This window comes from Bubalus kerabau, chromosome 16, assembly GCF_029407905.1.
Source record: "Bubalus kerabau isolate K-KA32 ecotype Philippines breed swamp buffalo chromosome 16, PCC_UOA_SB_1v2, whole genome shotgun sequence".
In the NCBI taxonomy this organism is placed as follows: Eukaryota; Metazoa; Chordata; class Mammalia; order Artiodactyla; family Bovidae; genus Bubalus; species Bubalus kerabau.
The window spans coordinates 24,591,776-24,880,133 of record NC_073639.1 but is presented as its reverse complement, the minus strand read 5'-3'; the positions used below and the strand labels follow the sequence as shown (position 1 = coordinate 24,880,133).

The window sequence follows — 288,358 nt, the reverse complement described above, 5'->3', positions numbered from 1 at the left end:
GATCCCTAACCACCTTGCCTGCCTCTGAGAAATCTGTATGCAGGACAAGAAGCAACAGTTAGAACCAGACATGGAACAGACTGGTTCCAAATTGGGAAAGGAGTATGTCAAGGCTGTATATTGTCATCCTGTTTATTTAACATATATGCAGAGTACATCATGTGAAATGCCCGGCTGGATGAAGCACAAGGTAGAATCAAGATTGCCAGGAGAAATATCAATAACATCAGATACATAGATGACACCACCATTATGGCAGAAAGCGAAGAACTAAAGAACCTCTTGATGAAAGTGAAAGAGGAGAGTGAAAAGGCTGGCTTAAAATTCAACATTAAAAAACAAAAACATGGCATCTGGTCCCATCCCTTCATGGCAAATAGATGGGGAAACAGTGGAAATGGTGGAAATAAAGTCTGGTGACAGACTTTATTTTTGGGGGCTCCAAAATCACTGTAGATGGTGACTGTAGCCATGAAATTAAAAGATGCTTGCTCCTTGGCTAGATGCTATTACCATCCTAGACATTATATTAAAAAGCAGAGACATTACTTTGCCAACAAGGGTCCATCAAGCCAAAGCTTTGGTTTTTCCAGTAGTCATGTATGGATGTGAAAGTTGGACTATAAAAACTGCTGAAGAATTGATGCTTTGGAACTGTGGTGTTGGAGAAGACTCTTGCGAGTCCCTTGGACTGTAAAGAGATCAATCAATCCTAAAGGAGATCAGTCCTGAATATTCATTGGAAAGGCTGATCCTGAAGCTGAAACTCCAGTACTTTGCCACCTGATGCGAAAAATGACTCCTTGACCCTGATGCTGGGAAAGATTGAAGGCAGGAGGACAAGGGGATGACAGAGGATGAGGTGGTTGGATGGCATCACCGACTTAAAGGACATGAGTTTGAGCAACTCTGGGATTTGGTGATGGACAGGTAAGTCTGGCATGCTGCAGTCCACAGGGTCGCAAACAATCAGACACAACTGAACAACTGAACTGAATTGAACCCAGAAAAACCTTTGTAAAAATCTTCAAAATCTGTCATAACTCTTTAACATCAAAAAGTTTTCAACATCAACATGTATTTTAACAAATTTTTAACATAGTTTATAGAGGTTAATTTCATATCAGTGTGCAAATCCAGTCAATTGGGGAATGAGCCATTTAGAGAACAGATAATTTACTATACTTATTTTTAAAGATTTTTTATAGCAATTTTAGAATTGCAGCAAAACTGAAAGGTATGTACAAGGATTTCCTGTAAACCCTCTTATCCCACCCGTTCACAGCCTCTTCCATTATCCACAACCCCACCATAATGGTACATTTGTTAAAATTGATGAACCTACATTGACACATCACGGCCACCCAAACTGCATTGTTTACAAAGTGGGGTACACTTTTGTTTTTATACATTGTATGGGATTGGACAAGTGCATTAAGTATAAGTACCCACACTGGTAGTATCATGTAAAGTATCTTCACCATCTTAAACACTTACATCGATTTTTAAAATTAATTTGCTGAACTTTATTTTCATTCCCTTAATCTAGCACCCAGGCACATTCTCTGACAAGAAGAAACTATTTCAACAGGGTCTCTTATGATTTACTCACAGGTGTTCTTAGGTTTTACAAAGTACAGATGCTTAAAACATAGTTAACACCTTAATAAGTAAATGAATAATATGACAAAGACAAAGTAGTTAACTGGCTGACTTTTTAACGACTGAAAGTAAATGCAAGTATTACATCAAAGGAAACAAGAAAGGTTTAAATCTAATCTCAGTTTTAAGAGAAAGAAGTAACTATAGAAGGCTAAAGAGTACTGGCAGAAACATTTTAAATCTTTTTTTAATTCCAATTAGAGTTATTATTCAGAGTTGCTTGAGTATCATTTTAAGTATAAAATTCATCTTTGACATGTTATTAAACAGAGCCCTGAGGAAGATGGAGGGGAAAATATCTTACATATGACAGCTGTTCAACATTTGAAGATATCTTTGTCCCTCAGGCTTTCACAAGCTAAGCATTCCAAGTTCCCTCAACTGTCATATGTCACACTTTTACTTGACTCCATAGTCTCACGTTATCTCTATATTTCTAAAAATATGACTCTCAGAGCTGGACATATCATTTCAATTGTGAATTGACCAGCATGTTTGGAACATTGCTTTTCTCTTTAACTATTTATTTTCATGTATGGACTGCAAGGAGATCCAACCAGTCCATTCTGAAGGAGATCAGCCCTGGAATTTCTTTGGAAGGAATGATGCGAAAGCTGAAACTCCAGTACTTTGGCCACCTCATGTGAAGAGTTGACTCATTGGAAAAGACTCTGATGCTGGGAGGGATTGGGGGCAGGAGGAGAAGGGGACGACAGAGGATGAGATGGCTGGATGGCATCACTGACTCGATGGACGTGAGTCTGAGTGAACTCCGGGAGTTGGTGATGAACAGGGAGGCCTGGCGTGCTGCGATTCATGGGGTCGCAAAGAGTCGGACACGACTGAGCAACTGATCTGATCTGATCTGATCTGATTGTTCACTTGTTTTGTGGTACTCCCTCTCTAACCCTTAATAGTCATAGTGATATACTGAATTTATGACCAAGTGAATTCTTCAAGTTTTTTTACAAAGTGAAATTGAAAGTGAAACTCGTACAGTCCTGTCCGACTCTTTGCGACCCCATGGACTGTAGTCCACGGAATTCTCCAGGCTGGAATACTGGAGTGGGTAGCCTTTCCCTTCTCCAGGGGATCTTCTCAACCCAGGGATTGAACCCAGGTCTCCCACATTGCAGGTGGATTCTTTACCAGCTGAGCCACAAGGGAAGTCCAGCTTTTTCACAAAAGCTGATTTCAAAGATGGATTTATTGAAAATATTTCAATAAAAATAAAAATTTCATTTATTCCTAAAAAAGTTCCTTATATACTAAAAAGAGGGCTGGTAAAAAATCTGTTTGCAATGTGTGAGACATGAGCTTGATACTGGCCAGGAAAATCTCCTGCAGAAGGAAATGGCAATCCAATCCAGTGTTCTTGCCTGGAAATTCCATGGACAGGGGAGCCTGGCAGGCTACAGTCCATGGGGTTGCTAAAAGTTGGATACAATTTAGTGACTAAACAACAACAATATTAGACTCATGCAAGCAACACAGAGATGCTCCCACATATAAAGAGCCTTTCAAGATCACAGTAGATAACTGGTTCTCCCAAATTAATAGACTCAGTGAAACAAAAGTAAAATGAAGAAGCAGAGGAACCACTCCTAACTAAAATAACAATAAAGGCACCCTGAAAGAACATCTCCTGTCTACCAGAATCTGAATTCAGAATATATATATGTATATATATATATACATATATATAATAAAAATACTGAAGGTATTAAGAAAGTGTATTGAGAGAAATGAAGATCACTGTAACAAAGAACAAGAAACTATAATGAAGGGCCTCTTAAAATTAGAAAACTAACTTGCTGAAGTGAAAGTCAAGCTAAAGGCAATAAATAACAACTAAATAATGCAGAAGAAGGAAGGAATAAATGACCTGGAAGATAGAATAATGGAAATCATCCAATCAGAAAAGCAGACAGAAAGACAAATACAAATACAAAAAAAAAAATGAAAGCAATATATGAGACCTATGGGATAATATAAAGCATGTCAATTTATGCATAAGACTCCCAGAAGGAGAAGAAAGATAAAATGGGATTGAAAAAGTATTTGAAGAAATTATGGCTGGAAATTTCCCAAACCTAAAGAAAGAAATAGATATATAGGTACAGTTAGCACAGAGGATCCCAAACAAGATGAACCTCAACAGATCTTCACCAAGACATATTATAATTAAAAAGGTCAAAGTTAAAGAGAAGGCAGTATGAAAAAAAAAAAGCAGTATGAAAGGCATTCTAAAGGCAGTATGAAAAAAAAATAAAGAAGGAACTCTCAATCAACAGCAAAAAGATTAATATGAAGATATAACAGAGGATATCAAAATCATAAAATGTGAGGGAAGGATGTAAAAATGTAGAATTTTTTAGAATGTATTTGAGACTATATGGGTACTAGTTTAAAGCAAGTAATATGGTAATGAAAAACATTCTTTAAAAACAGGATGACCACAAATTAAAAATATTCAGTAGATTCATGGAAACCAAAATGAATTCAAGCATGATACAAAAGTAAACCATCAAACCACAAAAAAAAGGAACAAAAATTAAATAAAAAAGCAACTGGAAAATAGAACTTATTTCAAGCATCTTTTCTGACCAATGGCATAAAACTAGAAGTCAAACACACACACATACACACACACACACACACACATGCACACATACACACACAAAAAGAAATGACCGCATAGATACTAAACAACAAGCATAAAGAACATAGAACCAATGGATCAACAATGAAATCAAAGAGGAAATTGAAAAATACCTTGATGCAAATGAAAACACAACCATACAAAAATCTACAGGATGCAACAAAAGCAGCCCTAAGAAGGAAGTTAGGGCTTCTTGAAACACCATATCAAGAAAAGAAAGGATAAAAACTACATAATCATCTCAATAAATTCAGAAAAAGCATTAAATAAAATTTAACATGCATTCATAATAAAAAATAACTCTTACCAAAGTGGGTATAGACAGAACATATCTCAAAATAATGACAGCTGTTTATGAACACACAGCCAACATAATACTCAACAGAGAAAACTTGAAACCTTTCCCAGTAAAATCTGGAACAAGACAAAGATGCCCACTCTTATCACATCTTTTCAATATAGTATTAGAAGTCCTTCCCAGAGCAATCAGACAAAAAAAGAAAAAAAAAAGATATCCAAATTGGAAGGGAATTATATGTCATTATATGCAGATGACATGGTACTATATATAGAAAACCCTAAAGATTCCACACAAAATCCACTACCAATAATAAACAAATTCAGCAAGAGAGCAGGATAAAAGATTAACCTACAGAAATTGAGAGCATTACTTAAGAATATAGACAAAACATTTTCTGACATAAACCATACAAATGTTTTCTTAGGTTAGTCTCCCAAGGCAATAAAAATAAAAGCAAAATAAACAAACTAGACCTAATAAAATTTATAATAAGCTTTTGCACAGCAAAGGAAATAATAAAAAAGTGAAAAGAAAGTCAATGGACTTGGAGAAAATATTTACACATGATGGTAATGACATGGGTTTAATTTCCAAAATATACAGACAACTTGTACAACTCAACAACAACAAAATGAACAACTCAATTCAAGATATTATCAAAAGACCTAAATACACATTTTTCCGAAGAAGATATGAATATAAGCCAATAAGCACATGAAAAGATGTTCAACATTATGAATTATCAAAGAAATGCAAATCAAATCTACAATGAGATGTCACCTCATTCTGTTTAGAATAGCCATTATTAATAAGTCCACAAACAATAAACGGTGGAGATGGTATGGAGAAAAGGGAAATTTCCAGCAATATTGGTGGGAATGTAAATTGGTGCAGCTACTATAAAAAACAATATGAATAGTCCCTAAAAAACTAAAAGTAGAGTTGTCATATGATCCAGAAATCCCACTCCTGGGCATGTCTCTGGAGGAAAGTCTAATCCAAAAAGATAAATGCAGCTCAATTTTCACAGCAGCACTATTTCCAACAGTCAAGACATGAAGGCAACCTAAATGTCCTTAGGGAGATGAATAGATAATATAAATACACATACTGTTTAGGGAATATTATAACACCAAGGATATATTTAACAGCAAAGATTTCCAAAGAATAATAACAAGAAGCTCATCTGATGTGTTGAAATCCTTGAGATGGTGAGGAGAAGATGGGATCAGTAGCAGACATGGAGGTATTAAATGCTGCTTGGCTTCAACCATTGTAAAAAAAAAAAAAAAGGATATGAAATAGATTCAAGAATAGCAAAATTTTATTTATTGATTGACTGCAAATAGGAGAAAGAGAAGTCCATTTTGGTGTTTGATATTTCTTTCAAATAAAAAAAGAGGGAAATCATCTGCTAAGATTGAGGACAAAGGAAAACTCTCAGACATATAGTATGAAACAAAGGTATAATGATCATCATTTAGATTAGAATAAAAGAACTATAGAAAAATATATTCAGTTCAGTTCAGTCGCTCAGTCGTGTCCAACTCTTTGCGACCCCATGAATCGCAGCACGCCAGGCCTCCCTGTCCATCACCAACTCCCAGAGTTCACTCAAACTCAGGTCCATCGAGTTGGTGATGCCATCCAGTCATCTCATCCTCTGTCATCCCCTTTTCCTCCTTCCCCCAATCCCTTCCACCATCAGAGTCTTTTCCAATGAGTCAGCTCTTCACATGAGGTGGCCAAAGTACTGGAGTTTCAGCTTTAGCATCATTCCTTCCAAAGAACACCCAGGGCTGGTCTCCTTTAGAATGGACTGGTTGGATCTCCCTGTAGTCCAAGGGACACTCAGGAGTCTTCTCCAACACCACAGTTCAAAAGTATCAATTCTTTGGTGCTCAGCTTTCTTCACAGTCCAACTCTAACATCCATACATGACCACTGGAAAAACCATAGCCTTGACTAGACAGACCTTTGTTGGCAAAGTAATGTCTCTGCTTTTCAATATAGTATCTAGGTTGCTCATAACTTTTCTTCCAAGGAGTAAGAATCTTTTAATTTCATGGCTGCAATCACCACCTGCAGTATTTTGGAGCCCAAAAATATAAAGTCTGACACAGTTTGCACTGCTTGCCCATCTATTTCCCATGAAGTGATGGGACCAGATGCCATGATCTTCGTTTTCTGAATGTTGAGCTTTAAGCTAACTTTTTCACTCTCCTCTTTCACTTTCATCAAGAGGCTTTTGAGTTCGTCTTCACTTTCAGCCATAAGGGTGGTGTCATCTGCATATCTGAGGTTATTGATATTTCTCCTGGCAATCTTGATTCCAGCTTGTGCTTCTTCCAGCCAGGCATTTCTCATGATGTACTCTGCATATAATTTAAAAAAGCAGGGTGACAATATACAGCCTTGACGTACTCCTTTTCCTATTTGGAACCAGTCTGTTGTTCCATGTCCAGTTCTAACTGTTGCTTCCTGACCTGTATATAGATTTCTCAAAAGGCAGGTCAGGTGGTCTGGTATTCCCATCCCTTTCAGAATTTTCCACAGTTTATAGTGATCCTCACAGTCAAAGGCTTTGGCATAGTCAATAAATATATTAGTATTGAAAATAGAGATATAGTGTCATGTTTTGTTTTCAACATTGTAAATTATGTAAGCTATACCTCCATTTTATATTAGGTGTTTTCCTAAACAATATTTCTATGTCTTCATTATAAAAATATACAGATAAATATTTAAAAGGACACAGGTCAAGGTCAGAAATTTGTGGCAATATTCCATAATTAAACAGCTTTATTCAAGTATAACTGAAATACAGTAATCACAGTCAAGATAGTAAATATATCTGTTGCCCCAGAAAGCTTTCTCCTGCCCTTGATAGTCCCTCTTCCACTCTTCATGACACATTCAACCTGTTAATATTTTTTCATGGAGTGTTTGTTTGTTTGTTTGCTTATCTTTTATCAATTTGGCAATCACTTTCTTTAAGTGATATATTAGGACTGTTTACATTTAATGCAATTACTTACGTGAGGACTTAAGTCCCATTTTCTTTTTTCTGACTGTTGTTTCTGTTTTTCTCCCTTCAGTTTTCTGTTTTCTTTTTCCTGCCTTTCTATGGGTTACTTAAATATTTTTAGAATTCCATTTTTACTTATTCATAGTGATTTTTAGTGTATCTTTTCTATAGCTTTTCAAAGCTCTTGCTCTAGATTTTATATTACATTAATATGTAATAACATTAAAGTCTAGGATGCAGATTTTAGTGGAATTGGAAGGGGGAAGCATTTTATGCGGTCATAAAGGTTATCATAAAGGATCTTTAGGTGATACAACATTTTTATTTCTTGATTTTGGTGACAGTTATATAAATTCATATAAGAGTAGAACTATAAACAGATGGTAATACCTGACCACCTGACCTGCCTCTTGAGAAACCTGTATGAAGGTCAGGAAGCAACAGTTAGAACTGGACATGGAACAACAGACTGGTTCCAAATAGGGAAAGGAGTATGTCAAGGCTATATATTGTCACCCTACTTATTTAACTTTTATGCAGAGTACATCATGAGAAATGCTGGGCTGGATGAAGCACAAGCTGGAATCAAGATTGCCAGGAGAAATATCAATAATCTCAGATATGCAGATGGCACCACCTTTATGGCAGAAAAGGAAGAAGAACTAAAGAGCCTCTTGATGAAAGTGAAAGAGGAGAGTGAGAAAGTTGGCTTAAATCTCAACATTCAGAAAACTAAGATCATGGCATCTGGTCCCATCACTTCATGGGAAATAGATGGAGAAACAGTACAAACAATGGCAGACTTTATTTTGGGGGGCTCCAAAATCACTGCAGATGGTGATTGCAGCCATGAAATTAAAAGACACTTGCTCCTTGGAAGAAAAGCTATGACCAACCTAGACAGTGTATTAAAAAGCAGAGATATTACTGCTAAGCAGAGACTTACTGTCAACAAAAATCCATCTAGTCAAGGCTATGGTTTTTCCAGTAGTCCTGTATGGATGTGAGAGTTGGACTATAAAGAAAGCTGAGAGCCGAAGAATTGATGCTTTTGAACTGTGGTGTTGGAGAAGACTTATGAGAGTCCCTTGGACTGCAAGAAGATCCAACCAGTCCATCCTAAAGGAGATCAGTCCTGGGTGTTCACTGGAAGGACTGAGGCTAAAGCTGAAACTCCAATACTTTGGCAACCTGATGCAAAGAGCTGACTCATTTGAAAAGACCCTGAAGCTGGGAAAGATTGAGGGCAGGAGGAGAAGGGGTCAACAGAGGATGAGATGGTTGGATAGTATCACCAACTCAATGGACATGAGTTTGGGTTAACCCTGGGAGTTGGTTATGGACAGGGAGGCCTTGCGTGTTGTGGTTCATGGGGTGGCAAAGAGTCGGACATGACTGCAACTGAACTGAATGGAACTGAATTTACACGCATGCATAAACACACATATGAGTGCTTGTAAAGTAGATGAAATACCTGTGTATTATTTGCAATTTACTGGATTTAATTTGTAATTAAAGTTAAGCAAGCTATCATCACTGAGGAAACTGTGGGAGGAGTACTCAAGACTACTCTGTTCTATTCTTTTCAATGTCTTGTGAATCTATCACTACTTTTATATACAAAGGTAAAGAAAAAAAAAGACAATATTTGATTTTACATAAAGTCTAAAGAAAATACAATCTTTCAATGAATGTTTCAAACACTATAAAATATACTAACTATAATCACAAATGGTTTCAACCAATTAATGGTTTTAACTGGACTTATTAGCAGAGATAGCTTATTTAAATTCTGTCTTAAAATTACATAAACATCCTACATATAATTAGCATCACATCCTTTCTTTTTACTTTCTAAAGTAACAAGTTGTTCTTGTTCAGACACAATTAATATATTTTCCTTTTTCAGCTGAACGTTATCTTCATGGATAGTCAATCATGCATTCTAGCCCAATGAGCATGAAGTTTATGACAATATAATAAACTTTTAGAAACTAAGTTACTTTCATGTAAGTAATTATGTATATACAGATAGAAAAATGAAAGTGAAGGTCATTCATTCGTGTTGGACTCTTTGCGACCCCATGAACTTTACAGACCATGGAATTCTCCAGGCCACAATACTGGAGTGGGTAGCCTTTCCCTTCTCCAGAGGATTGTCCCAACTCAGGGATCAAACCCAGGTCTCCCTCATTGCAGCTGGATTCTTTACCAGCTGAGCCACAAGGAAAGGCCAAATTCTTTTGGCCAGGCTGTGCTGCACCTGGGATCTTAGTTTCCCAACCAGTGATTGAACTGACACCCCCTGCAGTGGAAGTAAAGAGTCTTAACCACTGGACCACCAATATAGACAGGAAGAGGAAAGAAAAACACTACAATGTTGAAAATAGCCATGTTTCATTGCTTAAGGGTAAGTACGTTCTATACTTGAATAAAATGTTCCTCAGAGAAATGACTGATGAGTATACTTAATTCATATGATAAATGTTTTCAATAAACACATCTAAGAAAGGAAAATAAAACAATAAATGAATGATATATGTATCTGTTTCATTTCTACGAGACTAGTATCATTTCATTTTTTTCTTTTACAAATTAATATTATTTGAAATTCAACATGGGAAATGCATTATAATACTGAATAAATTTTAATGTATTATAATTAAAATATAATATTGTTTAAACTTAAAATGTATTATACTATTGAATAAAATCACCAGAAAATAACTGAGCAGTCATGCCTGCCTTCCTTTATTCCCTTTTCCTTTTCACTCTAAATACATACATAATATGCACACATAATTATACACATATTAATAACTTGCAAAATAGGATTATCTCATTTCTCTCTGATGTTCCAATACTATAGACATTATATCTCAAAATGTGTATAAAACAGTTCTCTGTATGATAAATTTACAGATAAAAATAAGAATAAAGTTAATAAAACAGAAAAAGAAAACCAGTGTCTTTCTCAAGCCCAAGAAAGTTGAAGTTTCTTCAATTCTAAAACGTTACTGAAAAAACCAAGTAAAGAAACCATTGTCCAGGAGAACTAAAAGAAGGAGACTCTTAACAACCAGAATACTGGAGAAGGGGATAACCAGAAAAACAGGGCTAAGGTAGAACCAAAGGGCTGGAGCAGAAAAGCACCTAATGAACCCAAAAAGCACCAGTGAGAGAAATCAACTTTAAACACTGCAAGCCCCTCAAAAAGGAAAGCCATCAGTAATTAAGAAAATGCCTTGTCCTTTCTCTTGCAGTTTCTCCTTTCCTACAAGCTAGCTCCAAGATCACTGAAGCTTCAGTTAGCAACCTGAGGAGTCAGAACCATGAAAAAAAGGAAAAGCCTGTTACACCCTCTCCCCAAACTTTGGCATCAGACACAGATAAGAGAGAAGGCCTAATCTTTCAATGTAGATTGAACTGTTGCTCCATAGCTTTATACTGCGTTTTTGATTGAGACTGTGTTCTGAGAATTTTAGAAAAAGATCACAGCTACAATACCTATTAGAAGATAGTAAAATATGCATTTATTATGTTGATTAATCATAGTTGTTCAACATAACTACTTTATATATATTTACATTCAAATATGTATGTACATTTACTAAGTATGCTTTTATTAAACGCTGTAATAGGCATCATCCATTAACTACAAAAATAAAGCTAATAATAATTTTTAATTATCAGAATTGATCATCTGATTTTGTGTGTATTTGATTTTAAGCAGTGAATTACAGAACTACTTTAATCATCTCTGACTACATTCTAATAATGAAGATTTTGATTAGTTGATTTGGTGTAGGACCCAGAAAATGCCTTTAAAAAAACAGCCTTAATGGTCCTGTATATGGTCCTCAACCGCACTTTCAGGAAACAGCTAGTTGACTAATCTTACCAAACTATTCACAATTTAAAGCATTTTTATTATATTTTAAATAGCCACATACACTTAGCACTGTTTCTAAACCTTTGTTTTGTACTGTTAGTCTCTGGAATCCATATTGTTTTACATGGGACCTATGAAGAGAAACAAACAAAAAATGGTCTGGAAGTTAAACAGGTTTGGGTCAAAAACCTCCTCTTCCTACTGTGTATATGTACATGGGTAAGATCTTTAACTTCTTGTTAACTCAATTCCCTCATTTTTAAATTGGAAAATATAACTCAAATGTTATGAGAAAAAAGGGTTTTCAGGCATTTAAATCATATAATGTTCAAAAATACTTATTTCTTTTAATATTCTTTTCTTCATTCTTTTTTACTGTCCATTGCCTTATTACCTAGTAGAAAAATCTATAGTATTCTTCTTCCATGAAAAGGCATAATCAAATATCTTTGAATTAAAATCACAAATTTCTTCAGTTTCATTATAGGATTCTTTCCTTTTACAGAATCTCTGCACTGAAGATGGAAAAATATATTGGTGCGCTACTGTTTTATGTCCCTGAATTTTAATATCTTTGGTAATCACATGGATTAAATCCAAAATAATTATTTCAACTCTGAAAAATATACCAGTAAAGGAAACACTAAGACGCTGAACTGTGATTATTTCACACTAATGTAAGCATCACAAATGACTGCAAGTTTACGTATTTATTTTTATAATGGAGTAGAAAAAGGACACAGGAGGTCTAAGGAAAAAGAAATTCAATACCATCTCACACTCCATATAATACCAAATGTTCATTACCAATTCTATTCTTGCAAGTTCAGTTCAGTTCAGTCACTCAGTCGTGTCCAACTCTTTGCGACCCCATGAATCGCAGCACGCCAGGCCTCGCTGTCCATCACCAACTGCCGGAGTTCATCCAAACTCATGTGCATCAAGTCGGTGATGCCATCCAGCCATCGCATCCACTATCGTCCCCTTCTCCTCCTGGCCCCATTCCCTCCCAGCATCAGGGTCTTTTCCAATGAGTCAACACTTTGCATGAGATGGCCCAAGTATTGGAGTTTCAGCCTCAGCATTAGTCCTTCCAATAACACCCAGGACTGGTCTCCTTTAGGATGGACTGGTTGGATCTCCTTGCAGTCCAAGGGACTTGCAAGATTCTTCTCCAGCACCACAGTTCAAAGGCATCAATTCTTTGGTGCTCAACTTTCTTCACAGTCCAACTCTCACATCCATACATGACCACTGGAAAAACCATAGCCTTGACTAGACGGACCTCTGTTGGCAAAGTAATATTCCTGCTTTTTAATTAGCTGTCTAGATTGGTCATAACTTTCCTTCCAAGGAGGGAGCATCTTTTAATTTCATGGCTGCAACCACCATCTGCCGTGATTTTGGAGCCCAGAAAAATAGTCTGACACTGTTTGCACTTTTTCCCCATCTATTTCCCATGAAGTGATGGGACCAGATGCCATGAACTTCGTTTTCTGAATGTTGAGCTTTAAGCCAACTTTTTTCACTCTCCTCTTTCACTTTCATCAAGAGGCTCTTTAGTTCCTCCTCACCTTCTGCCATAAGGGTGGTGTCATCTGCATATCTGAGGTTATTGATATTTCTCCCGGCAATCTTGATTCCAGCTTGTGCTTCTTCCCGCTTAGCGTTTCTCATGATGTACTAACAGAAGAAGATATTAAGAAGAGATGACAAGAATACACAGAAGAACTGTAGAAAAAAGATCTTCACGACCTAGATAATTACAATGGTGTTATCACTCACCTAGAGCCAGACATCCTGGAATGTGAAGTCAAGTGGGCCTTAGAAAGCATCACTACGAACAAAGCTAGTGGAGGTGATGGAATTCCAGTTGAGCTATTTCAAATCCTGAAAGATGATGCTGTGAAAGTGCTGCACTCAATATGCCAGAAAATTTGGAAAACTCAGCAGTGGCCACAGGACTAGAAAAGGTCAGTTTTCATTCCAATCCCAAAGAAAGGCAATGCCAAAGAATCCTCAAACTACTGCACAATTGCACTCATCTCACACGCTAGTAAAGTAATGCTCAAAATTCTTCAAGCCAGGCTTCAGCAATACGTGAACCGTGAACTTCCAGATGTTCAAGCTGGTTTTAGTAAAGGCAGAGGAACCAGAGATCAAATTGCCAACATCTGCTGGATCAGCAAAAAAGCAAGAGTTCCAGAAAAACATCTATTCTGCTTTATTGACTATGCCAAAGCCTTTGACTGTGTGGACCACCATAAACTGTGGAAAATTCTTCAAGAAATGGGAATACCAGACCACCTGACCTGCCTCTTGAGAAACCTGTATGCAGGTCAGGAAGCAACAGTTAGAACTGGACATGGAACAACAGACTGGTTCCAAATAGGGAAAGGGGGTATGTCAAGGCAGTATATTGTCACCCTGTTTACTTAACTTATAAGCAAAGTACATCATTCTTTCAAGAAATGCCATGAATGACTTTTGTTTAGTTAATTAAAACAGTTTTAAGTTATTTCAGTTCCTATTGTTGACAATATATGAAGGCATTTCTCTATCTTAGCAGATATAATAAATTTTCATTTTTGTAATTATTTCACATAATCATAATTCTGTGAATTCATATCAGATTATTTATCTGAATTTAATTCATATGGGATTATGCTGACTATGAAGGAAATTGGGAATAGATAAAATACTTTTTCAGAAAATAAAACAAAAATATTTTTCCTTGGGATCATTGTTTTGTTATATTTTATTTCTTTAAAATACAATGCTTAATTTGGGTTCACATTAAATCAATCAACTGCATTACTGAAATTTCTTGAAATGTTGCTCTTTCCTTATCCTGTAAATAGAGTTTCTGTGCCCTGAGATAGTATATCTATTGATAAGAAAGAAACAAACAAAAACTAAGTATACTTTTATTGACTTTTCTTTGGGGGTATAAGTTACATGTGGACATATTCACACAAGAAAAATGTAGTGCAATATAAGTGACTGTGAATAACAAGCATTTTCTTCAGAGATAATTTAGCATTAAGTTCAATTTCTAAAATTGCAATTTCTCTTGTGTTGAGCAGTAGCACATTTCCAACCTTTATGTTTTAAAGACTGACTCTGATTCTATATTTAGATTTTCAGCTGTTTGGTTTTACACAGATGCTTCCACAACTAAGATGAGCTTTAAGAACAGATGAATGTGTTAAAATGTTTGTCTTTTATAGAGGAAATAAAAATAATTTATATTTAAATGAGTATTTGTTTTAGGACCAACATATATTGAACTTTTTGCACTAGGATTGAAAAGCCATATGGACAAAATTAAAATACTTCAAAGGAGGTCATGTCAGAAATAAGTTTTAAGTTTGCAAGTCATAATCGGTCCTTTTCTGTCTTTCTTAAAATAACTAAATACTCAGGTTACAATCACAGACAAAGGGATTTCTTAATTTCCTGATTGCCAATTTCAAACTTATACAAAATCACGTACTTCTTCTCTGTATAAGTGCAAAGCAGGTAAGGTAGAATGAAAGGTCAAGAGCTTATCATATGAACTCTACTCATCCACATTTGATATTATTTTGATTTCTACAATTTGAGTGAAGTACGTAAGAACACAAACTTGGAAATGTGATATACCTGAACTACTCAATACCAGTATTTCTGGCCATACAAACGATGATGGTTCTCTGCCCTTCTATTTCATCGTATCTGTTCAACAAAGGTAATAATGGTATCTTCATCAGAGTTGTTTAAGGATTAAATTACATGTGAATATAAAGTATTACTACAATGTTTAGCATACAGTAACATTAAAATCACTTATTAAATCTACTACTTTTTTATCATGAAATAACTATTATACATGTCAATAACTAAAATGTTAAAAATATACATAAACAAGTGAGCCATCTTCTCAACCTAGGTTCATAATTCTATTCTCAAAACATAACAACCATCAAAAAGATAATATTCATAAGTATATAATATTTACCCATATAATGTTTAATTTTTAAACAGGTGGGAATGTAGTATCCTCATTATCAGTTTCCTGTTTCTTAAAGACCTACTATAAAAGTACAATCACTTAGAGTAAAAATTGATCCTTGATAATTCAGTCTTCTATTAAAGGATATTCAGGCTTCCCTTGTAGTAAAAGAATCCACCTGCAACACAGCAGATCTAAGTTCGATCCCCAGTTTGGGAAGATCCCCTGGAGAAGGGAAAGGCTACCCACTCCAGTATTCTGGTCTAGAGAATTCCATGGACTATACAATTCATGGGGTCGCAAAAAGTCAGACATGACTGAGTGAATTTCACTCTCTCTCTCTAAAGGATATTCAGGTATTTACACATTTTGTGTGCGTAGTTACAAATAGTACTCTACAGAATTTCAATTAATGAACATCGTTAGATGCAACCGCAAACGTGGAAAAAAAAATCCTGCTAGATAAATTGTTACAGGAAGAATGTGTGCATGTTCAATTTTATAAGTAATCGTAGACAGGCAACATGGTAGTGCCTATTTCTCCACACTTGGCTATTACCAAAATTTTAATTATGATACATAGTTTTATTTTTTTTAACTAAATAAATCTAAAGCTTACTATAGCCTTTTCTTTTTTATGTCTGCCATGTCTTTGTCTCTTCATGCCTTCATATGGTGGTTTAGCTGATTTTCTGTTGTTCTGCTTTTCAGTTGTGTCTGATTCTTCAGAGATCTCATGGACTGTAGCCCACTAGGCTCCTCTGTCCATGGGATTTCAAGGTAAGAATACTGGAGTGGGTTGTCATTTCCTTCTCCAGGGGATTTCCCTGACTCAGGATCTAACCTGTGTTTCCTACATTGCAGGCAGATTCTTTACCACTGAGCCACCAGGGAAGCCTGGTTAGCTGATTAAATGGAAGTTTTTCCCTTAGTACTTTTTTTTTTTTTTACAGTAGGTCTTTGTTGCTTATCAACTTTAATTATAACAGTGTGTACATAGCTTTAAGTGTATTAGCTATTTAGATTTTTATATCGATAAAACAGTAAAACATTAAGCAAGTAATTTATTTCAGCTATGCTTATTTTCCTCTAGGAAAAATAGAATAACAATAATAACAACCAGGATAATAATATAATCCACTGTGACACTGTACTGATTAACTGTCACAATTAATGCAAAGGGTCATATATTTTTAATGCTTGCTAAGGATAAATTGGCACTTATTTTCATTATTGAAGGAAACCTATTAAATCTAGTTTTCTGAAGCAAATTTAAGTAGAATATTTCCTCAGAATAAAGAGTACAGTATAAATCATGTTATAATCACTGTTAAGTTCAGTACCTGGAGTGTAAAGGCATACATAAGCTGTTTCATCATATGCATTATCTAGCATACCTGGGACTCTTCCAATACGCAGGATGTTAGTTGAAAAGGATTATACACAATTAAAAATATGTTGGAAGTTTCAACCAACCTATCTTTGTGAAACAAAGATTCATGTTTTTATCCAGAGCAATAAATCCATGTTCATTTTACCCTAGAAATGTTTATTCCTGATATGAAAAATTATCACTAATAAGGTTTATAGTGTGTGGTACATAGTTACTGATACTCTTTGTTTCTCTCTCTCTCTCTCTCTTTCTCTCTCTCCTATATATTATTTTACAGCATTTGCCACTGGACTTTGCATTACTTTCTATTTGTTGACTAAAGTGACTATCTACTTACCAATATGTTTATCTAGAGAAAATCACTGATTTTAAATAGATTAATGCAATTTTTGACACAAATGAGGCCAATGGTGGAAATAAAAATAGTAGGAAAATGTTTTTAAAAAATATATAGAATTATTAATTCATAAGGTCATTCCTAAGGCCTTCCTAAGGTATTCCTAAGGCCTAATTCATAAGGCCTTCCTTCATAGGTCAGCTGGTAAAGAATCTGCCTGCAGTGCATGATACCCTGGTTCAATTCCTGGGTTGGGAATTTCCTCTGGAGAAGGGACAGGCTACCCACTCCAGTGTTCTTGGGCTTTCCTTGTGACTCAGCTGGTAAAGAATCCATCTGCAATGTGGGAGATCTGGAATCAATCCCTGGGTTGGAAAGATTCCCCTGGAGAAGGGAAAGGCTACCAACTACAGTATTCTGGCCTGGAGAATTCCTAGACTGTATAGTCCTTTGGGTCACAAGGAGTCGGACATGACTGAGCGAACTTCACTTTCACTTTCATTAACAAAATATATTTTTCAGACGCTTCATTTTTCATAATTATATCATCAATTTCTGTTTTTCTCACATGTGAAATGTCCATGATAAATCAAGTCTAAAATAGAGAAATGCTTAATTACTGCGCCCTTGAAGTTTTACTTCATAGTAGCTTGAAAATTTGGATGGAATAACTAAATTCAAATATATATCATTGCTATATATATATGTGCTGTGCTTAGTTGTTCAGTCGTGTCCGATTCTTTGTGACCCCATGGACTGTAGCCCCCCAGGAGTCACTGTGCATGGGATTTTCCAGGCAAAATACTGGAGTGGGCTGCCACTCCCTTCTTCAGGAGATCTTCCCAACCCAGGGATCAAACCACGGTCTCCTGTACTGCAGGCAGATTTTTGTTTGAGCCACCAGGGGAGACCATGAATACTAGAGTCAGTAACTTATCCCTCCTCCATGGGATCTTCCTGACCCAGGAATCAAATCAGGGTCTCCTGCATTGCAGGCAGATTCTGTACCAGCTGAGTTACCAGGGAAACCCAAAATATATTTTATAAATCATTAAAACATTAACAAATAAAAGATGGGCTATACATAAATTAATATAAAGATTAATGTAAAGAAGCCCTCAAATATATTGAAATAACTCAATAATTACTAAGAGCATAACAATTTTAACTATCTCACAATTAAAATATCTAGCCTAAAGCAAATTATAATATTTTTAAAGTAAAATTTATATTATTTCTATGTGAAAAAATTCAGAAAGAGACTGTGTTCATTTAGAGGTGTGTGTTAGTCACTCAGTCAGATATGAGTTTTTGTGACCCCATGGGCTATAGCTCACCAGGCTCCTCTATCCATGGAATTCTCTATGCAAGAATACTGGAGTGGGTTGTCATTTCCTTCTCCAGATGATCTTCCTAACCAAAGGCTCGAACCCACATCTCCTATTGCATATTTTTACCATTTGAGCTTTAGGAAATATTCTGTAACATTCACTGACAGAATAAATTCTATTGCTATCATTCCAAACTATAACTTCTCTAATCAGCTTACTATTTTTGCTTCTGTGAAGCGTTTAAATAATTGGAGATCACATGTTTCTTACTCAGATTGGCTATCTGCTGAGTCTGATAAAATGTGAAAATTACATAACTTTATAGTACCTCAACATTTATCTCGTTGATTGTTTCAGCATCTGTGCTATCCTTTGGTTTATTAAAAGCTTAAAATTTAAAACAAAAATACTTTTAAAAAGAAGTAATTCTGGTTATGATCAAAAGGAGTTATTTTAATCAAAAACAGTGCATTTTAGTATTAATACTCTTATTTTCTGTAGGCTATCCTGATCACAAAGACCTATAAAACTACAGCACTTATCGATTTCTACTTTCTCACAATTTCAATGAATATTAATGGACAGTGTCCATGTCACTGACTTATTTGATTGCTTAAGCAACCTCCTGGAGGTAAATGATCTTATATTCAGGTTTCTGTCAACCCCTTAGATCTTAGAAAGAAACATGTTCATTACTTAAACATAGTGGTTCAAAGCATATGGATTTGGTAGCACACTGATTCACAGAATGCTTGACTACTGTGAGCTGTGCCAACTTAAACAAGATGATTAAGTCTACACACTGCTACCATATCAAAGATGTAACACAACAGGAACAAAATAGTTCTCCTCACTGTGGACTTATTCTAATGTTCCCAAAGACCTATTTTGATGATTGAACCAAATATTTAAATATATCTTTATTTAAATTGGAACTGAAGAAACATGCACATTTTAAGATAATAGTTTGTCTTACACAAATAGGATTTTATTCTCTTAATGTGAGCAACCACTAATGTATATTGAAAAATGTTAACCTAAAAAAAAAATTCTACTTCCAATTTAGCAATAGAATATGTGCAAACAATCTAAAGCATATTGAAAAGCAGAGACATTACTTTGCCAGCAAAGGTCTGTCTAGTCAAGGCTATGGTTTTTCCAGTGGTCATGTATGTATGTGAGAGGTGGACTGTGAAGAAGGCTGAGTGCCAAAGAATTGATGCTTTTGAACTGTGGTGTTGGAGAAGACTCTTGAGAGTCCCTTGGACTGCAAGGAGATCCAACCAGTCCATTCTGAAGGAGATCAGCCCTGGGATTTCTTTGGAAGGAAAGATGCTAAAGCTGAAACTCCAGTACTTTGGCCACCTCATGCGAAGAGTTGACTCATTGGAAAAGACTCTGATGCTGGGAGGGATTGGGGTCAGGAAGAGAAGGGGACGACAGAGGATGAGATGGCTGGATGGCATCACTGACTTGATGGACGTTGAGTTTGAGTGAACTCTGGGAGTTGGTGATGGACAGGGAGGCCTGGCCTGCTGAGATTCATGGGGTCGCAAAGAGTTGGACACGACTGAGCAACTGAACTGAACTGAACTGAATCTAAGGCATATGTAATAAAATGAACAATCTTAGTAACCACCATAAGAGTTTAGACTTCTCTTTTTTATCAGAAAGTAGATGGACCTTTTCAATCTACCTATAATTTATAAAATCAATTTATATATATTAATTTAATTATGCAAATAAATAACCTAATTTATTTGAAAGTCACATGTTGACATGTTGACATACAGGGCTTCCCAGATGGCACTAGTGGTAAATAATCCACCTGCCAGTGTAGGAGACACAAAAGACATGGGTTCGATTCCTGGATTGGGAGATCCCCTGGAGAAGGAAATGGTTACCTACTCCATTTCTCCATGCCTGGAGAATTCATGGATAGAGGAGTCTGGCAGGCTACAGTCCATGGAGTCACAAAGAGTCGGACACAACTGAAGTGACTGAACACAACACAACATTTGAAGATAACTCAGTCTTACAAGAAATCTTTGAAATTTTCTGCTGTAACCAAGACTTCAATAAAGTTCCCATAAACATCCCTGAAGAATAGAGTGACATAGAACATACTATCATTTATTTTTATGTATTACATACGTTTTTAAAAGATGTAGTATTTGTTATATAGAGCTAAAATCAGACTCCTGAAAATTCTACTTGTTAAATATAATTCTAATCTCTTGAAAGAGTCAATCTGCTTCAAATTCAACAATGCAACTCTTTACACTCATGAGGATATATTATTTATCTTATAGATTACATATGTTTCAAATCAAACATATCAAGTTCTTAGTAACAGAATTTATAGGAAATAAACCAGCAGTATTAGAATAAATAAACAGACAATATAGGTCGTTTATTTATGATAAATCTGAGAATTTGACAGTCAACCTAACATTAAACAGACAGCACTAGGAGTAAAAAATGCAAACAAATGCCATTAAAAGACACTAAGTGAAAGTGAAAGTGAAGTCGCTCAGTCGTGTCCCACTCTGAGACCCCCTGGACTGTAGCCTACCAAGATTCTCCATCCATGGGATTCTCCAGGCAAGAATACTGGAGTGGGTTACCATTTCCTTCAGCATCATATTTTAGCATAAATAAGTGAAACCTCCATTTGAAACAAATCTACTGAAGATTTTTTTATTAAATGAAGGGTGAAGGGCATAAGGGGACATGCACTGAGCATCTCATTCACTTCATTTCCTCTAACAACCTGGGTTCATCCAAGGACTTTACATTCAGCATTCTACCTATTTCTTGTCTGCACTCATGCAGTTGAACATGGCATCACAAAAGCATACTTCTGACAAGTGTCACTTTATAGTAATGATAACTGATCATATGGAGAACTTTATTTTTGTCCAGCATTCTTGCTACATACTTGCAGTCCATTCACTATTGGACTATTCCAGATGAGTAATTCACATTTTCGTCCCTTTCCTCATCCTCACTTGATGATTTTCCTTGATATTTCCTAAAGAATATTAGTACTCATAAACTCTCACCTCCACATAAATCTTTCTAACTTTATCTATCCTGTGTCTACTTTTCTACTTATGCTTGACAAACTTTCTTTATCCCTATAATATATATAACCCTCTACTTGATCACTAAATTCTATCCCCATTTACCTACCAAAGAACAACATGTAGTACTTGAGTATTAAATCAACAAGGTGATGGGATGCCCACATTTTGCCCCAAATATCTGGAATGTGTCATTCACACAGGACTTCTTAAGATATAACTGTACTCAGTCATTCAATTACATGGCTCACTATTTGATCCCACATTATTTAGTAACTGGATTATCAAGCACTTAGAAAAAAAAATACATATATATATATATATATATATATATATATATATATATATGTTTAAGGAGATCAGCCCTGGGATTTCTTTGGAAGGAATGATGCTGAAGCTGAAATTCCAGTACTTTGGCCACCTCATGCGAAGAGTTGACTCATTGGAAAAGACTCCGATGCTGGGAGGGATTGGGGGCAAGAGGAGAAGGGGAGGACAGAGGATGAGATGGCTGGATGGCATCACTGACTCGATGGACGTGAGTCTCAGTGAACTCTGGGAGTTGGTGACGGACAGGGAGGCCTGGCGTGCTGCGATTCATGGGGTCGCAAAGAGTCGGACACGACTGAGCGACTGATCTGATCTGATCTGATGTTTTAACTAAAATGTGTTTATATTTAGAACTAAGAATTTAAGGTAACATTCCAATAATATACGAATTACATGTAAAATGAGTTTTAAATTAATGTTTTATTAACACAAACATACTGTTCATACTGTTCATGGGGTTCTCAAGGCAAGAATACTGAAGTGAACATTGGAAAAGACTCTGATGCTGGGAGGGATTGGGGGCAGGAGGAGAAGGGGACGACAGAGGATGAGATGGCTGGATGGCATCACTGACTGGATGGATGTGAGTCTGAGTGAACTCTGGGAGTTGGTGATGGACAGGGAGGCCTGGTGTGCTGTAATTCATGGGGTTGCAAAGAGTCGGACACGACTGAGCAACTGAACTGAACTGAACTGAACACAAACATGTCTATAATACTTATTTTTCTCAAACAAGAAACAATATACTATCTCAGACAACTATTACTTCCAAGAAGCTTTTTTTTTTTTCAGTGATTACATACAGTTTTTACCAAGCTGCTTTATCTTACAATGCTATTTTAAGTAGATAGTTTCACAAAGTATATTCTAATTGCATACAAAGATATAACACAGAGGATGCATACCTGTGATCCACAGGAAAATACTGTTACAAGACAGGAATTATTTTATATATTAAAATCTTTTTGAAAAAGACAATTAGAAAATAAGGTAAATCTGTTCACAAAAGTCAGATATGCATGAGATAAAAGCTCTACAGAGGGAAGAGTGAAGTAATAATGATGCTATATAGTCAGTTTAACAATTGTAGACCCAACAAGAGCCTGAGGAAATAAACTGGTCTCCTGACAGATGCTTATGTTGAGTTACACGGAAAGCAGTAAAGAGTTGAGAACTCATTAGGGAATGAAGTTAACAGAATCAGAGAATGGAGCAATCTCAAAATACAAATAACCCTTCTCAAAATTTGTATTAAGTATTGAATCTACATGGGAAACACAGCTAAGGTGCTTTGCTGAAACCACTACAAAGAGCTGAAATGAAATGACCAGTCTTTTAGGCCTAGGAAAGGAAGACTTAATAAGGTTTCAAATAAAATTCATAGATGGCCACATCCTAGTAAGAAGAATGAACCAGAGATAGACACTACCTACTAAATGGCAATGCAATTCAGGCCCAGCTTCATCCCATGCAAGAGTAAATGATCAGTTTCATCTCTCTAATGTAGTAAATAATAATACTCTCTGAGGAAGGCTAACATCATATTCTATAGCTAATTTATATACAATTTTCAAAACACAATAAAAATATTAGACATATTAAGAGCCAATAAAAGGTGGCCAATATTTAAGATAATGTTCAAGATAAAATCATGCCATAGAAGTAGACTCTGAGATTATCTAGGAATTACATTTATTCAGGAAAGGACTTCAACTATGATTTACATGTTTAAGATAACAGAATAGACAAAATAGATAATAAAAAGAATACAGACAAAGATTGGAATGCACAGAAAAGGTAAAATAATCATATAAAACCGACACAATATCTGAAATTAAGTATTTTATTAAATAGGTTATTAACATGTTACATGCAGAAGAAACACCCAAAATTAGAATGAACAAGTCAGTAAAAATACCAAAATTAACACAGAAATAAAAAAGAATGGAAAATAATTAAAGCATGAACCATTTTCTAAAAGAAAAAGAAGTAAGCACAAGTAAAATGTGAGCCTGCTAAATCACTTCAGTTGTATCTGATTCTTTGTGACTCCATGGACTATAGCATGTCAGGCTCTTCTGTCCATGGGATTCTCCAAGCCAGAATATTGGAGTGGGTTGCCACTCCCTCCTCTAAGGGTCTTCCTGACCAGGGGTCAAATCCATGTCTCTTACATCTCCAGCATTTGCAGGTGGGTTCTTTACCACTAGAGCCACCAGAGAAGCCCACAGTACAATGTAGATAATAGTAAAAATAAGAGAATATATCATTGAAAAGAAAATAAGTGTACAACAAATAATATTTTAAAAAACCTGATAATTTAAAAATTTAATAAAACATTATGTGCTTCTAGAAGTTAGAAGGAATAAAGGAGACAGAGAGAGAGCAAAAGGAAGGATAAATCACTATTATCAGGAACAAATATAAGGTCATAAATAAAAAACATCAAAAAAAGTAGCTATTATGAAGAACTTGAATAAATTTCACAAAATTGAAAAAGCACAAATACTTAAAAAAATCTGACAGAGAAGATGTAGAGAAATCAGAATATTCACTAATTATATTGAATATATTATTAGAAATCTTTGTCATAAAGGAAAACATAAGTCCAGATCTTTCCATTAATTAACTTGTCCAATCATCTACAAAGACAAAATAAAACAAAACAAAACAAAGCAAAAAAGCTAATCTTCCAGAGACAAGAAAAAGGAGTAACTTTTCTTTGGTGTCATGGTATTATTGCATAATAACCTTACTACCAAATCCTAAAAATGACTTAGGAGGGAAGAATTACAGATCTATCTTATGAAAAAGTATGAAAAAAATTCATAAAATATAAAAAGACAATTTAACACATTTAAATAATAAAACTGATACATTGTTGGCTCTCAGACCACAATGAAATTAAATTAGATTTCAATTACAAAAAGATAGCTGGGAACTCCCAAATTACTAGGATATTAAACAACATATTTCTGAACAACACAAGGGTCAAATAAGAAATTTCAAGAAAAATTTCACATATTTTTATCTAAAGGAAAATTAAATACAACTTAATAAAATTTGTGAATGCAGCTAGAAGTACTTAGAAGGAAATTTATAGCACTGAATTCATATATTAGAAAAGAATAAAATTCTAAAATAAATAATCTAAGTTTCTATATTGAGAAATTAGAAAGAAAACAGCAAGTTAAATCCAAAGCAAGCAGAAAAATAGAAATAATAAGCATTAAAGCATAAACAAAAGCAATTAAAGCAGAAAATCAATTAGAGAAAGTCAATGAAACCAAAAGTTGGTTCATTAAAAAGATCTGTGAAATCAATAATCCTCTAACCAGGTTACATATGAAAAAGTAATGAAAGAGAGTATATCACTACAGATCCCATGAAAGTCAAAAGGATACAATTAACTATGTCCTTAAATGCAATAATCTCAACGCTGCTGCTGCTGCTGTTAAGTCGCTTCAGTCGTGTCCAACTCCGTGCGACCCCATAGACGGAATCTCACCAGGCTCCCCCATCCCTGGGATTCTCCAGGCAAGAACACTTGAGTGGGTTGCATTTCCTTCTCCAATGCATGAAAGTGAAAAGTGAAAGTGAAGTCACTCAGTCGTGTCCGACTCTTAGCCCATGGACTGAAGCCTACCAGGCTCCTCCAGGCACCAATTCCTTGAAACAGACAATCTGCCAAAACGGACACAAGAAGAAACAGACAATCTGATTCTTGGTATTTATCCAAAGGAATGGAAAATTTATCTCTACACGAAAACACACAGAGATATTAGAGCAATATCATTCATAATCACCAAGGTTTAGAAGCAACCAAGATGTCCCTCAGTATGTGAAAGAAGAAATAAATTGTACGATGTCCTGACTAATGGAATATTATTCAAAACTAAAAAGAACTGACCTATCAAGTCAAGTATAGGGGACTGGAATGCAAAAGCAGGAAGTCAAGAGATATCTGGAGTAAGACGCAAATTTGGCCTTGGAGTACAAAATGAAGCAGGTCAAAGGCTAACAGAGTCTTGCCAAGGGAACACACTGATCACAGCAAACACCCTCTTCCAACAACACAAGAGAAGACTCTACACATGGACATCACCAGATGGTCAATACCGAAATCAGATTGATTATATTCTTTGCATCAAAAGATGGAGAAGCTCTATACAGTCAGCAAAAGCAAGAATGGAAGCTGACAGTGGCTCAGACCATGAACTCCTTATTGCCAAATTCAGACTTAAATTGAAGAAAGTAGGGAAAACCCTAGTCCACTCATGTATGCTGCTGCTAAGTCACTTCAGTCATGTCTGACTCTGTGCGACCCCATAGATGGCAGCCCAACCTAAATCAAATCCATTAGGATTATACAATGACAAACAGACTCAAGGGATTAGATCTGATAGACAGAGTGCCTGAAGAACTATGGACAGAGGTTCGTGACAATGTACAGGAGGCAGGGATCAAGACCATCCCTCCAAAAAAAAAGAAATGCAAAAAGGCAAAATGGTTGTCTGATGAGGCCTTACAAATCGCTGAGAAAAAAATAGAAACTAAAGAAAAAGTAGAGAAGAAAAAATATACCCATTTGAATACAGAGTTCCAAAGAATAGCAAGGAGAGATAAGAAAGCTTTCCTCAGTGATCAACACAAAGAAATAGATGAAAACAATAGAATGGGAAAGCCTAGAGATCTCTTCAAGAAAATTAGAGATACCAAGGTGCATTTCATGCAAAGATGAGCACAGTAAAGGACCTAACAGAAGAAGAAGATATTAAGATATTAAGAAGAGGTGGCAAGAATACACAGAAAAATGGTACAATGAAGATCTTCATGATCCATATAGCCACGATGGTGTGATCACTAACCTAGAGCCAGACATCTGGAGTGCAAAGTCAAGTGGGCCTTAGGAAACATCACTACAAAAAAAGCTAGTGGAGGTGATGGAATTCCAGTTGAGCTCTTTCAAATCCTAAAAGATGATGCTGTGAAAGTGCTGTACTCAATATGCCAGCAAATATGGAAAACTCAGCAGTGGCCACAGGACTGGAAAAGATCAGTTTTCATTTCAATCCCAAAGAAAGGCAATGCCAAAGAATGCTCAAATTACCACACAATTGCACTCATCTCACACGCTAGTAAAGTAATGCTCAAAATTCTCCAAGCCAGCCTTCAACAGTACATGAACCATAAACTTCCATTTGTTCAAGCTGGTTTTAGAAAAGGCAGAGGAACCAGAGATCAAATTGCCAACATCCGCTGGATCACTGGAAAAGAAAGAGATGCAGAAAAACATCTACTTTTGCTTTATTGACTATGACAAATGCTTTAACTCTGTGGATCACAACAAACTGTGGAAAATTTTTAAAGAGATGGGAATATCAGACCACTGACCTGCCTCCTGAGTAATCTGTATGCAGGTCAAGAATCAACAGTTAGAACTAGACATGGAGCAACAGACTGGTCCAAATTGGGAAAGGAGTATGTCAAGGCTGTATATCATCACCCTGCTTATTTAATTTATATGCAGAGTACATCAAGTGAAATGCTGGGCTTGATGAAGTGCAAGGTGGAATCAAGATTGCCAGGAGAAATATCAAAACTTCAGATATGTGGATGACACTACCCTTATGGCAGAAAGTGAAGAAGAACTAAAGAGCCTCTTGATGAAGGTTAAAGAGGAGAGTGAAAAATTTGGCTTAAAATTCAACATTCAGAAAACTAAGATCATGGCATCTACTCCCATCACTTCATGGCCAATAGATGGGGATACAATGGAAACAGTGAGAGGCTTTATATTTGGGGGCTCTAAGATCATTGCAGATGGTGACTGCAGCCATGAAATTAAAAGATGCTTGCTCCTTGGAAGAAAAGCTATGACCAAACTAGACAGCATATTAAAAAGCAGAGACATTACTTTGTCAACAAACATCTGTCTAGTCAAAGCTATGGCTTTTCCAGTAGTCATGTATAGATGGGAGAGTTGGACTATAAAGAAAGCTGAGCGTCCAAGAATTGATGGTTTTGAACTGTGGTGTTAGAGGAGACTCTTGAGATTACCATGGACTAAAAGGAGATCCAATCTAAATTCCATCCTAAAGGAAATCAGTCCTGAATATTCATTGGAAGGACTGATGCTGAAGTTGAAACTCCAATACTTTGGCCACCTAATGCAAAGAACCCACTCACTGGAAAAGACCCTGATGCTGGGAAAGGCTGAAGGAGGGAGGAGAAGGGATGACAGAGGATGATATGGTTGGATGGCATCACCGACGCAATAGACATGAGTTTGAGTAAGCTCCCAGCATTGGTGATGGACAGGGAAGTCTGGCATACTGCAGTCTATGGGGTCACAAAGGGTCGGAAACCACTGAGTGACTGAACTTGAACTGATCAAGTCATGAAAAGACAGGGAAGAACTTTAAATGTATGTTTTCCATGGAAAAATCTAGTCTAAAAAGGCTGCATATTGTGTGTTTCCATCTATCTGACATTATGAAAAAGGCAAACTATGGAGATAATAAAAAACAAAATCAGTGTTATGGGAGGGACTGGCTGTGGGGAAAACTGAGTCTTGCTCTGGTGTGCAGGGCTATGCTCAGTAAATCTTTAATGCAATTTTCTGCTGATGGGTGGGGTTGTGTTCCCTCCCTGTAGTTAGGCCTAAGATAAACTATGGTAGGGGTAATGGATTTATGGAATACGCCAGCATGATGCAGCTCCCAGGACTCTTGTAGTCAGTGCCCCTGAGTTCATAACAGGCCGCTGTCCACCCACACCACCAGCGGAGACTTCTGGTTACTCACAGCAAGTCTGTTTCAGTCTCTGTGGGGACACCACTCCTATCTCCTGAGCCCTGGTGCACAAAGGGTTTTGTTTGTTTCCTTCAAGAGCCTGTTTCCCTAGTTCTGTGGAACTTCTGTAATCAAAGGAGAAAAGGAAAGATATGGCCATGTGAAGGCAGAGTTCCTAAGAATAGCAAGGAGAGATAAAAAAGCCTTTCTACATGATCAATGTAAAGAAATAGAGGAAAACAACAGAATGGGAAAGACTAGAGATCTCTTCAAGAAAATTAGTGATACCAAGGGAACATTTCCTGCAAAGAGCTTTAAAGGAGCTATTTTAAATATAATCAAGAACCTGAAGGAACAAATTTAAGGGTCTAACATCCACGTAATTTTTAACCTCAAAGATGAAAAGACAATAAAACAGAAAAGGTACATGAAAAAATTATAGTAGAAAACACTAACTACATGTGAGATTGAGTGACTATATTCTATCAGACTATGCAGGCTTCAGTACTGTTACCAGAAATAAAGAGGGAAATATAAATGTTAATAGGACCAACGAAACACTAAGATAAAACAATTACAAGTGTGTGTAGATTTAACAGATTTTCAGAATACACAAAGCAGGAAACTAACAAAATCAAAGGAATAATAGGAAAAAAAATTATAGATGGAAATTTTAATACAACTCTATTAGCAATTACTACAATTCTAGATGAAAAATATCAGTAAGGATTCAGAAAATTTGAACAGAACAGTCACCAACTTTACATAAGTGAAATTTACACAGTATTATGCCCAACAGTTACAGAATACATATTTTATCAGGAGAATATGAAACATTCACCAAGATAAGCTAAAAGTCTAAATAAATAGCAAAAGAATAAAATGTTTGAGAATGTATCTTCTGACAACATTGGAATTAAATCAGAATCAATAATACTTTATCTAGAAAATCATCAAATACTCAGAAATTAAACAGTACTACTAAAGCAATACTCACAGGGAAAATTTAACCATTAAATGCTTATATCCAAAAACAAAGTGTTACAACATTGATCTAAAACTTCTTTCTTAGAAATCAACAAAAAATAAAAGGTAAAGTAAAACACAAAGAAAGTTAGTAGAAGTTAGAGAAAAGAGAAGAAATCAATCTTAAGAGAAGAAAAATGCACAAAATTAACTAAACCAAAAGCTAATACTTAAAAATAAAATTAATGAATTTGAAAAACACTCAATATAATGGATAAAGAACAAAAGAGATAAGTTACTGATATCAGAAATGAAAGAAATTATAACAATTGGCACCTATTTGCAACCTCATGGACTATACAGTCCATGGAATCCTCCAGGCCAGAATACTAGAGGTGGGTAGCCGTTCCTTTCTCCAGGGGATCTTCCCAACCCAGAGATCAAACCCAGGTCTCCTGCATTTCAGGTGGATTCTTTACCACCTGAGCCACAAGGGAATTGATAAATATCAGAGTAATAGTAAAAGTTATAAACAACTTTATACTAATAAACTCTAGATATTTAAATGAATTGAAAAAATCTTAAAAAGAAATAAAACCTACCAAAATTGATACAAAAAACTCACTTGCTTATTAAATATTTGCAACAAAGAAGCATCCAGTTTTCTTTCTTATAGATATTACATATAATAATTAAAAAGAAATGTAAAACTTATACATACTATTAATAATAGAGGGGAAGAAATAGAATAATAGACGGGAAGAAATATTTCCCAGGTGATTTTTCTAAGGTAACATATTTTTCATTCTAAAACTTATTAAAGATATCAAAAATAGGAATATTACTGACCATAATTCCTCATAAACCTAAATACAAAAATACTTAAGAAAATATAAAATTGAGCCCACCACTACAAAAAAATAGGAAGAATGTTGAATAAAAAATATATATTTTGTAAGGTTGGTGTTTTAAGATTATTTGATTTTAAAAAATTGGCTACTTTTTAAAGAGGCAGAAATATTTCAAAGCAAAGTGACAATTTAATATTAACATATGCAAAACATTAACTGTTAATGATCATGGATAGTGGATTGGATTCTCTATGTAATTAACATTGAGGATTACTTTAAACGGTGTTAATTCCTCATAAAACCAAACTGAAAATTTTCAGATATATACACAGTGCTTTGAAGAGTGAAAAGGAAATGAACATTAGGAAAAATAAGACTGGAGTCAAACATAAATTGGTAAGTCTATGAAAATGGTGCTTGAATGTCAAGTACCCATCCCTGAAACTCTCCCTCTAATTTTTAAAGTTATTAGTAAAGTTCCCAGACTCCTGAAAACTGAGATTAAAATGCACAGCCTAAGCTAAGGTATAAAGTCTTTTGATGTAGTAAAAGTAAAAGCCAAAGTAACAATTCTAAATTAGCTTTAAGAGGGTAAATTATATGCTTTTATAAAGAAAAAGCAAGAAAGACAAGCTAAATGTTTCCCAAAATTGGTTGACCTTTGTGATCATATATGGACAACCCTTTTGTAATGAATGTTGAACTGAATTGTTTCAAAACCAATAACTCACTCATTTCAATTTACTCCTTTTAAGCCAATGGAATCTATCACAGTTTGTACTGAGATTTTTGAGTATTTTTGGACTTCTCAGATGACTCAGTGGTAAAGAATCCACCTGCCAAGCAGGAGACTTTTCAGTCCCTGGGTCTGGAAGATCCTCTGGAGATGTACAAGCTGAATTTATGAAACTCAGAGATCAAATCTGTTGGATCATAGAAAAACCAAGAGAATTCCAGAAAAAAAAAATCTACTTCTTCTTCATTGCCTACATAGAAGCCTTTGACTCTGTGGATCACACAAACTGTGGAAAATTCTTAAGATGAGAATACCAGACTCCTTTACTTGCCTCCTGAGAAAACTATATGCAGGTCAAGAAGCAACAATTAGAACTGGACTTGGAGCAAAATACTGGCTCCAAATTGGGAAAGGAGTACATCTAGCTCTATATTGTCACCCTACTTATTTAACTTATATGCAGAGTGCAACATGCAAAATGCTGAGCCGGATGAAGCACAAGCTGGAACCAAGGTTCCCAGGAAAATTTCATAACCTCAGATATACAGATGACACCACCCTTATGGCAGAAAATGAAGAGGAACTAAAGAGCCTCTTGATGAAAGTGAAAGAGGAGAGTGAAAAGCTGACTTAAAACTCAACATTCAAAAACATAGATCATGGCATCCGGTCCCATCACTTCAGTTCAGTAGCTCAGTCCTGTCTGACTCTGCGACCCCATGGACAGCAGTACACCAGGCTTTCCTGTCCATTATGAACTCCCGGAGCTTATTCAAACTCGTGTTCACTGAGTCTGTGATGCCATCCAACCATCTCATCCTCTGTTGTCCCCTTCTCCTCCCACCTTCAATCTTTCCCAGCATCAGGGTCTTTTCCAGTGAGTCAGTTCTTTGCATCAGGTGGCCAAAGTATTGGAGTTTCGGTTTCAGCATCAGTCCTTCCAGTGAATATTCAGAACTGAATTCCTTTAGGATGGACTGATTGGATCTCCTTGCTGTCAAAGGGACTCTCAAGAGTCTTCTCCAACACCACAGTTCAAAAGCATCAATTCTTGGGTGCTCAGCTTTCTTTATAGTCCAACTCTCACATCCATACATGATTTCTGGAAAAACCAAAGCTTTGACTAGACGGACCTTTGTTGGCAAAATAATGTTTCTGCTTTTTAATATTCTGTCTAGTTTGGTCATAGCTTTTCTTCCAAGAAGCAAGGGACTTTTAATTTCATGGTTGCAGTCACCATCTGCATTGATTTTGGAGCCCAAAAATTAAAGTCTGTCACTGTTTCCATTGTTTCCCCATCTATTTGGCATGAAGTGATGGGACCAGATGCCATGATCCTAGTTTTCTGAATGTTGAGTTTTAAGCCAACTTTTTCACTTTCCTCTTTCCAGTTCCATCACTTCATGGCAAATGGATGGGAAACTGACAGCTTTTATTTTCTTGCACTCAAAAATCACTGCAGATGGTGACTCTAGCCATGAAACAAAAAGGCACTTACTCCTTGGAAGTAAGGCTATGACCAACCTAGGCAGCACATTAAAAAACAGAGACATTACTTTGCCAACAAAGGTCCATATAGTCAAAGCTATGGTTTTTCCAGGAGTTTTGTATGAATGTGAGAGTTGGACTATAAAGAAAGCTGAGCACTGAAAAATTGATGCTTTTGAACTGTGGTGTTGGAGAAGACTCCTGAGAGTCTCTTAGACTGCAAACAGATCAAAACAGTCAATCCTAGAGGAAATTAATCCAAATATTCATTAGAAGGAATGATGCTGAAGCTGAAGCCTCAATACTCTGGCCGTCTGATGCAAAGAGCTGACTCCTTGGAAAAAACTGACACTGGGAAAGATCGATGGCCAGAGGAGAATGGGACAACAGAGGACGAGATGGTTAGATGGCATCACAGACTCAATGGACATTAGTTTGAGCAAGCTCTGGGAGATGAAGGACAGAGAAGCCTGGCCTACTGCAGTCCAAGGCATCTGGAAGAGTCGGACACAACTGAGCAACAATAAAAAGTCCTAACCAGTTGTTAGATGGGAAGGAGGAATGAGTAGGCAGAGTACAGAGGATTTTTGTGGTAGTTAAACTATTTTGTATGATATTACCATGGTGGACAAATATTTATAATTTGTTCAAAATCACAGAATGTACAACATCAGGGTGAACCCTAATATAAACTATGGATTACAGGTGATACTGCTATGCCCATTAAGTCCTCTGATTTTAATGTGGTAGGGCTGCTGATAGAAGGAGAAGTTGTACAGGTGTGGGAGCAGAAATTTCATTGGAATTCTTGTACTTTCTGCACAACTTTGCTATGAAACCAACTGCTCAAAAAAGTCGTCTCTTAAACACACACACCAAATAACAAACCCTAAGAGAAAATACACAAGTAAAACCAAGGGATACATAGTAAAGGGTAACTTATCACAATGAAACCAAGATTGCAGTCTGAGGGACTCTCAAGAGTCTTCTCCAACATCTAATAACTATAGATGCCAGCAACTAGACTAGTGATCAAAACATTCCAGGTCCATCTACAATTCAGATAGTCATTCACACTAGTTTTCTTAAAGGTTTCCAAACAGCTACGGAGAGCACTATAGTGAGGAATTCACAGTCCATGGAATCAAAAGGGGAAAACAGTAACTGTTTTGTTTATCTATTCCCAGGTGGCTCAGTGGTAAAGAATCTGCCTGCCAATGCCAGAGACGCAAGTTTCATCCTTGGGTCAATAAGATCCCCTGGAGAAGGAAATGGCAACCCACTCCAGTACTCTTGCCTGGAAAATCCCATGGACAGAGGAGTCTGGTAGGCTTTAGTCCATGGGGTTGCAGAGTCATACACTATTGAGCGACCTAGCACACAAGCAGGCACAAAACCAATAGAGTGTCAACCACAAGAATACTAGTCCAGTCCCAGAGCAGTTTTCCCACAAACTTGGAGACAGAAATGGGAGGGACCTAACAGAAGCGGAAGATATTAAGAAGAGGTGGCAGGAATACACAGAAGAACTGTACAAAAAAGATTTTCACGACCCAGATAATCATGATGGTGTGATCACTCACCTAGAGCCAGACATCCTGGAATGTGATGTCAAGTGGGACTTAGGAAGCATCATCACAGAGCTAGTGGAGGTGATGGAATTTCAGTTGAGCTATTTCAAATCTAAAAGATGATGCTGTGAAAGCACTATACTCAATATGCCAGCAAACTTGGAAAACTCAGCAGTGGCCACAGGACTGGAAAAGGTCAGTTTTCATTCCAATCCCAAAGAAAGGCAATGCCAAAGAATGCTCAAACTACCACACAATTGCACTCATGTCACTCCAGTACTCCTGCCTGGAAAATCCCATGGACGGAGGAGCCTGGTAGGCTGCAGTCCGTGGGGTCACTGAGGGTCGGACTCGACTGAGAGACTTCACTTTCACTTTTCACTTTCATGCATTGGAGAAGGAAATGGCAACCCACTCCAGTGTTCTTGCCTAGAGAATCCCAGGGACAGGGGAGCCTGGTGGGCAGCCGTCTATGGGATCACACAGAGTTGGACACGACTGAAGTGACTTGGCAGCAGCAGCAGCATTCACTAGTAAAGTGATTCTTAAAATTCTCCAAGCCAGGCTTCAGCAATACGTGAACCATGAACTTCCAGATGTTCAAGCTGGATTTAGAAAAGGCAGAGGAACCAGAGATCAAATTGCTAATATCCACTGGATCATCAAAAAAGCAAGAGAGTTCCAAAAAAAAATCTATTTCTGCTTTATTGACTATGCCAAAGCCTTTGACCATGTGGATCACAATAAACTGTGGAAAATTCTGAAAGAGATGGAAATACCAGCCCACCTAACCTGCCTCTTGAGAAATCTGTATGCAGGTCAGTAAGTAACAGTTAGAACTGGACATGGAACAACAGCCTGGTTCCAAATAGGAAAATGAGTACGTCAAGGCTGTATATTGTCATTCTGCTTATTTAACTTATATGTAGAGTACATCATGAGAAACACTAGGCTGGATGAAGCACAAGCTGGAATCAAGATTGCCAGGAGACATATCAATAACCTCACATATGCAGATGACACCACCTTATGGCAGAAAGGGAAGAAGAACTAAAGAGCCTCTTGATGAAGGTGAAAGAGGAGAGTGAAAAAGTTGGCTTTAAGCTCAACATTCAGAAAACTAAAATCATGGCATCCGGTCCCATCACTTCATGGCAAATAGATGGGACAACAGTGGCTGACCTTATTTTGGGGGGCTCCAAAATCACTGCAGATGGTGATTTGCACCTTGAAATTAAAAGACACTTACTCCTTGGAAGGAAAGTTATGACCAATCTAGATAGCATATTAAAAAGTAGAGATATTACTTTGTAAACAAAGGTTCATCTTGTCAAGGCTATGGTTTTTTCCAGTGGTCATGTATGGATGTGAGAGTTGGACTATAAAGAAAGCTGAGTGCAGAATTGATGCTTTTGAACTTTGGTGTTGGAGAAGACTCTTAAGAGTCCCTTGGACAGCAAGGAGATCCAACCAGCCCATATTACAGGAGATCAGTCCTGGGTTTTCACTGGAAGTACTGATGTTGAAGCTGAAACTCCAATACTTTGGCCACCTGCTGTGAAGAGGTGACTCATTTGAAAAGACCCTGACGCTGAGAAAGATTGAAGGCAGGAGGAGAAGGGGACAACAGAGAATGAGATAGTTGGATTATCATCACTGACTCAATGGACTTGTGTTTGGGTGGACTCTGGGAGTTGGTGATAGACAGGTAGGCCTTGCATGCTGAGGTTCATGGGGTCGCAGAGAATCAGACATGACTGAGCGACTGATTTGATTTATTGGAGACTTTTAGGGACGAATTTTGAAGGATGAGAACACTGTTCCATGCCCCTTCTTCTTTAAAAAAATAATTAAGAATTCTAAAAAATTATACAAAGCCGAAGTCAATTCATTCTAAGAAGGCAATTTATTTTTTAAAACGTGCATTAAAAGAATTTCCCAAATTTATCAAAGCCATTTACTTATTTAGTAATTCAACAAAAGAGAGTAGTTGGGGTTTTCAGATGAAGATACATGATGGTGAAAAAGTATTACACAGAAGTAAGTGTAGGAAAGAAAAAAAAAAGCTAAATTTATGATACTGAATGACCTAGAAGATAAATTGTCATGGTAATTTTTCCATTATAAGTGAATAGAATAGAACTGTGCACTGCACCCATTACTGAATAGCTCTGTAGCACTGAAAAATATCATATCCTTTCACAGTAGTTATATTACTGTCAATTTGACATGTATTTGTCTCTAATAGCCTCTAGAACACTAAAATTGCAATAAATTCTACTAACTGGACTGGTCATAATAAAAATTTCATATTCGGTGAAATTTATCTTTGTAACTCTGCCACTCTCCATATTTGCCCTTCTCATTTCATTTCCCTAGAAGAAGACTAAATGTTCAGATTAAACAACCTTCATGACTTTCAATCCTCCTATGCCATACTCCCTGTTTTTAGTGCCTCAACTATTTTCAATCTCCCTCCATACACTCCAAAATTCTCACTTGAGTCATCTCATATAATGCCACTAAAAAGCTTTTTCCTGCTTTTAACTCTCTTGAAGGCATTGCTAATCAGTAGACATTGATATTTTGTGATAGCTCAGGTAGCCATCATCCTCTCTGCAGACCTGGCTCCATCACCTATACCCCCTTGTCCTATATCTAATCACTTCTTGCTTGGTGGCATTCATTCCCTTCATTCTATAAAACAGTTACCATTGTATCTCTAAAATTGTTCCATTTTTTAATATTCTTGTCTCTCAAATTACCAATATATCATTTTTCTGTGTGTGTGTGTATATATATATATATATATATATATATATATATTACATATTCTCCTATCATTTACAATTCAAGCAGCTTTTGGCTGAATCACTTCCCATAATTTACCCTCGAGCCAAGAGTCATTGAAATAATTTCAAGATTAATAAATACTTTTCTATCTTTACATCACTTAAGTTGTCTATATCTATCCTTGTCATACATCTTTGAAGAAAAGTCCAATAGTGGATGGAAATAGAGATCGGCTGCCTGGAGTAAAATGGCTGGACTTCAAAATATTCTTTTCTGCCTCATAATAGAATTTATTTGTCAAATTTATCCTTCCAGAATCCTAAAAAATGTTCAGATTCAGAAACTTATTTGATTAGAAACTATAATTTATCAGAATCAGGGATGAATCTGAGAATGACAGTATAGTATACTGTTGAAAGCACAGACTATGGGCCAGCCTGCCTGGGTTGAGTCCCAGGTCTACAGCTTTCTAGTGACAAGACCTTAAACAAGTTACTTAACCATTCTGTCCCTTGGTCTTCCATTCTGTAACATAAGAACATCGGTAGGGATTTTGCAAGGATTACATGAGATAGATACAAGAAGGCACAGAGAATAGTGCCTTCTTATTACAAATGCTTTATAAGTATTAACTATTATTTAATTAACTATTAAGTAGCATTTTGAGCTAAGAGCTAATAAGAGAGTAACGGGTGGCAGTTTGATATAACACTATATCCTGACATAATCTTTTGGTAGCTGAATCGAAACTAGAGATAGCTAAAGAAGCAATTTGGATAAATCATCATTCACTGTCAGTAAGTATAAAGAATATTTGAATTACACATGATGAAAGAATTTTTTTGAAAATGATTTCATGTCTATGTGACAATCTCCAAATGCTTAGGGTTGTCAATATGAGAAAAATCTACAAAATATAAAATATATTGTTTCCTCCATAAAACAAATTCCTTTGTTATCCTTCTATTACTAAATTTAATCCATGTGACTTATTACACAGGAGGAGGTAAGGCAATCTCAAATACAGTGAGAAAGAACTAGAAAAGTTTGACAACAAGTTCCCAGTTGACAAAAAGGGGAAAAAAAAATCCTTATGATTCCAGAAAAAAGGTAGGAAAAGGAGAGGATAGAAAGCTGATAAATTATTTTACTCTTGTTCTTAATGTTGAATCAAAAGGTTAATATTGAGGGGAAATAAGCTTTTATAGGATCGAGGAAAGAATCATAAGTAACAGATGTTGTATATTGCTATGCATTTTGGCTTTTACAGGAGATGGTTCCTAAGTCAAAAACCAATGGTTTACCTGAAGCACACTAAAAATATAGCAACATACCTTTAGTTAACAGCAGATGAGAGTTTCTATTGCCCAGCTATCATGTCTCTTTGAAAGGATGCAAACATCCCTGAATGCTCCCATTGGGAACCAGAAGGCCTGACATGTAGCCCTGCAGATGGTAGCAGGTTGAGCAGATTTATAAGCAACTGAAGGAAGCAACCAAGATTCAAAAAAAAAAAAACAAGATGGTACTGATTCACTTGAAGACAAATCTCAGAATTGTGACAGCAGCTAGGGCACAGGACAGTTATCTAGCAAAAGTCTGTGGGAAGAACTTGTGTCCAGGTACATGAGGGACATCTGCTTAAAAGTTAGTAAAAACCTCAAGGTTCGCAAAAGGATGAACAAATGAACTGAATGCTCCTCTTAAACCACCATGATGATACTTGAGCTATTCTTCAAACACATAAAACATTTTGGGTAATCAATTAATAAAAGAGAAACAGCCCTGAAAATGAATTGAAACTTTAATAAGTATTAGAATAGTAGGAATATAATTTTATTCTAGGTAGCTCTGCTAAACTATTACAAGTCCCTGCTTCCCTTGAAGCAACCAAACAGAAATATACAAACTGGGAAAGCTACTAAAGAGGCATATAAATATAGGTATTTGATGGAGGATGTAGTGTAGAGAGTAGAATGAAAATGATTTTAGCTATGGATGTGAGAGCTGGACTGTGAAGAAGGCTGAGCACCAAAGAATTGATGCTTTTGAACTGTGGTGTTGGAGAAGACTCTTGAAAGTCCTTTGGACTGCAAGGAGATCCAACCAGTCCATTCTGAAGGAGATCAGCCCTGGGATTTCTTTGGAAGGAATGATGCTAAAGCTGAAACTCCAATACTTTGGCCACCTCATGCGAAGAGTTGACTCATTGGAAAAGACTCTGATGCTGGGAGGGATTGAGGGCAGGAGAAGAAGGGGACGACAGAGGATGAGATGGCTGGATGGCATCACTGACTCGATGAACGTGAGTCTGAGTGAACTCCGGGAGTTGGTGAGGGACAGGGAGGCCTAGCATGCTGCGATTCATGGGGTCGCAAAGAGTCGGACACAACTGAGCGACTGATCTGATCTAATCTGATCTGATGACTCAAACACACCATTTAGATGCTATAATACTGGTCAGTTATAATTTAATGTGCATTTCAAATATGATGTCCTGCTGCTGCTGCTGCTGCTAAGTCACTTCAGTAGTGTCGGACTCTGTGTGACCCCATAGATGGCAGCCCACCAGGCTCCTCTGTCCCTGGGATTCTCCAGGCAAGAATACTGGACTGGGTTGCCATTTCCTTCTCCAATGCATGCATGCATGCTAAGTCGCTTCAGTCATGTCCGACTCTATGCAACCCTATAGACAGCAGCCCACCAGGCTCCTCTAGCCACAGGATTCTTCAGGCAAGAATACTGGAGTGGGTTGCCATTTCCTTTTCCTACACGATTTCAAATCACCAATAGCTTACTCTTTGACAATACTCTCCTAAATCGCCTCCTACCTTCATTAATTATTACGTATTCTTTATTTTGAAATATTTCAGGCATGAAAAAGATAACTGCATGAATAATCATATATTATTATATATTATATAACATACATATGGCCATGTATACCATACTATTCTGTAACAACATAAACAATGGATAATCACTACTCAACCTAAGAAATAAACCTTTATAGGCATAGTTGAAGTCCTAGTACACATTCACTTCTCTAACTTCCCCTCTCCCGAGAGCTAACTACAGTGCTGAATTCAATGTTTATTATACATGTCCTACTTATGTACATGTCTCTAAATAATATGTGCATATTTTTCCATATAAACAGAACCCTACAATATATGCCCTTCTGAAAATTTCATTAGTTCAACTCTGTATGTTTTAGGTTTATCCAATTTGATAAATGCAAATATAGTTTAAACATTTTTTACCATTTTTGACCAAACGTTTTGATTTGATTATTATGTTTCTTCAGGGTTTCCTTATTGTTAGTGCTGTTTTGCTACAGCAAAAAATGATGAAACAAATATTTGTGTGCTAGAATTTCTCTATGTTACGCACTTTGAGCCATACACAATGGGGGTCCTCAAGAGTATGCACATATTAGCTCTACTCAGTTCAGTTCAGTCGCTCAGTCGTGTCCGACTCTTTGCGACCCCATGAATCGCAGCACGCCAGGCCTCCCTGTCCTACACCAACTCCCGGAGTTCACTCAGACTCACGTCCATCGAGTCAGTGATGCCATCCAGCCATCTCATCCTCTGTCGTCCCCTTCTCCTCTTGCCCCCAATCCCTCCCAGCATCAGAGTCTTTTCCAATGAGTCAACTCTTCACATGAGGTGGCTAAAGTACTGGAGTTTCAGCTTTAGCATCATTCTCTCCAAAGAACACCCAGGGCTGATCTCCTTCAGAATGGACTGGTTGGATCTCCTTGCAGTCCAAGCGACTCTCAAGAGTCTTCTCCAACACCACAGTTCAAAAGTATCAATTCTTCAGCGCTCAGCTTTCTTCACAGTCCAACTCTCACATCCATACATGACCACTGGAAAAACCATAGCCTTGACTAGACGGACCTTTGTTGGCAAAATAATGTCTCTGCTTTTCAATATGCTATCTAGGTTGGTCATAACTTTCCTTCCAAGGAGTAAGTGTCTTTTAATTTCATGGCTGCAGTCACCATCTGCAGTGATTTTGGAGCCCCAAAAAGGAAAGTCTGACACTGTTTCCACTGTTTCCCCATCTCATGCCCATGAAGTGGTGGGACCGGATGCCATGATCTTCGTTTTCTGAATGTTGAGCGTTAAGCCCACTTGTTCACTCTCCTCTGTCACTTTCATCAAGAGGCTTTTGAGTTCCTCTTCACTTTCTGCCATAAGGGTGGTGTCATCTGCATATCTGAGGTTATTGATATTTCTCCCAGAAATCTTGATTCCAGCTTGTGCTTCCTCCAGCCCAGCGTTTCTCATGATGTACTCTGCATAGAAGTTAAATAAGCAGGGTGACAATATACAGCCTTGATGTACTCCTTTTCCTATTTGGAACCAGTCTATTTTTCCATGTCCTAGGTAATGCCAAATCACCCCACAAAGGGGCTGTAACAATTTACACTTGTAGCAGCAATATATAAGATTTCCTGTTTCTTTACATTGTTACCAATACTGTTATTGGAATACATTTAAATTATTGTTTAATTTAGGGGAATGACAGGTACTAATTGTAGCTATAATTTTGCATTTCTGTAATTTCTAAAGAACTTAAAATCCTTTTCATTTATATATGTACTACACTGACCCCCTAAGAAAGTAAGTTTATATATTTTGTCACTTGTACAATTTAGCATTTCTGCATCTAACCTTTTATAGGAGGGAGTTTAGAATGCTAGATATGAATTATCTGTCATAATGTTCATTTGAAATATATTGTACGTTAAAACTTGGTTTTTACTCTATTGAGTAGTTTATTTCCAGGTATCTTTTCAAGCAATAAATTTAAATACAATCAAGTTATCATACTTTTAATATATGTTTTCTGTTTTCATATATCTTAATACTCTGCATTCAGTCCTAAAGAACATTCATAAAGTGTTCTTACATAGAAATGTATAATACCCAGGATATTTATATACAATGTGAATCTAAGATTCACCTTTAAAATGGAAAATCAGTTTTAGGATCACTTGTTCTCCATTTACCTCTAATTCCACCTGTGTCATATATTTGTTGTTCAGTTGCTCAGTCATGTCTGACTCTTTGCTACCCCCATGAACTGCAGCATGCCAGACTTCCCTGTCCTTCACCATCTCCCAGAGCTTGTTCAAACTCATGTTCATTGAGTTGTTGATGCCATCCAACCATCTTATCCTCTGTCATCCCCTTCTCCTCCTGCCTTCAATGTTTCTGTGAATCAGGGTCTATTCTAATGAGCCAGCTCTTTGCATCAGTGGCCAAAGTATCAGAGCTTCAGCTTCAGCATCAGTCCTTCCAATGAATATTCAGGATTTATTTCCTTTAGGATTGACTGTTTTGATCTCCTTGCAGTCCAAGGGACTCTCAAGAGTCTTCTCCAAACCACAGTTCAAAAGCATCAATTCTTTGGTACTCAGTCTATAAAGTGTTCAAGAAATATTGGTCCATATCTGGGCTCCTTTTTCTGTGGCAATGATCATTTATCTTTACCACAGCAAAACTCTAGTGTCTTGATTACCACTGCTTTATGGAAGTGTCTTAACTTGTATCAGTGCATTTACTCTCTCCTGATTTCTCGATAAAATTATCCCCTCTGTCACTGAGTCTTTGCTGTTTTATATATTTTTATATTCAGCTTATCAATTTCCACCAAAAAATGAGATTTTTATTTTTTTAGAATTGCAATGAATTCATTCATTAATTTGGAGAGAATTGACATCCTTGTTATAATGAATATTTTTAACAAATGAACGAAATATATAAATATCAAGTTATTTATATCATATTTTATGCCATTGTTGTTGTTCAGTTGCTAAATAGCATCCAGCTCTTTGTGACCCCATGGACTGCAGCATGCCAGGCTTCCCTGTCCTTCACTGTCTCCTGACATGCCTGCTTAGTCGCTTTAGTCATGTCCGATTCTTTGCACCTCTATGGACTGTAGTCCACAAGGAGTTTGCTCAAAATCACATCCCTTGAGTCAGTGATGCTATCTAACCATCTCATCCTCTGCTGCCCACTTCTCCTTTTGCCTTCCATCTTTCCCAGCATCAGGATCTTTTCCAATGAGTTGGCTCTTCACATTAGGTTGACAAATATGGGAGCTTCAGCAACAGTCCTTCCGATGTATACTCAGGGTTGATTTCCGTTATGATTGACAAGTTTGGTCTCCTTGCAATTCAAGGGACTCTCAAGAGTCTTCTTCAGCAACACAAGTGAAAGCATCAGTTCTTCAGTGCTCAGCCTTCTTTATGGTCTAACTCTTACATTTATATATGACTATTAGAAAACCTTAGCTTTTAAAATATGCACATTTGACAGAAAAGTAATGTCTCTGCTTTTTAATACACTGTCTAGGCTCATATAGCTTTCCTTCCAAGTAGCAAGCATATTTTAATTTCATCTCTGCAGTCACCATATGCTGTGATTTTGGACCCCAAGAAAAGAAAATATGTCACTCACTTTTTCCCCTTCTATTTGTCATGAAGTAATGGAACCAGATATCATGACCTTAGGTTTTTGAATGTTGAGCTTTAAGCCAGCTTTTTCACTCTCCTCTTTCACCCTCATCAAGAGGCTCCTTAGTTCCTCTTCACTTTCTGCCATTACAGTGGTATCATCCGCATATCTGAGGTTGTTGATATTTCTCCCAGCAGTCTTAATTTCAGCTTGTGATTCATCCAGCCTGGCATTTCACATGATGTACTTGGCATAAATAAGCAGGGTGACAATATATAGTCTTTTCATACTCCTTTACCAATTTGGAACCAATCCACTGTTCCATGTTCAGTTCTAACTATTGTTTCTTGACCTGCATAGAGGTTTCTCAGGCGACAGGTAAAGTGGTCTGTTACTCCCCTTCTCTTTAAGAATTTTCCAGTATGTTGTGATCTACACAGTCAAGGCTTTATGGTAGTCAATGGAGCAGAAGTAAATGTGTTTTTTTTTTTTTTTCTGGTAATTCCTTACTTTCTCTATGATTCAATGAATGTTTGCAATTTGATCTCTGGCTCCTCTGCCTTTTCCAAACCCAGATTGAACATCTGGAAGTTCTCAGTTCATGTATTGCTGAATCCTAGTTTGAAGGATTTTGAGCATAACCTTGCTGGCATGTGTAATGAACACAACTGTATGGAACTTTGAACATTCTTTGGCATTGCCCTTCTTTGGGATTGAAATGAAAAGTGACCTTTTCCAGTCTCATGGCCACTACTATTATCTAAATTTCTGACATATTGAGCATAGCACTTTAATAGCACCATCGTTTAGGCTTTTATGTCATTAATAAATTTTAAAAATTATTCTCCACAAAATAATTGGATATTTCTTGACAAGTGCATTCCTGCATACATCATATTATAAATTTTTTAATTTTTAAATGATATTTTCTTATTCTTTTAAATCAAGAATAGAAATGCAATTAACTGAAAAAAAGGTTTTGTAGCCAAAAAATCTACTTAAAGTCTTCTCCACACTATTAATTTGTCACTATATTATCATTGTTCCTTCTCTCCAGTTTTACACTTGTTCCTATCTTTGTCATTCTGAGTTGACTATGGCCTCATGCTGCTGCTAAGTCGCTTCAGTCGTGTCCAACTCTGTGCAACCCCATAGACGGCAGCCAACCAAGCTCCCCCGTCCCCAGGATTCTCCAGGCAAGAACACTGGAGTGGGTTGCCATTTCCTTCTCCAATGCATGAAAGTGAAAAGTGAAAGTGAAGTCGCTCAGTCGTGTCCGACTCTTAGCGACCCCATGGACTGCAGCCTACCAGGCTCCTCCATCCATGGGATTTTCCAGGCAAGAGTACTGAAGTGGGGTGCCATTGCCTTCTCCGATGGCCTCATATATAATAGTAAATAAAAATAGTTAGATAAGACATTTGTTCACATTCTTTCATTTTACAGAATATGGTTCTAACGTTTCACCATTAAATACTATGTTGTTCCTCATCAGATTTAGGAAGTATCCTGCATCCCTAGGTGGCTAAAATGTGTTTAAAATAAATGGATATTGACTGTCAGTAAATACTTTTTCCACAGGAACAAGATGGCAGAGGAGTAGGTGGATATGAAGTACATCTCTCTCCACAGAAACATCAGGAATACACCTTTAGAAATGCTTCAGAACACCAGCTGAGAGTGGACAAGAGTGCCTGACCACTGGAAAATAGTATATAGAACCACACAAAACTCGGTAGGACAAAGGAACTAGAGGGGAAACAGGAGTGTTAGTAGGACTGGACTTGCCCTTGGTAGTGGGGGAACTGAAGCAGGGTCCGTCCGATCCCCACATCAGGGCAATTATCTAGGTCAGAGGAGAAACATTTAAGGCTAAAGCAGCTGATCTGTGACAGACTAAATAGAATGAGAATCAGACAGTCCTTGCTGCAGCCAAACCCATCCCAGACAGGGATGCAGGTCCCCTAGAAGACACAGCAGCTGGGAGCTGAAGCGTACAGATTGTGGAGTAATCCCAGGGCAAGGGCTACTGTTGACTGTGGAGAGATGGACCGAGGGGACCTGAGGGAGGAGATTGTGGTGGGAAATATCTGTGGAGGAAAGCCAGGCAGCCACGGAAGTAAGGTGATACTGCTGAGTCATGCGTAGGGGGTGGAGGCATCACCATAGCCTCTCTCTCCCCACATGCCAACACCGGCAGCTAAATAATAGACAGGCGGCCCATCTAGCACTTGACGCATAGAACAACAGAGTATGACCAAATCCAGGGTGCCCCTTTAAGTGCTTGGTGCTCCAATATACAGAGAAAAAGCCCAGCAAGGGGCCCCTCTCTATGTGCCTGACATGCCGATCTACAGAGTAGGACCCCAGCTGGGAGGGGGGGGGGGTCCCTCTATGTGTACGATATGCCAAACAACAGAGAAGGACCCCAGGCAAGACAGCTATCTAAGAGCCTGAACGGGCAGAGTTACATAGAAAAGACCAGCCAAAGAGACCTGACTGCCAGCTACCAAAGACTTGAAAAAAATACCCTGATAAAGCCATAACACCTGCGGTTGAAGCAATCCATGTCCCTGCACACTTGGCCCCATCAGAGTCCCCATGATCCAAGCAGCTGTGCTGCCTTCATGCTTAATCCTCACTGGGGTAGAGCTTCCACAGGTGAAAAAAGTCTAGTGTCTATGCATGTGGGGTCACTTTGGTTGTGTCCAATTCTTTGTGCCCCTTTCAATTGTGGCCTGCCAGGCTTCTCTATCAGGGGGGTTCTCCAGGCAAGAATACTGGAGGGTACTGGTCAATTCTGATTGTCATACCCTTCTAGAGCACTATATTTCCTTCTGCCATAGCTGGCAACTCCTGTGAGTACCTGATGCTGCCAGAGCTACTTTGACCCTAGCGGCTGCACCACCTCCACACCTGGCCCTCACTGGGGCAAACCAAGTCCTCCAGGGCAGCCTCAGGAACAAATCCAGGGGATGAACCACTTGCAGTGGTGGAAATAAAACCACAGTTGAAACCCAGGAGCAGAGTGGCTAAGGAAGCAGATCCCAAACCTTCCCATCAGCTGTATAAGCTGCAGATTAAATCCAAATGATGAACTAGGGAGACTCTGTATCTATGGAGTATATAAAAGGACATTGAGAGCTCCCACAAAAGAAAACAATGTTAGCTGTGGACATTGGAAGCAAGAACACAAAGGAGTAGGACAAGATTAGAGTTTGAGCTGCCCCCACAGCAGGCCCGGAAACCAGTGCAGTGTTGGAGGACATACTAGGGAGGAGGTGGACTGTGACTCCCAGCAAGGGAAAGGACTCTAACAGCAGATACTCAAAAAAAAAAAAAACATTATTTTTATATTTGACATGTTCAGAAGTTTCTTTTGGATATTTTTCCTTTTTCTTGGTTCCTTCTGTTGTAGCTGTTAATTTTATTAGCAATATAAAATCTAAATATGTTTGGGTATTTTTTAAAATTTAATCAAACTTTTTATTGCTATTATAAACCTCTGCCTCTATATTGGCATTTTGAAGTTCTGTGGAGTTTTCATTTTCTTTTCTCTTATTTTTGCAATTTTAATTTTTAAATTTTTTAATGTATTATTATTTTTTCTACATCTGTTCCTTCATTTGCTATTCCTACTGTTCTTTTACCCTTACAGTTAATTTTTAATATATATAAATCTTCTTTATCTACCTCTAACTTTGCACTTCTATTCTTTCTTTCTTCTCTTTCTTTCCTTTTTTCTCACCATAGTTAGTTTTCTTTTCATTGTTTTATCAGTTGACACCTTGCTTTAGTTTGTTTTTCAGTTTGTGGTTTGTTTAGTTTTGTTCTTAACTGGTGGATATTATTTTTTGGTTTCCTTTGTTCACCAGGTCAATCTATTGTACCTTATTTTTGTTGGACTATTTTGATTTTGCTTATGGGTGTATATGTATATGTGTATATTTCATTATTTTCATTATTATTTGCCTGATTTGTAACTGCCATTTGCCTGGAGTTCTTCTTTGGTTTCTCATCTTTGGACATTTGTTTTCATCTCATTTGACACCAAAACAGACGATCTGTGGAATCTCCATTCCTGACCCGAGATCAAGCACTGAGCCTTTTAAGTGGGAACACTACTCCAAGACTCTAGAGTACCAGAGAACTCCTAACCCCAGGGAGTATCAAATAGTAAGAACTCACACAAAAGAAACCACATGAATACAAGACCCAGCATCACCCAACTACCAGTAGCTTCTTGAGCAGGATGGCTCATCCAAACAAAAAACAAGACAAAAATACAAACTAAATTATCAGCAGAGACGATTACCAATTTACTCAGCCCTGGCCATTGGGGCGGGGTTAGGGGGACCCTCAGCAAAATCTCACCCTATACGAAGCTTACACAAACCACTGGGCCAAACTTAGGAGGGAAGAAACCAAAAGGAAGAAAGAATTCAACATTGAAGCCTGGGAAAAAGAGACCTCAAACACAAGATTTTTAAAAAATAATGAAAAGGCAGAGAAAACTGTAAAATTGAAGGAACTAGAAACCACAGAAGTCTAAATAAATGAAGAGGAAATAGGCAAACTTCCTGAAAAAGAATTCAGGGTAATGATAGTAAAGATGATCAAAAACCTTGAAAACAGAATGAATAAAATGAAAGAATCAATTTAAAAAGACCTAGAAAAATCAAAGAATAAACACACAGAGACAAACAATGCAATTACTAAAATTTTTTTAAAAAATAAAACAAAACTCCAGAAGGAATCAATAGCGGAAAACCTGAAGCAGAAAAACGGATCAGTGAGCTGGAAGATAAAATGGTGGAAATAATTGCTGAAGAGCAGAACAAAGAAAAAAGAATGAAAAGAACTGAGGATAGTCTCAGAGACCTCTGGGACAATATTACATGCACCAACATTTGAATAATAGGGTTGCCAAAAGAAGAAGAAAAAAATACAGGGTATGATAAAAATTTTGAAGAGATTATTGATTGATGAAAATTTCCCCAACATGGAAAAGAAAGTACTCAATCAAGTCCATGAGGTGCAAAGAGTTCCATACAGGGTAAACCCAAGGAGAAACACACCAAGACATATATTAATCAAACTAAAAAATATTAAACACAAAAAAAGAATGTTAAAAGCAGCAAGGGAGAAGGAACAAGTAACATACAAGGGAAATCCCATATGTTTAACAACTGATCTTTCAGCAGAAACTCTGCAGGCCAGAAGGGAATGGCAGAATATATTTAAAATACTGAAGGTGAAAAATCTACAATCAAAATTAGTATACCTGGCAAGGATCTCATTCAAAACTGATGGAGAAATCAAAAGCTTTTCAGATAAGCAAAAGTTAAGAGAATTCAGTACCACCAAATCAGCTTTGCAACAAATGTTAAAGGGACTTATAGTCAGGAAAAACAAGAGAAGAAAAGAATCTATAAAAACAAACCCCCAAAATTAAGAAAATGGCAATAGGAACATATATATCAATAATTACTTTAAATGTAAATAAATTAAATGCTCCAACCAAAAGACACAGACTGGCTGAATGGATACAAAAAAAGACCTATGTATGTCTACATATATGGGTCTACAAGAAACCCACTTCAGACCTAAAGACACACATAGACTGAAAGTGAGAGGATGGAAAAATATATTCCATGGAAATAGAAATCAAAAGAAAGCTGGAATAGCAATCCTCATATCAGACAAAGTAGATCTTAAAATAAGGAATATTATAAGAGATAAGGAAGAACACTACATAATAATCAAGGGATCAATCCAAGAGGAAGACATAACAATTTTAATTATCTGTGCACCCATCACATTAGAACAACTCAATAACATAAGGAGCACCTCAATACATAAGATATATAGTGTTTACTAACATACATAAAAGGAGGAATTGACAGTAACACAATAATAGTAGGAGACTTCAACACCCCACTTACAAAAATGGAGATCATCAAAAGAGAGAATTAATAAGGAAACATAAGTCTTAAATGATACATTAGATGAGATGGATCTCATTGATATCTTCAGGACATTCCATCCAAATGCAAGAGAATACACCTTCTTCTCAAGTGCACATGGAACATTCTCCAGGATAGACCACATCTTATGTCACAAATGAAACCTCAGTAAATTTAATAAAATTGAAATCATATCAAGCATCTGTTCTGACCTCATCCTATGAGCTGTTGCTACTAAGTCGCTTCAGTAGTGTCCGACTCTGTGCCACCCCATAGGCGGCAGCCCACCAGGCTCCACCGTCCCTGGGATTCTCCAGGTAAGAACACTGGAGTGGGTTGTCATTTCCTTCTCCAATGCATGAAGTGAAAAGTGAAAGGGAAGTCGCTCAGTCGTGTCCGACTCTTAGCGACCCCATGGACTGCAGCCTACCAGGCTCCTCCGTCTGTGGGATTTTCCAGGCAAGAGTACTGGAGTGGGGTGCCACTGCCTTTTCCACATCCTATGAGACTAGATATCAATTACAAAAAAAAAAAAAAAAGTGTAAAAACCACAAACACATGGAGATTAAACAATACATTTCTAAAAAATGAAAGGGTTACTGAAGAAATCAAAAAGGAAATAAAATTTCTAGAAACAAATGACAGTGAAAATAAGACAACTCAAAACCTATGGGATGCAGCAAAAAGAGTTCTAAGAGGGAAGTTTATTGCATCAAGAAACAAGAAAAACATCAAATATACAACCTAAATTTACACCTAAAGCAATTGGAAAAAGAAGAAGGAAAAAAACCCCAAAATTATCAGAAGGAAATAAATCATAAAAGAGCAGAAAGAAATGAAAAAAGCAGTAATAAAGCTTAATAAAACTGAAAGTTGGTTCTTTGAGAAGATGAAGAAAACTGACAAACCCTTAGCCAGACTCATCAAGAAAAAAAGAGAGAAAAATAAAATTTTAAAAATTAGAACAGAAAAAGGAGAGGTTACAACAGACAATGCAGAAAAACAATGGATTCTAAGAGACTATTATGAAAAAATATAGGGCAATAAAATGGATAACTTGGAAGAAATGGTCAGATTCTTAGAAAAAGTCAATCTTCCAAGACTGAACCAGGAAAAAATAGAAATTATGAACAACCCAATTATAAGCACTGAAATCAAAACCGTGATAAAAAATCTCTCAAAAAATAAAAGCCCAGGACTGGATAGCTTCCCAGGTGAATTCTATCAAACATATAGAGAAGAGCTAATGCCTATCCTTCTAAAACTCTTTCAAAAAATTGCAGAGGAAGGATCACTACCAAACTCATTCTAAGAGGCAATGATCACCCAGATACCAAAACCAGACAGACAACACAAAATAATAAACTACAGGCCAATATCACTGATGAACATAGTTTCAAAAATTCTCAACAAAATTCTAGCAAACAGAATTCAACAACACATTAAAAACCTCATACCCCATGATCAAGTTGGGTATAATTCAGGGATGCAAGGATTCTTCAATATAGGCAAATCAGTAAATGTGATACACCATATTAACAAATCAAAATATTAAAAACCATATGATAATCTAAGTAGACACAGGTAAAGCCTTTGACAAAATTCTGCACCCATTTATGATTAAAAATCTTAAAGAAATGGGCATAAAAGGAACCTACCTCAACATAGTAAAAGTCATATATGATAAGCCCACAGTAAACATTCTCAGTGGTGAAAAACTGAAAGCATTACCCCTAAGATCAGGAACAAGACTAGTATGTCCACTCTCACTACTATTATTCAACACAGTTTTAGAAGTCCTAGCTACAGCAATCAGAGAAGAAAAACAAATAAAAGGAATCCATATCAGAAAATAAGTAAAGCTCTCACTGTTTGCAGATAACATGTATCAGAAAATTACTAGACCTAATATCAGATAATATCAGAAAATTACAAGACCTGATCAGTGAATTTAGCAAAGTCACAGGATACAAAATCAATACAAAAAAATCACTTGCTTTCCTTTATACTAACAATCAAGTATCAGAAAGAGAAATTAAGGAGTCAATTCCAATCACAACTGCAACAAAAATAATTAAATATCCAGGAAAAAAATCTACCTAAGGAGACAAAATAACTATATACAGAAATTATAAGACACTGACAAAAGAAATCAAAGATGACATAAATGGAGAGATATTCCATGTTCATGGGTAGGAAGAATCAATATTGTGAAAATAACTATACTACCAAACACAATCTACAGATTCAATGCAATCTCTATCAAATTACCAATGGCATTTTTCACAGAATTATAAAAAAAAAATCACAATTCATATGGAAACACAAAAGACCCCAAATAGCCAAAAAAGTCTTGAGAAACAAGAATGGAGCTTAAGGAACCAATCTTCCTGACTTCAGGTTATACTACAAAGCTACACTCATCAAGACAGTATGGTACTGGCACAAAAACAGAAATATAGATCAATGGAACAAGACAGAAAGCCCAAAAATAAACCCATGCACCTATGGATAACTAGTTTTTGACAAAGGAGGTAAGAATATACAATGGTGCAAAGACAGTCTCTTCAATAAGTGGTTCTGGGAAAACTGGACAGCTACATGTAAAAGAATGAAATTAGAACACTTCCTAACACCATACAAAAAGATAAACTCAAAATGGATTAAAAACCTAAATTTAAGACCAGAACTATAAAACTCTAGGAGGAAAACAGAATACTCGATGACATAAATCAAAGCAAGTTCTTTTAGAACAACCTCCTAGAGTAATGAAAATAAAAACAAAAGACAACAAGTGGACATGATTAAACTTAAAAGCTTTTGCACAGTAAAGGAAACTATAAGCAAGTTGAAAACACAACCCTTAGAATGGGAGAAAATAATAGCAAATGAACAACAGACAAAAGATTAATTTCCAAAATGTACAAGCAGCTCATACAACTCAATACCAGAAAAACAAATAACCCAATCAAAAAGTGGGGAAGAGACTTAAACAGACATTTATCCAAAGAGGACATACAGATGGCTAACAAAATCATGAAAAGATGCTCAATATCACTCATTATTAGAGAAATGCAAATCAAAACTACTATGAGATACCACCTCACACCAGTCAGAATGGCCATCATCAAAAAGTCGACAAACAATAAATGCTGGAGAGGGTGTGGAGAAAGGGAATGCTTTTGCACTGTTGGTAAGAATGTAAATTGATACAGACACTATGGAAGAAGGTATGGAGATTTCTTAAAAACTAGGGTTAGAACCACCATATGACCAATCAATTCTACTCCTATGCATATACCCTGAGGAAACCAAAATTGAAAAAGACACATGTATCCCAATTCTCACTGCAGTACTATTTACAATAGCTAGAACATGGAAGGAAGCTAGATGTTCATTGATAGATGAATGGATAAAGAAGTTGTGGTACATATACACAACGGAATATTGCTCAACAATAAAAATGACATTTGAGTCAGTTCTAATGAGGTGGATGAACCTACAGATATTATGCAGAGTGAAGTAAGTCAGAAAAAGTGAAAGAAAAAAAGAAGGAAGTCAGAAAAAGTGAAGTGCAGTCAGCAAAAACAAGACCAGGAGCTGACTGGTTCAGATCATGAATTTCCTATTGCCAAATTCGAACTTAAATTGAAGAATGTAGGGAAAAATCACTAGACCATCCAGGTATGATCTAAATCAAATCCCTTATGATTATACACTGCATGTGAGAAATAGGTTCAAGGTATTAGATCTGATAGACAGGGTGTCTGAAGAACTATGGACGGAGGTTTGTGACACTGTACAGGAGGCAGTGATCAAGACCATCCCCAAGAAAAAGAAACGCAAAAAGGCAAAATGGTTGTCAGACAAGGTGTTTACAAATAGGTGAGAAAAGAAAAGATGCAAAAGGAAAAGGAGAAAAGGAAAGATATACCCATTTGAATGCAAAGTTCCAAAGAATAGCAAGGAGAGATGAGAAAGCCTTCCTCAGTAATCAATGCAAAGAAATACAGGAAAACAATAGAATGGGAAAGACTAGAGATCTCTTCAAGAAAATTAGAGAAACCAAGGGAACATTTCATGCAAAGACCGGCACAATAAAGGACAGAAATTGGATGGACCTAACAGAAGCAGAAGATATTAAGAAGAGGTGGCAAGACTACATAGAAGAAATAAACAAAAAAGACCTTCATGACCCAGATTACCACAATGGTATGATCACTCACCTGGAGTCAGACATCCTGGAATGTGAAGTCAAGTGGGCTTTAGGAAGTATCACTATTAACAAAGCTGATGGAGGTGATGGAATTCCACTGAGCTATTTCAAATCCTAAAATATGATGCTGTTAGAGTACTGCACACAATATGTCAGAAAATTTGGAAAACTCAGCAGTGGCCACAGGACTGGAAAAGGTCAGTTTTCATTCCAATCCCAAAGAAAGGCAATGCCAAGGAACGCTCAAACTACCACACAATTGCACTCATCTCACACACTAGCAAAGTAATGCTCAAAATTCTGCAAGCCAGGCTTCAGCAATACGTGAACCATGAACTTCCAGATGTTCAAGCTGGATTTAGAAAAGGCAGAGGAACCAGAGATCAAATTCCCAACATCTGTTGGATCATCAAAAATGCAATAAACTTCTAGGAAAACATCTACTTCTGCTTTATTGACCATGCCAAAGCCTTTAACTGTGTGGATCACACAAACTTTGGAAAATTCTTCAAAAGATGGGAAAACAAGATCACCTTACCTGCCTCCTGAGAAATCTGTATGTAGGTTAAGAAACAACAGTTAGAAATGGACATGGAACAATAGACTGGTTCCAAATTGGGAAAGAAATACATCAAAGCTGTATACTGTCACCCTGCTTATTTAACTTATATGCAGGGTACATCATGCAAAATGCCAGGATGGATGAAACACAAGCTGGAATCAAGATTGCTGGGAGAAATAACAATAGCATCATATATGCAGATGTCACCACCCTTATGGCAGAAAGCAAAGAAGAACTGAAGAGCCTCTTGATGAAAGTGAAAGAGGAGAGTGTAAAAGTTGGCTTAAAACTCAACATTCAAAAAACTAAAAGCATGGCATCCAGTCTCATCACTTCATGGCAAATAGATGGGGAAACAATGGAAACTGTGATATCCTTTATTTGGGGGGGGGGGGGTCCAAAATCACTGCAGATGGTGGTTGTGGCCATGAAATTATAAAAGATGCTTGCTCCTTAGAAGAAAATTATGATCAACTTAGACAGCATATTTAAAAGCAGAGACACTACTTTGCCAACAAATGTCCATCTAGTCAATGCTATAGTTTTACCAGTAGTTATGTATGGATGTGGGAGCTGGACTATAAAGAAAGCTGAGCCCTGAAGAACTGATGCTTTTGAACTACGGTGTTGCTGATGACTCTTGAAAGTCCCTTGGACTGAAAGAGATCCAACCAGTCCATGATAAAGGAAATCAGTCCTGAATATTCATTGGAAGGGCTGATGCTGAAGCTGAAACTCCAATACTTTGGTCACCTGATGCGAAGAACTGACTCACTGGAAAATACCTTGATCCTGGGAAAGATTGAAGGCAGTAGAATGAAACAACAGATGGCGGTTGGTTGGATGGCATCACTTACTCTTTGGACATGAATTTGAATAAGCTCCAGGAGTTGGTGATGGGCAGGGAGGCCTGGCATGCTGCAGTCCATGGGGTCACAAAGAGTTAGACATGACTGAGTGACTGAACTGAACTGAAGTCAGAAAGAGAAAGATGAATACCATATACTAATGCATATATACAGAATCTAGAAAGATGGTACTGAAGAATTTATTTTCAGGGTAGCAATGGATAAACAGATATAGACAACAGATTTATGAAAAATGTAGGGAGGGGTAGAGAGGGTGAGATATATGGAGAGAGTAATATGGAAACTTACATTACCATATGTAAAAAACTTATATTACCAATGGGAATTTGCTGTATGTCTCAAGGATCAAACAGGGCTCTGTATCAACCTAGAGGGGTGGGATGGGGAAGGAGATGGGAAGAAGTTTCAAGAGGGAGGGCACATATGTATACCTAAGGCTGATTAATGTTGAGGTTCGACAGAAAACGACAAAATTCTGTAAGGCAATTATCCTTCAATGAAAAAATAAATTTAAAAAAAAAAAGGCTTTTTCCACAAATATGTACTAGTATATGTATTAGTGCATTTTTGTCTCTTTTGCTTTTAAATAAGTAAAATCATGTTAAGCCCATTCTCTAATAAGTCTAATCTATTCTTAAATATCTGGGATGAACAATACTTGGTCTTGGTCTACTATAGTTAATGTATTGCTGGATTTACTTCACTAACATTTGTAGGACATTTACCTTTGTTCTCGTCGTTAATCTATGATGACCATCCCAGATTTTCTTCCAAAATAGTGAAAAAAGAAAAAAATTTATATGTTCTGAAACATATAGTATATAAAATTTACAAGGTGCTTTAAATGGATCACACACTTCACAGTAACTTTACAACTTAGGTAGCCTTTATATACTCATCCTCTTTTCTGCTAATAGGTCATGTTTAATGAGGTAAAATAACTTTCTCAAAGATTAAAGATGTTTATGGGAGAGGCAGTATCCTGAAAATCTCAAATTATGTTATCTGTTAAAATCGTCATTCGCTTCAGGTCTTATTTAAATGGCACATTATCCAAAAAGCCTTCATAGAGACCTAAACATTCTTTTCATTGTTCTCTCTCTTCCCTAGTCTCTCTATCTTCAGCCTTCTGAACATCATGTCTTTGTGACTTTTCTGTTGCCTTCATTTAAATTTGTCTGTAAAGCAATTAAATGTATCCTTCTTATGCATTTTACTTGATTGTAAGCTTTAGAGGTCAACACTTGTCCTTTATCTGATTTTTGAAACTGTATGCAATGCCTGGCATATTGCTTTTTAAAATATGTAATTATTATCAACCTAGATATTTTCATAGTGGATTGAATTATTCTGCCTTAAAGCTAGAGTTTATATTTTGGAGGAGTTCTTGGGTTTTTTGGTATTAAAAGAGAAAATTCCCTTGAGTAGTGAAGGAGAAAATTAGGTTAGAAGAGAAACAAAGTAATTAACACAGGATATAAAACAAGCAATAAAGACAGTCAAAATATAACAAATACAATGAAATTAAAATGATATTAAGGAAAATATCAAAGTCAGAAGAATCAAAAGTGGTAAACTAAAATTGGAATTTATTAAATTTTATGTAATTGACATTCTAAAAATAATATCTTACAGAGTATTTCTGCAGGTAAAGAAGTATTTTATTGGGTAAAGTCAACAGAAACTAAGGTAATTCAAGATACAATGAAAAAGGAATGAGGAAACTGAAGGAAAAAGGCAGCACTTTATTAGCCTAGGGATATGACTACAAAGGCTATAGAGGAGAGAGAGAGAGGAAAGAGAGATAAAAACACCAAAATCTCTTTCCATTTTTGTTGACTAGTTTCATTTTTTGTATGAAATCTATTTTCATCCCTGTTTCTTGGCAAATAACTAGGACTTTGAAATCACAGTATAAAAAAAAAAACAAAATATTTCCCTTGCCACTCTATCTTCTTATATTTAAAAAATCTTAATAAAACAATATTGCACTGTTATAACTGAGATTGTATTAACTGTCTCTTCATATGAAAACAAACATCTATTTAGAGCACACATTTGAGGCCACAATTCGATAAAAAGGCCCATGTGTCCGTAACTTTATTTACCTACTTTAAACATACATTCACATATTCAATTATTTAATAGTGTTTTATATGCATATTCATTTTCCCCTTGAAGGAAAAAAAATACATGTATATATACATAAGATATGACTGTAGATAACAACATGGGCACATACCTCATGAGCTTATTCTCCAATGCTAATTGTAACTATTGTACAAGAGACTTAGAGGAAATAAAGTTTGGTTGCACAAGTTTGGAGGAGGTTCCATAATTTGAATCTCAAACGGCCTATCATACTACAAAATGTGGAAGCCAGCAATATACATTAAGGTGGAAAAACAATATACATTAAGGTAGAGGCTAAAATTAATATTATATTGAATGGTAACAATATAGAATTACTGGAGTCCAGGATAGCTATTTGGTAAAAGTGGAAATTGACAATATTGGTCAAATGATAAAAATCAGAACATTAGTTTGATGATGTATTTGCTGGAATATAGATTCTGGGAGCATAGCTTACTCCCAGTACTTGTATTGCCAACCTTATTTGGAAAAATTTTCTGTAATATAACCAAGTAAGTTAAGATGAGGTCATATTGGATTGGGATAGGCCATACTCCAAGGAATGGTGTCCTTACAAAAAGAGGCAAATTTGAACACGGACACACTGACATAGGGAGAATGCTATGGGACAACAGAGGCAGAAATTAGAGAGTGATTCAGTTGTTAACGAACACCAGGATTACTTCAGTTCAGTGCAGTCGCTCAGTCATGTCCAACTCTTTGCAACCCCATGAATCACAGCACGCCAGGCCTCCCTGTCCATCTACAACTCCTGGAGTTCACTCAGACTCACGTCCATCGAGTCAGTGATGCCATCCAGCCATCTCATCCTCTGTCGTCCCCTTCTCCTCTTGCCCCCAATCCCTCCCAGCATCAGAGTCTTTTCCAATGAGTCAACTCGTCGCATGAGGTGGCCAAAGTACTGGAGTTTCAGTTTTAGCATCAGTCCTTCCAAAGAACACCTAGGGCTGATCTCCTTTAGAATGGACTGGCTGGATCTCCTTGCAGTCCAAGGGACTCTCAAGAGTCTTCTCCAACACCACAGTTCAAAAGCATCAATTCTTAGGCGTTCAGATTTCTTCACTGTCCAACTCTCACATCCATACAGGACCACTGGAAAAACCATAGCCTTGACTAGATGGACCTTTGTTGGCAAAGTAATGTCTCTGCTTTTCAATACACTATCTAGGTTGGTCATAACTTTTCTTCCAAGGAGTAAGCGTCTTTTAATTTCATGGCTGCAGTCACCATCTGCAGTGATTTTGGAGTCCAAAAAAATAAATTCTGACACTGTTTCCCTATCTATTTCCCATGAAGTGATGGGACCAGATGCCATGATCTTCATTTTCTGAATGCTGAGCTTTAAGCCAACTGTTTCACTCTCCTCTTTCACTTTCATCAAGAGGCTTTTTAGTTCTTCTTCCCTTTCTGCCATAAGGGTGGTATCACCTGCATATCTGAGGTTATTGATATTTCTCCCAGCAATCTATATTCCAGCTTGTACTTTTTCCAGCCCAGCATTTCTCATGATGTACTCTGCATATAATTAAATAAGCCGGGTGACAATATACAGCCTTGATGTACTCCTTTTCCTATTTGGAACCAGTCTGTTGTTCCATGTCCAGTTTTAACTGTTGCTTCCTGACCTGCATATAGGTTTCTCAAGAGGCAGGTCAGGTGGTCTGGTATTCCCATCTCTTGAAGAATTTTCCACAGTTTATTGTGATCCACACAGTCAAAGGCTTTGGCATAGTCAATAAAGCAGAAATAGATGTTTTTCTGGGACTCTCATTTTTAGGTCTTATTGCACCCTTTATGCATTCTCTCCTTTTAACATCTTACGTAAGTAGAGTGCAGCATTAAAATTAGGAAATTGATGTTAGTACAATTAACAGGACTTTATTCAGATTTCACTACTTATATTTATCAACTCTCATTTGTGTGTGTGTGTGTGTGTGTGTGTGTGTGTGTGTGCACGCACGCATGTGTGCAGCTATGCAATTTTATTACAGGGGTGGCTTCATGTAAGCAACCCGACAATCAAGAAAGTCATCTATACTACTGCCACAAATCTCCCTCAGGTTATACCTTCATAGTCACATCCAGCCCTTCCTATTTTCCCTAAACTCTGGTAATCACCAATCAGTTCTTCATCTCTCTAATTATGTTATTTCAAAAATTAGTGGAATCATGTAATACTGGTTTTTTTACCTCACATTTTCTTGAGGTTCATTAAAATTGTGTGTATACCAATAAGTTGTTTCCTTATATTGCTGGGTATTATACCATGGGTGTGGATATACCACAGTTCTTTAACCATTAACTTAATTGCAGGACAGTTTGAGGAGTTTCAAGTTTTATACTATTTTTAAAAATAAATACATAAATAAACCTGCTATGTACAAGTGTCTGTGTGAAAATAATTTTTCATTTCTCTGGGATAAATGCCCAGGAGTGAAACTGGTGGATCATATGGTAAGTCATTTTTTTTTTAAAGGGACTGCTACTTTTTCAGAGAAGCTGGGCCATTTTAAATTCTCATGTATGAGTGATCCAATTTTTCCATGTTTTCATCAGCATTTAGTCTTAGCACTATTTTTTATTTAAGCCATTCTGACTGGTATATAGTAATATGTTATTGCAGTTTTAATTTGCATTTTCCTAACAGTAATAAATTTGAACATCTTTTCACGTGATGATTTGCCATCTGTGTTTCTTCTTCGGTGAAATGTCTATGTATATATTTTGCCCTTTTTCTTATTTTACTGTTTATTCATTGTTGATGTTTGATAGTCCTTTATTTGATAATGATAAAAGTTCTTCTATCTACAAGTGACTACAAGATTAACAAATATGTTCTACAACTCTGCAGCTTGACTTTTCATCCTCTTAGCTGGGAGTCAGACATGACTGAGCAACTTCACTTTCACTTTTCACTTTTCATGCATTGAAGAAGGAAATGGCAACCACTCCAGTGTTCTTGCCTGGAGAATCCCAGGGATGGGGGAGCCTGGTGGGCTGCTGTCTATGGGGTCACACAGAGTCGGACACGACTGAAGTGACTTAGCAGCAGCAGCAGTATTTTACAGATCAAAAGTTTTTAATCTCAATGAGGTCAATTATCAATTTTTTATTTTATGGATTATGTTTTTGGTATCATATATAATAAACCTTCACTTGGACTTAGGCCCTAAAACATTTTTCTCTATATTTTTGTCTTGCAGTTTTACAGGTTTACATTGTACTTTAAGGCTGTGATCCATTTTGAGTTAATTTTTATATACGGTGTTTAAGTTTCACGTGGAGATTTACTTGTCTATGAAAATCCAATTTCTCTAGCCCCATTCTTTGAAAGATATCCCCTCCTTTCCATTGAGTTGCTTTCATTCCTTTATCAAAAGTTAGGCATATTTATGTGAATTTATTTTTGAGTTCTGCATTTGATTCCATCAATCTATATGTCTCTCTCAGCAATATCACACAGTCTTGATACTTCAGCATGAATTTGGTATGTTTCTTTAAATAGTACTTCTACTGTCATTTATTTCAATAGTATTTTATAGTTTTGTGACAGTTACACCTAATTATTTCATTTTCATTTTGCAGCTGAGAATTACACTATTTTTCATTTTATTTCTCAATTGTTTATTGTTGGTATACAGAAATGCAATTGATTTTTGTGTTGATCTTGAATCTTGTGACTCAGTTCTAAGAATGTCTATTTTTTCTTTTTTTTTCTTTTTGTAAATTCCTTGAGATTTTCTACATATACAGTCATGCCATATACAGACATTTCTTTATTCTTTCCTTTGAAAACTGTGTACTTTCCTTTTTGCACCCTTTTCTTATTACTGCCTTGGTTAGAAATTCTGGAATTATGTGACTATGAGTCTTGAGAACAGACATTTTGCCCTGTTCTCAATATTAGGAGACATTTCATCATTAAGTATTATATTAGCTGTAGATGTTCTTTATAAGGTTAAAGAAGTTTTCCTTTATTCTTAGTTATTAAGAGGCTTTTCTTTAAATCATAATTAGGCCTGAATTTCATCAAATGATATTTCTTTCTTCCTTTTTCTTTTTTATTGAGGTATAGCTGATCCTAAACACTGTCAACTCCAGGTACACAGCAAGTGACCCACCTAACAACAAGCACACACATATATATAATTTTTTTTTCAGATTATTCTCCATCACTAGTTAACACAAGATACTGAATATTGCATACATAAAATTTTTGTTGCCCATCTATTTCATGTTATACAGTAGTATCAAATGCTTTTTCTATGTCAAGTGATATCATCATGATTTTTCTTTACAAGCTTGTTGACATGGTGGATTATCATGATTGATTGTCAAATACTGAACCACCTTCCCGTACTAAAGTAAGCCTCATTCATTCATGTGTATTATTATGTCCACATTTTTAAAATGTATATAAATATACTTGAGTTACTAAAAGTTTTAAAGTTATATATTTGTATAAATGCATGAAAATTATACTCGATATAAAAATTTTTGATGAGGATTTTGCATTAATATTCATGAGAGATACTGGGGCTAGTATCTTGAAAGGCAAGTGAATGACTAAACTTTTAGCAACTTTCTCTGATTATAGATAGAAGTTGCCACTATTTAGATGGTTGAAACAAAAAAGGAAAGCTCATGAGGAGAGAAATAAGAAATCAATGTAGGTAACATTAGATAATGTCTTATTTTTCTCTCAAGTAGAAAATAATTGGAGACTTACTTTTCATAATACTTTGAATTACTTTTGTCTCTTGGAGTTGTGAATCTTTTGACATTGTTTCAAATATCTTAACAAATTTAAGGCAAGAAAGGAAAGATTTGTATCCCAAAATATTTGGAAACCCTCCCTAAAATACCTCAATAATCAAAAGGCTTGTAAGTTATCATTTCAGGTTTCTTTAGAGCTCTACAGAGAATTATTAGGTATTACTCCAGAGACACTTAAGGTACTACACAATATTTCTTCATGACACGCCTTACAAGTAACAATACATATATTCACTCTGTAATCACAATTTTCAGATCTGTCTCCTTAAGTAATTTACAAGAAAAATATTCTAAATACACTACTGATTACTATGAAGACAATTTATAGAATTTCATTACTTGGACATTAAGTTATAATATGAAACATGCATTTCAAAAAGAATATGGCTAGTTTAGAAAGGTCAGTCTCAAATAACTTCTATTCAAAAGTTATTGACTTAATGATAACCCTGTATGCAAGACAGCAAAGAAGACACAGATGTATAGAACAGTCTTTTGGACTCTGCAGGAGAGGGCAAGGGTGGGATGATTTGGGAGAATGGCATTAAAACATGTATAATATCATATATGAAACGAATTGCTAGACCAGGTTTGATGCATGATACAGGATGCTCGGGGCTGATGTGCTGGGATGACCCAGAGGGATGGTATGTGGAGGGAGGTGGGAGGGGGGTTCAGGATGGGGAACACGTGTACACATGTGGTGGATTCATGCTGATGTATGGCAAAACCAATACAATATTGTAAAGTAATTAGCCTCCAGTTAAAATAAATAAATTTATATTAAAAAATGTTATTGACTAATTAACACTGTTCAAAATTTGAATTGCACTTACCTGAGTATTGATTCTAGTGAAAATTTGAAGAGATAATAGCCCTTGCCTGTTCACATTTTACTTCCTCTTGATAGCTTATGGTGAACAATGTCAGATTCATGATCTCCAAAGAAGATTTAGCTTTGGGACCAGGGACCAGGCCTGATCACTCAGGGTTTTGTGTGACAAAAGTTTTATTATAGTGAGAAAGGGCAGAGAAAGCTTCTGACATAGACATCAGAAGGGGGATGGAGAGAGCCCCATCCGCTAGTTTTATCAAGGCCTTATATATTTTTTCAGTTGGTTACTATCAATAGAAAGGTCTTCGAGGCTATATATTATCACCCTGCTTATTTAGCTTATATGCAGAGTACATCATGAGAAACGCTGGGCTGAAAGAAGCACAAGCTGGAATCAAGATTGCCGGGAGAAATATCAATAACCTCAGATATGCAGATGACACCACCCTTATGGCAGAAAGTGATGAGGAACTCAAAAGCCTCTTGATGAAAGTGAAAGTGGAGAGTGAAAAAGTTGGCTTAAAGCTCAACATTCAGAAAACGAAGATCATGGCATCTGGTCCCATCACTTCATGGGAAATAGATGGGGAAACAGTGGAAACAGTGGCAGACTGTATTTTTTTGGACTCCAAAATCACTGCAGATAGTGACTGCAGCCATGAAATTAAAAGACGCTTACTCCTTGGAAGGAAAGTTATGTCCAACCTAGATAGCATATTCAAAAGCAGAGACATTACTTTGCCAACAAAGGTCCATCTAGTCAAGGCTAGGGTTTTTCTTGTGGTCATGTATGGATGTGAGAGTTGGACTGTGAAGAAGGCTGAGCACCGAAGAATTGATGCTTTTGAACTGTGGTGTTGGAGAAGACTCTTGCAAGTCCCTTGAACTGCAAGGAGATCCAACCAGTCCATTCTGAAGGAGATCAGTCCTGGGTGTTCTTTGGAGAGAATGATGCTAAAGCTGAAATTCCAGTACTTTGGCCATCTCATGTGAAGAGTTGACTCACTGGAAAAGACTCTGATGCTGGGAGGGATTGGGGGCAGGAGGAGAAGGGGACGACAGAGGATGAGATGGCTGGATGGCATCACTGACTTGATGGACGTGAGTCTGAGTGAACTCCGGGAGTTGGTGATGGACAGGGAGGCCTGGCGGGCTGCAATTCATGGGGTTGCAAAGAGTCGGACATGACTGAGCGACCGAACTGAACCAGACCCACTCCCCCACAAGAAAACAGGGTTATTCAGAAGGTGCTTGTTAAGAAGAAGAAACATGTCCTCGAGCAAGATACATTGTTGTTATATAATCATTAGCACAGAATAAGAAAAAACATACCCTTGTCAAGATGAGTTCTTTTGTTGTGTAATCATTAGCTCTGGGCTTAAAAAAAAACTTCTTATGTGACTAAGACAAAAGAATGTAGAAAAAAAAATTGTCCCTTTCTCCTCCTCAAGAGCTCTGGATCCCTTTCTCCTCCTTGAAGGCACTGGACCCCTTCCTCCTTGAGGGTCCTGGACTCCTTATCAACCTACCTAAGAATTAACTCTCTCACATGCCAAATAGTAAACCTTCTAATGTTTAATTACATGTGCTAACAATATTCTTATAAAATCTAATACTGATCTGTAAACATAATTTAGACAGTATTTGTAAAATATGTTATAATGTTAACTTACAATTTTCTGCTATACAAATATTTGCATAAACAATAGATTGAGGTGTTGCTGTTTCCATGATCTTTGTCTAATTAGACACTCTTGGCAATTCAACACAATCGTAGGGAAAAAATGATGGATAATTTCTTCTTTGCATTAAATATGTGAGCTATTTGGAAAATACATTTTCAAAATTCTTCTTCATGTCACTGAAGATTTTCTGTACCATTTAGTGAGAAACCACTGTGCTTAATTCTCTTATTAAACAGAATTAAATGTGAATACACAAATTAATAGTCATTTTAATAGTTCTAGGAAAAAAAGACTAAGAGTACTTTTGAAGAAAAGTATTAATAATACTCTTCTCTGCAGACCTTTTACACACGCATATATGGATACAAAATTATCTCTCTTTTGGAGATCTACAGACATAAGAGGTGCAAACACAGATGTTAAACATAGACTATTCACTATGAATCAAAACAAGGGTAAAATGTGGTCCTGAAATCTAGAATTAATTTAGTTCTATCTTACAAACCCTTGTGTACAAACCCATACACCTACACACATGTACAGATATTCCACTAGGAAAAATAAAGTTTTCTATCCTAACATAAAATATTTCTCACAATGGTAAATATATTATGGGAATACAAATAAAGCAGCTCATGTATACATATTCATTTCATACTAGAGTCATCTTTATCATAACATGGTAACATGTGACACTAGAGAAAAATCTATCAGTTTCCAAGTTCTGCCCAATACCATTCAGCTTCCAGCCAAACTTCTTATTGTTTCATTCTTAAATATCTATCTTTAAGAATAAATAATATTATGATAAGGAGACGTGTTTGTATGATTCATTTTCTTTAGAAAATTTCAAGATGTTTGAGAGATTCAAAAAGTTCTAAATACCTAAGACAGGACGGGAATTAGGAACAGGGAAGAGAGTATAAGAAAGTGTTTTTGGAAAACTAAAATATCTTGCTAATACAAAAATGTCTGCACAGGAGGGAAATTAATTCTGTAAGAGGGCAAGAGGCTTACTAAGCATTGAGTACCAAGGTATATAATATTTTTAAAATTGATTCATAGAGAAATTGTTGTAGAATGTTATACTTTAAAGACAAAAAGAACAGAACAACACCACCAACAAAAACAATAGAACAACAAATGACCTCCAAGAAACAAGCATCAGGCTAGTATCATACTTTTCTTCAATAAGAGATATTACGATATGTGATATGTGATAAGATATTAAGATACTTAGATATGTGAAGAACCAGAATGCTGTTAATAGAGATAATTAAAGTCTCACTGAGTCTATTATATTAGGGCACATAGAAGGCTAGGGTAAGAGAATGCTGAGTTTCTTTTAATGCCATCAATACCAATTGCTTTTATTTTTAAAACTATGTTTATTACCTTGATCTAGTTTTTTTTTGTTGTTGTTAATAGATTTTTTTTTAATTTTTTTATCATTTTTTTTTAATTTTATTTTATTTTTAAACTTTACATAATTGTATTAGTTTTGCCAAATATCAAAATGAATCCGCCACAGGTATACATGTGTTCCCCATCCTGAACCCTCCTCCCTCCTCCCTCCCCATTCCATCCCTCTGGGTCATCCCAGTGCACCAGCCCCAAGCATCCAGTATCGTGCATCGAACCTGGACTGGCAACTCGTTTCATACATGATATTTTACATGTTTCAATGCCATTCTCCCAAATCTTCCCACCCTCTCCCTCTCTCACAGAGTCCATAAGACTGTTCTATACAAAATGGCTTAAGTTTTAATGGTACTTTATTTGTTTTGAGGTGAGTTTTAACAAAAATGGTCCTCTGATAATTTAAAATATGATGTCATTCTTTATATTGCTATTGGAAAAGAATTATTGAGATTTCTAGAAATTACTTCTGTTAATGTAGTAATAGCTCAAACATTACTTTTATATTACAAAATGTCATTTTTCATATTTCTGAAGTTAAAAAATACACAATTATATAACTTAACAATTTCCACCTATAAATACTTCCCTGGGTTTTTCTCCTTTTTTTTTTTTTTTTTTATTTTTCTAAGCATAACAGTTAAGAGTTTAGGTTTCTTAATCTTAAAAACTAAGAAAATAGTACAATCATGAATAATATGACTTAACATTACTAATTTAGTAATGATGAGTGAAGGACTATGGTAACTGCTTTACATGTATCATCTCATTCACCACAGTAGCCTTCTCACTTAGGAGTTCTTAGGACCTGTTTTAAATACAAGGAAGTAGAGGTTGAAGAGGCAAAGAAACTTGCTCAAGATTTAAGTTTTCTTTTAGCTAATATTTATTAAATGGGCAGTATTCTAGATGTTTGATATGCATCTATAGTAAAAATAAACAAAATATATGCCCACATAGGACTTATAGTAAATTGGGTGCATCAAATGATTTAAAAATAAAACATATAAATAAATTGTATTGTTTTTATAAAATGATAAACATTATGACAAAAACACAGTATAAAGTAGACAGGTTAGGGCATTTGCAATTTTAAATATGGTGGTCATGATAGGTCTCATTAAGAAGACATTTAAACAAATTCTCAGAGGAGATGAAGAAGATGGTCATTTGGCTATCTTTATGAAGACCACTGAAGGCAGGGTATAACCAGTGGGAAAGATTTGAGACAAGAGCATGAGTTCAAAGGTGTATCTGGAGGAGACAAGTAAACTATAAAGAACAACATAGGGTCCCAAAGGCCATTATGAAGATTTTGACTTTTACTAACATTTTTCCTGTTACAAAAGTGTAACAGGAAATTATTAATATTCTAGAAATCTTATGAGGAAGAAAACAGTGACTATACCTGAGTGAATGAGGTCAGTCTTCACAAGGAAGTTACATTTCAGCTGGACCTGAAGAGTCCATTCAGCAAATCTTCTGGAGAGAGGAACATGGGCAGAGATGAGAAGAAACACCACATCAAAGATACTAAGGCATGATTGTTCATGGCATGAGAGAGAACAGGGTCTCTGCAGGAGAAAAATCAGAAGACCAGAATGGGACAGATATTGGAAACTTGACGCCACAAAGAGAATTTGAATTTTGTTTTGTATACTACTAGGTACCAATTGCACTCATCTCACATGCTAGTAAAGTAATGCTAAAAATTCTCCAAGCCAGGCTTCAGCAAAATGTGAACCGTGAACTTCCTGATGTTCAAGCTGGTTTTAGAAAAGGCAGAGGAACCAGAGATCAAATTGCCAACATCCGCTGGATCATGGAAAAAGCAAGAGAGTTCCAGAAAAACATCTATTTCTGCTTTATTGACTATGCCAAAGCCTTTGACTGTGTGGATCACAATAAACTGTGGAAAATTCTGAAAGAGATGGGGATACCAGACCACCTGATCTGCCTCTTGAGAAAACTGTATGCAGGTCAGGAAGCAACAGTTAGAACTGGACATGGAACAACAGACTGGTTCCAAATAGGAAAAGGAGTACGTCAAGGCTGTATATTGTCACCCTGCTTATTTAACTCATATGCAGAGTACATCATGAGAAACGCTGGACTGGAAGAAACACAAGCTGGAATCAAGATTGCTGGGAGAAATGTCAATAACCTCAGATATGCAGATGACACCACCCTTATGGCAGAAAGTGACGAGGAACTCAAAAGCCTCTTGATGAAAGTGAAAGTGGAGAGTGAAAAAGTTGGCTTAAAGCTCAACATTCAGAAAACTAAGATCATGGCATCCGGTCCCATCACTTCATGGGAAATAGATGGGGAAACAGTGGAAACACTGTCAGACTTTATTTTTCTGGGCTCCAAAATCACTGCAGATGGTGACTGCAGCCATGAAATTAAAAGATGCTTACTCCTTGGAAGGAAAGTTATGACCAACCTAGATAGCATGTTCAAAAGCAGAGACATTACTTTGCCAACAAAGGTCCATCTAGTCAAGGCTATGGTTTTTCCAGTGGTCATGTATGGATGTGAGAGTTGGACTGTGAAGAAGGCTGAGCGCCGAAGAATTGATGCTTTTGAACTGTGGTGTTGGAGAAGACTCTTGAGAGTCCCTTGGACTGCAAGGAGATCCAACCAGTCCATTCTGAAGGAATCAGCCCTGGGATTTCTTTGGAAGGAATGATGCTAAAGCTGAAACTCCAGTACTTTGGCCACCTCATGTGAAGAGTTGACTCATTGGAAAAGACTCTGATGCTGGGAGGGATTGGGGGCAGGAGGAGAAGGGGATGACAGAGGATGAGATGGCTGGATGGCATCACTGACTCGATGGACATGAGTCTCAGTGAACTCCGGGAGCTGGTGATGGACAGGGAGGCCTGGTGTGCTGCGATTCATGGGGTCGCAGAGTCGGACACGACTGAGTGACTGAACTGAGGTACCAAGATAACATTTTTTTTTTTAACAGTTTCAGTTTAGGTGTCCTTTTAAACTTATTCTATCCAATGAAATTAACAACTTTCAATTCTTTTCTCTAGTTGAACTTGGTTCTTAAACTAGGGATCAAATGTCTTTCAGGAAGATTCCTCTGGTGATATTGTGAAGGATATGCTGCACATTTAAACTATAAAAAGCAGCATTGGGTTTTGAACCCAGTGCTCTGGCAGCTCAAAGTAGGAAGCAATTACTATCCATGTTGATGAAATTGGGGTGATGTGCAGGAATCAGTCACCCACAGAGATACAGACATTGCATAGGTATTGAAGAGAGAAATTTCCATATAGCAGACAATGTGAGAATTAACAACTAGATAACAAATGTTAAAATTAAGAATTACATATAACAGAAGCACACACGTGAGAGCATACTTCTCAAGCTACGAAAACTTTTTACCAAAATGTTTACTTTCATCAAAGTTATTAAAGATGAGGCTTCCATCAGCAAGCACATTTTCTAATACTCAGATAAGCTTTTCTGATTCCTCGTTTGAAAAATTAGAATTTCAAATCTGGTAACCTTTAATGTTCCTCTCAGTTTCATGAGTTTCCTATGAAATGTCAAAAGTAAAATGATATATGTGTATTTTTTATCTTGTTAACCTACAGATGATTTTCATCCTTTATATTACTTATTTTTCCTCTACAGATTGATTTGTAGATATAATTTTGTACTATAAAGCCAACATGAAGGTTTTTCTATTTACTCAAAATAATCAAATGCAATATAATAAGTGCTACATAACACAATTACTTTTAAGTTTTCAAAAGTATCAAATTTCCATGTGACCTTTGTGTTACGCATTATACAAACTCTCTTTCCCGAGACCCAGATAAAATTGTTTGCTCTATGATAACCTCCTTCCTGCCACTGGTATATACATGAGCTAATTTTTCCATGAACAAGGAGACATAAAAACTTACTCAAATATAATGTTACTCAATAAGGGGTAATATAAAATATAATAGTATCCTATGTCTTTATTCTTTCACTGTATGTAATTCCTTGAATTGAAAGACATTAGAGATTCAACAGATGGGAGTGAAATGAAACAGTACATACTGATCCTTTTCCAATTAGTGGAAAACTAGTATAATAACTATACATGAGTAAATTTAAAATAATTCTTTAGTTTACTTCTTTACAAAGGACATCCTCAGCATGTTCACATGTAGATTTAAGACAGTGTTTAAATGCTTTTTCTATATGTGAATCTTTCACTGATGTTTACCACAGTCCATCTACTGAAATATTTTCAGTTATCACAGTGTACTCAGAAAATGATGCTTTTATTAATGTGATATTTTATAGGACACTAATAGCTAAACTGTTATCTTTCTAAAGAAGAAATTGTACAATGTTGTCTAATGAAGAAATAAACATGATTTGAATCCTGCCTGATTTGATGTATCTAAAAAAATCAACCTTGTACCTTTGAAAATGATATACAATGCTCAATTTTCTTAATCTTAAATATATTTTAAATTATAATTTATTTTCAAAACTATAAGAAAGCATTATAAGCTCTGAGAATGTGACATTCATCAAATTGTGATAATTTCCCATACTATGTAAGAAATAACCTGTTAAATATGTCAGTCCTCATGTTATAAGAAAAGTCTAAGATAGAAGAAAATAATTAATGAATTTTGGTTTTGCCCCACTCACAAAAATTATCAGACTTTGTTCAAGATATTACATTTTACATATATATACTTAAGCACATTGACTTAATTAAGTCTACTTGTTTTAGACTTCACAATTAAAAATATCTTTTCAGAACCTAATCCACAGGAATGCAGTACTGACTTAGAAAAATTCTGCCCTCATAGAGCTCACATTCTAGTTGTGGTGGGTAATAGAGCCAGTAGCTAGATTACATGGTTACCAAAGCCTTTGTGATGTGTCAATTAGATACTTAGAAAAAATGAGGAAGCAAGCTGTGCAGCAGATTAACCCTGACCAAAGAAAGATCTGACCATTTGTCCTCAACTCCTAGGAAGGAATCTCTAAGCACTGGGAATGTCCTGATTTATGAGTGCCTGTTTACCTGGGAACCTTGGACCATGCCAGATAGTTTAATCTAACTATGTGATTCATAGTGGAGCTCTTGGGCAACTCAGTATCAGCTCAATTTCCAGAGCGGCTGGAGACTAAGGCCAGCCATGTAGATGTCTGTCCTTGCTTGCTGCTGCTGCTACTAAGTCACTTCAGTCATGTCCGACTCTGTGCGACCCCATAGACGGCAGCCCACCAGGCTTCCCTGTCCCTGGGATTCTCCTGGCAAGAACAGTGGAGTGGGTTGCCATTTCCGTCTCCAATGCATGAAAGTGAAAAGTGAAAGTGAAGTCGCTCAGTCGTGTCCGACTCTTTGCGACCCCATGGACTGCAGCCTACCAGGCTCCTCTGTCCATGGGATTTTCCAGGCAAGAGTACTGGAGTGGGGTGCCATTGTCCTTGTATATGTGACCAATATCTAATAAAACCTCTGAATAACAAGTTTCTTGTGAGAGTCCTTGGCTGACAGTACATATGGAGTACTGTCACACATTGTTCTTCAAAGAAATTAGTATTGTTCACATGATTCCACTCAAAAAGGGCAACTGGAATCTCTGGTCTTCATCTTCTTGGCCTCTACTGTATGCACCTTTTCCATAGCTGATTTTAATCTGTATGCTTCCACTACAATACACTGTATCCATGAGGATAATAGGTATCCTAAGATCTATAAGGTATTCTACTCTAGTAAGTTATTAAACTTCAAGGTAGTCTTAGGGACTATAAGAATGTTGCACAAACCTGGTGAAAATCCACAGTAAATTGAATATTTGAAGAGAAACAGTGAGTACAAAGAACCTAAGAAAGGATAAAAAATGCCAATTATTCCACCAGATACATCCCCAGATCAGACAGATAACTATCCAAAGAATGCCCAATTTTATGCTTACTATGTGTTTCTCATTCTTTTGCTATGGTAGATCAAGCAAAGTGTCCCTTTGATCAACCAGAAGCAATTAAAATGGTCCTTCAGGTTAAAAAACCCTTAATGGTTTCTTTCAATACACTTAGGAAAGCCCATCCCCTGTAATCCTGTATAGCCAAAGAGTATTTTGTCATTAGGAAGGATTTGGAATAATCTTGAATGGCAGTCAGAATTTTTTCCTATTTACTAATAAAACCCACTTTGTTCATTTAAGAAAAAAAAAAGCACAGTGTGCCTGAGGTTTGACACAATCAAGAAAGAGCAAAAATAAAATTATGACTAGAAAATAAAATTAAAATTAAAGCGAAGAGTTGCAAAAAAATTATATGAGTAAAAAAAAAAATAATACAAGATCACTACAAAGTATCTGGATATTCTTATGAATGTGCAAGTTACCTGGGGAGAAAACAGCAAGATTTTATTTATTATTTGAAAAGCAAGTCCCAGATGCAATGTTCAAAGGCAGACAGACTGGAAGGCAAGCAACTGGAGGTTATTGCATTAATGTAGAAGAGTGGGTGGTGCTTTGTACTTGGTGGTGGGGAAAAGGGGTTAAGAGAGTAAGCAATTGTCAAATTCAGGTCGTAGTTTAAGATTATAGATAGCACAACTTACTGATAAAAAGAATGAGGATAGTGATAAAGAGGGAGACCAAACATATACATTTCAAGGATTTTGGCTTGCACAGCTAGGTGCCTTGTGTTGCTAATTGCTGTGATTGCAGGACTGGGGGAACAACAGATGTATAATAGACATAGCAGGTATTTTGCTTTGGATGTTTTAAGTATGGCTACAGATTGAATATCTTAGAAGAGATATCAAATAGAAAGTTGGATACATTACATAGGGTACAAGATGATGTCATAAATAAAGATGTATATTTGGGACTAGTTAGTATTTAGATCAGAGAAGGCAATGGCACCCCACTCCAGTACTCTTGCCTGGAAAATCCCATGGACAGAGGAGCCTGGTGGGCTGCAGTCCATGGGGTCGCGAAGAGTCGGACATGACTGAGAGACTTCACTTTCACTTTTCACTTTTCACTTTCATGCATTGGAGAAGGAAATGGCAACCCACTCCAGTGTTCTTGCCTGGAGAATCCCAGGGACGGGGGAGCCTGGTGGGCTGCTGTCTATGGGGTCGCATGGAGTCGGACATGACTGAAGTGACTTAGCAGCAGCAGCAGCAGTATTTAGATGGTATATATTAGGGTAGACAAACCAAACCCAACTCTGAGCCAACATCTGTGTGTATAACTAAAGTTTTATTAAAACACAATCTATGACTCCTTTCACACTACACTGACAAAGCTGCATAGTTGTAATAGAGACTATACAATGCATGCAGCCTAAATAACTGGCCATCTGATCCTACAGTCTGCTGACCCCTGAGCTAGATAACATTTAAAATCATAGGAATTAATAGGTACTCCTAAGAGCAGTACTGCTTTCCCTCCCAGAAACTTGTTTCACTCTAAGAATTGTGCTTAGTTAAAAGATAAAGTATATGGTCACTCTGAAACTTTAAGCCATAAGTATTAAATACATCAAATATTCAGTACCATGGAAGAAATACTAAAGAGAGTACCACATTTGAATTGAATGGACACTAGACTATATGATGAAATAAAGATCCATTTCCTACTCCAGTCGATCTTCCTGACTCAGGGATTGAACCCACATCTCTTGCTCTCCTTCAGTGGCAGGAGGATTCTTTACCACTGGTGCCACTTAGGAAGCTGAGGTAAAAATATTAACATGGGGAAAACATCTTAATAACCCAAATAACCATGATGGTGTGATCACTCACATAGAGCCAGACACCAATAATGAAAATTCAAGTGGGTCTTAGGAGGTGCTGCACTCAATATGCCAGCAAATTTGGAAAACTCAGCAGAGGCCACAGGACTGGAAAAAGTCAGTTTTAATTCCTATCCAAAGAAAGGTAACATCAAAGAATATTGAAACTACCGCACAACTGCACTCATCTCACATGCTAGCAAAGTAATGATCAAAATTCTTCAAGCCAGGTTTCAACAGTACATGAACCAGGAACTTACAGATGTTCAAGTTGGATTTAGAAAAGGCAGAGGAACCAGAGATCAAGTTGCCAATATCCACTGGATCATCAAAAAAGCAAGAGTTCCAGAAAAACATCTACTTCTGCTTTATTGATTAGGCCAAAGCCTTTGACTGTGAAGATCACAATAAACTGTGGAAAATTCTTAAAGAGATGTGAATACCAGACCACCTAACCTCCCTCCTAAGAAATCTGTATGCAGGTCAAGAAGCAACACTTAGAACCAGACATGAAAAAAACAGACTGGTTTCAAATACCAGTACCAACAAACTGGTACTGGAGTGGGTTGCCATTTCCTTCTCCAGGAGATCTTCCCGACCCAAGGATTGAACCCAGGTCTCCCTCATTGTAGGCAGACGCTTTACCATCTGAGCCACCAGAGAAGTCATATACATCAAAGTTGCATATCATCACCTTGCTTATTTAACTTATATACAGAATACATCATGCAAAATGCCAGGCTGAATGAAACACAAGCTGGAATCAAGATTACCAGGAGAAATATCAATAACCTCAGATATGCAAATGACAGCACCTTTATGGCAGAAAGAAAAGAGGAACTGAAGAGCCTCTTGCTGAAAGTAAAGAGGACAGTGAAAAAGCTGGTTTAAAACTCAACATTCAAAAAACGAAGATCATGGCATCTGGTCCCATCACTTTATAGCAAATAAATGGGGAAACAATGGAAACAGTGAGAGACTTTTTGGGGGGTGCTCCAAAATCACTGCAGATGGTGATTGCAGCCATGATATTAAAAGACACTTGCTCCTTGGAAGAAAAGCTATGACCAACCTAGACATCATATTAAAAAGCAGAGACATTACTTTGCCAAAAAAGGTCCATCTAGTCAAAGCCATGGCTTTTACAGTAGTCATCTATGGATGTGAGAGTTGGACTATAAAGAAAGTTGAGAGCCAAAGAATTGATGCTTTCAAACTGTGGTGTTGGAGAAGACTCCTGAGAGTCCCTTGGACTGCAAGGAGATCCAATCAGTCTATCCTAAAGGAAATGAGTCCTGAATATTCCTTGAAAGGACTGATGCTGAAGCTCAAACTCCAATACTTTGGCCACCTGATGCAAAGAACTGACTAACTGGAAAAGACCCTGATCCTGGGAAAGACTGAAGGCAGGAGGAGAAGGGGATAACCAGAGGATGAGATGGTTGGATGGCATCAACCACTTGAAGGACATGAGGTTGGGCAAGCTCCAGGAGTTGGTGATGGACAGGGAAGCCTGGTGTGCTGCAGTTTATGGGGTCACAACTAGTTGAACATGACTGTGCAATTGAACTGAACTGATGGGAAATTTAAAAGGCCTATATTATTGGAAGGGTGGCAGTTAGGAGATACCCCTCATCCAAGGTAAGGAGCATTGGATGCACTTTGCTGGAGCAGCCATGAAGAGATACCCTACGCCCAAGGTAAGATAAACCCAAGTAAGATGGTAGGTGTTGCAAGAGGGCATCAGAGGGCAGACACACTGAAACCATACTCACAGAAAACTAGTCAATCTAATCACACTAGGACCACAGACTTGTCTAACTCAAAGAAACTAAGCCATGCCTGTGGGGCAACCCAAGATGGGTGGGTCATGGTGGAGAGACCTGACAGAATGTGGTCCACTGGAGAAGAGAATGGCAAACCACTTCAGTATTCTTGCCTCGAGAACCCCATGAACAGTATGAAAAGGCAAAATGATAGGATACTGAAAAAGAAACTCCCCAGGTCAGTAGGTGCCCAATATGCTACTGGAGATCAGTGGAGAAATAACTCCTGAAAGAATGAAGGGATGGAGCCAAAGCAAAAAGAATACCCAGCTGTGGATGTGACTGGTGATAGAAGCAAGGTCCGATGCTGTAAAGAGCAATATTGCATAGGAACCTGGAATGTCAGGTCCATGAATCAAGGCAAATTGGAAGTGGTCAAACAAGAGATGGCAAGAGTGAATGTCGACATTCTAGGAATCAGCGAACTGAAATGGACTGGAATGGGTGAATTTAACTCAGATAACCATTATATCTACTACTGTGGGCAGGAATCCCTCAGAAGAAATGGAGTAGCCATCATGGTCAACAAAAGAGTCCGAAATGCAGTATTTGGATACAATCTCAAAAACGACAGAATGATTTCTGTTCGTTTCCAAGGCAAACCATTCAATATTACAGTAATCCAAGTCCATGCCCCAACCAGTAATGCTGAAGAAGCTGAAGTTGAACGGTTCTATGAAGACCTACAAGACCTTTTAGAACTAACACCCAAAAAAGATGTCCTTTTCATTATAGGGGACTGGAATACAAAAGTAGGAAGTCAAGAAACACCTGAAGTAACAGGCAAATTTGGCCTTGGAATATGGAATGAAGCAGGGCAAAGACTAACAGAGTTTTGCCAAGAAAATGCACTGGTCATAACAAACACCCTCTTCCAACAACACAAGAGAAGACTCTACACATGGACATCACCAGATGGTCAACACCAAAAACAGATTGATTATATTCTTTGCAGCCAAAGATGGAGAAGCTCTATACAGTCAGCAAAAACAAGACCAGGAGCTGACTGTGGCTCAGACCATGAACTCCTTATTGCCAAATTCAGACTGAAATTGAAGAAAGTAGGGAAAACCACTAGACCATTCAGGTATGACCTAAATCAAATCCCTTATGATTATACAGTGGAAGTGAGAAATAGATTTAAGGGCCTAGATCTGATAGATAGAGTGCCTGATGAACTATGGAATGAGGTTCATGACACTGTAGAGGAGACATGGATCAAGACCATCCCCATGGAAAAGAAATGCAAAAAAGCAAAATGGCTGTCTGGGGAGGCCTTACAAATAGCTGTGAAAAGAAGAGAAGCGAAAAGCAAAGGAGAAAAGGAAAGATATAAATATCTGAATGCAGAGTTCCAAAGAATAGCAAAAAGAGATAAGAAAGCCTTCTTCAGCGATCAATGCAAAGAAATAGAGGAAAACAACAGAATGGGAAAGAGTAGAGATCTCTTCAAGAAAATCAGAGATATCAAAGGAATGTTTCATGCAAAGATGGGCTCAGTAAAGGACAGAAATGGTATGGACCTAACAGAAGCAGAAGATATTAAGAAGAGATGGCAAGAATACACAGAAGAACTGTACAAAAAAGATCTTCACAACCCAGATAATCACGATGGTGTGATCACTGACCTAGAGCCAGACATCCTGGAATGTGAAGTCAAGTGGGACTTAGAAAGCATCACTATGAACAAAGCTAGTGGAGGTGATGGAATTCCAGTTGAGCTATTCCAAATCCTGAAAGATGATGCTGTGAAAGTGCTGCACTCAATATGCCAGCAAATTTGGAAAACTCAGCAGTGGCCACAGGACTGGAAAAGGTCAGTTTTCATTCCAATCCCTAAGAAAGGCAATGCCAAAGAATGCTCAAAATACCACACAATTGCACTCATCTCATATGCTAGTAAAGTAATGCTCAAAATTCTCCAAGCCAGGCTTCAGCAATATGTGAACCGTGAACTTCCTGATATTCAAGCTGGTTTTAGAAAAGGCAAAGGAACCAGAGATCAAATTGCCAACATCCGCTGGATCATGGAAAAAGCAAGAGTTCCAGAAAAACATCTATTTCTGCTTTATTGACTATGCCAAAGCCTTTGACTGTGTGGATCACAATAAACTGTGGAAAATTCTGAAAGATATGGGAATACCAGACCACCTGATGTGCCTCTTGAGAAACCTGTATGCAGGGCAGGAAGCAACAGTTAGAACTGGACATGGAACAACAGACTGGTTCCAAGTAGGAAAAGGAGTACGTCTTTTTTTATATTGTCACCCTGTTTATTTAACTTATATGCAGAGTACATCATGAGAAACACTGGACTGGAAGAAACACAAGCTGGAATCAAGATTGCCGGGAGAAATATCAATAACCTCAGATATGCAGATGACACCATCCTTAGGGCAGAAAGTGAAGAGGAACTAAAAAGCCTCTTGATGAAGGTGAAAGCGGAGAGTGAAAAAGTTAGCTTAAAGCTCAACATTCAGAAAACGAAGATCATGGCATCCAGTCCCATCACTTCATGGGAAATAGATGGGGAAACAGTGGAAACAGTGACAGACTGTATTTTTCTGGGCTCCAAAATCACTGCATATGGTGACTGCAGCCATAAAATTAAAAGACGCTTACTCCTTGGAAGGAAAGTTATGACCAACCTAGATAGCATATTCAAAAGCAGAGACATTACTTTGCAAACAAATGTTCATCTAGTCAAGGCTATGGTTTTTCCTGTGGTCATGTATGGATGTGAGAGTTGGACTGTGAAGAATGCTGAGTGCAGAAGAATTGATGCTTTTGAACTGTGGTGTTGGAGAAGACTCTTGAGAGTCTCTTGGACTGCAAGGAGATCCAACCAGTCCATTCTGAAGGAATCAGCCCTGGGATTTCTTTGCAAGGAATGATGCTGAAGCTGAAAGTCCAGTACATTGGCCACCTCATGCGAATAGTTGACTCATTGGAAAAGACCCTGATGCTGGGAGCGATTGGGGGCAGGAGGAGAAGGGGACGACAGAGGATGAGATGGCAGATGGCATCACCTACTCGATGGACATGAGTCTGAGTGAACTCCAGGGTTTGGTGATGGACAGGGAGGCCTGGTGTGCTGCGATTCATGGGGTTGCAAAGAGTCGGACACGACTGAGCGACTGATCTGATTTGATTATTGTAACAATGGTTTTAACTCCACTTTTTATATTTTCTGTGTGATTTAAGTAATATATCTTTTAAAATAATTATTATTTTGTTGTCTAAGAGACAAAAAATTTAAAATTGTATTAGTTTTTTTTGGACACATAAAGTATAAAGATGCAATCTGTGAGGTCAACAACTTGAAGCTGGGATAGATCTATACAGCAACAGAATTTTGTATGTTATTAAAGTTAAACTGGTATGAATTCAAATTATAGTGCTGTAACTTCAGTATGTAAATGTAATTCACATAGTAAACACACCAAAAAACTGTAGCATATACATAAAAGGAAATGAAAAACAAGTATTTCACCACAGAAAATCAACTAAACACAAAAGAGGATAATACTGCAAGAAATGGGGACAAAACCCCCGTAAGGCACATAGAAAAGAAGTAGTAAAATGGCCAAAGCAAATTTTCCCTATTAAATTTCTCCAAGTAGGTTAAGCTCTCCAATAAAAATACAGAAATTGAAAAAAGTGGATTAAAAAAAATTCAATTATTTTCTATCTAAAAGAGATTTACTTTAGATCAAGAGACAAAACAGAGAGAAAGTTAAAAGATAGGAAAACATATTCCATGAAGATAGTTAACCAGAAGAGAGCAAGAGTGACTACACTCAAACAAACTAGACTTTAAATTAAAAAAAAAAAATTACAAGAGGCAAAGAAGGACATTAAATAATAATAAAAGGTTCAACACAGCAAAAATTCATAATAATTATAAACATTAATATACCTAATGATCGTTTACAGTGAACTGTGTCAGATTCATGATCTCTGAAGAAGGTTTAGCTTTGGGACCAGGGATCAGGGTTGATGACTCAAGAGCTCAAGAGCGTTTGTGTAGCAGAGTTTTATTTTAGTAAAAGGGGACTTAGAATGCTTCTGACATAGACATCAGAAGGGAAACAGAGAATGCCCCCCTCACTAGTCTTAGAAAAGGGAGTTATATACTTTTTCAATTGGTTATTACAATAAATCAAAAGAATGTCTCAAGGTTGTGAAGATCTTACTAGAACCATTCCCACAATTTACATTTTAAGATAACAGGATTAGTCAAAATATTCTCAGGAAGTGTCCACAAGCAGCATACAATGCTGTTAATCTAATTCTTAGTACAGAGTTTAAGCTGAGTTGTGTTGTTATGTAATCATCAGCTCTGGGCTTAAAGAAAAATTATGACAAAGGAGGCAAGAATATACAATGGAGAAAAGAGTCATTTCAGCAAGTGGTATTGGGGAAGTTGAACAGCTGCATGTAAATCAATGAAATTGGAACACACTCTCAAACCATACACAAAAATAAACTTAAAATGGCTTATTAAAGACTTACCTGTAAGATATGACATTATAAAATTTCTAAAAGATAACATAGGCAAACATTCTCTGACATAAATTATACCAATGATTTCCTAGGTCAGTCTACCAAAATAATAGAAATAAAAGCAAAAGTAAACAAATGAGACCTAATCAGATTTAGAAGCTTTTGTACAGCAAAGGAAACTGTAAACAAACAGAAAGACACCTATGGACTGAGAGCAAATGTCTGCAAATGATGTAACTGACAATTGCTTAATTTCCTAAATATGCAAACAGTTCATATAACTCAATAACAACAAGAAACAAGCAACTCAATAAAAATATGGGCAGAAAACCTAGATATACATTTCTCCAAATAAGACATGGCCAATGGGCACATGTAAAGATGCTCAACATCATTAACTATTAGAGAGATGCAAACAAATTACAGTGGAGTACCACCTCCCAACAGTGAGAATGACCACCATTAAAAGGTCTACCAATAACAAATGCTGGAGAAGGTATGGAGAAAAGAGAACATCCCACACTGTTGGTGGGAAAGTAAACTGATATAACCACAATGGAAAACAATATGGAGGTTCTTAAAAAACTAAAAATATAGTTACCATATGATCCTGCACTACCACTCCTAGGCATATGTCTGGAGAAAACTCAAGATCAAAAAGATATATGCACCACAATGTTCATAGCAATGATATCTATAATAGCCAAGACATGGAAACATCCTAAATACTCATGGACAGATGACTGGATAAAGAATACGCGGTACATACACACAATGGAATATTACTCAGCCATAAAAAAAAGAATGGAATAACACCATCTGTAACAACATGGATGGATTAGAGCTTATCATACTAAGTGAAATAAGCCAGATAGATAAGTGTAATTGATGGATGAATGGGAAAGCAAAAGTATTATATATATATATAATAGGGTATTCTTCAGCTTTAAAAATGAAGGAAATTCTGACATATACTACAATGTGGATGAATCTTGAAAAAATTTTGTTAAGCCAGTCACAGAAGGACAAATACAGCATGATTCTACTTACATGACATATTAGTAGTCAAAATCATACAGACAAAATGTAGAATGGTAGCTTTCTTGGGCTGGGAAACGAGGGCATGGGCAATTATTGGTTAATGGATACAGAGTTTCAATTTTGTACAAGAAAATGGTTCTGAAGACGGTGGTGATAGTTGCAGGGAAATATGAATGTAATTAACACCACTGAACTATAAACTTTATTTTATTTATTTTTTTTTTACTTTTCACAGGTATTTTTATTTTTTATTTTTTATGCAATTTTTTTAATTTTATTTTTAAACTTTATATAATTGTATTAGTTTTGCCAAATATCAAAATGAACCCGCCACAGGTATACATGTGTTCCCCATCCTGAACCCTCCTCCCTCCTCCCTCCCCATACCATCCCTCCGGGTTGTCCCAGTGCACCAGCCCCAAGCATCCAGTATCGTGCATCGAACCTGGACTGGCAACTTGTTTCATACATGATATTTTACATGTTTCAATGCCATTCTCCCAAATCTTCCCACCCTCTCCCTCTCCCACAGAGTCCATAAGACTGTTCTATACATCAGTGTCTCTTTTGCTGTCTCGTACACAGGGTTATTGTTACCATCTTTCTAAACTTTAAAATAGTAAATATTAGAAACGTAATGTTATATATATTTTATCACAATAATTGAAAATTATATATTGCTTTATATATAAATATGGGAAAGTGAAAGTCACTTAGTCAGGTCAGACTCTTTTGACCCCATGCACTATACAGTCCATGGAATTCTCCAGGCCAGAGTACTGACGTGGGTAACAGTTCCCTTCTACAGGGGATCTTCCCAACCCAGGATTCGAACTCAGATCTCCCACACTGCAGGCAGATTCTTTACCAGCTATGCCCCAAGCAAAGCCCAAGAATACTGGAGTGGGTAGCCTATCCCTTCTCCAGAAGGTCTTCCAAACCCAGGAATCAAACCAGGGTCTCCTGCATAGCAGGCAGATTCTTTACCAGTTGAGCTACCAGGGAAGCCCATAAATATGGAAACCAACTCCTAATTTCAAAAGAATATTTATTGACAGGTAACGAGATTTGGGTACAAAGTTGTTAATAATGAGTCTAAAAAGAGCATTATTACAAGCAATTATTTAAATTTCTACTTCTTGATGGAAAAGAAAATATATTTCAATATAATGATAATTCTACGCATGACTTTATATATGACTTCCACATAAAATTGATTAAAGAACTATTAACTAACTATATTTTAATAAATCACTATAAAAATTCTACAGAACTGATAATAGTTTTGCATCAATTATTTTCATCCTAAATGTTTTCTGTCATTAATGTCATTAGATTAGAGCACATTTACATAATGATCAGAATGAGAAATAAAAACTGAGATGGCATTAACTGGAACTGTGGAATATGTAAAAACAAGTTATTAGTTGATAATGCCATAAATACATGTTATATTCTGTAACATTCCTGAGAATTTCAAACATTTAATTAAAAAAATGAGTCAGACTGCCTGATACTATCAAAGCAAGTACTAAATGCTCCCCATGTCCAGTTCTTTTATGTCATTTCTAAGAATTGTGGCATTTCAGTTTACTCTTATTTTGTATAGATTCCCCTCATATTTTGGCACCAGAGGTAATTTTCTATCTCTGTAGTTAGAGTATAAACTTCCTTTGCCACTTCTTCCAGAATTGCACTATTCTGTCAAAAACAGCTGGGCTGAGTAAGAAAATAATACTAGTCGATTAAAAAAATGCAATCTAGAAATGTGAACTATTTGATTACACTAAAATAGAAAGTTTAAACTAATCATTTGCTAATCTTCTCACATCTTTTTTGAAACAGCTTTTGATGAAAAGGTTAGCAGAAACATCAAATTTGTAGGTTCTGAATGGTTTGTCTGCTGGGTAAACATACACAGTATTTTCTAAATGTGTTGTTAAGTAAAATATGGTTGATTTTAGTAAAATTATTTTGGTTTCAAGAGGAATTTGTATAAATACTCACAAACTGTGCTAAATTTCTTTCAACATCAAACTACGTTTGAGTTAGTTTACTGTTAGTAATTTTAAAAATGTAAACAAAAAATTCTAAAATTGCTAAATTTGGATCCAAAAATGTAAAATGTTGTGTATCTAAATTGCTCATTGCCTTATGTTACTAAGGAAAAACTCATTTTCTATAATGAGTTTCTTAGGATCAAGTGTAAATTAAAATGTATCCGAGATACAGCACTTATGCGTTTTTAGTTATGAAGTTATTTTCCCTGCAAACTGTCTGCCAGGCTTTGAAAAGCTGAGGTGCCTACTTAAAACTTTATGATAACCACTGCCAAATATAAGAGTGACATATGCCTCTCAGATCACTGGAGAATAAGAAGAAATAAAAAACATAAACCACATAGCTAGAGATAGAAGAATAAATAAAAGAATAAAAAGGAACAAGTAAAAGAAACATGGGCTTTCCAGTTGACACTAGTGGTAAAGAAGCTGCCTGCAAATGCAGGAAATAAAAGAGATGAGGGTTTGACCCTGGGTGGGGAAGATCCCCCGGAGGAGGATCTTCTGCTGCAACCCACTGCAGCATTCTTGCCTGGAGAATCCCCATGGACAGAGGAGCCAGGCTACAGTCCACAGGGTCGCAAAGAGCTGGACATGGCTGAAGTGACTTAGCATGCACACACAGAAGAGAAACACAATTATAAATTCAATAATACTAAGCATATAAATTATAGCTATAAAACAAAGGATTTCAACTCTCCTATTAAAAGGGCACAATGAAATTGGCTTATTTATTTATTTTGAAATTGGCTTTTTAAAAAGTCAACCCACTCCAATATTCTTGCCTGGAGAATTCCATGGACAGAGGAGGCTGGCAGGCTACAGTCCCATGGGGTTGGGCAGGACTGAGAGACTAACATTTTCACTTACCTAAAAGAATATAAATGTACATTTAAAAAAAAAAAAAGAAAATCATAATCAAGTAAAATAAAAATAAAGCAGAGGTCCCAAAATAAATCTCAAGCAAAGTACAGTTTAAGTAAAAGAGCCACAGAGAGTAAAGATGGTTATTCAATAATGATACACTTTAAATATTCAACCAATACATGCTATTCATAAAATTACACAGATCTGTTTTGTGCTTGTTTCAGCCTATGGATAGTAATGCCATAGGCTAGAAATGCCTGGGGTCCCTGTTACTGGGATCAAGGACAGGGTCTAGAGTTTCAGAGATTCACTCTTTATTGGTGATTTTAAAATATAAGAACTGGAATTGGAGTTGCAACTTAGGAGTTGCAACCTGCAAGAAGAGAAAAAAATAAAGTGACCCAAATGGCCAGTTATGGAAACCAGCCAAGGTCTCAAAAATAAAGGAGCCTCAGTAAAGAAGGCAGCCTGGCTCTTTACCTAGCCCTGTGGCTGGCAATGTGCTTGTTGAAGACAGCCTTGCTTGAAGCGGCTGCCTCTTTGAAATAGATGCCTTTTTGTAAGATATTCCTTGGCCATCAAAGCTCAAGTCAGGTGCTAGTATTACCAAAAGAAAAGTCAGGGCTTACTCTACATGGTCAAATAATGTAACCTAAAAATACACAAAGCAAAACTGTATGGGTCAAGTAACAGGATTTGTTGGAGGTTTTGTTTAATGGGAGCAGATTTTGGAAGAGTTTAATATTCAAAATATTTATTACAGAAGGCCCTTAGAGGAAGGAAGAAGAAGCAGAATTGGGTAAAAGAAGTCAAGTTAGATTCAGGCCTGAGAATTTCTGGATGTGAGTCTGTGGAGCTGCAATGGCCACTGATAGTCGTTCAAGTTGAGCTAGACTTTATATTCCCAACTTAACCATGCATTGGATGCGGACCACTTCCTCAGATCAGGACTGGGTAAAGTGGCTCTCTACAACTGAGGCAGTTCCTGAAGGGGTTACAGCTGAAGGCTTTATACTGCCAGCCCTCTACACAGATGATGCAACAATCCCTCCATTAAAGGGGGATCATAGTAGCCACCAGTGTGTCCTCCGTGATCCATCCTGATCGGCTCCAGTTTTACACTTAGAATATAAGGGAGCAGCACTTTAAGATTCTGTTGAGCATTTCTTCTTGAAGGAAACTTAGACAAGGAAAGTTAGTGGGGTGAACTTCAATCCACATGATGAGAGCTCATTTCAGGGCCCTAATGATACTCAGTTTCTCTCTACTCTACCGACCTCTCATCTACCACTAGTATCTCTGCTAGCCTAACTGATGATGTGACCCAGATCCCTATTCCTGAGGAGTCTGGAACTCTGACCAACATGCAAATCTTAGGCCAATTGTACATTTACTATCAAAATTAAAGAAGGACTATTGACCAGTACCCAGGTATACTGTCTGGGTACAAATAGTCCTTCATTATTTTTAGCAACTCTTCTTCTGACTACTACAATCAATTATACCTGTGAAAATAGTTATTCCTCTTTTTGCCTGCTGGATTATGGACAAAAATAAGCCCAAATGTCTAGACAGTAACCACAGCTCTACAGCTCAATGAGACTCTTGTTGTGTCCTAAGCAGAAATGTTTCTCCTTTGGAAAACAAGGCCTCTACTGCTGTGAAGACAGGAAGACAAATTCCTCAAAGGAGTTATTATAATTATAATTAGGACTACTACTGTTTTCATTACTGTATATGTAGACCTATGTAATCTTTCTATTAGGCCAAGCACTACATTAAAATCTTTTATGAAAAGATATACGACATTCTAGATAATGATTCTCTATCATTTTAAAGTATCATTTCAGAGGTGGCACCTCAATTGTGACTTCAGTATGCTATTCCAATGCTCTATCAATGTGATAGCTTTTGGCTGATGTGACATATGATAAGGCCAGTGAATTTTATTGTAATGGGCCTATTCACCATATTCTTCACTAAAAGGAGTGCCTCTGGACAGATCCTATGGTATGAGACATCCAATGCCAATGAATCAAACACTCCATTAGCCTTCAAATACTGGTGCTGGGTGAGGAATTGTGTACAGAAAAGGCAAACTTATTCCCGGAATTTGTATCTCTTCCAATCAGAATGTCTGGTTCTAGGGTAAAAGGAACTGCAAAGTCAATTGTCACCAAGTGGTATTTTGGTGTCCTCAAAGGATGATGCCATTTTAGGACCTTAGTATTGTTCTCTGTTGCCAGCAAGATGAATATTTGGCACAGCAGTAGCTACAATAGCCTTGGTAAGTAAGGGTCCATGCTGCTGGGTCTGAGAATCAGCTCCATATCTGACACCCCATGACCATTTTTTAAAATATATTTATTGTAGCAGTCCAGGGATTGATGACACCAGAAGCTGACTGGTTCCAATTTGCTGCATTATTTTGTTTGTTTGCTTGTTTAGTGATTCTCCCATGGTAGCAATCACTCTCTGATGAGGATTAAGATAATACACAGGGATCTTTATACTCCTTACCCATTCCCTCATTTCTATCTGCTGCTGCTTCTGCTGCTAAGTCGCTTCAGTCGTGTCCGACTCTGTGCAACCCCATAGACGGCAGCCCACCAAGGCTCCCCGTCCCTGGGATTCTCCAGGCAAGAACACTGGAGTGGGTTGCCATTTCCGTCTCCAATGCATGAAAGTGAAAAGTGAAAGTGAAGTCGCTCAGTCATGTCCGACTCTAGCGACCCATGGACTGCAGCCTACCAGGCTTCTCCATCCATGGGATTTTCCAGGCAAAAGTACTGGAGTGGGGTGCCACTGCCTTCTCCGCATTTCTATCTATGTGCCTTTAACTTAGACAACATTGTCCCTGATCTTCCAATCATTCTCCTTCCTGGATTCTGCAAGGCTATTTTATCACTAAGAATGAGTCAGTATAGAACCTTGAAGTGCTTCTTTTATTACACTATGTGAATGACACAGAATACAACCTGAAGCTCTGTCTTTTGGGAGATAATTCCTTTGCCCTCTGATCTTCAAGCCCAGCTCTGAAAGAAGCTATAATATAGCTACTGCTTGTTTTCAGCTTGGTTCCACATTTGAGCTGACCCATATATAAAATGAATCATTTTTTTTCCTCAGTCAGAAGGCCATGACATATTCCTTGTTTGGTCACAGGTATGTAAATTGAGGGAATATTTATGGATTATATGTGAAGTCTGGGCTTCCTGCACATGCAATTTTTCTGTGCTTTCTGTTCTTGGCACATCATTCTTGGACGTATGACTCCCATTTTACAATGAATTATCCTTGGTCCTACCAAACTTTGGTTGTGTTGACAGAAAACACCCCATGATGGGTAATCTCAGAATTAGAGTAAATCTATATCCCATGATCAAGTAGAAATACAGGGAATGTTAAGTGGCTTCAGTTGTGCTTAACTGTTTTCAATCCTATGGGCTACAGCTCCACAGGCTCCACTGTCCATGGGATCCTCCAGGCAAGAATACTGGAGTGGGTTGCCATGCTTTCCTCCTGCGGATCTTCCTGACCCAGGGATCAAACCCATGCCTCTTGCTCCTCTGGCATTGGCAGGCTGTATCTTTACCACTAATGCCACCTGATTTGTCTTCAAAAAGTGTTCAGTTCTCTATACTGGAAATTGCCATTCCATTGTTCCAAAATGTGGGGTCTGTATTGTGATTCTCATGCTGCTGCTGCTAAGTCACTTCAGTCGTGTCTGACTCTGTGCGACTCCAGAGACAGCAGCCCACCAGGCTCCCCCGTCCCTGGGATTCTCCAGGCAAGAACACTGGAGTGGGTTGCCATTTCCTTCTCCAATGCATGAAAGTGAAAAGTCAAAGTCAAGTCGCTCAGTCGTGTCTGACTCTTAGCGACCCCATGGACTGCAGCCCACCAGGCTCCTCCATCCATGGGATTTTCCAGGCTAGAGTACTGGAGTGGGGTGCCATTGCCTTCTCCTTCTGGAGTCTGTCATAAATTCCACATGGCAGCTTTGAAAGGAAAAGTGACAGTTGCTCAGTCGTGTCTGACTCTTTCCGACCCCATGGATAGTCCATGGAATTCTCCAGGCCAGAATACTGGAGAGGGTGACCTTTCCCTTCTCCAGGGGATCTTGCCAACCCAGGGATTGAACCCAGGTCTGCCACATTGCAGGTGGATTCTTTACCAGCTGAGCCACCAAGGAAGCCCTTTATTCACCACTAATCTCTCTACTATATGATGTGCCAAGTTGTATGGACCTAGTTGATAGGCTCTTTGCACTGCAACCTGGACCTGATGTAGACACATTTCCTACTCTGGATCCCACTGAAAGCTTGAAGCCTATAGACTATACCATCTTTAAAAATCAGATGAGCATAGTAAGAGTTATACTTCCATATTTGCTAGAATTTTTTTTCCCTGTTTTTCTTGGATAGGAAGTTCCAGCATGATCCTAATAACTACACATCTACAAAGTTATTGATGTGGTATTTTATAGGATCTCCATCTGACTAGAATATATGTGTCTTACCAAGGCCTCCAAATTACTAATTCCTACTCATCTAGCCTGAGTACTTGATGTAATCAATATAGTGGACAAATGTGATAGCTGCAGTCCACGGAGTCGCAAAGAGTCAGACACGACTAAGCAACTGGACTGAACTGAACTGAACAGAATTTCCAGAGATTCCAGACCTCTTTCAACTGTTATGACAAAGGACAGGAAAATTAACAAAGCCCTGGGGCAAAACCTTCAGTGTACACTATCATCTATTTCATATAAAAGCAAATTGTTTCCAATTCTCTTTTCTGAAAGAAATATTTGAAAATGTATTTGCCACTTCAATAGCTGCATATTATTTACCTGTGGTTATATTCATATTCTCTAGCAAATATACTACTGCATCTAACATGGTAACTGTAATGGGAGCTCATGTAATAGAGCTTGCAGTAGTAGTCCTATAATCTTTCATGTTCTCTCTACTCTGGGGGTCAGACTACTAAATTAAATAGAGACATGATAGGAGTTATCACTCCTGAATTCTTCATGTCTTAAAGTGGTCTTAATTTCTACAGTAAGATGTAATGTTGTTTATGAATTATTCTCTTAGCTGCGGGTAGAGAATTTGATTTTCCTTAGGCTTCTATTGGCCTATCTGACTAAGATAGCTCCTTTCCCATAGGCCACAGAAAGAATGTGAGAGTTGAACCAAGATCAAAATATTTCTACCCCAATTATTCATTCAGGGATCAGGGAAACATATTGGTAAACCCAGTGTTGCTGCTTATGAGTCACCTGGGCAGTATTCAATTTATTCCCTGCCTCCCATACATTCTCACTTTAACCAATTGGTCATAAAAATTTTTTGAGTAGCTGTGTATCAATGTGAACTCCAACCTAATAATCCACAATACTTAAAATATTTGGATAGTTCCTTTTATCCAGTGAGCATTTATTCAAGTAAATTACCATAGGTACCTTCCATCATTTGGAGTTTATGTGACCCCCAAACTGCTGGTCAGTTTGCTTCACACACAAGGCACACAGGCACTGATCTATCTCCCTTAGTCTTGGGGATAATATGCCTTCTGAAACAACTGAGTATTATGCTATGACAAACCGAGACAGCATATTAAAAAGCAAAGACATCATTTAGACGACAAAGGTCCATATAGTCAAAGCTATGGTTTTTCCAGCAGTTGAATATGGATGTGAGATTTGGACCATAAAGAAGGCTGAGCCCCCAAAGAATTGATGCTTTTGAACTGTGGTGCCAGAGAAGACTCTCAAGAGTTCCTGGACTGCAAGGAGATCAAACCTGAATATTCATTGGAAGGACTGATGCTGAAGTTGAAGCTCAAAGACTTAGCCACCTGATGCAAAGAGCCAACTCACTGGAAAAGATTCAGATGTTTGGAAAGATTGAAGACAAAGGAAGAAGTGAGTGACAGAGGATGAGATGGTTAGATAGCATCACTGACCCAATAGACACATGTATCTGAGCAAACCCTGGGAGACAGTGAAGGACTGGGAAGCCTGGCGTGCTGCAGTCCATGGGGTCACAAAGAGTCGGACAGGACTTAGCAACTGGATAACAACAATAATACATCATCATCAATAATGTATAGATAAGAGAATATATTGCCATTTCTATAGATCTGTGAGGAATTAAAGCAAGTAGATAGAGACTTTTTCCCCAGTTGTTTGTTCCCTATTTAGTAAATCTCAAGTGATTATATAACATTGTATTGGAAATGAATAAAAGTAGATTGTACCTCTGGCTGTGTCAATAAATTGCCATATGACCTTGTTCAAACTACTTCATGTCTGAGCAATTTTTAAAAATTAGACAAATGAATCCACAGTCATATTCTATCCATTGCATGTTCACCGAATGCAAATACCCCTCTAAAAGAGACTGCTTAGTGAAAGTGCTCTATAAATTTGCTATATTTTTATTTACAAATAGTGTTACATTTTAAAAGCCAAAGTCCGTGATTATTCTATACTATGGTCATACTTGTATTGGTGACTGGAGGTAGCTCCATTTACATATTTCAAGCACTTTTACATGAAGAAAAAAGTGAAAGGGCTTCTCTGGTGGCTCAGATGATAAAGAATCCACCTCCAATGCGGGAGATCTGAATTCAATCCCTGGGTCAAGAAGATCCCCTGGAGAAGGGAATGGCCACCCACTCCAGTATACTGTATTTTTTGACATGTGATATTAACTAAAACCTAACTTCTAACTAAGAGGATACCATCTTTAGTGTCAATATCGGACAAAATACTAGTTATTTTACTTAGGAGAGAAACAAAAAGAGTATTATCAAATTTATTGTCCTCATTTTACCAGTTCAATAATAAATAATATATTTTGCATTCAGTATTTTTGTTTTTATTTGAAACATAAAGGAAATATGTCTCAATCAACATTTCATGAGAAAAATGTTGATTAATAAAAATTATGTTTTTATAAGAAACTAGTACTTGAATGTGAGCTGTAAAAATAATAGAATGTTAAAGCTTGATTTATCTTTTTAATGAAAACAATGATAAGGAATATCTTTATTAAGATAGCTTGAGCATCAGGGAGCAACAAACTTTAACTGAAAGATATTTACTGAATTTCTCACTTCCATATGAGAAATATTTTCCCGTGACTTGACAGAATTTATACTACTAGTAAGCTGAAAACATCACCAATCATCATATAATCATGTGTGTGTATGTTTGTGTTCATATGTTCATTGCTTTGCTTTGTTTCAGTTTATTTAGAACAGTCAAATTATATAAAATTATTATAAAATTTCTCAGGAAGATGGTAAATTTCATGTGAAACCTGGCTTAGGTCATAGTACTTAGCTTTTGACCAAATACCAGACTAGATGTTGCTGTACAAAAAATTTTTAGATGTGTTTAATCAGTAGACTTTAAAGTAGATTACCTTCCATAATATGGATAGACCTCATTCAATCAGCAGGCCTTAAGAGAAAAGACAAATACTTAAAAGAAAAAGGAATTCTACCTCCAGACTACTTTTTGGACTATAGATTACAACATGAACTTTTGCCTGGATAGTCAGTCTATTCAGTCTATTGGCCGGCCCTGTAGATTTTGGATGTATGAACCTCCTTAATCTTCTCTCTCTCTCTCTCTCTCTCTCTCTCACACACACACACACACACACACACAACTATATGCATATACACATTTCCTACTGAGTCTGGGTTTTTGTTTTAATAGAATCTTAATACACAGAATTCTGCTGGAGAAGGAAAGAAAGAGAGGGAGATGGAAGTGTGTTTAATTGATCTGTTTCTTTGTAGCAGGAAGTATTCAACATTCACAATTTATTTTACAGAGGAAAAATAGTTAATATGAAGACACAACTAAATATAAAATATGTTTACAATACTATAAACACTGTAAAGCTTTTTCATTCCAATAAATTCTTATAGGACTAATACAATGGACATTTAAATAAGTTTTTCAGTTTTTCAAAGATATCAAAAGGTGAAGCCCAATACTTCAGAAAAGGAAAATAAAAGTAACACCAGCTTTTTTCTCCAAAACAAATGAAATATAAGGTAAATAGAATATCTATATATCATAGTAGCAGGTAACTGCTTACTATGCTTTTTCTAAAAATAAATTTTCTGCAAACATTGATACTTTATATTTCTGGGGTATGAACATCTGTTGTTTAATCATTGTTTTTGCAGTAGAGCAAATATAAAGCATATTTTACCATAATTAAATCATTAAAGAGAAAATAGCCAAAAGCATAAGGCTTCTGAGAAGAATGATTTTAACCACATCACTAGGAACAGAATAGTACCTTGTTCTCTTTATAGCTGTGTTATAGCTCCCCAAGTAATTCATTTACAGTACAGCATTGAACCATAGCTGCAGAGCTTTAAGTGTAGTTAAGCTTTCTGGTCTCTAGAGGTCTCTGCACATCACTTTTTCACTCTGCCATCCTTGCATCCTGCCAACTTTTCTAAAATATTTCAAAAATGTATAAGCTAAATGCTGCTCTTCAAAGAACACAAATTCTTCACTTATGTGTCTTGTCTTACCCTGATATCTTATAAACAAATTGTGAGAATGTAAGAAGAGTCAAAAAAATTCAAGAAGAAAAATTATTTTCTGTGAAATTACTTTTTTTAATCATGCAAGGAAGATCTTTCTTCCTGTAATTTTCTCAGATATCCCTAGTTTGAAATTGTTTCACTTACATTAGATATTTTTAAAAGTGTACATGGCATTTTTGTCTTCTTACATGTTATATACAAGGGTCAATTCAATTCAACAAATAATATTTTTTATTCAATGAAATGCTTTAGGAAAAGAAAGAAAAAACAAATGCCACATTTCTGCATAAAATACCCAGAATGCAATATGGATGTTGATTCTCACACTTTAAGATAGTCAACTGTTTCATAAATATCCCCTTATCTACTAAACCAAAACTATATGGCATCAAACAATAAGACTTGTGTATAAATTAGTATATGCCACCGTTTGCCAGCTCAAATCCCAAGGACAACAAACAGAGAACCATCTTCAAGACCTAAGTTTCATTTACTTAGTCTTTTTAAAATATACTAATTTAAGATGGATCACTCTGCCTCCCTGGGAATATGGTTTATGAAGGTCACACCACTTTGTGTGACTTGCAGAGCAGAACACACCTATTACTTAGGCACATGAGTCAGTAGGAAGCAAGCAAAACATTTGAAATAGTGGTAAAAATAATTTCAGTCCACAGAAGATCTAGCAGGACTGGGACAAGGGGCTGTCTTCTTGAAAAATGCTATTCAAGACCTTTACTATAGAGTTATTTTCTATTTTTTTTTTTTTTGTCACATTCAATATTTATGACCAAATATTCCTTTGATGATTTAAAGTTTTAGAATGTTCCAGACCCTAGCTGCTACTGCTGCTAAGTCGCTTCAGTCGTGTCCGACTCTGTGCGACCCCACAGACGGCAGCCCACCAGGCTCCCCCGTCCCTGGGATTCTCCAGGCAAGAACACTGGAGTGGGTTGCCATTTCCTCCTCCAATGCATGAAAGTGAAAAGTCAAAGTGAAGTCGCTCAGTCGTGTCGGACTCCTAGCGACCCCATGGACTGCAGCCTACCAGGCTCCTCCGTCCATGGGATTTTCCGGGCAAGGGTACTGGAGTGGGGTGCCATTGCCTTCTCCAACCAGATCCTAAGGCTAATACATATATTAACTCATTTAATCCTCATTACAACCCATGGAGTAAATAGTATTGCTAATAACTCCATTTTAAAAGTGAGAAAACTCAGTCAGAGGAAGACTAAAATATTCTTAGAGCTTTTACTCAAAGCTGTCCAGTTCTCCCAGCACCACTGGACAGCTGCATGTAAAAGAATGAAATTAGAACAGCTTCTCACACTATGTACAAAAATAAGCTCAAAATTAATTAAAAACCTAAATATAAAACCCCAAACCATAAAACTCCTCAAAGAAACTATGTAGGGGGGATCTGTCTCCTAAGGCAAAGGAAACAAAAGCAAAAATAAACTGATGATATCTAATTAAACTTAAAAGCATTTACAAAGCAAAGGAAATCATTGAAAAAATGGAAAGATAACCAACTGAAAAAGACAGAATGTTTGGAAGGCATATGACAAATAAGAAGTTAATATCCAAAATATATAAAGAGCTCTTACAACTTAATAGCAGAACACAAACAATCCAATTTAAAAATGAGCAGAAGACTTGAATAGACTTTTTTTCCCCAAAGAAAACATACAAATGCCCAACAAGTACCCAAAAAGATGCTCAGAACTGCTAATTATCTCAGAGAAATGCAAATTAAAACAATGAGATAGTACCTCACACCTTACTGAATGGCTGTCATCAAAAAGACACAAGAGACCTGGATTTGATCCCCCATCAGGAAGATCCCTGGAAGAGGGCATGGCAACTCACTGCAATATTCTTGCCTGGAGAATCCCACAGACAGAGGAGCCTGGTGGGCTACAGTCCACAGGGTCGCAAAGAATCGGACATGACTGAAAAAACTTGTTATGCATGCATGCTCTATGTACAAAAAATTCAAAAGACAAAAATAAATAATTTTCATCTGCAAATCACTTAAATTAGGATTATCACTGTTTCATCAGGCTCCAAACCTAGAAACTCTTAAAAATCATTTGACTTATAATTCTCCTTAATTACTATTTCCAGTTGTTAATAATACTGTTTTTTTACATTGAGATACCCTATTTTCTCCAAACTAGTGAAACTATTCATATACAATTCATCATTCTCCCACACATACAAGTTGAAACAATGTATCAATTGGTTAAAAACTATTAAAGACCTGACATCTAGTTAATTGACTTTCTAGGTATTTGGTAGCTATAAAGAAAAAGTACAATGTAAAAATTTAGTTCTTGGCTTCAAGGAGCTTAAAATCAAGGTACTGAGACCAAAAAGTATCAATATAACAAAATACAAATGGAATAGAATTTCTTTTAAAAAGTTAATTAAGGTAGAAAAACCTTCATCACTGAGTGGAAGCTCATTCTGAATCTCAAGGGATTAGCAGAAATTTTGATTTTGACCTTTAAATACAGATGAATAGGTTAAATTAAAGATCAAAGTTGTTTTGTTATTAATATTTTAGTCACTAAGTTGTGTCTGACTCTTTTGGGACCTCATGGACTGTGTAGCCTACCAGGCACCCCTGTCCATGGGATTCACCAGGCAAGAATACTGGAGCAGGTTGCCACTTCCTTTTTCAGGGGATCTTCCCACCCAAGGATCAAACTCATGTCTCCTGCATTGAGGGCAGATTCTTTACCACTGAGTCATCTGCAAAGTCTAAAGATCAAAGACTTTCCCAGAAAAGAATGTCATATAAACTAAGACATGGTAGAAAGAGCAGAGTTGTATGCTACTGAGCTTTATCATTCTATTTTAAAGCAGATTTTAAAGCCGATTACCTCCAAGATATTTTTTAAACAAGGTCTCATAAATTTCTTTTGGTATTTTCAGATTACACTAATTAGAAAAATGACACCTAACAATGATCCTTATAAAAGAAAATTCTACTGTGTATTAAAAATGCCTTCAATGAATATAGTCCCTAAAATTATATTTGGGGAGACATTTCTAAATTTTGTAATTTACAAATTACAAAAAGAAGAACATAATCTGTCCAGTGACTAAAAATTGCTGCACCTTGTCACAGCATGAATGGGGATACCACATTTATGTATGAACAATATATGGAAACATTGAGACAGATTTCATCCCAATTTCTGCATAAATTTTCCTGAAAATATGGTAACATTTTAAAAGGAATAAAATGAAATGAAAGGCATATAAGTATATTTTAATAATATTTTCTGTAAAAATGAATTCCACTACTTCCTTTCTGTAGAATCAGGATTTGAGAACCTATGTGTGAAGTTCATATCCTTTTCTGTTCTGATACCCATTATTTGGCACCATCAGGTATCTTAAATTTCTCTGGACTAATCTGGGCAAAATATACTTAATGATAACCACAAATTCTTTCAAAATATAGAACTCTGAATAACCCTTTATATTTTATTACTATCAAAAGCTATTTAAGTAGGTGGCAATCAATCATCAGTAAAATCTCAAGTTTCTTAGTCCTTATTTGTTTGATTTTGTTTTTGTTCCTACTCTTCCATCCTTTGAAATCTAATCTTTAAATAACCCATTTAGACATCTCTGATATTAATATTTCTCCTTGAAAATATGATTTTCTGTGTAGGCAAATTGGATTTCCAATGGTATTATTAATCTTTATATGATTTCCCAGTCTTCTAGCTCTCATTTCTTTCTTTAATTTATAAACACTTGCATTTTTCTATGTCCTTCACATACTAAAATAGAGCTTCTATTATATATCATGAGCATTACAAAGGAAATGCTAGTAGCAGTAAGTTGTAACCTTGCAATCTTTACACATAGACATCTACAGAGAAATTGAAACATAATTTCTTAAGTTTAGAACAGAAAATATCTGTAGGTATTCAGCCCATTTTCTTCTGTGTTTGAGATGACAGAAATTTTTCAAAAATAGCTTTTGTTTTATTTCTAACTGTGGCATGCAGATAATGATGTTAAAATACAATACACACCAGTGTTTCACGGATTTTGATAAGCATCATGTCCTCAACTGTCACAATAAATTAGAGTAGTAGAGCAAATAAATGCACATTCTATATGTTTTGAGATTTTTTAGCAAGTTTAGTAATTAAGTAAATTTATATTTACATAAAGATATAGATTCAGTCATTAAAAAATCTCAATAATTGTTTCAATTATAGTCAAATTATCGTATATGTTTTTCTTTTCAAAGGTGAAACTTGTATATGAAATCAACATATGCTGAAATAATCAGGGTTTTTTAACCTACATCTTAAGCTTCTCAGGAATTGTTTTTTCTCTCTCCTTAATTTCAGGTACAGAAAGGCAGCATTTTCTGAAACCCAAATTCAGCTTCCCAAAGGACAGTAACATATTCAATCCCCAATCTACTTTTATTTCCCTTGGTGAAAAAGAAAAAAGCGCATAATATATCTTCATTATGGCATGCCAATATACGTTAAAGAAGAATGTATGTTTGAAAGGCAATGGTGGCACTGAATTGATTTTGTAAATTAACTTTACTTACATACACTAGTTGTCAGTGACACCAGCATGCAGTTATTCAAAGCTAAGGAATTACAGTTCATATATTCAATAATTTGTTTGGATATTTTATGTCATAAAAGAAACATAAGACAGCCTAACAGGTAGCAATGTCTTGATGGATCACCAAACAGTGATATGTGTGTCCAGAGTTCAAGTTCAGAACTTTTTCACAATGAGGTCCTGAAGATGTATTCAGGCTAAACTTCTAGATGTCGAGAAGATGTATGCTAGTCAATGCTGTAGCCATGAAGCATGCTGAGCACTTTCAATGTGCCCAGTTCAAACTGGGGTGTGCTATAAATGTAAAATAAACAACACAGAGCTTGAAAACAGTACAAAACAAGAAAAAGAACGTAAAATATATTATTGATAATTTTACATTGATTAAACACTGAAATAAGAATACATATTTTGGATATACTGACCGTCTAGTCAAGGCTATGGTTTTTCCTGTGGTCATGTATGGATGTGAGAGTTGGACTGTGAAGAAAGCTGAGTGCCAAAGAATTGATGCTTTTGAACTGTGGCGTTGGAGGAGACTCTTGAAGAGTCCCTTGGACTGTAAGGAGAGCCAACCAGTCCATTCTGAAGGAAATCAGCCCTGGGATTTCTTTGAAAGGAATGATGCTAAAGCTAAAACTCCAGTACTTTGGCCACCTCATGCGAAGAGTTGACTCACTGGAAAAGACTCTGATGCTGGGAGGGATTTGGGGCAAGAGAAGGGGACAACAGAGAATGAGATGGCTGGATGGCATCACTGACTCGATGGACGTGAGTCTGAGTGAACTCTGGAAGTTGGTGATGGATAGGGAGGCCTGGCGTGCTGTGATTCATGGGGTCACAAAGAGTCAGACACGACTGAGTGACTGAACTGAACTGAACAGAGTTAAGTATAATTGTTAAAATTAATTTCATCTGTTTAACTTTTTGATTGTGGCTGCTAGAACATTAAAAATTACATATGTGGCTCACATTTGAGGCTGGAATTATATTTCAGTTGGAAGGTGCTTGTCCAGACCATAAGCCCTTTGAACAGAGGGGCCATTTCTGTCTTGTTTTAAATGGTATCCTTAGTACCTAGTGTGAATGATCAATAAGTATATTGAATGCATTATTAGTTAATGGCAAACAGAGCCTTAAAATCAGGGTACCCTCTTCCCTGAACATGGCTAAAGACACTCTGAAAAATTTTTGATCTTTTATTACTCTACTTTTTTATTCCGAACTGATTTTTAACCCTTCTGTGTTGTTCTAGAATCAATCAGGTTTCAACAAATACTTCACTGTTTTCCACTTTCAGATATGCTAATAAGTGTTTATTCCCTTTAAGTCTTAGTTTCTTGAATAGCTCAAAGTCATCTTAGACAATTAATTGTATTTCCTTCCATAGGGTGATATGCTGGCTAGTCTCTTGTCAACTCAGCATCATCTTCAGCCTTTCAAAGGCAAATAAACTACACTTGCCAGAATCCCCTTCTCTATACAGTTCCAGGTACCAGGTTAGAATAATCTGTCAACGAGAAGCACTTAGATTTATAAGGCAGAAGGACTTAGACCATTGTTTTCCCAAGTCAGTTACAGGAGGATGTATGGGCAGGCAGGTTCAAAGCTGCTCCTAGGTAAACTTCTCTTTAGGAAAAAAATAAATAGAACTATGATTGTAAAATGGCTAGGGCCTGTTGCAACAATATTAGAAAGGATCTATACATGAGAGTAGTCCTGAAGTTCCCTCTTCATTAGCCTCACTCTCAGTCCACTTGTGTACCACTATCTCGGTCAGCAATATAGATGCAGGAGTACCTTAAGAATTTACCTGACATGTTTATTTCAAATGATTTTAACTCTTTTCAGATATTCATTACATAAGCAATATTAATCAGTTGAACAAGTAAGCATTTCTCATGTATAGGATTACACACATGCACACAATTTTTCCATATATTGATAAAACCAAGGCAGATGAAAACAAATGGAAATCCTGTTACACTATCTATTAACCTGCCAGAAGTTGTGTCCACATAATTCTGATCACCATCTGTTGATAAGAATTAACTCTGTGCTCTTAATACTCTCCTCTCCTTTACATTTTATCCTCCTTTGCCTACTTAGGAACGTTACTCCAGTGATTCATGTTTCTTTGCATTGTTTTAATTTTTCACCTACTAGTAATTTTCATGAATATTCAAACATGTCATTATTTCTCTTATAGAGAAAACTTATCTTGATCTCACTTTCTCCTTCCCCTTCATGGAAACTTGCTATGAAGCGTTTCTCATACTCACAGTCTCTAATTGCCCTGTTCTCGTTCCATGTTCCTTTGAGATCATTCTAATAGCTTCAGTCAGCCATGCTTCCACTAAAATTCTTTTGTGTGTATGTATGTAACATTTTTACAAACCATCAGGGACTAAAAATATTGCTAAGTCTAATCGTCTATTTTCTGTTAGCAATCTACTTGATGTGTAAGCATTCTTTAGACACTTCCATATCTGCTGGTTTCCTCGGACCACACCACTGTCTTTGTTTCCTCTGATATCTTCAGTCTTCCTTTATTGTCTCCTTTGCTGGTTCTCTCTCATCTTTCCTATCAGTTAATGGTGGAATATTCCAGAATGCTCTCTTGCTCTCTGTTTTTGTCTTTCTATACACACTGTCTCCTTGAGCAATTTCATCCAGTTCCAGGACTTTAAATAGCATTTCTGTGCAGACAACTTCAAAATTTCTAATTCCAACACAGATTTTCCCCCTGAACTCTAGCCATATACATTTAATCGCTAGTCTTCTATTTCTGCATACCTTTATAGTAAACTAATAAGCAAGTGAAACTTCACAAGTTTAAAACTGAACTTTCCACCTTTACCAGAAAAAAACCTGCTCTCACAGCCTTCCTCATTTTACAAATGACAATTTAATTCTTCTAACTGGTTAATTCAAAATCCTTGAATTAATCTTTGATATTTCTATTTTCTCACAATCTACATCAAATCTATCAGTAAATCTTTCAAAAATAATGAGAATTTAATCACTTCTAGTTGAGTGATCACAGCATCGTGATTATCTGGGTCGTGAAGATCTTTTTTGTACAGTTCTGTATATTCTTGCCACCTCTTCTTAATATCTTCTGCTTCTGTTAGGTCCCTACCATTTCTGTCCTTTATTGAGCCCATCTTTGCATGAAATGATCCCTTGGTATCTCTAATTTTCTTGAAGAGATCTCTAGTCTTTCCCATTCTATTGTTTTCCTCTATTTCTTTGCATTGATCACTGAGGAAGGCTTTCTTATCTCTTTTTGCTATTCTTTGGAACTCTGCATTCAAATGGGTATACCTTTCCTTTGCGCTTTCCTTCTTTTCACAGCTATTTGTAAGGCCTCCTTACAGATGATCACGATGCTGTGATCACTCACCTAGAGCCAGACATCCTGGAATGTGAAGTCAAGTGGGCCTTAGGAAGCATAACTATGAGCAAAGCTAGTGGTGGTGATAGAATTCCAGTTGAACTATTTCAAATCCTGAAAGATGACACTGTGAAAGTGCTGCACTCAATATGCCAGCAAATTTGGAAACTCAGCAGTGGACACAGGACTGGAAAAGGTCAGATTTCATTCCAACCCAAAGAAAGGCAATGCCAAAGAATACTCAAACTACCGCACAATTGCACTCATCTCACACGCTAGTAAAGCAATGTGCAAAATTCTCCAAGCCAGGCTTCAGCAATACGTGAACCGTGAACTTCCAGATGTTCAAGCTGGTTTTAGAAAAGGCAGAGGAACCAGAGATCAAATTGCCAACATCCACTGGATCATCGAAAAAGCAAGAGAGTTCCAAAAAAAATCTTGCTTTATTGACTATGCCAAAGCCTTTGACTGTGTGGATCACATAAACTGTGGAAAATTCTGAAAGAGATGGGAATACCAGCCCACCTGACCTGCCTCTTGAGAAACCTGTATGCAGGTCAGGAAGCAACAGTTAGAACTGTACATGGAATAAGAGACTGGTTCCAAATATGAAAAGGAGTACGTCAAGGCTGTATATTGTCACCTGCTTATTTAACTTATATGCAGAATACATCATAAGAAATGCTGGGCTGGAGGAAGCACAAGCTGGAATCAAGATTGCTGGGAGAATTATCAATAACCTCAGATATGCAGATGACACCACGCTTACGGCAGAAAGTGAAGAAGAACTAAAGAGCCTCTTGATGAAAGTGAAAGAGAAGAGTGAAAAATCTGGCTTTAAGCTCAACATTCAGAAAACTAAGAACATGGCATCTGGTCCCATCACTTCACAGCAAATAGATGGGGAAACAGTGGCTGACTTTATTCTGGGGGCTCCAAAATCACTGCAGATAGTGACTGCAGCCATGAAATTAAAGACGCTTACTCCTTGGAAGAAAAGTTATGACCAACCTAGACAGCATATTCAAAAGCAGAGACATTACTTCACCAACAACGGTCCATCTAGTCAAGGCTATGGTTTTTCCAGTGGTCATGTATGGATGTGAGAGTTAGACTATAAAGAAAGCTGAGTGCCGAAGAATTGATAGTTTTGAACTGTGGTGTTGGAGAAGACTCTTGAGAGTCCCTTGAACTGCAAGGAGATCCAACCAGTCCGTCCTAAAGATCAGTCCTGGGTGTTCATTGGAAGGACTGATGCTAAAGCTGAAACTCCAATACTCTGGCCACCTGATGAGAAGAGCTGACTCACTTGAAAAGACCCTGATACTGGGAAAGATTGAGGGTAGGAGGAGAAGGGGATGACAGAGGATGAGATGGTTGGATGGCACCACTGACCCAATGGACATGGTTTGGGTGGACTCCGGGAGTTGGTGATGGACAGGGAGGCCTTGTGAGCTGCAGTTCATGGGGTCACAAAAGGGTCAGACATGACTGAGCAACTGAACTGAACTGAATCACTTCTAACCACTTCTTCTACTAAAGCCACCAACATCTCTCAACTGGACTATGGTCGTATCTTAAAACAATACACTAATTTGCCAACAATTTACTCTCATTAAAGTGCTCATAATGCACAATGATCCTTTAGAATATAATTTAGTACATGTCATGTATCTGCTCAAACCCTAACTTCTTTCTATGTGACTTATTAAAGCCAAATTATTTTACAATGCTCTAAAGCTTTCAAAAACTGAATCCCAGCTACTTTAATGACCTCTTACTAATTCCTAGCTGTCTCTGTCTCCAGAAACTGACCCTCCCTTCTTGACCTGACTAGGCATGTTCTCCAGGAGATCTGCATGGTTCACTTGATGTATTCTCTTTTTGAATATCTACCATTACAATCTGACCTCCATTTATTGCATATGCTTCTGTTGCTTTACTGAGAATCAGAACTTAAACTTCTTCAAATCCATGGCATAATAAGCTCAATGAAACAATAAAATGGTGTTTTTTTGTGCTTATTTGAATCTTGGGGTTTTATAATATTAGAATTCAAAAAGAAGAGACCAAAATAACAAAACTCTGTAAATGTAATCATTCTCAAATATTGATGAAAATAAAATTTGAATCTTAAGTAGTCAGTGTGCAAAGGGGAGGGAAACATATATAGTAATGATTGATGGGCATAATTTTGTGTTCCAAATACCCTTTCTATTGTCACCATGCTGACAAATGCTGAAAAACTTTTACAACCGTCAGATTAATTGCCAGAATTCTAGAGTTAGAAAACAGAATTTCTTTCTCCTTTTACTTATAAATCAACCTCCTCTTCATAAAAAATGTTAATAAGTGACTAGCACTAAAGAATAAGGCTCTTACCAATTATGGATAGATAAAGTCCACAAACAACTGACAAGTACAAAAACCTCAAGTCCTGTTATGACTATGCTTTCTGAGTTCTTATTCCTGCCAACAGAATAAAGTGCACATGTACAAATAACAAAAAACATTCAGTTAAACAGAGACACACAGTATGAATAATTTTTTAGATGGAAAAAAGTCCACTTGAAAATATTATTGACTACACTAATTAGTTGAGACTTGAGGCTTGTAGGAAAATAATGGTATAATTTTCTTATAAGTATAGCTAATAAAAGAAGGATTAAGAAATACAAATGCCATGGTAAGCTCAGCGAATCTCCATATAAATTAACTGATTCATGGGTTGAATTTCAGAAGAAAACAGAGCATAATTATGTATGATTCACTATCCCCATGTTGCTTGTTGAAGGTGGTAATGGCAGGGGTGCTTGCCTTTTGCAAGCATACATTAATGGGCAGTTTAAGAAAAGCTCTAATATCGTTAAAGATAGAAAGATTCTCATTTTACAAAATCAAAATAAAATCTGGCTTATGAATAAGGTATTATGCGAGAATTCTTAATTATCCTTAATAAAGCAAATGCATTTTGCAAGCATTATAAAAATCTGGAAATGAAGATTTTATAATAATAATTTTATAAACTTTATAAGCTTATAAAGCCCTATATTTTTAAGGTTGAAAAGAGCAGTGAGATGGCATGTACTATATTTTAGTCTCACTCCCAGTATATTGCTTACTCAAGCAGACACATGTTTCAGTCTTCAATAAATAAATGCATTCATATAGTAGACATAAATGCTCTTATCTTAATAAACTATTAAATCTGTTTTCACCTTTCTTTTCGTCATTTCCTTTTATCTTTCACTGCATTTTTATTATTTGAACCATTAACATATACATTTTTTCAGATACTGTTAAGTATGCTGCTGCTAAGTCGCTCAGTTGTGTCTGACTCTGTGCGACCCCAGAGACGGCAGCCCACCAGGCTCCGCCATCCCTGGGATTCTCCAGGCAAGAATACTGGAGTGGGTTGCCATTTCCTTCTCCAATGCAGGAAAGTGAAAAGTGAAAGGGAAGTCGCTCAGTTGTGTCCAACTCTTAGCGACCCCATGGACTGCAGCCCACCAGACTTCTCCATCCATGGGATTTTCCAGGCAAGAGTACTGGAGTGGGGTGCCATTGCCTTCTCCGACTGTTAAGTATAGGACAACTAATTTCAGAAATAAGAATAGAAATAGCTTATTGCTCCCCAGTGCTGATTAGCATAAAAATGTAATAATAATGAATATTTTTCAGCCCATTCTCTGGTTTATTTTTCTTACAGTAAATAAACTATGATGGGAGTGTATTTTATTTGAGCAAATATGTGGTGTCAAATTTATTTTCAAGGAAAAAAACAAAGGTCAGTAAAATCCAATTATTTTTAAAAAGCCAAAATTCAAAGTAAAAATTAAATTATAAGAGGCTGTTTTTTTCAAATCCAGTTGTTAGTTCATTACGAATATAATTTTTGAACTTATACATCATAAACTTACAAAGGCATTGTTTATAAGACTCTGAGTTTCGCCTGATTATAAATAGTGCTTGCTAAGCAAGTAAAGAGCAATAGTCTATTACATTAAAAAGAACATCGAATTGCCTGAAGTAATACATAGTCACAATCAAAGGAAGTATATGTTCTGAGGTTTTTTTTTTTTTTACTATGTTCCAAATTTATAAAAGAGACTAATGAAGTACATAAAGTACAATACTAAGACCTACCTTTGCATTAATATAGAATATTGAACAACATGGAGATGTGGACAGACACGGAAAGTAGGTAAAATATTTCTGAACACTCACACCATTTATTTGAATTGGATATTTAATTGCATAAGAATCATTAAGTAAGTTACATTCAAAGTTTCATAATTTTATTAAATCTAAGCAGCAAATTATTGAGTATTAGAAGCAAAGTCTGTATTAGTCAATGACTTAGAATCAATTTATCCCTTTGATGATTTATCCCCAAAGGATCAGACTTGTGTATAGCCATGAAATTCATATTGAAAACAAGCTATAAGAAAATAGCAAACAGGTGATTATGGAAGGATAAGGGAGAAACTCATTTTAACTGGTGTTGCAGGAAGGTTTTATCTGGAATCCAGCCTATTCAGGTATTCACTGAAAGAGCAAAATGAAGTCCAACCACGTTAGGATGGTAGGGCTTTCTTCTGTGCACAAAGAGGACACAGTTTGGATCTGTGATATGAAAGTTTATTTGTTTTAAATATGTGAATGTAGGGGCATCATCAAAAATAATGCAGAAATACAAAGTAGAAAGGAGACAGCTAATTCACAAGATAAGAAGAGTCAAGGTGACTATGAAAAAAGGGAATCCTACTACACTGTTGGTGAAAATGTAAATCAGTTTAGCCACTATGAAAAACAGTAGGGAGGTTCTTCAAAAATTAAAAACAGAGCTACCATAATATCTACCAATTCCACTCCTGGGTAATACCAGGAAGAACATGAAATATCTGAAGAACATGAAAATACTAACTAGAAAAGATACATGAACCACAATCTTCAGCATTATGCAGAATGGCCAAGAAATGGAAACAACCAAAGTGTCTACTGATAGATGAGTGGAAAACGAAGCTGTGATATGCTATGTGTGTGTGTGTGTGTGTGTGTGTGTGTGCATGCGCATGCATGTGTGTAAAGGAATATTATCCATCCATAAAAATACGAAATCTTGCCATTTGTAAAACCATGAATAGACCTTGAGGGCACTGCACCTCAAGCAAGTGTAGCCCCTGGTCACCTCAACTACAGAAAGCCACCCACGGCGCAGCAACAAAGACCCAGTGCAACCAAAAGTAAATAAATAGTTTTTTAAAAAGCAAAGGAAAAATTCTTAGTATAAACAAGAAGAAAATAACAAATGAAAAGAAATATGCCTCAAATGTCCCATAGATTATCTACTACTTTTGATTCTTGTAGGAACACAACATATATAAATTTGATATATAAAATATGCTAAATAATTGCTTTTAGGAACACAGTTTTATTCGGGTAGGCCTTCTATATAAACCTCTAAGAATGTGTAATGAAAATAATTCTTGCCCCTTAATCTCTGTCTTCATTTAAGCTAACCTCAAAATGTGGTCTGACAGTCAAACTATGTTATAAAAAAATCATATCTTTGTTACTATTATCTACAAACAAACAAATTTAAAAATACATATACCTTACACTAATGCTTTCTGGTGTCATTAATCACTTTAATTGAGCTTTCATATATAAGATAATTGATCTAGTTTAAGTTTTATAAATAATACATTCTAAAATGCATATCAGAGTAAAATATGAACAAGATAGACAAAGTATTTTCAGCATTAAAAACAATAATGCACTTATCTGATTTTAAGACTCATATTTCACCATTTCTGAAATCAGTGTATTATACATCTTTAATTGATTTTTTTACTTTGAATTCAATACTTGCATTCCTTGTGAGATACTTTTTAAATAATAGTGCACTTTACAATTCGTGGTATCTTAAAACCTAGAACATGTATATCATAAATTCCCTAAGTAAAATCTGCTTTTTAACAACATATTTTTCAAATTTTTCTATTAGTTTATACATGTACTTTGTTATTTTTTTCACAATGGAATACCAACTAGTTTAAGCACGATGAATATAATGAATCTTGAGAGTCATTACCTGAAGCATGCTAATAATTTCTAACTGTGCCTCAAAGGAATTAAGTTTATGTGATGTAAGTTTCTTATCACTTTCCCATTTTCCACTCATTTTATAAGTAATAACATAAAATGCAATAAAACACTCAAATAATTGCACAAATGCTGCTGTACAAAGATAGATAGCAGCAGTATCATTTGATGATTCAAAATAACCATTCATCAACTGAAATATAACAATCAGAATCTGGTGTAAAAGTAAAAGATTAAGAATGTTAACATTTAATCTAGGAAAATAATGTATAAAATTTAGCATATTTAAATGGACATTAATACACATTTTATTTCAACATTTTAATCCACTGGTCAAACGTTTCACTATTAAACAGTAAATATATATTTTTAAAAATGAAAAACTTTTGGCGTTTTGATTGGACAACAAGATCCTTTTTCAGGTGCTATGTGCCAATATACTACACTATTTTTGATATGCATGGACATCTGATCTGTGATTATTAGAGGCAAATATACATGGAAAATATTTAACAAATGGTACACAGCACAGAGACCAGTTATGTGCCAGTTGTGTGTCTGTTATAAAAGATGAGAAATAAATACCTGCATTATTATTAATTCTCAAACTAATGGCATTTTAGCACCAAATGCCACAGACTGAATTTTTGCATTACTCTCAAATTCATCTGCTGAACCAATGTTATGAAATCTGGAGTTGGGGCCTTTTAGGGGATACCCTTATGAATGGAATTAGTGCCATTATAAAAGACGCTCCAGAAAGCTCTTCCAGCACGTGAGGTCACAGCAAGATGGCCATCTATGAAGCAAGAAGCAGGGTGTCATCCAGCATAGAACCTGCTGGTGAATTTCCAGCTTCCAGAACTATGAGGTATAATTTTTGTTCTTGCTTATAAACCAATCATTTTATCATTATTTTTGTTATAGAAGCTTCATAGATGGCCATCATCTTGCTGTGACCTCACGTGCTGGAAGAGCTTTCTGGAGCCCCTTTTATAATGGCACTAATTCCATTCATAAGGGTATCCCCTAATAGGCCCCAACTCCAGATTTCATAACATTGGTTCAGCAGATGAATTTGAGAGTAACGCAAAAATTCAGTCTGTGGCATTTGCTGCTATAGAAGCCCACATGGACAAAACAGCATACAAATTTGTTTTTTTAGAAATTAATTCACTATTATTATGTAAGCCTAAGTATAATAGTTTCTAGTGGCATAATAATGACTCTAAATATAGTTTCTATGATAGACATATACGAAAAAAAGATACTGAGAAATTATACAACTTGGTTAACATCACGGTTATCCAAAAACAAAGTAGATATGAAAACTAAACATATTGAGTTCAGGCTCAATTTTCTTAGACTTCTCTAAGAAAAGTGGTAGTTTATGGCAGCCATTTGCTTAGAATTACTAACATTTTAGATTTCTAACAGATACAATTCTCACATATGAGAAAATCCATGTACTTATTATGAAGTGTTCGGTTCAAAAACATGGAGAATACAGTGGTTAATTTTTTAGGCTCTCAAGTTAGATTTTGTGGTCTTCAAGTCTCCTCAGTGACACCGTCTAGTATATGATCTTGATTAAATCTCTACCTTTATGAAAACCTCACTTTTCTCATCTGCAAAACGGAGATAGTTATCTCTATCTCATAGGGTTATTCTGAAAAACAAGTTATAATAAAAACCAGTAAAGTATCTTTCATAAAAATGCCCAGCAATTATTAGCTATTATGGATTATTATCATCTTAAAAACAGAAGAGTACATGGACATTGAAATATGGGAACTAGTTCTGTGAAACTTGTAATTGGAAGACTGAGTTGGAATCTTGGTCTTGCACTTATCTGCAATATAAGCTTGAGCAATTATTTTACTTCTGAGAATGGTTTCCTTTTCTCTAAAATAGGTAAAATAATGTTTGTCCTGCTATGACGAAGCATTGTTTTGAGTGTCAAATAAGTTAAGGATTGTAACACCATGTATAAACTATAAAGATCTGTAAGATATAAAGTGAAAAACAAAAAGTTTAAAAAGTGGAGAACCACTGGAAATTGTGAAAGTGAAGTCCCTCAGTCGTGTCCAACTCTTTGCAACCACATGGACTGTAGCCTACCAGGCTCCTCTGTCCATGGGATTTTCCAGGCAATAGTACTGGAGTGGATTGCCATTTCCTTCTTACCTAAAATAATGATTTATTAGTAAGTTTTAAGGATCAATAAATATTTTGAGAGTGCACTGTAAATTTTCTACCCAATTTATCTAATTTGATATCAATAGATCCCCTTAATCCCAAAACCAAAAGAGGACATTAAAACAATTTCAGAACAGACTATATTATTTCCCTAGTTAGAATCTATCTCTGATCCACAGTCTACTTCAGCCTTTTTGCTTTCGTCTGGCAGAAGTTTTTCATCTTTCCCAATTGCAGCAAGTGAGTCAATGTTTACCAATTAGTCTCACTGGCTAGTCGCTCACTAGGCTGAGGAGAGAAGGGAACATCATCCCCACCACTCTGAGACTCAGAGCATGGCAATCCCTCTGTGCAAAAAATTTCCTCCCTAATCCAAGTACTCCATTTTTTAGTATCTTTCAGCTGGCTAAACGTTCTGAAACCATTTTCTTTTAAATCTACATGAAAATGTCTATTTCGTGTTCATTGTTGATAGCTGCTATTGCATTGAATACTGCAGGACACCAACAGTTAATTAGTTTCCTGTTCCCTGTGGATAACCCTGCTAGCCACACATCTATAGCCACTTGCAGGTGCTCAAGCAACTCCTCAGTATGAAGGTTGTGTCATAATCACAGTTTAGACCATATCCTTATGAAAGAATTTTCCCTAAAAGTAACAAGATATGATATCACTGTAAGTCAGCTGAAGCAAAGAAACTATCACAAGAACTAATTTTTTCATAGATGAAGTAGAGAGTTCAAAAAGTAGCAAGATCACTAAAGGGTTTCCATAGTGGATGGCAGGAAATCTTTTATGCATTTTATTTACAAGTCAAGTCTCTGAGGCAAAAGTTATCCTTGGAGTATCAGTTGGAACCTTGATTTTTTTTTTTTTTTAATCCCAGAAGATAGGAAATGGCATCTTCTTTCTTGGTGCTATCAAGAACATTTTATAGTACTGCAATGAGATATTATGATTTTAAGAAGATCTTAACAAATTTGGCTTGATATTTTAAATTTATTATATCCTTTATTGAATGTTTTACAAAAGAATACATGCAATGCAGTGTCAGAACATAGTAAATAACAATTTAAGGACTTCCTTAGTGGTCCAGTGATTAAGACCACTGTAAGTTCCATTCCTTGATAGGGAACTAAGATCCCACATGCTGAGCTGCCAAAAAAATAATAATAAAATTAAAATAATAATAATACACCTAGGAACAACCTGTGCTTTGTGAATGTGTGAGAATGGGACTAAGTATCTCAGATATTTCTATCTTTGTCATCCATTTAAAAATGGGATTTATGAAAAGGAATAATTAATACATGGGTTCACAAAAAAAGTTTGATTAGTCAGGATCTCCATTTTTCATATAAACCAGCAGAGACCTGAAAAAGTACCTACTCCCATGTCAAATCATGAACACAGGATATGGCAGCAGGGGTTTCATCAAATTATTGAAACCTAACTCTGAAATTCAATGTCTCTTGAAGATTGAAAAATTACCGTAACTATGGTAATAATGAAGTTCCTCTTATAATTATGGCTCACTTACCTTTTGTTGTTCAGCAGAAACTAACACAACATTGTAAAGCAATTTCCCCCCATCAAAAAAAGAAAAGTCTAAAAAATAAAATAAAATAATGAGGTTCCTTAGGATGAGACGAAGATCTTTTTCTAACATATCTGCTCATTTATATATCAAATAATGATGAGTCTACACATTATCTGTGAAAAACATCATATTATAGGAATCAAACAGCAGAGGAAAAGACTAGGACTATAGATCTCCTATGTGAGTTGGAACCTAGGTGTAATAATGCATTGTGGGAAAGTTTTACAAAACTGAATATGAGAACACTGACATAACTCTTCTGAAAAAAGTTTATCTTTCCCTCAATCCTTCCTACAGTTCAGTTCAGTCATTCAGTTGTGTCTGACTCTTTCAGACCCCCTGAACTGCAGCACACCAGGCTTCCCTGTCCATCACAAACTCCCAGAGCTTGCTCAAACTCATGTCCATCAGTCAGTGATGCCATCCAACTATCTCATCCTCTGTCGTCCCCTTCTCCTCCCGCCTTCAATTTTTCCCAGCATCAGAGTCTGTTCAAATGAGTCAGTTTTTCGTGTCAAGGGGCCAAAGTATTGGAGCTTCAGCTTCAGAATCAGTCCTTCCAATGAATATTAGGACGTATTTCCTTTAGGATCGACTGGTTTGATCTCCTTGCTGTCCAAGAGACTCAAGAGACTTCTCCAACATCAGGGTTCAAAAGCATTAATTCTTCAGCACTCAGCTTTCTTTATGGTCCAACTCTCACATCCATACATGACTATTGGAAAAAACAGTTTGACTATATGGACCTTTGTCAGCAAAGCAACATCTCTGCTTTTTAATATGCTGTCTAGGTTGGTCATAACTGTTCTTCCAAGGAGTAAGCGTCTTTTAATTTAATGGCTGCAGTCACCATGTACAATGATTTTGGAGCCCAGAAAAATAAAGTCAGTCACTGTTTCATTGTTTCCCCATCTATTTGCCATGAAGTGATGGGACCAGATGCCATGATCTTAGATTTTGAATGTTGAGTTTTAAGCTAGCTTTTTCACTCTGCTCTTTCACTTTCATCAAGAGGCTCTTTATTTCCTCTTTGCTTTCTGCCATAAGGGTAGTATCATCTGCATAGCTGAGGTTATTGATATTTCTCCCAGCAATCTTGATTCCAGCTTGTGCTTCATCCAGCCTGACATTTTGCATGATGTATTCTGCATATAAGTTAAATAAGCAAGGTGACAATATACAGCCTCAAAGTTCTCCTTTCCCAATTTGGAACCAATCTGTTGTTCCATGTCTGGTACTAACTGTTGCTTCTTGACGTTTTACAGACTTCTCAGGAGGCAGGTAAGGTGGTCTGGTATTCCCATCTCCTGAGGAATTTTCCAGTTTGTCAAACAGTCAAAGTCTTTAGCGTAGTCAATAAAGCAGAAGTAGATATTTTTCTGGAATCCCCTTGATTTTTCTATAATCCAACAGATGTTGGCAATTTGATCTCTGGTTCCTTTGCTTTTTCTAAATCCAGCTTGAACATAGGGAAGTTCTCAGTTCAGATACTGTTGAAGCCCAGCTTGGAGAATATTGAGCATTACTTTACTAGCATGTGAGATGAGTGCAATGTGCGATAGTTTGAGCATTCTTTGGCATTGCCTTTCTTTGGGATTAGAATGAAAACTGACCTTTTCCAGTCCTATGGCCACTGCAGAGTTTTTCAAATTTGCTGGCATATTGAGTGCAGTACTGTAACAGCATCATCTTCTGGATTTGAAATAGCTCAGCTGGAATTTAACCATCTGCACTAGCTTTGTTCATAGTGATGCTTCCTAAGGTCCACTTGATGTCACACCCCAGGATGTCTGGCTCTAGGGGAATAATCACACCACGATGGTTATCTGGGTCACTAAGATCTTTTTTGTTCTTCTGTGTATTCTTGCCAAATCTTCTTAACTTCCTGTGCTTCTGTTAGGTCCATACTGTTTGTTCTTTATGTTGCCCATCTTTGCATGAAATGTTCCCTTGGCATCTCTAATTATCTTGAAGAGATCTCTAGTCTTCCCCATTCTATTGTTTTCCTTCTACTTCTTTGCATTGATTGCTGAGGACGCTTTCTTATTTCTCCTCACTTTTCTTTGCAACTCTGCATTCAGATGGATATATCTTTCCTTCTCTCCTTTGCCTTTCAATTCTCTTCTTTTCTCAGCTATTTGTAAGGCTCCTCAGACAACCATTTTGCCTTTTTGCATTTCTTTTTCTTGGGGATGGTCTTGATCACTGCCCTCTGCACAATGTTATGAACCTCTATCCATAGTTCTTCAGGCACTCTTTCTACCAAATCTAATCCCTTGAATCTATTTGTCACTTCCACTGTATAATTGTAAGGGGTTTGATCTAGGTCATACCTGAATGATCTAGTGGTTTTCCCTACTCTCTTCAATTTAAGTCAGAATTTTGCAATAAGGAGTTCATGATCTGATCCACAGTCAATTCCTGGTCTTGTTTTTGCTGACTGTATAGAGCTTCTCCATCTTCGGCTGCAAAGAATATAATCATTCTGATTTTGGTATTGACCATCTTTTGATGTCCACGTGTAGAGTCTTCTCTTGTGTCGTTGGAAGAGTGTTTGCTATGACCAGTAAGTTTTCTTGACAAAACTCTGTTAGCCTTTCCCCTGCTTAAAATTTTACCTCAAGGCAAACTTGCCTGTTACTCCAAATATCTTTTCAACTCCTACTTTTGTATTCCAGTCCCCTGTGATGAAAGGGGATTTTTTTTTTTTTTTTTTTTTTTTTTTTTTTTTGGTGTTAGTTCTAGAATGTCTTGTAGGTCTTCATAGAACTGTTCAACTTCACATTCTTTGACACTCGTGGTTGGGGCATAGACCTGGATTAGTGTGATATTGAATGGTGTGCCTTGGAAACAAACCGAGATCATTCTGTTGTTTTTAAGATTGTACCCAAGTTCTGCATTTCATATTCTTTTGTTGACTATGAAGTGTGACTCCATTTCTTCTAAGGGATTCTTGCCCACAGTTGTAGATATAATCATCATCTGAATTAAACTGTCCCATTCCAGTCCATTTCTAGAAATGGTTACAATCCTAGAGAGGCCAGAAATCTGTTAAAGGTAAGCTCAATGAAAAATGCAAACCATTGGCCTGACTGCTTATCAATACATAAACCTATATTGGTGACGATAACTCTGCATTCTGCTTGAATGGGACCCAGAGTACACAGAAAAAAAAAAAAAAAAAAAAACACAGCACTAGTTTTGTAGCTTGGCCATACTTTTCTTGAAGACCTCAATTCTTTCCTCTGTGACTAGATTTTATATCCCAAATATCACAGCAGCCTTTTGCCCTTCACTTCTATCTTTCACAACTTAATCTAAAAGCCACTCTGAGATTACATGGAAGACTGAAAATAAATAGCACAGATAAGTGAGGACTGAATATTAGGGATCAATCTTGCAGGAGGACAACTCCAAGAAGCCCTCTTTTCCTTAACAAAATCTCAGAGTTCCTTTAAAATTCCTTTACAACTTGAATTAATATATAAACAATCAGAGTAGTCCTCACAAAGTGAGGAACTTCAACCGTTTTTCAATTTGGTCTCCTCTTGATGCTGCCAAAACACCAAGAAGAGATACAGAAAGTAAGAGTATGGAAAAGCCCAGCAGGAACAAAAAAGCAACAAGCGTGTGTTTGAGTTTTTTTTCCTTGTTTGTTACTTAATCCTTTTGTTTTCTGTGCTCTTGGTTCTGATAAAAAGGATAACATTTTTGTTGTTTCTCATAAGAAACACAAAGTAAAGGCAGAGAGAAATGTCCCTGACAATTAACACAAAGAGGGCAAAAATCATAATTAAGATGAAATCATGGAAGACAAGGCAAAAGAACAAGGTTGAATAAAACAGGGAAAATCAAACAGATAACTTCAGGACTCAAATCTGAAATCTGACTTCCTGGTTGCATGTAACTAGAGAGTCAAATTAATCATTACTAAGAAAACAGAGAACAGAGTAGACAGATGCACTACATTACATAGTTGGCTATCTGAATCAATATCTTGGCCTTCTGACAAAATTGTGTCATTTAACCAAACTGTTATTCATAGTGTTATTCAAGGAACTCTTCTTTCCTTTTCATAACAACCTTGACTAAAACAAATAAATAAAAATCATGATATAGAAATTCCTAAGAATGTTTAGGGACCTTCCAACATCCAAGTGATTAGTTTTCCTGGTTAACATAAGTAGCTCAGCCTTACCAACATATGCCCTCAATTACAATTTAAACTCATTCTTTGCTTTAAAAATATTTCTACTGAATTGTTATTATTCTTCCAGGGGCAAAATAGCAAACAGCTGTGAAAAAATAATTGCAAGGCTTTCAGTTTCAGACTTACTCTTAGCTTTGATCTTAAATGATCAAACTCTTGAAAAGGACGTGTGCAAACATTTTAGACTTAATATATAATACCCAGTTTCTTCTTAAAAGTGTAAATTAATGGATAACATTCTATATAATTATTTTATAGCTTATAAAATTAATGAAATATCCAAGAAATTCTTCTTGGAACTACTGTTACAGGACAAGAGAGTATTAGACCAATAGGTTAATTTTGATCCTTAAATCTTATTTTAAAAATTTAGATCTGCTTTCTGTTCTCAAAAGACAGGATTTTGTCTTTTCTACACTATTTTGATTATTTATTCATATTACCTTGGCTTTTCCAAGGTAAAGGTGAAAGAGCTCAAGTTACTCTAGTTAATACCTACAATGAAATATCCTAGGCTTATACCATCAAATGAGAAAAAGAAATAAGAAAACACCTTTTCAGGTCTCATGAAGAATTATAACAACTTTCAGGGTACAAAAGTAACTTTACTGTTTACTATGACACAACCAATGTATCTTGGTTGTTTCCTTCCTGTCCACTCTCTACTAAAGATTATAGCTATATATACTCTAAACACAAACCTCCTCCATTAGTTCAATTATATACCTTAGTTATTTTCCAATATATGGCACATCTGTTTGAAGCCATTCAGGCCTTGCTAATTTATAGATATCTGCCTTTGGTTCATGCCCTGATTTCTTCTTTGATAATTTATAAAACTGAGGTGTGACATTCATATACTGAAAGGCATAAAGACCTATATACAGGGAATTGTCAACAAGTTATGACCAACCTAGACAGCAGAGACATTACTTTGCCAACAAAGGTCCATCTAGTCAAGGCTATGGTTTTTCCCGTGGTCATGTATGGATGTGAGAGTTGGACTATGAAGAAAGCTGAGCGCCGAAGAATTGACACTTTTGAACTGTGGTGTTGGAGAAGACTCTTGAGAGTCCCTTGGACTGCAAGGAGATCCAACCAGTCCATTCTGAAGGAGATCAGTTCTGGGTGTTCATTGGAAGGACTGATGCTAAAGCTGAAACTCCAATACTTTGGCCACCTCATGTGAAGGGTTGACTCATTGGAAAAGACCCTAATGCTAGGAGGGATCGGGTGCAGGAGGAGAAGGGGACAACAGAGGATGAGATGGCTGGATGGCATCACTGACTCGATGGACATGAGTTTGAGTAAACTCCAGGAGTTGGTGATGGACAGGGAGGCCTGGTGTGCTGCGATTCATGGGGTCGCAAAGAGTCTGACATGACTAAGCAACTGAATTGACTGAATTTGCTGTTACATGTGCTTTATACCTAAGCTATTAATTGTTTTATAATATTATAGTCTCCCAGTTATAAACAGTCACTGAGAGAATACTCTGCTGATCTGTTGATTTGTGATGGATGCGCTGAATACATAAACAAATGGAGTCCTTAAATAACTCTCAAGAATAAAGAAAAGATACATAGGGACAAGACCACAAATACAGTAGGGAGAAGGAAATGCTAATAAAAATATGTACAAGGTAAATGTGTGGCAACTGACTTAGGAAAATTGTATAGATGAGGAGACAGTTCAGGAAAGAGTCATAAGAGAAACGGGGATGAAGGTGTGGGTGCGCATGTGGAAAACAGTTATCTTACAGGTGAGTTAAAGGAAAACCAAGTGGCCTCTTCAGCTGTCAAGTAAGATACAGATGGAAGAAATTGTGGAAGATGAATCTGAAATAAGGTGTTGATAAACCTTGTATGCAACATTAAAGGACAATTGATTTTTATCTACAGAAATCGGGGATTATCTTGATTTTAAACAGAGGTTCCACAAATATACTGTCTTCAATTTAACAATTATCTTACTCATACTTACACACATTCTCTCAATAATTACTACTGTTGTTACTGCTCTTTTCATATAGAGGGGCATTTTATATCTGAGTCTTTATTCCAATGATGTCCTTTTTCTGAAATTACCCATCCCACTCTTCTCTTCCAAGTCCTATATTTATTTTCCAATTTACCTCAATGGCATAACTTGAATGTCATGATCTTAGTTTTCTTTATTTCTTCATATTCCCTTCATATTTGCTTTAAGCTTTTAATGCATACATGAGTAAGGAACAACAGTGTTGATACTTGTGCCTTGTAACACTGGTTGTTTCTTATAACATATATTGTGTATTTTTAATTTGCTTAATTTTCATGTATCTGGAACATGTGTCTAGACTTTATTATCAGAATCCCTGATGGAATAATCATAGCATATTTTATTTTGTTTTATTTAGGGGAGTTGTGCTGTTTTGTTCTTTAATAAGAATCACTATTGACTTTGTTGAAAATATCAGATTGAGGACCCACTGTGTAAATATTTCTCTCTATATAAATTTTCACATCAAGAACAAAAATCTTTTTTTAAAGACCCTATGGCCTAATTTTTGAGTTTTATACATCTCAGGCTCTTCAGAAAATAGATTATAAACTGCAATGCACGAAGTTCAAATTTTGTTTTCTATATTTCTATAACACCTATTGAGTGTTAGATATATCTTAATTTGTCTTAACATACTTCTTCACTTTACTTTTTCATTCTGCATAAATTCTTCCCTCTATTCATGGAGTGCACATCAAGATTTTTGAGGCAGTGAGGTATCATCTTTAAGACTGGAAGATACCTTTGCTTGGATTTAGCCATGTGGAAATTATGACTAAAAAATCATATTAAAATGCTGACTATAAATTTAACAATTTTGTATAAAGGCATATACACGTTACCTTATTAATCAGTATATTTTTTATTTAAAAATATCTTTTAAAAATCACAATAGTGTATCACTTGAATAAATTTAAAGTTTATATTTTATGTTGTTGTTCAGTCATTAAGTCGTGTCTGATTCTTTGTGACCCCATGTACTGCAGTACGCCAGGCTTCCCTGTCCCTCACCATATCCCAGAGTTTGCTCAAAATCATGTCCATTGAGTTGGTGATGCTATCTAACTTCTCATCATCTTCTACTCTTTTCTCCTTTTGCCTTCAATCTTTCCCAACATCAAGGTCTTTTCTAATGAGTCATCTCTTTGCATCAGATGGCCAAAGTATTGGAGCTTCAGCTTTAGCATTAGTCCTTCCAATGGAAATTCAGACTTTATTTCTCTTAGGATTGACTAGTTTGATGTCCTTGAAGTCCAAGTGACCCTCAAGAGTCTTCTCCAGCACCACAATTTGAAAGCATCAAACCTTTATGGTTCAATTCTCACATCCATATAGAACTACTGGAAAAACAATTGCTTTAACTATGCGGACCTTTGTCAGCAAAGTGATGTCTTTGCTTTTTAACATGCTGTCTAGATTTGCCATAACTTTCCTTCCAAGGAGCAAGTATCTTTTAATTTCATGGCTGCAGTCACTGTCCTCAGTGATTCTGGATCCCAGGAAAACAAAATCTGTCCCTGCTTCTACTTTGTCCCCTTCTATTTGCCATGAAGCGATGGGATCAGATGCAATGATCTTAGTTTTTTGAATGTTGAGATTTAAGGGAACTTTTTCTATATCATGTCTTAGCTAAAATTAAAATTTATAAAATGGCAATTAATGGTAATTAAACCATCCTTTCTATTTTTTTTTTTTTTTTTTTTTTGCCTACTCCATTGCAAGCAAGGACAAGAGCTATCTTTAGGAAAGTATGAATAGAAAAAGGGAAATTAGTCCTGTTGTAATATTTGCCAATATTGAATCACAACTTTAAGTTGAGATGGTAGATGAAGCATTAAGAAAGTGAGGTTAGACATATTCAAAGATTTATTAAAATATTTTCATTTGTAGTAGGGAACTTATTAAAATTCAGGAGTATGGGTCTGATCTGAATTTTATCAAACTTCTTGACACAAATGCCATAGTTACACAGTCAGATCCTCCCATTATGAAGTACATTTTGATTAGGCATTTTATGCAATTTCTGTCAACAGATTCATTTACTTGTAAACCTGGTAGCCAAGTTAAGTTAAAGCACAGGAAATAAAATGTTCCTGGTATTATAACTTTTGAGATGATAATTAGTACCTTATTAAAGGGCTTCTCTGGTCACACATATTGTCAAGAATCTGCCTGCAATGCAGGAGACAAGGGTTCAATGCCTGGGTTGGGAAGATCTCCTGGAGAAGGGAATGGCTATGCACTCCAGTGTTCTTGACTGGAGAATTCCACGGACAAAGGAACCTAGTGGGCTACAGTCGATGGGGTCTCAAAGAGTCAGACACAAGTGAGTGACTAACAGTTTCACTTTTATTTTTTTACTTCATCTTATTAAAATAAAGTGGAAATTGAATACTTGAGCATTTTAAAAATCACTAAATCTGACAGTCTGATACATATTTCAATATTTTTAACTTTCTTCTTAAAAATTGTTGCAGTTTATAATGAGGCATTCAGTATTTCTTTCTAAAACATTTTAAAGAATGGGATAAGTATTAAGAGTAACAAGTTGTAACTTTAGTTAAAATTTAAGTGAGATGTTATTTATTACTTTTGAAAATTAAGGATTTTATATGTTTTATCTCTCTAGAGATAATGGAGGCTCACTGCTGATGATTTTTAAATTAACATTGTACACAAGAAATCAAGTATTTTTCAATAGAGTTGTACAATACCTTAAGTCTACACTTTATGTATCAAAGGGACTAAATTAAAATTTAGTTCCGCTAGTTTTCTAAAATCTGTCTGAATGTAATATTAGTATATAGATATGGTAAATAGGGCAAGCTTAAACTTCCTTTTTAACTCAGTTATATCCTTTGCAGCTTCTCTCGTAGCTCAGTCAGTAAAGAATCTGTCTGCAATACAGGAGACCCAGGTTTAATTCCTGGGTCAGGAAGATCCCCTGGAAAAGGAAATGGCAACCCACTCCAGTATTCTTGCCTGGAGAATCTCATGAACAGAGGAGCCTAATGGGCCACAGTCCATGGGATCATAAGAGTTAGATACGACTTAGCAAATAAACAACCAAATCCTTTGAAGTAGTTCAATTAGAGCAAGGAAAGAAGTTTATTAAGGTGTTTTAATTTTCTCCATCAGTTCAGTTCAGTTCAGTCGCTCAGTAGTGTCCGACTCTTTGCGACCCCATGAATCGCAGCACACCAGGCCACTGTGTCCATCACCAACTCCTGGAGTTCACTCAAACTCAGGTCCATCAAGTCAGTGATGCCATCCAGCCATCTCATCCTCTGTCGTCCCCTTCTCCTCCTGCCCCCAATCCCTCCCAGCATCAGAGTCTTTTCCAATGAGTCAACTCTTCGCATGAGGTGGCCAAAGTACTGAAGTTTCAGCTTTAGCATCATTCCCTCCAAAGAAATCCCAGGACTGATCTCCTTCAGAACAGACTGGTTGGATCTCCTTGCAGTCCATGGAGATTCAGTGTTAGTTCTAAAAGGTCTTGTAGGTCTTCATATAACCGTTCAACTTCAGCTTCTTCAGCATTACTGGTTGGGGCATAGACTTGGATTACTGTAATATTGAATGGTTTGCCTTGGAAACCAACAGAGATCATTCTGTCATTTTTGAGACTGCATCCAAGTACTGCATTTTGAACTCTTTTGTTGACCCTGATGGCTACTCCATTTCCTCTGAGGCATTCCTGCCTGCAGTAGTAGATATAATGGTCATCTGAGTTAAATTCACCCATTCCAGTCCATTTTAGTTCGCTGATTCCTAGAATGTTGACGTTCACTCTTCCCATCTCTTGTTTGACCACTTCCAATTTGCCTTGATTCATGGACCTGACATTCCAGGTTCCTATGCAATATTGCTCTTTACAGCATCGGACCTTGCTTCTGTCACCAGTCACATCCACAACTGGGTATTGTTTTTGCTTTGGCTCCATCCCTTCATTCTTTCTGGAGTTATTTCTCCACTGATCTCCAGTAGCATATTGGGAATCTACTGACCTGGGGAGTTCCTCTTTCAGTATCCTATCATTTTGCCTTTTCATTCTGTTCATGGGGTTCTCCAGGCAAGAATACTGAAGTGATTTGCCATTCCCTTCTCCAGTGGACCACATTCTGTCAGACCTCTCCACCATGACCCACCCATCTTGGGTGGCCCCACGGGCATGGCTTAGTTTCATTGAGTTAGACAAGGCTGTGGTCCTAGTGTGATTAGATTGACTAGTTTTCTGTGAGTATCATTTCAGTGTGTCTGTCCTCTGATGCCCTCTTGCAACATCTACCATCTTACTTGGGTTTCTCTTACCTTGGATGTGGGGTATCTGTTCACAGCTGCTCTAGCAAAGCACAGCTGCTGCTCCTTACCTTGGACCTATTTCATTTTAATTATGAAGTATTGTGCTCAATATCAGGACTTGGACCTTAATGAAAGTTAAATTTAAAAATGCCTTGAAAGAAGCTTTTAACATATGAAATATAGGCTATAATAAAAATATAAAACTTTTTCTGAAGTTGTTATTTAGAAAATCATAATTTGCATATGTGAAATATGGCACGACTATGACCCTTTGAACAAACGCCATGAAACAATATATTTAAAAGAGTTCTTCTGTGATACAGTAAAGCTGATACCTTAATACTTAAGGAAATTAGCTTTATATCATATACTGTATGCTACATTTTTCCTTCCAAGAAAATATTAAAGAAGATGAAGGGAATTAATGGGCCACTTCAACATTAATTTCAATCTGTTAAGTATGGAAAAAAATAAATAAACAAAAAAAGGATGAAAATTCATTATTTTGTCTGACTTCTCTAGATTAAAGTTTTCATGATTAGATGTAGTCTGACAGCCAGATGAAGAAGTGAATGCAATCTCCTCTCAAATCAATATAAATATAATATATAATGTGAACATTCAGTTTTAATTTCTGGATTTTAGGCTCAGTGGGTGAACATATGGTGCTTAGTTACCACAAGATACATCCTCAAGCACGAATAACTTGGCAAATATCTTATTATTATTGTTTAAAAAGTAAGAAAATGTGCTCTACTGTCAGTTTTCACTAGGAACAATAAGAAAAAAAAACAGTATATTAAAAGAATATATTGGAAACATACAGAACCTAAAAGATAAAGAATGTTTAAAATTATTTTTATGAATAGCATATGTGTGTGTTGTGCGTTAGTCACTCAGTAGTGTCCAACTCTATGCAGCCCTATGGACCAATAGTTCACCAGGCTCCACTGTCCATGGAATTTTCCAGGCAAGGATACTGGAGTAGGCTGCCATTTCCTTCTCCAGATGAATAGTATATAAGTTTAGGCAATATGAAAATTTACTTTTTATGAATTTTATGCTGGATGTACACTTGTTATAGAAATGGCTCAGAACCTATGGATAGAGGTACCTGTGAAAAGAGTTCATTCATTCACAGCTTACACATTATGAACACTTAATACAATTGTGTTGATAAAGTCTTGACACTGGGCTGCTCACCTTTATTGATAGAAACATAAAACACAGTTTGTGTTAAGATTACCTAGGGGAGGTGCAAAGTCTAGTGATGGACAAAAGAATTCCTACAGTAACTGAAAGAAGATCTGCAGAAACTGATCTGAAGCTGAGACCTGAAGCACTAGTAGAAATGGCCAAGCACAGACAGGAGTGTGAAAAATGTGTGTGGGTGCATGTGTGTGTATGTGTTTGTGAGAGAGAGAGGAGAGAGAGAGAGAATGACAGAGAGAGAAAGACAGAGAGAGAAAGAGGGAGTATGTAAGAGAGAGAGGTGATCTGAGTTGCAAATTTTAAGTTAGCTATTTTTATCATGGCTCAGACACAGAATCATACAGTAGGATGAAAGCTATTGTAATACAAGTCCAAGAATCCATATGTATATGTGCACTGACTACTTACACAACAAATAGTATGGGTTTGGATTGCTTACTTTTTCAAATAAATACAATAAAATGCAAATTTATTTAAATTTTATTGCTGAAATCAGATTATCTTTATATAATTTTTTTTCAAATGGGCACTGAAAGGTCAATGGCCTTTCAATAGCAACAATCTCTAATTTGGTAAATTTAAAAATGCTCTGAAGCATTGGTAGCCATTTTCCTAGGTTGTCTAAAATCCCCAACAATATCTAACACAATGGTTAAACATATTTTCACAAAATCTGTACTATTCTCTATGAGTTAAGTAGTCCAAATATGTGAGACAAATTAATGACTTTGATATCATTATGATTCAAAGTATATTATGAAATTAATTTTTACAATTATGGACAAAAATACATTTATAAAACTAACTGAAGCAAAGATCGGTAAGAAATGAATGTGACTAGAGCATGGCAGTAGATAGGATATCTATAAAAATGTAAGCCAAGATTTATTAAGCAAAACTAGAGTAAACATTTTTGTGGCTATGGAAGGTAAAGGACAAATATGTTTCAGATGATTGCAGGCTTTTAACCTGAGAAATTAGGACCATCGAGCTGGGCCTATTTTTAAGAAAGATCCTTGACTGAATTCTTTTCAAAGAGATAACAAACAAGAAAAGAAAAATTAAAATATGCCAATTCTATGAATCTGAGGAAAGCTACAGAAGGCATTTCCATGAGAAGCCCATCTGTAGCCTAACCACTGAGAGGCGAATTTAAGCATTTCAGACATACAGTTACAAGATATGAAATAAGAATGTCAATGAAAATTAACTACATTGTGCAGGAGATGGTGACCAAACTCATCCCAAAGAAAAAGAAATGCAAGAAGGCAAAGTGTTAAGGAGGAAGATTTATAAATAGCTGTTAAAAGAAGAGAAGAGAAAGGTAAGGGTGAAAGGGAAAGATAAACCCAACTGAATGCAGAGTTCCAGAGAAGAGCAAGGAGAGATAAGAAAGCCTTCTTAAGTGAATAATGCAAATATAGGAAAAACAATAGACTAGGAAAGACTAGAAATGTCTTCAAGAAACCTGGAGATATCAAGGGAAGATTTCATGCAAGGATGGGCATGATAAAGAACAGAAAGAGTAAGGACCTAACAGAACCAGAAGACACTAAGAAGAGGTGGCAAGAATACACAGAACTATACATAAAAGGTCTTAATGACCCAGAAAACCATGATGGTGTGGTCACTCACCTAGAGCCAGACATCCTGGAGTGTGAAGTCAAGTGGGTCTTAGGAAGCATTACTACAAACAAAGCTAGTGGAGGTGATGGAATTGCAACTGAGCTATTTAAAATCTTAAAAGATTATGCTGTTAAAATGCTGCACTCAATATGCCAGCAAATCTGGAAAACTCAGCAGTGGCCACAGGACTGGAAAAGGTTAGTTTTCATTCCAACCAAAAGAAATGCAATGCCAAAGAGTGTTCAAAATATCATACAATTGTATTCATTTCACATGCAGGCAAGGTTATGCTCTAAATCCTTCAAGCTAGGCCTCAGCATTATGTGAACCAAGAACTTTCAGATGTACAAGATGGGTTTTGAAAAGGCAGAGGAAACAGAGATCAAACCGTCAACATTCATTGGATCACAGACAAAGCAAGGGAACTCCAGAAAAAGTAACTTCTGCTTCATTGACTACTCAAAAGTCTTGGACTGTGTGGATCAAAACAAACTTTGGAAAATTCTTCAAGAGATGGGAATACCAGACCACCTTATCTACTTCTTGTGAAACATGTATGGAGGTAACAAAGCAACAGTTAGAACTGGACATGGAACAAATGACTGGTTCAAAACTGGGACAGGAGTATAACAAGGCTGAATATTGTCACTCTGTTTGTTTAACTTTTGTGCAGAGCACATTATGTGAAATGTTGGGCCGGATGAATCACAAGTTGGAATCAAGATTGCCGAGAGAAATATAATATCAACAAATTCATATATGCAGATTATACCACTATCACGGCAGAAATAGAAAAGGAACTAAAGAGCCCCTTGACGAGAGTGAAAGAGGAGAGAGAAAAAAGGTGGCTTAAGACTCAACATTCAGAGGGAGGAGCCAAGATGGCGGAGGAGTAGGACGGGGAGAACACTTTCTCCCCCACAAATTCATCAAAAGAGCATTTAAACGTCGAGTAAATTCCACAAAACAACTTCTGAATGCTGGCAGAGGACATCAGGCACCCAGAAAAGCAACCCAACTCTTCAAAAGGAGGTAGGAAAAAATATAAAAGACAAAAAAAGAGACAAAAGAGGGAGGGACGGAGTTCCGTCCAGGGAAGGAAGTCTTAAAAAGAGAGAAGTTTCCAAACACCAGGAAACCTTCTCACTGCTGAATCTGTGCCGAGCTTTGGAAGCACAGAGGGCAACATAACAGGGAGAAAAAAATAAATAAACAATTAAAAATCGCAGATTGTGAGCCCTACGGTAACTCCCCCAGCGGAGAAGCAGCGCAGACGCCTGCACACGGCATTAGCAAGCAGGGGCTGGGCAGGGAAGCGCGGTGCAGGCTGTGTCGCTTAGAGTAAGAATCTGGCCCGAATGTCCTGAGCGCTATCTGAGCGAAATAATTTGGGCTAGCAAACCAGACTGTGGGATATCTACCACGCGAAAAGCCAGCCCTAACCTAAGACACCTCCAGGCCCGCACACGGAACAAAGGACTGAACAGAGATAGCCGGCTGCAGACCTTCCCCCTCCGGTGACAGGCAGCCAGAGCCGGAAGGGGGCAATCGCAGCCCCAGAGAGACACTATCTATAAAACTGTAAGCCGGCTTCTTTGCTAACTAAAACTTCTTGGGGGTCTGGACGGTCAACAGCTGCCTGAGAAGGTGCGCCGGTTTTACACCCAGATAACCGAGTGGCAGGGAGGCGATAAGTCGCAGCATAGGCGCTCGCCAAACACCTCATCACCTGAGCTGCTCAGACCTGAGAAGAGCACAAAACGCAGGCCCAACCGAGTCTGCGCCTCTGAGGACTACCCGAGTGCCTGAACCTGAGCGGCTTAGACCTGGGAGGTCAGCCCAGGGCTGGCCTCTGATTGTTCCCGGTGGAACAACCTAGAGCCCGAGCAGTGTGGGCAGGGAGGCTACACGCGCCGTGAGTGGGGGCAGACCCAGTGTGGCTGAGGCACTGCGAGCGCATGCCAGTGTTATCTGTTTGCAGCATCCCTCCCTCCCTCCCCACAGCGCAACTGAACAAGTGAGCCTAAAAAAAAAAAAAAAAAAAAAAGTGTCCTCCACCGTCCCCTTTGTGTCAGGGCAGAAACCAGACACTGAAGAGACCAGCAAACAGAAGAAGCTATAACAGAGGGAAACACCTTGGAAGCTACAGGCCATAGATTAAAACCCTGTGGTTACTACGGACTACATAGGAAGGGGCCTATAGATCTTTAGAAATATAAGTTGGACCAAAGAACTAGCCAAAAATGAACTGAACCCACAATACTCACAACAAAACCAGAGAAAGACCTAGATGTATTTTTACTATTTTTACAATCAATCTTTCTTTTTTTTTTTTAATTTTTTGAAAAAAAAATTTAAGTCCTCTATTGTCCTTTAATTTTCACTTTTATAACCTATTACTTTGCAAAAAAAAAAAGACCCTATTTTTTTCTTCTTCAGCAAATTTCATATATATATTTTATAATTTTTTGACCATGTTTTGTTTTTTTTTTCTTTTTCTTCTTTTCTTTAACATTGTATTTTTGAAATTCCAAACTCTACTCTAGATTTTTAATTTTAGCCTTTTGGTATATGTTATCAATTTTGTACCTATAGTTTTTTTTATAATTTCTGTGACTTTTTTTTTTTTCCTCTGTTTCTTTCTCTTCTTCTTTTATATAACATCGTATATCTGCAATTCCAAACTCTACTCAAGATTTTTAATTTATGCTTTTTGGTATTTGATATCAATTTTGTACCTCTATTTTCTTTATAATTTTTGCGACATTGTTTTTGTTGGTTTGTTTGTTTTCTCTCTTTATTTTTCTCCTTCTTTTTTTTAACATTTTATTTTTGAAATTCCAAACTCTACTCTAGATTTTTAATTTTTGCTTTTTGGTATTAGTTATCAATTTTGTACCTGTAGTTTCTTTATAATTTTCATGACCTTGTTTGTTTTTCTTTGTTCGTTTTTTCTCTCTTTCTTTTCCTTCTTCTTTTCATTAACATCGTATATTAGAAATTCCAAACTCTACTCTAGATTTTTAATTTTTGCTTTTATGTATTTGTTACCAATTTTGTACCTTTAAGAACCCAATCTTCAGGACCCATTTTTCACTAGGGAGCGAGATTACTGGCTTGACTGCTCTCTCTCCCTTTGGACTCTCTGTTTTCTCCATCAGGTCGCCTGTATCTCCTCCCTAACCCCTCTCTACTCTACCCAACTCGGTGAATTTCTGTGTGTTCCAGACGGTGGAGAACACTTAGGGAACTGATTACTGGCTGGATCTGTCTCCCTCCTTTTCATTCCCCCCTTTTATCCTTCTGGCCACCTCTGTCTCCTGTCTCCTTCTTCTCTTCTCTGTATAACTCCGTGAACATCTCTGAGCAGTCCAGTTGTGGAGTGCACATAAGGAAGTGACTACTGGCTAGCCCACTCTCTCCACTACTGATTCCACCTCATCTCATTTGGGTCACCTCTAACTCCCTCCTCCCACTTCTCTTCTCCATGTAACGCTGTGAACCTCTCTGAGTGACCCTCACAGTAGAGAAACTTTTCATCTTTAACGTAGATGTTTTATCAATGGTGCTGTATAGAAGGAGGAGTTTTGAGACTACTGTAAAAATAAGACCAATAACTGGAAGTAGGAGGCTTAAGTCCAAACCCTGACTCCAGGGAACTCCTGACTCCAAGGAACATTAATTGACAGGAGCTCATCAAACGCCTCCATACCGACACTGAAACCAAGCACCACACAAGGGCCAACAAGTTCCAGGGCAAGACATACCAAGCAAATTCTCCAGCAACAAAGGAACACAGCCCTGAGCTTCAAGATACAGGCTACCCAAAGTCACCCCAAAACCATAGACATCTCATAACTCATTACTGGACATTTCATTACATTCCAGAGAGAAGAAATACAGCTCCATCCACCAGAACATCGACACAAGCTTCTCTAACCAGGAAACCTTGACAAGCCACCTGTACAAACCCACACACAGCGAGGAAATGCCACAATAAAGAGAACTCCACAAACTGCCAGAATACAGAAAGGACACGCCAAACTCAGCAATTTAAACAAGATGAAGAGACAGAGGAATAGCCAGCAGATAATGGAACAGGATAAATGCCCACCAAACCAAACCAAAGAGGAAGAGATAGGGAATCTACTTGATAAAGAATTCCGAATAATGATAGTGAAATTGATCCAAAATCTTGAAATTAAAATGGAATCACAGATAAATAGCCTGGAGGCAAGGATTGAGAAGATGCAAGAAAGGTTTAACAAGGACTCAGAAGAAATAAAAAAGAGTCAATATATAATGAATAATGCAATAAGTGAAATTAAAAACAGTCTGGAGGCAACAAATAGTAGAATAACAGAGGCAGAAGATAGGATTAGTGAATTAGAAGATAGAATGGTAGAAATAAATGAATCAGAGAGGATAAAAGAAAAACGAATTAAAAGAAATGAGGACAATCTCAGAGACCTCCAGGACAATATTAAAAGCTACAACATTCGAATCATAGGGGTCCCAGAAAAAGAAGACAAAAAGAAAGACCATGAGAAAATACTTAAGGAGATAATAGTTGAAAACTTCCCTAAAATGGGGAAGGAAATAATCACCCAGAGAGTCCCAAACAGGATAAACCCAAGGCGAAACACCCCAAGACACATATTAATCAAATTAACAAAGATCAAACACAAAGAACAAATATTAAAAGCAGCAAGGGAAAAACAACAAATAACACACAAGGGAATACCCATAAGGATAACAGCTGATCTTTCAATAGAAACTCTTCAAGCCAGGAGGGGATGGCAAGACACACTTAAAATGATGAAAGAAAATAACCTACAGCCCAGATTATTGTACCCAGCAAGGATCTCATTCAAGTATGAAGGAGAAATCAAAAGCTTTTCAGACAAGCAAAAGCTGAGAGAATTCTGCACCACCAAACCAGCTCTCCAACAAATACTAAAGGATATTCTCTAGACAGGAAACACAAAAACGGTGTATAAATTCGAACCCAAAACAATAAAGTAAATGGCAATGGGATCATACTTATCAGTAATTACCTTAAAGGTAAACGGGTTGAATGCCCCAACCAAAAGACAAAGACTGGCTGAATGGATACAAAAACAAGACCCCTACATATGTTGTCTACAAGAGACCCACCTCAAAACAGCGGACACATACAAACTGAAAGTGAAGGGCTGGAAAAAGATTTTCCATGCAAATAGGGACCAAAAGAAAGCAGGAGTAGCAGTACTCGTATCAGATAAAATAGACTTTAAAACAAAGACTGTGAAAAGAGACAAAGAAGGTCACTACATAATGATCAAAGGATCAATCCAAGAAGAAGATATAACAATTATAAATATATATGCACCCAACACAGGAGCACTGCAGTATGTAAGATAAATGCTAACAAGTATGAAAGGAGAAATTAACAATGACACAATAATAGTGGGAGACTTTAATACCCCACTCACACCTATGGATAGATCAACTAAACAGAAAATTAACAAGGAAACACAAACTTTAAACGATACAATAGACCAGTTAGACCTAATTGATATCTATAGGACATTTCATCCCAAAACAATGAATTTCACCTTTTTCTCAAGCGCACATGGAAACTTCCCCAGGATAGATCACATCCTGGGCCATAAAGCTAGCCTTAGTAAATTCAAAAAAATAGAAGTCATTCCAAGCATCTTTTCTGACCACAATCCAGTAAGATTAGATCTCAATTACAGGAGAAAAACTATTAAAAATTCCAACATATGGAGGCGGAACAACACACTGCTGAATAACCAACAAATCACAGAAGAAATCAAAAAAGAAATCAAAATTTGCATAGAAACGAATGAAAATGAAAACACAACAACCCAAAACCTGTGGGAGACGGTAAAAGCAGTCCTAAGGGGAAAGTTCATAGCAATACAGGCACACCTCAAGAAACAAGAAAAAAGTCAAATAAATAAGCTAACTCTACACCTAAAGCAACTAGAAAAGGAAGAAATGAAGAACCCCAGGGTTAGTAGAAGGAAAGAAATCTTAAAACTTAGAGCAGAAATAAATGCAAAAGAAACAAAAGAGATCATAGCAAATATCAACAAAACCAAAAGCTGGTTTTTTGAAAGGATAAAATTGACAAACCATTAGCCAGACTCATCAAGAAACAAAGGGAGAAAAATCAAATCAATAAAATTAGAAATGAAAATGGAGAGATCACAACAGACAACACAGAAATACAAAGGATCATAAGAGAGTACTATCAACAATTATATGCCAATAAAATGGACAACGTGGAAGAAATGGACAAATTCTTAGAAAAGTACAACTTTCCAAAACTCGACCAGGAAGAAATAGAAAATCTTAACAGACCCATCACAAGCACGGAAATTGAAACTGTAATCAAAAATCTTCCAGCAAACAAAAGCCCAGGTCCAGACAGCTTCACAGTTGAATTCTACCAAAAATTTAGAGAAGAGCTAACACCTATCCTGCTCAAACTCTTCCAGAAAATTGCAGAGGATGGTAAACTCCCAAACTCATTCTGTGAGGCCACCATCACCCTAATACCAAAACCTGACAAAGATCCCACAAAAAAATAAAACTACAGGCCAATATCACTGATGAACATAGATGCAAAAATCCTTAACAAAATTCTAGCAATCAGAATCCAACAACATATTAAAAAGATCATACACCATGACCAAGTGGGCTTTATCCCAGGGATGCAAGGATTCTTCAATATCCGCAAATCAATCAGTGTAATACACCACATTAACAAATTGAAAAATAAAAACCATACGATTATCTCAATAGATGCAGAGAAAGCCTTTGACAAAATTCAACATCCATTTATGATAAAAACTCTCCAGAAAGCAGGAATAGAAGGAACCTACCTCAACATAATAAAAGCTATATATGACAAACCCACAGCAAACATTATCCTCAATGGTGAAAAATTGAAAGCATTTCCTCTAAAGTCAGGAACAAGACAAGGGTGTCCACTTTCACCATTACTATTCAACATAGTTTTGGAAGTTTTGGCCACAGCAATCAGAGCAGAAAAAGAAATAAAATGAATCCAAATTGGAAAACAAGAAGTAAAGCTCTCACTATTTGCAGATGACATGATCCTCTACATAGAAAACCCTAAAGACTCCACCAGAAAATTACTAGAACTAATCAATGACTATAGTAAAGTTGCAGGATATAAAATCAACACACAGAAATCCCTTGCATTCCTATACACTAATAATGAGAAAACAGAAAGAGAAATTAAGGAAACAACTCCATTCACCATTGCAACGGAAAGAATAAAATACTTAGGAATATATCTACCTAAAGAAACTAAAGACCTATATATAGAAAATTATAAAACACTGATGAAAGAAATCAAAGAGGACACTAAGAGATGGAGAAATATACCATGTTCATGGATTGGAAGAATCAATATAGTGAAAATGAGTATACTACCCAAAGCAATTTATAGATTCAATGCAATCCCTATCAAGCTACCAACAGCATTCTTCACAGAGCTAGAACAAATAACTTCACAATTTGTATGGAAATACAAAAAACCTCGAATAGCCAAAGCGATCTTGAGAAAGAAGAATGGAACTGGAGGAATCAACCTACCTGACTTCAGGCTCTACTACAAAGCCACAGTTATCAAGATAGTATGGTACTGGCACAAAGACAGAAATATAGATCAATGGAACAAAATAGAAAGCCCAAAGATAAATCCACGCACATATGGACACCTTATCTTTGACAAAGGAGGCAAGAATATACAATGGATTAAAGACAATCTCTTTAACAAGTGGTGCTGGGAAATCTGGTCAACCACTTGTAAAAGAATGAAACTAGAACACTTTCTAACACCATACACAAAAACAAACTCAAAATGGATTAAAGATCTAAACTTAAGACCAGAAACTAAAAAACTCCTAGAGGAGAACATAGGCAAAACACTCTCTGACATACATCACAGCAGGATCCTCTATGACCCACCTCCCAGAATATTGGGAATAAAAGCAAAAATAAACAAATGGGACCTAATTAACCTTAAAAGCTTCTGCACATCAAAGGAAACTATTAGCAAGGTGAAAAGACAGCCTTCAGAATGGGAGAAGATAATAGCAAATGAAGCAACTGACAAACAACTAATCTCGAGAATATACAAGCAACTCCTACAGCTCAATTCCAGAAAAATAAATGACCCAATCAAAAAATGGGCCAAAGAACTAAATAGACATTTCTCCAAAGAAGACATACAGATGGCTAACAAACACATGAAAAGATGCTCAACATCACTCATTATCAGAGAAATGCAAATCAAAACCACTATGAGGTACCATTTCATGCCAGGCAGAATGGCTGCGATCCAAAAGTCTACAAGCAATAAATGCTGGAGAGGGTGTGGAGAAAAGGGAACCCTCTTACACTGTTGGTGGGAATGCAAACTATACAGCCACTATGGAGAACAGTGTGGAGATTCCTTAAAAATCTGGAAATAGAACTGCCTTAAGATCCAGCAATCCCACTGCTGGGCATACACACTGAGGAAACCAGAAGGGAAAGAGACACATGCACCCCAATGTTCATCGCAGCACTGTTTATAATAGCCAGGACATGGAAGCAACCTAGATGTCTATCAGCAGATGAATGGATAAGAAAGCAGTGGTACATATACACAATGGAGTATTACTCAGCCATTAAAAAGAATACATTTGAATCAGTTCTAATGAGGTGGATGAAACTGGAGCCTATTATACAGAGTGAAGTAAGCCAGAAAGAAAAACACCAATACATTATACAAACGCCTGTATATGGAATTTAGAAAGATGGTAACAATAACCCTGTGTATGAGACAGCAAAAGAGACACTGATGTACAGAACAGTCTTATGGACTCTGTGGGTGAGGGAGAGGGTGGGAAGATTTGGGAGAATGGCATTGAAACATGTAAAATATCATGTATGAAACGAGTTGCCAGTCCAGGTTCGATGCACAATGCTGGATGCTTGGGGCTGGTGCACTGGGACGACCCAGAGGGATGGTATGGGGAGGGAGGAGGGAGGAGGGTTCAGGATGGGGAACACATGTATACCTGTGGCGGATTCATTTTGACATTTGGCAAAACTAATACAATTATGTAAAGTTTAAAACTAAAATAAAATTAAAAAAAAAAAAGACTCAACATTCAAAAAAACTAAGATCATGGCATTTGGTACCCATCACTTCATGGCAAATAGAAGTGGAAAAAGTGGAAGCAGTGACAGATTTTCTTTTCTTGGGCTCCAAAATCACTGCAGACTCCAGACATGAAACTAAAAAAATGCTTGCTCCTTGGAAGGAAAGCCATAACAAACATAGCTTATTACGAAGCAGAAACATCACTTTGCTGACAAAGGACCACCATATGATCAAATCTCTGGTTTTTCCAGTAGTGATATATGGATGTAAGAATTGGACCATAAAGAAGGCTGATTGCAGAGGAATTGATGCCTTCAAATTGCAGGGCTGGAGAATAACCTTGAGAGTTTCTTGGACTGTAAAGAGAGCAAACCAGTCGATCCTAAAGGAAATCAACCCTGAATATTCACTGGAGGGACAGATTGTGAAGCTGAAGCTCCAATACTTTGGCCACCTGATGGGAAGAGCAGACTCATTAGAAAAGACCCTGATGCTTGGAAAGATCGAAGGCAAAAAGAGAAGGGTACAGCAGAGGATAAGATGGTAAGATAGCATCACCAACTTAATGGACATGAATCTGAGCAAACTCCAGGAGATAGTGAAAGACAGGGAAGCCTGGAGTGCTGCGGTCATTGGGGTTGCGAAAAGTTGGACACAACTTGGCAACTGAACAACAACAACTATCATGAACCTCTGTGACAGCCTCATTCCCTCATATTTTATTCTCATTCTTTTCTTTTTCAGTGGACATCTTGGCCTATGCCTACCATCCTACCACACTTTACCTAGTCCTCTGGGTTACTTGCTGCCTTTTTCAGGATAACTTCATAATGAGTAAGCATCAACAAATGTTTTTTGTGAGAATAGACTTGTCAGGGTTTTGTTGATATACACTACAATCATCTAAGCAATTTTTACCCACACTGGGGAGGAGGCACGGGACATCCTCAAGGGTTCCTTACACTGATTGAAGTAGGGAAGAGCATGGTGCTTTTTTGCCTTGGAAGAGTTTTGTGTAAGCAGTTCTCAAAAATAAAAATTTAACAACTGAGAGTCTTGGAGTATGTTGAAAGACTCATTTTCAGTCAAGAAGCATGAACTACTTTGAAAACTACATGCCCACTTCTCGCATTCACATATTGAACATCCTCAGAGACCTTACTCACTACCTGATGTGCTAAATAAAGTCAGAGCTTATACAACATATAATTGTGATTGACATATGAAAATGTCTGTTGACCTTATTTTTGCAAGGTAATAAATAATGCTATTTAAATCTCATCCTGATTTATCTGTGGTCTAAGATTTGCTCAGCAACCAGCACATCTCTGTGCCTGGTGAAGCCAGTATTAAGCAAAATCATCCCAGATGGAACCAAAGAAGCAGAACTAATTATTTGAGAAGTATATTCCTCCCTTTGGTATGATTTTAATGTCTACCCTTCTATGCAAAATTAGATTTATTTTAGAAAATAAAATGGATGTGGATTACTCTGTGATTTGCAGTTTTCAAGTTCAGAGGACATGGTGGTACCTGCATAGCCAAAGATAAACAATTTAGTCTTTTATATTCAGTATTATCTAAGTCAAAATTTTTAATATTAACCAAGACACCAAGACCCTTTTAATGACCATTTCAGTTACTGTAAATAGAATCAACAGTCATTTCTTCACTGGAAAGGTAATAGTTTTTAAACAGGAATATGAAAGAGATCGATCAAAAAAAAAAAAAAAAAAAGGACAATCGTAATAAGCCTGGCAATTAAAGGAATGATAGTACATGCTTTATTAACTAGATAATGTTGAACACAATTTCAAAACATAAATACTGATAATTTTGGAAAATATTTTGCCATATTTTAATAACTACAAAAATAAATACAAATGAATTTGGTTATATTCATAAATATACTCATAAAATTCATGTTACCACTGTCATCTTACAGAAAATCAGAAAAAAATTTAATATCTAAGAGATTAAATATTTTTCAAATTGTCTTGGGGTTTTGAGGTCATTCTTCTAGAAATTTTCTTTTTCCATTAACTAATAGCAGAGCTACACCTCTCAACTGCATCTTCAGCGGTTATAGCAATGAAGTTGTAACAGTCCCTGCATTTAAAAGGCTAGAGCAACAGTGACATCAATCCCATTTTTCCTTCCAAATATTTTCATTCTTTTAAAGGAAAAAAAAAAAAAAAGATCAAGTTGAAAAGGTGGCCATATAGTCTATGAAGTTCTCAGTGTTAACAGCAGAGTAGAATGACACAGCTTCTGTTAACTGTGTGCCCTACAAGCCTAAGTGTACAGGGGTATTCAGGTCAGTAGGGCTAAGGAGAACCAATATTGCATTCTGTAACACTGTCAAGTCAGCCAAATACTGAGAAGTTAAAAATAAAAAGTTATAGTAAAAGGTATATTCAGTTTTGTTCTCCTGTCACCAATGCAGCCACTATTTGCATTTATATAGGCCTTTCTACAGTATTCAAGACAGGTTCATCACCATCATTAAGCAATACTATTAGACCTTTGTGACTCTAGTCCACCAAACTTTATTTAACTTCTAAAACAGAAAATTTCTGCAGATATTTTCACTGTTTTCATTTTTCTCCTCTGTTTAAGATTTTAGGAGAATGTTTTAAGCAGAAATAATCATAAATTACAAATTAAAATAGTATATACACAGCAAATTATTCTCTTAACTGAACACATAGAACAGAACCACAGCACTTTTTGTGTAATATTATAAAATAAGTCCTTTAACAATCTAGGAATTTGTCCACTCATATTACAGTATAATATAGTATGAATAATCCATTTTCACTCAGCATAATGTGTCAATTTACTAAAATATAAAAATGTGAACTCACTGTGTGAAAATGAATAAAGGAAAACGTCACTCAAACTGAAGTCATAAAACCCTGAAAGGAGAGGTCTCATGCATGTACCAATGGTTGTATCTTACTTAACAAACCCAGAAAAAAAAGGAAAATTTTCTCCTTGCTCAGCAACAATGCAGTCAACAAGAAACTGCTGCAACTCAGGCAGTGAGAAGCCACCACAACTCTGAACTCTTGTTTCTGTCTAATGAACTTTTTTTTAATTGAAGGATAATTGCTTTACAGAATTTTGCTGTTTTCTGTCAAACTTCAATATGAATCAGCCATAGGTATACATATATACCTCCCTTTTGAACCTCCCTTCCATCTCCCTTTCCATCCCACCCCTCCAGGTAGATATAGAGCCCCTGTTTGAGTTTCCTGAGCCATACAGAAAATTCCCGTTGGCTATCTATTTTATGTACGGTAATGTAAGTTTCCATGTTACTCTTTCTATACATCTCACTCTCTCCTTCCTTCTCCCCATGTCTGTAAGTCTATTCTCTATGTCTCTCCACTGCTGTCCTGTAAATAAGTTGTTCAGTACCATTCTTCTAGATTCTGTATATATGTGTTAGAATATGATATTTACCATTCTCTTTCTGACTCACTTCACTCTTTTTAATAGGTTCTAGGTTCATCTGCCTCATTAGAACTGACTCAAATGCATTCCTTTTTATGACTAATATTGCATTGTATAAAATGTACCACAACTTTATCCATTCATCTGTCAATGGACATCTAGTTTGCTTACACGTTCTAACTATTGCAAATAGTGCTGCAATGAACAACGGTATACACGTGTCTTTTTCAATTTTGGTTTCCTCAGGGCATATGCCTAAGAGTGGGATTGCTAGGTCATATCGTGGTTGTATTCCTAGTTTTTAAAGGAATCTCCATACCGTCTTCCATAGTGGCTGTATCAATCTAATTTCCACCAACAGTGCAAGAGTGTTCCCTTTTTTCCACACCCTCTCCAGCATTTATTGTTTGTCGACATTTTGATACTGGCCATTCTGACCGGTGTGAGGTGATATCTCATTGCAGTTTTGATCTGCATTTCGCTAATAATAAGCAATGTTGAGCATTTTTTCATGTGTTTGTTACCCATTTGTATGTCTTCTTTGGAGAAATGTCTATTTAGGTCTTTTTTCCCACTTTTTGATTGGGTTGTTTGTTTTTCTGGCACTGAGTTGTATGAGCTGCTTGTATTTTGGAAATTAATCCTTTGTCAGTTGTTTCATTTGCTATTATTTTCTCCCAGTCTGAAGGTTGTCTTTTCACCTTGCTTATAGCTTCCTTTGTTGTGCAAAAGCTTTTAAGCTTAATCAGATCCCACTTGTTTACTCTTGTTTTTATTTCCCTTACTCTAAGAGGTGGGTCATAGAGGACATAAAGAGATGAAGAGATATTCCATGTTCCTCGTAGGAAGAATCAATATTGTGAAAATAACTATACTGCCAAATGCAATCTACAGATTCAATGCGATCCCTATCAAATTACCAACGGCATTTTTCACAGAACTAGAACAAAAAATTTCACAATTCATATGGAGACACAATAGGCCCTGAATAACCAAAGCAGTCTTGAGAAAGACAAATGGAGCTGGAGGAATCAACCTTCTAATGAACTTTTATTCACAACAGAAAATCCCAACTCCCTCTTCTCTTCTCCTTTGTTCTCCAAACTTTGCCTATAGTTCACCATAGTTTGCATGTCCTGAATTGCAAATCCTTTGCCATGATTTCACTGGCTAAACCGCTTAGCCTTTAGTTTTAAAAGTTGACATTACTTTGTGTCAGAAACAGACAAATCTCTGAGGATCTAATGACCCCAGATACCAGCTGTGGTACTCACGTCAGCCATTTGTGCTCTCCATTTCAATAAATCATATTTTTCTTTTTGATATGGTAAGTATCTTCTTGGATTAGAGCTCCCTCCTTTTCGTCACACTTTCCAACTTTATTCTGGATCTGTTTTAGTTTTTGTGTAGCCATCACCCTTTTGGTAAGTACTCATTTGTTTTCTGATCCTCTGGTTTTTAAGAATGGTATCCTAATCGCCTAAGTTTTCTCAGGTGGGTGCCCCTTCTGGGACCCAGAACATTTTCATATTTAAAAACCGTAGTCCCTCATCATGCACGTTTTAAACTAAATAGACAAACATAATCAAAGAAAATTTAGAACTTCAATAGCCACTATGTGGAAATTTATCCCCCACAAACCTTGTGGGGTTCAAGAACTAAACTTGAAGATTTTTGGCTCAAGAAAAAAATAAAACATGGAATTTAATGCCTATTTCATTTGGTTCCTTGAGGCTTTCAAATATGTTTAGACTTCAAAATTGCCTCTTTACAAAATACTCATTCAAACTGAGGCAAATAAACAACTGAAAAAAAAAAAAATACAAAGGCATCAGAGGCCTCTTCACCTACTTTATACTCCCACACTAACTTACTTTTTTCTGTTACACCTACCTCTTCTCCTTTGTACCCTCTACATTCTCATTCTAATTCTCTCACCAAACTTTCTTTTTCCCAAACACCTTCTACTTCCTCTCTCAACACATGGGCCGTGCTAAAGTTGACAGAACTCTTAATTATTTCATAAGCTGTTATGTTATCCCTTTAAATGGCCAAAGGGAAGCTAAAATTAATTTTATTAATTAAAAAAAAAAAAAAAAAACTTTGGCAAATTCTGGTAAATATCAAAGCTATACTCTCCACTTCAAAGCCTACTCAAAACCTACAAATAGGATCCTAAACAAGATCTAGCAGAAGTCAGAAGATTCTTACCAGAATCAGCTCTTTCCAATCTCTGTAGTATACAGTTAGTTGAAAGGGGGAGATATTGTTGTTTCTTCCTTTCTAGTCCAGACCCATTGGTTATTGATTCTTTCTCTTCCAGGGATAGTTATTGCTTTATTGATTGATTGTCTCATTGTGTCCTAAGAGGTTGGCTTCTCTTTCTACCTGCCTATAACATGCAGGTTCCTTCTTTTGGCTCTCTTTTGGAGTGATTGTGAATCTTGAGAAGGTAATTAATAATCTTTTATACCCTCTTGAGGATTACTCTTGGATCCATGGAGTTATTTAATAACCGGAAATGTTTACAGTTTATCCTGGCTAAAACACAACATGATATTGGAAATGATTTAATAACTCTATAACCAGAAATTTGGCCAAAAGAGTAGCTAATATTCAGAACTGTAAAAGGGGAGGGCAAATCCAACTCCATATTGGAGCTGTTTCTTTCACTTTAGCCTTTGTATTCTCCTGATTTTGCTACAAGTTAAAAATGTTGCCTATATCTTGAAATATAAAGGATAGACAAAATCTGCATGCTCTGATTTTTAAAGATATAACACTTTTTCATAGAACAGAAAATAACACTCATCTTTCTGAAGGGTTATAGGAACATCATAACCTGACCTATGATGACAGCTACAGGAACAAAGGATTTCAACGCCAAGAAGAAGTAAGGCCAACAAAAAAAAAAAAAAAGAAGAAGAAGAAGAAGAAGTATGCAACAACCAACCACATTCCTTTCCTTTTAATATAAAATAAACTTGAATTCTAACTCGAGAAAGATGATACTTTGGGACACTTGTCCATCATCCTCTCCGTCTGCTGGTTTTCCAAATAAAGTCACTATTCCTTGCCTCAACAATCTGACTCTTCATTTATTGACTTGTCATGAGGCAAGTAGCAGGAGTTTGGATTTGGTACCAAAACCCGATGGAAATTTTCTGAGAAAAAAGCACTTTTCTGGAAATTATAAAAAATATTTATAAAATTGTTACACTACATAATGTTAATATAAAAGAAAGCTGACAATTGATTACTTCTCAGCTTTAACTGGAAATTAAAGGCTTCTATGGTCTAAAAATTCTGGCATATGTGAGTAAAGCTACTAGAAATAATAATAAAAAGAAAACCATGTGCACGAAAAGTATATGTTTTCAGAAAAATAAGGTGCAAGGAATCAAAATGCATTCTGGTGAGAAAAGAGAAAATACCTTTTTCTTAAGAAAGGCTCGTTATTTCAGAATGAGAAAGAGAAAAAACACAGGACAAAATCTAAATGTAAAAAAGAAAGTTGTAGAAAGTTTGTAGAAAAGCAATCTTTGGAAAGGTATTTCATGCATGGTCAGGGCTGGCTAAGACGGCAATGAAATTAATTGAGTGAATAAACTTCACTATTAAAGGTAAATTGGTACAAAATCAGAATCTGGTTTGTTTTCACATGGTTAAAATGACTAAGTTTTCTTGCACTATTGGTCTGCTTCTGAATAGAGATTATGAAAGGATTTTCTTTACCTTTTGAAGTAATCTGCCTAGAAATCAAAAGTTGCATTTTATCAAAATAATTTCCCATGCTTCCAATTGTCTTCATCAGGTCTTTTGTTACTTAGAAAAACAATCCTTTGTTCAGAACCACATAATCATCTAGGTTTGTCTTTGAAATCTATCACTTTGGTTAAATAGATAAGTAAGAATTGCTTCATAACAGTCTGTATTTCAATTTACTAAAATATCCAAAACCTTTTGATATTTTTTACAAAATTTTCAAAAATCCAATCCTAAATAAAATAATTTTTGTTCTAAAAATAACTTGGAGAATTTTCAGAATGCCCCTTGACTATCTCAAAATATTTTAATAAAAAAAGATATTAAACTAATTTGGCTTATTTGACATGTTAAATTACATGGGAAGCATTGTCAAATAAGGAGAAATACTAAGCCTTCTTTATGTTGTATTTGTATAGGTATAAGTTAATTGTCTTAGAAGCTTTTCTATATACTTTTCTATATGCTTGTAAACAAGAATGGACCTGAATTATAGTTTGTTCAGGTGCCTGGCTATGACTCTCCAAACCACCATTTCAAATTTCCTCCCACCCTTCAGATTTTGAATCAGTAAGAACAATAACTTCCCTTGAATCTCCTTGGAAGGGAGTATACTAAGTCATCTCACTAAACTTCAGGGACTTGAACTTGGATACATATCTTACAGATGACATTTAGTTCTATACAAATACTGAAAAACTTCTGATTCAAACTAATGAGGAAGAGAAATACCTAACATCAATGTAGACTGCCCGATCAAAACATCATGCTTTAGTTAAAAAAAAAAAAAAATTATATATATATATATTATTTTTCCCTTTCTTTCCTTTATTCTGACATAGGCCTGGGAAGATTAACACCATCGTCTGTATCTCCCAAATCACTTATTAAATGAGGTAGACTTTAAGACTGCTGGATTTATCAGCAAAAACTCTCAACTGTCTATGATTCTAGAGCATATGAAGGCTGACAACTGCAACTGAGTTGTCCTAAGTTTGGAATAAGAATATTAAGACCAATGAAAGTTACTTCAACCAGAGTGATGCTTGGTTATGCTTATTCTGTAGGCCACATTGAAATTATTTCCTTGGATTGGCAATTATGTAAGAAAGTTCAATGCTTCTATTTTTTTTCTGAAATGATTGCTCATTTAATCAATAAGGAAGATTTGAAGAAGAATATCTCACTTTGAATTTGATGGCCCTATGTAAACCAGAGTTCTATCTCAAATTTGGCAGTCAGAATTTCAGTAAAAAAAATACAGAAAGATTACTATAAACCAGGTTTATTCCTCAAATCCTCCACTCTTATCAATTTCCTTCCACATCAAATTCATCCATCTCAATGTTATATAAGGTATGTCTGAGGTATACAAATGAACATAGAATAATTTTTGTATTTTATGACATATTATTAAAATACAAGGAAACTGAAAAAGTTTGGTCATTTCTTAAAATTCAGTCTAACTTTCTTTTCTAAAACCTGACATGAAAAATGTATATGTCATCACATTTTCGAACTTTCTTACTGCAAAAGGTATTTGTATCAGTTGTGGAAGTAAAAATTAAGAATAGGGGAAAAAATCTATTAAGTACTTACATATTTTTAATATTACCTAAAATATTTTAATATTGCCTTAATATCCCCTTCAGTTCAGTTCATTCGCTCAGTCGTGTCCAACTCTTTGCAACCCAATGAACCGCAGCAGGCCAGGCCTCCCTGTCCATCACCAACTCCCAGAGTTTAGCCTAACTCATGTCCATTGAGACGGTGAGGCCATCCAACCATCTCATCCTGTTGTCACCTTCTCCTCCTGCCCTCAGTCTTTCCCAGCATCAGGGTATTTTCAAAGAGTCAGCTCTTCTCATCAGGTGGCCAAAGTATTGGAGTTTCAGCTTCAACATCAGTATTCAATTTAAAATTCCTGAAGGTCTTGTTAGTGTTTGTTTTAGGCTATTTTAGGGTGGCATAGAGTAGTTCTTATTTTGGGGCATGGATTTTACTCCTATGACTCAACCATTCTAACCATCAAATGCAGGAAGGGACTTCCTTGGTGGTACAGTGTTAAAGAATATGACTTCCAAGACAGGGGACACATGTTCAATCCCTCATCAGGAACATGCCAGGAGGCAACTAATCCAATACTCTGCAACTATTGAGCTTACGTGCTCTGGAGTTTGCATGCTCTGGAGCCCATGTGCCACAACTGCAGAAGCCCATGCACCACAACGAATGCCCAGCACAACATATATATATATATGAATGTGATATGAATCATATATGCTGGAGATATATATATATATATATATATAGTTAATGTCCACAGACTAATTGATCCCTAGTATTTCTTCCTATTTTTAAACTCTATAGCATTTATTCTATTGTAGAATTACTATAGTCTCACCCTGCAAAGATATAACATGGCCCTCACCCAATTTTTCATAATGAATCATGCACTGAATCTGAGGTCTCCTCTCTGTACAATCACCTTTTCTCCTGCGCTCAAGTCCAACTGACTAGAACTGCAATTTCTGCTTTCTCAGTTCAATGAAACCATTTTGCTCTTCTTAGTCCTCACTTTACTACTCTGTGATTCAGAAACTGTCCTTATACATAGAGCTAGAGGTATCATGGGGCTCACTGCTTGAATTTACATTTGTCAGGAATAACACTCTTATATTCCGTATATCCTACTTTCTGAAAACAGTTGCTTCATGTTTTCTGTCCAGTTTTATGGTTATCTAAAGTGGAATTAATAGTCTGGCACTCATTACTAGGTCATAATCATAAGTAAAATACTCAAAGCAGTTTGGTACTATTACTCATTTTTATTTAAGCATTTAACTTTGTAGACCATAATTATCCGTCAACATTCGCTAAAATAGTGTGTGTAGGGGGGCAGTCTGAAGGGAATGTAATATAAGCAAGCTGAAAAATCCTCTAAGATGGCATTTAAGATTTTTAAATTATGCACATAAACACTTTAGTATCTCAATGAATTTCCTTTGCTGCAATCATAAAATCCCATAGTTAGCCAATTAATATTTCATATAGCTCAATGACTGAAGTACATAATTTGCTGATGGAGCAGCATAGATCATTATAACAGCTTGTTTTTCAAATCAGATCCTCTGAAATTACCTATTGATTATTCAACAGTACAGTTTAACAAATAAGATTCTCTTGTTCCTTTTTGCATATTTTGCTGTTTCAGTAAACTGTTTAATCATTATGCTTGCCAAGTTTTACTGACTAAGCTCTATACTTTAGCTCTTGGTTTTACATATTTTATTGCTCACATTACATATTTCAGAGAATTATTTCATGTACATTCTAAATTGTTGACAATATCATATACATTACCAATTATGAGGGTCAAGTTATCTATTGGAATTTGCTTATTTGCATAATTTGTTAAGTGAGCTACATATTTAATCAGTCTCACATTTGAAAAATAATGTATCATATAATAATATTTTATTGATAAGCTTATTGACATAGAATAGTAATCTTCCTTTCATGCCTTTTATTTTTGTACTTTAATATTGACTTGCTTGAATTCATTTTGAAAGATAACTTCCTTCATGATTTAACTGTAATAAAGTAAAAGTGGTAGAGAAGCTACTGATCCAGAAATAAGTTCAAACATGAAATTCTAAAAGCCGTGTACAGGCTCTCAATTTATATTTTAATGTTTAGTGAAAATGCTATGCATTCTGTAGAAAATATGTCTTTAGTTCATTTTATATATAGGAAAAAGGAGAAGGCAATGGCACTCCACTCAGTACTCTTGCCTGGAAAATCCCATGGACGGAGGAGCCTGGTAGGCTGCAGTCCATGGGGTCACTGAGAGTTGGACATGACTGAGAGACTTCACTTTCACTTTTCATTTTCATGCATCGGAGAAGGAAATGGAAACCCACTCCAGTGTTCTTGCTTGGAGAATCCCAGGGACGGGGGATCCTGGTGGGCTGCCGTCTATGGGGTCGCACAGAGTCGGACACGACTGAAGTGACTTAGCAGCAGCAGAATATAGGAAAAAATTTGTTTATAAACAGTATTAGTTTGTTGGAGCTACCCTAACAAAGCTCCATAGACAAAGAGTGTTAAAAAACATAAATTTATTTTCTCATAGTTCTAGAATCTAGAGATCTAAGATGAGTGTTGCAATAGAACCTACATGTCTAAGATGGTGTTTGATTTCTTCTGAGATCTGTCTCCTTAGGTTTCTTATTTTTTTATTCAGTTAAAATCAATATATAATATTATATTATTTTCAAGTGTACATATGACTCGATATTTTATATGTTCTGAAATGATGACCAGGATAAGTCTAGTTACCTTCCGCCACCATGGACAGTTATTATAATATTATTGACTGTATTTTTATGTTATACATTACATACACATGGATTTTTCATTTACATTATAACTAAAATACCACATATTCCCCTTCCCCATGCAACATCCCCATGCAAGCACTGGCTTGTTCTCTGTATCAATGAGTCTGCTTCTGTTTCTTTCATTTGTTTTTTAGATTCTACATATAAGAGAATTCATATGGCTTTTGTCTTTGACATATTTGACTTAGAATATCCTCAAGGTTCATTTATGCTATCACAAATGGCATTTCATTCTTTTTATGGCTAATATTCCATTGTATATGTATATATCACTATACATCCATTCATCTACCATCTATCATGTCGGCTGCTTCCCTACTTGGCAATTGTAATAGTTCTGCAATAAACATACATGTGCCTATGTTTATTTTAGAACTATTACAATTCTACACTGTTTCCACTTAGCGTTTTTGTTTCCTTTGGATACATACTCAGAAGTTGAATTGCTGAATTGTAGCAAAGTCCTATTCTTGGATTTTTGAGAAACCTCCATATTGTTTTCTATACTAGCTACACCAATTTACAAACAGTGCATGAGAGTTCTCTTTTCTGCACATTCTTTCCAACACTTGTTTTATATTTACTTTCTGATAAAACAGGCATTCTGACTGGTGTGAGGTGATATATCTTTGTGATTTTGATAGGCATTTCCCTAATGATTAATGAAGTTGAGCATCTTTTTTATGTGGATGCTGGTTCTGTGTCTCCTCTGGGAAAATGTTTACATTTTCTGCCCATCTTTTAAGTGAGTTATTTGCCTTTTTGATATTAAATTGTATGAGTTATTTATACATTTTAGATATCAATCCCGTATTGGAGCTGTCATTGGCAAAACTCTTCTCCCATTCAGTATGCTGCCTTTTTGTTTTGTCACTGGCTTCCTTCACTGTGCAAAAGCTTCTTAGTATGATATCATCCTATTTATTTTTCCTTGAAGAGACATTTTTTAAGAAATACTGTTAAGATATATATTTAAGGTAACACTGCCTATGCATTCTTCTAGGAGTTTTATGGTTTCAGATCTTATCTTTAATCCACTTCGAATTTATTTTTTATATGATATGAGAATGTTTTCTAGTTTGATTCTTTTTTGAGTACCTGTGCAGTTTTCCTACCAATATTTATTGAACAGACTTTTTTCCCACTGTGCATTCTGTTTCTTTGTAGATTAATTGACCATATAAGTGTGGGTTCATTTCTGAGCTCTTTATTCTGTGCCATTAATCTATGAGACTTTTTGTGACCACCATACTGTTTTGATTACTATGCCTTTGTAGTACAGTTTGAAATCAATTTGAAATCCAGGTTGGTTCTTATTTCTTAAGATTGCTTTGGCTATTCAGAGTCTCTCCTGGTTCCATACAAATTTTAGGATGATTTGTTCCAGTTCTGTGAAAAATGTTATCAATATTTTAAGTGATTGCATTGAATCTGCAGGGGTATTTCTTTGGATGGTATAGATATTTTAACGATATTAATTCTTCCAATCCATTAGCATGGTATAATTTTCCATATATTAGAACCATCTTCAATTTCTTTCTTCAAGATCTTATAGTTTGAAAGTATAGGGTTTTCACCTTCTTAGTTAAATTTATATCTAGGTATTTTATTCTTTTTTATGAAATTGTAAATGGGATTGTTTTCATTTCCCTTTCTCATAGTTCCTTATTAATGTATACAGTTTTTTGTATATTAATTTTATATCCTGAAATTTTACTGAATACATTTACTAGTTCAAACATTTTTGGTGGCAACTGGAATTTTCATATGTACAAATAGTGACAGCTTTATTTCTCCTTTTCAAGCTGGATGCCATTTATATCTCTTTTCTTGTATACTTGGTGTGGTACAGACTTCTAATACTATCTCAAATAAAAATGGTGAGGATGGACATCCTGTCTTGTTCCTTATCTTAGAGGAATAGCTTTCAGCTTTCACAATAGAATATTATGTTAGCTGTGGGTTTGTCATATATGGCCTTTATTATATTGAGGTATACTTCCTCTTTCCTCTACACACACTTTATTGAAAGTTCTAATCAAAAATGGATGTTCAATTTTGTTAAAATGTTTTCTAAATCTATTGAGATGATCATATAATTTTTATCTTTTGTTTTGTTAACATGGTGTATCATGTTGATTCATTTGCAGATGATTCATTCTGACTTGCTACTCAAGTAAATCTCACTTGGTTACATTGTATGAACCTTTTTTTTTTATTTTTTTTTTAGCTACTTAAAGTGTTGCTGAATTCAGTTTTTTAATATTTTGTTGAGGATTTTGCATTTATGTTTACAGGGAGATTGGCCTGTGATTTTCTTTTTCATAGTGTCTTTCTGGTTTGGGTATCAGGGTCATTGATGGTGGCTTCCTAATGAGTTTGAAAGCATCATCCCTGCTTTACCATTTTGAAGAGTTTGAGAAGAATAAGTTTAGTAGAATTCACCAGTGAAGCCCTCTGGTCTTATACTTTTGTTTGGGGGAGTTGTTGTATTACAGATTAAATTTCACTAGTGATTGATCTGTTAAGATTTTCTGTTTTATCCAGATTTAGTCTTGGAAGACTGTTACTAGACCATTTCATCAAGGTTTTCCAATTTGCAGGCATACAAGTTTTCCTAGTAATCTCTTATGATCTTTATGTTTCTTGGGTGTTGCTTAAAACTTCATTTCTGATTTTATTTATTTGGGTCCTTTCTTGATCCTTTTTTTGGGTAAATCTTGGCTAAATTTTTTCTCAGATTTTTTGAACTTTTCAAAGAATCATCCCTTTGTTTCAATGATCTTTTCTTTTTTCTCTATCTCATCTATTTTCATTCCGATTTTTATTATTTTCTTCCTTCTACTATTACAGACCTTTGTCTTTCCCTCTCTTTCTAGTTCCATTAAATGTCAAATTAGATTGTTTGAGATTTTTCTTATTTCCTGACGTAGGCCTATATCACTGTGAATTTCCCTCTTAGAACCCGTTTTGCTGTATTCTATATATTTTAACCACCTGATTTGAAGGACTGACTCACTGGAAAATACCTTGATGATGGGAAAGATTGAAGGCAAAAGGAGAAGTGGGTGGCAGAGGATGAGATGGTTAGATAGCATCACTGACTCAGTGGACATGAATTTGAGCAAATTCCAAGAGATAGTGGAGGACAATGGAGACTGACGTGCAATAGACCATGGGGTCACAGAGAATTGGATGTAACTTTGCCACTGAACAACAACAACAAAATATTTGGGAATCTTTTGTTTCCATTTTCAATAGTCTAAAGGCATTTTTAAAATTTCCTCTTTGATTTCTTTTTTTTTTTCTTTTTTTTTATTGGCCCATCGGTTGTTAAGTAGTGTGCTGTTTAGCCTACTCATCTGTGTTTTTTTCTAGTTTTCTTCTCGTAGTCTATTTCTAGTTATGTATCATCGTGGTCAGAAAAGATGCCTGATATGATTTAAGTCTTCTTAAGAGTATATACAGTCTTGTTTTGTGGCCTTACATGTGATATATCTTGACCAATTTTCCATATACACTTGAAAATAACGTGTATTCTTCAGTTTTTGGAGAGAATATTCCAGATATATCTAACAAGTCTAACGTAAGGCCAATATTCCCTTGTTGATTTTCTATCTGAAAGATCTAGCCACTGATGAATATGAAGCATTAAAGTCCCTTACAATTATTGTATTGATGTTTATTTCTCCCTTTATTTTTGTTAATATTTACTTTATACACTTAGATCCTCCTATGTTGGGTGCATAAATGTTTATAAATGTCATATACACTTGTTTCACTGACCCCTTCAGCATAATGTTAACACCTACCTTGGGCATCCTTGGTGGCCCAATGAAGAAGAATCCATCTGCCAATGCAGGAGATGCAGGTTTGATCCTTGGGTCAAGAAGATCCCCTGGAAAGGAAAATGGCAACCCACCCCAGGATTCTTGCCTGGGAAATCCCATAGACAGAGGAGCCTGGCAGGCTACAGTCCATGGGCTGGTAAAGAGTTAGACACAACTTAGTGACTAAATTACAAAAACAACACCTATCTGTCTATTTCACTCTTTATTTTAAACTAATACAATTATGTAAAGTTTAAAAATAAAATAAAATTTAAAGAAAACTCTAAAGCAACTGTACTCCAATAAAAATTAATTTTTTAAAAAAGAAAAAAAATAAAGTCTATTTTTTCTGATATATGTATAGCTATACCTGTGCTTTTGTTTTTTTGTGTTTTTTTTTTGTTTGTTTCCATTTGCATGGAATATATTTTCCCATTGCTTAACTTTTAGTTTGTGAATGTGCTCACTTTTACAGTGAGTCTCTTATGAAAGTGAAAGAGAAGTCAGTGACACCCCATGGACTGTAGCCTACCAGGCTCCTTCATCCATGGGATTTTCCAGGCAAGAGTGCTGGAGTGGGGTGCCATTAGAGAGATATACATAGCAGTATCTTGTTTTCTAATCCATTCAGCCACCCAAGTCTTTGATTGGAGAGATTAGTCAATTTATCTTTAAATAAATATTGATAGGTATAAACTTATTTCCATTTTGTTACGTGTTTGCTACTGGTTTTGTATTTCTTCACTATTTCTTTATTTTTTTTTCTTTTGCTTCTGTGGTTCTATTGACTTCTCTAATTTATGTTTAGGTTCCTACCTCATTTTATGTATTTAATATAAAGTCTTTCCCTGTGGTTACTGTGTGTTCAAGCATAACATCCTATGCATATAACATTCATTTTAATTTGCCAGTAACCTAATTTTGAGCACACTCCAAAGCATTATATTGTTGCTCATTGCCCCTCTCTGATATTTTATGGTTTTGATGACACATTTTACATCTTTTATTTATCTTTTAACTAGTTATTACATTTTTAATTAATTTTACTACTTTGGTTTTTTATTCTTTGTACTTGCTTTATAAGTGACTAATCTACAACGTTCATTATTTATTTACTTTTTCTGGTGAGGTTTTCCTTTTTTTAACTTTTCTATGTTTTCTGTTGTTCTCCTTCTGGTTTTGAGAATTGATTGAAATGCAGTGTTGTATAAGTTTAAGGAGTACAGCATAATATTGTGGCTTACATACATCATGAAATAAGTACCATAAAAAGTTTAATGAATATCCATTATCTTGCATAGGTATAAAATTAAAAAAAGAAAAGGTATTTGCCTTGTGATGAGAACTCTTAGAATTTACTCTGAACAACTTTCACATACAAGATATAGCAGTGCTAATCATGTTAATTATGTTGTACATTACATCCCTAGTACTTACTTATAACTGAAATTTTGTGCCTTCATCTAATTCCCCATCTCCTACTCACTGCTTCTAATAACCACACATCTGATCTTCCCCTGCTACCAGAACCAGGCACTTTGTAACAAGCATCACCTCTGTGGGCTGCATGCATCTGCTGGCTGTGTTATAGCCAGGGTTGCTACATGGGGAAGCCAGAGTTTGGGACAACTGCCTGGCAGAGTTGTGGCTTGGTCTTTGTGCGGGGTGGACAGAGCTCAGGGCACTCACCAGACCCAGTTATGGGTCAACTACTATGTGGGGATGGTGAGGCTCAAGGTACTTGCTGACCCCGTTGTGGCCCTCCATTGTATGGGAAGGTAGGACTTAGGACATTTATCTACCTCAGCTCTGTGCCAGGTGCCACCTGATTAATTCTTGATATGTTCCTGCTATTGAGGATGTGCTGAAGCCTGTCACTATTCCAAGGAGGTAAATCTCATTTAACATCTAGCTTCAGGCTGATTAGATGCCACACCTTCAGGCAGCATCTTTTAAAATATGCAGATATATACAGTTGTGTGCAGCTTATCTGTGTCTGTGCAGTGCCTTAAGTCCAGAAGCAGAATGCTGCAACTACTAGAACAGTGTTGTTCAGCCACTTCTAAGGTTCTTATCAGAGGGAACTGATCCATATGTCAGAATATATTGTTGTATCCATGAGAGGAAGTAAATTCAGACTCTTCCTACACCACAAGCTTGCACCTTCCTTCCTTGGCTTTCAGATGGCTGCATTTTCTTTGTAGCCACGTGGTCTTTCCCAACTGCCCATTTTCTGTGCTTCAGCTGTACCATATGCCTACTTCTAGTACAGTATTTACTACACTATAATTTCCTTGGACAAGACCCATCCTTATTTGTTTCTCTACATCGATTGCCAAGATCCAGCACTTGGTACATTGTTTTTACTCAAATTTTCTAAAGAATAAATGAATTAATTACTTAATTTTTATATTTTATAATTAAAATATGAATTAACCATCTTGCTCCTCACAAAACAACTTTTCTTCACTCTTGTTATATTAAAGACATACTCCTTACCACTTAGAACAGAAAATATGGTAAATTTTCATTTTTCTTGTTTAGCGCTCCACTCCCTCCATTCAAACAAAATGACAATTTTACTTTCTCATGATCCTCTTCCTTTTAAATTTATTTCCACTTCTTTAGAGCTGTATCACTTGGTACCCATCATATCATGTTAAAATAAATTTGACTGTCATGATCTTCAGGCTATTTTATACACTTCTAGACCTATCACAAATAGTTTTGCCTTATAAATCCTCCTCAAGTTCTCTACCTCCTCACTCAACATGTTTTCAAATGCTAATCTCTGCCTCTCAATCTCCATTTTACTAAATGTTAATAAATCAGCTTAATTACTATATTCAGGGAACATTATTTTTTTTCTTTTTTTATATTTTATATATTATATTTTAATAATAATATAAAATATTTTATATTTTATATATATGTTCAATTTAATCTCCTCTCTCTAATCTGAAATATCATAGTTCTCCACTTTATCATCATATATATTTTAGTTTAGTTCAAGGGCTGTTTTTCCTTTTTCCTTATTTTCTTATACTTGTCCTTCCCCTTACAATGTTATAATGTCTTAAGGAAAGAATATCCAGCATTTTTATCTGTCTATCCACTGCAATGTCTAGCATTTTTCCTTACACACAGTAAGGTCTGAACAACATCACTCAAGTATAAAAATGGGAATGTTTGGCTTATATTCGATACACATATCTGCTTGTAAGAAAAAGGAGCAAATCAGCAGCCATTTTTCTGGTAACTTCAATCTACTGAGGTATAAATATTTCCTGACTTTATTTAAATAAAAACTTTTCAGTTCATGACATGCTGACATGTATATTTTTTAACATGCAAAATGTTAAGTCAAATAAATAATTAGTTAACAAATTTAAAATTGGTAGGTTTCACTTAATTTCCATAATCTTTTGAAAACTGAGTGGCAAATCTGGTATTAAGTATTTTTACATAGCCAAAATGCTGGTGGTGACTGGCATTTTACCTATTTAGCTGAGACTTCTGTGTTTGAACTTGTTAGATTTTCAAATGGCAAGTTATATAAATATTTACCTAATTTAACAGGTTATTTATTTGTGCAGGGGTGGGGTCTGGACTGTGTAAACATTTAATTGTGACTTTTCTTCTGTATTCTTGATCTCTTTACTGGTAAGCAGTAAGCTTTTAGGACTTAAATTTGGAAGTCCACCAGCTATGCCAGCCAGCTGAGAAGAGTAGAAAGAAACTGACAACAGTGAAGGAAATGAAGAAACAGAAAAAGAATGAATCAAGCAAGGGCCACATGCCAAAACATTAAGGCAGAAAAGAAAACAACAATGATAGGAATATACAACAGACTCCAGACTCCACTTAGCATATTTTATCACATTAGTTAATCTTTACTGCAATTCTGTAACAAATGTTCTCTAGGTTTTTCCACAGAAAAGGCCTGGAAGAGGTGCCACCCCAATAGCAACAATTACATCTATCACTATATCTCAGTTTCTAAATCCATTTTCCACAAAAAACAACAACAACAAACTGGCATTCCTTGGAGAAACGGCTGATTCCAAGGCTGGTGCTGCAAATCTTTTTCACATGAAGCTGGAATAACTTGCTCAGGAAAGAACAAAGTGTTAAAAAAATAACTGCATGTGATATAAATCAGAGAAGCCAGGTTAAAGGGCTCCATTGCCTAAATTTAAGACAATTTAGCACCCACATCAATAATGAAATTAAAAGATTATAACATACTGAATAAAACAGAAAAGCTTTAGTCCATATGAATATTAATTTTTAAATTAACTATTTAAACTAGTTAAGCATGCATGCACACACAACTATCCGAGAAGATGCAGTAACTGGATAGAATACCACTTCTGCAATTATTCTGTGAAATCCATACTACCATACGACCCAGCAATCCTACTACTAGGCATATGCCCTGAGGAAACAGAGTTGAAAAAAGATGCACGTACCCGGTGTTCATTGCAGCACTACTTTCAATAGCCAGGACATGGAAACAACCCATATGTCCATCAGCAGATGAATGGATAAGGAAGTTGTGGCACATATACACCATGAAATATTACTCAGATATAAAAAAGAATGCACCTGAGTCAGTTCTAACGAGGTGGATGAACCTGGAGTCTGTTATACAATATGAAAAAAGAAAGAGAAAGACAAATACTGTATATTAACACATATATATGGAATTTAGAAAGATGGTACCAATGATCCTATATGCAGGGCACTGAAGGAGACACAGACATCAAGAACATACTTTTGGACTCTGTGAAAGGAGAGGGTGAGATGCTTTGAGAGAACAGCATTGAAACATATACATTACCATATGTAAAACAGATAGCCATTGGGAGTTTGATGTGTGAAGCAGAGCACCCAAAGCCGGTACTCAGTGACAACCTGGAGGCATGGGGTGGGGAGGGAGCTGGGAGCGGTGTTCAAGAGGGAGGGGAGACATTTATACCTATGGCTGATTCATGTCAATGTATGGTAACAAAAAATTACAATATTGTGCAGTAATTATCTGCCCATTAAAATTTAAAAAAAAAAAAAGAAATCCAACTAAGAGAAAACATAGAAATACCTAATTCCACAGACATTTTCTAAAATGTGAAAGTGAAAATAGTTTCTCAATGATGCCCAACTCTTTGTAACCTCATCAGGCTCCTCTGTCCATGGAATTCTTCAAGCAGAAATACTGAAGTGGGTAGCTATTCTCTTCTTCAAGGGTCTTCCAGACACAGAGATTGAACTGGGGTCTCCTGCATTGCAGGTACATTCTTTTACCATCTGAGCCACAAGGAAAAATAACTAGCCTATAAGCCTCAAGTGTCATGAAGGTCAGTGAAAACTAAGGGCCGACTCTACCTTCAATTTGAAGAGATATAGAGTCTAAATTCAACAGGTGATTCTAAATGAATAATTTTGCTATAAAAACACTATTGGGACAGAAAGTGAAATTTGAAAAGAACTTGAGGATAAAATGATAGTAAAATATCAATGATGACTTCCTGATTTGGATAGGTTGCACTGTGGCTTTATACAAGGATGTTGCTGTTTAAGGAGTGTCATATTGGCAACTTACTTTCAAACATCACAAGAAAAAAAATCCTTTGTGCTGTGCTTGAAAACTTCTGTAAGTTTGAAACTACTTCAAATAATTTAGAAACATTTATTTTTTTGCAAATAAAGAATAATTCCTAAATTAAAGCATATGATTTTATATGTATAGAGGGAATGATTTCTCTCTATTGAAACTACACACACACATATATATGTGTGTGTGTATAAATATATATATGTTAAAAAGAGAAGGAAGACATGGGCATATTCTAAGTAATTATTTATATTTAACTAATTGAAAAAGGCTATTTAGGTAGAGTTCAGTGCAGAGATAAAGAAGTCGCCATGTTAATTATTTCAAAACTGTTCTGTTATTTTTTGTTGCACACATTACTTGATATTATATCCTTTAAGTAAAAGATTTTAAGTAAGATATTAAGAAGCGATGGCAAGAATACACAGAAGAACTATACAAAAAAGATCTTCACGACCCAGATAATCATGAGGTTGTGATCACTCACCTAGAGCCAGACATCCTGGAATGTGAAGTCAAGTGGGCATTATGAAACATCACTATGAACTAAGCTAGTAGAGGTGATAGAATTCCAGATGAGCTATTTCAAATCCAAAAAGATGATGCCATGAAAGTGATGCACTCAATATGCCAGCAAATTTGCAGAACTCACCACGGCCACAGGATTGGAAAAGGTCAGTTTTCATTCCAATCCCCAAAAATGGCAATGCCAAGAATGCTCAAACTACGTGACAATTGAACTCATCTCACACACTAGTAAAGTAATGCTCAAAATTCTCCAAGCCAGGCTTCAACAGTATGTGAACTGCGAAATTCCAGACATTCAAGCTGGTTTTAGAAAAGGCAGAGGAACCAGAGATCAAATTGCCAACATCTGCTGGATCATTGAAAATGCAAGAGAGTTCCAGAAAAACATCTATTTCTGCTTTATTGACTATGCCAAAGCCTTTGACTGTGTGGATCACTACAAACTGTGGAAAATTCTGAAAGAGTTGGGAATACAAGACCACCTGACTTGCCTCTTGAGAAACCTGTATGCAGGTCAGGAAGCAACAGTTAGAACTGGACATGGGACAACAGACTGGTTCCAAATAGGAAAAGGAGTACATCATGCTGTATATTATCACCCTGCTTATTTAACTTATATGCAGCATACACCATGTGAAACACTGGGCTGGATGAAGTACAAGCTAGAATCAAGATTGTTGGGAGAAATATCAATAACCTCAGATATGAAGATGACAAAACCCTTATGGCAGAAACTGAAGAAGAACTGAAGAGCCTCTTGAGGAAAGTGAAAGAGGAGAGTGAAAAAGTTGGCTTTAAGTTCAACATTCAGAAAACCAAGATCATGGCATCTGGTCCCATCATTTCATGGCAAATAGATGGAGAGACAGTGGAAACAGTGACAGACTTTATTTTCTTGGTCTCCAGTATCACTGCAGATGGTGACCACAGCCATGAAATTAAAAGATACTTGCTCTTTGGAAGAAAAGTTATGACCAACCTAGACAGTATATTAAAAAGCAGAGACATTATTTTGCCAACAAAGGTCATTTTGAAAAGCTTTGGTTTTTCCAGTAATCATGTACGGATGAAAGAGCTGGATTATAAAGAAAGCTGAGTGCTGAAGAATTGATGCTTTTGAACTGTGGTGTTGGAGAAGACTCTTGAGAGTCCCTTGGACAGCAAGGAGATCCAACCAGTCCATCCTAAAGGAAATCAGTCCTGAATATTCATTGGAAGGACTGATGATGAAGCTGAAACTCCAATACTTGGCCCCCTGATGGAAAAACTGACTTATTTGAAAAGACCCTGATGCTGGGAAAAATTGAAGGTGGGAGGAGAAGGGGACGACAGAGGATGAGATGGTTGGATGGCATCACCGACTCAATGGACATGACCTGGAGCAAACTCTGTGAGTTGGTGATGGACAGGGAGGCCTGGTGTGCTGCGATTCATGCGGTCACAAAGAGTCAGACACAACTGAGCAACTGAACTGAACTGAACTGAAATAAAAGACATATTCCCTTAAAGTATCTTCCAAGAGAAGTTTGTTCAGGAAGCCAAGCTTTTGAGAAGCTTTATCTTATGCTTATTAAACTGGCAGAAATATCAGCAAATATTGAATAATATCAGAAAGAAGCACAACACTTTTCAATTAGCAGCATTTAAAAGAAATTTTTTGTATATTTTTGAGATTAGTTGTTTGTCTGTTGCTTCATTTGCTATTATTTTCTCCCATTCTGAAGGCTGTCTTTTCACCTTGCTTATAGTTTCCTTTGTTGTGCAGAAGCTTTTAAGTTTAATTAGGCCCCATTTGTTTATTTTTGCTTTTATTTCCAATATTCTGGGAGGTGTGTCATAGAGGATCCTGCTGTGATGTATGTCGGAGAGTGTTTTGCCTATGTTTTCCTCTAGGAGTTTTATAGTTTCTGGTCTTACGTTTAGATCTTTAATCCATTTTGAGTTTATTTTTGTGTATGGTGTTAGAAAGTGTTCTAGTTTCATTCTTTTACAAGTGGTTGACCAGTTTTCCCAGCGCCACTTGTTAAAGAGATTGTCTTTAATCCATTGTATATCTTACAGCTCAATTCCAGAAAAATAAATGACCCAATCAAAAAATGGGCCAAAGAACTAAATAGACATTTCTCCAAAGAAGACATACAGATGGCTAACAAACACATGAAAAGATGCTCAACATCACTCATTATCAGAGAAATGCAAATCAAAACCACTATGAGGTACCATTTCACGCCAGTCAGAATGGCTGTGATCCAAAAGTCTACAAGCAATAAATGCTGGAGAGGGTGTGGAGAAAAGGGAACCCTCTTACACTGTTGGTGGGAATGCAAACTAGTACAGCCACTATGGAGAACAGTGTGGAGATTCCTTAAAAAACTGGAAATAGAACTGCATTATGATCCAGCAATCCCACTGCTGGGCATACACACTGAGGAAACCAGAAGGGAAGGAGACACGTGTACCCCAATGTTCATCGCAGCACTGTTTATAATAGCCAGGACATGGAAGCAACCTAGATGTCCATCAGCAGATGAATGGATAAGAAAGCTGTGGTACATATACACAATGGAGTATTATTCAGCCATTAAAAAGAATACATTTGAATCAGTTCTAATGAGGTGGATGAAACTGGAACCTATTATACAGAGTGAAGTAAGCCAGAAAGAAAAACACCAATACAGTATACTAACGCATATATATGGGATTTAGAAAGATGGTAACAATAACCCTGTGTATGAGACAGCAAAAGAGACACTGATGTATAAAACAGTCTTTTGGACTCTGTGGGAGAGGGAGAGGGTGGGATGATTTGGGAGAATGGCATTGAAATATGCATAATATCATATATGAAACGAGCAGCCAGTCCAGGTTCGATGCACGATACTGGATGCTTGGGGCTGGTGCACTGGGACGACCCAGAGGGATGGTATGGGGAGGGAGGAGGGAGGAGGGAGGAGGGTTCAGGATGGGGAACATATGTATACCTGTGGCAGATTCATTTTGATATATGGCAAAACCAATACAATATTGTAAAGTTAAATAAAATAAAATTTAAAAACAAAAGAATTTTTTGTGGATTCAAAGAAATTGATAAAAGTTCATGGCAAAGGGCAGAAATGATACAAAGAAGAATCATGAACTTTGCAATTTGACATATATGAGTTTTGTATTACTACAAATTCTCCATCATATTTAGCTATGAAATTATATTTCATATAGCTATGAAACCTGAAATATTCCTGAAATATTATTCCTGAAATAATCCCTTTACAATTTCAGCTGAGGACAAACAGTGCAAAGCTCTGTCCTCCTGTCTGAGTTCTCATATTGTAAACACGTGTCTTTTTATGGTCAGTTTTGTACCACTTTTTCTCACACCTATCAATAATTACTTTAAATGTAAATGAATTAATTATTTCAATCCAAAGGCGTAGGATAACAGAATACATAAAATTACAAGGCTTGTTTATATTTTTTATACCAGAGACTCAGACCTAAAGACACACACAGACCAAAAGTGAAGGCATGAAAAAAGATATTCCATGTAAGTGAAAATGAAAACAAAGCTGGGGTAGTAATACTTACATCAGCAAGATAGACTTCTTAAAAAAAGCTATAACGAGAGACAAAGAAAGGAATTACATAATGAAAAAAGGATTCATCCAATTAGAGGATATAACACTTGTAAATATTTCTGCATCCAACATAGGAAGGAGTACCTTAAAACAGGAAGCAAAGATTATCAGATATAAAAAGAGAGATTTACGGTAACAAAATAATAATAGATGACTTTAATACCCTGTTTAAAGTAATGGTTAGGTCATCTAGAAAGAAAATCAATAAGGAAATCATGGCATTTAATGACACATTGGACTACAGAATTATTAGATATATAAAGAGCACTAAAAATGACAGGATACACATTCTTTTCATATTCTCCAGTGTAGATCCACATGTTAGGCCACAAAACAAGGCTAAATAAACTTAGGAAAACTGAAATTATACCAAGTATCTTTTTTGATCACAAATGTATACAACTGGAAATTAACAACAAGAAAAAAAATGCAAAAGATACACACACAGAGAAATAAAACAACATGCTATTAAACAAACAGTGGGTCAATGAGGAAATAAAACAATACTTTAGCCAATGAAAATAGAAACACAAAATTCCAAATCATGGAATGCAGCAAAAATAGTTCTAAGAGGGAAGATCATGGTGACACAGGTCTACATCATGGAATAAGAAAAATAGCAACTAAGCAGCATAACCTTACATAAAAAAGAAATAAAGAAGAGAAAGTTAGGAAAAGGAAGGAAGTAAAATTTGAGCAGAAATAGAGACTCAAAAAATATAAAAGATTAATGAAATTAAAAGCTGTTTCTCTGAAAAGATAAACAAAATTGAAAAACTTTTAGCTAGACTCATCAAAAAAAGACCCAAATAAATAAAATCAGAAATCAAAAAGAAGTTAAAAGTGACGCCACAGAAATAAGGATCTTTAAGAGCTTACTATAAAAAATTCAGTTCTTTTCAGTTCACTTCAGTCCATGCCAATATTAGGAACAGCCTAGAGAAATGTGAAATAGTCTAAGTTTGAATCAGGAAGTACTACAATATATTCAGTTCAGTTAAGTCGCTCAGTCGTGTCCAACTCTTTGCAACCCCATGTATTGCACACACCAGGCCTCCCTGTCCGTCACGAACTCCCGGAATTCACTCAAATTCATGTCCATCGAGTCAGTGATGCCATCCAGCCATCTCATCTTCTGTAGTCCCCTTCTCCTCCTGCCCCAAGTTGCTCCCAGCATCAGAATCTTTTCCAATGAGTCAATTATTCACATGAGGTGACCGAAGTATTGGAGTTTCAGCTTTAGTATCAGTCATTCCAGTGAATACCCAGGACTGATTTCCTTTAGAATGGACTGGTTGGATCTCATTGCAGAGACCTCAAGAGTCTCTCAAGTCTTCTCCAACACCACAATTCAAAAGCGTTAATTCTTTGGCGTTCAGCTTTCTTCACAGTCCAACTCTCACAGCCATACATAACCACTGGAAAAACCATTGCCTTGACTACACGGACCTTTGTTGGCAAAGTAATGTCTCTGCTTTTGAATATGCTGTCTAGGTTGGTCATAACTTTTCTTCCAAAGAGCAAGTGTCTTTTAATTTCATGGCCTCAATCACCAACTGCAGTGATTTTGGAACCCCCAAAATAAACTCTTGACACTGTTTCTACTGTTTCCCCATCATTTGCTGTGAAGTGATGAGACCAGATGCCATGATCTTAGTTTTCTGAATGTTGAGCTTTAAGCCAACTTTTTCACTCTCTGCTTTTACTTTCATCAAGAGGCTTTTTAGTTCCTCTTCACTTTCTGCCATAAGGGTGGTGTCATCTGCATATCTGAGGTGATTGATATTTCTCCTGGCAATCTTGATTCCAGCCTGTGCTTCTTCCAGCCCAGCGTTTCTCATGATGTAAACTGCATATAATTTAAATAAGCAGGGTGACAATATACAGCCTTGACGAACTCCTTTTCCTATTTGGAACCAGTCTGTTGTTCCATGTCCAGTTCTAACTGTTGCTTCCTGACCTGCATATAGGTTTCTCAAGAGGCAGGTCAGGTGGTCAGGTATTCCCATCTCTTTCAGAATTTTCCACAGTTTATTGTGATCCATACAGTCAAAGGCTTTGGCATGGTCAATAAAGCAGAAATAGATGGTTTTCTGGAACTCTCTTGCTTTTTCAATGATCCACTGGATGTTGGCAAATTGGTCTCTGGTTCCTCTGCCTTTTCTAAAAACCAGTTTGAACATCTGGAAGTTCACAGTCCATGTATTGCTGAAGCCTGGCTTGGAGAATTTGAGCATTACTTTACTAGCATGTGAGATGAGTGCAATTGTGCGGTAGTTTGAGCATTCTTTGGCATTGCCTTTCTTTGGGATTGGAATGAAAACTGACCTTTTCCAGTCCTGTGGCCACTTTCCAAATTTGCTGGCATATTGAATGCAGCACTTTCACAGCATCATCTTTCAGGATTTGAAATAGCTCAACTGGAATTCTATCACCTCCACTAGCTTTGTTCATAGTGATGCTTTCTAAGGCCCACTTGACTTCACATTCCAGGATGTCTGGCTCTAGGTGAGTGATCACACCATCATGATTATCTTGATCCTGAAGATCTTTTTTGTACAGTTCTTCTGTGTATTCTTGCCACCTCTTCTTAATATCTTCTGCTTCTGTTACGTCCATACCATTTCTGTCCTTTATTGAGCCCATCTTTGCATGAAATGTTCCCTTGGTATCTCTAATTTTCTTGAAGAGATCTCTAGTCTTTTCCATTCTGTTTTCCTCTATTTCTTTGCCTTGATTGCTGAGGAAAGCTTTCTTATCTCTCCTTGCTATTCTTTGGAACTCTGCATTCAGATGCTTATTTCTTTCCTTTTCTCCTCTGCTTTTTGCTTCTCTTCTTTTGTAAGGCCTCCTCAGACAGCCATTTTGCTTTTTTGCATTTCTTTCCATGGGGATGGTCTTGATCCCTGTCTCCTGTACAATGCCATGAACCTCCGTCCACAGTTCATCAGGCACTCTATCTATCAGATCTAGTCCCTTAAATCTATTTCTCACTTCCACTGTATAATCATAAGGGATTTGATTTAGGTCATACCTGAATGGTCTAGTGGTTTTCCCTACTTTCTTCAGTTTAAGTCTGAATTTGGCAATAAGGAGTTCATGATCTGAGCCTCAGTCAGCTCCCAGTTTTGTTTTTGCTGACGGTATAGAGCTTCTACATCTTTGGCTGCAAAGAATATAATCAATCTGATTTCAGTGTTGACCATCTGGTGATGTCCATGTGTAGAGTATTCTCTTGTGTTGTTGGAAGAGGCTGTTTGCTATGATCAGTGAGTTCTCTTGGCAAAACACTATTAGTCTTTGGCCTGCTTCATTCTGTATTCCAAGGCCAAATTTACCTGTTACTCCAGGTGTTTCTTGACTTCCTACTTTTGCATTTCAGTCCTCTATAATGAAAAGACATCTTTTTTGGGTGTTAATTCTAAAAGGTCTTGTAGGTCTTCATAGAACCATTCAACTTCAGCTTCTTCAGCGTTACTGGTTGGGACATAGGCTTGGATTACCGTGATATTGAATGGTGTGCCTTGGAAATGAACAGAGATCATTCTGTAGATTTTAAGATTGCATCCAAGTACTGCATTTCAGACTCTTTTGTTGACCATGATGGCTACTCCATTTCTTCTAGGGGATTCCTGCCCACAGTAGTAGATATAATGGTCATCTGAGTTAAATTCACCCATTCCAGTCCATTTTAGTTCACTGATTCCTAGAATGTCGACATTCACTCTTGTCATCTCCTGTTTGACCACTTCCAATTTGCCTTGATTCATGGACCTGACATTCCAGGTTCCTATGCAATATTGCTGTTTACAGCATCGGACCTTGCTTCTATCACCAGTCACATCCACAACTGGGTATTGTTTTTGCCATACATATCCATCCCTTCATTCTTTCTGGAGTGATTTTCCACTGACCTCCAGTAGCATATTGGGCATCTACTGACTCGGGGTGTTCCTCTTTCAGTATCCTATCATTTTGCCTTTTAATACTGTTCATGGGCTTCTCAAGGCAAGAATACTGAAGTGGTTTGCCATTCCCTTCTTCAGTGGACCACATTCTGTCAGACCCTTCCACCGTGACCCATCCGTCTTGGGTGGCCTCACATGGCATGGCTTAGCTTCATTGAGTTAGACAAGACCGTGGTCCAGCAGACTGATTAGAGTAATTAAAGTGAATCAGTAACTTAAAGTACTCCCAATAATCAGAAATCCATGACCAGACATCTTCATTGGTGAATTTTACCAAACATTTAAAGAAAAATTAATGCCTAACTTTGTCAAACTATTCCAAAAAACTGAAGAGGAAAAAACACTTCTGAACTATTTCTTGGAAGCTTGCATGACTCTGATACCAAAAACAGAGAAGAACATTAAAAAAAAAAGAAGGAAGGAAAGAAAATTAAGAGCCAATATCACTGAAGAACACAGATGCAAAAATTCTCAACAAAATATTAGCAAACTGATTTTAATAATACATAAAAAAGATCATACACCATAAGCAAGTGGGATTTATCCCAACAGTGCAAGGACAGGTTAATATCCACAAATTATTAAATGTGATCTACAACATTAATAAATTGAAGAGTAAAACTCATATAATTATCTCAATAGGTTCAGAACATAGACCTGACAAAATTGAACGTGCACTTGTGATAAAAACTCTCAACAAAGTGAGTATAGAAGGAATATACTTGGACATAATAATGGCCATATATGGCAAACCTATGGCTGATATCACACTCAGTCAGGAAAACCTAAAAGCTACTTCCCTACAATCAAGCAGTAGTGAAGGATGCTCACTGTTGTTGCTTTTATTCAGTACAGTATTGGAAGTCCCTGCCATAGCAATTAAAGAAGAAAAAGAGATATAAGCCATTAAAATTGGAAAGGAGGAAGTAAAAATGTAATTATTTGTAGATGATATGACACTATACATAGAAAATCCCAAGATTATACCAAAAACTTTTAAAACTAAAAAATGAATTCAGAAAAAAATTTAGGATACAAAATCAATATATAAAATACTCTGGCATTTCTATACACTAATAATAAATGATAAGAAAGAGAAATGAAAAAATAATCCCATTTATAATTATTTCAAAAAACAATAAATTTAGGAATGAGTTTAACCAAGAAGCTCTGTACTTTAAAACTATAAGTCACTGATGAAAGAAATTGAAAACAACAGAAATATATGGAAAGATTTACCATATTAATGAGCTGAAAGAATTAATATGGTTAAAATACCCTGGCTAAAAGAAAAAAAAAAAGTCCAGGCTACCCAAAGCAATATAAAGATCAATGCAATCCTTATCAAAATACTGATAGGATTTTTCACAGAACGGGAACAAATAATCACAAAGATTTTGTGGAACCATGAACGATCCTGAATAGTCAGTGCAATCTTGAAAATGAAGAACCAAACTAGAGGCATTATGCTCCCTGATTTCACACTATGTTACAAAGTCAGAGTAATCAAAATCATATAGTCCTGGCACAAAAACAGATACACAGGTCAACTGAACAGAATAGAGATCCCAGAAATAAACCCATGCTTATATGGTTAATTGTGCTCAGTCGTTCAATCACGTCCAACTCTATACAATTCCACTGACTATAGCCCACCAGGCTCCTCTGTCCATGAAATATCCCAGACAAGAATACTGGAGTGGGTTGCCTTCTCCAGAGGATCTTCCCAACCCAGAGATTGAACCCAAACCCCTTGCATCTCCTGCACTGGCAGGTAGATTCTTTACTATTGCACCACCAGGGACTAACTCTACACCAAAAGAGGCAAGAATATACAGTGAGGAAAGGACAGCTTCTTAAATAAATGCTGTGGAGAAAACTGGACAGTCACATGCAAAAGAATAAATCTGTATCAGTAGTTTATGCCATGTACAAAAAACACACCTGGATTAATGACTTAAATGTGAGACGTGAAACACTATAACTCCTAGAAGAAAGCACAGGCAGTCAGTTCTTTGATATCAGTCATAGCAACATTTTGGGGGATATATCTCCCCAAGCAAAGGCAATAAAAGCAAAAGTAAACAAATGAAATAACATCAAAAAAATATTTTCCACAGTGAAGGAACCTATCAACAAAGTGAAAAGGGAACTGATGAATAGAAGAAGATATTTGCAAATTATATATCTGATGAGTTTAATACAAGTTCATATCAAAAAATAAATAATCAGATTAAAAACTGGATAGGGGACCTAAACCTGACATTTTCCCAAAAGAAGACAGACAGATCACTCTAGGCACATTAAAAAAAAAAAAAAAATGCTCAACACCAGAAATCACCAGGAAGATGAAAAGCAAAATCTCAGTGAGATACCACCTCATCTGCCAGAATGGCTATTATCAAAAAGACAAAAAATAAGTGTTGGTGAAGATGTGGAATAAAAGGAACTCTTGTTTCTTCTTCACTGTTGGCGGGAATGTAAATTATTGCAGTTGCTATGGAAAGCAGTGTGCAGGCTCCTAAAAGATTAAAAATAAAACTACTACACAATTTGGCCATTTCACTTCTGGGTATTTACATGAAGATAACAAAAAAAATAATTTAAAAACATATATGTACCTCTATGTTCATTTCAGTACTGTTTACAAGAGCTAAGATCCAGAAACATCTTAAATGTCCATCAAAAAAATGAATAGACAAAATAGAAGTTATATTACTCAGTAATATTTCATGGCTCAATAGAAGCAATATTATTCAGCCATAAAAAGTAGAAATTGTGCCTTTGCATCAACATTAATGGACCTAGAAGGTATTACGGAGAAGGCAATGGCACCCCACTCCAGTACTCTTGCCTGGAAAATCCCATGGATGGAGGAGCCTGGTAGGCTGCAGTCCATGGGGTCGCTAAGAGTCGGACATGACTGAGCAACTTCACTTTCACTTTTCACTTTCATGCGTTGGAGAAGGAAATGGCAACCCACTCCAGTGTTTTGCCTGGAGAATCCCAGGTACGGGGGAGCCTGGTGGGCTGCCGTCTCTGGGGTCGCACAGAGTCGGACACGACTGAAGCGACTTAGCAGCAGCAGCAGAAGGTATTATGTGAAGGAAAAGAAACCAGATATAAAACAGTAAATACTTAGGATTTCATTGGAATCTAAAAAGCAAAACATATGAAGAAACAAAACAGAAACAGACTCAAAGATACAGAAAACAAACTAGTGGTTGCTGCTGGTGAAGAGAGAAGTTGGAGAAATAGGTAAGGGGACTTAAGAGACACAAACTTCTGGTCATATATTAAGGGTCACAGGGATATTATACACTAAATAGGGAATATAATCAATAATACTGTAATTGGTAGCAGATGGTAACTAGATCTATTGTGGTGATCATCTCATAATGTATATAAATGTCAAATCACTATGCTGTACTCAAAAACTAATATTACATTGTATGTCAACTATTCTTCAATAGGAAAACAATTTAAAAAGCAAAATACATAAACCACTAAGCTAATACAACTTAAAGAATAAATATACATATTTCCAGTCTTAGTGGGAGACTTCAACATCCCTCTCAGAAACTGAGAAACAGAAAATCAGCATGTATTTTACAGTCACTTTGGGATCTGGTATGTGTTGTACTGACACAAAATTGAGGTAAGGAAGAATGCCATTTTAGCAACCTGAGAAATATATGTTTGTATAATTATATGTGCATGTAAATGTCTATATTTAGATAGGAATATAAAAAAAATAAGGGAAGAAAGAGAAAGATAAAGAGACATAAAAAAGGAAAAAAGAACAAAAAATAAAATATTTATAAACTACTACAACAGGACTTCCCTGGTGACACAGACAGTAAAAAATTTGCCTGCAATGTGGGAGACCTGGGTTCGATCCCCGTGTTGGGAAGATACCCTGATAAGGGAATGGCTACTCACTCCCAGTACTGTTGCCTGGAAAATTCCATACACAGAGGAGCCTGGCAATATACAGCCTATACTGTCACAAAGACTGAGACATGACTGAGTGACTAAGCACACACAGAATTACTAAAACAAGTATGGGGACAGTGATAAAATATTTAGTTCATTACTGATTAATCTTTGTATTAGTTGAAAATTTTATGGTAATCATACCGTTGTATAGATTCTGATAGAAAAGTAATGCTATTTTCCTTCTGAAAAGTATGACTGTTACCTTCTGATGATATTAAATTTGATAATACTTTGTGAGTGTTAAAAGTGATCTTTTTTCCCATGTTAAATTTCAAATAATAATGATTTTAATAAAGAAAACTCAAAATTATATTAAATGGATATTTTTTAAAAAGACTCATTTTTTAAATTTTATTCTCCTTCCTTGTAAATGTATTTATTGAAAAGACATTTGCCATATAAGTATACTTCTCAACCATTCTCTGTGAAACATTTAATCGAGTATAGAACATAATAATCCTTAAACAGTATAACATGGTTATTTTAAGCAGCAGTGTTCTTTTTTTTCTCCTTTTTTAACTCTCTACAGAAGTGCACTTGTTTACATGAAAGTCAAAAATCATTCAGTTTCTAAAACCTTTGTTTTACTTTTGTAAACCCCATGTTCATTAGACTAGAATGCATGAATGATTATCCATGAAGACAATGTTTAGTTGAATAATTCAAAAAATATTAATCATGTCTTATAAACAAGAATAACTTGTTACATTAGAAGACAGAAAGAGCAGGCATAATACTAATTATATGTAAGATGTTTATGCTATTTTAAAATAGAATTTGAGTTGGAATATACATTTGCTAATAAGTCTAGTTAAGACCACTACTGCAGCCTTCCAGGCTCCTCTATCCATGTGAGTTTCCAGGCACGAGTACTGGAGTGGGTTGCCATTGCCTTCTCCAACTTTACTGATACCATTGTTAAATCAGTACATATTATATTATTTGAATTTTTCATATTATTAGCTCCTGACTTAAAATATAAAAAATCATGACCACATGACTCCTGCAACCAATATCAAAACCAAGATACAGAACTGTTCTGTCACCCCAAAGATCCCTTATGCCACCATTTATAGTCACAAAACCCTCCTCCATCCATAACTCAGGGCAGCATTAAAAGGTCAACAAAGTAGATTCTACTACGTTATGTGTATGTAATCAAATACTTACAGCAACTACTAAAGGAGTGATAGAAAGTGATACAATAAAAAGCATCATAGAAATTAAAATAAAATTCTAAAAAATGTTTAAGTAACCCATACAATGGCGGGGCCAATAACACAGAAATGGGAAACAGAGAACATGAAAACAGAAAACAAACAAAAAATTTATATAGTTCAACTTTAATAACTTTCTAATTAAAGTAAATGCAAATGGCCTAAATAAATCATTTAGAAGATAAGAGATTGGCAGGGTGGATTTATTTTTAATTTTATTTTATTTTTAAACCTGAAACACTGTATTAGTTTTGCCAAACATCAAAACGAATCTGCCACAGGTGGATTTAAAAAGGCTATTAACCAACTATATACTATCTATAAGAAACTCACTTCAAATTTAACAGTATAGGTAAACTGAACGTAAACAGGCATAAAGAGATAAACCATATATACACTAACATATATACTCGAATCATAAGGAAGCATGAATAGCTATATTATTAACAGATAAATAGACTGAAGAGCAAAGAAATTCACCAGGAACAGAAAGGGACATTAAATACTTATAAAAATAAGTCCATTCATTAAGAAGGTATAGCAATCCTAAATATGTAGACACCAATCAGAAAGTTTCAAAATGTTTGAAGCAAAATTGATAGAACTAAAAGGAAAAATGTTTTAAATCTACAATTACGGTTAGGGACACCAAATCATCTCTCTCAGAAATTACTTGACAGAGTATCAGTAAGGATATAGAACGGCTGGACAACACTGCCAGCCAAAAGATTCTGACATTTCTTGAACAGTTAACCCTAAAATAGCAAAATACATACTCTTTAAAAGTACTATTGAAACAGTCAATAAGATAATGTCACATAATGGGTTTCAAAACAAACTTCAAAAACTTTAGAAAACTGAAAATATACAGAGTATGTTATCTGAATACAGTGTAATCAATTGATCACTCAATAAAAGAAAGATAAGGGGAAAATCTCCAAATACCTGGAAATTAAACAACAGACTTCTAAACAATCTATGGGTTGAAAAAGGAGTTTCAAAGGAAAAGAAAAAATAAAATTGAACTGAATAAAAATTAAAAGTGTAATATATTAAAATTTGTGGGATGTAGCCAATACAATTCTGAAAAATTTATAGTACTAAATGTTTACATTAGAAAGCAAGAATGGTATGAAATCAAAATATAAGCTTCTACTGCTAAAAGCTAGGAAAAGAATATCAAGGTAAATCCAAAGCAAATAGAAGAAAGCAAATGAAAAATGAAGACAAATCAATAAAATTGAGAACAAAAAAACAAGATTAAAAGTCAATTCAAAAGGATCATTATGTCTAAATGCAAAACTGGTGAATGGATAAATTGTGGCTTACTCACACAATGAAATATTACTCAGAAATTAAAAACAAATTAGCTATTAATCCGTGAAACAATTTAGATCGATATCAAGGGCATTTCAGTGAACAAAAATGTCAATATCAATATGTTGCATATTTTAAAATCCTTTTATACAGTATTCTCAAAATGACAAAATTACAATATGAAGAACAGATCAGTGATTACTAGGGTGGAAGAGATTATACATGGGAAGTGTGACAATGCCTTTGGTGAGGCAGGACAGTTCTATATAGAGGGTCTAATGTTGATTATTAAAATCTAAACATGATAAAATTTCATAGTATTGCACATTAAAGTTACTGAATAAATAAAAGTTAGTGAATCTGAATAAAATGTTTAGTTGATAGTATTGATTCAATGTCAGTTTCCTAGTTCTGATAATTGTACTAAGGTTATATATAATTTTTATCATTGGGAAAGTTGAATGAAAATTATACAGGCATTCACTGAACTGTTTTTACAACTTTTCAAAAATAAAAAAGGATCCAACAAACACACACACACACTCACAAAGACACCCCAATGATAGAAAATGTTTGGATACTCAGGCTTGCACTCAAGAACAGAGACCAGGGTGATGCTTCAAACATGTCAAAGAATGCCAAAGACTCAGCAAATCACTGAGGGTGGGTGAGAGGCATGGGACAGATTTTCTCTCAGATCGCTCAGAAGGAAACAACTCTTGTTGACACCCTGATCTTGGATTGCTAGTCTCAAGAATGGTGAGACAACAAATTTCTATTGTTTAAGTCACCCAGTTTGTGGTGCTTTGTTAAGACAACCCTAGCAAACTACACACTATGCTAAGAGGCAGTCAGGTTTTCAGACTTTACCATTTCCCAGCGTAAGACTAGACACAAATTTCCTGGTGATGATAAAACAGAAAATCTATGTAATGGCCTGTCTTAGCCCATTTTGTTGGACTACCATAACAAAATACCGCACACTGGGTGCCTTAAACAACAGAAAGTTCTGGAACTAGGAAGTCAGAGATCTGGGTGCCAGCATGGTTCAGTTCTGGTGACAATGATCTTATCTCTCAGATGGCCACCTTCTTGATATGTCTTCACATAGCTGAGAGAGGGAGCTCTTTGATGTCTTTTTTTCACAAGGGCACTAACCTCATTATGAAGGCCCCAATATTATGACCTCATCTCAACCTGATTATCTCCCCAAAGCCCCATCAACTTATACCATCACACTGGGGGTTAGGGCTTCAACATATTTACTTAGGTGGGACCCAAACCTTTATTCCAGAGCAGGCCCTACAGGCACAATTGAGTTAAGTGGGACTACATGGAATGCTTAAAGACCAAATGACCATTTATATACTGAAAGGATTTACTCAGCACCACATTAATCCCCAAGGAGATTTTAACAATGTGTGACAACCATAAACTTGATTTGATCCTTGCTGTCAGGCTAGGATTAATTGGTTTTCATCTCTCAACTACCTGCTCAAATTTATGTCCTATTATTTAGTCTTGAAGCAGTTGCTCTTTCCAGCCCTAAAAAGGCTTCCCTTTCTTGCTCTACCCTCTTTTATTTCAGGCAATTCTTTTCTGAGTTCATTTTTTTCACATAAAACCTTGAAAAAAGAAGCCAAAAGCACCTAATCTACCACTAATATTCATTTGTTACATAGTCTACTTCTCATGTTACTGCTGAATAGTGTTACCAAATGTTTTGCTACTGTTAGGGTAGGGCTGTAACTTGATATACCAATGCCCATTCCAGTCAGAACAGATTAAATTATGTTTATGTTAATGAAACAATCCCCCAATCTCACTGATTTAACTATAAAAACAGCAAACAGTTTACTTCTTGTACATACTGTATGTAAAATGTATTTGAGGTAAGGGTCTCAGCTTGAGACACTCAGGCAAAGGCTGATGGAAGCCTTGCCAGACTTCAGCATTTGGAGCACTTGGAGCACTTGGAGCACTAGAGCATTTGGAGCACTAGACTGACTTAGGCCAATTCTTAGAGTGTTTGTTAAATCCTATTGCAGACAGAAATCATATTCTATATTTCTTTTCTATTTTCCATAGCACAAAGTACATACTGAGTATAATTACTGCTTTACTGAGCAATAACAAAATAAAAGCAAGATGAAAACCAAACAAAAAATATTGAAACCACTAACTACAAATATGAAATCTACATACTTAAGTTGCTTAGATAGTATTAGATTAAAATAGTTGCCTATCTTTTCCCAAATAAAGGTAGAAATATTTTTATTTCCATTTTCTGCTTTGTTTAGATGAAATACAATTTATTTATTAATTTATCATGAGTAGATAAAAAACCATGCACTGTCATCAGTTATATTTGAGATATTATATTAAAGACACTATAAATACATGAAGAAATTAGAATATTAAAACATAACTGCTTAAGAAAAAATATGAAATATGCATCATAGTCTCAGTTCCTAAAGACATTAAATCATTGTAAGTCCTACTTGGTTTGTTAAGAAAATAAAGTATAATAAAAAAACTATACAATTAGTCTTTGATTTTTAGGAGGGCTAATCTTAGGGGAAAAATCACTAAGTAAATAAGTTATTCTTATATCATCTTTCTCATTTTCCCCTACTGAGTACTCTTCTCACCTTTCTATCCCGTCAGTCTGGATTCCCCAGAATTATATGTTATTGTCCCCGGAAATTACTGGGAGCTGTGCTAGTCATTACTTCCCTGCAGTGAATCATTGTTAACTTTCTTTAATTCTATTAAAACATGCCTAGAAAAATTCCAATACCTACCTTATTTCATAAATCCACAAGAATGCAAACAATGGCTGGGAATGTGATTGATCATGAGTTGTTTCTGTATTCATCTAAACAAAGACCATCTCTATTATTAGAAGAAAATATATCACAAAGATTAAATAAATAAATATATATATTGGTTCTTGCAATCCAAAGTAATCAAGAGCTATGTGTAGGGTCGTAGGGGCAGACAATTTTGTTCAAGAAAAGCAGATGATGAAGAAATCAATTTTATTACTCACATGTGCTTCAAGTTGTGTTATGCTACTTTTACAAATTCTATTAATTTTGTGTAGATGTTACTGTCCACAAGTGACAGATGAGGAAATTAAACATTGGAAATTTGTGCAATAATTAATAGAGTTAAGTTGTTTAACTGCTATTGAAAAATGTTTAAATTTTTATTTTTATTCCATTATGCTATCTTTCAGCACTTATGAAACTATGTTATATAGGCACTTAAATAGTGGGCATTTTATAGCAAATAACTCAATATTATAATATGTACCAATATTCCCTTAAAATTTTAGCCACAAGAAAATGCATTTTGATAAAAGAAATTCACATAAGAAAAGCTGAAGAAATGTATTAGTTTTCTATTAGTACTGTACCTAATTACCAAATATTTTGACCCTTAAAACAACACAAATTTATTTCTCACAGTTTGGTAGGTCATAAGTCTAGTATAGTTGGCTGGTTTGTCTGCTCATATCTCACAAGGCCAAACATCAAGATTTCAGCAGAGCCATGTTCCTCACTGGAAGCCCTAGGGAAGAATCTGTTTTCAAGTGCATTCAAGTTGTTGGCAGAACAGTACCTTGCAACTGAGGTCCTGTTTCCTTGCTGGCTGTCATCTGAGTCTTGCCTTAACTCCCAGGGGCCTCCCAGGGCCCACTTACAAGTGTGTCACTATCTCTCATAACTAGCAACAGTGGGTGGAATGCTTCTCACAATACTCTCTCCTCCTCCTATTTTCCTGAATCATCCCTCTCTCAACTTCAGCAGGAAAAGATACTTCATATTCAAGGGCTCCTGTGATTGGACTTGACACCATATCAACATAACTCAAATCCCATACTCTTAATCACATCTTCAAATTACCTTTGGATCTGTTTACTATATTAAAAGATTTCAGTTGTTAAGGTATGGATATCTTCGGGGTATGAGTATTATGTTCTAACACAATTTTCATTGCCAAACTAAAAACCAGAAAATAGAAACAGTGAAATCTTTTCACACTGCAAAGAAAATCACCATTCAGAATTACTCCAATTCTTACTCTAAATAGCATAGGATCCCATTCTTGTATCTTTGGATAATTCTTTTAAATCAGTTGTCATGATTACAGCCAGAACCCATTTAAGTGAATTAAAAAATAGTTCAGTATTGGCTAAATATATTCAAAAAGACTCTATTACATTTTACTGCAATGAACTCTTTAATGTGCTAAATTCTGGGTTACAAATACATATTTTTTCCTTCCAAGTATATATAGAACCCAATTTTCTATGTAGTCAATTTAAATGAAGTGATTTAATTAGAACTGTATTATTATTTATTTGGATGTAAATTTGAAACATAATTTCCATTTAGTCTGAATGAAAGATGCATATGTCATAAAAGTTACCCATCTTCATTCTATAAATAAAAGGGAATAATACAACTATAATGGGAAAAATGCCAGAAGATGTTGCTTTCAAAAACAGTAGATTACTAATTGACCTTTTTCTGAATTTACCATACTATTTACCATTTCAGCAATTAGCTATCTTTCTGACAAGTAAATTTCTTAAAAATGTGAATGACATTTAACTGGATAGAGCTATTTGTCATTGAATAATTTAATGTCATTTCTTATGGCTTCAGTTTAAATGGTTGATCTAATTTTTATTTGCAATGTACAATTTAGATAACTCATTATATTGGTTAATGTCTAAATATGTTAAAAATTTAGATAAATGTGCTTTTCAGTTGTCAGCATAATCAAATGGGGCATATGGTAATGATATTAAACACCTGATTACATCCCATGATAGAATACATTTACTGCATCCTTTCCCTTCCATTTTGTTTATTCACATCTCCTCTAAATCTTTTCTAGATCCCATTTTACATCTCCATAGCTACAATAATTTCATGAAATTATCAACTGAGCTCCTTGGATTGCTTTATTCTAAGTTCTAGGGTTTATATTTATTTTCTCCTTTTATTTTCTAGATTCAGATTATACCTCCTTTCCTAGATTGCACTGAAAATGAATTTCTGTTCTTTATGAGAGCTATAGATAACATGGTCTTATTTATCTGCCTTTTATTCACTATAATTTTCATGTTTTGTTAACATTTATATCTATTAATAGATTAACTGATAACATTTATATCTATCCATATAATGACATTAACTTTGATACTTCTCAATAGTTTATATAATACCCTTCTAAAGATAACACATATACTTATCACCCTTTTCTGATATATTTGCCATTAAATATAATTTTCAAAATTGTAGATAAATTGCCATGTATTAAAAGTGTGTGTGTGTCAGAGAGAGAGAAATTGCTGATTAAATCTGATTAATCAGTTTTGTTCTGCACAGAGAATGATACTGTAAGTTATTTTAATAATACATATGATAACTAATTCATTTATTTCCTATTTTCTACCTTGCTTATATCTAGTAACATTCAGGCCAAATCGTAATATTTCATGGCACCATTGCATTCCTCTTTCAACTTTTTCTTCGTTGGAAAAGTGCCTTACACTGACCACTCTCACTATACCAAATTATCACTGGTTGCTAACATGAAATAGGCCTGCTACACCCAAACGTGATCTGATATTTCTCTTTTCTCAGTCTTCATCACTACCTATTAATTTGCAGAACAAACAGCGATACACTCCATATGGGAAGGAGCTTATCCCTATTTATCCTCAGACTCTCTGTCTACTCAACCTCTCATTGTTCTCATATTAGTGAGTGTATATAGTCACATATATTGAGAAAATATTATTTTATAAGGTGCTATCTTCTTCCTCAATAGAAGAGAAGTGAAAAATGAAAATTGCTCAGTCGTGTCCAACTCTTTGCGACCCCCATGGACTATATAGTCCATGGAATTCTCTAGGCCAGAATACCAGAGTGAGTAGCCTTTCCCTTCCCCAGGGGATCTTCCCAACCCAGGGACCCAGCCCAGGTCTCCCACATTGCAGGCGGATTCTTTACCAGCTGAGAGACAAGGGAAGCCCACAAAAGAAGAGAAATGGCTTGCAAAAAATATTTATCAGCATTTCACAAATCACAAAAACATAAATAGAAATAGTAAGTTGTATCAAAAAAAAGATAAGTTGCTAAGATTAAGTTGCAAATTTATTTGTGGTTTCTTGAAAGTCAATATGGAAAAAACATTCTATTAATTAGTGACTGTGTAGCTTAGGACTTTGTCCTCAGAAATGTCCACTGTTGACCCATGAAGTTTTATTACCTTTTTGATGTCATTTAAAATTAATGGATTTTTGTATATATGATGGATTGAAATCCATTTAATAATTATTCATTTTTATTTTGCTGTAATTATCCTATTTTGGCTTAGCAGAAACATCTTAAAATTGGCATTTTTCTTTCTTTCCTTTGGAACTGATCTTTTCTTTGAACATCTTTGTGTTTGGTTACTTATCTTTTCCTTCTTAATTTGTAGGTTCTCTTCACTTATTAGGAGTATTAAATCTTCAAGTATATTATAAAAATTTACTCTCCAGTTGGTCTAATCTTATTTTTATTTTTTGTACTTTTGTGTTCTCCTCTTAGGGTATTTCTTCCCAAGCAAATATCTTTTTTATATTCTACATTGTCAAATTTATCCATGTTTTCTTCCGTTTCTTCAAGTAGAATAAAAGTTACAGCTAGAAAAATCCTCCTTACTCCTAGTTTGTAAACAATTTCACTTTATTATTATGATTACTTTTAATACTTCTACATTTACTTTTAAATCTCAAATTTATTTGAAATTTACCTAAACATATTTGATGAAGATTATATACATTTTTCTCTTTAATGCATGGCCACCTACTGCTTACAATATCATTAATATTTACTATTGAAAAATTGATAATAGCATCAGTTAAATATTAAGATCGAGTAGGTGCTTGGACTTTTTCTACAGGGTGCAATATAAATTTTCATGAATCTGCAAATAACAAATGATAACATTTCTCCTTTAGTCGGAAGGAACCAAGATATAGAAAATAAAGTACTTTCTCTCATCTGTATTTCCAGTGTCTCTTCACATTTATTTCTCCTTGTTTTTATACTTTCATCTCTATTAATTTAGAGATCTAGTTCTAAGGAAATAAAGTTTCTTCCCAGGGGCACAATGGTGATTCTATTTAGCTTAAAATCAAGATTTCCATTTGAACTTTTTGAGTCTCTGAGTCAGAGTCAGAGAAGAGTTGATTTCCCTGGCATGGATGAACAACCCCAATTATTAACAGGAGCTGGAGTTTCTGTTACATAATAGAGGAAAAGTGAATGGATGTATTCTAGAGGATTCTCTAGGCTACTTTTGGCACTGTACATCCAATGGCAAAAGTTAGTGGAAAACTACATCAGATCATTACAGTAGGAGTTCTAAGGCTCAAAATGTTTTAGGAATAAGGGTTTTGAGTCACTCTATCAAGCACAGACCCCTAAGTCAGTATTTTGCTGAGAGCAAAAGAAAATATAAAGGTTAGTAGGTGAAGGAAGTCATAAATAACCATGAAAGATTATAAGAACTGCTACAATGTCCAAATTCAGGGTACTATTTAGACCACACTCACACTGAATTCTATTAAATAGCACATGCCTGGAGCACAAAACTAATCATAGTGTACAGTGTAAAAAAAGGTAATCCCTGAACTAAGATTTCCTAACAAGAACTATGATATGACACAATTTTCTTCTTTGTTGTATATTGTGTATATGCCCTAGTGATGCTAATAAAAATTAAATTTATAGATTACAAAATAACAATTTGAGATTATACCTGAACCATAGGAAAAATGACTACCATCAAAAGATGAAGGCACTCTTTTGTGAGGAATAAGTGAACCATCTCAGTTTGTAGGACAAATACATACATTATATTACCCTTGACATTTCTGCTGCCTATTATATTTTTTATTGAATTTCCAAATGAGTGAATTTAAGCAAATTCTATGGAATGGTTCATTCAAAAATGATTCCAACTTCTATTAAGTATGCCTTCACAGTGTTGTGGATTCTGGAATGCTAATTTCTATCTTTCCCAGATTCCCATGTAGCCAGGGTCATAGATATAATTCAGAGTCCACACATTAAATACTCTTATGGGGGCATTTGGCTATAAAACAGAGTTAAATGTAGAGAAAAGAAAGACATGAAGCATTGCTTTGCTGGCAAAGACACTGGTAAAAGTTCTGCTCTCAGCACATGCCAGAAGATTTCACACCTTTCTGGACATTAAAAAGAAGACTTTAACCATCCTGCACAGACAGAGTAACACTAGGGTCTGAAAGCTACTTCTGAAATTATAAACTATAGCCTATTATTCTAGTCTTCCAAAATTATGTAAGAGACCTAATGAAAGAAAATGAAAAGTGAAAGTGAAGTCGCTTAGTCGTGTCTGACTCTTTGCGACCTCGTGGACTGTAGCCCACCAGGCTCCTCCATCTATGGGATTCTCCAGGCAAGAATACTGGAGTGGGTTGCAATTTCCTTCTCCAGGGGATCTTCCCGACCCAGGGATTGAACCCAGGTCTCCCCATTGCATGTGGACGCTTTAACCTCTGAGCCATCAGGGAAGCAAGAGACCTAATATTTGACATTAAATATCTTCAAGCTTAAACTAGTCATTATGATTTCTGCTGTGTGAAACCAAACCCTGATTGAAACAGACAGTATTTTCTCTATATCAAATTTGTACAGTCTTTGCCAAAACAAATTCTTTAGAGATAAAATACTAAGATTTGTATTAGGCAAGGAAAGAAAAAAATTATCTATTGAATTCTATTTTTTTAAATAAGCAAGAAAATACACTTCAGAAATTAAAGAGGAAACAAAAAAAAAATACCCAGAAACTAATGAAAACAAAAACATGATGATCCAGAATCTATGGAACACAGCAAAAACAGTTCTATGAGGGAAGTTTATAGCCATAAAAGTTTACCTCAGGAAACAAAACAAAAAAAAACCTCAAACAAACAATCTAACCTTACACCTAAAGCAACTAGAGAAAGAAGAAAAAAGCAAAACACAAAGTTAGTAGAAGTAAAGAAATCATAAACTTCAGAGCAGAAATAGACACTAAAAAAAAAAAACAAATATTGAAAAGACCAGTGAAACTAAAAGCTGATCATTTGGAAAGGTAAACAATATGATAACCTTTAGCCAATACTCATGAAGAAGACAGGCAGAGGCCACAAATCAATTAAATCAGCTAAGAAAAAGAAGTGACAATCAAAACCAGAGAAATACAAAGAATCACAATAGGCCACTATAAACAACTACACAGCAATAAAATGTACAATCTAAAAGAACAATGGCTTGGAAACTGGATGATAAAACAAAAGACCTGAAATAGCCAAGTGAGTCTTGAGATGAAGAACCAAGCTGGAAGAATCAGGCTGCCTGACTTCAACTACACTGCAAAGCTACAATCATTAAAACAGTATGCTATGGGCACAAAAACAGATACATAGATCAAGGGAACACAATAGACAGCCCAGAAATAAACCCACACAGATATGGTCAATTGATCTATGACAAAGGAGACAAAGGCAAGAACATACAATATGGCAAAGACAGTTTCTTCAATAGATGTGTTGGGAAAAAAGGATAGCTACATAAAAAAAGAATGAAATTAGAATTTCCTCCAAAACAATATACATAAGTAAACTTAAAACAATACACATAAATCCACTAAAAACAGATTACAGACTTAAATTAAGATCAGCTATTATAAAACTCCTAGAGGAAAACATAGGCAGAACACTCTTAAACATAAATTGTAGCAACATTTTTTTTTGTCTCCTAAAGAAAAGGAACAAAAGCAAAATTAAACAAACGGGATCTAATTAAACATAAAAGCTTTTGTGCGACAAAGAATACCATTGACAAAACAGACAATCTACTAAATGAGAGAAAATATCTGCAAATTATATGACTAATAAGGGATTAATATCCAACATATATAAATAGCTCATACAACTCAACATCAAAAAAAAAAAAAAAACAGTTAAAAATGGGCAAAACAACTGAATAAATATTTTTCCAAAGAGGAAATACAACAGACACAGCACAGGAAATTCAATGGCCAACATCAATAATCATCAGGCAAATGCAAATCAAAACTGCAATGAGATATCGCCTTACACCTTACACCACAGAATGGCTATCATTAAAAGGAATACACATACGCAAAACAAAAACAAAAACAGGTTACTCAGGATGGGGAGAAAAGGAATACTTATACACTGTTGATGGGAATGTAAATTAGTGCAGCCACTGTGGAAAACTATGGAGGTTTCTCAAAAAACTACAAATATAACTACTATATGGACCAGCAATTCCATTCCTAGGTATGTATCTGAAAAAAATTTTTTTAATTCAAAAATGTACATGTAGTCCAATATTCATAGTGGCATTATTTGTAATTGCCAGGCATGGAAGCAACCTAAGTATCCATAAATAAATAAATATATATAGATGTGGTATATACTTATTTGCTCAGTCACTGAGTCATGTTCTACTCTTTGTGACCCCAAGGGCTGCAGCACTGCCCAAGGACAGGCTTCCCTGTCCTTTGCGATCTCCCAAAGTCTGCTCAAACGCATGACTATTGAGTTTGCATACATATGCAATATATATGTATATGTATATACATGCTGCCATGTATATACATATATGTACATATATACATACACACAATGAACTGTGGAAACTTCTGAAAGAGAAGGGAATACCAGACCATGTGACCTGCCTCTTGAGAAATCTGTATGCAGGTCAGGAAGCAACAGTTAGAACTGGACATGGAACAACAGACTGGTTCCAAATAGGAAAAGGAGTATGTCAAGGCTGTATATTGTCACCCTGCTTATTTAACTTATATGTAGAGTACATCATGAGAAATGCTGCGCTGGATGAGGCACAAGCTGGCATCAAGATTGTCAGGAGAAATAGTAATAACTTCAGATATGCAGATGACACCACCCTTATGGCAGAAAACGAAGAACTAACAAGCCTCTTGATGAAAGTGAAAAAGAAGAGTGAAAGAGTTGCTTTAAGCTCAACATTCAGAAAACTAAGATCATGGCATCTGGTCCCATAACTTCATGGCAAATAGATGGGGAAACAGTGGCAGACTTTATATTTTGGGGCTCCAAAATCACTGCAGATGGTGATTGCAGCCATGAAATTAAAAGATGCTTGCTCCTTGAAAGAAAATTTATGACCAACCTAGACAGCATATTAAAAAGCAGACACATTACTTTGACAACAAAGGTCTGTGTAGTCAAGGCTATGGTTTTTCCAGTAGTCATGTATGGATGTGAGAGTTGAACTATTAAGAAAGCTGAGCACCAAAGAATTGATGCTTTTGAACTGTGGTGTTGGAGAAGACTCTTGAGAGTCCCTTGGACTGCAAGTAGATCCAACCAGTCCATCCTAAAGGAAATCAGTCCTGAATATTCACTGGAAGGACTGATGATGAAGCTGAAACTCCAATATTTTGGCCACTTGATGCAAAGAACTGACCCATTTGAAAAGACCCTAATGCTGGGAAAGATTGAAGGCAGGAGGAGAAGGGGATGACAGAGGATGAGATGGTTGGATGGCATCACCGATTAAATGGATATGAGTTTGGGTAAACTCCTGGAGCAGGTGATGGACAGGGAGGCCTGGCTTGCTGCAGTCCATTGGGTCGCAAAGAGGTGGACACGAGTTAGCGACTGACCTGAACTGAACTGATACATACACACATATGGATATAGATATCATATATACATATATGTACATATATACATACATATGTGGATATATATGTGGTACATTTGTATATATACATATATATGTGTATATACTTACAGACACACAATGTAATACTACCTGCCATAAAAAAGCTACAATATTTTGTCAGTTGCAGCAACAAAGATGGATTGGAGGGCATTATGTCAAGTGAAGTAAGTCAGACAGAGAAAGATAAATGTCATATAGTATCACTTATATGTGGAATCTAAAAAATACAACAAACTAGTGAATAAAAAAAAAGAAGCAGACCTACAGATACAGAATACAAACTAGTGGTTATCAGTGGGGAGGGAGGGAGGGGGTATTACAGGGATAGAGGAATGAGCAGTACAAACTATTAGGTGTGATAGGCTGAAATATGTACAACACAGAGAATACAGACAATACTTTATAATTTATAATAACTGTAAATGGAAAGTAATCATTAAAACATATAAAAATAAAATATTATTTAAAATAAAAATAAGTTTTAAAAAGGAGAAAATACAGTAACTACTGAATACTGATATCTAGTAAAGTTTGCAATGTGCAGTAAATATTTACTAAAACTTTCATATTGATATGATTAAAATAATATTTTTATCAAAAAAGGCTGTATTATTGGTATGGCATATTATAATTTGCTAGAGGCAATATATCAAGTAAGGCTGTTCAGCAAAACAGTTTTGCTGTAACTTATTAGTGTCTTTTTTTATTTTTCAAATTCTTATATTTTTATTTATTTCCCAAGCAATCCCTGATTACTGGCTTCACCTTCCACTGATTCCTATTTGATATTAGTTGGTTATACTGTGACAAAGTGGATGAACCTTGTTCCGTACATTATTAAGTGAAAAATATGAGACAGGGACAGACAAATAGCATTTAATTTCACTTACACATGGAATCTAAAACAATTAACAGCATAAGGGCAAGCTCATAGATAATGAGAACAGACTGAAGGTTGCCAGAGGCAGAGGTTTGGGGTTCGGCAAAATAGATGAAGGTGGTTAAAGGTACAAAATTTCAGTTATTAAAAAAAAAAAAAGTCATAGGGATACAAGGTAACATACTTTGACTATTAGTTAATGTTACTAGATTGCATATTTGAAAGTTGTTAAGATAGTAAATCTTTAAAATTCTTATCACAGGAAATGAAATCCTGTAACTATATGGTGACAGATATTAACTAGACTCACTGTGATGATACCTTTGCAATATATACAGATAGTGAATCATTATGTTGTACACCTGAAGCTAATATAATGCTGAATGTCAATTTTACCTCAATAAAATAAGTTCTAAAAAGAGTTGGCTATAAATTTGTGTGTTTTACCTCTTAACTGTCATTTTATGAATCAAATTTTCCAAATGTAAAAGGCAAAGCATTCTCACTGAATAAAAACAAAATCAAGCAACCAAATGGCTCTTGAAAATCATGGATCTTTTCCAGGTATTTATAATGCATTCATTTTATAAGTGCAATATTATATATAGGCTTTAAAATAGCATTCTATATCAGAAAACACTTATTTGAGGGGTGGAGGGAGTTGTTCATTATTTCCAGGGCTGATAATTCAGCCAGTATATACCAGCACCAGCATTTATCCTAAGTACTCAATGCTACACCAGTTGTTATTTTGAATATGCTCTTGATTCTTTCCAACCAATCTGTTACCCACAATAATGATACGATCTATTATAGTCACTGCTCATAATTTCACTTTTAACAAAAAATTTAAAGTAAAAAAATAATAAAATACTCCAGAGAAACTTAAATTCTGCAGTTACCAAATGCACAGAACATTTTAATAGGCAAGTTTTGCTGATCCCATCTTCTATATTGATTTGGGCTAGTTTCAATCTTCATCCAAAGATTTACCCTATTTTCACTCTGTAAATTCCTATCAATCAGTTCTCAATTCAGTGGCCTTTGAAAACATTCAGGTAAGATATCACTAGTGAAATTATCCACCTGTGTTCTTGACATCATACACTAGTTGATTAAAATACTGATAAATTTTGGCCACCATTATTTCATTTGTGTCAAGGGTGCCATATTCTCCAGTACTCCAGTGGTTACATTTTTAGTGATATGCACTCACAGAGTTTCCACATGGATTAGACTGGTCAACACTCCTAAGCCTTGCCTAAGTCTCTTCAGGAATATTATAGGTGCTGGTAGATCACTGGCCCCTCTCAGGAGTTCAGCAGGCCAGTCTATGACTTGCTGCACAAACAGAAAGGAAAATGGTCACAGCTTTCCTTTTGATATTGACCTAACCTGCTGTGCTATGGCCCTGGTTCTACAGTGGGCATAATATATGCCAAGTATGTGCCAGAAACACAAACAAGAGCAGCAGTCATTGAGTCCAGAACCATGCCATAGATCTTACCCCAGGTCCCACTCAGACCCATACTATGTCAAGTTATTTTTTGCATAATAAAAGTACTACATTATCTAAATGGAAAAGGGGATTTTAAAAATCGGCTACCTACATATGTTCTGAAGTAAGTTTAATATATACTGGCCAAAATTTAGTATCACACATTTCTGCTGACATCAAGCACCTCAATATTAAGGAAAAAAATATAAAACAAGAATCATACTGCAAATTGCCAAAGAAATGTCTAGAAACTACAAGAGTTGTTCATACTTTTAATAAGCATAAACTCATAAGAATCCTCCAAAACTTGAGGAATCTGCTAACATTTTCAGAATATGTATATTAAACTCAGGCAAACGTTTTAAATGATTCTCTCTTCAATCTACAATAAAAGGTAATGCACCAGAATTCTACCAAGTTGGCTACATTTCAGTTTTTCCTTCTTTAACGTCAAGAATTACAGAAGAGAATAGGCTTCCCTGGTAGCTCAGTGGTAATGAAATCAGCCTGCAATGCAGGAGACTCTGATTTGATCCCTGGGTCGGGAAGATCCCCTGGTAAAGGGAATGGCAATCCACTCCAGTATTCTTGACTGGAGAATTCCATGGACAGAGGATCCTGGTGGGCTACAGTCCATGGACTCAAAGAGTCAGACACAACTGAACAACTTACCATAACTGAGTTATAGAAGAGAAAAAACACTGACAGCAATTCACATAAAAGTCTTCCAGAGAGTATAACTAGATTTACACTACAGTTTCATAGACTTTTAGAGTGACAACTCGAATATTCCTCATCTCAGCTCTGTGACTGTACTAAATTAACATGCGCACACGCACACACACACACACACACACACACACACACTCCTAGGCTATTTTGTTTATCTTTAATATGAGTAGAATAATAATATAGAATTCTCCTGAGGTGTTACGAAGAATGATTAACAGAAAGGACTCCCTGAGGATTAATGATGTGGCCTAGGTTCCCAGCTAGAGTTACATAAACACTGAACAGAAGGAATGCACGTAAATCTATCATACATATTTTATACTGGACAACATTGTCATCTGGGAAGATACAGGAGATTTATTGTTCAGTGCTGCTGTTGTATTTAGTTCTATGGGTTTCACATCTCAGTAGTTGTAGCTGAAAAGTTATTTTAACCATAGTTTCTCACCTATTAAAATTAACAAATTTCTAAGTTATGACCTAAGTCATCTGCATTAGCCATTTATTACATCATTCACTCCATTTGTGGACAACATTTTTTACTGCTTTGAAATCTATTGTAATAAAAGCTTATATAATGAATTTAAATCCTAAGTGTTTTAAATATATTCTTTTGATAATCTGCTTAATTTCCCTTTTTGCATATTATTACTCTTAGTGTTTTCCTGGTTTCAGAATTAATATATAAATCTATGAAAATCATACTTAATTTTCTTAATAAAATAGAACCTTCCTTGAGATTTCATTTTCTATAAATTTGAAAAAAAAAATGTTACTATTTAAAACAACTCTTAGCTTGCTCACTAGGTCACTTCAGTTGTGTCTGACTCTTTGCGACCCTATGGATTGTAGCCTGCCAGGTTCCTTTGTCAATGGGATTCTCTAGCCAAGAATACTGGAATGGGTTGCCATTTCCTCCTCTAGGGTATCTTCCTTGCTTGAGGGATCAAACCTGCAACTCCTGCAATTTCTGCATTGCGGGCAGATTTTTTACACAGTGAGCCACCTGGGAAGCCCAAAACAACTCTTAAGTTATATTTTTTTACACTTTATGTATTTTCCTAATTTTTCTAAGCATGTAAGTACTTAAGAATAAAAATGAAGTCTTTAATATGTATCTTTTACTCACCAATTCTTTTTATTATATCACTAGTAGGACTAAATTCTGAAAGAGATCAGTTTAAGGTAACTCTAGGAATCAATAGCTAGAGGTAATGACTACTATTTCTATGTAAAAAGAAATATATTAGGGATTTTACTCTGGTTTATAAGCACACCAATTTTCTTATATTTGTGCCTTTTTACAATTTATACTCAATATGCTCCAAAGGCTATACTAATAACCTTGGAGAAAAAAAGACAACTAATTTCAAAAGACTTTGAAAATGTTTTTAAAAGTTTGTATTAAACCATAAAACCATTCTAGAGTGACAAATCAATCTAGCTGCACACACCATATATTTCATTTCATTATTTATTTCTTCTGATGACTAGAAAGATGAAAATTCCTCTCTCCTATAATCACGAAGAAAAGATCACCTGTGTCTTATAAGAAAAATAACATAGTTTATGTCTTGGGAAAAGGATTATGATGCATGATTTGAGAGGGAAAAATAAGTACATAGAAGTTTTTGAGATCTGAATTGTAGTTGGATAAATTAGAAAACATTACACATCACTGAGGACTGACTGAACCAGAGTTTGATAATTCATTGCATTACTCTTACTCAGATAGGACTAGACTTTGTGGAACAAAGATGGATACAGATAATTTCTAATTTCAAGGAATTTATTATCTGATAATTCATGCACCTAGATCCTACAATATATTAGCTTAGTGTCACAAGAAATATACAAATAGAGAACTCCATATTAGAGTGTGATTTTATTTTTCTATTGATGTGGAAGAAATTAGGGAAGACTTTAGGTAAACTTCAAACAACCTTGAAAAATAAACTTGATTTTGGCAGAGAAAAGACATTCCAGGTGGAAGACTCAGCATGAAAATGAACAAAAGATATTGTCTAGAAAGAATTATGGTCACAGTGTATATTATAGCAGCAACTTGAATAATGAATGTGGATATATTTCTGGGAAAACTGTGCCTTTTATCTCATTTTCTGAATTAAGGTTAAAAATGTAAAAGTTACAAATGGCCTACTGTGAAATGAATAATCAGTCTCTCTCCTTTACATCCCAAGTCAGAGAACCAAATCACAAGGTTCTTAGCTTTCCAATATACTCTTTGTGCACACAAGCATATACATTATTAATTCCTTTTTTAACTTTCATGCAAATGGTAGCATAAGAAATGTTATTCTCATTTGTCATTTTAAACACAATATCTCCCTTGGATTAGGATTATTCCTTATAAGTTCATTCTTCTGAAATCTACGTGAAATGAAAGTTGAGTTGACTAGTTTTAGTGAAGTAATTACAGTCTGACTGCAAGTATCTGTAGAGTGAATTTGTGACCAGAAAATGGAGGCATCTTGTGCAGACTATTGTCAAGTAGTGGTTATGAAATGAAGAGGCAAAAGGAGCTTCTCAAAGAGCTACTAATATTTTAGAAGATAACAAATATAATGCAACTAAACCAGTTTTGGTGGTAAAAGGCTTCTATTCAGCTACAGATTTCAATATTATTAAGTCTACAACTTTGGGAAAATTACTTTTCTTGAGCTTCAGTTACCACATGTGTACAATGGAGAACAGTAATAACTAATTCACAGAATCTTTGTAATGTTTAAGTGAATGTTTACTTTCTGGTCAAAATAGGGATTTTATGGTATTTCATTATTATTTACTAGTAATCAGTTTAAAACAAAAGCCTATGTTATTAATGTTTCTTAATTATATTAATATATGTGATATACTTTGTGACATAATGGACTATAGCCTGCAAGGTTCTTCTCTCCATGGGGATTCTCCAGGTAAGAATACTGGAGTGAGTTGCCATGTACCCCACTCACATACAATATACTTGTGTTTGGCTTTTAATATTGTTTTACATATGTAATAATTTATGTAATGCTTTGAGTTATATAAAGTAGAATACAGTGATTCCTGGTTTCATTAGGGTGATGTTAGCCACTGGAACAAGCAAACTCCAAGATATCAGTAGCTTCATAGAGCAGTTTATTTTTAACTTATGAAATAGCCCAAAGTAGCCCCATGCTCCTCATTAGTGTTTTTCCCCCACATGATGACTCAGAGACTCAGATCTTTAACATCTCCTGACTCCCTAATCTTATATGACTTAGAGTCCTCTACTTCTAGACAGTAGAAACAGAAGCTGTGGAGAAGCCTTATCTGCTCCTTAAATGCCCTCTTTAGAAAAAGATACTCATTATTCCTCTTTATATTTCTCATGGCTATAAATGCATGTGAGAAGCCTAGTTGCCTTTCAATGACAATTTGCACTCCCCTGGAAGAAGGGCCATACATTTTCATCAATAGCTAGCAATTTCATCACAGTAGTCCAATAACATCATTCAAAAAAGAAGAAAGTTAAGACCCAGCAATTGTTGGTTCAGCAGAGATATTTACTGTTTTCTTATGGTGTTTCCTTAATCTATTGTTATTTGGTAATGCAACGGATATAATATCATTAAACTGTGGACAGCATGAAAGGAGAAAATGTTAGATTATTGTGATGGGAAAATAATAATGTTGGTCAATATATTTACACTTAATTATAGGATATGGAGTGTCATTTTTCCTTTTTAAAAATAATTATTTAGTATTAAAATTATTTTAAAATATTACATTATTAAGAAGATCTATGATTTTGGTACTGAGTCTTCATTTAGGAATTTAGAATCTCATTTGCATATATCATGATAATGAAAAAGCATTATTCTTTTTTTATGCTGCCTGCAGAATAAACAATAGAAAAAAGGGAATTGCCAGTGCTGCCTGAGCCACCATGTAACTGGCCAGAATACAATCTAAAAGGAGAAAACAACATTTTCAAAGCTGTATTTTCAAAATTGTCAAAGTTCCCCATTAATCAGCAAAAATATTTTTCTAAATATACATTTGGAAGACTTTACATCTATACTCATTGCTGAAGCAGTAGGAAAATCATGCTCTACATGTACAAAATATTGCTAAGTTATTCAGAGAAGATAGTATGAAGCTATTTATAGGGGATACTATGATATAGAAGGACTTCCCTGGTGGCACAGATGGTAAAGAATTCACCTGCAATGTGGGAGACTTGGGTTCAATCTCTGGGTTGGGAAGATCTCCTTGAGGAGGGCATGGCAACCCACTCCAGTATCTTTGCTTGGAGAATCCTCATGGACAGAGGAGCCTGGTGGGCTACAGTCCATGGGGTTGCAAAGAGTCGGACACGACTGAGCGACTAAGCACAGCACATGATAAAGGAAAAAGATCTCTTATGCTTATGTGTCAATCATCAGCATCATTACTTTATCTATTGAGAAATTTATAAAGAAGATGAAATTGTTTTAAAATCTTGCTAGAAAAAGTGAAAAAAGAATGCTGCATTTTATTGTATAAAAAGAAATATTTACTCATTCAATCACCAACTGAACACCTACCATATGCCAGGCAGTTTTTTGGACACTAGGGATACTGTAGGGAACAAAATACATGAGTTCCTCACTTGCCCATTTTTCTTTTATGTTCTAAAACTAAAAGTAACTAAGTAACAAACTAAGAAAAACTACACATAATCAGACAGCTATCTTTGAGGAATGAATTTTCTTGGGTTACTTACTTTGAACATCAGAACTTTCATCATAAGTGAAAACAGAGATGTATGCATTAGAATAATCAAAAGTGCCAGCAGAGATCACACCAAGTGGTGAGTCAAACCTGCCATACAAAGGCAGAGCCGGCAGAGGGAGATGAAACAGGTTTGTGAGATGCTCTGAGAAAATATCCTTGAACATACTATGCTTCTAAGTATTAGAAGTTCCAGAAATACTCATAGTGGACAAAAAAAAAAAACAAAAACTGTAGAACATTATAAATTTTTGATTAAAGGAATTTACCAGTTCCTAAATACATAATTTTTAAACTATTTTTCTTTGAAGAAACTACCTTTTGATATATTTAACTTAGAAATAATTAATTTAGAAGTTAGTGAATTGGTGCCAGGTTTCTGGTGGAGAATTTAGTCAAAACATGTGTTACCTCTCTATGAAGTAATCTTGTCTTTGAGTAATGAGTTCTGCATATTTCGGTCATAATTCAAAATTCATAATTAAATATGAGGCAATTTAAAAGTGAATAATCTTTTCAGTTCAGTTCAGTTCAGTCGCTCAGTCATGTCCAACTCTTTGCGACCCCATGAATCACAGCACGCCAGGCCTCCCTGTCTATCAACAACTCCCAGAGTTCACTCAAACTCACGTCCATCGAGTTAGTGATGCCATCCAGCCATCTCATCCTCTGTCATCCATTTCTCTTCCTGTTCACAATCCCTCCCAGCATTAGAGCCTTTTCCAATGAGTCACCTCTTCGCATGAGGTGGCCAAAGTATTGGAGTTTCAGCTTCAGCATCAGTCCTTCCAATGAATACCCAGGACTGATCTCCTTTAGAATGGACTGGTTAGATCTCCTTGCAGTCCAAGGGACTCTCATGAGTCTTCTCCAACACCACAGTTCAAAAGCATCAATTCTTCAGCACTCAGTTTTATTCACAGTCCAACTCTCACATCCATAAATGACCACTGGAAAAACCACGGCCTTGACTAGACAGAACTTTGTTGGCAAAGTAATGTCTCGGCTTTTTAAAATGCTGTCTAGGTTGGTCATAACTTTCCTTCCAAGGAGTAAGCGTCTTTTAATTTCATGGCTGCAATCACTATCTGCAGTGATTTGGAGCCCCCAAAAATAAAGTCTGACACTGTTTCCACTGTTTCCCCATCTATTTGCCATGAAGTGATGAGACCAGATGCCATGATTTTACTTCTCTGAATGTTGAGCTTTAAGCCAACTTGTTCACTCTCCTCTTTCACTTTCATCAAGAGGGTCTTTAGTTCTCCTTCATTTTCTGCCATAAGGGTGGTGTCATTTGCATATCTGAGGTTATTGATATTTCTCCCGGCAATCTTGATTCCAGCTTGTGCTTCTTCAAGCCCAGCGTTTCTCATGATGTACTCTGCATATAAGTTAAATAACAGGGTGACAATATACAGCATTGACATACTTCTTTTCCTATTTGGAACCAGTCTGTTGTTCCATGTCCAGTTCTAACTGTTGCTTCCTGACCTGCATACAGGTTTCTCAAGAGGCAGGTCAGGTGGTCTGGTATCCCCATATCTTTCAGAATTTTCCACAGTTTATAGTGATCCACACAGTCAAAGGCTTTGGCATAGTCAATAAAGCAGAAATAGATGTTTTTCTGGAACTCTCTTGTTTTTTCCATGATCCTGTGGATCTTGGCAATTTGATCTCTGATTCGTCTGCCTTTCTAAAACCAGCTTGAACATCTGGAAGTTCATGGTTCGCATATTGCTGAAGCCTGGCTTGGAGAATTTTGAGCATTACTTTACTAGCATGTGAGATGAGTCCAATTGTGCGGTAGTTTGAACATTCTTTGGCATTGCCTTTCTTGGGGATTGGAATGAAAACTGACCTTTTCCAGTCCTGTGGCCACTGCTGAGTTTTCCAAATTTGCTGGCATATTGAGTGCAGCTCTTTCACAGCATCTTCTTTCAGGATTTGAAATAGCTTAACTGGAATTCCATCACCTCCACTAGCTTTGTTCGTAGTGATGCTTTCTAAGGCCCACTTGACTTCACATTCCAGTATGTCTGGCTCTAGGTGAGTGATCACACCATGGTGATTATCCTGGTTGTGAAGATCTTTTTTGTACAGTTCTTCTGTGTATTCTTGCCACCTCTTCTTAATATCTTCTGCTTCTGTTAGGTCCATACCATTTCTGTCCTTTATCGAGCCCATCTTTGCAAGAAATGTTCCCTTGGTATCTCTAATTTTTTTGATGAGATCTCTAGTCTTTCCCATTCTGTTGTTTTCTTCTATTTCTTTGCATTGATCCCTGAGGAAGGCTTTCTTATCTCTCCTTGCTATTCTTTGGAACTCTGCATTCAGATGTTTATATTGTTCCTTTTCTCCTTTGCTTTTCCCTTCTCTTCTTTTCACAGCTATTTGTAAGGCCTCCGCAGACAGCCATTTTGTTTTTTGCATTTATCTTCCATGAGGATGGTCTTGATCCCTGTCTCCTGAAGAATGTCACAAACCTCCATCCGTCGTTCATCTGGCACTCTATCTATCAGATCTAGTCCCTTAAATCTATTTCTCACTTCCACTGTATAATCATAAGGGGTTTGATTTAGGTCATACCTGAATGGTCTAATTTCCCTACTTTTTTCAGTTTAAGTCTGCATTTGACAATAAGGAGTTCATGATCTGAGCCACAGGCACCTCCTGGTCTTGTTTTTGCTGACTATATAGAGCTTCTCCATCTTTGGCTGCAAAGAATATAATCAATCTGACCAATCAATCAATATAATCAATAAAATCAATCAACATCACCATATTGACCATCTGGTGATGTCCATGTGTAGAGTCTTCTCTCTCCATCTACAACGGACCATGCAGAAGTGCACCAGCTGTGACAGACCGCGCAGAAGTGTGGCTGAGAGGAGCTACCCCATGTCCAAGCTCAGGGGCGGCAGCTGAGAGCACCAGGCTGCAGTGGCGCTGGAGCAGCCGAGAGGAGCTACCCCACACCCGAGGTCAGGAGTGATGGCCGAGAGGAACAACCCCACATCCAAGGAGCTGAGCTGCGCAGGCGCAGGAGGGCCAAGAGGAGCTACTCCACGTTCAAGGTCAGGAGGGGTGGCCGTGAAGAGATACCCCTCATCCAAGGTAAGGAGTAGTGGCTGCGCATTGCTGGAGCAGCCGTGAAGAGATACCCCATGTCCAAAGTAAGAGAAACCCAAGTAAGACGGTAGGTGTTGTGAGAGGGCATCAGAGGGCAGACACACTGAAACCATAATCACAGAAAACTAGTCAATCTGATCACACTAGGACCACAGCCTTGTCTAACTCAATGAAACTAAGCCATGCCCTGTGGGGCCACCCAAGACGGGAGGGTCATGGTGGAGAGGTCTCACAGAATGTGGTCCACTGGAGAAGGGAATGGCAAACCACTTCAGTATTCTCCCCTTGAGAACCCCATGAACAGTATGAAAAGGCAAAATGATAGGATACTAAAAGAGAAACTCCCCAGGTCAGTAGGTGCCCAATATGCTACTGGAGATCACTGGAGAAATAACTCCTGAAAGAATGAAGGGATGGAGCCAAAGCAAAAAGAATACTCAGCTGTGGATGTGACTGGTGATAGAAGCAAGGTCCAATGCTGTAAAGAGCAATATTGCATAGGAACCTGGAATGTCAGGTCCATGAATCAAGGCAAATTGCAAGTGGTCAAACAGGAGATGGCAAGAGTGAACGTCGACTTTCTAGGAATCAGCAAATTAAAATGGACTGGAATGGGTGAATTTAACTCAAATGACCATTATATCTACTACTGTGGGCAGGAATCCCTTAGAAGAAATGGAATAGCCATCATGGACAACAAAAGAGTCCAAAATGCAGTACTTGGATGCAATCTCAAAAATGACAGAATGATCTCTGTTCGTTTCCAAGGCAAACCATTCAATATCACGATAATCCAAGCCTATGCCCCAACAAGTAACCCTGAAGAAGCTGAAGTTGAACGGTTCTATGAAGACCTACAAGACCTTTTAGAACTATCACCCCCAAAAAGATGTCCTTTTCATTATAGGGGACTGGAATGCAAAAGTAGGAAGTCAAGAAACACTTGGGGTAACAGGCAAATTTGGCCCTGGAATACAGGATCTTTTAGCACAACCAATTTGAGGGAAGAAGTCAGTATGTAAACTTAGTAACATAAGTGCTCATATTTTCAGCAACTGGAAGATTGGCTAAATGAAGGATACTATAAATTCTATAAAATTCATAATAAGTATAAAAATTTTCCAAATGTGCCTTGGCTTATACTTCATATATACATTTAAAAAATCTTTCATGAGTCAAAAGTTCATAAACATTTTTCACTCATATATTACACTATTGCTTATATATTCTACTCCATCTTTCACTGGCGAACTTTAAGTGCCTGGGTGGATAATGAGGGTATATAAATTGAAAAAGCAATCATTTGTTTGGTTTATGGGCTTTTTGTTAAGAAATTTATATATTATATTGTAGTTTTTATTTTTCCATGTCAACATCAATACTCTATATCATTTAAAATCAGTAATGAAACAGAAAAGGAATATCATAGGATTAATATCTGAGGCAATACGGACCATAGTTTGTGTCCTTTCTAATAGTATTTTAAGTATGTTCCACATATTAGCAGTGTCAACATCATCTGGAAGCACATTAAAATCAAAATCTCCATCATTAAAAAGATCCCCAGGAGACTGTATGACCATTAAAATTGGAGAGATCCCAGTCTGGTCTATACAATAACCTTCTTTCTGCTCCCTGTTTGCTAACAGGACTCATATTTTGTTCACATTTTGGGTGGTCATGTTAATCATGATCCCTTCCCAACCCTTAGTGACAAAGGTTGATTAGACTAAGCCAAGCATGATAATTTAATTCCTTTTCTTTTGTTTGAGTACAGGCATGAAATGCAACCCTGAACAAAGTGATGTAGGAAACATTTTGGGGGCTTACAGAAAAACAAAATGTCATTACCCTGAAAAAGGTATACAAAACAAGGACATGGCTACGCTTGCTTCAGGTATTTTCTTTCTCCAAACAATGTCTGCGGTGACCATCACACTCTTATTACTCAAGAGAAGACAAGGAAATAGCAGAGAAGCTGAGCTACAGTCTTTAAGATCTAGGGGAACCCCTTGGTTGCTGCATGCTTGTTAATGAGATAATGAACACTTTCTTGTTGACTCACTTTCAGTTGGCCTCTGTTATTTATCCAAACATATTAACTTAAAATAATTATTGAGATCAACAGCTTGATTGTTGTTGTTTAGTCACTAAGTCAGGTCCAACTCTTTTGTGACCCCATGGACTGTAGCCCACCAGGTTCTCTGTTCATGGAATTTCTCAAGCAAGAATACTGGAGTGGGTTGTGATTTCCTTCTCCAGGGGACCTTCCTGACCCAGGGATTTAACTTGAGTTTCCAGCAATGACAAGCAGATTCTATACTGCTGAGCCACCACGGAAGCCCAATAGCTTGATTAGCCTCATTATTTTTCATTAAAACTTCACCATCTTAATCCACAGATAGGGTAATTTTTGTGGATTTCTATTAGTGAACTACATACAGACCCTGAGATATCCCAAATGAATGTCAATCTCTAAATCAGAAGATTTGCTTGCTGAGTTAGGACTGAATTAAAAATTAAATTTAAATTTCTCTATGTGGATTTTCTTGCTATAAATATTAAAATTAATTGGTTTTCTATATTCAGTTCCATGAACTTGGAAAAAAAAGAGCAAAAGAGTAGCCCAAATTTAGATCATGTTAGTTTTGATTGAATAGATTATTTAAGTTTTAAGTGACTGCCCTAAGTAGCTCATAATAGTTTAATTATTGCCACATTTACTTTCTTATAAAAATCACCCTAAGAAAGCTCAATTTAAGAGCAAAACTAGGGCTTATCTTCCATTTTTACTGTACACAGATTTTCATTTGATGTATGTTTTCATTAGACATATGTTCATTAGACATGTAGAATTTCAATTCTACTGGACAGTATTTATTTTATAATTATACAAGGCTTTTAGGACATATTTTATTCAGGAAAACTTCATAAATTTTAAGCACACTAGGCCACTACATGATCACTTAGTATTTACATATATATGTGTGTGTGTATATATTTTATTTTATTGAAATAATTATTATTTACAAAATATGGCTGATGATATCTTCCAATATTTGCCACAGGAGTATTTCTGGTCCTAAATGCTATTTCAAACACTGCCACTTCCCTTCAAGAGGTACAGTTCATTTGTTCTTCCTTTTGAACTCAAGAGTACTTGTGACTGCTCCAACCAATATACTATGGAAAAGTGATACTTTGTCACTTGTGAGGCCAGATCAGTGGTAGGACATGCCTCTGTTTGACCATTCCTCTTTCTTCATATGCTTACTCCAGGAACTCAACCACTTACTGTAAGGAAGTCGAGGCTACCTAGAGAGACCACAGGCAGGTCTTGGACAATAGTCAGCATCAACTGCCAGAAAAGTGAGTGACCAAACTTTCAGCTGATTTCAGTCCTCATCTCAGCCTTCTCAAATGACTGAAGCCCCAGACATTTTGGTACCCAACCTGGTAGAGTATGACCTGACTGAATTTCTGACCCACAGAATCTGTGAACATAAGAAATGGATGTAATATGTCACTAAATTTTAAAATTCTATGAATGAATGAGTTAAAAGTACACATTCAAATCTTAAAAAGAAAGTTCATTAAAGGCATATGTTAATCTAAGATGCTGTTAACAGTGGAATCAGTTGGTCAATAGAAAGAAGCGAGGTTTGTTGTCAGATACAGATATGAATTCTAATTTTGTGATCTTACTCAAATTTTCTGAGCTATACCTTCCTTACTTTAAAAATAGATATAAATATTCCTATTTCATGAGATTATGATTAAATATACAACATATAACCTACTAACTAGCACATATTGTTGCTGTTGCTTAGTCGCTAAGTCGTGTCCAACTCTTTTGTGACCCCATGGACTAAAGCCCACCAGGCTTCTCTGTCCATAAGGATTTCCCAGGCAAGAACACTGGAATGGGTTGCGATTTCCTTCTCAAGGGGAACTTCCTGACGCAGGGATCAAACCTACATCTTCTGCATTGGCAAGCGAACAAGCAAATTCTTTACTATTGAAACACCAGGGAAGCCTAGTACATATAGATAATAAATGTTTGCTACTGTAGCATGTTTTAGAAGACTAAGAAGTGTATAATAATAATAGTAATTCTGAGCATTGACTTGAGTGCTTACTATATGTCAGGTACTAGGCATGATGTCCAGCATGTGTTGTCTCAATAGTACTAAATTTATTCAGTATATTAATTCAGTCCATGCACACTTATGTCTCAGAGACTCATACAGTTAACTCATTCAACTGATAAGTATGTTTTAGTTCCAAATGCTGTGTCAGCTTTTATTACTAGGTTGGTGAAAAAGTAATTGCAGTTTTGGACCATAAACTTTATTATTTTTTTTCTTTTCTTTTTTTTTAAATTTTATTTTTTAACTTTACAATATTGTATTGCTTTTGCCATATATCAACATGAATCTGCCACAGGTATACACGTGTTCCCCATCCTGAACCCTCCTATTTCCTCCCTCCCTGTACCATCCCTCTGGGTCATCCCAGTGCACCAGCCCAAAGCTTCCAGTATTGTGCATCAAACCTGGACTGGTGACTCATTTCATATATGATATTATACACGTTTCAATGCCATTCTCCCAAATCATCCCACCCTCTCCCTCTCCCACAGTGTCCAAAAGACTGTTCTATACAAAAGACTGCAAGGAGATCCAACCAGTCCATTCTGAAGGAGATCAGCCCTGGGATTTCTTTGGAAGGAATGATGCTGAAGCTGAAACACCAGTACTTTGGCCACCTCATGCGAAGAGTTGACTCATTGGAAAAGACTCTGATGCTGGGAGGGATTGGGGGAAGAAGGAGAAGGGGACGACAGAGGATGAGATGGCATCACTGACTCAATGGATGTGAGTCTCAGTGAACTCCGGGAGTTGGTGATGGACAGGGAAGCCTGGCGTGCTGCAATTCATGGGGTCGCAAAGAGTCGGACACGACTGAGCGACTGATCTGATCTGATCTGATCTGATACAAAAGACTGTTCTATCAGTACCTCTTTTGTTGTCTCATATACAGGATTATTGTTACCATCTTTCTAAATTCCATATATATGCGTTAGTATACTGTATTGGTGTTTTCTTTTCTGGCTTACTTCACTCTGTATAATAGGCTCCAGTTTCATCCACCTTATTAGAACTGATTCAAATGTTTTCTTTTTAATGACTGAGTAATACTCCATTGTGTATATGTACCACTGCTTTCTTATCCATTCATCTGCTGATGGACATCTAGGTTGCTTCCATGTCCTGGCTATTATAAACAGTGCTGCGATGAACATTGGGGTACACGTGTCTCTTTCCCTTCTGGTTTCCTCAGTGTGTATGCCCAGCAGTGGGATTGCTGGGTCATAAGCCAGTTCTATTTCCAGTTTTTTAAGGAATCTCCACACTGTTCTCCATAGTGGCTGTACTAGTTTGCATTCCCACCAACAGTGTAAGAGGGTTCCCTTTTCTCCATACCCTCTCCAGCATTTATTGCTTGTAGACTTGGATCGCAGCCATTCTGACTGGTGTGAAATGGTACCTCATAGTGGTTTTGATTTGCATTTCTCTGATAATGAGTGATGTTGAGTATCTTTTCATGTGTTTGTTAGCCATCTGTATATCTTCTTTGGAGAAATGTCTATTTAGTTCTTTGGCCCATTTTCTGATTGGGTCATTTATTTTTCTGGAATTGAACTGCAAGAGTTGCTTGTAAATATTGAGATTAGTTGTTTTTCAGTTGCTTCATTTGCAATTATTTTCTCCCATTCTGAAGGCTTTCTTTTCACCTTGCTTATAGTTTCCTTTGTTGTGCAGTGGACCATGAACTTTAAATCAGTATAGAAAGAAAGAAAGAAAGTGAAGTCGCTCAGTCGTGTCCGACTCTTTGTGACCCCATGGACTGTAGCCTACCAGACTCCTCCGTCCATGGGATACTCCATGCAAGAATACTGGAGTGGGTTGCCATTCTCAAATAGGTCATTAATAATTAAAATAGGAACCATTACAATCAACACACTTTTGCCAACCAGAAATAAGCTTCTTTATTCCTGTAGCATAAAAATCCATGCTTCAGGATTTGGAAATCACTTGGAAAGGATTTTTTGCCTCCTGCTGGTTGTGGAAACATTTTGCATGCAAAAAGTTGTCAAGATGCTTGAAGAAGCAGTAATTAGTTGGGCTAGAGGCTAGGTGGATTTGGCGGATGAGGCAAAACTTCATAGACCAATTCATTCAACTTTTGAAGTGTTGGTTGAGCAATGAGCAGATAGGGATTGTCATGGAGAAGAACTGGGCCTATTCTGTTGACCAATGTCAGCTGCAGGTGTTGCAGTTTTGGGTGCATCTCATCGATTTGCTGAGCATACTTCTCGGATGTAATGGTTTTGCTGGGATTCAGAGAGCTATAGTGTATCTGATGGGCATTACATCACCAGTGATCATGACCTTTTTCTGGTGCTAGTTTGGCTTTGGAAAATGCATTGGAACTTCTTTGTGGTCGAGCCACTGAGCTGGTAGTCATCAGCCGTCATATAAATTCCAGTTTTCATTGCATGTTACAATCCAATCTAGAAATGGTTCTTTGCTGTTGATTATAAGTGAAGACACTTCGAAATGATGATTTTTTTGATATGCAGTCAGATCATGAGGCAGCCACTTACCGAGCTATCTTATCTTTCTAATTTGCTTCAAATGCCAAATGACCATAGAATGGCCAATCCTGAGTTCTTTGGCAACTTCTCATGTAGTTACAAGAGGATCATCAAAGTTGATTGGCTTTGATGATCCTCTCAGTTGGATGTTGTCAGCTTCCCATAGCCAGTCACCGTGCTCCCCATCTTCAAGGCGCTCATCACCTTTGCAAAACTTCTTGAACCACCACTGCACTGTACCTTTGTTGGCAGTTCCTGGGCCAAGTGCATGGTTGTTGCGCCTTATCTCCACTGCTTTACAACCCATTTTGAACTCAAATAAGAAAATTGCTTGAATTTGCCTTTTATCTAACATCATTTCCCTAATCTAAAGTAAATATAAAATAAACAGCAAGTAATAAGTCATTACCAAAAAAAAAACATAAAGCAAGAAATGTGCATTAAAATGATGTATAGCATAACCATTTATTTAAGAAAGTATTCCAATATCAAACAGCAAAGTTCAACAATGCAAAACTGTAATTACTTTTGTACCAACCTAATAATAAAAATGTGCAGGATTATCTTTAAAATATAGTTGAAAGAGCAAAATATAGAATACTAACCGAAAATCTCAAATTAGTTTAAATAATCTTTTTATAGAAAAGGAGTTTTAGTGTAAAGAGTAAATCTAAAGTAGTAACACAAGAAGGTAATACTAAATAATTTCAATGTGGTACAACCAGTGGCTGTCTTGTGTAAAAAATATGTATTACAAAATCTGTAAATACTTGAACTTAAAATATGTAACTAAATATGAAAAAAAACAATTGTTTTAATATGCTACCTATACTAGTATAGGCTCTACTGATAAAGACTCAAAATATTGCACTAATGATCCATTATTCCTTGATTTCACATTTGAAAGCACAGACTCAGAAAGCTAATCATATGAGCACATGCAATTTCAGAAACTTGTAACCATCTGGAGTATCTTAAGCAGCAGAAGCCAATATTTGTGCTGTTATTTCCACTACAGGCCTTTCAGTGGCACTCTTTGCAGAGAAGCCCGGACTAAGAAGAGAAATTAGTGACCATTCAAGGACATGGCTCAAAGACAGTTCTATTCCATTAGTGTATGTATAACTTTTCTTAAAGTTGTGATAAATTTCCCCAAAATGTGGTTTGTCCAAGACCAATATCTATTCAGACCATAAAATGGAGGGGGAAAAAACTCTGTAGTTCATTTAAACAGCCTTTTTAAAGTCAGAGAATGGTTAGCTGAAGAGGCATTGCCTTTATTGCTAGCTTATGCTGAATGAATAATTCAGAATGAAAGCAGTTGCAGCATAATGATAAAATTACATAAATCAAAGGGTAGATGCTCAATCCAAATATCTGCAGAAAAAAGTCACATTTCCTACTCTTCTGTTTACTGACAGTTATTTTGTTTGTGCAGATGTTCCAAAACTATCATCACACATTTCTTTGTGATATTTATAACCTACTTGAAATGCTTGCTCTAAAAATTTTACTTCTTTATTCAACACATCCTTAAACCTGAGTTGTTTTCTGTTGTCCAGAAGAAGCTATATATTAATGACAGGCAAAGTTCAAGGGAAATGACCATTTTCTATGAGAATAGAGAGTGAGAAGAAAGGAGGGAATTGATAATTATTGGATGCCTCTTTCATACTAGGTGGCAGGAGACTTTCTATTGCATTTTATTGTCTTCTTTACAACCAACTGCATCTCGAGTTATAATAATTATTATGATTTTGTTAGATAGATTAGTGTAATATTTATGGTCTAGGATCACACAACTACAAAAATGTGATATCACATTAGAAAAGTCTGACCCAAACCTCTTGCTCTTGCCAATACATGAGAAAAACCTGAATATTTTAAGGCATCATTAAAGCACAGTGACTTTAAGCAAAAATATTTTTTAAAGAAATGAAAGTACAAACTTTTTAGGCCCAGAGTTTAAAAATAGAATGTCCTTTACCTGGATGATTTAAACAAAGTTTATTTTAAATGCCATGACTTTTGAGGGTACTTTTCAACAACATGATTTCTCCCCTTGTTAAGGCAGAGTCACATTTTAATACATGGATTTCTGGACTTACTTGCACAAGAAATCTTAGCCTGAAGCTCTAGGCTTAGAAATGGGCCTCTCCTCTGATTAGGTTCATGTTAAAATCCACCACATGTCAAATCGACTTCAGAATAAAAGTCATATCTGCACAATTGCCTGAATAGCTTATTGATTTAGATTTTTTAAAATAGTGAGTTCAGCAAAATCAGAAGGGCAACAAAACCAATCATTTCAGCCCAAATGGTTCATTCCCCAGCTGTGCACAGTCACAAATAGAAGAGCGGGCTATCTCCATCAACATAAGGCTGCACACTGTCACTCTCTGTGTGCATTACCTATTTCCTTACTGAGGAAGAAATCAATGCTGCTACATTTTGCCCAGCATTGCTTGAAATATTCATAGAAATTTATTTTAGAGAAGGTCAGTTTTGATGTGTAAATTTTTATATTATAACTGCTTACATATTATAAATATTGTAGTGTTTATACATAAAATAATCATTAGTAATAAAATATTGTTTTATTCACTGCTGGTTTTTAAAATATACCAAATTCCTATACTGTGGTTTTCTTTTCCTATATCTGTAACAAGGCAAATAATCACAAAGAATCATTAAAATTTCAAGTAAAAGAGTATATTAAGATTCACCAGAGCCAACATTTACATAGGTACATTAAGTAAAATATGGATGCTCCATGTAAGAAGGTATGTTTCTACCTATATAGCAAACAGATTCTTTGATTGATTACTACAATCTTTAAATTCTTTTCCTCAGACCTTAACTCTTTAGACCTATATTCACCATTAAAAAGGTCTACACCCTGGTTTATATGCCAAAATATACTTGACTTGCTAAAAGTAAAAAATAAGAACTTATTGGGGTTCAAAAATTATCATATTTTTGGCCTAATAAACAAAATACCGACATAAGTCACTTTCATTATTTCAGTACATGGAAATACTATTATTTTATACAGATGACCATAAACAGTAGCGGATAGTTATTCAGAAAATTAGGCATCTGAGTGTAAAAAAAAAAAAGCTAGAAAACAAGGGGATATTTAATTTTCATTTAATATATGACATGACTGTAACTAAAATAAAGCTAGATAAAGTCATAATTACTTTATATTCAAAAAACTTCAAGCAATTATTGCCCAGATAGTTAACATTTAGCAGAACATAGAAGAGGTTTGTTCAAACCCTTGTTGCTCAAAATTGGTGTAGTTATAAATAATAAATAGCCTATTAGTCCATTTCTAAATTATTACCATTAAGAATTATTACTTTAATTGATCTATATTTCATATTACAAGAGATGTATTTACATCTGTTACATCAAACTAAAAAAAATAAAGAAGCCATTATATAATCTGTTATACATTCTTGTTATTTGAAAACTCATAGAAAATGAAAACTTGATGTTCCAAATTTGAGATGCAGTTGCCAAGACAACCAAGAGGCACAATACTGCATACCACTATTCAGATGGTATTTCAATATCAGAAAGAATCTATTACATTATGTATTATTCTTTCTCTGTATTTAAATATAATATTTTAGTCCTTTGTTTTCAAATAGATGTATTTGTTATAATTTTAACACAGGAGGTTGGTTTAAGTATGTAGATAGGTAACAAATGAATCATTATTATAAATTCTGTGCTTTTTCTGAAATTTCTGGTTGGTATACATATGTCATACTAAAACATTTTTTCTTTGTATAAATATTCAAATACATATAATATTCAGTGATTAATATGGTTCTGTGATATGACATTCACCCTAATGTAAACTAATGTAAACTGCCCATATACAAGCCTAATCCTTCCTCAAATCTTTAATCACACTTTCAACTATTCTTTGTTTTCTCCACTAGAGTGTCCTCGTAAGCACTTCAGCCTATTTCCAAACTGAATATATCAGCTTTCCCTAAACCTGCCTCCTTATATATTCCTTAAATTTTTCTACCAGCAAACTTGTCTTTCCAATCATTCAGGATCAAATAGGGTCACATCTGACTTTTTATTCTCCTTATCATCACTGTATAATTCACTGACTAATCCTATCGAGTCTGTCAGGAGAATAATAATGTATTGTTATTGTAATTTCAACATTGGTTCAATATTTATTTTGTACAGCCAGATGAAAAAGCAAGTTTATATTAATAAAACTTTACCTATTTTGTGTTTTATATATATATACACTAAAGGAGGACATACAATGACAAGGGAATGGGGAGATGGAGCAGTGGAAGAGGGCAGAGGGGCAGGTGACAGCAAGGCTTCAAAAGCATCTGTATTACATGCTTAGGTTTATTTGGTGGTTATGAACAAACCAAGAGAGATTTTTCAGAAGAGAAATTACTTAAGAAAATTTTGGAGGATGTAATTATTATAGAAATATGGAGAATTAATTAAAGAGAGAGAATAGTGGCAGAAAAGCAGATAGAAGTCTCCTACTATAATTCAGGAACTAAACAATGAGGATACGAAAAATGGTATTATTAGTGGGATTTTAAAAGATGTGATGAATTTGAAAACTTGTCTTGTTGCTTTAATGTGAAAGAAAACACACTAAGTGCTCAAAAAAGGAAGAGGAGAGTATTGTAGAAGGATCTTGAAAGATAGCATTTTGATAAAAGAAATAGAGGAGAGTCTTTCATACAGAAAGGAAAAATACACAAAAGAACTGAATGAGCAGTGAGGTGCTTGTTTATGGACAATAAGATACTTTTATAAATGAGAAACCTAGAAAATAGGCAAACTGGAAAAGTAAAACATTTTTATTTTGTTGTTTGGTCGCTAAGTCATGTCCAACTCTTTGTGACCCCATGGGTTGCAGCATGCCGGGCTCCCCTGTCCTCCACTATCTCCCAGAGATATCTTTCTGGGAGATGCTTAATTTTATTTAAAAGTCAGATCATAAGGAGACTTTTTATAAAATTAATTGTAAAATATCATATGCTTTACTTTAGGGAGAATTATTTTAATATAACACAATTTGATTAAATGAATAACTGCTAATCTAATTTTACTAGGAAATTTTAATACGTTAATTAAATCTGAAATTTTACTAGCTATATTCATGTAAAATGAGAACTGTAAAAAATAAATGTATATTTATGGATAATTTCAGAATAAACATAAATACTGAACACAACTACAATAGATGAGATCTCAACATTTTTCAAGATGAAATAAAGAGGAAAGAGGAAAGAAAATGGAGAAATGCTGAATAACAACTGACGACAAAGAATTGATACTTTTGAACTGTGGTGTTTGAGAAGACTCTTGAGAGTCCCTTGGACGGCAAAGAGAACTAACCAGTCAATCCTAAAGGAAATCAATCCTGAATATTCATCGGAAGGACTGATGCTGAAGCTGAAACTCCAATACTCTGGCCACCTGATGTGAAGAGCCAACTCATTAGAAAAGACCCTGATGTTGGGAAAGACTGAAGGTAGGAGGATAAGGGGACAACAGAGGATGAGATGGTTGGATGGCATCACCGACTCAATGGACATGAGTTTGAGCAAACCCCAGAGACAGTGAAGGACAAGGAAGACTGGCCTGCTTCAGTCCATGGGTTCACCAAGAGTAGGACACAACTGGGCGACTGAACAATAGAGGGTGAAGACAGCGAGAAGCATGGCAATATACACAAACTAGAGAATTAGGTTTAGGAATTGAAGGCACTAACTAAAGGTACAAGTAGAGGAAGAGCTAGATACTAAAATGAGGATGGGCCAAAATTATGTAATAAGGATTATTTAACAGAATCAGTATGTCTTAGTCATGATACTACAGTGTGATAAGTATTAATTTATTAAAACTACTCCTGACACCACTTTGGATATCAAAACACAATATTTATTGTTGTTGAAAAGGCATCCTAAAAGACTGAGTGATTTTCCTTAGGCATTACCTATGCACTCATTACTGAAAAACTACTTTGAATGAAAAACTGTTGTGAAAGGTAAATTAATATTATTCCATTCATAAACAGAATACCATAGTAGTGGTAGTATTAATGATAATAAAAATAGTAATAGCCAATACATAAGAAAAAACCATTATGTTCCAGTAATACCTTACATGTATTATCTTACTTAATCCTCAGGACAATCATAATAAGATTATTATATTCAGTTTACAGAATAAGAAAATTAGGATTAAAATAATTAAGGGAAAGGCCCCACATCACATAGGATTTTAAATTCCTGCCAGTGAATATTTGGAAAATTGTCTAAACTTTCATTAATTGTCAGGATGTCAGCAGATTTATTTATTGTTTCAAGAAAAAACTGTTTTAAGAAATCTAGAGCAACCTTTAGGATAGAATACCAATGCCATTTCTACATGTTAAAAGATACTATTTTTTATTTTTTGGTTTGTGGTTGTTGTTTTTACATTTTTTATAAAGCAATTCAATATAATTAAGATTTATACAATTTCCACACAACAGTAAAGTACAAATTCTATTCAAGTTCCCATAGGCTATAAACCAAGAGACACTGGAACATGTGCAGGACATAAAATAAGGTGCAAAATTTCATATAAAGTATTGAAATCATATAGAGTCTATTCTCTTATTATTGTGGAATTATGTTAGAAATTAATATCAAAATATTCTTAAAAATAGTTCATATTTTAAGCACAATGTGACATATACCAAGAGAGATATTTGACTTACCATTGAAAGCCTCAATAAAGTTTGAAGTCTGAAAAATCACAGAGGGTGATTGCAGAGAAGAGAGCATTTAAATAGCAAGTTAATATCAAAATGAGAAATTAATACCACAGTTACTTTAAAGACTCCATGTATTTGAAAAAATAAAGATAGTTTTTTTTAATGTATTAGAATACCCGAGAGTCAAAATTTAATATGCATTGTTTTGGAAAGAGGAAACACACTTCACCTTGCATTGACAAAGAAATGTAAGTCATTTAGACTGCAATAGGTGGCAATTTACAACTGAAGTGACTTAGCAGCAGCAGCAGCAACACCACATTTCACTGATTCTAAGATACACAAACTTACCATATTTCATTGATTCTAAGACATATTTTAACATTGCTAAAATCCAGGTGCATTTTATAATTGATAGCATATATTATTTTTATGGTGGTGCTTTTCTCTTCATGAGTGAAAAATCAGTGGCGTATCTTACAATCAATAGTAAAGATTTGTGAAATGTATCATTTATCTATAGATATATTCATCTAAGAAAACACATACAAATACAAGTTACTATTGTCATCAATTGTAATGCCAGAATATTGGAAACTATAAAACTCTAAAAAAAAAAAATGTGATATACCTAAACAATGGAGTTATGTAAAGTTGCAAACTTTACAAAGAGTAAGACAGAACTATGTGAACTTTGGCTTCTTGGGTGGTGCTAGTGGTCAAGAAGCCGCCTGCCAATGCAGGAGACCTGAGAGGCAAGTTCCATCCTTGGGTCAGGAAGATCCCCTGCATGGCAACCCATTCCACTATTCTTTCCTGGAGAACTCCATAGACAGAGAAGCCTGGCGGACTACGGTCCATAGAGTTGCAAAGAGTAGGACTGAAATGACTTAGCATGTATGCATGTGAACTTCATGGAAATATTTTTACATTATAATATGTAAAACATGTCATGTCAAAAACGTCAAAAACAATGTTTGTACAAAAATGCTATCAAGGTTGTTTCTGGAATGGGAGAGCTTAGGTGATCAGAGTAGGAGAAAAACTGATTTTTCATTGTATTGAATTTTTCAATGATTTTTCATTGTATTGTATTAAGTACTGAATTTTCCTCCAACTGCAAGTTTACCTATCAGGTAATCAAATCCATATTGTAAAATATTTTTAAGCTATTATATCCATTAAATTTAATCTAATTTAAATAATTCCTTCTAATTTTGAGATTGATTACTGTTACATGCTCCTGAAGAAGTAGAACTTATTCTTTTTAAAATTAGAGTATAAAATAATTACTTTTCTTCTTCTTTGCATGTTTTCTAAAATTGAGTGAAATTAACTGTATATGATGTATAATATTTATCCCATAAATATTGGGGACATTTGTTACGTATAGAATTGGGTTTTATTTGTTTGCTTTGTCAGTTAAGTATGATTACATTGTTTAATAGGATTTGAAAGAGGAAATATTTTTGTTAAATTATTGCTATTATGACTATCCTTTGGAGATAATGTTTAAGCTTTTTATTTCAACACTGCCCAATGTGTTACCACTTTGTCTTTAAATTATCTGAGATATATTTGACATCTATGGCTTTTATTGACTTTTTCCCAGATCTCTGAGGAATACCTACTTCATTATTTTTCCCCTAGTTTTAAAATATACTTATACAATATTGTAAAGTAAAAAAATAATAATAATAAAAAATAAATAAAATAAAATATACTTATGATTTTTCACTTGGAAGTAGTCCACTGGTCCTTAAAGGATTTTTATACATCTTTTTGGAGTCCATTCTGTGGAATCTTGAACTGGCTTATTTTCTTTCAGAAAATGAAATGGGCAGAATTGAAGGATCATCAATTACGTCACGGTGACAATTATGTCACCCCACTCCAGTACTCTTGCCTAGAAAATCCCATGGACAGAGGAGCCTGGTAGGCTGCAGTCCATGGGGTCGCTAAGAGTCGGACACGACTGAACGACTTCCCTTTCACTTTTCACCTTCATGCATTGGAGAAGGAAATGGCAACCCACTCCAGTGTTCTTGCCTAGAGAATCCCAGGGATGGGGGAGCCTGGTGGGCTGCCGTCTATGGGGTCACACAGAGTCGGACACGACTGAAGTGACTTAGCAGCAGCAGCAGTAGCAGCAGTAGCAGCAGCAGCAATTACTTCAGGGTCATTTGGCAAAACTAATACAATTATGTAAAATTTAAAAATAAAATAAAATTAAAAAAAAAAAAGAGTATCTCAAGAGTTAATCCTGTATAAGATGTTAACTCTAAACAGGCATCAGCAAGCTTCTAGAACCAGAAGCCCAAGAGCAAAGTTTATATATATGGAAAAAAACAGATGCTGTCTCAGCCAGTGTTGCATCCACTTCTATTGTTTGTCTAGCAAGAACAAAAAAGCCTTTGTGGGTACATCCTGGAGCTGTTTACTATCCCTTAAGAAGATAGAATCTTAGCTTACAGACTTATCTAAACTTCTTCATTGACATGTTATAGTGTGTGCTCCAGTGGACCATAAAAATCCTCGCAGTTCATGGTAAAACAACACATCTGCTTCTTTAGGAGCTTTGTTTTACCCAGAGTTATATATGACTATTGTGACTTTCCTCATATTGTTCAGTGTTTTTTCCATTTTTATTTTTCCTTTGGAATCCTTTAGAAAAATAGAACTTGGCGTCCTTATGTTTCTTTAAAATTTTACTATGGGCTTCCACCAAAGAGCAGCAATGATAAAAATCATACTGAGGTTACTTACTTGGAAATCTAGAAGTATATATAATATCTAAAAGTTTAAGTTAAATCTGAAAAATCTTACAGAAGTGATTTAGCACAAATACAAAGCTATAATCACATGTTGAAATGAAAAATGCAAAGAAAATGTCATGCACATCTCTGCTGTAGTTAAGTATAAGTGTTCCATAGAAAATGAACTGCAGGCATTAACATCATCAATGTGTTTATTCTTGTGAAGAGTGAATACCTTAATGTCATCCTGAATAAATAATGTGGTTTGTGCAGAACTGATCTCTGAAGAAAGTACAAGGAATGTAGCTAGAGGGGCTTCACTTACACTGGTGAATAAACTTGCATGCTTGTGTGGGTGTCATATTTATATGCAGATAAACTGAACACCTGGAATCTTAAAAATAAACCATAAGCTATTTACAAACTTCTCATTGCCTTTAGTATACTGGTATACAAATACTTGTTGAGGAAAAATCATCCCTTAGAAACTAACATTTTATAAATATTTTTTCAAGTATACAAGAAAATAGATTCTCAAAGGATTCAGAATTGTATCATAAAAGTTTAAATATAACCTTTCTTTCATGTCCTTCTTATTTATTTTTTATTTGAAGTATGGTCAGTCCAAAGTGGTCACAGGACTGGAAGAGGTCAGTTTTCATTCCAATTTGAAAGAAAGGCAATGTCAAAGAACATTCAAACTACCGCACAATTGCACTCATCTCACACGCTAGCAAAGTAATGCTCAAAATTCTCCAAGCTAGGTTTCAACAGTACATGAACCAAGAACTTCCAGATGTTCAAGCTGGATTCACAAAAGGCAGAGGAACCAGGGATCAAATTGCCAACATCTGCTGGATCATAGTAAAAGCAACAGAGTTTCAGAAAAATATCTACTTCTGCTTCATTGACTATGCTAAAGCCTTTGACTGTGGATCACAATAAACTGTGGAAAATTTTTAAAGAGATGGGAATACCAGACCACCTTACCTGCCTTCTGAGAAATCTGTATGCAGGTCAAGAAGCAACAGTTAGAACTGGACATTGAACAATGGACTGGTTCCAGATTGAGTAAGGAGTACGTCATGGCTCTGTACGGTCACCCTGTTTAATTAACTTATATGCAGAGTACATCACACAAAATGCCAGGCTGGATGAAGCAGAAGGTGGAATCAAGATTGCTGGGAAAAATAAAAATAACCTCAGATATGCAGAAAGCAAAGAGGAACTCAAGAGCCTCTTGATGAAAGTGAAAAAGGAGAGTGAAAAAGTTGGCTCAAAACTCAAAATTCAAAAAATGAAGATCATGGCATCCGGTCCCATCGCACCATGGCAAACATGGGGAAACAATGAAAACAGTGAGAAACTTTATTTACTCGGGCTCCAAAATCACTGCAGATGGTGACTGCAGCCATGACATTAAAAGATACCTGCTCCTTGAAGAATAGCTATGGACAGACCATTAAAAAGCAGAAACATTACCTTGCTAACAAAGATCTGTCTAACCAAAGCTACAGTTTTTCCAATAGTCACATATGGATGTGCTAGTTGGACTATAAAGTAAGCTGAGTGCCAAAGAATTGATGATTTTGAACTGTGGTGCTGGAGAAGACTCTTGAGAATCCCTTGGATGGCAAGGAGATCCAACCAGTCAATCCTAAAGGAAATCAATCCTAAATATTCATTGGAAGGACTGATGCTGAAGCTGAAACTCCAATATTCTGGCCACCTGATGCAAAGAACTGATTCCTTGAAAAAGACCCTGATGCTGGAAAAGATTGATGGCAGGAGAAAGGGATGACAGAGGATGAGATGGTTGAATGGCATCACCGACTCAATGGACATGAGTTTCAGCAGGTTTCGGGAGTTGGTGATGGACAGGGAAGCCGGTCCATGGAGTCACATAGTGTCGGACATGCCTGAGCGACTGAAATGAACTGAGAGTTGAGTCACAGTGTCATGTTACTTTCAAGTGTACAGCACAATGATTCATATATATATATATATATATATATATATATATATATATATGGATGTCCAGTCGTTTCAGTCATTTCTAACTCTTTATGACCCTATGGACTATAGCCCCCCAGGCTCGTCTGTCCATGGGATTCTCCAGGCAAGAATACTGAAGTGGGTCACCAAGACTTCCTGACCCAGGGATTGAACCTGCACCTCCTGTGGCTACTGTATCACAGGTGGTTCTTTACCATTGAGCACTGGGGAAGCCTATTTAATATATATATATATATATATATATATATATATATATATATATATATACACACACACACACACACACACATAGACATACATACATCTTTTTGGAGTCTATATTCTGTGAATATATATATAGTCCTTTCCATATATTCCATATTCTTTACACATATATTTTATTATAGAATATTGATTAGAGTTCACTGTACTACAGTACCTCCTTGTTGTTTATCTGCTTTATATATAGTAGTGTGTATATGTTAATCCCGACCTTGTAATTTATCCTTCCCCTATCTTTCCCCTTTGATTTCTCTTCTTTATTTCTGAGTCTCTGTTTTATAAGTAAATTAATTTGTATCTCTCTTTTATTTTAGATTCCACATACATCTTTTGGTTTATATATAAATTCTTCCATTTCCCAGCACTGGTATAGGACAAATTGTATGGTATTGACTAGTCCCCTTTCTAAAATTCCTAATGCAACTTCAGTAGAATGCCTCAGAAGAAGGGACAAAATCAGTCCTCTAGTATCTCTGAATGCAATTCAAAATAGTCACTATCAGTTGGTTATGGAAGTTGAATAGCCAAGGAGTTTTCTCTACTTTTGATACTAAACATAAAGACTTATGGATTTACAGGCACCCAAATTATAAACAATCTGTAAATTACAAGATATGTCAGGTAAGCCCAAGGCCTATTTCTGGTCATATTTGAAATTAGTTACTCAAACTCCACTATCTACATTTGAACTTGATGCTTAAAAGATGTTAGTAATATGGAATTTCTCCTTCCCTTGTTCTTACATACTGATTTATATCTGCTAATTTATATTTTAGCTGAAGAGTCTTTTGGAGATAGAGTGCACTTGGACTCAACCCACACTGGAACTATACCATATAAGCATTTTTGAGGTGAACCTGAGCTGACACAGTTAAACATACTACAAATAAACATACTCTGTTAGGATGACTGAAATTCTTCCAAGATTAGAGGGTTTAAAAAGAACCAATAATATATCCAGTACCAAAACTAACTGTCATCCAGTTACTAGGTCACATATTTTGGTAGTGGTGCTAGAAGAGCGTTGGTGTAAATATCTGTATCTTTCTTTTTGTGTCAGTGATTCTATGAATTCAAAGGAATGCATCATTTACAGCTGTAATTTTTTGGTTCTTAGGCAACTCTGAGGAATGCTTCCTGACTGCGTGTGACACATACCTATACAGCTTTCACCCTCTCTTATTAAAGCTAGCAATGATTACATTAGCTGAAACACCTAGAATGTTCATGGTTTTCTGACTTGGTAAGACAATAATTTGCCTGCCAATGCAGGAGATGCAGGACAAGTGGGTTCAATCCTTGGGTCAGGAAGATCACCTGGAGTAGGAAATGGTACCCCACTTAAATATTATTGCTTAGAAATTTCCATGGGCAGAGGAACCTGGAGGGCCACAGTCCATGGGGCTGCAAAGAGTCAGACACAACTGAGCAACTGAACACACACAAGAAGGTTGCCAGTGGGGAGGACCAATGGCTTCCAGTACCACCACATGACAGCTTGGGGCAGTTAGTACTCAGTGAGATCCACAGTGTCTTGGGCTCATTGTCCTTTCAAGCCCTTGTGAAGGACTTTACTCTTCCACAGTAATCAAAACTGGCAAACAACAGCTTTGTTTCCTTTGGAGCAACTGAGGAGATTTCTAGAAACTTAAAGCCAGAAGTTCCTGGTTAAGGATGGAATCCCTAGAGTCAATCAGGTGGAAGTTCAGTACAGAGAGAGTTGTATTATTTCTGCAGATGTAGCTTCTTCTAAATCCATGGACACGTGAAACTTTGAGATTCAGAAGCTATAGATAAATATAAATAATGATTAAAATATTCAAGGAGGAATTTTTTCACTCTATTTCAAGTGAGACAGTTCTGTTTCTTAATTCTGAAGCACCAGTGAACATGACTTACAATTAGGTTTTCCTTCTTTCTCCTATCTGTGAGTACTTTTGCTGTTTGATCTTAAGAGTTTGAATTTTGAATATTATTTGAATGAAGACCAGTTTTTGTTCCAACTTTAATCTCACACATTCTTTACCCTTTACCTCACCTCCCAAATACTGATTGAAGACACTAATTCCCCTGCTAACACATCCCATACTGATTTCAGAATATGTTTAACTATTAAGGGAAGGTTGGTTATTTGCCTTTAAAACGCCACTGAAATAGGCCCACATTAGACATACATGCTCTCAGTTCAGTTCACTTCAGTCACTCAGTCGTGTCTGACTCTTTGCGACACCATGAATCGCAGCACGCCAGGCCTTCCTGTCCATCACCAACTCCCAGAGTTCACTCAGACTCACATCCATCGAGTCGGTGATGCCATCCAGCCATCTCATCCTCTGTCGTCCCCTTCTCCTCCTGGCCCCAATCCCTCCCAGCATCAGAGTCTTTTCCAATGAGTCAATTCTTCGCATGAGGTGGCCAAAATACTGGAGTTTCAGCTTTAGCATCATTCCTTCCAAAGAACACCCAGGACTGATCTCCTTTAGAATGGACTGGTTGGATCTCCTTGAAGTCCAAGGGACTCTCAAGAGTCTTCTCCAACACCACAGTTCAAAAGCATCAATTCTTTGGCGCTCAGCTTTCTTCACAGTCCAACTCTCGCATCCATACATGACTATTGGAAATACATGCTATAGATATAGCTAAAGATCTAATTTTAAAATGCCAATAAAACACAGGATTAGAAATGGATAGGGCATAGAGAATCAGATATGAAGAGATCTATATGATCAAGAGAAGCTGGAGCAAGACAAAGTATAGGACAAAATGCCCCAAGTGAGACAACTGGGAGAAAGAAGTAGAATCTCATAAAGTACTAACATTCTAGTGTTGAAGATGAAGAAACTGAAGGGAACTAGTAAGCAAATCCATGAAGATAATTAGTTTCAGAGATAATATCAGAAAGGATGATCATATATGGGTATACAGATGAACTGGAGAAGGCAATGGCAACCCACTCCAGTACTCTTGCCTGGAAGATCCCATGAGCGGAGGAGCCTGGTAGGCTGCAGTCCATGGGGTCGCTAAGAGTAGAAAACCACTGACTGACTTCACCTTCACTTTTCACTTTCATGCATTGGAGAAGGAAATGGCAACCCACTCCAGTGTTCTTGCCTGGAGAATCCCAGGGACAGGGGAGCCTGGTGGGCTGCCGTCTATGGGGTCGCACAGAGTCGGACACAACTGAAGCGACTTAGCAGCAGCAGCAGCAGCATACAGATGAACAGAAGGAATAAGATGTGAATAAATAAATTTGAAGGAGGAAATTACTGTGAATTAGAAATTAGAATTAAAATTTAGCACATATTCATATATAAATCTATATACAAACATTTGTAAATAACTAGCATTTTATAATGACCATTATGAATATTAACTCTACTATCTGGATATAAGTAATATTTTAAACAGGAGACAGGAGATATTAGGAATTACTTTTACATATAAAGTATAGGATTCTTCCCTTTATAAAACATTCATTTAATTATAGGCTCAAAATGTATGAATTTAAAGCAAAGATTCCTTTCCTATAGTACCAAAAAACCTGCCAGAAGTAGCAATGTAAAGTTTATATTTGTGAATACTGCCAAAACACGTTTTTTAGCATCCAGTAATGTATTCTAAAGTTTTTCCCATTTCTGAGGTGAATATGATCTTGTGAGTATTTATAATAGCATCTCTTTAATTCCTAGCGAGCTTGAAAAATTTCTCAAATGCATGTTGGTCATATGTATTTCATCTTGTAACTATCTGCTACACATTTTTTCTTTTTAGATTTTCGTATTTAAAGGGTACCAGATAAATAATCATTAACGGTATCTACTGTTTATGAAAATTTCTCATGAACAAAATGTCTTGAAAGGTCATCCAGACAACATGGCTTGGAAGGAAATAAAAAAATGATACTTAAAACTGTTCTACATAAGAAATGAACAGTTAATGGGGGAAGCTAGAACAAGAAAAGACAAAGAGGGAGTGGAAAGAGAGAGGGAAGAAAAACAAGATTAGGAAGCTCCATGTGGAACCAAAGGTGGCAAGCAACAAGTTTCTAGTGTCAGGATGACCTAAGACTCTTAGTAAAGGTTTCTCATATCCGAGGATTCTCATATCCAAGATTTCTAATATCCACAGTTTCTGTTGCCATAATGAATATCACTTCAATGAATCAAAAGCCAATAATAATATAAGCCCCAAGAAATTCACATAATATTAGAGACAGCACTGGCCTTACTATTAGAAGCAGGTTATAATTTTAATCTCTAGCTAATCGTATTTTTATCATAAAGAGTAACCCCAGTTAAATTCTGAGTTAGCATAGTAATTATGGTCCTGGAATCTGACTACTTTGTATATATCCTGGATTCCACAATAACTAGCCTTATGAACTTAATCTTTGTAAAACTTATCTCACCTGTCAAATGCAGATAATGTTGGTATCTACATTATAGAATTCTTATGAGGATTTAATGAAGTAATATTGATAAAATCCCCAATTCAGTGTCTGAAACAAAGTAAGCACTCATTAAATGTCAACCATTATATTTCTGCAAACATTTTTATATTATATAATTGGGAAAAAAGAATTTGTTATAGAAGAGAATTTTGTATCCTCTGTTTTTCATTAAATAGTCCACTACATTATGGAAAGCACACTGACTGACTGCCCACCCGGGCCAGGAACTATGCATAGGAATCATTTGTGTGAGTTATTTTATGACAGGAGGTCCTCGTAAGGAAAACAGAACTAATAAGCCACCACCAACTGGAGGAGCTTGGGAAAGGTCAAAAGGAAACACCACATGTCTGACTACTTCCCAGAATCCTTATTGCTGGCATCCATCTTGGCTGAGCAATGCCAAGTGGGCCACTAGGAAGGACTCTCAGTCAAAATGACTGGCCAAAGACAACCTGGAAACTAATCCAATCACCATAAAACCCTAGACTGCAAGCCACATGGCAAAGCAGTTCTCCTGGGTTCCTCTTCCTGCTGCTCTCTGAACAGGCACCCTTTCCAATAAAGTCTATTGCTTTCTCAGCACGTCTCTCTCCTCAGACGATTCCTTTACCTGTGTTAGACAAGAGTCCACTCCTGGGCCCTAGAAGGGGTTCCTCTTCCTACAACTATATGTCTTTGTTATGTGCTTGAATATTTTTCAAAAGTAAAATATTGATATTATATGGATGAGAAGTGAAGTGAAAGCCGCTCAATCAAGTCCAGTTCTTTGTGACCCCATTGAATATATAGTCCAGGGGATTCTCCAGGTCAGAACACTGAAGTAGGTAGCCTTTCCCTTCTCCAGGGGATCTTCCCAACCGAGGGATTGAACCCAGGTCTCCCACACTGCTGGTGGATTCTTTACCAGCTAAGCCACAAGAGAAGTGCAAGAATACTGGAGTGGGTAGCATATCCCTTCTCCAGCAGATTTTCCTGACCCAGATATCCAACCAGGCTTTCATGCATTACAGGCGGATTCTTAAGCAACTGGGCTATGATGGATATAATATTTATTAATGTTAAAAACAATTTCTTCTCCAGGATTTAGTATATGTGTGTGTGTGGGGGGCAGTGTATAGATATATATACCTATATAGATATAGATACAGACATAAATATTTGCTTACCAGTCAGTTCAGTTCAGGTAATCAATCGTGTCTGACCCTTTGCCACCCCATGGACTGCAGCATGCCAGGCCTCCCTGTCCACCACCAACTCCCGGAGTTTACTCAAACTCATGACTATTGAGTCAGTGATACCATCTAACCATCTCATCTTCTGTCATCTCCTTCTCCTACTGCCTTCAATCTTTTCCAGCATCAGGATCTTTTCAAATGAGTCAGCTCTACACATTAGGTGGCCAAAGTATTGGAGTTTCAGCTTCAGCATCACCTTCCAGTTAATATCTAGGACTGATTTCCTTTTGGATTGACTGATTTGATCTCCTTGCAGTCCAAGAGACTCCAAGCGTTTTCTTCAACACCATAGTTTAAAAGCATCAGTTCTTTGGTGCTCAGCTTTCTTTACGGTACAACTCTCACATCCATATGTGACTACTGGAAAAACCATAGCTTTCACTAGACAGACATTTGTCAGCAAGGTAATGTCTCTGCTTTTTAAAATACTGTCTAGGTTCGTCATAGCTTTTCTTCCAAGGAGCAGGTGTCTTTTGATTTCATGGCTGTAGTCACCATATGCAGTGATATTGGAGATGAAAAAAATTAAAGTCAGCCACTGTTTCCATTGTTTCCCCATCTATTTGCCATGAAGTTATGAGACAGGAAGCCATGATATTCATTTTTTAAATGTTGAGCTTTAAGCCAGCTTTTTCACTCTCCTCTTTCACTTTCATCAAGAGGCTCTTCAGTTCCTCTTCGCTTTCTGCCTTTAAGGGTGGTGTCATCTGCATATCTGAGGTTTTTGATATTTCTCCTGGCAATCTTGATTCCAGGTGGTGCTTCATCCAGCCAAGCACTTCACATGATGTACTCTGCACATAAGTTAAATATGCACGGTGACAATATACAGCCTTGATGTACTCCTTACCCAATTTGGAACCAGTCCCTTGTTCCATGCCTGGTTCTAATTGTTGCTTCTTGACCTGCATAAATATTTTTCAGGAGACAGGTAAAGTGGTCTGGTATTCCCATCTTTTTAAAAATTTTCCACAATTTGTTGTATTCCACACAGTAAAAGTCTTTGGTGTAGTCAATAAAGCAGAAGTAGATATTTTTGTGGAACTCTCTTGCTTTTTCTATGATTCAATAGACGTTGGTAATTTGATCTCTGGTTCCTCTTCTTTTTCTAAATCCAGCTTGAACATCTGGAAGTTGTTGGTTCATGTACTGTTGATGCCTGGCTTGGAGAATTTTGAGCATTACTTTGCTAGTATGTGAGATGAGTACAATTGTGTGGCTGTTTGAACATTCTTTGGCATTGCCTTTCTTTGGGATTGGAATGAATACTTTCCAGTCCTGTGGCCATTGCTGAGTTTTCCAAATTTGCTGACATATTGACTGCAGCACTTTCACAGCATCATCTTTTAGGATTTGAAAGAGCTGAACTGGAATTCCATCACCTCCACTAGCTTTGTTCATAGTGATGCTTCCTAAGATCCACTTGACTTCACATTCCAGGATGTCTGGCTCTAGGTGAGTGATCACACCATCGTGGTTATCTGGGTCATGAGGATCTTTTTTGTATAGTTCTTCTGTGTATTCTTGCCACCTCTTCTCAATATCTTCTGCTTCTGTTAGGTCCATACCATTTCTGTCCTTTATTGAGCCCATCTTTGCATGAAATGTTCCCTTGGTATCTCTAATTTTCTTTAAGAGATCTCTAGTCTTTCCCTTTCCCTTTCTATTCTTTACCTCTGTCTCCTTGTATTGATCACTGAGGAAGGCTTTCTTATCTCTCCTTGCTATTCTTTGGAACTCTGCATTCAGATGGGTATATCTTTCGTGTTCTCCTTTGCTTTTAGCTTCTCTTCTTTCTCAACTATTTGTAAGGCCTCCTCAGACAGCCATTTTGCCATTTTGCATTTCTTTTTCTTGGGGATGGTCTTGATCACTGCCTCCTGCACAATGTCATGAACCTCTGTCCAGAGTTCTTCAGGCACTTTGTCTACCAGATCTAATCCTTTGAATCTATTGTCACTACCACTGTATAATTGTAAGGGATTTGATTTAGGTCATACCTGAATGGTACAGTGGTTTTCCCTACTTTCTTCAATGTAAGTCTGAAGTTTGCAATAAAAAGTTCATGATCTGAGCCACAGTCAGCCCCTGGTCTTATTTTTGCTGACTGTATAGAGCTTCTCCATCTTCGGCTGCAAAGAATATAATCAATCTGATTTTGATATTGACCATCTGGTGATGTCCATGTGTAGAGTTGTCTCTTGTATTGTTGGAAGAGCGTGTTTGCTATGACCAGTACATTCTCTTGGCAAAACTCTGTTAGCCTTTTTCCTGCTTCATTTTGTACTCCAAGGCCAAAGTTGCCTGTTACTCCAGGTATCTCTTGACTTCCTGCTTTTGCATTCCCCTCCCCTATGATGAAAAGGACATCTTTTTTTGGCATTAGTTTTAGAAGATCTTTAGGTCTTCATAGAACCATTCATCTTCAGCTTCTTCAGCATTAGTGGTTGGGGCAAAGACTTGAATTATTGTTATACTGAATTGTTTGCCTTGGAAATGAACAGAGATCATTCTGTCATTGTTGAGATTGCACCCAAGTACTGCATTTCGGACTCTTTTTTTTGATTATGAGGGGTACTCCATTTCTTCTAAGGCATTCTTGCCCACAGTAATGGATATAATAATCATCTGAATTAAATGTGCCCATTACAGTCCTAAAGTTTTAGTCACTGTTTCCTAAAATGTTGATGTTCGCCCTTGCAATCTCTTGTTTGACCACCACTTCCAATTTAGCTTGATTCATGGACCTAACATTCCAGGGTCCTATGCAATATTGTTCTTTACAGCATCAGACTTTACATCTATCACCAGTCACATCCACAACTAGGCATTGTTTTCGCTTTGGCTCTGTCTCTTCGTTCTTTCTGGAGTTACTTCTCCACTCTTCTCCAGTAGTATTTTGGGCACCTGCCAATCTGGGGTGTTCATCTTTCAGTGTCATATCTTTTTGCCTTTTCATATTGTTCATGGCTTATAAATTAAATTATTATTTCAATATGTATATGTTGGACAATGAATAATATTTTTATTAATTTTTACTGGCTATTTTTGAATTGTATATTCATATTCTGTTTTTGTTAACTTTTTAAATTGGGCTTTTGGTATTTAATCAATATTTTTAATGTTACTGAAATCAGAAAATATGTATTATGCTCTAAATAAATAACTAACAATGTACTTATCATATTCAATCTGTTAACAACGTGAAGATTACCTGTTTTGCTCTTTTTTTATCCATTTGTTTATAGTTCAGAGATTATTTTATAGACATAATTAAGGCAGATTTTAAGAATGTTAGCATTAAAGTTACAGATCTAAAATCAAGTTAGGGCTAAATGTAAAATGTATAACATTATAACATAACAGTGGATCTAAGCTCTGACACCCAAGTTGGGGGGAAAATGTTCTGATCAAGTAGAAAACTAGCAAACTGTATAAAGTAAAAATAAAACAATTCCTGTAGATGAAAACAAATAGTAAAAACATAAAATTTTTTAAATATATGCTCTATTTTTTTAAATTATATATATATATATATATTATGCTTATTGTTTGTCTACTGCAATAGAATGCAAGTTCTATGAGAGCAGGGAATCTCAATGTGTTTAGTAACATATCCCAAGATTCTATAAGAATGTTTGACACAACATTGTTGCACAAAATACATTTTGAGTGTAAACTTTAATCCCCCCCAAAATAGAACAATAAATATACATATATGCACCATCTAACCACAACTGAGCTAAAGCATCTAGTATACACAGATGCTATTGAATCTTCCCTCCTTCTCCTACAGAAGAAAGGACTATCTTGAATGTTTTATTCTTGTGCAGTTATTTAAAACTTACTACACATAATTTTATTCCTAAGCAATAAATATTATATATTATTTCCCATATCTAAAACCTTTGTGATACTTGTGTTTTGTGTTTAACATTTGCTTAGTTTATCCTTATTGATAGGTCATTTACTGCTGCTGCTGTACAGTGATCCATTATATGAATATGTAAACATTATGGACTAAATTGTGTCCCTGCAAATTCAACCCCTAACCCCTAATGTGACTGAATTTGGAGACAAGACTTTCAAGAAGTAATTAAAGTTATCTGTGATAACTTTATCTAGTGCTAAAGAATTCTAGAATTCTTTATCTAGTGATAAAGAATCCGCCTGCAATGCAGGAGACTTGGGTTACTTCCATGGGTCTGGAAGATCCCCTGGAGTAGGAAAGGGCAACCCAATTCAGTATTTTTGCCTGGAAAATTCCATGGACAGAGGAGCCTGGTGGGCTACAGGCCATGGGGTCATTATGAGCCAGCTTCAACTGAGCATACATACGCACGCATGAGGTCATAAAAGTGGGATACTAATTCAATTAGGGGCAATATCCTTATAAGAGGAGAGACAGACATCAAAGATACACAAACACAGTGAAAAGGACATATGAGGACACAAGAAAAACATAGCCAACTGTAAGTCATGGAGAGGCCTCAGGAGAAACCAAACTACCTACTGACTCCTTGATCTTGGACTCTCAGACTCTAGAATTGTAAGAAATAAATATTTGCTGTTTAAAACATCCAGTCAGTAGTAATTTTTTTATGGCAGCATTACATGACTAATACAGTCACACTTTTTCTATTCTCATGTTACAGATATTGGTATTGAATTGTTTCTAGGTTTCATCACTAAAAACAACAGTGTAATTATCTTTATTTTACTTGTTATCTTGTATATATATGCAAAAATTTATCTGGGCTGGATACCAACAAGCAAAATTGTACCTTAGAATCTGGTCATCTTTGGTATTATCCTCTTTTATTCTGTTTTCAAATGTAATTGTGCCAGACTACACTTTAATCATGAGCATATGACTCCCCTGTTGCAGCACTTCTGAAACATTTGCTATTGTCAGGATTTAATGTTTCACATTTTAATGAATGGGAAATGGTATCCCATTTTGCTTTTAATTTGTATTTTCCTAATTACTAGTAAGATTGAATAATTTCTCATAGGTTAGTGTCCATTTACGATCCCACTTATGTAAATATCTTAAACTTTTGTCCATTTTCTTACTGTGTTATCTTCCCTTATTGATTGGTCAAGGTGTTCTATAATCTGAGTATTAATCATTGATCAATAATATAATATAAAGGTTTCTTTCTGTGATTTCTCTTTTAAATTTTATGAGGGCCTTCACAAAATAGCTACTTTAAAGTTTGCCACAGTTATTTGTCAACAAATACCTTTGTTGTTGATACTTTTAAAGCTTTAAGAAATCTTTTATTAAACCCAGTAATAAAAATACTCATTGATAACATTCGTTAAATTGTGATTTTAATTTAATACTTTAATTACCCAGAGATTGTTTAGTTATTGATGAAGTGGGGACTCAATTTTATTATTTAACATTCTAATCTAATACATAGCAACATTTATAGTTTATATTTTCCCACAATTGTACACTTAATTTTGTTTGAAAATTATAATTTTTATGTTGCTGATATGTAATTGTAATTTATTTTTGAATATTTATTTTGTAAAAACCACTTTGTTGTTGTTCAGTCATTAACTCAAGTCTATCTAACCATCTCATATTCTGCCTCCCCCTTATCCTTTTATCTTCAATCTTTCCTAGCATCAGGGTCTTTTCCAATGAGTCAGCTCTTCATATCAGTTGGCCAAAGTATGAGAACTTCAGCAACAGTACTTCCAATCAGGGCTGATTTCCTGTAAGACTGACTGGTTTGATCTCCTTGCAGTCTAACAGACTCTCAAGAGTCTTTTTTTTTTTTTTTTTTTTTATTTTATTTTTAAACTTTACATAATTGTATTAGTTTTGCCAAATATCAAAATGAATCCACCACAGGTATACATGTGTTCTAAAGCACCACAATTCAAAAGTCTTCTAAAGCATCAATTCTTCAGCACTCAGCCTTCTTCATGGTCCAACTCTCACATCTGTACATGCCTATCAGAAAAACCATAGTGTTGACTATATGGACCTTTGTTGGTAAAGTGATGTCTCTGCTTTTTAATACGCTGGCTAGGTTTGTCAGAGCTTTCTTTCTAAGGAGCAAGTGTCATTTAATTTCATGGCTGCAGTTACTATCTGCAGTGATTCTGGAGTGTCATTGCTTTGACTTTTTCTCCTACTATTTGCCATGAAGTGATGGGACCAGATGCCATGATCTTAGTTGTTTTAATGGTGAATTTCAAGCGAGTTTTTTCACTTCCTCTTTCACCCTCATCAAGAAGTTCTTTAGTTCCTCTTCACTTTCTGCCCTTAGAGTATTATCTGCATATCTAAGATTCTTGATATTTCTCCCCGAAATCTTGATTCCAGCTTGTGATTCATCCAGCCCAGCATTTTGCATAATATACTTTGCATGTAAGTTAAATAAGCAGGGTAACAATATACAGTCTTCACGTACCCTTTTCCCAATTTTGAGCGAGTCAGTTGTTTCATGTCTGGGTCTAACTGTTGCTTCTTGATCTGCATACAGGTTTCTCAGGAGACATGTAAGGTAGTCTGGTACTCCCACTCTTTAAGAATTTTCATAGTTTGTTATGATCCACAACAAGTCAAAGGTTTTTGCATAGTCAATGAAGCAGAAATAGATGTTTTTCTGAAACTCCCTTGCTTTCTCCATGATCCAACAAGTGTTGACAATTTGATCTCTGTTTCCTCTGCCTCTTCAAAACCCACCTCATAAATCTGCATGTCCTTGGTTCAAGCACTGCTGTAGCCTAGCTTGAAGAATTTTGACCGTATGAAATGATTGTAGGCACTGTATGTTAATTAGAATATTCTTTGGAATTGGAATGAAAAGTGATCTTTTCCAGTCCTGGTGGCCACAACAGAGTTTTCCAAATTTGCTGACATACTAGTGAAGCACATTACAGCATCATCTTTTAGTATTTAAATAACTCAGCTCAAATTCCATCACCTCCACTAGCTTTGTTCCTAGTAATGTTTCCTAAGGTTCACTTGATTTCACACTCCAGGATGTCCAGCTCTAGGTAGGTATCCACACCACACCAACCACTCTGCTTTCATGCATTTCTTTTTCTTTGGGATGATTTTGGTCACTGCCTACTGTACAATGTTACAAACCTTCATCCACAGTTCTTCAGGCACTCTGTCTACCAGATCTAATTCCTTGAATCTATTTGTCACCTCCACTGTAAAATTATAAGTGATTTGATCTGGGTCATACCTGAATGGCCTAGTGGTTGGCCCTACTTTCTTCAGTTTAAGACTGAATTTTGCAATGATGAGCTCATGATCTGAGCCACTGTCAGCTCCAGGTCTTGTTTGTTGTTGTTGTTGTTGTTTTAATTTTATTTTATTTTTAAACTTTACAAAATTGTATTCGTTTTGCCAAATATCAAAATGAATCTGCCACAGGTATACATGTGTTCCCCATCCTGAACCTTCCTCCCTCCTCCCTCCCCATACCATCCCTCTGGGTCATCCCAGTGCACTAGCCCCAAGCATCCAGTATCGTGCATTGAACCTGGACTGGCAACTCGTTTCATACATGATATTATACATGTTTCAATACCATTCTCCCATATCTTCCCACCCTCTCCCTCTCCAACAGAGTCCATAAGACTGTTCTATACATCAGTGTCTCTTTTGCTGTCTCGTACACAGGGTTATTGTTACCATCTTTCTAAATCCCATATATATGCGTTAGTATACTGCATTGGTGTTTTTCTTTCTGGCTTACTTCACTCTGTATAATAGGTTCCAGTTTCATCCACCTCATTAGAACTGATTCAAATGTATTCTTTTTAATGGCTGAGTAATACTCCACTGTGTATATGTACCATGACTTTCTTATCCATTCATCTGCTGATGGACATCTAGGTTGCTTCCATGTCCTGGCTATTATAAACAGTGCTGCGATGAACATTGGGGTACACGTGTCTCCTTCCCTTCTGGTTTCCTCAGTGTGTATGCCCAGCAGTGGGATTGCTGGATCATAAGGCAGTTCTATTTCCAGTTTTTTAAGGAATCTCCACACTGTTCTCCATAGTGGCTGTACTAGTTTGCATTCCCACCAACAGTGTAAGAGGGTCCCCTTTTCTCCACACCCTCTCCAGCATTTATTGCTTGTAGACTTTTGGATCACAGCCATTCTGACTGGCGTGAAATGGTACCTCATAGTGGTTTTGATTTGCATTTCTCTGATAATGAGTGATGTTGAGCATCTTTTCATGTGTTTGTTAGCCATCTGTATGTCTTCTTTGGAGAAATGTCTATTTAGTTCTTTGGCCCATTTTTTGATTGGGTCATTTATTTTTCTGGAGTTGAGCTGTAGGAGTTGCTTGTATATTCTCGAGATTAGTTGTTTGTCAGTTGCTTCATTTGCTATTATTTTCTCCCATTCTGAAGGCTGCCTTTTCACCTTGCTAACAGTTTCCTTTGATGTGCAGAAGCTTTTAAGGTTAATTAGGTTCCATTTGTTTATTTTTCTTTTTATTTCCAATATTCTGGGAGGTGGATCATAGAGGATCCTGCTGTGATGTATGTCAGAGAGTGTTTTGCCTATGTTCTCCTCTAGGAGTTTTATAGTTTCTGGTCTTACATTTAGATCTTTAATCCATTTTGAGTTTATTTTTGTGTATGGTGTTAGAAAGTGTTCTAGTTTTATTCTTTTACAAGTGGTTGACCAGATTTCCCAGCACCACTTGTTAAAGAGATTGTCTTTAATCTATTGTATATTCTTGCCTCCTTTGTCAAAGATAAGGTGTCCATAGGTGCGTGGATTTATCTCTGGGCTTTCTATTTTGTTCCATTGATCTATATTTCTGTCTTTGTGCCAGTACCATACTGTCTTGATAACTGTGGCTTTGTAGTAGAGCCTGAAGTCAGGTAGGTTGATTCCTCCAGTTCCATTCTTCTTTCTCAAGATAGCTTTGGCTATTCTAGGTTTTTTATATTTCCATACAAATTGGGAAATTATTTGTTCTAGCTCTGTGAAGAATACCGTTGGTAGCTTGATAGGGATTGCATTGAATCTATAGATTGCTTTGGGTAGTATACTCATTTTCACTATATTGATTCTTCCAATCCATGAACATGGTATATTTCTCCATCTATTAGTGTCCTCTTTGATTTCTTTCACCAGTGTTTTATAGTTTTCTATATATAGGTCTTTGGTTTTTTTAGGTAGATATATTCCTAAGTATTTTATTCTTTCTGTTGCAATGGTGAATGGAATTGTTTCCTTAATTTCTCTTTCTGTTTTCTCATTATTAGTGTATAGGAATGCAGGTAGGTCTTGTTTTAACTGACTGTATAGAGCTTTTCCATCTCTGGCTGGCTGCAAAGAATATAATCAATCAGATTTCAGCATTGACCACCTGATGATGTCCATGTGTAGAGTCATCTCTTGGGTTGTTGGAAAAGGGTGTTTGCTATGACCAGTGTGTTCTCTTGAAAAAACTTTGATAGCCTTTGCCCTTCATCATTTTGTACTCCTAGGCCAAACTTGCCTGTTAATCCCAGTTTCTCCTGACTTCCCACTCTTGCATTCCACTCCCCTATGATGAAAACGACATCTATTTTATGTGTTCTAGAAGGTCTTGTAGGTCTTCATAAAGCTGTTCAGCTTCTTCAGCATCAGTGGTTAGGGCATAGACTTAGAATACTGTGATAATAAATGGTTTGTCTTGGAAACAAACATAGATCATTCTGTCATTTTTGAGATTGCATCCAAGTACTGCATTTCGGACTCTTTGGTGATGGATTACATAAATTGTTATTTGAATGTTGAACCAGCCTTGTATACCTGGCAAAAAATCTCATTTGGTCATGACGTATAATTATTTGTACACATTGTTGAATTTGATCCACTAATATTTTGTTGAGAACTTTTACATTTATTTCATGACAGATACTGATCTACAGTTTTCTTTCTGTTTTTGTCTGGTTTTGTTTTTAACAGGATTGTTTAATTAGCCTAAGGAGCTACATCTGCATTAGTTAGTGGTTATTTCTAAACCTTTTGAAATTATTTCATAATATCTTTTTTCTCTGAAAAACAAAAGAATGCAATAAAAATTATAATAGATAAAGTAAGAAATCTAGACCCTCTAAAAATATTCAGAAATGTCTTTGAGATATTATAAATATCATCTATGAATTATTTATAAGCCAGATGTAATATTTTGCTTCCTTGGAATACAGGTGACAGTAATTTTTCCTCCAGTCTTTCTTGGACTGCATATTTTGTTGATAGTTCTAAAAATTATTTTACTAATTTTTTCCAATTGTGTTGAGGTATGATTGGTAAGTAGAAATTTTATTTGTGAAAATTATCACTTTTTATGATACAAAAATGTGATCAATAAAACAAACATCCATGAGTTTAAGGTCCAGCTTTATCAAATCTTAATACTTTTGTCTTATTTACCTGATATATTTTTTAGCAAAAAATCAATTAAATTTATTGACTGCCTACTAATTTTTTTAGAAGTTGTATTTGGCTTTAGTTTTCAGTCTGTCTGCCCTCTAATGGAGAAGGTTAAGAGGCTTATGGAAGCTTCCTGATGGGAGAGACTGACTGAGGGGGAAACTGGGTCTTAGTGGAGGTGATGGAATTGTAGTTGAGCTATTTCAAATCCTAAAAGATGATGCTATGAAAGTGTTGTTCTCTATATGCCAGCAAAACTGGAAAACTCAGCAGTGGCCACAGCAATGGAAAAGGTCAGTTTTCATTCCAATCCCCAAAAAAGGCAATGCCAAAGAATGCTTAAACTACCGCACAATTGCACTCATCTCACATGCTAGCAAAGTAATGCTCAAAATTCTCCAAGCCAGGAGGCTTTAGCAATATGTGAACTGTGAACTTCAGATGTTCAAGTTGCTTTTAGAAAAGGCAGAGGAACCAGAGATCAAATTGCCAACATCGGTTAGATCATCAAAAAAGCAAGAGAGTGCCAGAAAAACATCTATTTCTGCTTTACTTACTATGCCAAAGCCTTTCACTGTGTGGAATACAACAAACTGTGGAAAATTATTAAAGACATGAGAATACCAGACAACTTTACCTGTCTCCTGAGAAATCTGTATGCAGGTCAGGAAGCAACAGTTAGAACTGGAAATGGAACAACATATTTTTGTTGTTGTTGTTCCAAATTGGGAAAGAAATACGTCAAGGCTGTTTATTGTCACCCTACTTATTTACCTTATATGCATAGTATATCATGAGAAACACTGGGCTGGATGAAGCACAAGCTGAAATCAAGATTGTCAGGAGAAATATCAAAAACCTCAGATATGCAGATGACAACACCCTTATGGCAGAAATTGAAGAAGAGCTAAAGAGCCTCTTGATGAAAGTGAAAAAGAAGAATGAGAAAGTTGGCTTAAAACTCAACATTCAGAAAACTAAGATCATGGCATCCAGTCCCATCACTTCATGGCAAATAGATGAGGAAACAGTAGAAACACTGAGAGACTTTGTATTTTGGGGCTCCAAAATCACTGCAGATGGTGACTGCAGCTATGAAAACAAGACACTTGCTCCTTGGAAGAAATGTTATGAGTAACCTTAACAGCATATTGAAAAGCAGAGACATTACTTTGCCAACAAAGGTCTGTCTACTCAAAGCTACGGTTTTTCCAGTAGTCATGTATGGATGTGAGAGTTGGACTATAAAGGAAGCTGAATGTCAAAGAATTGATGCTTTGGAACTGTGGTGTTGGAGAAGACTCTTGAGAGTCCCTTGGACTGCAAGGAGATCCAACCATTCCATCCTAAAGGAAATCAGTCCTGAGTGCTCATTGGAAGGACTGATGCTGAAGCTGAATCTCTGATACTTCAGCCACCTGATGAGAAGAACTGACTCATTTGAAAAGACCCTGATGCTAGGAAAGATTGAAGGAGAAGGAGAAGGGGATGACAGAGGATGAGATGGTTGGATGGCATCACTGACTCAATGGATTTGAGTTTGAGTAAACTCTGGGAGTTGGTGATGGTCAGGGAGGCCTGGAGTGCTACAGTCTATGGGGTTGCAAAGAGTCAGACATGACAGAGTGACTGAACTGAACTGAATCGGCTTTAGTTAGGATGAAATATTTCAATATGCCTATAAATGCACATAAGAAAAATATAAAGCTCAAGATTTATCACTAAATTATTATCATGTAACCACCAGCCAGTTTAAGAAATAGTATTTGCCGACACCAAGCTCCTTCATTGTTCTCTTTCATTACTATCTATGTCCTTTGTTCCCTCAAAAGTAACCCCAATTTTGACAATTTCTATTGTGGATTTAGGGAAAACAGCAAACCTAAATAAATGAACTCAAGTCTTTGTGACTAAAACTAACTGATGCTGGGCTTCAGTCTTTCAGAAAGTCATTCTACATCTAGCTAATTCTTGATTTTGTATTTTAACATTTCAGGGTCACAGCCCAAAGATGGTGGATTTATCTGGGCTATTTTCTTCCTCAGGGAAATTCCTGGACTCATGCCTAGTACACAAGACTGTCAGATAGTTCCTAGAATCCTAGACTCTCAGTCACCGCTTACAGAATTAACAAATACCCCCAAGGCTAAGAAAGTCCCAAATGCCAGATTCCCATTGACTGAACTGTAGCTTCTCCAAGTCTTGGTTCATTAATTTTTCAGTCTTGCTAACTTGCCAGTTCCTTCAGACAGATAATTTTTTTATGTTTCACTCAGCTCTCGTAGTTGTCTTCAGCAGAACTGTTGATTAGGTTTACTTAATTCTGGAAGCTTAAATCTCCTCAGTATTTTTAATGGATTTATTATAAATATAACTAATATTTCCTGTTTTCTATTTCTTTGATCTCATCTCCACATTTCTTTTCTCTTTCAAGAAAGAACCACTGTCCTGAACTGTAGATTTTCATTCCTCACATTTCATAATTTTACTCCATACATAACACATATATATTACACAGTATTTTTTGTACATTTTTATATTTTTAATTGTATCACAAAACTTAAAGTTCCATTCCAGTTCTCTTACTTCAAAAAATATTTTTGAAATTTGTCTTTGTTGACACAAGTATTTCATTTCAAATATTTTAACTGCTAACTAGTATTATTTGTAAAAGTATATTGCAAATAAATTAGTTCTTTGGGGGGGGGGGTCACATTTCCCCAACCAGGGGTCAAACCTGTACCCATGCAGTGGAAGGCTGGAGTCCTAACCACTGAACCACCAGGGAAGTCCCAACCCTCTCCTTTTGATAGACATTTAAGTCATTTCAAATACTTTGCTCTTATACTCAATGTTCTAATAAATGGTCTTATACATATAAAAACATTTTTCTGGGAATTAACTATGACTAGAAATGATGAGTTTTGTAATAAGAACATGTTCAACTTTACTGAAGTTTTTCTATTACTTTGCAAAATGCTTTATTCTTTACTCTCATCAGCCTAATATCTAAATTTTCTTTGCTCCATATCCTTGATAACAGTTGGTACTTTCCGAATGTTAGGACTTTATTTCTAGCCTGACAATTAAATGTTTGATATCTACTTTGAATTTGCAATTTTGTACATCATTCATTTTCTTCATAAATGTATTTGCTCCCATAGTTTCTTTTTTCTCTGAATTCCATTTTAATATGTTTGCCAATTCTTCTACTGTTCTTGTTTTTTTTACTTTCTTACTGGTTTCTAAGATATGTATATACTTCAAATTTAAATTATTTTTGCTTTATGTCTGTATAATACATACAGTCTTTAAGCAGTCATTTAAATTTGTATTTGATCGTGTCCTATTTTAATACAGCCATATCTATCTTTATTTTTATTCATGGTATGCATTTCAAAAATTTTTAAATAAGTTTCTCATAGGATACATAAAATAGCTTAGATTACAAAACAGTGGGAAAAAATCCTCAATGATTTAACACTATGGTGAATATTTCATATTCACATAAAGTACACTGTGAGACACAAAGATACTGTAGGTAGTTCTCTATGTAACCTTGTGATGCAGGTTACTGATTTCAATTAAATTACATTATTCTTCTGTAACTCCTTTGTTACATTCACACCTCATGATCTTTTAACCAAAATACTTCATTGTAAAAAAAAAAAACAAAAAAACCCTATAAATTGTCACATAAATCTCTCAAACAATAACAGAAAAGCTCTTTACTATGTAGAACATTATTTCAAGTAAATCATCTATTTTAATCCTTTCAAAATTCTCAGAAATTAATGCTATTTTCCCATTGCATGACTGGAGAAACTGAAGCCAAAATCATTTTAAGCAACTTAGTACAGGTTGTGCTTCCCTGATAGCTCAGTTGGTAAAGAATCCACCTGCAATGCAGGGGATCTGGTTGGATTCCTGGGTCAGGAAGATCCCCTGGAGAAGGGATAGGCTACCCACTCCAGTATTCTTGGGCTTCCCTTGTGGCTCAGCTGGTAAAGAATCTACATGCAATGTGAGAGACCTGGGTTCAATCCCTGGGTTGAGAAGCTCCCCTGGAGAAGGGAAAGTCTACCCACTCCAGTATTCTGGCCTGGAGAATTCCAGAGTGATGATTCAATCCTATCTTCTGACTAGTCTTTCTATATCTTAGAGATGAAATGAAAAGCCGAACACTGGGACTTATCTGGTGGCACAGTAGGTAAGAATCTTCCAGCCAATGCAGAGGATAAGGTTTGATCCCTGGTCTGGGAAGATCCCACATGCCATGGAACAACAAATCCTGTGCACCACAACTATTGATCCTGCACTCTAGAGCCGGAACGACAACTGCTGAGCTCACATGCCGCAGCTACTAAGCCTATGTGCCCTAGAGCCAATGCTCCGAAACAAGAAACACCACTGCAAAGAGAAGACTGCACACCATAACAAAGAGTAGGCCCCGCTTGCTGCAACCAGAGAAAACCCATGAGCAGCAGCAAAGATACAGCACAACCAAAAATAAATAAACAAAACTTTTTTAAAGTACTTAAATTCTTAGTATTTAATTATTAGTAAAAGGTTAGTTTTCATTCCAATCCCAAAGAAAGGCAATGCCAAAGAATGCTCAAACTACCCCACAATGGCACTCATCTCACACGTTAGCAAAGTAATGCTCGAAATTCTCCAAGCCAGGCTTCAGCAATACGTGAACAGTGAACTTCCAGATGTTCAAGCTGGTTTTACAAAAGGCAGAGGAACCAGAGATCAAATGGCCAACATCCGCTGGATCATCAGAAAAGCAAGAGAGTTCCAGAAAACATCTATTGCTGCTTTATTGACTATGCCAAAGCCTTTGACTGTGTGGATCACAATAAACTGTGGAAAATTCTGAAAGAGATGGCAATACCAGACCGCCTGCCTTGCCTCTTGAGAAACCTATATGCAGGTCAGGAAGCAACAGTTAGAACTGGACATGGAACAACAGCCTGGTTTCAAACAGGAAAAGCAGTACATCAAGGCTGTATGTTGTCACCCTGCTTATTTAACTTATATGCAGAGTACATCATGAGAAACGCTGGGCTGGAAGAAGCACAAGCTGGATTGCCAGGAGAAATATCAACAACCTCAGGTATGCAGATGACACCACCGTTATGGCAGAAAGTGAAGAGGAAATAAAAAGCCTCTTGATGAAAGTGAAAGAAGAGAGTGAAAAACTTGGCTCGAAGCTCAACATTCAGAAAACGAAGATCATGGCATCTGGTCCCCTCACTTCATGGGAAATAGATGGGGAAACAGTGGAAACAGTGTCAGACTTTATTTTTGGGGGCTCCAAAATCACTGCAGATGGTGATTGCAGCCATGAAATTAAAAGACGCTTAGACCTTGGAAGAAAAGTTATGACCAACCTAGATAGCATATTAAAAAGCAGAGACATTGCTTTGCCAACAAAGGTCCGTCTAGTCAAGGCCATGGTTTTTCCAGTGGTCATGTATGGATGTGAGAGTTGGACTGTGAAGAAAATTGAGCTGTGAAGACTTGATGCTTTTGAACTGTGGTGTTGGAGAAGACTCTTGAGAGTTCCCTTGGACTTCAAGGGGATCCAACCAGTCCATCCTAAAGGAGATCAGTCCTGGGTGTTCACTGGAAGACCTGATGCTAAAGCTGAAACTCCAATACTTTGGCCACCTCATGCGAAGAGTTGACACATTGGAAAAGACCCTGATGCTAGGAAGGATTGGGGGCAGGAGGAGAAGGCGACAACAGAGGATGAGACGGCTGGATGGCATCACCAACTCGATGGACATGAGTTTGGGTAAACTCTGAGAGTTGGTGATGGACAGGGAGGCCTGTGGACAGCCTCTCAGTGCTGCGGTTCATGGGGTTGCAAAGAGTTGGACACAACTGAGCCACTGAACTGAACTGAACTGAAAGTATAATACTAATATTTATATCCTCATATGAAAGAGTGACTTGGATTTGCGGATGTAATAACTCAAGAAATAAAATTCCTCATTTTTTAAATAAATTAACAAAAAAGAAAAAATGGGATAAGAATTGGAAAAAGAAGACACATGTATATACATAACGGAATCACTTTACTGTACACCTAAACACAACACTGTTAATCAACTACACTCCAAATTATAATAAAATGTTTAAAATGTTTAAAAATGAAAAAAATAAAGTTACTTACCCTGAAATAAAATAAAATCCCTCACTTTTATAATTGAACAGCATATAAGATTATGTCAAATATATTTCCTGACTTTGTTTGATGGCAAGTACAGATTCTACCCAAGATGTTATTCAAAACAAGAAAGCATATTTCAATTGTGCTGATTTCACTGAGAGAGGCAGGAACCACATATTACAAGTGTAACTCTATGATCTTTAGCATACAGAAAAATACTGAATATCCAAAATATCCATTTATACCAACTAGCTTGTCCTTGCTCTGTTGAATCAAAGTCGCAGCAATCACTGAGAATAATTCTGCCTCTTCAAAGTATATTAGCAGAGAGATATAAGAAGACCATGAACTGAAAAATTGTTGGAAAAAAATCAAAGTGGTTAGTCCTACACAGTAATGTAATTTATCTATATTTCCTTGATTTCAAATGTTCCTTCCAACATATTATAGAAACATGAAAAGCACGTGAATGTTATCATATGTCATGTTTCCATTCTAAGAAAAGGCACTGATGATTTTCCTTTGATGAGGCACTATGAGTTGCACTTCAAACACACACAAAGAAAACTAGTATTATTATAGTTCCTTTGATTTATAGCCAGTTCAATATTAAGCATACCACTTATAAAAAAAAAATTCCTGTGTGCTTACAGTGGTTTCATCTCTTATACTCTACACAATGCATAGCCCTATTTATTATTTTAAAACAAATATATATGTATAATTGTTAAATGATAATATGGCAGTGTATGACACCATGCACATTTGAAAGTTTGACCCTGTTATTATTTGTCCAAAGTACTCGTCAGGGAAGCACTGCTCATTTGACTAGAACCTGTTTAAATATCCTCTAAAGCAATGTGTTAGGCTGACAGAACAAAGAAGAGAAAGGATAATTCTTATTTCTAAATGTTTTCTGAAGTCTTACTTTATATAGAAAGCAGGTGGTTATGGAACAGTTGAAAAAATAATGAATTATAATACCTGAATTCAGCCACTGACACTGAAGACTAGCCTGCTTTAACCATTGCTTGACCTTGGTGATTGTTTTCATCACTTTGACACCTAGATTTCTGGTAAGATCATAATACATTTTATGCTTTACATTTCTCCTTTATGCTCTCTAACTGAAGAACTTTCAGTCTGAAAGAGTTTTGTAAAATGGTTTGAAAGTAATAGTCTGAGGTTTGCTAACACATACTGTTTCTTGAGATTTGGAATCAGATATGAAAACAAAGACAAGAGCAAAATAATCAAGCATTCCCTCAAATTCTTCAAAATCTCTAAAGAGCAGGTGAACTTTCCCATAAAGTTAAAAAAAAAAACAACTTAGAAGTATTTATTGCAAGTTATAGATTTGAATATATTTACACAGAAACATTTGTTTTGCATCTGATATTACCTATTCTCCTGAAAATTTTACCCTCTCCTGAAAATTATACCCTCATTTCCCAGATCATAGTGGGCCAGGTGATAAAGGTTTACTAAAACAGTGTAAGACTACTGAACTTCATACTAATGATAATGAGAAGTCACTAAAAGGTTAAAGAGTAAGTGAGTAACATGAATGGACTTAGGTCTTAAGAATATCATTTGGGAATATTTATATGAAGATTGGATTAGAAGGGTACCATGTAGGAGAAGCTCACTTAAGGAGTACACCAGAAAAGAAAAGATGGCTACCTGGAGGAAAGTGGTTTTGCCCCAAAACTAGAAAGACCTGAAGAGAATTGGAGGCAATTCATCTATGCCCACATCTTCACCCTGTGCCCTCTTGACTGTACAGAGATCAGATTGACATATTTCTTTAAATCAGAGACCTTCTTCTTAAGCTGCATCCTTCAGCATCACAGAAGGACTGGCTGTGAAATGATTCTCCCTCTTCTGCCATCAATTTTAGTGTGTTATTGGTAACAATCTAATGATTAAGTCAAAAATCTTTTTCTCTTCTATTAGAACTTCAAAGAATCAGATAGGATCGCGTGATCACAACTCACAGATAGTAGAGACGAGAATCTGACTCAAAAAATTCTTCATATCCTGGGGGTAATATATATTTAATTTTCTTAATTTCTGAGTCTTTTTTATGTCTGTGTGTATATGTGTGCATGCCCATACATGCAGTCTAAAAATAATGAACACATACCTCATAAAATTACTGTATTCAGGTTTTTTTTTTATGTAAAACATTTAATATAGTACCTGGCACAGAGGAGACATTAAATAAATATGTAATCGCTTCTTCCAATTAACCCTTTCTTAGCTCACAGCCAAAAGATGAGAGTTCTTTTAGGGATACTAAATAAAAAATATATACTGGTAATCCCTAAACTAAGAATAGAGACCATAAAGAACTATAACTTTCAGATTTCCTTAGAAGTCTCCAAATCTAATTTATCATAATAAATATATCTAGATTATTTACTTGAACCAAATATAGAGTTGATGTTCTTTCTTCTTTAAGCTCCCATATTTAACTAAGGAGTATAGCTATGCTATAGTGACATTTTTATATATTGAAATCTTGGAGTAAAATATTTTTAACTTCTTTTCCCTGGTAGTTTTAAAACAAAATCCTAATGAAAGGGAATGGAATACAAAGTTAAAACCTGATTAAAAAAAAAAAAAAACCTGATCAACCTCCATATATTGCCAAAAATCTGACTCTTAGGAACATCATTCAAGGTTTCATAAGAGCGGCTCTTGTCATTATTATCCTCCACACTCCGAGAGCTCCTGAGAAGTCCAAGAAGAGACACTTATTTGACCACAGATCATAGAGAAACTTTGTCAAATTTTTGAAAGTCATAAGCAGAATGCAACTAGGCAATATAAGGAAAAGTGAACAATAAGGCTGTCATTTTTTAACAAGAAGGCAAAGACACTGATACTCAGTGAACTGGAGATATTATAACAGCTTGCTTTCTCTGTTAGATTCCATCTACCCTTCTGTTCTAACTCAAATGTAATCAGATCACTGCCTTGGAGGAGTAATGGGACAGAGTTTCCAGCCTATTTATACCAGATAAAATGACCTCTATTTCATTGCCACCATGATTAAACTTGTTATAGCTATGCAACAAGAGACCAGACTTAAGCATCAGAAATTGTTAAGAAATCATTCTTTAATGGTTACTCTAGATATTTTGACACATTTTTCTGTGGATCTCTTACTCCTATTTTCAAACCTTTTATTGTTCCTATCAAAATAATTGAAGGGATTGCTATAAAGGTCATAAGGATTTAACAAAAGAACTACCTGTCCTCCATTTCTCTTGTTACTAGAGAGTACATAGGCTCTGGTTCTGTGCAGTGCTGAAGAGATACTCAGGAGGGAGTTGATACTAACTGCCATGCGCTTAGCATATGAAACATGTCCAGGCAGTTTGCAATTGGACTTCTTATCCTTTATTTAACTTTCTTTCCATCTCTCTCTCTCTCTCTCTCTCTCTCTCTGTAAGTTGATATCTTAAAGGGTTTGGGGGGGGCAGGATTTTTACACCCAATAATTTATTTATTACACTATAACACATCACTCCTATAAATTCCCTCAGAATGCTGAAATTAATTAGAACCCTAATCTAGAACACTTATTCTCACAAAAATTCCCTTCAATATGAATTATGAAGAAGGAAAAGGGCAATTTCTAAGCTAGACCCATTCTCCCAACTGTATCTCTTAACTACTCTGTTCTTTTTGTTGCTGTTGTGTCCCTCAGTCATGTCCAACTCTTTGAGATCCCATGAACTGAAGCATGTCAGGTTTCCCTGTACTTCACAATCTCCCAGAGCTTGCTCAAACTCATGTCCAATGGGTCAGTAATACCATCCAACTGTCTCATCCTCTGTCATCCCCTTCTCCTCCTGCCCTCAACTTTCCCAGCATCAGGGTCTTTTCAAATGAACTGGTTCTTCGCATGAGGTGGCCAAAGTATTGGAGCTTCAGTTTCAGCATCAATCCTTCTAATGGATATTCAGGACTAATTTCCTTTAGGATAGACTGGTTTGATCTCCTTGCAGTCCAAGGGATTTTCAAGAGTCTTCGCCAACACCACAGTTCAAAAGCATCCGTTTTTCGGCAGTCAGCCTTCTTCATGGTTCAACTCTCACATCCATACATGACTACCGGGAAAAAAAAAAACAAAAAAACATAGCTTTGACTATACAGACCTTTGTCGGCAAAGTAATGTTCTTGTTTTTTAATACCCTCTCTAGGTTGGTCATAGTTTTCTTCCAACGAGTGACCATGTTTTAATTTCATGGCTGCAGGTACCATGTGCAGTGATTTTGGAGCCCAAGAAAATGAAGTCTGTCACTGTTTTCATTGTTTCCCCATCTATTTGCCATGAAGTGATGGGACCAGAAGCCATGATCTTCATTTTTTGAATGTTGAGTTTTAATCCAGCTTTTTCACTCTCCTCTTTCACTTTCATCAAGAGGCTCTTTAGTTCTTCTTCACTTTCTGACATAAGGGTGGTATCAACTGCATATCTAAGGTTATTGATATTTCTCCCAGCAATCTTTATTCCAGCTTGTGCTTCACCCAGCCTGGCATTTCACATAATGTACTCTGCATATACGTTAAATAAGCAAGGTGACAATATACAGTTTTGATGTACTCCTTTCCTAAATTCAGTTCAGTTCAGTCGCTCAGTCGTGTCCAACTCTTTGCGACCCCATGAATCGCAGCACGCCAGGCCTCCCTGTCCATCACCAACTCCCGGAGTTCACTCAGACTCACGTCCATCGAGTCAATGATGCCATCCAGCCATTTCATCCTCTGTTATCCCCTTCTCCTCCTGCCCCCAATCCCTCCCAGCATCAGAGTCTTTTCCAATGAGTCAACTCTTCGCATCAGGTGGCCAAAGTACTGGAGTTTCAGCTTTAGCATCATTCCATCTAAAGAAATCCCAGGGCTGATCAAGAACCAGTCTTTTGTTCTTTGTCCAGTTCTAACTGTTGCTTCTTACTAGAAGCATACAAGTTTCACAGGAGGCAGGTAAGGTGGTCTGGTATTCCTATCTCTTTAAGAATTTTCCACAGTTTGTTGTGATCCACACAGTCAAAGGCTTTAGCGTAGTCAATGAAGCAGAAGTAGATATTTTTCTGGAACTCTCTTGCTTTTTCTATAATCCAACAAATGCTAGCTGTTTGATCTCTGGTTCCTCTACCTTTTCTAAATCCAGCTTGAACATCTGGAAGTCCTTGATTCATGTACTGTTGAAGCCTAGCTTGGAGAATTTTGCTAGCATATGAGATGAGTGAAGTTGTGCAGTAGTTTGAACATTATTTGGCATAGCTCTTCTTTGTGACCTGAATGATAGCTGATGTTTTGCAGTCCTCTGGCCACTGATAAGTTTTCCATATTTGCTGGCATATTGAGTGCAGCACTTTCACAGCATCATCCTTTAGGACTTGAAATAGCTCGGCTAGAATTTCATCACCTCTACTAGCTTTGTTCATAGTGATACTTCCTGTTGCCACCTGTCTTCACACTCAAAGATGTCTGGCTCTAGGTGAGTTCTTTCTTTGGGTGTAGGATTATCTGCATTATGCACTTCCCATTCTAATATATGAATAATCTTATTATTTTATGGGAAAAATTCAACAACTACCACTAGGCACATAAAAACTAAGAAACTGAATAAAATAAGCAAGTCACATCTAATAAAAGCAAACAATTACCTTGAATATCTCATTAAAATTCACTGTTAACTGTCTCTGCATCTGAAAATTAGTTTAATTCTGGCCTTCAATACCCCTTCAAAATATTATAATATTGACTCAAATTATGTCATTACATTTCAGTATCTTATATTGACAGTTTCCTGAAATGGTTTTCTTTTCTTTGGTTGAAAATTCATACTAGGCTAGAATTTTATCACATATCCTAGTATTTAATAATGGGCAGTCTCCAGTATGAGAAAAAAGCATAGCATAATAGAACTAGAATTTAATCTTCAAATCAAACAGATATTTAACTCAGTGTGCAGTCCTTTCTCATTGCTCAGTCTGATGTGAAGCCGTCATTTTCCCATCTGATGCCATTTGGGAATTATATGAAGAAGTGAAGAGGAAGACAAAGAAGAAAATTCTATATTTATTAGTTTACAACACTATGCTGCCATATGAAAACTCCCACAGCATCCCTGCCTTCACCAACACTACCATGTCCCAGATGTATGCGATTGAGTTTGAGTGGAATAAAAGAAGCAGCTTGACTCCTTTCTTTCTTATTTAATTCTTATAAAAAAATCAATAGTCCTTTTCTGAGATTTAAGGGAAATAAGAATGCAGATTTGGATAAAAATATTGCCAAATTAGGACTTTTTGAAGGTCACAATCTTATCTTATATTACATAAATATCTATTAAAATGTTATTTTTATATTTCTCACATGAGAATACTTTTACAGTGTTAATATATGCTATATGTATATTCAAACCTGTAGATTCAAAACCAGTTATCCAGTGATAAATTAAGTAATGTCTATGTTTTAACCCTCATGGATACCTATTTTATATTAGCTTTTAAAGTGGTAAGAAAGTACTAAAAATTAATTCCATTGTTAGAAATCAAAAATAAAAAATCTTATATAATTATGTTTGAATAATTAAATGGCATTTTGTTGGAAAGACAGCATGAGGAAGAGCAGCGTGTTCCAGAAACATTTTTAAGAAGGCATAAAATTAAGTGAATTTAATTGTGAGCTTTATAAAAATTTCCTATTAAGTGCTTATATATGATGGTAGTTTAGTCGCTAAGTTGTATCCAACTCTTGTGACCCCAGGGACTGTAGCCTGCCAGGCTCCCCTGTCCATGGGATTTTCCAGGCAAGAATACTGGAGTGGGTTGCCATTTCCTTCTCCAGGGGATCTTCCGACCCAGGAATCGAACCCAGCTTCCCGCATGGCTCAGTGGGTAAAGAATCCACTTGCAATGGAGGAGACACAGGCAGATGCGACTTCGATCACCAGGTCAGGAAGATTCCCTGGAGGAGGACGTGGCAACCCACTCCAGTATTCTTGACTGGAGAATCCCCGTGGCCAGAGGAGCCTTGTGGGTTACAGTCTACAGGGTTGAAAGAGTTGGACAGGACTGAAGTGACTGAGCTTGCACACACATATACATAGTTACAAAAAATGTATTACACCATGTATATTAATTCACTATTAATACTCCTTCAACATAATTTTTTCACATATATGCACATGTGAGGGTAAGAAATACTCATTTAAATTTCTACAAAAAAATTTTTTTTAATTTAGAATATTCTAATGTAATGAGCTTACAATAGTCTGAAAAATGTAAACATTTGTAAATTTCTTAATAGTGCTAAAGATTAAAAATAAGTTTTTTAAATATCAAAGTGACATATCAAAGTTTTGAAATATCAAAGGTTAATAAGATTATATATAGTTTTGCAACCCATCTATAATTTAATTCCTTTTTACTTGTGTAAAACAATAAGTCTACCATTTGATGCTATAAAGTTATTACATGATATTTGCTACATTTTCTCTCCCTTGTTTTTAAAAAGATTTATAGTTATTTCTCTAGCAAGCAGATGTGAAGTGATTTCAGGATGATCTATATGTATCAGAAAGTACCACTTGTTTCTCTTTTTTTAGAATTGCAAGGAATTTTATTTATAAAACTATTTAATTACATTTCATTAAAGTTTCCAAAAATTAAGTTTTTAAATTTTTATTTAAAATTGAGATAATAATTATATTCATATTTGCCTTCTAATTTGAATATTCAGTTCAGTTCAGTTCAGTCGCTCAGTCATGTCCGACTCTTTGTGACCCCATGAATCGCAGCACGCCAGGCCTCCCTGTCCATCACCAACTCCCGAGTTCACTCAGACTCACGTCCATCAAGTCAGTGATGCCATCCAGCCATCTCATCCTCTGTTATCCCCTTCTCCTCCTGCCCCCAATCCCTCCCAGCATCAGAGTCTTTTCCAATGAGTCAACTCTTTGCATGAGGTGGCCAAATTAGTCTAATATTTTAAGACTTTTTAAAATATGAAAATAATTTTAGTATTTAATTTCCTTTTTGATGAAATATTTAAATATTATATGCCTAGAATACATTTTTTATACTTTACTGCCAACAGACATTGTGAGCAAATTCTTTTTTCACTTTATTTATTTAATTTTTTAGAGGCTAATTACTATACAATATTGCATTGGTTTTGTCATACATTGATATGAATCCACCACGGGGGTACATTTGTTTCTTATTTAACTCCACTTCCGTGGAAATCTGAAGATGTCTCATGCATCATCTCTTCAATTTCCTGAAGAAAAGTAACTCATTATTTTGGCACAAGGCACCCTAAGAATGTCCTATGTCAAGAATAATTAGAATTTCATTTTTTAACATCTCTCCTGCAGTATGAAGTGAAAATCACTCAGTCGTGTTCGACTCTTTGCGACCCCATATGGTCTATGGAATTCTGCAGGCCAGAATACTGGAGTGGGTAGCCTTTCCTTTCTCCAGAGGATCTTCCCAACCCAGAGATTGAACCCAGGTTTCCTTCATCACAGGCGGATCCTTTACCAGCTGAGCTACCAGGGAAGCCCAAGAATACTGGAGTGAGTAGCGTATCCCTTCTCTAGTGGATCTTCCCGACCCAGGAATTGAACCGGAGTCTCCTGCATTGCAGGTGGATTCTTTACTAACTGAGCTACCAAGGAAGCCCCTTCTGCAGTATATTGACTTTCTAAAGGAGCCTTGCCGTCTGGAGTCTGATAAATGTGTTCTTGTGTGTATGAACTGAAATGAATCTGAATCACACCAGTTAGAGCTATCCATGTGAAAGTATAAATATGTACAAATGTACATTTTGAAACATTCATTAATTTGCTGCTGCTGCTGCTGCTAAGTCGCTTCAGTCATGTCCGACTCTGTGCAGCCTCATGGACCGCAGCCTACCAGGCTTCTCCGTCCATGGGATTCTCCAGGCAAGAACACTGGAGTGGGTTGCCATTTCCTTCTCCAATGCGTGAAAGTGGAAAGTGAAAGTGAAGTCACTCAGTCGTATCTGACTCTTAGCGACCCCATGGACTGCAGCCCACCAGGCTCCTCCATCCATGGGATTTTCCAGGCAACAGTACTGGAGTGGGGTGCCATTGCCTTCTCCCATTCATTAATTTACTTCATGACTATTCTACTTATTAAAATAGAGGTTACTTTGACAGACTAACTCAAATTCTGTCTCTATAGAAAATAAGAAAAGGTACCTAAATACATGGTTACCATGCTGTTTGCAAATTGAGTTTTAACAGTTACTATCATTTCACGAAAACAAAACATCAGATTATCGCTAATCCTAAAGGCTTCTGTAAACTGTAAGGGTGACAAAGGAAAGTTTATATAAAATACTGGAGAAACAAAGACAGTTAAAGTGAGAGAGCAATTACTTCATATAAAGTCATACCAAACTCCTTACCGTGCCTAACCCCACACTGCTTTTCCACAAGCACCTGCCATGCCATTTTACAAGTAATCCCTACGCCCGGAAGTTTTGTGTTGTTTCTCCCTCCAGATAAATCCTCTTCTCTTTCCCCTTTATAGCATTTCAAAACTTCTGAAGGTTATCCTTTCATAGCATTTCGACCATATCTTAATTGTGATCCTTATCACACTGCATGTTAATATTTTACTTATTTTCTTACCCCATTACACTAAAGCAATTTGAATACAGTGACATCTTGTTTTTATATATGTTCATAAGGGTTGGATATAGAGATCACCCTCTAAAACCTGCTTAATAAATGAGTGAATGATTGAAAAAATGACTGAATGAAAAAAATATGATCAACAGCACCTTTACAACACTGAACAAAATAAAAAGTCTGCATTTGGTGCCAGTGTCAGAAGAGGATAAGATGGGTGGATAGCATCACCGATTCAATGGACATGATCTTGGGCAAATTCCTGGAGATGGTGAGGGACAGGAGGGCTAGCGTGCTGCAGTCCACAGGATAACGAAGAGTCAGACATGACTTGGCGACTGAACATCAATCAGAATGCATAAGGAGATTTCTACTGATTCTTAATTCAGATATGGATGGCAAATTCTAAAGAAATTCTTCCCAGATATAATTTAACATTAGAGCATATGTCTATAGAAAAAATGTTCCCCATTTTATTTTTTATTTGATTTGTAAAATTACTGAACTTACAGATATGACAAACACAACAAAGCTGGGATTGACTGAGCAATATAATCTAAGGATTGTGAAGCATGTGAGATACAACTGATAAATCAAACTAAGGAGCCAGTGGTAAGGAAAATGGAAAGAATTTAATAGTTGAATCTATAAATGAGAACATAGAAAAGTGAAGGGTTTTAAAATTAAAGAGTTTAGAATTTAGCAGTAACATGACAGAATGGAGGAAGGACATATGGAAAGTAAAGTGTGTTTAAGAAATTCTAAGATGTAGCTGTATTACAATAAGTGAGAATAGAAAACAAAATGATTAACTCTTAGTACCTGTGTAAGTAGAAAAGGAAGAAAAAATTTAAGATCCTTATTTGAAAAAGAAAAAGTGGAGGTTGAGGCTGATTCATATTGATGTTTGACAGAAAGCAACAAAATTCTGTAAAGCAATTATCCTTCAGTTAAATATATATATATATATTTTTTTTAAAGTGGAGGTTGATACTGGTATGAAAATATCAGAAGTAAAAGAAGGTAATTTGAAAAAGCTTCAGAGTTGTTTTTAGCCCATTACATTTTGAGTAGAGATTGGCATTATGGTAGGATGATCCCAAATCAAGAATTTTCAAATGATATATTTCTTGGAGAAACTAACAAAATCAGTCTTGGCTTGCTAATTTTGAGGATGAATTTACAGAAAAAAGTGGAAAAACCCTTACACATTTGAAAGCCCCATCATAAAGAAGATAAGAATATTTGAAGAGATCAGCTTCAAGTACAAACTTGAATATATAAATGTTATAAAGTAAAGAATAGGAAGTAAAACAAACATAGACTCAAGAATTAAATATGCGGCTAATCAGTAAGGCAACAAATAGAAAAGAGATTAAAATATAAACACATCTTGCCAAAGAAATACCCAAGCAGAAGAGTTAAACAACTTTCAGATAAGAAGAACTAATCCAAATAAGAACTGGGTAAGCATAGTAGGTATATCTAGGATATCACTGATAACCAGTGATAGAAAAGACAAAACTAAACATAAAGGAAAAACAAGAGAGGAAACTGAAATTTGGTATGTGCTCAAAAGGGGCTTAGCTATTATAATGAAGTGAAGAAGTGAAGTCGCTCAGTTGTGTCCAATTCTTTGCGACCCCGTGGACTGTAGCCTACCAGGCTCCTTGGTCCATGGAATTTTACAGGCAAGAGTACTGGAGTGGGGTGCCATTGCCTTCTCCGATGAAGGATGTTACATCTGGTTGATTGATTATTCAAAAAGCAGATACATATATAAGCAAACAGGAATATTGAAATTAATGTGATTAATAGACATAATATTTTGATTCTTCAACAAGGTTTGTAGAAATCAACTGCACTCCACTCATCAAAATGCATCTACATATAACAACCAAGAATTAGTTGTACCACTAGCAGTTATCTACAATTTACAACGTTATAAAAATAGCTCAAAGATTATAAAAAGACAGATAAGTAGGATTTGTGCACTAAATAAGACATCTGGTACTAATTTCTGCCAATTTCCATTTGTCCACTCACACTCATTTTCCTGACAGTCTTCCCACCTTACGTTCATTATAATATCAAATACATTTTATTATTGGTCACAGAAAAACAGACTACTCTTGTTAGGTTTGACCTAGTTTTATGTAGATCAAGTAAGATTTTTTTCATTAACTCTGTAAGCTTCCTTTAGAATTCTTTTACTAATCAAGTGCCATAGAGTACTGAATAAATTCACAAGTACACAAAATTCATTTCCAATCAAATGTTTCCATTAAAAAAAATTAAGATCATCATTTTAAATATCTCTATGTATTCACTATTCAGAGAATAGGAAAACAAACACAAGAAATTATCTCCAGCAAATCTGTACTACAGTGCTTATACATTTGAATGAATGAATTCTCTTTCAGAGATCCTCAAAATTTTCTAAGGCTCCTGGCTTATCAGAAATTTACCTTTCTTACCACCTTGGAGACTCAGCTCTGTAAGGTCAGTTCTCCTAACAGAACTTTGTATGCCTTGTGTTGTCAATAAAGCAAGCATTCTTATTAAAAACCTTCTTATCACACCCAATTCAATAAGCATCAGAGAATCATATGATACTGCAGGTGTGGCTGTGATTATGTAACGTGTCACGTATGTACTGGTAAAAATGAGAACAGACTTTTACAGTACTAATGCAATCTATTTTTATTTTTCCATAAAAAGTCAAGAGACTCAGATTTTAATAATTCTGGGAGGTCAGTGAGAATCAGATATCATTTTAAATGTATTATTTCAACTAATAAATGCTAAATTGTTAGAGTTACTAAACTGGAGTAACTAATTGTTTTGAGTTGCAAATAGCTTAAGAAAAAAGAAAAAGGACTTCCATGTATATTTGGAAAATGGAACATTCAAAAAACACCAGTAATACTGCAATAAATAAACACAATGTAATTTCTCCCATCAGTGCACTCATTCCTATGTAATTAGTTTGGGGTTGGTTTTGTTTGCATGTTTTTGTTTTTCTGCTGGAGCCTAGGTTACGCATCCACTTGCAGGTGACTTCTGTATTAAATACTGTATTTAATACTGACTTCTGTATTAAAATGAGCCTTGGAAATTCTGATTCAGGTCACTTGTATGATCTGAAAGTTATCTAAGTGACGTTTGCTAAGAGACTCTACCTTCAAGTCTAAGCCTTAGTGTCCATAGTTTGAAATGCCTGATGGCGTACTTTTCCACAAATCTCTGAGACTGTCTTTCTTTCTTTTTTGAAAGCATATTCTCTAGCCTGTAGCTTGTATCAAAGTCTTCAAGAAAGTCAAATAGTAAAATAAAAATATCTGTGGATGATATTGGATTAATTTCTGGTTGTGATTAGTTTATTTCTATAAGTAATAATATCAGGGGAGGAGACTAAAATTCTCTATGGCAGCATAGTTTATAAGCATTAATTAGTGCTTTCCCTGAGGATAAGTACATATCATGGAAAGAAACCCATTGACAAATCTCCATTCTTCCCAAAATGCATACTGCCTCTAAAATATTTATATTATTAATGCTTTACCTGCATAAACTAAGGGAAGACTGGGCATATCTTCTGATCTGACAGTTTTCTATGCAGCTCTTACAATAGCAATACATGAAACCAACCTAATGATTTCCAGCATTTCCCTTTACATAAAGAGGAAAAGGAATATATATGATTTCTCAAAAGCTGATTGGAAAATCTCAAAGAAAATTATAAGTAGACATTTTATAAGTTTTAATGTAGGTTTTGGAAATGATGAAATCAGGAGTTGTCAGAGATTTGGGCACTTGATTAGGACAGATTGTGGTTGCCTGAGAAGCAATAGTTGGTTTTGTATTTAATCACAGTGACAAGAAAAAGTTTTATGGACACATAGAAAATAATGCAATTGTGAAGAACTTAATAGTTTGTTTTTTTTTTTCAAAAATGAAGAAAACTTTGTCTTCTTTCTCATTCCTTTAAGTAGTAAAGAAGACTTTAAATTCAGCATAAGACATAGAAAATTAATCTAATACAACACAGAATCTCTACTATCTAGGTTCATTCAGTTGCTCAGTCATGTCCGACTCTTTGCCTCCCCATGAACCACAGCACGCCAGGCCTCCCTGTCCATCACCAATTCCCAGAGTCCACCCAAACCCATGTCCATTGAGTCAGTGATGCCATCCAACCATCTCATCCTCTGTTGTCCCCTTCTCCCCTTGCCCTCAATCTTTCCCAGCATCAGGGTCTTTTCCAATGAGTCAGCTCTTCACATCAGGTGGCCAAAGTATTGGAGTTTCAGCTTCAACATCAGTCCTTCCAATGAACACCCAGGAATGATCTCCTTTAGAATGGACTGGTTGGATCTCCTTGCAGTCCAAGGGACTCTCAAGAGTCTTCAACACCACAGTTCAAAAGCATCAATTCTTCGGCGCTCAGCTTTCTTTATAGTCCAACTCTCACATCCATACATGACCACTGGAAAAACCATAGTCTTGACTAGACGGACCTTTGTGGATTGCATCAGATTTAAAAATAACTCCTTTTACTGTTGCTAAAGGCACTAATTAGAAAATTTGCAAGTTCACCCCCAAATTGAATGAATCCAAATGTTATACTTCATTATGCCCTTTTATTCTCTGGAACCAACGGGCACTTTGCTGCTGCTGCTGCTGCTAAGACACTTCAATCGTGTTCGACTCTGTGTGACCCCGTAGACATCAGCCCACCAGGCTCCCCCGTCCCTAGGATTCTCCAGGCAATAACACTGGAGTGGGTTGCCATTTCCTTCTCCAATGCATGAAAGTGAAAAATGAAAGTGAAGTCACTCAGTAGTGTCCGACTTTTAGCGACCCCATGTACTGCAGCCTACCAGACTCCTCCGCCCATGGGATTTTCCAGGCAAGAGTACTGGAGTGGGCTGCCATTGCCTTCTCCAAATGGACACTTTAGGGACAGTGATTCTCTCATGGGGTCTGCAAGGTCAAAATAATTTTTGCAATAATACCAAAATGCTACTTATGTTAAAATGCAATGTGTTCATTATCACTATATTCAAAGGAATCAGTAAGTGTTAAAAATGTCAGTTTCTATTTCCAATACAGTAAATGTACAGAGTTAACACACATAAACAAAAGTTCTTTGAAGTACACAAAAGTATTAAAGGTTCAGAGACTAAGACTCCTGAAAACTTCTGCATTAAGAAAACCCTATACTTTTTTCTTGATAAACAAAAAACAGATACACATTTGCATTTCTTTGTTACCACTGCTCCTAGTATAGATAACTTTTAACAAAATTAAACTACAATTTTCACAGAAAAAGCAAGGAGTTGGATAAATGAGAACTGTCTTACTAGCAGCTCCATGAATGTACACAATAAATTCTCTAACATCACATATGTTAGAGACATATGTCTCTTACACATTCATGACCCAAAGCTGCAGCCTCTCTATAGAATATTAAATTAAAAAGACATACAGAATCAAAATGATGTTTAATAACTAGGCTCTGGTAATCTACCTTACTTAAAAATTATTTAGGTATATACAATGAGTATCCATTAAGTAGCTTAAGGTAATATCAGACTGTGGTTTTAGATTATTTAAAGATCTCAGAAAGTGAAGAGGAACTAAAAAACCTCTTGATGAAATGAAAGAGGAGAGTGAAAAAGTTGGCTTAAAGCTCAATATTCAGAAAACGAAGATCATGGCATCTGGTCCCATTACTTCATGGCAAATAGATGGGGAAACAGTGGAAACAGTGTCAGGCTTTATCTTTTTTGGGTTCCAAAATCACTGCAGATGGTGATTGCAGCCATGAAATTAAAAGACGCTTACTCCTTGGAAGGAAAGTTATGATCAACCTAGATAGCATATTGAAAAGCAGAAATATTACTTTGCCCACAAAGGTCCATCTAGTCAAGGCTATGGTTTTTCCTGTGGTCATGTATGGATGTGAGAGTTGGACTGTGAAGAAAGTTGAATGCCAAAGAATTGATGCTTTTGAACTGTGGTTTGGGAGAAGACTCTTGAGACTCCCTTGGACCATAAGGAGGTCCAACCAGTCCATCCTAAAGGAGATCAGTCCTGGGTGTTCATTGGAAGGACTGATGCTAAAGCTGAAACTCCAATACTTTGGTCACCTCATGTGAAGGGCTGACTCATTGGAAAAGACCCTGATGCTGGGAGGGATTGGGGGAAGGAGGAGAAGGGGACGACAGAGGATGAGATGCCTGGATGGCATCACTGACTCAATGGACATGGGTTTGAGTGAACTCCGGGAGTTGGAGGCCTGGGGTGCTGCGATTCAAGGGGTCGCAAAGAGTCGGACACGACTGAGCGACTGAACTGAACTGAAAGATCTCAGAAATTTCCCTTGAACTGGCATAATATAAAACATAATTACTGTAGAAATAAAAAGTATGACAAAATAATTATTCAATTTAATTGAACAAATTTAAATCTGTCTTAATATTAAGAAAGAAAGTGAAGTCGCTCAGTCGTGTCTGACTCTTTGCAACCCCATGGATTGTAGCCCACCAGGCTCCTCCGTCCATGGGATTCTCCAGGCAAGAATACTGGAGTGGGTTGCCATTTCCTTCTCCAGGGGATCTTCCCAATCCAGGGATTAAACACAGGTCTTCTGCTTGGCAGGCACATTGTTTAACCACTAGTGCCAACTGGGAAGCCCTTTGTTTCTATTATACGTAACAATAATAAATCAGAGAAAAGATCATTTATTCTAGTTTTTTGAAAAGATAAACAAAATTGAAAAACCTCTAGCCAAGAAGGCTCACCAAAAATAAGAGAGACCCAAATAAAATAAAAACTGAAAGAGGAGAAATAACCACAAAGCTACAAAAAATCATAAGAGAATGCTATAAACAGTTATATATCAACAGACTTACAGATATAGAAATCAAAGTAGTGATTACCAGTAAAGAAAGAAAAGGGGGAGCAAGGTAGGGCATAGGATTGAGATACAAACTACTATGTATAAAATAGACAAGCAACAAGGACATATTAAATAGCACAGGGAATAATAGCTAATATCTTGTAATAACTTTTAATGGAGTATAATCAGTAAAATTAATGACTCACTATGTTTTGTATTTGAAATTAATATATTATAAATCAACTATATTTCAATTAAAACAATAAAAAATAAATATGGATAAACTATAGAAAAGAATAAAATCATAATCCTCATACAGAAAATGAACGTAAGATTTTTATTTAACTCATTAATTAGGGACAAGATTAGTAATATAAAAGTCTTCAAAGGAGAATTAAGAGATACATATTAAGTAATCAGGAATGATGAAATGAATTTGTTCAATAGATTGAAAACTGACTTCTTTGGGAGAGCGAAGGAAATCAATAGTACTTCTACAGAACAAGATTTATTTTACATGCCTCTGAGAAAATTACATCCATTGCCATCATTTATCTACAACTTAGAGTGGTTATATAGCTCAAAGGCAGTGAAGGATGAGCTAGAAAGAACACCCAATGATCTTTTTTCTGCATTTCAAAGTCATTCACAATTATTCCTGAATTTATCATTAGGAATAATTTGCCAAATTGTTCCTATTAAATGAACTGATCTCTAATTTTAGATACAGAACAAATGAATTTAATCAACAAAGTTCCTAACAGAAACAATTATAACTCAATGAAGAACTTAATGAAATTTATAAAATTACACATACTCGGTTTACTGAAAAATTGGATGCAATAGAATGCAATCAGGGAGAAACTTTATTCCTCCTCATAACTTCCCCTTGCAGTGCATTCTGTAGACTGATTTTATTTCCCAAGGTTAATTGAAACCTCAGGAAAATCTCATAGATTTCTCATTCCTTTCAGTTAATACAAATCCCTGTCAGTCTAATATCAAATCTTTAACTCTCTTCAAATCTATAATTTCTCTCTCTTTGGCTGATAAGCAATCAAAGGAAAATAAATGCATAGTTGCTTTGTCTTGATCTCCTGACCCACACTTTAGGGTACACTCCAAGTTGAAGGAAGAGAAGTGGGGAGAGATAAGAGTAAGAAGTCGCAGCTATCTGGAAAGGTTGTAAATCAGCACTGGTGTCATTTGGGTTGTGAAAAGCTCTTTCTCATGTAAGACATTCTTCATAGTTGCATAGCTTCCTGAAGTTTCTAAAGTGATTGACAGTGTTCCTTCTGTGATGTCGATGTTTCTGTCCCCATCACTCATGTCCCATCTCTTATAGGGCCATGTTAGACTTCCAGCCTTTCCTTTGGAGGTTACCTCATTTCTGATTGGCAGTCATCCTGGAAAGCATCTTTTAGGAATGACTCACTATTTGAACTTTTTTCAGTATTCTTCTTGCTGCTGTTGCTGCTAAGCCACTTTAGTGGTGTCTGACTCTGTGCAACCCCATAGACAGCAGCCCATCAGGCTCCCCCGTCCCTGGGATCCTCCAGGCAAGAACACTGGAGTGGGTTGCCACTTTCTTCTCCAATGCATGAAAGTGAAAACTGAAAGTGAAGTCACTCAGTTGTGTCCCACTCTTAGCCACAGACTGCAGTCTACCAGGCTCCTCCATCCATGGGGTTTTCCAGGCAAGAGTACTGGAATGGGTTGCCATTTCCTTCTGAAGCTCATGAAAAAAAACAATACCTCTGTTTTGGCAGCCAGTGAAAGTGCCATTCTCTCTCAAAGTAGTACATCTGAATTTGTTCCAAGGAAACTAGCTCTGCTCTCGTGCATTTGGACTTTCACACTTGAATACATTCAAGTGTGCATTTAGACTTTAGATCTGCTCTCATGCATTTAGACTTTCACACTTGAATACATTCAAGTGCATTTCACACTTGAATACAGACTTGATTCACTTGAAGTACACTCTCATTTGTTTTGAGATAAGGAGGAGATACTTCCTGATCATAAGAGGTTTGAGGAAACCCACAGTATACCAGCAATTACTTCTCTCTAAAGACCTCCATTACATTGTCTTCAAATTTATAATAAAACTTAGAAAAAACATTCAAGATCACATTTAACATGTTACATGCATTTAGTTTTCACATGTCATGATTTATATTGAATTAATTTTTGTAAAGTTCTTGTGTTATCTTGTTTATAAAAAATTCAGGCAGCTTGAATTATTTAAGCAAATTTCTATGGAATAACACACATTACAAATGTTTATTTGTATGTCCCCTTTTCAGTGTGGCCTACATTCAACTTCTTATTTAAAACTGGAGACACATCCACTTCTAGAATACACCTACTGCCCTTCCTTGCTTAATTTTTCCCCACAACACTTGTCACAACATAACAAATCTAACTATGCTATATTATACTATTGTACTTATTCCTCTTATTTATCTTACAGCTACATAGAAAACAATAACATTGTATACCAGTGGAGATAGTAACCATAGAAACTGAGAACAGTCATCAGAGTTTTTATACTATATACAAATGTAGAAGTGATAGGATATACTGATGTAGTGAACGTAAAAGTGAGGGAAAGAAATCAAATATGTGTTCTGCTTTTTGAGCCAGAACAATTAGATGTTTTTATTGTTTAGTTTTTAAAATTACTGTTGTGCAAAAATTTACTGAAAAATTGAAAGTATTTTTTAAAATGTGAACTTTGGTGAAGTCATTAAGAGTTCCTGAGAAACTAGAACATTAAAAAAAAAACTTTAAAGGATAAGGGAAGGAAACTAAGAAGGAACAGTCAGGCTAGAGGGAAAACAAAGAAAGTTGGGACACTGATGGTTTGGTGAGATATCGAAAATAGTGTAAGAAGCCAAGTTTGTAAATGTCTCTAAAGTAGGACAAGAAAAAGCCGGAAAAATATTCATTGTATTTATAACTATTAAGACCGTGGAATTCTCAGATGGATTTGACAAGAAAGATAAAGGTCAAATCCACAATGAAGAAATGAGTGTGAAATGGAGAATAAAGAAATCAAAGCATAGCAACTCTTTCAAGAAGCCGGGATGGTGCTACTGCAGAGGCAGAAGGTTGACAGTTGGAGGGGGGTACAGGTTAGGAGAATGGATCTGGACCTGAGGACTATTTTATTGTTGTTTTTAAAGAAACCTGGGCATGTTTATACACACATGAAAATGGATCAGTGTAACTACAGAATACACAAAAGACAAATAACACTTTTAAGTGTAAGAATTCTGAGCAGATATACAATCTATGTGCTTTATAGGATAGAGCTACTGTGGATAAACAGAGAAAAGGTGTCCTTTATTATTATATAAATCCTACATGTATGTTGATGATGAAAGTCATAATAATAGAAATATTACAAGGTAATTCAGTGTAGGACAGAATAGTAAAACATTTTACCTCTCTTATCTCAATTACTCATACCATTAAAATTTGTGAATCAATTACTATTGTTATTTCAATTCACAGTTCAAAAGCTGACACAGAAAATTTCTCCAATTCTGTCACTCCGGAAATGCTTGGATTGAGGATTTATAAGTTCTTGACTGTAAAACACCAACTCTTAAATCTTTGAAATACAACGCCGAGAAAAGTTAAGGGAAAAAGATAAAGGGAGGCTTTTCATCTTCATAACCAAGTCTAGCTGATAATGATATTTGACATGTACTAGAATAACTAGAGCTTATGAAGTTTTATTTTCTCTTAATATTATATTAGAAAGCTAAGAATCACTTGGTGGATCATAATTACTCTAATTCAGATAATTTCTGGAAATTTATGAAAATGTGTGCCTTCATTTTGTAAAAATTACACTTCCAAAATGACTCTCTTGCTTCAATGAAGTTATTGAGTTTCCATAAATAGAAGCAACATTTACATTGGCAAATAGATTATATATGCATATATATGGTAATGTATCTCACATTTTATTTTTTGATCAAGTATAGGAATATAATAACAAAGTGACAATTACTGAGCAAATTTCTACAGCCTAGTTCACTAGTTTAATAAAAACAAACCCATGGAAAGTGCACATTGCAACACTTCACCTATTAAATTGCACAGAATTGAAGCAGTGTCTAAAGGCCATTCTACAAGCAACAAAAATTACCATACATACATATTAATATGCATGGGATTGATAAAGTGAGCCAGATTTGCAACCTATACATAAAACTGTCAACTCACATTTCAATGGTAAATCATGAAAAAAAAAAAATAAAGGGGTATTCAGGCATAGGAGGACTGCATATATTTTATGGGCTGGCAAAGACATTATCTTTGTGTGTCTGATTCATTCGTTGTGCTAATTTTCAAAATACCTGACATTTTACCAGAAAGTTAATATGACAGGTATAACTTAAAAAGATCAGTGTGAAAAATATGCCATGTTTTCACAAATCTACAGAAATCTATAAGCCACAAAGTGTTATTTTTTTCCATTTCTTATTTCCTAATATATTACAGTTTGGTAAAATCTTTACCGAAGATTCTGAAATTAAAAATATTTACTCTAGTTCTCAAAGTATTAATTGGACAGAAAGTAAACTTCTCTTATTACCTAAGAATACTATCACATAAAGTAAGAGGAAAACATAGTGACGTTTTTATGTGTTATATAGGTAGCTTCTACATAATAAATAACTAGTTGTAAACAACACTTAGCGAAAGAATGTGTAGCTACTCACACATATATAAAATGTTTAATACACATCACATTGACATTTCTTAAACTAAACTGCTTATATTCTCCTCTAAATCTGTCCATTGCAAACTTCCTTGGAATATGTTCACTTCCTACTTCTACAGATATTCTGTGTTCTGACATAATAATATCATCCCTCTACTGCAATATTCTCTTAGTCTCTCTGCTCTATCCTTGGCAAACCTAATAAATACTTTCATTACAGTAATTACACTTTGTCCTTTTAAAGCAGTCAGGTCACATCACTAATCTGCTAAAATTCCTGCAATATCTGCAGATTTTACCCATGTAAAACACAAACTGTTTTAAAGGGCTTGTTGCTGTTCTTCAGTCGCTAAGTCATGACCCACTCTGAGACTGCATAGACTGCAGCATGCGAGGCTCCACTGTCCATATCTTGCAGAGCTTGCTCAAATTCCTGTCCATTCAGTCAATGATGCTATCTAACCATTTCATCCTTTGCCACCCCCTTCTCCTTTTGCCTTCAATCTTTCTCAGCATTAGGGTCTTTTCCAATGAGTTGGCTCTTCTCATCAGGTGGCCAAAATATTGGAGCTTCAATTCAGCATCAGTCCTTCCAACAAACAGTCAGAATTGATTTCTTTCAGGATTGACTGGTTTGATCTTCTTGTGATCCATGGGACTCTCAAGAATCTTCTTCAGCACCACAGTTTGAAACATCAATTCTTTGCCACTTCTTCATGATCCAACTCTCACACCCCTACATGACTACTGGAAAAACATACCTTTGAGTATACTCACCTTTGTCAGCAAAGTGAGGTCTCTGTTTTTTAATAGGCTGTCTAGGTTCATCATAGCTTTCCTTCCAAGGAGCAACTCTCTTTTAATTTCAGAACTGCAGTCACTGTCCACAGTGATTTTGGAGCCCAAGAAAATAAAATAAAATCTGACACTGCTTCCACTTTTTCTCATTCTATTTGCCATGAAGTGATGGGACCCAAAGCCATGATCTTAGTTTTTAGAATGCTGAGTTTCAAGCCACCATTTTCACTATCCTATTTCACCCTCATCAAGAGGCTCTTTAATTCCTCTTTGCTTTCTGCCATTAGAGTGGTATCATCTACATGTCTGAGATTGTTGATATTTCTCCTGGAAATCTTGATTCCAGTTTGTGATTCATCCAGCCTGTTATTTTGCTTGATGTACTCTGCATAGAAGTTAAGTAAACAGGGTGATGATATGCAGCCTTGTCATACTCTCTTCCCAATTTTGAACCAGTCCAGTATTCTAATCCAGTTTTAACTGCTGCTTCTTGACCTGCATATAAGAGACAGGAGACATCTATGGTGGTCTGGTACTCCCATGTTTAAGAATTATCCACAGTTTGTTGTGATCCACAAGCCAAAATCTTTAGTGTAGTCAATGGAGCAGAAGTAGATATTTTCCTGGAGTTCCCTTGCTTTCTCTATGATCCAACAAATGTTGGCAATTTGATCTCTGGTTCCTCTGCCTATTCTAAACACAGCCTGTACGTCTGGAAATTCTCAGTTCACATACTGCTGAAGTCTAGCTTAAAAGACTTGAGCATACACTTGCTAGCTGTGAAATGAATACAATTGTATAGTGGTTTGAATATTCTTTGGCACTGCCTTTCTTTGGGATTGGAATGACTGTTTCCAGTCCTGTGGTCCCAGCAGAGTTTTCCAAATTTGCTAATATATTTAGCACAGAACTTTAAAGCATCATATTTTAGGATTTAAAAAGCTGAGTTATAATTCCATCACCTCCACTAGCTTTGTTTATAATAATGCTTCCTAAGGCCCACTTGACTTTACACTCCAGAATGTATGGATCTAGGTGAGTGACCACACCATCATGGTTATCTGTGTCATTAAGACCTTTCTTGTATAGTTCTTCTGTGTATCCCTGCTACCTCATTTTAATCTCTTCTGCTTCTGTTAGGTCCTTATCGTTTCTGTCCTTTATTGTGCCCATCCTTGCATGAAATGTTTCCTTGATATTTCCAATTTTCCTAAAGAGATCTCTCATCTTTCCCAATCTATTGTTTTCCTTTATTTCTTTGCATTATTCATTTAGGAAGGCCTTCTTATCTCCCCTTGCCATTCTCTGGAACTCTGTATTCAGTTGGGTATACTTTTCCTTTTCTCCTTTGCCTTTTGCTTCTGTTCTTTCCTCAGCTATTTGTAAAGCCTCCTCAAGCAACCATGTTGCCTTGTAACATTTATTTTTCTTTGGGATGGTTTTGGTCACTGCCTCCTGTACAATGTTATGAACCTCTGTTCATAGTTCTTCAGGCACTCTGTCTAGCAGATCTAACCCCTTGAATCTATTTGTCACCTCCATTGTACAATCATAAGGGATTTGATTTAGGTCATACCTGAATGGTCTAGTGTTTTTCCTTACTTTCTTCATATGAAGCCTGAATTTTGCAATGATCTGAGCCACGATCTGAGCCACAGTCAGTTCCTGGTCTTGTTTTAACTGACAATATAGAGCTTCTCCATCTTTGGCTACAAAGAATATAATCAATCTGATTTAGGTATTGACACATGATGTCCATGGGTAGAGTCATCTCTTGTGTTGTTGGAAAAGGGCGTTTGCTAAGACCAGTGTTTTCTCTTGACAAAACTCTGTTAGCCTATGCCCTGCTACATTTTGTACTCCGAATCAAACTTCCCTGTTATTCCAGGTATCTCTTGACTTTCTACTTTTGCATTCCAATCTCCTATGATGAAAAGGATATCTTTTTTTTTTTTTTTGGTGTTAGCTCCAAAAGGTGTTGTAGGTCTTCATGTGTATGTGTTTAGTCACTCAGTCATGTCTGGCTCTTTGCAAACCCATGAACAGTAGCCCACCAGGCTCCTCCGTCCATGGGAATTCTCCAGGCAAGAATACTGGAGAATGGAGTAGCCATGCCCTCCTCCAGGGAATCTTCCCAACCCAGGGATTGAACCCAGGTCTCCCACATTGCAGGCAGATTCTTTACCATCTAAGCCACCAGGGAAGCCCCTAGGTCTTCATAGAACTGGTCAATTTCAACTTGTTCAGTATCAGTGGTTGGAGTATAGACTTGAATTACTGTGATGTTGAATGGTTTGCCTTGGAAATGAACTGAGATAATTCTTTCATTTTTGAGGTTACACCCAAGACTGCATTTCGGATGCTTTGGTAGACTCTGAAGTTTATTCCACTTCTTCTAAGGCATTCTTGCTCACAGTAGTAGATATAATGGTCATTTGAATTCTATTCACCTATTCCTATCCATTTTAGTTCACTAATTCCTAAGATGTCAATGTTCAATCTTGCCATATACTGCTTGACCACATCTCATTTACCTTGTTCCATGGACCTAACATTCCAGCTTCCTATGCAATATTGTTCTTTACAGAATTGGACTTTGCTTTCACCACCAGGCACATCAACAACTGAGGGTCATTTCTGCTTTGGCCCAGCCTCTTCATTCTTTCTGGAGCTATCAATAACTGCCCTCTGCTCCTCCCTAGTAGCATATCAGACACCTTACAACCTGGGTAGCTCATCTTCCGGTGTCATATCTTTTTGCTTTTTCCTCCTCCAGTGGACCACATTTTGTCAGAACTCTTTACTATGACCTGTCTGTCTTGGAAGTTTGGCAAGACATGGCTCATAGCTTCATTGAGTTATGCAAGCCCCTTCACCACAAGAAGGCTGTGATCCATGAAGGGAATAAAGGGTTTAGAAAGACCTTAATGATCTAGGCCCTCATAATCATCCTAATCTCATTTCCTACCTCACCCCCGTCTTTCAAATAGGTCCCCTTCCCATTATACTGGCCTCTATTACTCTAATTTGCCTCCCATGATCCTGTCTTAGGACCTTTGTACTGTCTGTTTCCTCTGCCTGGAGCACTCCCTGTAACCCCAGGGAGGGATATGGCTAACTCCCTAACTGCCAGTCTAATCTTTACAAAAATGTCATCTTCCCAATATTAGCCTACTCTGATTACCTTATTTTACTTTGCAACTACAACTTTTGTCACTTCTATTTCCTTTATATTGTTTTACTTTTGCTTATTCCACTAATATTATTTTCTAATATTCTGTTTAATTAGTGTATTCATTATATTTCCCTATATCAATTAAAATATAATTTCCACTGAGCAAAACAACTTGTCTATTGTTCAGCAAAACATCCTCAAGGATGCAATACAAAAACCTAAAACAATACCCTAGAAAGTATTTAAAAGATATTTTGAAGAGATTAGAATATTTTAATATAATGCTAGTGACAAAACACACACATACAAATTTAATTCTAGGAAGAGTAAGACAAGAAACATAAGCAAGACACGAAACAGTATTTTTTGATTAGTAGGAAAAAATATATTATTTGGATGGAAAGAAAAATAAGTGCTTTCAGAAGACTGTATCTGAGATGAGCCTTTAAAGATTGGTAAAATTTAATAAGTAGATAATCAAGGTGTAGGAACTATAAGAATTAATTAGAGGAATTAAGAATAAAACTAAGTATTATTTGCTTTGTATGTTCTATCATTCTATGTGACAATGGAAAAACAAAGATGAGTAATCTGGTCACTGATTTCAAAGCACCTGCTGCTAGTGAAATGTGTGTGTATGTGTTTCAATTCTAATACTCAATCAATAATAAAATAAAGTGCTAAAATGAAGAATATTTAGCATACACCTCTGAGAAGACATCTTCTCAGAGGAAGTTGCAAAAGTAAAAAAATCCCAAAATATCAGTTTTTTCCATAGTCAATGAGTAGACCTTATCTATATGGAATATTTGATAATATTGCCAAAGGAATAAAATGGCATAGTATCTAGAAAGTATCTCAGTTCATGCTCAGATGGGTGTTCACTTGCAGCTGATTTTATAAAGCTTATTTATAAAATTTTCAATTTGGACATAATGTTCACATCCTTGCAGATTCCAAATCTATTTCTTGCCCAACAGTAAGGACTGCCAACCAGGAAGATGAATAAAAGGGAAGTTTCAGACAACTCCATGACTTTTATTCCTGGACATAAAACTTCTGTTCTCTTCTCCCCATTTGTCCTATTCCAATAAAAATGGTTGAGCAACTTAGAAAAACACAAAAGAACCTTTAGCATTACTTGGAGCTAAACTCCAGGCCAATCCTAAGCTTTCCCTCTTCCAAGTAAGTCTCATTTCATCACAATCTTTTAACATTCTGCAACAAATTACTTCCCAAAGGTTTTGCACAAATGAAAGAAAAAAATGGAGAAATGAGAATGACTTAAACAATGCTCCAAGAATCCACCAAGAGCAACCCCATTGTATCACACACTCAAAATTCTATACTCTCCAACACTGCATAGAAAAAAGAACATTCCACCTCTTTTGCCTGCCGCAGATTTGAGTTTCATTTTGATTCCTTTGTTCTTTCTGCCAAAGTTAGATCTTTATTTGTGTATTTTCAACTCCCAGAAGTAGTAAGATAAATGAAAATAAGCAAGAGCTTCCCTTTCATTTTTTGTTGTGGTTAACCTATTTTCTCTCAATCTGTATTCAGTAAATTCCAAAAGAATAAATAGAATCACTGTAAAAGGATGCTTCCCTTCAACTCATATACTGAAAGTGACCAAATTATCTTTTAAAGAACAGCTGCTACATTTTATCTCCACAAGTTTTACTAGCAAGGATATGATGAACTTAATTATTTTTAAAATTGAAGTATTTGTAAATACCTTAAGTAATTACGATCTTTGTAATAATTCTATAATATGAATGAGTTGGTACCTAATAGCCAAGGTGAACATCAACAAAATATTTTAGTGAAGGTATTTTCCCTTGGCTTCGCTCCCTTCTGGAATCAACTGAAACATCATTTTCTTCCGATAGCCATCTGTTCTACTAACTTTGGTTCATTATTTACAGAACAAAAATTAAAATATACATGCAAACTGGCCAAGGATTTTTAAAACATGTTTAAACTCAGATGAATTAAAATAATATTGGAGACAGGAGGAAAATAAAAAACATGTTTACCATCTTATTTTCTGCTGAAGCTGAAGACTAGAACAACTAAACTACATCCGAAAGAACCAAGATTAGAACCTTTGTTTCTTACACTTGTTCTGTGTTCTTTTCCCATTCTATCACATTCCATGTTGCCTCTCTATATTTTATGAATTTTAAAAAAATCTTCAGAATAGAACACTTCATAAAATTATAACATTTCATAATTTTTTACACATGAATATAATCTGTTTTTAAAAATTGTTAAATTTGTAGTCTACCCTTTTAGGTATTTTAGACACCTGAGGTACTATGTAATTATGTAACACTGAACATTTCACATGGAAGAATGAAATATTTCTGGAGCTTTCAGGGGGAAAACAGAAACATTCATTTAAGAGAGAACTGAAAAAAGAAAATATTAATAAACTTGTCTTCAAGAGGAACATACTATTTTAGACTACAATTCTACATATCATAAGGCCCAAACTCTCCCATGCTATTGCCTTGACTTTTTGAACTTCACAGGTCCCCTTGCTCTCACCAGGTATGCTTCCACACAGGAAGAAAACTTCCCACCTGGCCAGATCTTCTATCAGCTAGACCATCTGGATGCCATCTGATGATCCATAACATATGGGTTTTATCTGCTTGCAAGTCCTTGAAATCATTCAAATAAGCCAATCATACCCTCCCAGACCCTGTAGAAAGAAGCGGCAACCCACCCCAGTATTCTTGCCTGGAGAAATCCATGGACAGAATGGCCTAGTGGGCTATGGTCCATGGGATCACAAAGAGTCGGACATGACTGAGCAACTAACACACCCTCCCAGAGTTACCCCTGCCCTCTTTTTACCACAAACCCTACCTCCTAAAGCCTGTTTATTCACTGTATTCCTGAGTGCAACCCTGTCCCCCTGTGTAGCATGTTACATCCTCCTCTGGGGCTGTGAGTATATTTGATTAATAAACTTCCATTTGATTGCTGAAGTGAAGTTGCTTAGTCATGTCTGACTCTTTGCGACCCCATGGACTATAGCCCACCAGGCTCCTCCATCCATGAGATTTTCCAGGCAAGAATACTGGAGTGGGTTGTCATTTCCTTCTCCATTCGATTGTTGGGTGGCATGTATTTGCCCATGACTGTGGGTGAAATCCAATTCACCACATTTCACTAATCAACATCATTTTAACACTTGCTTGTCCTCCAGGCAGCACACAACCTAAACAATACTGTAAGATTTCTGCCTAAGTTATTTTCTAGGAATTTGGAGTCAACTGCATCTAATTCAAGCTGAGTTAGTTACAGACAGGACCACCAACCCTTCAACTGGACAGGCACAAGTGTCCTCAGTGGCTCTGGACATCAGAGGGCTGAAAATTACCTTAAGAACAAGCAGAGGCCTGTAGTCCAGTTAAGTCTGTGCAACTGGACAATTAGCATGCTTTTCCAGTCACCTTTCCCTATAGTTCCCATGCCTTAGACTACTTTGCTTCTCTATTCTTTACCCCATAAATGCTGGAAGTCCCTTGCCTCCAGGGAAGCAAAACTGAGATTTGTTCTCCTATCTCCTCACTTGGCTGCCTTGTGAATAAACCCTTTCTATCTTTGCTGCAAACCTTAGTGGCTCAGCATTTTGACTTGTGTACATAGGGCAAATTGACCTGGCTCAACATCAGCCATTTAACACTATTTAGAGTAGAGAATCCCTTACTCACCAGCAGAGTTAATAAAAGGTGATCAAAAACTATAATATGGTGCAACGAAAGGACCAAACAAAATTTCTCAAACTCTACTTTGGGACAACAACTGCTATACTTTAAATTCCAAATATTCGATTTTAAAACCCTTTTCATCACTTAGATTGCATTAGCTAAACTTAAAAACTATTTCAACTGCAAAGAACGACAACTTGCACTGCATAGAATAGGAGAGTAATAGAGAAGAGCAACAGAAGATCTGCCCTAAACTCCTATACTGCTAGAATAGATTTTCAAATCCTGGCTTGAAGATTTCCATATTCATCTAATCCTTATAAACACTGGTGTTCCATACAAATAAATGATATTTTACAAATTAAGAAACACAAAGAAGCAAAAGCAATTTGATTTCTTTTCATCTCAGCTGTTCTCTGACTCACTGTAGTATAATTTTTAAAAAATTAACTTAATTGAGATTTAATTTATTTAATTTATGATCACAATGAAATACATGTTATAGAAGTGTGGCAATAAAACACAACTCTTTATGATAGCATGAAAATTTTGATTTTGATATGAAGAAATTTTTCATTTAATACTAGAGTGATTTAGAAGAATATGTGTTTGTGCTAATTTGCTTTAGTCATGTCCAACTCTTTGCAACCCTATGGACTGTAGCCCCCCCAGCTCCTCTGTCCATGGGATTCTCTAGGCAAGAATACTGGAATGGGTTACCATGCCCTACTCCTGGCCATCTTCTGACCCAGAGATTGAACCCTCCTCTCCTGTGGCTCCCACACTGCAGATGGATTCTGTACCACTGAGCCTTAGAAGAATATAAGCAAAGGTCAACAAAATTGACGCTAATGATTTAAAAAAATTTTTAAGTCAACAGAATTTTACATTTTATATTAAATATTTTAATATAACATTTTATATTAAATATTTTAATATAACATTTTATATTATAAATTTCATATTCAGTTTTTAAAATATTCAACAACTCTGGATCCTAAAAGGTTTGTGGGAAGAGTCACTCATTTTATTATTATTCATTTTATTTACACTGTTCAATTCCATTGTAAGTTTTCAGTGTTTAATAGCACAATCTAATTTCACAAAGCATGCATTTAAACTTGAAACTATACAGTAAACCTTTTTATTTAAAATATACATTTTCACAATTTTTAAAATATTCATTTTATATTAAGCTATATAATTTATCAAAAGCAAATAGATTATATTCATAAATTTCCTTTTTAGTAAGCACAACCAAGACCATACAGATTTGATTTTCTCACAAACCACATAAACTTATGAAGAACATCTCCACATGCATCATACTTCCTTTAATTTTTTCCTTACTTAATACTTGTAGATTAACTTTATAAGTTTTATTTTGACCTATCACATTTATGATACTTTGAGAAAGGATATAAATACATTTCCATCCTGACCCCTGTACCTGGATAAACATATTTTTTTGACATTGCAGCTTCTGTGAGGACTGAACTGGTAGAGATGTCTTAGAAAATCTACTCAGAATTTCAGATGTTATCAATGTATGTCACTGCATTTCTAATTTCAAATTTACTACAATATAGCTTTGTGAATTCAACGAAGTCATTAAACATTCTAAACTTCAAAATCTTTTTCATCAGTGCAGTGAGGAATTTGGAACTATTTCAGTAACAAAAAAAATGTTATGAATATACCACTTTGACTGACTTTTAAATATTTATTTTCATATGTTTACACAGTTCAAAAATCCAAAAGAAAAAACTGTAAACAATGAGAAGTCTCAGACTCACTCAATCACCATCAATCTAATTTACCCCACCTCGTTCCATCAGAGGCAACCATTGTTATTACTTTTGGGTACATCACCTGGGGTGCTTTGTGCAAACATAAATATATACTCATTTTCCCTTTTTGTTTAAAAAAAAGGTAAACTTGATATAGACAATACTATGAAAATTGCTTTTCAACTGATAATGATGTATCTTGAGCTCTTTAATATCAGCATATAGAAAGTTTCCTTATTTTCTTTACCTGCTTTACTAGAGTGATATATTACTAGTCCCCTATTGATGAACACAGGCTTCCCTTGTGGCTCAGATGATAAAGAATCTGTCTGCAATGCAGGAGACTGGGTTTCAAGACCTGGATTGGGAATATCATCTGGAGAAGGGAATAGCTACTCACTCCAGGATTCTTGCCTGTAGAATTCCATGGACAGAGAAGCCCAGCGGGCTACAATCCATGGGGGCGCAAAGAGTTGGACATGACTGAGTGACTGATACATACACACGCATTGATGAACATGGGTTATTTCCATTCTTCTGGTGTTACAGACAATATTTCAGTTACCTACTTTATAGCTATATCATCTCATCTATACAGAAATGTATTCCAGATAAATTCTAGAAAGTGAGATCAGTTGGTCATAGGATACAGGCAAATATTTCGATATATTATTCTAACTCCTTTTATTGGCATTATAGCACTTGTCCTCCCACCAGCAATGTATGAAAGTATCTGTTTCCCCTTAGCCTGGCCCACAGAATATTTTCTTATTTTCTCATCCTTTTGAATTATTGCTAATCTGAGAAGTAAAAAATGGTATCTTGTTTTATTTTTACTTTGCATTTCTCTTTTGAGCAAGGTTGAATTTTTTTAAATTACTCTTTAATGTATATATAAATTTGCTTTCTTTTGTTCATTCATCTTTTATATATCTGTAAGATATTTACATAAATTAGGAAGATTAAATCTTCTTCTCACAGATGAACTGAAAATAATTTTTCCTAGTTTGTCACTTGCTTTCAGAGTTTGTTTACAGTGCTTTTTTTCCCTTCATTTTGCTATGCAGAAGTATTTGATATTGTTATAGTCAAATTTATCAATATTTCCCTTTATGGATTATGGATATTAAATCATAACTGAAAAAAGCTTCCATACTCTAAGCTCATAAAAGGATTTGCACATATTTTATCCTAGTATATTTATATTTTTCTTACCCTGAAATTCTTGCTCTTCTCTAGTACATTTATTACCCGACTTCTAGTACAATTTTAAAAAGGAATGGTGAGAAAAAACATCCTTGCTTTATAACTGATCTTAGTGAAAAAGATTCAAGTTTCTCATCATTGAGTATGATATTATCTGTATGATTTTTTGTAGATGTTCTTTTTAAAGATGAAGAAGTCCCCTTGTATTCTCAATTTACTGAGAGTTTTTATCATGAGTGTGCACTGGATATTATTAATATTTTTTCTGCATCTGTTGATATGATCATGGGGTTTGTGCTTTTTTAGGCTATTGATGTGATGGATTACATAAATTGTTATTTGAATGTTGAACCAGCCTTGCATACCTGGTAAAAAATCTCATTTGGTCATGACATATAACTATTTGTACACATTGTTGAATTTGATCCACTAATATTTTGTTGAGGACTTTTACATTCATTTCATGAGAGATACTGATCTATAGTTTTCTTTCTGTCTTTGTCTGGTTTTGTTTTTAGGGTAAGCTGGCCTCACAGAATGGGTTAGCAAGTATCTCTGTGCTTCTATTCTCTGAATGAGATTGCAGAGATTTGGCTTAATTTTTAACAAAATGTTTAATAGAATTCACCAGTGAACCCATGTGGGCTTGGTGTTTTCTGTTTTGTAAGATTATTTATTAACTCAGTTTCTTTAAAAAATAAACACATATTTGAATTATCTATTCTTATATAAGTTTAGAAATTATGTCTTTCGATGAATTGGTGCATTTCATCTAAGTTATCAGATTTGTATACATAGAATTATTCATAATAAATCCTTTATTATACTTTTCATGTCTTTGGGTTTGTGATTTCAGGTTTCTCACTTCTCACATTAGTAACTTGTCTTTTTTCTTTGTTCCTTAGTTAGCATAGCTAGAGGCTTATCAGAGTTTTTGATCGGAGTTGAGTATTTCTCTGTCCTCTAGATAACTTAGGCTCTGATAATATGCCAGCAAGTTAGGCTCAGGTTAACTAGCTTCACCGGAAGGGAGGCCTTGTTAACAAGAACAGAGTACTCTGGATTATTTCAAAATGGGTTCCTTTTCCCTTTCTCCCTGCCCAAAGCCTGAACGTGTTTTTTTACTGATGAGTAATGTGGGAGCTGGCAGACCTCCTGAAGGTAAATCCCACAATACTGAAGCAGGGACTCCCTATGACTGGTTTTCCCTGGAGTTGTTAAACCTCAGATTTGTCCATACTGGCCTCCAACAATGTTGTCAATAACAATTCAGATTTTCCTTCCCCACCACTGGTACCTATATTACTTCCTGATTATATGTCTCTGCTCTAGTAAGCCATGACTCCCTGTATTCACCTATCTTTTTATCCAATTCTGGAGGCAGCAATCTGCCATGTGATCTCCCCTCTCTTATGGATACAAAAAAAGGTGTTGATTTTCAGTCTGCTTAGATTTGTACCTATTCTTAGGACAGAGGGGTGACTTCCAAACTCCTTATATGTGGAAGCAGAAACTGTTCCAACCCTTACTCAGATGTTTAACTATCAGCTTCACTTGTTGCTCCTGGCCAACAGTAATTGTCAGAGCTCTGAACAATTTAATATTTAATAATTATCTTGAGTAATTTTCTTTAAATTATAATAATTTTATTTCTTATTCTTTTCAATATAACTTTACCTCCTACACGTATTTTACTAAAAAAATTAAGAAATAAAAGTAGTTGGGAGGGAGGGGACGGTGGTTGGGAACCAACATCCATATCCTTGCTAAATGCTTTCACTTCCTAAGAAAGCTTAGTAAAAACCATTGTTAGCAGAACACCTCAAGAGGATGAGAAAAGAAAAAAAGTTATTTTCCTAAGGACTTTGGGATTGGAGAAGCTGGGCATATTTCCAGCCTCTCCCACTTATCTATCTTGGCTCCAGTGCAGCAAAATATCTTCCCCAAAACACAACCATGCTGGAAGGACAAAAGTAAGTTAACCCTTCAATCACCATATATTTAAACCAATTTCATATACAGTGGAATCATGAATCACTCTGGTAATAGTGAAATCACTTGGACATGTTAGGCAAATATACCCTCTCAGAATCTTCCAAACTGGTCATGCATCATGCATTCACTTATATCATTCAAAGAGAATTTGCAAATAACTTTTATTACTATATACATTTTAACAACAAAAATTCTATATCACCTACTTCTAACTCTACACTGGAAGAGATAGGGTCCACATATGAAATCATTTCTGAGATCCATTATTAAGATAATTTTTAAAAAATAAAAAATGCATGGAGTATATGTATAGTAATTAGTCTCTTAAGTCATCAAGCTCCAAATGTGCACTTCATTCAGAAAATGCCTGTAATAATGGAGATTAACTATTCATCCCATAGTTGAAATTTTATTTTCCTTACTCTGCAATCTGCTTTCTTTTCCCTTTTTCAGAAAGCTTAAAGTTTGTTAAAGTCAAAGAACTTCTCAGCTCTTGTATGTTTTTACATATGATAAACTCCTATTTCAGAGAGGATGAGGTTGATGCAGCCCTCTGAACATCAACATTTCTAACATTAACACCTTTAGCATTTAGTTATAAAGACACAAGAATCCATAGTTTTAGTTCTTGTTTCACTTACCTACTAGATTTCTGGTTTAGCGCTTCTTAGTTTCAGTCTCTGTTGGGAATTCTCAGGCATCTCTACTCCTCCAGGTAAAGCCAATGAACTCCAAAATCTAAAGGAGAAATGTTCACTTTACCATTTTTGGACCATACTTTATTTTTAACCCAGTTTGATAAGCCTTCTGAAATCTTAGGATATAATGGTCATAGTTTACTGAAACAATCCTTCATCACTGGTAAATACATATAGAGTATTTGCTCAGAATGGTCTGGGTGCAACCCTAGCCTTCTATATCATTGTCTTGCTGAACTACTTTGCTGTTGTTTTTCCTAATTACTTCAAATCAACCCTAATAATCAGATTCTAATTTCTTCAAGTCAACTTAATTTTTAAGTTCTAGGTCTTGGCGCTAATCCATATTCTGACACCAACCTTTGAGGTTGATGGAAAGATGTTAACTGACAAAGATAAAGGATACAAATTTTCTTAAATGAAAAAAATAAGTGAACAGCTACTAAGACAACCACACAAATTGGGAAATCTAACATTTTCAGGCTCTAAGTCCCTAGTTTCCTATTATTTCTGCATAGGACTCTTCCAGCTATAAGAAACTTGCTTTTCTATTACAAAGAGTTCTGATAACTCTTCTGTAAAACTTGGCTACTATAATGGTATAAATAACTAATGCAAATAATCTCAGTGCATTTTTTAAATTTTTCTTGGATACTGAATGAATCTGAATTATCAGTTTTCAAGGCAGTACAAGCTTTAGATTTTCTTGAGGTAAGTAACTTGCATGGGGATCCATAGGTAAAGCCAAACCTGGATTCAAAACTAGTTCACTATCCTTTACACACTCTGCTCTACTGCCTGTGCCTTGTCACTAACTTTGACAGAACTGATTTCACCTCATTAAGCTTTGAAACTGCCCCTCAAATAATACTGATAGACAGACATAGATGCAGAGTTTGCCATGCATTTATTAGAAGTCTATAAGAGAAATTACTTTCAAATATAAGCATTTAAAATTTTTCCTTCTACTTAGCACCCATCATTTTCTCATGGATACAAAAAATTATGTTAATAGTCACATTTTCTTATTTTGTTTTGGCTATTGAGAAATAGTCAAATTTGGGTACATATTTTGCAATGCAGAGGAAGTTCTGGTCTCATTCCATTTATATTCTCCTTGAAGTTGCCAATTTAACAATTTTATTTAACAATGTTTTATAAGTGCAAAAACATCCATAACTTATAGATGGTTATGGTGACTGCAGCCATGAAATTAAAAGATGCTTACTCCTTGGAAGAAAAGTTATGACCAACCTAGATAGCATATTCAAAAGCAGAGACATTACTTTGCCAACAAGGGTCCGTCTAGTCAAGGCTATGGTTTTTCCTGTGGTCATGTATGGATGTGAGAGTTGGACTGAGAAGAAGGCTGAGCGCCGAAGAATTGATGCTTTTGAACTGTGGTGTTGGAGAAGACTCTTGAGAGTCCCTTGGACTGCAAGGAGATCCAACCAGTCCGTTCTGAAGGAGATCAGCCCTGGGTGTTCTTTGGAAGGAATGATGCTAAAGCTGCAACTCCAGTACTTTGGCCACCTCATGCAAAGAGTTGACTCATTGGAAAAGACTCTGATGCTGGGAGGGATTGGGGGCAAGAGGAAAAGGGGACGACAGAGGATGAGATGGCTGGATGGCATCACTGACTCGATGGACGTGAGTTTGAGTGAACTCCGGGAGTTGGTGATAGACAGGGAGGCCTGGCGTGCTGTGATTCATGGGGTCGCAAAGAGTCAGACACGACTGAGCAACTGAACTGAACTGAACTGAATAACTGATTTTATTCTGTTTTACATAAATTATTTTATTCAATTCTCACATTTTCCTTAGGACATATAGACCATTAATTTTTCCAGCCAGTAGAAATTTTTCCAGTCAAGGGTAACCTTCTTTAAGGCTGTGATATGGAAGCTGCATATAATTCTGCCTGCATACAATTGGAGCCAATGTATCCTTATAAATATAGGCTAGGGATGCAGATTACAGACCAGTAGCAATATATTTGTATAAATAAAAGTAAGGAAGAAATAATAGACTATAAGTGATTGAAGAATCCAACAGAGTTTCTTAAGATAAATGAGAAGAAATAAAAAAGCACCTAAATTGATATTTATTTAAATATGAAGCAATTTGGCCTGAATTACCCAGTTAGACTATTCACATTGTTCACATAAACCAGTAAATTCTCCATTTCCTTCAAGTCATTTCTACATATAAGATTAAATTATGCCCTATCAATCTTTATTCTAGAATATGCAATGATATAACAAAAATGATTTAAAACTGCTTGAGCATATTATAAATTGAAGACTATCCTATATTTAATTTGAAAATGCTTGTATCACCACTCACGCTCTTTTACTATAATTTTAGTTTACTCTCCCATAAAAAATGCATAGGTGCCATTCATTGATTAATATTTTATATTGAATATGATTTATAACATTCTCTTTTATTGGGGACATGTCAAGCACATCAGATTTTAATGCATTGGCTATCCTGCATCATGGCACATAATTTATTTTTATTCCACTAGTCATAAATTTGGCTATAAATTTGTGTCAGGAAACTGTTTTCAATAAATACACTGAAATTAATTTGTATTGACCTCTGTATTTAAGAGGGATTCTGAAATATAACTATAGATCAATAACTAATAAAATTCAAAATCACTCTGTTTTGACAAGTTTTTTTCCTTATTGGTAGATTTCATTAAACCAAATATTTATTGGGTACTGGGGGGTGTACCCAGTACCCTTTCTATGCCTCCTTTTTATGCTTCTAGCATTGTCTTAATTTTTAGATGGTTATAAAAACATCAAAAAACATGGCTTATTTTCAGAGATACTTAGAGATTGAAGCCACCTGGGAAGATAAGATAACTTAACCAGAGATATCTTAGCTAATTTGACCATGTCTGAGGATGAAGATAGAGATGGTGTACTTTTAAAAAGGAGAAAAAAAACAAATGTTTAGCCTTGCTTATGGAATTATATGGTGACTGTATACTGATAACTTTAAATGATACTTTTCTAAATCAATAATAATTGTGTTTGAAAATGAAATCATCTCTTTATATATTTGTCTCTTATCACGTCTTTTCTATACTGGAAATCAAGAATCTTATGAAAAGAACTATGTCAGGAATGACTGAGAAGTGACCTGAGGACCTCCAGGTTTACTGCTTATGCTAGACTTTTGCTGAGCACTCTAAATTAAACTGCTGAATAGTTGCTGAGTTGCCAAAAGGAAAGAATAATGCTGAGACCTGGAGTTTTCCTGCACTAAAGAAAATATACCTTTTCCTAGTAACAAATGCATACATTCTATAACCCAATCATATGTACAGAACAGTTTTACTCTACAACCCAAATTCTTGGTACATAACTTGTATAAGACTGCATTAACATACCCCCTTTTCCCCATAAAAACCCTTAATCATTTTCCTCTGGTAGGATACTATTCTGGGTTCCTCCTGAATCTGAGAGCCCCAAATTTTAACTGGAAGTCTTCAAATTGCCCTTTTGCCTCCTTGTAGTAGTTTGGGGTCCTTTAGGTTGACAGTCTTAGAATTGATCTAACTCAACAATTTTATAAATAGGTAAATATAACTTTAAGAATATTGAATTATTCAAATTAAAATTTCAATAATTAATAAACAATCTTGTGCTTATGCAAAGTCGTGTTCAACTCTCTGTGACCCTGGGACTCTGCAACCCCACAAATTGTAGCCTGCCAGGTCCTCTGCCCATGGGCTTTCCCAAGCAAGAATACTGGACTGGGTTGCCATTTCCTCCTCCAGGGTATCTTCCCAACCCAGGGATGGAACCCAGGTCTCCTGTGGCTCCTGCACTGGGAGACAGATTCTTTACCACTGAGCCACTAGGGAAGCCTTTAATGAAGAATATGTCTATGTATTAGATATAATACATATGTCTATGTATTAATGTAACAATATTTATCGAATACCTCTATACCAGATTCCTGAGCAAGTGTGGAGATAGTGTGGTAATCAGATCATATTCATTTTCTGCCCTTGTGAAGCTTCCGGGTCTAGTGAGAAAGAAGGATGCGTCAACTAAATACCCTGTGATGTGATTACAAAGCATTGTCAGTATTATGGGGAAAAATAAACAGGGAGAACTACAAGATATAAGAAGGCATTGACTTTATCAAGCTCACAGAACCAAGCAAAGGGTCTGTGAGAAAACGTACTTTTACCTAAGATAGGAAGGAGGAAGAGATGTTCAGTCACTTTTATTTATGGTGCACATTTTTCCCGTCAGGATTTAAAATTTCTGTATTTAGGATAAAACTTACAGTCAGTGGAGTATCCTTAGTTGACACTCTCCCTCGCGAGCGAGCTCTCTCCCTCTCCTTCATCTCTCTCCCCCAGGCTGGCTTGCAAGTTTTCTACCAAGCCGGCGCGCTTTCTCGCGAGACAGCGCTACCACGCAGGGTTCTACACAGTGCAGGCGCACTTTCTCGTGATATTGCCATCTCGCGATCTCACCAACTGGCTCTGCGGCTCTGAGCTCTCAAGTCTCATGAGCGCTTCTTTTTCCCCTCGGTTCACCGTTCCTCACGTCTCTACGGCACAAAAAATATTATTATAAAACCAAAATAACACATCACTACACGTCTATCAAAATGGCTTAAAAATAATCTGAAATGCTGGCAAGGGTACAGAGGAACTTGATCATGCGTACACTGCTGGTGGAAATGGAATATAAAATGGTAAGCCACTCTAGAAAAGTTTAGCCAGTTTCTTATAAAACTGAACGTGCATTAACCCTATGACCCGGAAATTGCACTGTTGGGCATTTAGTCCAGAAAAGGTGAATGTTCCCTAGCAACTTTATGAATAGCCGAAAACTGCAAACAGCCCAGATAGCCTTCGACCCTGAGTGATTAAACAGTGGTACACCTATACCAGGATTCCATGGCAGCTCAGACAGTAAAGAATACACCTGCAGTGTGGACAGACCTGTGTTCGATCCCTGCGTTGGGAAGATCCCCTGGAGGAGGGCATGGCAACTCGCTCCAGTATTCTCGCCTGGAGAATGCCATGAACAGAGGAGTCTGGCGGACTACAGTCCGTGGGGTGGCAAAGAGTTGGACAGGACTGAGCGACTAAGCACAGCACAGCACACCTATACTGTGAAGGCAAAATGAGAATGGGGCCGAAGAGGAGGTGATGGTTGGAGTAGAGTTATGGACTCAAAGTGCATGAATTTGAGGAAACTCTGGGAAATTGTGATGGAGGAGGGATTCTGGTGTGCTGCAGTCCATGGGTTCACAAACAGTGGGATAGGACTTATCGACTGAACGACAACAATGCTATGAAATACTGCATGTTAATAAAATCAGTTCAGTTCTGTTACTCAGTGGTGGCTGACTGTTTGCGACCCCATGGACTGCAGAAGGCCAGGCTTCCCTGTCCATCACCAATTCCCGGAGTTTATTCAAACTCATGTCCATCACATTTGGTGATGCAAACCAACCATCTCATCCTCTGTCGACCCCCTTCTCCTTCTGCCTTCAATCTTTCCCAGCATCAGGTCTTTTCCAATGAGTCAATTCTTCACATCAGGTAGCCATAGTATATTGGAGTTTCAGCTTCAGCATCAGTCCTTCCAATGAATATTCAGGACTGATTTCCTTTAGGACTGACTGGTTGGATCTTCCCAAGTTTGGAAAGGAATACATCAAGGCTATATATTGTCACCCTGCTTATTTAACATATGCAGAGTAAATCATGCAAAATGTTGGGCTGGATGAAGCACAAGCTGTAATTAAGATTGATGGGAGAAATGTCAATAACCTTATATATGCAGATAACACCACCCTTATGAAGAAGACCTAAAGAGCCTCTTGATAAAAGTGAAAGAGCAGAGTGAAAAAGTTGGCTTAAAGTTCAACATTCAGAAAATTAAGATCATGGCATCTACCCCCATCACTTTATGGCAAATAGATGGGGAAACAGTGACAAACTTTATTTTGGAGGGCTACAAAATTGCTGCAGATGGTGACTGCAGCCATGAAATTAAAAGACGCTTGCTCCTTAGAAGAAAAGCTATGATCAACCTGGACAGCATATTAAAAAGCCAAGACATTACTTTGCCAATAAAGGCCCGTCTAGTCAAAGCTATGGTTTTTCCAGTAGTCATGTATGGATGTGAAAGTTGGACTATAAAGAAAGCTGAGCACCAAAGAATAGATGCTTTTGGATTGTGATATTGGAAAAGATTCTTGAGAGTCCCTTGGATTGCAAGGAGATCCAACCAGTTAATAAAATGGACCACAGTATTAAAACATATGTATATACTGAGGTCACCTTACACTCTGATTTTAGTTTCTAAAAAAAAGTTTCTAAAATTCTCTGATATAAGGATCCAGGGATCCTTCGATAAATAGCTGATTCTAGAACTGATGAAGTAAATATAAACAATGAGCCTGGGATATCGTGTACTGCCAGCAAGTGAGAAAGTCAACAACAATAAGGAAATGAACAAACCCAGTGAAAGGGCATGCAAAAGGGACACAAGAGTCAATTAAATGAGCTCCCAAAGCTGAAACAATTAAAGCAAAGAAATAAATTGTATTAGAATATAATCTAAGTATAGAATAAATACCCATGAGTCTATAATGATTAAGTAGATGATTGAATAAATAAGTGTGGAAGAAAAGACAAATCTCCTGCAGAAGAATTCTTTGTAATCAATGTACACACCTTACCACCAAAAAGCTGGCAGGTAACTCCCACTTCTTAAGTATGACTATGCATAGTGACTTCCTTCCTAACATTACCATTTTGGAAAAGGAGAAAAAAACACTTTTAAGTGGAGAAACTTAACAACTACTACTCAGATGATTAAGGTTGATATCAACAATGATAGGCTATACCCTGAAAAATGAAAATGACCTTTTACCTTTGTGGTCTTCTTCCCCCAAACCCATAACCCCAGTCTGATCATGAACAAAAACATCAGACAGATCCAGTAGAAGGACATTCTTCAAAACACTTTAACAGTACACCTCAAAACTGTCAAGGTTATCAAAAACAAAAAAATTATGAGAAACTGTCACAGCCAAGGGAAACCTAAGGAGATTTGACAACAAAATGTAATGTGATATTCTGGGTGCAACTCTGGTACAGAAAAGATGATATTTAGGTAAGTACTAAGAAATGTGAATAAAGGCGAATTTAATGATAATCATATTTTTCATTAAATGTAACAACTGTCTTGTATTAATTATAAGGTGTTAATAATGGAAAACTGGGTGTGGGGTACATCAGAACTCTAAGCCATCTTCATAATTTTTCTGTAATTCTAAATGGCCTAAAAATTTTTAAATATATTACCAAAAAAATTTTTTAAAAAAGAAAAAAAATTAAAAGCTTACATGCAGTCCATTAGTATAATATCCTTGAAAGGACAGTAATATAGAAATAAGAGAGCAATTAGAAGTTGCCAGGAGGAAGGAAGGTGGCTGTGCCTCTAAAAGGGTATGACAAGAGATCACTGTGATGGAGTTATTCTATATGTTAGCTAAGATAGTAGTCACATGACCCTACACATGATAAAATTGTAAAACTAGTGAAAAGTGAATAATATTGGAGTATTATATACATGTTAATTTTCTAGCTATGAGAGTATCCTGTAATCATGCAAAGTGTTAATTGGCAGGAACTAGGTAAAAGGTTTACAGGAATAACTCTGTGTTATTTCTTAGAATTGTATGGGAATCTATAATCATCAATAAAGAGTTTAATTTAAATATTATTGTGCCATATAATCATGGCAGTAGATTTAATGGTGTACAATTGGGAAAGTGGGATAGAGATGCAAGATTGTGAAGATCTTTCTAGAGAGAGAGAATATCACTTGTAAAATGACCTGACATAGAAATTATGTTGCATTCATTGAACAAACATGAAAAAACAGCCCATGTAGCTTGAGTTTCTGAGTCTAGGATAGAGTAGTTCAATGTGGGATTGGTGGAAATAAATGGTGACCAACTTGTTGAGCCTTTTAGGGCACATCAAAATTTTGTTCTTAGTTTTAAGTGCCTTTGTAAGTCATGAAAGTGGGAAAGATTGTTTAGCATTAACTTTTCAGTCAATAGAGCAAGGGATAAATTTATATTTTAGAATTTCTGTGATACTTATGAATTCTTATTCTTGTAAGATTAATTATATGTGCTTCTTGGCCAGATTTTTCTATATATATATACCACAGATCCATATCCTTACTGGATATTTGACATTGAGCTAATTACTCAGCCCTCATAAACAGCTTTTCACATTATATTTACACAGACTCGCCTACCTAGTGATCACCAAACCCTCATATGTATATGACTTGGACTAAACAAAATAATACATATGCAGCACTTAGTATAGTGTTTGGCACTTATTAAGCTTTACAAGACTGCTGTTAATTTTAGTTTTTCATAGACTTTTAAGAATTATACAACTAATATTGTTAATTATATAAAAGGACAAAAAAATGAAGATAAAATAAAATTTAAACTACTTGTTACAGCACCTTACATCCAAAATCACCCTTAAATGACCATGCATTAGTTAAACCTAATTATAATGAAAAAGGTGGATCATGGATGACAACCCTACAGTATCACTACTCTATCCTAGACTCAGAAACTCAAGCCACATGGGCTGCTTTTTCATGTTTGTTCAATGAATGGAGCATAATTTCTATGTCAGGTCATTTTACAAGTGATGTTCTCTCTCTCTAGAATGATCTTCACAATCTTGCATCTCCCAGAATAACACTTTTTTATGGATGCTATACATCCAAAACAAAGGAACACAAAATATTTGCTAAATGAATGGGGAGGTTAAACTTAATATATAATGGCTTTTATTTTCCCTGTGAAATAAGATTTATTCAACAAGGTTTATTCAATAAGGTTCAACAAAGAAAGGAGTGAAGGAGAGAGAGGATTTGAGTGGTGAATCTTCGAAATAACAGCTACAGAAATGTAAAAGATAGAGAACTGTGTAGCCAAATTAAGCTAGTAAGTAAAAGCAGGCAGAACAAGAATGGTGAGGGTAGAAGAAACAAGACACATGGGTTTTGATTAAGGAGTGTATTCCACATAAAAGGAAAGATGGAGCTGAGGTAGGGTAGACTGTAGATGCTTAAAAGAAAATACAGAAACACAGATAGTATTGATGTATATACAGAGCCATTATAATAGAACTAAGTGAAAGTGGAGAACATTAGAAAGCTGAAAATGGTATATTCAAATGGTTTGATACCTCATCTTGCAACAGGACAATGTTAAGATTCAGGTAAGGTCTTGGATTCATTTTGCTCACTTTATTATCTTCATATAATGTTCACTTTATTATCCTCATATATTATCTTCAATTATTTACCTTGTCTCACATATTATTAAATAAATTACTTGAATCTTAGCCAAGTTATAAATTAGAAACAACTAGTATGAACACAATAATTCTTTAGCTGCATATCTTTATGTTTATTTAATCAATTGAAGTTTTGAGAACATGTTTCATAATGTATAAATGTAGTTGTATAATGCCATTTTATCAAATATATAAATAAGTTAATGTAATGGGAATACATATCATATGTTTAAGAACTGGTTGTACAATCAGAACAGATTTGAGGTTAATACCGAAGAGGATAAAAGAGCAGGAGTCAGTAGGTTTAATTAGCTGAAAATGTAAACAGAATCCTCAATTAAAAGAGTTAAGCAACTAGCCACTTCCCTAGTGGCTCAGATGGTAAAGAATCCGCCTGCAGTGCGGGAGACCGGAGTTCGATCTCTCCGTTGGGAAGATCCCCTGGAGGAGGGCATGGCAACCCACTCCAATATTCTTGCCTGGAGAATTCCATGGACAGAGGAGCCTGGCGCTGCACAATGCGTGGGGTCGCAGAGTCCAAGGCGACTGAGCAACTAAGCACAGCACACAAGCAACCAGAAGGGGGAGCTCTCACACCCTGAGATGAAAGCAGAGCCCAACATGAAAAAAAATTCTTTACTGGCAAGTACCCAGCCAATGAAAAGCGATGGACTTTTTGTTAGTACCACTGAGAACTTTCTTTTCCTCTCAATAAAAATTTTCTCTTTCCCTTGCTGTGGGGGGACTTGCACGTGTCTTCATCATGGTTGCATATCCCTAGTTCTTTGCTGATCCCGAATAAAACCCATCTTTACTGGAGAAATATCTGGCTGCCTTTTGGACTCAGGTCAGCTTTAGACATTAATAAGAAAATAAATATTAGAGAAAAATTGAACTGTATATATAGAATAGTTACTGAAAAATGAACCTTATTTTAAATTTACCTGATATATTTATTTAGGAAACATTTATACTTTCTTTAATGATTAGAGAACAAAAGAAGTTATAAAAAGAAAAAAATTAATTTAATTTTGAAAGAAGGCGACCCTGAGCAATACAAACAAACAAAAAGACACATGCTCCTAAATAAATCACTTACCCTCTCTCCTCTGCTGAATCTTACTTTTCTCATTGGAAATGCAAATAATTTGTTTCTATTTCTAGCCTGATTTTTTTTCCCCAAAAGTTCTTGAAGGCAACACAGGAAATAGGTATGATAAAAATGATTTTAATATAAGAAAACTATGAATGTAGGGACAAAAGAAGAAACGCAATTAGATGAAGCCAAGAGAAATAATCCTACCCATGAGGAATATAGAGCCAAACTGAGCCAGTGTGCAGGATTATTAGGTTTTGTAAGTCATTGTCTATACAAATGCAAAGAATTATTTTTGTTACCAAACATGTGAAATAAGAAAGATCAGTGGCTTTGGTATGCAGAGAACTGATATTTCTTACATCAGCCCTAAAGTATCAGTATGACTTAAGCTTCCATTAATGCAAGAAAGAAGGGAAGGTTTTAGGAAGATGCCTTTAGTCTTTTTGTTCTCACGCACAAAAATGACACAATTCTTTAAAACAAAATGAAGGTTACTGATGTAGCAGATCATGTATAGAGAAAAGGGGTAGCAAGACCAAGGAAGCAGTGATGCCAACGGAGAAAGCCTTAAGTGGAATGGCCAGATAAGTCACCCGTTTGAAGGAAAAGAAATTTGTTGAAAGAGAGTGAGTCAGTCTTTGACACAGCTGGTCAAAGGAATAAACCACTTCTAAAGATATAATCACTGGCTATTCGTATAGAATTAATAAATAGAAAAAAAACTTTTCAAGTGGCTAAGATCCTTTACAGACTTTCGATAATGTATTATCAGACATTGCTTTTTTCATTTACTTTAACTCTTTATTTGTGATTGTGGTTTTCAGTCTATCTGCCCTCAGCTGGAGAAGGATGAGAGGCTTATGGAAGCTTCCTGAGGGAGAGACTGACTGAGGGGAAAACTGGGTCTTGTTCTGATGGGCAGGGCCATGCTCAGTAAATCTTTAATCCAATTTTCTATTGATGGGTGGGGCTGTGTTCCCTTCCTGTTATCTGACTTCAGGCCAAATATGGTGGAGGTAATGAAGATAATGGTAACCTTCAAAAGGTCCCATGCGTGCACTGCTACATTCAGTGCCCCCAACCTGCAGAAGGCCATCACCAACCCACGCCTCCACCAGAGACTCCTGGACACTCACAGGCAGGTCTGGGTCAGTCTCTTGTGGGGTCACTGCTCCTTTCTCCTGGGTCCTGGTACACGTGAGGTTCTGTTTGTGCCCTCCAAGTGTCTGTTTCCCCACTCCTGTGTAGGTTCTGGCCACTCTATGGTGGGGTTAATGGCAACCTCCTCCAAAAAGGCTTATGCCATAACCAGGTCTACTGCAAAAAGGCAAAATGGTTGTCTGAGGAGGCCTTACAAATAGCTATGAAAAGAAGAGAAGCAAAAGGCAAAAGAGAAAAGGAAACATATACCCATTTGAACGTAGAATTCCAAAGAAGAGCAAAGAGAGATAAAGACTTCCCAGTGATCAGTGCAAATAAATAGAGGAAAACAATAGATGGGAAAAAACTAGAGATCTCTTCAAGAAAATTAGAGATACCAAAGGAACATTTCATGCAAAGATGGGCACAATAAAGGACAGAAATGGTACAGACCTAACAGAAGCAGAAGATGTTAAGAAGAGGTGGCAAGAATACACAGAAGAACTGTACAAAAAAGATCTTCACAACCCAGATAATCATGATGGTGTGATCACTCACCTAGAGTCAGACATCCTGGAATGGGAAGTCAAGTGGCCCTTAGGAAGCATCACAATGAACAAAGCTAGTGAAGGTGATAGAATTCCAGTAGACCTATTTCAAATCCTAAAAGATGATGCTGTGGAAGTGCTGCATTCAATATGCCAGCAAATTTGGAAAACTCAGCAGTGGCTACAACAATGGTAAAAGTCAGTTTTCATTCCAATCCCAAAAAAAGGCAATGCCAAATACTGCTCAAACTACGGCAAAATCGCACTCATCTCACATGCTAGCAAAGTAATGCTCAAAATTCTCCAAGGTAGTTTTCAAAAGTACATGAACTGTGAACTTCCAGATGTTCAAGCCGGCTAGGAAAAGGCAGAGGAACCAGAGACCAAATTGCCAACATCCGTTGAGCCATTGAAAAAAGCAAAAGAGTAAAAGAGTTCCAGAAAAGCATCTACTTCTGATTTATTGACTGTGCCAAAGCCTTTGACTGTGTGAATCACAACAAACTGTGGAAAATTATGAAAGAGATGGAAATACCAGATCACCTGACCTGCCTCTTGAGAAATCTGTATACAAGTCAAGAAGCAACAGTCAGAACTGGACGTGGAACAACATATTGGTTCCAAATCAGGAAAGGAGTACATCAGAGCTGTATATTGTCAACCTGCTTATTTAATGTATTTGCAGAGTACATCATGAGAAATGCCGGGCTGGATGAAGCACAAGCTGGAATCAAGATTGCCAAGAGAAATATCAATAACCTCAGATATGCAGATGATACCACCCTTATGGCAGAAAGCGAAGACGAACAAAAAAGCCTCTTGATGAAAGTGAAAGAGGAGAGTGAAAAAATTGGCTTAAAGTTCAATATTCAGAAAACTAAGATCATGACATCTGGTCCCATCACTTCATGGCACATAGATAGGGAAACAGTGACAGACTTTATTTTTGGGGGCTCCAAAATCACTGCAGATGGTGATTGCAGCCATGAAATTAAAAGATGCTTGCTCCTTGGAAGAAAAATTATGACCAAACTTGACAGCATATTAAAAAGTAGAGGTATTACTTTGCCAACAAAGGTCTGTCTAGGCAAAGCTATGGTTTTTCCAGTAGTCATGTATGGATGTGAGAGTTGGACTGTGAAGAAAGCTGAGCACTGAAGAACTGAAGCTTTTGAATTGTGGTGTTGGAGAAGACTCTTGAGAGTCCCTTGGACAGCAAGGAGATCCAACCAGTCCATCCTAAAGGAAATCAGTCCTGAATATTCATTGGAAGGACTGATATTAAAGCTGAAACTATAATACTTTGGCCATGTGATGCGAAGAACTGACTCATTTGAAAAGACCCTGATGCTGGGAAATACTGAAGTCAGGAAGAGAAGGGGACGACACAGGATGAGATGGTTGAATGGCATCACCAACTCAATGGACATGAGTTTGAGTAAACTCGGGGAGTTGGTGATGAACAGGAAGGCCTGGCGTGCTATAGTCCTTGGGGTTGCAAAGAGTTGGACATGACCAAGTGACTGAACTGAACTGAACTAACTCTTTATTGAGATTGAATTTTATGTCCCTATTTTTCACCATAATTTTTACATAAAACAGTGTGTAGCACACAAATATAATTAAGTTATATGCATTTCTTGGTATCTTCAGAAATGATGCCTGTAGCCAAAAAATAAAAAGTTTAGTTATCATTACTATCATTTTTGATATTACTTATTCATACAGTTGAACATAAAAAAAAAAAAAGAAAGATCTTAAAACACAGTCTATAAAGATGTGACAGTTTTAAATTTTTAAATCTAAAAATAACATTTAATAAAATGTTTTTATTACTTTTTTCTCTTTTGACATGTAATAAACAATTTTGTCCAGTTATATAAGTGTATGCTCAGTCTCTCAGTCAAGTCCAACTCTTTGCGAACCCATGGACTGTAGCCCAACAGGCTCCTCTTCCATGGGATTTTCCAGGCAAGGGTACTGGATGGGTTGCCATTTTCTTCTCCAGGGGTCTTCCTGACCCAGAGAGCAAACCCATGAGTCTTGCATCTCCTGCATTAACAGGAGGATTATTTACTAACTACACAACCTGGGAATCATTTATTTACCATTACTTATAGTTATATTTTACTTAACTTTGCTATCCATTTATTATTATTTAAAAGTACATTATCAATGAGCTCCACTAAAGCATTTTTCTATAGCTATTTGTCTTTTTGTGAACTTGTAATCTTACTGTGAACATTATTTGAAGGAGCTAACCTCTGGAAATGTTCTCAGATATTTTGCCACAGTTTTCTCTCTTTCCACTGATTGTACATTAAAAAATAAAACTACCAGTCCACGTTTGATGCACGATACTGGATGCTTGGGGCTGGTGCACTGGGACGACCCAGAGGGATGGAATGGGGAGGGATGGAATGGGGAGGGAGGAGGGAGGAGGGTTCAGGATGGGGAACACATGTATACCTGTGGCGGATTCATTTTGATATTTGGCAAAACTAATACAATTATGTAAAGTTTAAAAATAAAATTAAATTAAAAAAAAAAATTAAAAAAAAAAATAAAACTACCAATTCTTAAAACATTTCCCAAATGTAGCCAGTTGATGTCTCTCTTAGACTCATCCAACCAATACAAAGAGGCCCTTTCTCCTCCTTGAGTTGGAACTCACCATACAATGCAACACTGTTTGGGACATTAAGCTATAATGTTACTTGGTACTTGTCCCTTGAGGTACTGTCAGTAAAATTTAAACAGACTGCTAAATGTTGACATGACCAATATACAAGGGGAGAAAATAATATCAATAGTTCTTTTATCTTTTTAGGGGGTATTCTGCCTGGTTCAAGAGTAAAACTATTAGATATAGTAAGGCTGAATGGTTTAAAGTAATGGCAACTAAAAGCAAAAAAAAAGATGTACTTCACATCTGTGAAGAAATAAACAATAGATTTATTAAGCAAATATAACAAATACCAATAATATATTCAGCATTGTGCAATATTTGTGTACCAACAGATCAGGTAAGCTCTAAATTTACTAAATTCTGATTTATCACATTATGAAAAAAAAATCATGAGGATTTAAAGTAAATCTATAATTAACTGTATGCAAAATATGGTATTTAGAATTTAATGGTGTATTCAACCTTTTCAATTCGCATGGAGTTTATTTTTCAATTTTTTGAAAATGGTATACAATTTTTAAAAGTTGCTTTCCACTTTCGATTCTTATAAAATATTGGCAGTAGCCCCTGTGTTGTACAGTACAGCCTATCTTACACCGGTGGTTTGTCCCTCCCATGCTCCCTCCCCTGTATTGCCCTCCCCACCCTCCCAACTGATAACTACTACTCTGTTCTCTATATCTGTAAATCTGCGTCTTTTTGTTTTATTCACTAGTTTATTGAGATTTAGATTCCACATATATGTGAAATCATACAGTATTTGTCTTTCTCTGTCTGACTTATTTTACTTAGCATAATGCCATCCAAGTCCCTCCATGTTGCTGTAGATGCTATAATTTCATTCTTTTATGGCTGGTGGATTCTTTACTGCTGTGCCATTTTTAATTATTTTCCAAAGAGAACTTATTATATCCTTTAACTCATGTGCTTTTCATTAAAATTTTGTTTTATAGCTAAAATTTACTTCATCCAGCCCCATCATTTTATAAGAAAAGTATTTATAAATATAGTTTCAATATGATGCTATAAATTGAATAGGTAATATATACTTACAGAAAATATTAAATAACTTTGGTTTATTTATTGGTTGACTTTCCTCCCATTACTATCTTCCATTTCTCCAGTTTCTCTATTCATGGATAGGCTTTGATACTTATTTTTTGCATTACGAAGGTATTAGATGCATTTTAAGCATATTTAACTTCCTTTTGAATGCAAATGATAGAATACCACCTAGTAGGAAAATAAAACTAACAAGTTGCACAAAGACCCAGGTAAATCCAAATCTTCACTTTTTCTGTGCATACAGCTGAGCATCTACAACATGGCTGGAGAGAAACATACAATCATACTCATTAGCCTCACTTTTCCGTTAACTGTACTTGGCATAATTTTGCCTTAGTCCAGTCACTTTCTCAGTCCTCAAGATGAGTATTTAATCCTTGTTCCTGCTCCATAGATTTCCAAAACTGTGTCCTTCACACTCAGCTTATGACCTTGTTCCTGTTTCACTGAGAGAGCAAAAATAATGAGAGGAGAGTTTCCCACCTTTAATAGCCCTGTGCTCTGCCTTCTTTCCTATTAGTGTAGGTGAGTTTGCTGCACTCCTAGCAAGTATCAATTACTCATTTGTGAGTAGATAACATCCTCTCTTGTCTACATGTCTACATGATCTAAAATCTGGCAAATCTTTTCTTTTTCTAGTATGTCACTAATTGTTCCCTCTCTATTGAATTATTTTCATATTTCTGTTGTTTAAAATAATTGTATAAACAACCAACCTCGCTTGATCCAGGTTCCACTTTAATTGTTGCCTCGTTTGTCTCCTTCATTTGCAACAAAATTATTTGTCACCAAGTTTACCCTTCTCTTCTGTCTTGAATATAATTATATATGGTAAATATAATTATATTTCTTACTATATTATATAATATAAATTAATATGATATATAATTAGAATCAGTGTAGATTGGAAATGAAAACATTTCTAACATCGGGTTGATTTGCTATAATAATCATTCTACTTAGGTATTTTATATCCTTGATTATAATTTGGTATTTATTTGATATTTCTTCAGTGGAGAAGCAAACCAATACCTGTTATTCTTACATTTTCTGAAGGTTTTGCTTCATGGTGTTTGATGCTGAGTTCTTTTCTCAAAGTTATTCATAACTGATGCTTGTAACTATCTGTCATACTGTATTAGTTTGCTAGCATTACCATAATAAAGTACTGTAGTACTTTAATGTACTTTAATGGTGGACTAAACAGACAAAATTAATTTTCCCACAGTTCTGGAGGCTATGACTTTGAGATCAAAATGTCAGGAGAGCTCATTTCTGCTGAGGCCTCTCTCCTTGGCTTGCAGAAGGCCACCCTCTCCTTCTGTCTTCATTTCTTTCCTGCCTATCTGCGTTTTTATCTCCTCTTAAAAGGAAACCAGTCATATTGGATCACTCACCTGATATCAATCAACCTGAAATACCTCTTTAAAAGTCATATCTCAGGGATAAATGGGAGTTTAGGGATTAATATATACACATACTATACTATATATGTAATAGATAACCAACAAAGACCTACTGTATAGCACAGGGGACTATACTCAATATTTTGTAATAACCTATATGGGGAAAGTATCTGAAAAAGGATATATATCCTTTTCAAATTCTTTATATATATATATATATATATATATATATATATATATATATATGCTGCTAAGTCGCTTCAGTCGTGTCCAACTCTGTGCGACCCCATAGACGGCAGCCCACCAGGCTCCCCGTCCCTGGGATCCTCCAGGCAAGAACACTGGAGTGGGTTGCCATTTCTTTCTCCAATGCATGAAAGTGAAAAGTGAAAGTGAAGCCGCCTAGTCGTGTTCCACTCTTCGCGACCCCATGGACTGCACCCCATCAGGCTCCTCCATCCATGGGATTTTCTAGGCAAGAGTACTGGAGTGGGGCACCATCGCCTTCTCCGATATATATATATATATAAAAAGATTATATATTTTTCATATATATATAAAAAGATTATATATTTTTCATATATATATATACATATATATATATCATTGCTTTACTGTATGCCTGAAACTAACACAACATTATAAATCAAGTATACTTCAATTTAAAAATAGCTTTTGCTCTAACACAAAAAAAATCCCTGGCTACAAATGACAGTCAAATTCTGAGGTAGTGGGGGAATTTTGGGGGACAGAATTCAGTCTTTTAATAAGTGAAATCTTTCTTCTTTGTTTGTTTAATTTAATCATAAAATTCACTTTGTACATGTTAAGATCTCATATTTTCCTGCATTTTGGAGCCATTTTTTAAGCTATACTATGTAACTTATTTTCAAAAGTAGGCTATTATTTTTTTCCCTGATTATAAAAACCTAGTGTCATGTTATAGAGAACTGGAAAATATATAAAACTAAAATTATGATGACAATATTATCCATAATTCCAGAAATATATTAGTGTTAAACACTTTGTTTCATATAAACTCACATGTGCATGTACACATACAAAAACAAATTGAAATCAGTGAAAATTCAGTCTTATTTCATATTCTTTTTCAGTTACTGGTAGCAATCATCCCTATGGTTGTTTTTTTTAAAAAATCATTATTAATAATGAATAGCATTCTTCTATATGACAATAATCTTCTTGATAATTTAGACTTTCTACTTGCACATTGAATAAACATGACTCATGGCTTTTCTCAGAACTCTCAGTAATAAAAATACCTACAGCACTGTATTCTTTGTAAAATACAGCCCTACCATGATAATTATTATGTCCAGTGCCATGTAATATCAAGTCTAAAGTTGTTTGAATATTAACTGAGGGGCTTTCTCAGTAAGTAATGAAATTATAATATTCTTTTTTCTTCTACCTTTTCTAATCTAAGCTTCTAGTTCTCTTTTTTCATAATGATTATCATGGCTTCTGGCCAGTTCATGGGAAAATGTGTTGAATGGGGCTTCATACCACCTCTGGGCTCTCCCCTGAGGTTTTCTTTAGTTAGATGAATACATTCTTTTCTGCAAGTCACTTATACCATCCTCAGAAGCTAGGAATTCAGCATTTCACTTCCAGTTCCTCCTTTGCTAAAGCCTATTTGCTCCTTTTGATGGTTTATAGCACAAATTAGAAAGGTAGTAACCTCCGCCAAATTTATTTTTTCATGTGCTTCATAGATAACTTTGAGATTCTTTGCATGGACACTCTCTGTGAGTGAAGGCTGATCCAAAACCATTAGAGAGTCTGTTCCTAAAGTATCTGGCAAGTGTGCCATTTTAGCTCTGGATTTCTATAGGTAGAAAAAACACACACACACACACAAATCAAACTGTTACGTGCAAATAATCTTGAGGAAGCTCTACCCTTTTTACTTAAGGTTAGAAGAAGTCACAACCTATCCTTCCTGGTAAGTGGACTGGAACTTCAGAATATCAACATCTCTCTCTCTCAAAAAAAGCAAAAAACCTAAAAACATTCTCCTTATGAATTAAATCTCTCTCATCCATGTTTATGACCTTTTTGATTATTGTGGTAGTGGTGACTGTGGGCATAATAATAGAAAAAATATGACAGGAAATAAATTTTAGCTGTGTATGTAATATAAGCATTTAGTGGAAACAGAAATAAATGTGACAAAATGCTAACAGCAGTTAATACAGGAGGATGGATTATATGCGTTCATAATTTAGTCTGTTCTTGAGTTCACTTTAAAATTTTCTCAATAAGATAGAAATAAAATGTTGTTAGTTCAGGTCAGCATTTCTCTTGCCAACCTATATGTTATTTGAAAATAGTTTTAAAATGGTCTTTATCCCCATCCTAAGCTCATTATCTTAGTAACATAAAATAGAGTTTGCAACAGTAAGTCTTATTATTAAAAAATTATATAGAGGATTTTTTTTATGTTTTCTGTATTATTTTTCTTCTTCTTAAAACTTAAACTGAAAGAATAAAAGACAACATGATCCCTACACCTTCTACTCCTTATTCTGTATAATATTCCAAGGCATTGAAAATGTCATGTAAACTCTTTTTGGCAGTGTCATTCTATCCCACTTTAATTCATAAGACTGGAATTAAGTTGTGCATGCATGCTCATTTGTTTCAGTCGTGTCTGATTCTTTGTGACCCCATGAACTGTAGCCCACCAGGCTCCTCAGTCCATGGGATTCTTCAGGCAAGAATACTGGATTGGGTTGCCATTCCCTTCTCAGGGGCTCTTTCTGAACCATGGATTGAACTCACACCTCTTACTGTCTTCTGCATTGGCAGGAGGGCTCTTTACCACTGGCACCACCTGACAAGCCCCAAATAAAGTCAGCACATTTCTAAAACACTGGCACGTTTTTCACCACACCCTGGGATAAACTGACCTAATTATGTTATTTTATGCCACGCTAGTCTAATATTTATTTTATTCAAAAATTATAATAATTGAGCACCTACACTGTACCTAACACTATTCAATATATGAGAATAGAGCAGTAAAACCAATATAAATTAAACTAATTAAAGCTAGAAATCATACAATCTAACAGTTAATATGAGGTCCTCCTTAGAGTTGGGTAGTTAGATCAAAGATATTTGACAATAATATTAAAACTTAGCTGCAAAAATTGTATTTCAAGGGCACTATTATATTTCCTGGGAGAGGTGACCTTTGACAGAACCATATTTCTGGATAGATAACGCACTTAAATAGGAGGATAAGAACTCAGATATCAGGAACATCTATGGGCTATTATAGACATAACTTGTGGAGGAGGGGGAATTTGCAGGGGATGGGTTTCAAGGGCTGGAATGCAGAGATTCATGAAGCAGGACTAACAGACTTATTGATTCAGTACTGAGAAGATGACATGTTTTCCCATTTAAATAATGTAAAATGTATTTCTTAATCTGACTCTGTCAAATACACACAACATAAAAGTACCAAGTCCTGACCAATTTTACTAGTAAAGATACCAAGGAGTTACTTTTAGATTCAGAGACTTTATAGAGAAAAAAGTGAACAAAATTGCCAGCTCCCATGGACTTTGTCCCAACAGCAAAAAGGATGACACTGAA

At 36.1% G+C, this 288,358-nt stretch overlaps 1 long non-coding RNA gene across 2 annotated transcripts; it reads right to left on the bottom strand.

Annotated features, from left to right (window-relative positions):
- Window positions 1–66,818: 66,818 nt before the first annotated feature.
- LOC129629929 (uncharacterized) lies at window positions 66,819–274,186 on the bottom strand. 2 transcript variants are annotated; one of them, XR_008703392.1, is made up of 5 exons: window positions 274,118–274,186; window positions 271,705–271,974; window positions 267,334–267,430; window positions 67,582–67,655; window positions 66,819–66,981 (listed from the first exon to the last, which is right to left on the bottom strand). It is a non-coding gene; the product is annotated as an uncharacterized LOC129629929 (long non-coding RNA). The 2 variants fall into 2 exon arrangements; XR_008703390.1 differs by lacking the exons at window positions 66,819–66,981; window positions 67,582–67,655 and adding an exon at window positions 110,187–110,320.
- Between the last annotated feature and the right edge of the window lie 14,172 nt (window positions 274,187–288,358).